Consider the following 288,358-nt stretch of genomic DNA (forward strand, 5'->3'; position numbering starts at 1 on the left):
CTGGTGGCGCCGTGGTTAAGAATCCGCCTGCCAGTGCAGGGGACACGGGTTCGATCCCTGGTCCAGGAAGATCCCACATGCCGCAGAGCAACTAAGCCCGTGCACCACAACTACTGAGCCTGCGCTCTAGAGCCCACGAGCCACAACTACGGAGCCCACACACCACAACTACTGAAGCCCGCATGCCTAGAGACCGTGCTCCGCAACAAGAGAAGCCACTGCAGTGAGAAGCCCGTGCACCGCCATGGAGAGTAGCCCCCGCTCACCGCAACTAGAGAAAGCCCACATGCAGCAACGAAGATCCAACTCAGCCAAAAATAAATAATGAAATAAAATAAATTTATTAAAAAAATAATAGTAATTTACATGGGAAGAGGATCTGCACATGAATAGATATATGTAATGTTCAATTGAACCTGATTGTGCACACCTAGAACAAACACTATTCTAATCATTACCCCAATTTAAAAAATTAAAACCACGAACAACAATTAATGAGACATAAACTTATTGGGGTTATCCCTGGCACATTCCATTCTAATTTACAACCTAGGAACACCACTTTCAGGAAGGCTCTACTGCCCTAGTAACCAGATTTGGGAATGGAGGAATGCTGCCGCCTGGTGGCCGTTTCCCACAACAGCAGCTCTAAACACAGGGCTAACGGTCACTTAAGATTCACAGGAATTGTAGGGCTGTCAATGACACGTGTCCTCAAAAAATGTCCTGGGTAGGTAATGGCCAAAAAAGTTCACAACACAGAGAATTTTTCAAGAAAACAATTGGAAGAGGTAAGTTTTACTCACTCTTTTATTTCCAAAAAAAAAAAAAGAGGAGCATGGATAAAAGCTCAATATCAGGCATTATTGGTTGGATGCAAATGCAAACTACAAAAAGATGTCGCCACCCAATATTCAAAATGCCGTCAGTAAAAAGTCTACAAACTATGAATGCTGACGGGTTTGTGGAGAAATGCATACCCACTATGCTGTTGGTTGGATGTAAACTGGTAACAGCTAATCATGAGAACAGAATGGAGCTGCATTTAAAAGGTAAAAATGGAGCCTACCATATGATGCGGCCGATCCCCTAATGGGCCTATAACTTAAGAAGACCAGAATCGGAAAGACACAGACAGGCAAACGTGCACTGCAGCAATATTTACAATAGCCTAGACATGCAAGCAAACAAAATGTCCGTCAACAGATAAATGGACAAAGAAGAAGTAGTATATGTACCGAATGGAATATTAGCCTCGGAACAAAATGAACAATGCCATTTTCATGACTACAGATGAGCCTAGAAATAATCATATGACGTTAAGTAAGTCAAAAGGGAATGACAAATATCCCATGATATCATTTATAGATGTTATCCTAGGATTGCTACCATTGAACATATTTCCACAGAGAAAGACACTCACAGACTTATAAACAAACTAATGGTTAACCAAAATGAAAGGTGGGAGGATCAATAAATTAGGATTATGGGGGTAACATACATATACTAATGTATGTTAAATGTCTATAAACATATAAACTACATGAATTATATAATCAGCAATACATATAAAGTATATAATGACCAAACACCTACCGAATACCAAGGGAGGTCTACTCAACACTCTGTAATAACATACATGGTAATAGGATCTGAAGATGAACAGATATATGTATGAATATTTGACCAGATTCTGTACTGCCAGACAATCACAACACTCTAATCAAAATTACCCCGGTAAGAAATATAATTTCAATTTAAAAAACAAGCATAAGTAAGGAGACATAAACTTCTGGGGGTTTGTCCGAGCACATTCCACTCTAATTTACCACCGAGGAACACGACGTCCAGGAAGACTCTGTTGCCCTAGTAACAAGAGTTGAGAACATAATAGTGCTGCCGCCTTGTGGCTGTTTCCCACAGCAGCAGCTTTCAACACAGTGCTAATGGTCACTTAATATTCACAAGGACTGCAGGGCTGTAAATGACACCTGCCCTCAAAAAATGCCCTGGGTTAGGGAATAGCCAAGAAAATTCAACACGTGACCAATTTTTCAAGAAGTCAATATGAAGAGGGAAGTTGTACTCACTCTTTAAAAAAGCAGAAAAAAAAGAATAAAAAGGATATGCCTAAAGCTCAGTATAAGGAATTATTAGACGCATACAAATCCAACCTCCAAAAAGGTTTCACCTCACACCAGTCAAATGACCGTCAGCAGAAAGTCTACAAACTCTAAATGCTGAAGGGGTTTTAGAGAACTGTGTACCTTCTAGCCACTGGTGGGATGGAAAGTGGTAAGAGCACTAATGAAAACAGAATGGAGGTGCTTTAAAAGGTAAAAATTGAGCTACCATATGATCCGGCAGGGCACCTTCTGGGCCTATAACCTAAGAGCACCAGAATCGGAAAGACAGAGGCAGGCAAATGTGCACTGCAGCAATATTTAAATAGCCAAGACATGGAAGCATAAAAAAGGTCCATAAACAGATGAATGGACAAAGGAGAAGTGTTATATGTACAGAATGGAATATTAGCCACGAAAAAAATAAAACAGTGCCATTTGCAGCACCACAGATGAGCCTAGAGATAATCACACAACGTGAAGTAAGTCAAAATGCGAAAGACAAATGTCCCATGATATCACTTATGTTATCTGAAAATTCATAAAAATGAACATATTTCCATAGAGAAAGACAATCTCAGATTGAGAAGACAAACTTATGGTTAAGCCAATGAAAAGGTGTGACGAATGCATAAATTCGGATATTGGGGTTAACAAACATATACTAATACATATAAAATATATCATCACCCAAGACCTATGGAATACCAAGAGTGGTCTACTCAACACTCTGTAATAACCTACATGGAAAAGGACACAAAGATCAATATATATATATATACATATATATATATATATGTATAGGTGTAAATGAACAAGATTCTGCACACCTAGAACAAACGACATTTTTAAATCCAATTTGCTCTGATCAAAACTAAAAATTAAAGACATAAACAAGAATTAAGGAGGCTAAAACTTATGGGGGCTTGTCCTGGCACATTCCACTCTAATCTGCAAGCTAAAAGCACAACTTGCAGGAAGGGTCTGTTTCCCTAGCAAGCAGAGTTGGTAACGCAGAAATGCTGCCACCCTAAGGCCGTTTCCTCAAACAGCCGCTTTAAATCCACTGCTAGTGGTCACTAATATTGACAAGGACTGCAGGGGTGTAAATGACACACGCCCTCAAAAAATGTCCTGGGGTACGGAATGGCCAAAAAAATTCAAACACAGCAAATTTTTCAACAAGGCAATTTGAAGTTGTACGTTTAACTCAATCCTAAAAAAAAATAAAAAGGATGTTGATAAAAGCTCGACCTCGGGAATTATTAGACACATGCAAATCCAATCTACGCAAAGGTATCACCTCACACCAGTCAGAATGACCATCAGCAAAAAGTCTACAAACAAACAGTAGATGTTGAAGAAGTTGTGGAGAATAGCATAACCTCTAGGTCTAAGTGGGACGTAAACTGGTAACAGCCAATAAAAGGAACAGAATGGCAGTGCGTTTGAAGGTAAAAATTGAGTTCCCATATGATCCGGAAGGCCCACGATTGGGCCTGTAACCGGTGAAGGCCAGAATCAAAAAGACACAGGATGGAAAATCGTGTATTGCAGCAGAATTTACAATAGCCAAGACATGGGAGCAACAAAAATGTCCATCATCAGATGAATGGACGAAAAAGAGGTCCATGTACACAATGCAATGTTAGGCAGAGAAAAGAATGAAACAATGCCGTTTGCAGCACCATAGATGAGGCTAGAGATAATCACACATCTTGAAGTAAGTCAGAAAGCGAGAGACACATATCCTATGATATCACGTGTAGGTGTTATCTAAAAGTTGATATTAATCAACTTATTTCCACAGAGAAGGACACTCACGTATTCAGAACACAAATCTGTGGTTAACCAAGCGGAAAGGAGTGACGAATGTATAACAGAGGATATTGGGTTTTAACAGACATATGCTAATACTTATAAAATATAGAATCACCAAACACATATCGAATACCAAGAGAGGTCTACACAACATTCTGTAATTACCTGGATGGGACAGGATCCAAACATTAAAAGGTATATGTATCAATGAAACAGATTCTGTACACCTAGAACAAACACAACATTGCGATCAAATTTGCTCTGATCAAAATGAAAATTAAACTAAGAATACCAACAACAAATAAGTAGCCATAAGTTTTGGGGGGTTTGTCCTGGCACATTCCACTCTAACTTACAACCTACAAACAGGACTTCCAGGAAGGCTCTGTTGCCCTAGTAACCAGAGTTGGGAATATAGACATGCTGCCGCCTTGTGGCCGTTTCCTGCAACAGCAGCTTTAAACCCAGTGCTAATGGTCACGTAATATTCACAATTACTACAGAGTTGTAAATGACACCTGCCCTCAAAAAATATCCTGGTGTAGGTAATGGCCACAGGAATTCAGAACACGGCAAATTTTTCAAGGAAACAATTTGAAGAGGTAAGTTTTTCTGCTTAACTGAAAAAGAAAAAAGAAAACGGACGTGGATTAAAAGCTCAATACCGGAAGTATTAGACGCATGCAAATCCAAACTACACAAAGGTATCGCCACCCAACACTCCAAATGCCATCAGTAAAAAGTCTATAAACAATAAATGCTGAAGGGGTTTTAGAGAACTGTGTACCCTCTAGTTGCTGGTGGGATGTCAACTGGTAACAGCCAGTAGTGAGAACAGAATGGAGGTGCTTTTAAAGGTAAAAATTGACTACCATATGATCTAGTAGGCCCACTGCTGGGCCTATCCCCTGAGAAGACCAGAATCCAAAAGACACAGGCTGGCAATCCTGCACTGCATCAATATTTAGCATAGCCAAGAGTTGGAAGAAACCAAAATGTCCATCAACAGATGAATGCACAAAGAAGAAGTGGTCCATGTACACAATGGAATATTCGGCATGGAAAAGAATGAAACACTGCTCTTTGCAGCACCATAGATGAGCCTAGAGATAATCACAGAACATGAGGTAAGTCGGAAAGCAGACGACAAATATCCTGTGATATCACTTCTAGGTGTTACCTAACAGCTGACACAAATGAACATATTTCCACAGAGAAAGACACTCACAGACTTGGAAAACAAACTATGGTTATGTAAAAGGAAAGCTGGGAGGAATGGGTAAATGAAGATTAGGGTTACCATACGTCTAGAAATACATATTAAATACATGAATCAAAAAGACCAACCATATACCAAGGGAGGTCTACTGAACGCGCTGTAATAATTTATACGGGGGCTTCCCTGGTGGCGCCGTGGTTAAGAATCCGCCTGCCAGTGCAGGGGACACGGGTTCGATCCCTGGTCCAGGAAGATCCCACATGCCGCAGAGCAACTAAGCCCGTGCACCACAACTACTGAGCCTGCGCTCTAGAGCCCACGAGCCACAACTACGGAGCCCACACACCACAACTACTGAAGCCCGCATGCCTAGAGACCGTGCTCCGCAACAAGAGAAGCCACTGCAGTGAGAAGCCCGTGCACCGCCATGGAGAGTAGCCCCCGCTCACCGCAACTAGAGAAAGCCCACATGCAGCAACGAAGATCCAACTCAGCCAAAAATAAATAATGAAATAAAATAAATTTATTAAAAAAATAATAGTAATTTACATGGGAAGAGGATCTGCACATGAATAGATATATGTAATGTTCAATTGAACCTGATTGTGCACACCTAGAACAAACACTATTCTAATCATTACCCCAATTTAAAAAATTAAAACCACGAACAACAATTAATGAGACATAAACTTATTGGGGTTATCCCTGGCACATTCCATTCTAATTTACAACCTAGGAACACCACTTTCAGGAAGGCTCTACTGCCCTAGTAACCAGATTTGGGAATGGAGGAATGCTGCCGCCTGGTGGCCGTTTCCCACAACAGCAGCTCTAAACACAGGGCTAACGGTCACTTAAGATTCACAGGAATTGTAGGGCTGTCAATGACACGTGTCCTCAAAAAATGTCCTGGGTAGGTAATGGCCAAAAAAGTTCACAACACAGAGAATTTTTCAAGAAAACAATTGGAAGAGGTAAGTTTTACTCACTCTTTTATTTACAAAAAAAAAAAAAAGAGGAGCATGGATAAAAGCTCAATATCAGGCATTATTGGTTGGATGCAAATGCAAACTACAAAAACATGTCGCCACCCAATATTCAAAATGCCGTCAGTAAAACGTCTACAAACTATGAATGCTGACGGGTTTGTGGAGAAATGCATACCCACTATGCTGTTGGTTGGATGTAAACTGGTAACAGCTAATCATGAGAACAGAATGGAGCTGCATTTAAAAGGTAAAAATGGAGCCTACCATATGATGCGGCCGATCCCCTAATGGGCCTATAACTTAAGAAGACCAGAATCGGAAAGACACAGACAGGCAAACGTGCACTGCAGCAATATTTACAATAGCCTAGACATGCAAGCAAACAAAATGTCCGTCAACAGATAAATGGACAAAGAAGAAGTAGTATATGTACCGAATGGAATATTAGCCTCGGAACAAAATGAACAATGCCATTTTCATGACTACAGATGAGCCTAGAAATAATCATATTACGTTAAGTAAGTCAAAAGGGAATGACAAATATCCCATGATATCATTTATAGATGTTATCCTAGGATTGCTACCATTGAACATATTTCCACAGAGAAAGACACTCACAGACTTATAAACAAACTAATGGTTAACCAAAATGAAAGGTGGGAGGATCAATAAATTAGGATTATGGGGGTAACATACATATACTAATGTATGTTAAATGTCTATAAACATATAAACTACATGAATTATATAATCAGCAATACATATAAAGTATATAATGACCAAACACCTACCGAATACCAAGGGAGGTCTACTCAACACTCTGTAATAACATACATGGTAATAGGATCTGAAGATGAACAGATATATGTATGAATATTTGACCAGATTCTGTACTGCCAGACAATCACAACACTCTAATCAAAATTACCCCGGTAAGAAATATAATTTCAATTTAAAAAACAAGCATAAGTAAGGAGACATAAACTTCTGGGGGTTTGTCCGAGCACATTCCACTCTAATTTACCACCGAGGAACACGACGTCCAGGAAGACTCTGTTGCCCTAGTAACAAGAGTTGAGAACATAATAGTGCTGCCGCCTTGTGGCTGTTTCCCACAGCAGCAGCTTTCAACACAGTGCTAATGGTCACTTAATATTCACAAGGACTGCAGGGCTGTAAATGACACCTGCCCTCAAAAAATGCCCTGGGTTAGGGAATAGCCAAGAAAATTCAACACGTGACCAATTTTTCAAGAAGTCAATATGAAGAGGGAAGTTGTACTCACTCTTTAAAAAAGCAGAAAAAAAAGAATAAAAAGGATATGCCTAAAGCTCAGTATAAGGAATTATTAGACGCATACAAATCCAACCTCCAAAAAGGTTTCACCTCACACCAGTCAAATGACCGTCAGCAGAAAGTCTACAAACTCTAAATGCTGAAGGGGTTTTAGAGAACTGTGTACCTTCTAGCCACTGGTGGGATGGAAAGTGGTAAGAGCACTAATGAAAACAGAATGGAGGTGCTTTAAAAGGTAAAAATTGAGCTACCATATGATCCGGCAGGGCACCTTCTGGGCCTATAACCTAAGAGCACCAGAATCGGAAAGACAGAGGCAGGCAAATGTGCACTGCAGCAATATTTAAATAGCCAAGACATGGAAGCATAAAAAAGGTCCATAAACAGATGAATGGACAAAGGAGAAGTGTTATATGTACAGAATGGAATATTAGCCACGAAAAAAATAAAACAGTGCCATTTGCAGCACCACAGATGAGCCTAGAGATAATCACACAACGTGAAGTAAGTCAAAATGCGAAAGACAAATGTCCCATGATATCACTTATGTTATCTGAAAATTCATAAAAATGAACATATTTCCATAGAGAAAGACAATCTCAGATTGAGAAGACAAACTTATGGTTAAGCCAATGAAAAGGTGTGACGAATGCATAAATTCGGATATTGGGGTTAACAAACATATACTAATACATATAAAATATATCATCACCCAAGACCTATGGAATACCAAGAGTGGTCTACTCAACACTCTGTAATAACCTACATGGAAAAGGACACAAAGATCAATATATATATATATACATATATATATATATATGTATAGGTGTAAATGAACAAGATTCTGCACACCTAGAACAAACGACATTTTTAAATCCAATTTGCTCTGATCAAAACTAAAAATTAAAGACATAAACAAGAATTAAGGAGGCTAAAACTTATGGGGGCTTGTCCTGGCACATTCCACTCTAATCTGCAAGCTAAAAGCACAACTTGCAGGAAGGGTCTGTTTCCCTAGCAAGCAGAGTTGGTAACGCAGAAATGCTGCCACCCTAAGGCCGTTTCCTCAAACAGCCGCTTTAAATCCACTGCTAGTGGTCACTAATATTGACAAGGACTGCAGGGGTGTAAATGACACACGCCCTCAAAAAATGTCCTGGGGTACGGAATGGCCAAAAAAATTCAAACACAGCAAATTTTTCAACAAGGCAATTTGAAGTTGTACGTTTAACTCAATCCTAAAAAAAAAAAAAAAGGATGTTGATAAAAGCTCGACCTCGGGAATTATTAGACACATGCAAATCCAATCTACGCAAAGGTATCACCTCACACCAGTCAGAATGACCATCAGCAAAAAGTCTACAAACAAACAGTAGATGTTGAAGAAGTTGTGGAGAATAGCATAACCTCTAGGTCTAAGTGGGATGTAAACTGGTAACAGCCAATAAAAGGAACAGAATGGCAGTGCGTTTGAAGGTAAAAATTGAGTTCCCATATGATCCGGAAGGCCCACGATTGGGCCTGTAACCGGTGAAGGCCAGAATCAAAAAGACACAGGATGGAAAATCGTGTATTGCAGCAGAATTTACAATAGCCAAGACATGGGAGCAACAAAAATGTCCATCATCAGATGAATGGACGAAAAAGAGGTCCATGTACACAATGCAATGTTAGGCAGAGAAAAGAATGAAACAATGCCGTTTGCAGCACCATAGATGAGGCTAGAGATAATCACACATCTTGAAGTAAGTCAGAAAGCGAGAGACACATATCCTATGATATCACGTGTAGGTGTTATCTAAAAGTTGATATTAATCAACTTATTTCCACAGAGAAGGACACTCACGTATTCAGAACACAAATCTGTGGTTAACCAAGCGGAAAGGAGTGACGAATGTATAACAGAGGATATTGGGTTTTAACAGACATATGCTAATACTTATAAAATATAGAATCACCAAACACATATCGAATACCAAGAGAGGTCTACACAACATTCTGTAATTACCTGGATGGGACAGGATCCAAACATTAAAAGGTATATGTATCAATGAAACAGATTCTGTACACCTAGAACAAACACAACATTGCGATCAAATTTGCTCTGATCAAAATGAAAATTAAACTAAGAATACCAACAACAAATAAGTAGCCATAAGTTTTGGGGGGTTTGTCCTGGCACATTCCACTCTAACTTACAACCTACAAACAGGACTTCCAGGAAGGCTCTGTTGCCCTAGTAACCAGAGTTGGGAATATAGACATGCTGCCGCCTTGTGGCCGTTTCCTGCAACAGCAGCTTTAAACCCAGTGCTAATGGTCACGTAATATTCACAATTACTACAGAGTTGTAAATGACACCTGCCCTCAAAAAATATCCTGGTGTAGGTAATGGCCACAGGAATTCAGAACACGGCAAATTTTTCAAGGAAACAATTTGAAGAGGTAAGTTTTTCTGCTTAACTGAAAAAGAAAAAAGAAAACGGACGTGGATTAAAAGCTCAATACCGGAAGTATTAGACGCATGCAAATCCAAACTACACAAAGGTATCGCCACCCAACACTCCAAATGCCATCAGTAAAAAGTCTATAAACAATAAATGCTGAAGGGGTTTTAGAGAACTGTGTACCCTCTAGTTGCTGGTGGGATGTCAACTGGTAACAGCCAGTAGTGAGAACAGAATGGAGGTGCTTTTAAAGGTAAAAATTGACTACCATATGATCTAGTAGGCCCACTGCTGGGCCTATCCCCTGAGAAGACCAGAATCCAAAAGACACAGGCTGGCAATCCTGCACTGCATCAATATTTAGCATAGCCAAGAGTTGGAAGAAACCAAAATGTCCATCAACAGATGAATGCACAAAGAAGAAGTGGTCCATGTACACAATGGAATATTCGGCATGGAAAAGAATGAAACACTGCTCTTTGCAGCACCACAGATGAGCCTAGAGATAATCACAGAACATGAGGTAAGTCGGAAAGCAGACGACAAATATCCTGTGATATCACTTCTAGGTGTTACCTAACAGCTGACACAAATGAACATATTTCCACAGAGAAAGACACTCACAGACTTGGAAAACAAACTATGGTTATGTAAAAGGAAAGCTGGGAGGAATGGGTAAATGAAGATTAGGGTTACCATACGTCTAGAAATACATATTAAATACATGAATCAAAAAGACCAACCATATACCAAGGGAGGTCTACTGAACGCGCTGTAATAATTTATACGGGGGCTTCCCTGGTGGCGCCGTGGTTAAGAATCCGCCTGCCAGTGCAGGGGACACGGGTTCGATCCCTGGTCCAGGAAGATCCCACATGCCGCAGAGCAACTAAGCCCGTGCACCACAACTACTGAGCCTGCGCTCTAGAGCCCACGAGCCACAACTACGGAGCCCACACACCACAACTACTGAAGCCCGCATGCCTAGAGACCGTGCTCCGCAACAAGAGAAGCCACTGCAGTGAGAAGCCCGTGCACCGCCATGGAGAGTAGCCCCCGCTCACCGCAACTAGAGAAAGCCCACATGCAGCAACGAAGATCCAACTCAGCCAAAAATAAATAATGAAATAAAATAAATTTATTAAAAAAATAATAGTAATTTACATGGGAAGAGGATCTGCACATGAATAGATATATGTAATGTTCAATTGAACCTGATTGTGCACACCTAGAACAAACACTATTCTAATCATTACCCCAATTTAAAAAATTAAAACCACGAACAACAATTAATGAGACATAAACTTATTGGGGTTATCCCTGGCACATTCCATTCTAATTTACAACCTAGGAACACCACTTTCAGGAAGGCTCTACTGCCCTAGTAACCAGATTTGGGAATGGAGGAATGCTGCCGCCTGGTGGCCGTTTCCCACAACAGCAGCTCTAAACACAGGGCTAACGGTCACTTAAGATTCACAGGAATTGTAGGGCTGTCAATGACACGTGTCCTCAAAAAATGTCCTGGGTAGGTAATGGCCAAAAAAGTTCACAACACAGAGAATTTTCAAGAAAACAATTGGAAGAGGTAAGTTTTACTCACTCTTTTATTTACAAAAAAAAAAAAAGAGGAGCATGGATAAAAGCTCAATATCAGGCATTATTGGTTGGATGCAAATGCAAACTACAAAAAGATGTCGCCACCCAATATTCAAAATGCCGTCAGTAAAACGTCTACAAACTATGAATGCTGACGGGTTTGTGGAGAAATGCATACCCACTATGCTGTTGGTTGGATGTAAACTGGTAACAGCTAATCATGAGAACAGAATGGAGCTGCATTTAAAAGGTAAAAATGGAGCCTACCATATGATGCGGCCGATCCCCTAATGGGCCTATAACTTAAGAAGACCAGAATCGGAAAGACACAGACAGGCAAACGTGCACTGCAGCAATATTTACAATAGCCTAGACATGCAAGCAAACAAAATGTCCGTCAACAGATAAATGGACAAAGAAGAAGTAGTATATGTACCGAATGGAATATTAGCCTCGGAACAAAATGAACAATGCCATTTTCATGACTACAGATGAGCCTAGAAATAATCATATTACGTTAAGTAAGTCAAAAGGGAATGACAAATATCCCATGATATCATTTATAGATGTTATCCTAGGATTGCTACCATTGAACATATTTCCACAGAGAAAGACACTCACAGACTTATAAACAAACTAATGGTTAACCAAAATGAAAGGTGGGAGGATCAATAAATTAGGATTATGGGGGTAACATACATATACTAATGTATGTTAAATGTCTATAAACATATAAACTACATGAATTATATAATCAGCAATACATATAAAGTATATAATGACCAAACACCTACCGAATACCAAGGGAGGTCTACTCAACACTCTGTAATAACATACGTGGTAATAGGATGTGAAGATGAACAGATATATGTATGAATATTTGACCAGATTCTGTACTGCCAGACAATCACAACACTCTAATCAAAATTACCCCGGTAAGAAATATAATTTCAATTTAAAAAACAAACATAAGTAAGGAGACATAAACTTCTGGGGGTTTGTCCGAGCACATTCCACTCTAATTTACAACCGAGGAACACGACGTCCAGGAAGACTCTGTTGCCCTAGTAACAAGAGTTGAGAACGTAATAGTGCTGCCGCCTTGTGGCTGTTTCCCACAGCAGCAGCTTTCAACACAGTGCTAATGGTCACTTAATATTCACAAGGACTGCAGGGCTGTAAATGACACCTGCCCTCAAAAAATGCCCTGGGTTAGGGAATAGCCAAGAAAATTCAACACATGACCAATTTTTCAAGAAGTCAATATGAAGAGGGAAGTTGTACTCACTCTTTAAAAAAGCAGAAAAAAAAAGAATAAAAAGGATATGCCTAAAGCTCAGTATAAGGAATTATTAGACGCATACAAATCCAACCTCCAAAAAGCTTTCACCTCACACCAGTCAAATGACCGTCAGCAAAAAGTCTACAAACTCTAAATGCTGAAGGGGTTTTAGAGAACTGTGTACCTTCTAGCCGCTGGTGGGATGGAAAGTGGTAAGAGCACTAATGAAAACAGAATGGAGGTGCTTTAAAAGGTAAAAATTGAGCTACCATATGATCCGGCAGGGCACCTTCTGGGCCTATAACCTAAGAGCACCAGAATCGGAAAGACAGAGGCAGGCAAATGTGCACTGCAGCAATATTTAAATAGCCAAGACATGGAAGCATAAAAAAGGTCCATAAACAGATGAATGGACAAAGAAGAAGTGGTATATGTACAGAATGGAATATTAGCCACGAAAAAAATAAAACAGTGCCATTTGCAGCACCACAGATGAGCCTAGAGATAATCACACAACGTGAAGTAAGCCCAAATGCGAAAGACAAATGTCCCATGATATCACTTATGTTATCTGAAAATTCATAAAAATGAACATATTTCCATAGAGAAAGACAATCTCAGATTGAGAAGACAAACTTATGGTTAAGCCAATGAAAAGGTGTGACGAATGCATAAATTCGGATATTGGGGTTAACAAACATATACTAATACATATAAAATATATCATCACCCAAGACCTATGGAATACCAAGAGTGGTCTACTCAACACTCTGTAATAACCTACATGGAAAAGGACACAAAGATCAATATATATATATATACATATATATATATATATGTATAGGTGTAAATGAACAAGATTCTGCACACCTAGAACAAACGACATTTTTAAATCCAATTTGCTCTGATCAAAACTAAAAATTAAAGACATAAACAAGAATTAAGGAGGCTAAAACTTATGGGGGCTTGTCCTGGCACATTCCACTCTAATCTGCAAGCTAAAAGCACAACTTGCAGGAAGGGTCTGTTTCCCTAGCAAGCAGAGTTGGTAACGCAGAAATGCTGCCACCCTAAGGCCGTTTCCTCAAACAGCCGCTTTAAATCCACTGCTAGTGGTCACTAATATTGACAAGGACTGCAGGGGTGTAAATGACACACGCCCTCAAAAAATGTCCTGGGGTACGGAATGGCCAAAAAAATTCAAACACAGCAAATTTTTCAACAAGGCAATTTGAAGTTGTACGTTTAACTCAATCCTAAAAAAAAATAAAAAGGATGTTGATAAAAGCTCGACCTCGGGAATTATTAGACACATGCAAATCCAATCTACGCAAAGGTATCACCTCACACCAGTCAGAATGACCATCAGCAAAAAGTCTACAAACAAACAGTAGATGTTGAAGAAGTTGTGGAGAATAGCATAACCTCTAGGTCTAAGTGGGATGTAAACTGGTAACAGCCAATAAAAGGAACAGAATGGCAGTGCGTTTGAAGGTAAAAATTGAGTTCCCATATGATCCGGAAGGCCCACGATTGGGCCTGTAACCGGTGAAGGCCAGAATCAAAAAGACACAGGATGGAAAATCGTGTATTGCAGCAGAATTTACAATAGCCAAGACATGGGAGCAACAAAAATGTCCATCATCAGATGAATGGACGAAAAAGAGGTCCATGTACACAATGCAATGTTAGGCAGAGAAAAGAATGAAACAATGCCGTTTGCAGCACCATAGATGAGGCTAGAGATAATCACACATCTTGAAGTAAGTCAGAAAGCGAGAGACACATATCCTATGATATCACGTGTAGGTGTTATCTAAAAGTTGATATTAATCAACTTATTTCCACAGAGAAGGACACTCACGTATTCAGAACACAAATCTGTGGTTAACCAAGCGGAAAGGAGTGACGAATGTATAACAGAGGATATTGGGTTTTAACAGACATATGCTAATACTTATAAAACATAGAATCACCAAACACATATCGAATACCAAGAGAGGTCTACACAACATTCTGTAATTACCTGGATGGGACAGGATCCAAACATTAAAAGGTATATGTATCAATGAAACAGATTCTGTACACCTAGAACAAACACAACATTGCGATCAAATTTGCTCTGATCAAAATGAAAATTAAACTAAGAATACCAACAACAAATAAGTAGCCATAAGTTTTGGGGGGTTTGTCCTGGCACATTCCACTCTAACTTACAACCTACAAACAGGACTTCCAGGAAGGCTCTGTTGCCCTAGTAACCAGAGTTGGGAATATAGACATGCTGCCGCCTTGTGGCCGTTTCCTGCAACAGCAGCTTTAAACCCAGTGCTAATGGTCACGTAATATTCACAATTACTACAGAGTTGTAAATGACACCTGCCCTCAAAAAATATCCTGGTGTAGGTAATGGCCACAGGAATTCAGAACACGGCAAATTTTTCAAGGAAACAATTTGAAGAGGTAAGTTTTTCTGCTTAACTGAAAAAGAAAAAAGAAAACGGACATGGATTAAAAGCTCAATACCGGAAGTATTAGACGCATGCAAATCCAAACTACACAAAGGTATCGCCACCCAACACTCCAAATGCCATCAGTAAAAAGTCTATAAACAATAAATGCTGAAGGGGTTTTAGAGAACTGTGTACCCTCTAGTTGCTGGTGGGATGTCAACTGGTAACAGCCAGTAGTGAGAACAGAATGGAGGTGCTTTTAAAGGTAAAAATTGACTACCATATGATCTAGTAGGCCCACTGCTGGGCCTATCCCCTGAGAAGACCAGAATCCAAAAGACACAGGCTGGCAATCCTGCACTGCATCAATATTTAGCATAGCCAAGAGTTGGAAGAAACCAAAATGTCCATCAACAGATGAATGCACAAAGAAGAAGTGGTCCATGTACACAATGGAATATTCGGCATGGAAAAGAATGAAACACTGCTCTTTGCAGCACCACAGATGAGCCTAGAGATAATCACAGAACATGAGGTAAGTCGGAAAGCAGACGACAAATATCCTGTGATATCACTTCTAGGTGTTACCTAACAGCTGACACAAATGAACATATTTCCACAGAGAAAGACACTCACAGACTTGGAAAACAAACTATGGTTATGTAAAAGGAAAGCTGGGAGGAATGGGTAAATGAAGATTAGGGTTACCATACGTCTAGAAATACATATTAAATACATGAATCAAAAAGACCAACCATATACCAAGGGAGGTCTACTGAACGCGCTGTAATAATTTATACGGGGGCTTCCCTGGTGGCGCCGTGGTTAAGAATCCGCCTGCCAGTGCAGGGGACACGGGTTCGATCCCTGGTCCAGGAAGATCCCACATGCCGCAGAGCAACTAAGCCCGTGCACCACAACTACTGAGCCTGCGCTCTAGAGCCCACGAGCCACAACTACGGAGCCCACACACCACAACTACTGAAGCCCGCATGCCTAGAGACCGTGCTCCGCAACAAGAGAAGCCACTGCAGTGAGAAGCCCGTGCACCGCCATGGAGAGTAGCCCCCGCTCACCGCAACTAGAGAAAGCCCACATGCAGCAACGAAGATCCAACTCAGCCAAAAATAAATAATGAAATAAAATAAATTTATTAAAAAAATAATAGTAATTTACATGGGAAGAGGATCTGCACATGAATAGATATATGTAATGTTCAATTGAACCTGATTGTGCACACCTAGAACAAACACTATTCTAATCATTACCCCAATTTAAAAAATTAAAACCACGAACAACAATTAATGAGACATAAACTTATTGGGGTTATCCCTGGCACATTCCATTCTAATTTACAACCTAGGAACACCACTTTCAGGAAGGCTCTACTGCCCTAGTCACCAGATTTGGGAATGGAGGAATGCTGCCGCCTGGTGGCCGTTTCCCACAACAGCAGCTCTAAACACAGGGCTAACGGTCACTTAAGATTCACAGGAATTGTAGGGCTGTCAATGACACGTGTCCTCAAAAAATGTCCTGGGTAGGTAATGGCCAAAAAAGTTCACAACACAGAGAATTTTTCAAGAAAACAATTGGAAGAGGTAAGTTTTACTCACTCTTTTATTTACAAAAAAAAAAAAAGAGGAGCATGGATAAAAGCTCAATATCAGGCATTATTGGTTGGATGCAAATGCAAACTACAAAAAGATGTCGCCACCCAATATTCAAAATGCCGTCAGTAAAACGTCTACAAACTATGAATGCTGACGGGTTTGTGGAGAAATGCATACCCACTATGCTGTTGGTTGGATGTAAACTGGTAACAGCTAATCATGAGAACAGAATGGAGCTGCATTTAAAAGGTAAAAATGGAGCCTACCATATGATGCGGCCGATCCCCTAATGGGCCTATAACTTAAGAAGACCAGAATCGGAAAGACACAGACAGGCAAACGTGCACTGCAGCAATATTTACAATAGCCTAGACATGCAAGCAAACAAAATGTCCGTCAACAGATAAATGGACAAAGAAGAAGTAGTATATGTACCGAATGGAATATTAGCCTCGGAACAAAATGAACAATGCCATTTTCATGACTACAGATGAGCCTAGAAATAATCATATTACGTTAAGTAAGTCAAAAGGGAATGACAAATATCCCATGATATCATTTATAGATGTTATCCTAGGATTGCTACCATTGAACATATTTCCACAGAGAAAGACACTCACAGACTTATAAACAAACTAATGGTTAACCAAAATGAAAGGTGGGAGGATCAATAAATTAGGATTATGGGGGTAACATACATATACTAATGTATGTTAAATGTCTATAAACATATAAACTACATGAATTATATAATCAGCAATACATATAAAGTATATAATGACCAAACACCTACCGAATACCAAGGGAGGTCTACTCAACACTCTGTAATAACATACGTGGTAATAGGATCTGAAGATGAACAGATATATGTATGAATATTTGACCAGATTCTGTACTGCCAGACAATCACAACACTCTAATCAAAATTACCCCGGTAAGAAATATAATTTCAATTTAAAAAACAAACATAAGTAAGGAGACATAAACTTCTGGGGGTTTGTCCGAGCACATTCCACTCTAATTTACAACCGAGGAACACGACGTCCAGGAAGACTCTGTTGCCCTAGTAACAAGAGTTGAGAACGTAATAGTGCTGCCGCCTTGTGGCTGTTTCCCACAGCAGCAGCTTTCAACACAGTGCTAATGGTCACTTAATATTCACAAGGACTGCAGGGCTGTAAATGACACCTGCCCTCAAAAAATGCCCTGGGTTAGGGAATAGCCAAGAAAATTCAACACATGACCAATTTTTCAAGAAGTCAATATGAAGAGGGAAGTTGTACTCACTCTTTAAAAAAGCAGAAAAAAAAAGAATAAAAAGGATATGCCTAAAGCTCAGTATAAGGAATTATTAGACGCATACAAATCCAACCTCCAAAAAGCTTTCACCTCACACCAGTCAAATGACCGTCAGCAAAAAGTCTACAAACTCTAAATGCTGAAGGGGTTTTAGAGAACTGTGTACCTTCTAGCCGCTGGTGGGATGGAAAGTGGTAAGAGCACTCATGAAAACAGAATGGAGGTGCTTTAAAAGGTAAAAATTGAGCTACCATATGATCCGGCAGGGCACCTTCTGGGCCTATAACCTAAGAGCACCAGAATCGGAAAGACAGAGGCAGGCAAATGTGCACTGCAGCAATATTTAAATAGCCAAGACATGGAAGCATAAAAAAGGTCCATAAACAGATGAATGGACAAAGAAGAAGTGGTATATGTACAGAATGGAATATTAGCCACGAAAAAAATAAAACAGTGCCATTTGCAGCACCACAGATGAGCCTAGAGATAATCACACAACGTGAAGTAAGCCCAAATGCGAAAGACAAATGTCCCATGATATCACTTATGTTATCTGAAAATTCATAAAAATGAACATATTTCCATAGAGAAAGACAATCTCAGATTGAGAAGACAAACTTATGGTTAAGCCAATGAAAAGGTGTGACGAATGCATAAATTCGGATATTGGGGTTAACAAACATATACTAATACATATAAAATATATCATCACCCAAGACCTATGGAATACCAAGAGTGGTCTACTCAACACTCTGTAATAACCTACATGGAAAAGGACACAAAGATCAATATATATATATATATATATATATATATATATATATATGTATAGGTGTAAATGAACAAGATTCTGCACACCTAGAACAAACGACATTTTTAAATCCAATTTGCTCTGATCAAAACTAAAAATTAAAGACATAAACAAGAATTAAGGAGGTTAAAACTTATGGGGGCTTGTCCTGGCACATTCCAGTCTAATCTGCAAGCTAAAAGCACAACTTGCAGGAAGGTTCTGTTTCCCTAGCAAGCAGAGTTGGTAACGCAGAAATGCTGCCACCCTAAGGCCGTTTCCTCAAACAGCCGCTTTAAATCCACTGCTAGTGGTCACTAATATTGACAAGGACTGCAGGGGTGTAAATGACACACGCCCTCAAAAAATGTCCTGGGGTACAGAATGGCCAAAAAAATTCAAACACAGCAAATTTTTCAACAAGGCAATTTGAAGTTGTACGTTTAACTCAATCCTAAAAAAAAATAAAAAGGATGTTGATAAAAGCTCGACCTCAGGAATTATTAGACACATGCAAATCCAATCTACGCAAAGGTATCACCTCACACCAGTCAGAATGACCATCAGCAAAAAGTCTACAAACAAACAGTAGATGTTGAAGAAGTTGTGGAGAATAGCATAACCTCTAGGTCTAAGTGGGATGTAAACTGGTAACAGCCAATAAAAGGAACAGAATGGCAGTGCGTTTGAAGGTAAAAATTGAGTTCCCATATGATCCGGAAGGCCCACGATTGGGCCTGTAACCGGTGAAGGCCAGAATCAAAAAGACACAGGATGGAAAATCGTGTATTGCAGCAGAATTTACAATAGCCAAGACATGGGAGCAACAAAAATGTCCATCATCAGATGAATGGACGAAAAAGAGGTCCATGTACACAATGCAATGTTAGGCAGAGAAAAGAATGAAACAATGCCGTTTGCAGCACCATAGATGAGGCTAGAGATAATCACACATCTTGAAGTAAGTCAGAAAGCGAGAGACACATATCCTATGATATCAGGTATAGGTGTTATCTAAAAATTGATATTAATGAACTTATTTCCACAGAGAAGGACACTCACGTATTCAGAACACAAATCTGTGGTTAACCAAGCGGAAAGGAGTGACGAATGTATAACAGAGGATATTGGGTTTTAACAGACATATGCTAATACTTATAAAACATAGAATCACCAAACACATATCGAATACCAAGAGAGGTCTACACAACATTCTGTAATTACCTGGATGGGACAGGATCCAAACATTAAAAGGTATATGTATCAATGAAACAGATTCTGTACACCTAGAACAAACACAACATTGCGATCAAATTTGCTCTGATCAAAATGAAAATTAAACTAAGAATACCAACAACAAATAAGTAGCCATAAGTTTTGGGGGGTTTGTCCTGGCACATTCCACTCTAACTTACAACCTACAAACAGGACTTCCAGGAAGGCTCTGTTGCCCTAGTAACCAGAGTTGGGAATATAGACATGCTGCCGCCTTGTGGCCGTTTCCTGCAACAGCAGCTTTAAACCCAGTGCTAATGGTCACGTAATATTCACAATTACTACAGAGTTGTAAATGACACCTGCCCTCAAAAAATATCCTGGTGTAGGTAATGGCCACAGGAATTCAGAACACGGCAAATTTTTCAAGGAAACAATTTGAAGAGGTAAGTTTTTCTGCTTAACTGAAAAAGAAAAAAGAAAACGGACGTGGATTAAAAGCTCAATACCGGAAGTATTAGACGCATGCAAATCCAAACTACACAAAGGTATCGCCACCCAACACTCCAAATGCCATCAGTAAAAAGTCTATAAACAATAAATGCTGAAGGGGTTTTAGAGAACTGTGTACCCTCTAGTTGCTGGTGGGATGTCAACTGGTAACAGCCAGTAGTGAGAACAGAATGGAGGTGCTTTTAAAGGTAAAAATTGACTACCATATGATCTAGTAGGCCCACTGCTGGGCCTATCCCCTGAGAAGACCAGAATCCAAAAGACACAGGCTGGCAATCCTGCACTGCATCAATATTTAGCATAGCCAAGAGTTGGAAGAAACCAAAATGTCCATCAACAGATGAATGCACAAAGAAGAAGTGGTCCATGTACACAATGGAATATTCGGCATGGAAAAGAATGAAACACTGCTCTTTGCAGCACCACAGATGAGCCTAGAGATAATCACAGAACATGAGGTAAGTCGGAAAGCAGACGACAAATATCCTGTGATATCACTTCTAGGTGTTACCTAACAGCTGACACAAATGAACATATTTCCACAGAGAAAGACACTCACAGACTTGGAAAACAAACTATGGTTATGTAAAAGGAAAGCTGGGAGGAATGGGTAAATGAAGATTAGGGTTACCATACGTCTAGAAATACATATTAAATACATGAATCAAAAAGACCAACCATATACCAAGGGAGGTCTACTGAACGCGCTGTAATAATTTATACGGGGGCTTCCCTGGTGGCGCCGTGGTTAAGAATCCGCCTGCCAGTGCAGGGGACACGGGTTCGATCCCTGGTCCAGGAAGATCCCACATGCCGCAGAGCAACTAAGCCCGTGCACCACAACTACTGAGCCTGCGCTCTAGAGCCCACGAGCCACAACTACGGAGCCCACACACCACAACTACTGAAGCCCGCATGCCTAGAGACCGTGCTCCGCAACAAGAGAAGCCACTGCAGTGAGAAGCCCGTGCACCGCCATGGAGAGTAGCCCCCGCTCACCGCAACTAGAGAAAGCCCACATGCAGCAACGAAGATCCAACTCAGCCAAAAATAAATAATGAAATAAAATAAATTTATTAAAAAAATAATAGTAATTTACATGGGAAGAGGATCTGCACATGAATAGATATATGTAATGTTCAATTGAACCTGATTGTGCACACCTAGAACAAACACTATTCTAATCATTACCCCAATTTAAAAAATTAAAACCATGAACAACAATTAATGAGACATAAACTTATTGGGGTTATCCCTGGCACATTCCATTCTAATTTACAACCTAGGAACACCACTTTCAGGAAGGCTCTACTGCCCTAGTAACCAGATTTGGGAATGGAGGAATGCTGCCGCCTGGTGGCCGTTTCCCACAACAGCAGCTCTAAACACAGGGCTAACGGTCACTTAAGATTCACAGGAATTGTAGGGCTGTCAATGACACGTGTCCTCAAAAAATGTCCTGGGTAGGTAATGGCCAAAAAAGTTCACAACACAGAGAATTTTTCAAGAAAACAATTGGAAGAGGTAAGTTTTACTCACTCTTTTATTTACAAAAAAAAAAAAAAGAGGAGCATGGATAAAAGCTCAATATCAGGCATTATTGGTTGGATGCAAATGCAAACTACAAAAAGATGTCGCCACCCAATATTCAAAATGCCGTCAGTAAAACGTCTACAAACTATGAATGCTGACGGGTTTGTGGAGAAATGCATACCCACTATGCTGTTGGTTGGATGTAAACTGGTAACAGCTAATCATGAGAACAGAATGGAGCTGCATTTAAAAGGTAAAAATGGAGCCTACCATATGATGCGGCCGATCCCCTAATGGGCCTATAACTTAAGAAGACCAGAATCGGAAAGACACAGACAGGCAAACGTGCACTGCAGCAATATTTACAATAGCCTAGACATGCAAGCAAACAAAATGTCCGTCAACAGATAAATGGACAAAGAAGAAGTAGTATATGTACCGAATGGAATATTAGCCTCGGAACAAAATGAACAATGCCATTTTCATGACTACAGATGAGCCTAGAAATAATCATATTACGTTAAGTAAGTCAAAAGGGAATGACAAATATCCCATGATATCATTTATAGATGTTATCCTAGGATTGCTACCATTGAACATATTTCCACAGAGAAAGACACTCACAGACTTATAAACAAACTAATGGTTAACCAAAATGAAAGGTGGGAGGATCAATAAATTAGGATTATGGGGGTAACATACATATACTAATGTATGTTAAATGTCTATAAACATATAAACTACATGAATTATATAATCAGCAATACATATAAAGTATATAATGACCAAACACCTACCGAATACCAAGGGAGGTCTACTCAACACTCTGTAATAACATACGTGGTAATAGGATCTGAAGATGAACAGATATATGTATGAATATTTGACCAGATTCTGTACTGCCAGACAATCACAACACTCTAATCAAAATTACCCCGGTAAGAAATATAATTTCAATTTAAAAAACAAACATAAGTAAGGAGACATAAACTTCTGGGGGTTTGTCCGAGCACATTCCACTCTAATTTACAACCGAGGAACACGACGTCCAGGAAGACTCTGTTGCCCTAGTAACAAGAGTTGAGAACGTAATAGTGCTGCCGCCTTGTGGCTGTTTCCCACAGCAGCAGCTTTCAACACAGTGCTAATGGTCACTTAATATTCACAAGGACTGCAGGGCTGTAAATGACACCTGCCCTCAAAAAATGCCCTGGGTTAGGGAATAGCCAAGAAAATTCAACACATGACCAATTTTTCAAGAAGTCAATATGAAGAGGGAAGTTGTACTCACTCTTTAAAAAAGCAGAAAAAAAAAGAATAAAAAGGATATGCCTAAAGCTCAGTATAAGGAATTATTAGACGCATACAAATCCAACCTCCAAAAAGCTTTCACCTCACACCAGTCAAATGACCGTCAGCAAAAAGTCTACAAACTCTAAATGCTGAAGGGGTTTTAGAGAACTGTGTACCTTCTAGCCGCTGGTGGGATGGAAAGTGGTAAGAGCACTAATGAAAACAGAATGGAGGTGCTTTAAAAGGTAAAAATTGAGCTACCATATGATCCGGCAGGGCACCTTCTGGGCCTATAACCTAAGAGCACCAGAATCAGAAAGACAGAGGCAGGCAAATGTGCACTGCAGCAATATTTAAATAGCCAAGACATGGAAGCATAAAAAAGGTCCATAAACAGATGAATGGACAAAGGAGAAGTGGTATATGTACAGAATGGAATATTAGCCACGAAAAAAATAAAACAGTGCCATTTGCAGCACCACAGATGAGCCTAGAGATAATCACACAACGTGAAGTAAGCCCAAATGCGAAAGACAAATGTCCCATGATATCACTTATGTTATCTGAAAATTCATAAAAATGAACATATTTCCATAGAGAAAGACAATCTCAGATTGAGAAGACAAACTTATGGTTAAGCCAATGAAAAGGTGTGACGAATGCATAAATTCAGATATTGGGGTTAACAAACATATACTAATACATGTAAAATATATCATCACCCAAGACCTATGGAATACCAAGAGTGGTCTACTCAACACTCTGTAATAACCTACATGGAAAAGGACACAAAGATCAATATATATATATATATATATATATATATATATATATATGTATAGGTGTAAATGAACAAGATTCTGCACACCTAGAACAAACGACATTTTTAAATCCAATTTGCTCTGATCAAAACTAAAAATTAAAGACATAAACAAGAATTAAGGAGGTTAAAACTTATGGGGGCTTGTCCTGGCACATTCCAGTCTAATCTGCAAGCTAAAAGCACAACTTGCAGGAAGGTTCTGTTTCCCTAGCAAGCAGAGTTGGTAACGCAGAAATGCTGCCACCCTAAGGCCGTTTCCTCAAACAGCCGCTTTAAATCCACTGCTAGTGGTCACTAATATTGACAAGGACTGCAGGGGTGTAAATGACACACGCCCTCAAAAAATGTCCTGGGGTACGGAATGGCCAAAAAAATTCAAACACAGCAAATTTTTCAACAAGGCAATTTGAAGTTGTACGTTTAACTCAATCCTAAAAAAAAAAAAAAAGGATGTTGATAAAAGCTCGACCTCGGGAATTATTAGACACATGCAAATCCAATCTACGCAAAGGTATCACCTCACACCAGTCAGAATGACCATCAGCAAAAAGTCTACAAACAAACAGTAGATGTTGAAGAAGTTGTGGAGAATAGCATAACCTCTAGGTCTAAGTGGGATGTAAACTGGTAACAGCCAATAAAAGGAACAGAATGGCAGTGCGTTTGAAGGTAAAAATTGAGTTCCCATATGATCCGGAAGGCCCACGATTGGGCCTGTAACCGGTGAAGGCCAGAATCAAAAAGACACAGGATGGAAAATCGTGTATTGCAGCAGAATTTACAATAGCCAAGACATGGGAGCAACAAAAATGTCCATCATCAGATGAATGGACGAAAAAGAGGTCCATGTACACAATGCAATGTTAGGCAGAGAAAAGAATGAAACAATGCCGTTTGCAGCACCATAGATGAGGCTAGAGATAATCACACATCTTGAAGTAAGTCAGAAAGCGAGAGACACATATCCTATGATATCAGGTATAGGTGTTATCTAAAAATTGATATTAATGAACTTATTTCCACAGAGAAGGACACTCACGTATTCAGAACACAAATCTGTGGTTAACCAAGCGGAAAGGAGTGACGAATGTATAACAGAGGATATTGGGTTTTAACAGACATATGCTAATACTTATAAAACATAGAATCACCAAACACATATCGAATACCAAGAGAGGTCTACACAACATTCTGTAATTACCTGGATGGGACAGGATCCAAACATTAAAAGGTATATGTATCAATGAAACAGATTCTGTACACCTAGAACAAACACAACATTGCGATCAAATTTGCTCTGATCAAAATGAAAATTAAACTAAGAATACCAACAACAAATAAGTAGCCATAAGTTTTGGGGGGTTTGTCCTGGCACATTCCACTCTAACTTACAACCTACAAACAGGACTTCCAGGAAGGCTCTGTTGCCCTAGTAACCAGAGTTGGGAATATAGACATGCTGCCGCCTTGTGGCCGTTTCCTGCAACAGCAGCTTTAAACCCAGTGCTAATGGTCACGTAATATTCACAATTACTACAGAGTTGTAAATGACACCTGCCCTCAAAAAATATCCTGGTGTAGGTAATGGCCACAGGAATGCAGAACACGGCAAATTTTTCAAGGAAACAATTTGAAGAGGTAAGTTTTTCTGCTTAACTGAAAAAGAAAAAAGAAAACGGACGTGGATTAAAAGCTCAATACCGGAAGTATTAGACGCATGCAAATCCAAACTACACAAAGGTATCGCCACCCAACACTCCAAATGCCATCAGTAAAAAGTCTATAAACAATAAATGCTGAAGGGGTTTTAGAGAACTGTGTACCCTCTAGTTGCTGGTGGGATGTCAACTGGTAACAGCCAGTAGTGAGAACAGAATGGAGGTGCTTTTAAAGGTAAAAATTGACTACCATATGATCTAGTAGGCCCACTGCTGGGCCTATCCCCTGAGAAGACCAGAATCCAAAAGACACAGGCTGGCAATCCTGCACTGCATCAATATTTAGCATAGCCAAGAGTTGGAAGAAACCAAAATGTCCATCAACAGATGAATGCACAAAGAAGAAGTGGTCCATGTACACAATGGAATATTCGGCATGGAAAAGAATGAAACACTGCTCTTTGCAGCACCATAGATGAGCCTAGAGATAATCACAGAACATGAGGTAAGTCGGAAAGCAGACGACAAATATCCTGTGATATCACTTCTAGGTGTTACCTAACAACTGACACAAATGAACATATTTCCACAGAGAAAGACACTCACAGACTTGGAAAAACTATGGTTATGTAAAAGGAAAGCTGGGAGGAATGGGTAAATGAAGATTAGGGTTACCATACGTCTAGAAATACATATTAAATACATGAATCAAAAAGACCAACCATATACCAAGGGAGGTCTACTGAACGCGCTGTAATAATTTATACGGGGGCTTCCCTGGTGGCGCCGTGGTTAAGAATCCGCCTGCCAGTGCAGGGGACACGGGTTCGATCCCTGGTCCAGGAAGATCCCACATGCCGCAGAGCAACTAAGCCCGTGCACCACAACTACTGAGCCTGCGCTCTAGAGCCCACGAGCCACAACTACGGAGCCCACACACCACAACTACTGAAGCCCGCATGCCTAGAGACCGTGCTCCGCAACAAGAGAAGCCACTGCAGTGAGAAGCCCGTGCACCGCCATGGAGAGTAGCCCCCGCTCACCGCAACTAGAGAAAGCCCACATGCAGCAACGAAGATCCAACTCAGCCAAAAATAAATAATGAAATAAAATAAATTTATTAAAAAGATAATAGTAATTTACATGGGAAGAGGATCTGCACATGAATAGATATATGTAATGTTCAATTGAACCTGATTGTGCACACCTAGAACAAACACTATTCTAATCATTACCCCAATTTAAAAAATTAAAACCACGAACAACAATTAATGAGACATAAACTTATTGGGGTTATCCCTGGCACATTCCATTCTAATTTACAACCTAGGAACACCACTTTCAGGAAGGCTCTACTGCCCTAGTAACCAGATTTGGGAATGGAGGAATGCTGCCGCCTGGTGGCCGTTTCCCACAACAGCAGCTCTAAACACAGGGCTAACGGTCACTTAAGATTCACAGGAATTGTAGGGCTGTCAATGACACGTGTCCTCAAAAAATGTCCTGGGTAGGTAATGGCCAAAAAAGTTCACAACACAGAGAATTTTTCAAGAAAACAATTGGAAGAGGTAAGTTTTACTCACTCTTTTATTTCCAAAAAACAAAAAAGAGGAGCATGGATAAAAGCTCAATATCAGGCATTATTGGTTGGATGCAAATGCAAACTACAAAAAGATGTCGCCACCCAATATTCAAAATGCCGTCAGTAAAAAGTCTACAAACTATGAATGCTGACGGGTTTGTGGAGAAATGCATACCCACTATGCTGTTGGTTGGATGTAAACTGGTAACAGCTAATCATGAGAACAGAATGGAGCTGCATTTAAAAGGTAAAAATGGAGCCTACCATATGATGCGGCCGATCCCCTAATGGGCCTATAACTTAAGAAGACCAGAATCGGAAAGACACAGACAGGCAAACGTGCACTGCAGCAATATTTACAATAGCCTAGACATGCAAGCAAACAAAATGTCCGTCAACAGATAAATGGACAAAGAAGAAGTAGTATATGTACCGAATGGAATATTAGCCTCGGAACAAAATGAACAATGCCATTTTCATGACTACAGATGAGCCTAGAAATAATCATATTACGTTAAGTAAGTCAAAAGGGAATGACAAATATCCCATGATATCATTTATAGATGTTATCCTAGGATTGCTACCATTGAACATATTTCCACAGAGAAAGACACTCACAGACTTATAAACAAACTAATGGTTAACCAAAATGAAAGGTGGGAGGATCAATAAATTAGGATTATGGGGGTAACATACATATACTAATGTATGTTAAATGTCTATAAACATATAAACTACATGAATTATATAATCAGCAATACATATAAAGTATATAATGACCAAACACCTACCGAATACCAAGGGAGGTCTACTCAACACTCTGTAATAACATACATGGTAATAGGATCTGAAGATGAACAGATATATGTATGAATATTTGACCAGATTCTGTACTGCCAGACAATCACAACACTCTAATCAAAATTACCCCGGTAAGAAATATAATTTCAATTTAAAAAACAAGCATAAGTAAGGAGACATAAACTTCTGGGGGTTTGTCCGAGCACATTCCACTCTAATTTACCACCGAGGAACACGACGTCCAGGAAGACTCTGTTGCCCTAGTAACAAGAGTTGAGAACATAATAGTGCTGCCGCCTTGTGGCTGTTTCCCACAGCAGCAGCTTTCAACACAGTGCTAATGGTCACTTAATATTCACAAGGACTGCAGGGCTGTAAATGACACCTGCCCTCAAAAAATGCCCTGGGTTAGGGAATAGCCAAGAAAATTCAACACGTGACCAATTTTTCAAGAAGTCAATATGAAGAGGGAAGTTGTACTCACTCTTTAAAAAAGCAGAAAAAAAAGAATAAAAAGGATATGCCTAAAGCTCAGTATAAGGAATTATTAGACGCATACAAATCCAACCTCCAAAAAGGTTTCACCTCACACCAGTCAAATGACCGTCAGCAGAAAGTCTACAAACTCTAAATGCTGAAGGGGTTTTAGAGAACTGTGTACCTTCTAGCCACTGGTGGGATGGAAAGTGGTAAGAGCACTAATGAAAACAGAATGGAGGTGCTTTAAAAGGTAAAAATTGAGCTACCATATGATCCGGCAGGGCACCTTCTGGGCCTATAACCTAAGAGCACCAGAATCGGAAAGACAGAGGCAGGCAAATGTGCACTGCAGCAATATTTAAATAGCCAAGACATGGAAGCATAAAAAAGGTCCATAAACAGATGAATGGACAAAGGAGAAGTGTTATATGTACAGAATGGAATATTAGCCACGAAAAAAATAAAACAGTGCCATTTGCAGCACCACAGATGAGCCTAGAGATAATCACACAACGTGAAGTAAGTCAAAATGCGAAAGACAAATGTCCCATGATATCACTTATGTTATCTGAAAATTCATAAAAATGAACATATTTCCATAGAGAAAGACAATCTCAGATTGAGAAGACAAACTTATGGTTAAGCCAATGAAAAGGTGTGACGAATGCATAAATTCGGATATTGGGGTTAACAAACATATACTAATACATATAAAATATATCATCACCCAAGACCTATGGAATACCAAGAGTGGTCTACTCAACACTCTGTAATAACCTACATGGAAAAGGACACAAAGATCAATATATATATATATACATATATATATATATATGTATAGGTGTAAATGAACAAGATTCTGCACACCTAGAACAAACGACATTTTTAAATCCAATTTGCTCTGATCAAAACTAAAAATTAAAGACATAAACAAGAATTAAGGAGGCTAAAACTTATGGGGGCTTGTCCTGGCACATTCCACTCTAATCTGCAAGCTAAAAGCACAACTTGCAGGAAGGGTCTGTTTCCCTAGCAAGCAGAGTTGGTAACGCAGAAATGCTGCCACCCTAAGGCCGTTTCCTCAAACAGCCGCTTTAAATCCACTGCTAGTGGTCACTAATATTGACAAGGACTGCAGGGGTGTAAATGACACACGCCCTCAAAAAATGTCCTGGGGTACGGAATGGCCAAAAAAATTCAAACACAGCAAATTTTTCAACAAGGCAATTTGAAGTTGTACGTTTAACTCAATCCTAAAAAAAAAAAAAAAGGATGTTGATAAAAGCTCGACCTCGGGAATTATTAGACACATGCAAATCCAATCTACGCAAAGGTATCACCTCACACCAGTCAGGATGACCATCAGCAAAAAGTCTACAAACAAACAGTAGATGTTGAAGAAGTTGTGGAGAATAGCATAACCTCTAGGTCTAAGTGGGATGTAAACTGGTAACAGCCAATAAAAGGAACAGAATGGCAGTGCGTTTGAAGGTAAAAATTGAGTTCCCATATGATCCGGAAGGCCCACGATTGGGCCTGTAACCGGTGAAGGCCAGAATCAAAAAGACACAGGATGGAAAATCGTGTATTGCAGCAGAATTTACAATAGCCAAGACATGGGAGCAACAAAAATGTCCATCATCAGATGAATGGACGAAAAAGAGGTCCATGTACACAATGCAATGTTAGGCAGAGAAAAGAATGAAACAATGCCGTTTGCAGCACCATAGATGAGGCTAGAGATAATCACACATCTTGAAGTAAGTCAGAAAGCGAGAGACACATATCCTATGATATCAGGTATAGGTGTTATCTAAAAATTGATATTAATGAACTTATTTCCACAGAGAAGGACACTCACGTATTCAGAACACAAATCTGTGGTTAACCAAGCGGAAAGGAGTGACGAATGTATAACAGAGGATATTGGGTTTTAACAGACATATGCTAATACTTATAAAACATAGAATCACCAAACACATATCGAATACCAAGAGAGGTCTACACAACATTCTGTAATTACCTGGATGGGACAGGATCCAAACATTAAAAGGTATATGTATCAATGAAACAGATTCTGTACACCTAGAACAAACACAACATTGCGATCAAATTTGCTCTGATCAAAATGAAAATTAAACTAAGAATACCAACAACAAATAAGTAGCCATAAGTTTTGGGGGGTTTGTCCTGGCACATTCCACTCTAACTTACAACCTACAAACAGGACTTCCAGGAAGGCTCTGTTGCCCTAGTAACCAGAGTTGGGAATATAGACATGCTGCCGCCTTGTGGCCGTTTCCTGCAACAGCAGCTTTAAACCCAGTGCTAATGGTCACGTAATATTCACAATTACTACAGAGTTGTAAATGACACCTGCCCTCAAAAAATATCCTGGTGTAGGTAATGGCCACAGGAATTCAGAACACGGCAAATTTTTCAAGGAAACAATTTGAAGAGGTAAGTTTTTCTGCTTAACTGAAAAAGAAAAAAGAAAACGGACGTGGATTAAAAGCTCAATACCGGAAGTATTAGACGCATGCAAATCCAAACTACACAAAGGTATCGCCACCCAACACTCCAAATGCCATCAGTAAAAAGTCTATAAACAATAAATGCTGAAGGGGTTTTAGAGAACTGTGTACCCTCTAGTTGCTGGTGGGATGTCAACTGGTAACAGCCAGTAGTGAGAACAGAATGGAGGTGCTTTTAAAGGTAAAAATTGACTACCATATGATCTAGTAGGCCCACTGCTGGGCCTATCCCCTGAGAAGACCAGAATCCAAAAGACACAGGCTGGCAATCCTGCACTGCATCAATATTTAGCATAGCCAAGAGTTGGAAGAAACCAAAATGTCCATCAACAGATGAATGCACAAAGAAGAAGTGGTCCATGTACACAATGGAATATTCGGCATGGAAAAGAATGAAACACTGCTCTTTGCAGCACCATAGATGAGCCTAGAGATAATCACAGAACATGAGGTAAGTCGGAAAGCAGACGACAAATATCCTGTGATATCACTTCTAGGTGTTACCTAACAGCTGACACAAATGAACATATTTCCACAGAGAAAGACACTCACAGACTTGGAAAACAAACTATGGTTATGTAAAAGGAAAGCTGGGAGGAATGGGTAAATGAAGATTAGGGTTACCATACGTCTAGAAATACATATTAAATACATGAATCAAAAAGACCAACCATATACCAAGGGAGGTCTACTGAACGCGCTGTAATAATTTATACGGGGGCTTCCCTGGTGGCGCCGTGGTTAAGAATCCGCCTGCCAGTGCAGGGGACATGGGTTCGATCCCTGGTCCAGGAAGATCCCACATGCCACAGAGCAACTAAGCCCGTGCACCACAACTACTGAGCCTGCGCTCTAGAGCCCACGAGCCACAACTACGGAGCCCACACACCACAACTACTGAAGCCCGCATGCCTAGAGACCGTGCTCCGCAACAAGAGAAGCCACTGCAGTGAGAAGCCCGTGCACCGCCATGGAGAGTAGCCCCCGCTCACCGCAACTAGAGAAAGCCCACATGCAGCAACGAAGATCCAACTCAGCCAAAAATAAATAATGAAATAAAATAAATTTATTAAAAAAATAATAGTAATTTACATGGGAAGAGGATCTGCACATGAATAGATATATGTAATGTTCAATTGAACCTGATTGTGCACACCTAGAACAAACACTATTCTAATCATTACCCCAATTTAAAAAATTAAAACCACGAACAACAATTAATGAGACATAAACTTATTGGGGTTATCCCTGGCACATTCCATTCTAATTTACAACCTAGGAACACCACTTTCAGGAAGGCTCTACTGCCCTAGTAACCAGATTTGGGAATGGAGGAATGCTGCCGCCTGGTGGCCGTTTCCCACAACAGCAGCTCTAAACACAGGGCTAACGGTCACTTAAGATTCACAGGAATTGTAGGGCTGTCAATGACACGTGTCCTCAAAAAATGTCCTGGGTAGGTAATGGCCAAAAAAGTTCACAACACAGAGAATTTTTCAAGAAAACAATTGGAAGAGGTAAGTTTTACTCACTCTTTTATTTCCAAAAAACAAAAAAGAGGAGCATGGATAAAAGCTCAATATCAGGCATTATTGGTTGGATGCAAATGCAAACTACAAAAAGATGTCGCCACCCAATATTCAAAATGCCGTCAGTAAAAAGTCTACAAACTATGAATGCTGACGGGTTTGTGGAGAAATGCATACCCACTATGCTGTTGGTTGGATGTAAACTGGTAACAGCTAATCATGAGAACAGAATGGAGCTGCATTTAAAAGGTAAAAATGGAGCCTACCATATGATGCGGCCGATCCCCTAATGGGCCTATAACTTAAGAAGACCAGAATCGGAAAGACACAGACAGGCAAACGTGCACTGCAGCAATATTTACAATAGCCTAGACATGCAAGCAAACAAAATGTCCGTCAACAGATAAATGGACAAAGAAGAAGTAGTATATGTACCGAATGGAATATTAGCCTCGGAACAAAATGAACAATGCCATTTTCATGACTACAGATGAGCCTAGAAATAATCATATGACGTTAAGTAAGTCAAAAGGGAATGACAAATATCCCATGATATCATTTATAGATGTTATCCTAGGATTGCTACCATTGAACATATTTCCACAGAGAAAGACACTCACAGACTTATAAACAAACTAATGGTTAACCAAAATGAAAGGTGGGAGGATCAATAAATTAGGATTATGGGGGTAACATACATATACTAATGTATGTTAAATGTCTATAAACATATAAACTACATGAATTATATAATCAGCAATACATATAAAGTATATAATGACCAAACACCTACCGAATACCAAGGGAGGTCTACTCAACACTCTGTAATAACATACATGGTAATAGGATCTGAAGATGAACAGATATATGTATGAATATTTGACCAGATTCTGTACTGCCAGACAATCACAACACTCTAATCAAAATTACCCCGGTAAGAAATATAATTTCAATTTAAAAAACAAGCATAAGTAAGGAGACATAAACTTCTGGGGGTTTGTCCGAGCACATTCCACTCTAATTTACCACCGAGGAACACGACGTCCAGGAAGACTCTGTTGCCCTAGTAACAAGAGTTGAGAACATAATAGTGCTGCCGCCTTGTGGCTGTTTCCCACAGCAGCAGCTTTCAACACAGTGCTAATGGTCACTTAATATTCACAAGGACTGCAGGGCTGTAAATGACACCTGCCCTCAAAAAATGCCCTGGGTTAGGGAATAGCCAAGAAAATTCAACACGTGACCAATTTTTCAAGAAGTCAATATGAAGAGGGAAGTTGTACTCACTCTTTAAAAAAGCAGAAAAAAAAGAATAAAAAGGATATGCCTAAAGCTCAGTATAAGGAATTATTAGACGCATACAAATCCAACCTCCAAAAAGGTTTCACCTCACACCAGTCAAATGACCGTCAGCAGAAAGTCTACAAACTCTAAATGCTGAAGGGGTTTTAGAGAACTGTGTACCTTCTAGCCACTGGTGGGATGGAAAGTGGTAAGAGCACTAATGAAAACAGAATGGAGGTGCTTTAAAAGGTAAAAATTGAGCTACCATATGATCCGGCAGGGCACCTTCTGGGCCTATAACCTAAGAGCACCAGAATCGGAAAGACAGAGGCAGGCAAATGTGCACTGCAGCAATATTTAAATAGCCAAGACATGGAAGCATAAAAAAGGTCCATAAACAGATGAATGGACAAAGGAGAAGTGTTATATGTACAGAATGGAATATTAGCCACGAAAAAAATAAAACAGTGCCATTTGCAGCACCACAGATGAGCCTAGAGATAATCACACAACGTGAAGTAAGTCAAAATGCGAAAGACAAATGTCCCATGATATCACTTATGTTATCTGAAAATTCATAAAAATGAACATATTTCCATAGAGAAAGACAATCTCAGATTGAGAAGACAAACTTATGGTTAAGCCAATGAAAAGGTGTGACGAATGCATAAATTCGGATATTGGGGTTAACAAACATATACTAATACATATAAAATATATCATCACCCAAGACCTATGGAATACCAAGAGTGGTCTACTCAACACTCTGTAATAACCTACATGGAAAAGGACACAAAGATCAATATATATATATATACATATATATATATATATGTATAGGTGTAAATGAACAAGATTCTGCACACCTAGAACAAACGACATTTTTAAATCCAATTTGCTCTGATCAAAACTAAAAATTAAAGACATAAACAAGAATTAAGGAGGCTAAAACTTATGGGGGCTTGTCCTGGCACATTCCACTCTAATCTGCAAGCTAAAAGCACAACTTGCAGGAAGGGTCTGTTTCCCTAGCAAGCAGAGTTGGTAACGCAGAAATGCTGCCACCCTAAGGCCGTTTCCTCAAACAGCCGCTTTAAATCCACTGCTAGTGGTCACTAATATTGACAAGGACTGCAGGGGTGTAAATGACACACGCCCTCAAAAAATGTCCTGGGGTACGGAATGGCCAAAAAAATTCAAACACAGCAAATTTTTCAACAAGGCAATTTGAAGTTGTACGTTTAACTCAATCCTAAAAAAAAATAAAAAGGATGTTGATAAAAGCTCGACCTCGGGAATTATTAGACACATGCAAATCCAATCTACGCAAAGGTATCACCTCACACCAGTCAGAATGACCATCAGCAAAAAGTCTACAAACAAACAGTAGATGTTGAAGAAGTTGTGGAGAATAGCATAACCTCTAGGTCTAAGTGGGATGTAAACTGGTAACAGCCAATAAAAGGAACAGAATGGCAGTGCGTTTGAAGGTAAAAATTGAGTTCCCATATGATCCGGAAGGCCCACGATTGGGCCTGTAACCGGTGAAGGCCAGAATCAAAAAGACACAGGATGGAAAATCGTGTATTGCAGCAGAATTTACAATAGCCAAGACATGGGAGCAACAAAAATGTCCATCATCAGATGAATGGACGAAAAAGAGGTCCATGTACACAATGCAATGTTAGGCAGAGAAAAGAATGAAACAATGCCGTTTGCAGCACCATAGATGAGGCTAGAGATAATCACACATCTTGAAGTAAGTCAGAAAGCGAGAGACACATATCCTATGATATCAGGTATAGGTGTTATCTAAAAATTGATATTAATGAACTTATTTCCACAGAGAAGGACACTCACGTATTCAGAACACAAATCTGTGGTTAACCAAGCGGAAAGGAGTGACGAATGTATAACAGAGGATATTGGGTTTTAACAGACATATGCTAATACTTATAAAATATAGAATCACCAAACACATATCGAATACCAAGAGAGGTCTACACAACATTCTGTAATTACCTGGATGGGACAGGATCCAAACATTAAAAGGTATATGTATCAATGAAACAGATTCTGTACACCTAGAACAAACACAACATTGCGATCAAATTTGCTCTGATCAAAATGAAAATTAAACTAAGAATACCAACAACAAATAAGTAGCCATAAGTTTTGGGGGGTTTGTCCTGGCACATTCCACTCTAACTTACAACCTACAAACAGGACTTCCAGGAAGGCTCTGTTGCCCTAGTAACCAGAGTTGGGAATATAGACATGCTGCCGCCTTGTGGCCGTTTCCTGCAACAGCAGCTTTAAACCCAGTGCTAATGGTCACGTAATATTCACAATTACTACAGAGTTGTAAATGACACCTGCCCTCAAAAAATATCCTGGTGTAGGTAATGGCCACAGGAATTCAGAACACGGCAAATTTTTCAAGGAAACAATTTGAAGAGGTAAGTTTTTCTGCTTAACTGAAAAAGAAAAAAGAAAACGGACGTGGATTAAAAGCTCAATACCGGAAGTATTAGACGCATGCAAATCCAAACTACACAAAGGTATCGCCACCCAACACTCCAAATGCCATCAGTAAAAAGTCTATAAACAATAAATGCTGAAGGGGTTTTAGAGAACTGTGTACCCTCTAGTTGCTGGTGGGATGTCAACTGGTAACAGCCAGTAGTGAGAACAGAATGGAGGTGCTTTTAAAGGTAAAAATTGACTACCATATGATCTAGTAGGCCCACTGCTGGGCCTATCCCCTGAGAAGACCAGAATCCAAAAGACACAGGCTGGCAATCCTGCACTGCATCAATATTTAGCATAGCCAAGAGTTGGAAGAAACCAAAATGTCCATCAACAGATGAATGCACAAAGAAGAAGTGGTCCATGTACACAATGGAATATTCGGCATGGAAAAGAATGAAACACTGCTCTTTGCAGCACCATAGATGAGCCTAGAGATAATCACAGAACATGAGGTAAGTCGGAAAGCAGACGACAAATATCCTGTGATATCACTTCTAGGTGTTACCTAACAGCTGACACAAATGAACATATTTCCACAGAGAAAGACACTCACAGACTTGGAAAACAAACTATGGTTATGTAAAAGGAAAGCTGGGAGGAATGGGTAAATGAAGATTAGGGTTACCATACGTCTAGAAATACATATTAAATACATGAATCAAAAAGACCAACCATATACCAAGGGAGGTCTACTGAACGCGCTGTAATAATTTATACGGGGGCTTCCCTGGTGGCGCCGTGGTTAAGAATCCGCCTGCCAGTGCAGGGGACACGGGTTCGATCCCTGGTCCAGGAAGATCCCACATGCCGCAGAGCAACTAAGCCCGTGCACCACAACTACTGAGCCTGCGCTCTAGAGCCCACGAGCCACAACTACGGAGCCCACACACCACAACTACTGAAGCCCGCATGCCTAGAGACCGTGCTCCGCAACAAGAGAAGCCACTGCAGTGAGAAGCCCATGCACCGCCATGGAGAGTAGCCCCCGCTCACCGCAACTAGAGAAAGCCCACATGCAGCAACGAAGATCCAACTCAGCCAAAAATAAATAATGAAATAAAATAAATTTATTAAAAAAATAATAGTAATTTACATGGGAAGAGGATCTGCACATGAATAGATATATGTAATGTTCAATTGAACCTGATTGTGCACACCTAGAACAAACACTATTCTAATCATTACCCCAATTTAAAAAATTAAAACCACGAACAACAATTAATGAGACATAAACTTATTGGGGTTATCCCTGGCACATTCCATTCTAATTTACAACCTAGGAACACCACTTTCAGGAAGGCTCTACTGCCCTAGTAACCAGATTTGGGAATGGAGGAATGCTGCCGCCTGGTGGCCGTTTCCCACAACAGCAGCTCTAAACACAGGGCTAACGGTCACTTAAGATTCACAGGAATTGTAGGGCTGTCAATGACACGTGTCCTCAAAAAATGTCCTGGGTAGGTAATGGCCAAAAACTTCACAACACAGAGAATTTTTCAAGAAAACAATTGGAAGAGGTAAGTTTTACTCACTCTTTTATTTCCAAAAAAAAAAAAAGAGGAGCATGGATAAAAGCTCAATATCAGGCATTATTGGTTGGATGCAAATGCAAACTACAAAAAGATGTCGCCACCCAATATTCAAAATGCCGTCAGTAAAAAGTCTACAAACTATGAATGCTGACGGGTTTGTGGAGAAATGCATACCCACTATGCTGTTGGTTGGATGTAAACTGGTAACAGCTAATCATGAGAACAGAATGGAGCTGCATTTAAAAGGTAAAAATGGAGCCTACCATATGATGCGGCCGATCCCCTAATGGGCCTATAACTTAAGAAGACCAGAATCGGAAAGACACAGACAGGCAAACGTGCACTGCAGCAATATTTACAATAGCCTAGACATGCAAGCAAACAAAATGTCCGTCAACAGATAAATGGACAAAGAAGAAGTAGTATATGTACCGAATGGAATATTAGCCTTGGAACAAAATGAACAATGCCATTTTCATGACTACAGATGAGCCTAGAAATAATCATATTACGTTAAGTAAGTCAAAAGGGAATGACAAATATCCCATGATATCATTTATAGATGTTATCCTAGGATTGCTACCATTGAACATATTTCCACAGAGAAAGACACTCACAGACTTATAAACAAACTAATGGTTAACCAAAATGAAAGGTGGGAGGATCAATAAATTAGGATTATGGGGGTAACATACATATACTAATGTATGTTAAATGTCTATAAACATATAAACTACATGAATTATATAATCAGCAATACATATAAAGTATATAATGACCAAACACCTACCGAATACCAAGGGAGGTCTACTCAACACTCTGTAATAACATACGTGGTAATAGGATCTGAAGATGAACAGATATATGTATGAATATTTGACCAGATTCTGTACTGCCAGACAATCACAACACTCTAATCAAAATTACCCCGGTAAGAAATATAATTTCAATTTAAAAAACAAGCATAAGTAAGGAGACATAAACTTCTGGGGGTTTGTCCGAGCACATTCCACTCTAATTTACCACCGAGGAACACGACGTCCAGGAAGACTCTGTTGCCCTAGTAACAAGAGTTGAGAACATAATAGTGCTGCCGCCTTGTGGCTGTTTCCCACAGCAGCAGCTTTCAACACAGTGCTAATGGTCACTTAATATTCACAAGGACTGCAGGGCTGTAAATGACACCTGCCCTCAAAAAATGCCCTGGGTTAGGGAATAGCCAAGAAAATTCAACACGTGACCAATTTTTCAAGAAGTCAATATGAAGAGGGAAGTTGTACTCACTCTTTAAAAAAGCAGAAAAAAAAGAATAAAAAGGATATGCCTAAAGCTCAGTATAAGGAATTATTAGACGCATACAAATCCAACCTCCAAAAAGGTTTCACCTCACACCAGTCAAATGACCGTCAGCAGAAAGTCTACAAACTCTAAATGCTGAAGGGGTTTTAGAGAACTGTGTACCTTCTAGCCACTGGTGGGATGGAAAGTGGTAAGAGCACTAATGAAAACAGAATGGAGGTGCTTTAAAAGGTAAAAATTGAGCTACCATATGATCCGGCAGGGCACCTTCTGGGCCTATAACCTAAGAGCACCAGAATCGGAAAGACAGAGGCAGGCAAATGTGCACTGCAGCAATATTTAAATAGCCAAGACATGGAAGCATAAAAAAGGTCCATAAACAGATGAATGGACAAAGGAGAAGTGTTATATGTACAGAATGGAATATTAGCCACGAAAAAAATAAAACAGTGCCATTTGCAGCACCACAGATGAGCCTAGAGATAATCACACAACGTGAAGTAAGTCAAAATGCGAAAGACAAATGTCCCATGATATCACTTATGTTATCTGAAAATTCATAAAAATGAACATATTTCCATAGAGAAAGACAATCTCAGATTGAGAAGACAAACTTATGGTTAAGCCAATGAAAAGGTGTGACGAATGCATAAATTCGGATATTGGGGTTAACAAACATATACTAATACATATAAAATATATCATCACCCAAGACCTATGGAATACCAAGAGTGGTCTACTCAACACTCTGTAATAACCTACATGGAAAAGGACACAAAGATCAATATATATATATATACATATATATATATATATGTATAGGTGTAAATGAACAAGATTCTGCACACCTAGAACAAACGACATTTTTAAATCCAATTTGCTCTGATCAAAACTAAAAATTAAAGACATAAACAAGAATTAAGGAGGCTAAAACTTATGGGGGCTTGTCCTGGCACATTCCACTCTAATCTGCAAGCTAAAAGCACAACTTGCAGGAAGGGTCTGTTTCCCTAGCAAGCAGAGTTGGTAACGCAGAAATGCTGCCACCCTAAGGCCGTTTCCTCAAACAGCCGCTTTAAATCCACTGCTAGTGGTCACTAATATTGACAAGGACTGCAGGGGTGTAAATGACACACGCCCTCAAAAAATGTCCTGGGGTACGGAATGGCCAAAAAAATTCAAACACAGCAAATTTTTCAACAAGGCAATTTGAAGTTGTACGTTTAACTCAATCCTAAAAAAAAATAAAAAGGATGTTGATAAAAGCTCGACCTCGGGAATTATTAGACACATGCAAATCCAATCTACGCAAAGGTATCACCTCACACCAGTCAGAATGACCATCAGCAAAAAGTCTACAAACAAACAGTAGATGTTGAAGAAGTTGTGGAGAATAGCATAACCTCTAGGTCTAAGTGGGATGTAAACTGGTAACAGCCAATAAAAGGAACAGAATGGCAGTGCGTTTGAAGGTAAAAATTGAGTTCCCATATGATCCGGAAGGCCCACGATTGGGCCTGTAACCGGTGAAGGCCAGAATCAAAAAGACACAGGATGGAAAATCGTGTATTGCAGCAGAATTTACAATAGCCAAGACATGGGAGCAACAAAAATGTCCATCATCAGATGAATGGACGAAAAAGAGGTCCATGTACACAATGCAATGTTAGGCAGAGAAAAGAATGAAACAATGCCGTTTGCAGCACCATAGATGAGGCTAGAGATAATCACACATCTTGAAGTAAGTCAGAAAGCGAGAGACACATATCCTATGATATCAGGTATAGGTGTTATCTAAAAATTGATATTAATGAACTTATTTCCACAGAGAAGGACACTCACGTATTCAGAACACAAATCTGTGGTTAACCAAGCGGAAAGGAGTGACGAATGTATAACAGAGGATATTGGGTTTTAACAGACATATGCTAATACTTATAAAACATAGAATCACCAAACACATATCGAATACCAAGAGAGGTCTACACAACATTCTGTAATTACCTGGATGGGACAGGATCCAAACATTAAAAGGTATATGTATCAATGAAACAGATTCTGTACACCTAGAACAAACACAACATTGCGATCAAATTTGCTCTGATCAAAATGAAAATTAAACTAAGAATACCAACAACAAATAAGTAGCCATAAGTTTTGGGGGGTTTGTCCTGGCACATTCCACTCTAACTTACAACCTACAAACAGGACTTCCAGGAAGGCTCTGTTGCCCTAGTAACCAGAGTTGGGAATATAGACATGCTGCCGCCTTGTGGCCGTTTCCTGCAACAGCAGCTTTAAACCCAGTGCTAATGGTCACGTAATATTCACAATTACTACAGAGTTGTAAATGACACCTGCCCTCAAAAAATATCCTGGTGTAGGTAATGGCCACAGGAATTCAGAACACGGCAAATTTTTCAAGGAAACAATTTGAAGAGGTAAGTTTTTCTGCTTAACTGAAAAAGAAAAAAGAAAACGGACGTGGATTAAAAGCTCAATACCGGAAGTATTAGACGCATGCAAATCCAAACTACACAAAGGTATCGCCACCCAACACTCCAAATGCCATCAGTAAAAAGTCTATAAACAATAAATGCTGAAGGGGTTTTAGAGAACTGTGTACCCTCTAGTTGCTGGTGGGATGTCAACTGGTAACAGCCAGTAGTGAGAACAGAATGGAGGTGCTTTTAAAGGTAAAAATTGACTACCATATGATCTAGTAGGCCCACTGCTGGGCCTATCCCCTGAGAAGACCAGAATCCAAAAGACACAGGCTGGCAATCCTGCACTGCATCAATATTTAGCATAGCCAAGAGTTGGAAGAAACCAAAATGTCCATCAACAGATGAATGCACAAAGAAGAAGTGGTCCATGTACACAATGGAATATTCGGCATGGAAAAGAATGAAACACTGCTCTTTGCAGCACCATAGATGAGCCTAGAGATAATCACAGAACATGAGGTAAGTCGGAAAGCAGACGACAAATATCCTGTGATATCACTTCTAGGTGTTACCTAACAGCTGACACAAATGAACATATTTCCACAGAGAAAGACACTCACAGACTTGGAAAACAAACTATGGTTATGTAAAAGGAAAGCTGGGAGGAATGGGTAAATGAAGATTAGGGTTACCATACGTCTAGAAATACATATTAAATACATGAATCAAAAAGACCAACCATATACCAAGGGAGGTCTACTGAACGCGCTGTAATAATTTATACGGGGGCTTCCCTGGTGGCGCCGTGGTTAAGAATCCGCCTGCCAGTGCAGGGGACACGGGTTCGATCCCTGGTCCAGGAAGATCCCACATGCCGCAGAGCAACTAAGCCCGTGCACCACAACTACTGAGCCTGCGCTCTAGAGCCCACGAGCCACAACTACGGAGCCCACACACCACAACTACTGAAGCCCGCATGCCTAGAGACCGTGCTCCGCAACAAGAGAAGCCACTGCAGTGAGAAGCCCATGCACCGCCATGGAGAGTAGCCCCCGCTCACCGCAACTAGAGAAAGCCCACATGCAGCAACGAAGATCCAACTCAGCCAAAAATAAATAATGAAATAAAATAAATTTATTAAAAAAATAATAGTAATTTACATGGGAAGAGGATCTGCACATGAATAGATATATGTAATGTTCAATTGAACCTGATTGTGCACACCTAGAACAAACACTATTCTAATCATTACCCCAATTTAAAAAATTAAAACCACGAACAACAATTAATGAGACATAAACTTATTGGGGTTATCCCTGGCACATTCCATTCTAATTTACAACCTAGGAACACCACTTTCAGGAAGGCTCTACTGCCCTAGTCACCAGATTTGGGAATGGAGGAATGCTGCCGCCTGGTGGCCGTTTCCCACAACAGCAGCTCTAAACACAGGGCTAACGGTCACTTAAGATTCACAGGAATTGTAGGGCTGTCAATGACACGTGTCCTCAAAAAATGTCCTGGGTAGGTAATGGCCAAAAAAGTTCACAACACAGAGAATTTTTCAAGAAAACAATTGGAAGAGGTAAGTTTTACTCACTCTTTTATTTCCAAAAAACAAAAAAGAGGAGCATGGATAAAAGCTCAATATCAGGCATTATTGGTTGGATGCAAATGCAAACTACAAAAAGATGTCGCCACCCAATATTCAAAATGCCGTCAGTAAAAAGTCTACAAACTATGAATGCTGACGGGTTTGTGGAGAAATGCATACCCACTATGCTGTTGGTTGGATGTAAACTGGTAACAGCTAATCATGAGAACAGAATGGAGCTGCATTTAAAAGGTAAAAATGGAGCCTACCATATGATGCGGCCGATCCCCTAATGGGCCTATAACTTAAGAAGACCAGAATCGGAAAGACACAGACAGGCAAACGTGCACTGCAGCAATATTTACAATAGCCTAGACATGCAAGCAAACAAAATGTCCGTCAACAGATAAATGGACAAAGAAGAAGTAGTATATGTACCGAATGGAATATTAGCCTCGGAACAAAATGAACAATGCCATTTTCATGACTACAGATGAGCCTAGAAATAATCATATTACGTTAAGTAAGTCAAAAGGGAATGACAAATATCCCATGATATCATTTATAGATGTTATCCTAGGATTGCTACCATTGAACATATTTCCACAGAGAAAGACACTCACAGACTTATAAACAAACTAATGGTTAACCAAAATGAAAGGTGGGAGGATCAATAAATTAGGATTATGGGGGTAACATACATATACTAATGTATGTTAAATGTCTATAAACATATAAACTACATGAATTATATAATCAGCAATACATATAAAGTATATAATGACCAAACACCTACCGAATACCAAGGGAGGTCTACTCAACACTCTGTAATAACATACATGGTAATAGGATCTGAAGATGAACAGATATATGTATGAATATTTGACCAGATTCTGTACTGCCAGACAATCACAACACTCTAATCAAAATTACCCCGGTAAGAAATATAATTTCAATTTAAAAAACAAGCATAAGTAAGGAGACATAAACTTCTGGGGGTTTGTCCGAGCACATTCCACTCTAATTTACCACCGAGGAACACGACGTCCAGGAAGACTCTGTTGCCCTAGTAACAAGAGTTGAGAACATAATAGTGCTGCCGCCTTGTGGCTGTTTCCCACAGCAGCAGCTTTCAACACAGTGCTAATGGTCACTTAATATTCACAAGGACTGCAGGGCTGTAAATGACACCTGCCCTCAAAAAATGCCCTGGGTTAGGGAATAGCCAAGAAAATTCAACACGTGACCAATTTTTCAAGAAGTCAATATGAAGAGGGAAGTTGTACTCACTCTTTAAAAAAGCAGAAAAAAAAGAATAAAAAGGATATGCCTAAAGCTCAGTATAAGGAATTATTAGACGCATACAAATCCAACCTCCAAAAAGGTTTCACCTCACACCAGTCAAATGACCGTCAGCAGAAAGTCTACAAACTCTAAATGCTGAAGGGGTTTTAGAGAACTGTGTACCTTCTAGCCACTGGTGGGATGGAAAGTGGTAAGAGCACTAATGAAAACAGAATGGAGGTGCTTTAAAAGGTAAAAATTGAGCTACCATATGATCCGGCAGGGCACCTTCTGGGCCTATAACCTAAGAGCACCAGAATCGGAAAGACAGAGGCAGGCAAATGTGCACTGCAGCAATATTTAAATAGCCAAGACATGGAAGCATAAAAAAGGTCCATAAACAGATGAATGGACAAAGAAGAAGTGGTATATGTACAGAATGGAATATTAGCCACGAAAAAAATAAAACAGTGCCATTTGCAGCACCACAGATGAGCCTAGAGATAATCACACAACGTGAAGTAAGTCAAAATGCGAAAGACAAATGTCCCATGATATCACTTATGTTATCTGAAAATTCATAAAAATGAACATATTTCCATAGAGAAAGACAATCTCAGATTGAGAAGACAAACTTATGGTTAAGCCAATGAAAAGGTGTGACGAATGCATAAATTCGGATATTGGGGTTAACAAACATATACTAATACATATAAAATATATCATCACCCAAGACCTATGGAATACCAAGAGTGGTCTACTCAACACTCTGTAATAACCTACATGGAAAAGGACACAAAGATCAATATATATATATATATACATATATATATATATATATGTATAGGTGTAAATGAACAAGATTCTGCACACCTAGAACAAACGACATTTTTAAATCCAATTTGCTCTGATCAAAACTAAAAATTAAAGACATAAACAAGAATTAAGGAGGCTAAAACTTATGGGGGCTTGTCCTGGCACATTCCACTCTAATCTGCAAGCTAAAAGCACAACTTGCAGGAAGGTTCTGTTTCCCTAGCAAGCAGAGCTGGTAACGCAGAAATGCTGCCACCCTAAGGCCGTTTCCTCAAACAGCCGCTTTAAATCCACTGCTAGTGGTCACTAATAGTGACAAGGACTGCAGGGGTGTAAATGACACACGCCCTCAAAAAATGTCCTGGGGTACGGAATGGCCAAAAAAATTCAAACACAGCAAATTTTTCAACAAGGCAATTTGAAGTTGTACGTTTAACTCAATCTTAAAAAAAAATAAAAAGGATGTTGATAAAAGCTCGACCTCAGGAATTATTAGACACACGCAAATCCAATCTACGCAAAGGTATCACCTCACACCAGTCAGAATGACCATCAGCAAAAAGTCTACAAACAAACAGTAGATGTTGAAGAAGTTGTGGAGAATAGCATAACCTCTAGGTCTAAGTGGGATGTAAACTGGTAACAGCCAATAAAAGGAACAGAATGGCAGTGCGTTTGAAGGTAAAAATTGAGTTCCCATATGATCCGGAAGGCCCACGATTGGGCCTGTAACCGGTGAAGGCCAGAATCAAAAAGACACAGGAAGGAAAATCGTGTATTGCAGCAGAATTCACAATAGCCAAGACATGGGAGCAACAAAAATGTCCATCATCAGATGAATGGACGAAAAAGAGGTCCATGTACACAATGCAATGTTAGGCAGAGAAAAGAATGAAACAATGCCGTTTGCAGCACCATAGATGAGGCTAGAGATAATCACACATCTTGAAGTAAGTCAGAAAGCGAGAGACACATATCCTATGATATCACGTATAGGTGTTATCTAAAAGTTGATATTAATGAACTTATTTCCACAGAGAAGGACACTCACGTATTCAGAACACAAATCTGTGGTTAACCAAGCGGAAAGGAGTGACGAATGTATAACAGAGGATATTGGGTTTTAACAGACATATGCTAATACTTATAAAATATAGAATCACCAAACACATATCGAATACCAAGAGAGGTCTACACAACATTCTGTAATTACCTGGATGGGACAGGATCCAAACATTAAAAGGTATATGTATCAATGAAACAGATTCTGTACACCTAGAACAAACACAACATTGCGATCAAATTTGCTCTGATCAAAATGAAAATTAAACTAAGAATACCAACAACAAATAAGTAGCCATAAGTTTTGGGGGGTTTGTCCTGGCACATTCCACTCTAACTTACAACCTACAAACAGGACTTCCAGGAAGGCTCTGTTGCCCTAGTAACCAGAGTTGGGAATATAGACATGCTGCCGCCTTGTGCCCGTTTCCTGCAACAGCAGCTTTAAACCCAGTGCTGATGGTCACGTAATATTCACAATTACTACAGAGTTGTAAATGACACCTGCCCTCAAAAAATATCCTGGTGTAGGTAATGGCCACAGGAATTCAGAACACGGCAAATTTTTCAAGGAAACAATTTGAAGAGGTAAGTTTTTCTGCTTAACTGAAAAAGAAAAAAGAAAACGGACGTGGATTAAAAGCTCAATACCGGAAGTATTAGACGCATGCAAATCCAAACTACACAAAGGTATCACCACCCAACACTCCAAATGCCATCAGTAAAAAGTCTATAAACAATAAATGCTGAAGGGGTTTTAGAGAACTGTGTACCCTCTAGTTGCTGGTGGGATGTCAACTGGTAACAGCCAGTAGTGAGAACAGAATGGAGGTGCTTTTAAAGGTAAAAATTGACTACCATATGATCTAGTAGGCCCACTGCTGGGCCTATCCCCTGAGAAGACCAGAATCCAAAAGACACAGGCTGGCAATCCTGCACTGCATCAATATTTAGCATAGCCAAGAGTTGGAAGAAACCAAAATGTCCATCAACAGATGAATGCACAAAGAAGAAGTGGTCCATGTACACAATGGAATATTCGGCATGGAAAAGAACGAAACACTGCTCTTTGCAGCACCATAGATGAGCCTAGAGATAATCACAGAACATGAGGTAAGTCGGAAAGCAGACGACAAATATCCTGTGATATCACTTCTAGGTGTTACCTAACAACTGACACAAATGAACATATTTCCACAGAGAAAGACACTCACAGACTTGGAAAACAAACTATGGTTATGTAAAAGGAAAGCTGGGAGGAATGGGTAAATGAAGATTAGGGTTACCATACGTCTAGAAATACATATTAAATACATGAATCAAAAAGACCAACCATATACCAAGGGAGGTCTACTGAACGCACTGTAATAATTTATACGGGGGCTTCCCTGGTGGCGCCGTGGTTAAGAATCCGCCTGCCAGTGCAGGGGACACGGGTTCGATCCCTGGTCCAGGATGATCCCACATGCTGCAGAGCAACTAAGCCCGTGCACCACAACTACTGAGCCTGCGCTCTAGAGCCCACGAGCCACAACTATGGAGCCCACACACCACAACTACTGAAGCCCGCATGCCTAGAGACCGTGCTCCGCAACAAGAGAAGCCACTGCAGTGAGAAGCCCGTGCACCGCCATGGAGAGTAGCCCCCGCTCACCGCAACTAGAGAAAGCACACATGCAGCAACGAAGATCCAACTCAGCCAAAAATAAATAATGAAATAAAATAAATTTATTAAAAAAATAATAGTAATTTACATGGGAAGAGGATCTGCACATGAATAGATATATGTAATGTTCAATTGAACCTGATTGTGCACACCTAGAACAAACACTATTCTAATCATTACCCCAATTTAAAAAATTAAAACCACGAACAACAATTAATGAGACATAAACTTATTGGGGTTATCCCTGGCACATTCCATTCTAATTTACAACCTAGGAACACCACTTTCAGGAAGGCTCTACTGCCCTAGTCACCAGATTTGGGAATGGAGGAATGCTGCCGCCTGGTGGCCGTTTCCCACAACAGCAGCTCTAAACACAGGGCTAACGGTCACTTAAGATTCACAGGAATTGTAGGGCTGTCAATGACACGTGTCCTCAAAAAATGTCCTGGGTAGGTAATGGCCAAAAAAGTTCACAACACAGAGAATTTTTCAAGAAAACAATTGGAAGAGGTAAGTTTTACTCACTCTTTTATTTCCAAAAAACAAAAAAGAGGAGCATGGATAAAAGCTCAATATCAGGCATTATTGGTTGGATGCAAATGCAAACTACAAAAAGATGTCGCCACCCAATATTCAAAATGCCGTCAGTAAAAAGTCTACAAACTATGAATGCTGACGGGTTTGTGGAGAAATGCATACCCACTATGCTGTTGGTTGGATGTAAACTGGTAACAGCTAATCATGAGAACAGAATGGAGCTGCATTTAAAAGGTAAAAATGGAGCCTACCATATGATGCGGCCGATCCCCTAATGGGCCTATAACTTAAGAAGACCAGAATTGGAAAGACACAGACAGGCAAACGTGCACTGCAGCAATATTTACAATAGCCTAGACATGCAAGCAAACAAAATGTCCGTCAACAGATAAATGGACAAAGAAGAAGTAGTATATGTACCGAATGGAATATTAGCCTCGGAACAAAATGAACAATGCCATTTTCATGACTACAGATGAGCCTAGAAATAATCATATTACGTTAAGTAAGTCAAAAGGGAATGACAAATATCCCATGATATCATTTATAGATGTTATCCTAGGATTGCTACCATTGAACATATTTCCACAGAGAAAGACACTCACAGACTTATAAACAAACTAATGGTTAACCAAAATGAAAGGTGGGAGGATCAATAAATTAGGATTATGGGGGTAACATACATATACTAATGTATGTTAAATGTCTATAAACATATAAACTACATGAATTATATAATCAGCAATACATATAAAGTATATAATGACCAAACACCTACCGAATACCAAGGGAGGTCTACTCAACACTCTGTAATAACATACATGGTAATAGGATCTGAAGATGAACAGATATATGTATGAATATTTGACCAGATTCTGTACTGCCAGACAATCACAACACTCTAATCAAAATTACCCCGGTAAGAAATATAATTTCAATTTAAAAAACAAGCATAAGTAAGGAGACATAAACTTCTGGGGGTTTGTCCGAGCACATTCCACTCTAATTTACCACCGAGGAACACGACGTCCAGGAAGACTCTGTTGCCCTAGTAACAAGAGTTGAGAACATAATAGTGCTGCCGCCTTGTGGCTGTTTCCCACAGCAGCAGCTTTCAACACAGTGCTAATGGTCACTTAATATTCACAAGGACTGCAGGGCTGTAAATGACACCTGCCCTCAAAAAATGCCCTGGGTTAGGGAATAGCCAAGAAAATTCAACACGTGACCAATTTTTCAAGAAGTCAATATGAAGAGGGAAGTTGTACTCACTCTTTAAAAAAGCAGAAAAAAAAGAATAAAAAGGATATGCCTAAAGCTCAGTATAAGGAATTATTAGACGCATACAAATCCAACCTCCAAAAAGGTTTCACCTCACACCAGTCAAATGACCGTCAGCAGAAAGTCTACAAACTCTAAATGCTGAAGGGGTTTTAGAGAACTGTGTACCTTCTAGCCACTGGTGGGATGGAAAGTGGTAAGAGCACTAATGAAAACAGAATGGAGGTGCTTTAAAAGGTAAAAATTGAGCTACCATATGATCCGGCAGGGCACCTTCTGGGCCTATAACCTAAGAGCACCAGAATCGGAAAGACAGAGGCAGGCAAATGTGCACTGCAGCAATATTTAAATAGCCAAGACATGGAAGCATAAAAAAGGTCCATAAACAGATGAATGGACAAAGAAGAAGTGGTATATGTACAGAATGGAATATTAGCCACGAAAAAAATAAAACAGTGCCATTTGCAGCACCACAGATGAGCCTAGAGATAATCACACAACGTGAAGTAAGTCAAAATGCGAAAGACAAATGTCCCATGATATCACTTATGTTATCTGAAAATTCATAAAAATGAACATATTTCCATAGAGAAAGACAATCTCAGATTGAGAAGACAAACTTATGGTTAAGCCAATGAAAAGGTGTGACGAATGCATAAATTCGGATATTGGGGTTAACAAACATATACTAATACATATAAAATATATCATCACCCAAGACCTATGGAATACCAAGAGTGGTCTACTCAACACTCTGTAATAACCTACATGGAAAAGGACACAAAGATCAATATATATATATATATACATATATATATATATATATGTATAGGTGTAAATGAACAAGATTCTGCACACCTAGAACAAACGACATTTTAAAATCCAATTTGCTCTGATCAAAACTAAAAATTAAAGACATAAACAAGAATTAAGGAGGCTAAAACTTATGGGGGCTTGTCCTGGCACATTCCACTCTAATCTGCAAGCTAAAAGCACAACTTGCAGGAAGGTTCTGTTTCCCTAGCAAGCAGAGCTGGTAACGCAGAAATGCTGCCACCCTAAGGCCGTTTCCTCAAACAGCCGCTTTAAATCCACTGCTAGTGGTCACTAATAGTGACAAGGACTGCAGGGGTGTAAATGACACACGCCCTCAAAAAATGTCCTGGGGTACGGAATGGCCAAAAAAATTCAAACACAGCAAATTTTTCAACAAGGCAATTTGAAGTTGTACGTTTAACTCAATCTTAAAAAAAAATAAAAAGGATGTTGATAAAAGCTCGACCTCAGGAATTATTAGACACACGCAAATCCAATCTACGCAAAGGTATCACCTCACACCAGTCAGAATGACCATCAGCAAAAAGTCTACAAACAAACAGTAGATGTTGAAGAAGTTGTGGAGAATAGCATAACCTCTAGGTCTAAGTGGGATGTAAACTGGTAACAGCCAATAAAAGGAACAGAATGGCAGTGCGTTTGAAGGTAAAAATTGAGTTCCCATATGATCCGGAAGGCCCACGATTGGGCCTGTAACCGGTGAAGGCCAGAATCAAAAAGACACAGGAAGGAAAATCGTGTATTGCAGCAGAATTCACAATAGCCAAGACATGGGAGCAACAAAAATGTCCATCATCAGATGAATGGACGAAAAAGAGGTCCATGTACACAATGCAATGTTAGGCAGAGAAAAGAATGAAACAATGCCGTTTGCAGCACCATAGATGAGGCTAGAGATAATCACACATCTTGAAGTAAGTCAGAAAGCGAGAGACACATATCCTATGATATCACGTATAGGTGTTATCTAAAAGTTGATATTAATGAACTTATTTCCACAGAGAAGGACACTCACGTATTCAGAACACAAATCTGTGGTTAACCAAGCGGAAAGGAGTGACGAATGTATAACAGAGGATATTGGGTTTTAACAGACATATGCTAATACTTATAAAATATAGAATCACCAAACACATATCGAATACCAAGAGAGGTCTACACAACATTCTGTAATTACCTGGATGGGACAGGATCCAAACATTAAAAGGTATATGTATCAATGAAACAGATTCTGTACACCTAGAACAAACACAACATTGCGATCAAATTTGCTCTGATCAGAATGAAAATTAAACTAAGAATACCAACAACAAATAAGTAGCCATAAGTTTTGGGGGGTTTGTCCTGGCACATTCCACTCTAACTTACAACCTACAAACAGGACTTCCAGGAAGGCTCTGTTGCCCTAGTAACCAGAGTTGGGAATATAGACATGCTGCCGCCTTGTGCCCGTTTCCTGCAACAGCAGCTTTAAACCCAGTGCTGATGGTCACGTAATATTCACAATTACTACAGAGTTGTAAATGACACCTGCCCTCAAAAAATATCCTGGTGTAGGTAATGGCCACAGGAATTCAGAACACGGCAAATTTTTCAAGGAAACAATTTGAAGAGGTAAGTTTTTCTGCTTAACTGAAAAAGAAAAAAGAAAACGGACGTGGATTAAAAGCTCAATACCGGAAGTATTAGACGCATGCAAATCCAAACTACACAAAGGTATCACCACCCAACACTCCAAATGCCATCAGTAAAAAGTCTATAAACAATAAATGCTGAAGGGGTTTTAGAGAACTGTGTACCCTCTAGTTGCTGGTGGGATGTCAACTGGTAACAGCCAGTAGTGAGAACAGAATGGAGGTGCTTTTAAAGGTAAAAATTGACTACCATATGATCTAGTAGGCCCACTGCTGGGCCTATCCCCTGAGAAGACCAGAATCCAAAAGACACAGGCTGGCAATCCTGCACTGCATCAATATTTAGCATAGCCAAGAGTTGGAAGAAACCAAAATGTCCATCAACAGATGAATGCACAAAGAAGAAGTGGTCCATGTACACAATGGAATATTCGGCATGGAAAAGAACGAAACACTGCTCTTTGCAGCACCATAGATGAGCCTAGAGATAATCACAGAACATGAGGTAAGTCGGAAAGCAGACGACAAATATCCTGTGATATCACTTCTAGGTGTTACCTAACAACTGACACAAATGAACATATTTCCACAGAGAAAGACACTCACAGACTTGGAAAACAAACTATGGTTATGTAAAAGGAAAGCTGGGAGGAATGGGTAAATGAAGATTAGGGTTACCATACGTCTAGAAATACATATTAAATACATGAATCAAAAAGACCAACCATATACCAAGGGAGGTCTACTGAACGCACTGTAATAATTTATACGGGGGCTTCCCTGGTGGCGCCGTGGTTAAGAATCCGCCTGCCAGTGCAGGGGACACGGGTTCGATCCCTGGTCCAGGATGATCCCACATGCTGCAGAGCAACTAAGCCCGTGCACCACAACTACTGAGCCTGCGCTCTAGAGCCCACGAGCCACAACTATGGAGCCCACACACCACAACTACTGAAGCCCGCATGCCTAGAGACCGTGCTCCGCAACAAGAGAAGCCACTGCAGTGAGAAGCCCGTGCACCGCCATGGAGAGTAGCCCCCGCTCACCGCAACTAGAGAAAGCACACATGCAGCAACGAAGATCCAACTCAGCCAAAAATAAATAATTAAATAAAATAAATTTATTAAAAAAATAATAGTAATTTACATGGGAAGAGGATCTGCACATGAATAGATATATGTAATGTTCAATTGAACCTGATTGTGCACACCTAGAACAAACACTATTCTAATCATTACCCCAATTTAAAAAATTAAAACCACGAACAACAATTAATGAGACATAAACTTATTGGGGTTATCCCTGGCACATTCCATTCTAATTTACAACCTAGGAACACCACTTTCAGGAAGGCTCTACTGCCCTAGTCACCAGATTTGGGAATGGAGGAATGCTGCCGCCTGGTGGCCGTTTCCCACAACAGCAGCTCTAAACACAGGGCTAACGGTCACTTAAGATTCACAGGAATTGTAGGGCTGTCAATGACACGTGTCCTCAAAAAATGTCCTGGGTAGGTAATGGCCAAAAAAGTTCACAACACAGAGAATTTTTCAAGAAAACAATTGGAAGAGGTAAGTTTTACTCACTCTTTTATTTCCAAAAAAAAAAAAAGAGGAGCATGGATAAAAGCTCAATATCAGGCATTATTGGTTGGATGCAAATGCAAACTACAAAAAGATGTCGCCACCCAATATTCAAAATGCCGTCAGTAAAAAGTCTACAAACTATGAATGCTGACGGGTTTGTGGAGAAATGCATACCCACTATGCTGTTGGTTGGATGTAAACTGGTAACAGCTAATCATGAGAAGAGAATGGAGCTGCATTTAAAAGGTAAAAATGGAGCCTACCATATGATGCGGCCGATCCCCTAATGGGCCTATAACTTAAGAAGACCAGAATCGGAAAGACACAGACAGGCAAACGTGCACTGCAGCAATATTTACAATAGCCTAGACATGCAAGCAAACAAAATGTCCGTCAACAGATAAATGGACAAAGAAGAAGTAGTATATGTACCGAATGGAATATTAGCCTCGGAACAAAATGAACAATGCCATTTTCATGACTACAGATGAGCCTAGAAATAATCATATTACGTTAAGTAAGTCAAAAGGGAATGACAAATATCCCATGATATCATTTATAGATGTTATCCTAGGATTGCTACCATTGAACATATTTCCACAGAGAAAGACACTCACAGACTTATAAACAAACTAATGGTTAACCAAAATGAAAGGTGGGAGGATCAATAAATTAGGATTATGGGGGTAACATACATATACTAATGTATGTTAAATGTCTATAAACATATAAACTACATGAATTATATAATCAGCAATACATATAAAGTATATAATGACCAAACACCTACCAAATACCAAGGGAGGTCTACTCAACACTCTGTAATAACATACATGGTAATAGGATCTGAAGATGAACAGATATATGTATGAATATTTGACCAGATTCTGTACTGCCAGACAATCACAACACTCTAATCAAAATTACCCCGGTAAGAAATATAATTTCAATTTAAAAAACAAACATAAGTAAGGAGACATAAACTTCTGGGGGTTTGTCCGAGCACATTCCACTCTAATTTACAACCGAGGAACACGACGTCCAGGAAGACTCTGTTGCCCTAGTAACAAGAGTTGAGAACGTAATAGTGCTGCCGCCTTGTGGCTGTTTCCCACAGCAGCAGCTTTCAACACAGTGCTAATGGTCACTTAATATTCACAAGGACTGCAGGGCTGTAAATGACACCTGCCCTCAAAAAATGCCCTGGGTTAGGGAATAGCCAAGAAAATTCAACACATGACCAATTTTTCAAGAAGTCAATATGAAGAGGGAAGTTGTACTCACTCTTTAAAAAAGCAGAAAAAAAAGAATAAAAAGGATATGCCTAAAGCTCAGTATAAGGAATTATTAGACGCATACAAATCCAACCTCCAAAAAGGTTTCACCTCACACCAGTCAAATGACCGTCAGCAAAAAGTCTACAAACTCTAAATGCTGAAGGGGTTTTAGAGAACTGTGTACCTTCTAGCCGCTGGTGGGATGGAAAGTGGTAAGAGCACTAATGAAAACAGAATGGAGGTGCTTTAAAAGGTAAAAATTGAGCTACCATAAGATCCGGCAGGGCACCTTCTGGGCCTATAACCTAAGAGCACCAGAATCGGAAAGACAGAGGCAGGCAAATGTGCACTGCAGCAATATTTAAATAGCCAAGACATGGAAGCATAAAAAAGGTCCATAAACAGATGAATGGACAAAGAAGAAGTGGTATATGTACAGAATGGAATATTAGCCACGAAAAAAACAAAACAGTGCCATTTGCAGCACCACAGATGAGCCTAGAGATAATCACACAACGTGAAGTAAGTCAAAATGCGAAAGACAAATGTCCCATGATATCACTTATGTTATCTGAAAATTCATAAAAATGAACATATTTCCATAGAGAAAGACAATCTCAGATTGAGAAGACAAACTTATGGTTAAGCCAATGAAAAGGTGTGACGAATGCATAAATTCGGATATTGGGGTTAACAAACATATACTAATACATATAAAATATATCATCACCCAAGACCTATGGAATACCAAGAGTGGTCTACTCAACACTCCGTAATAACCTACATGGAAAAGGACACAAAGATCAATATATATATATATGTATAGGTGTAAATGAACAAGATTCTGCACACCTAGAACAAACGACATTTTAAAATCCAATTTGCTCTGATCAAAACTAAAAATTAAAGACATAAACAAGAATTAAGGAGGCTAAAACTTATGGGGGCTTGTCCTGGCACATTCCACTCTAATCTGCAAGCTAAAAGCACAACTTGCAGGAAGGTTCTGTTTCCCTAGCAAGCAGAGCTGGTAACGCAGAAATGCTGCCACCCTAAGGCCGTTTCCTCAAACAGCCGCTTTAAATCCACTGCTAGTGGTCACTAATAGTGACAAGGACTGCAGGGGTGTAAATGACACACGCCCTCAAAAAATGTCCTGGGGTACGGAATGGCCAAAAAAATTCAAACACAGCAAATTTTTCAACAAGGCAATTTGAAGTTGTACGTTTAACTCAATCTTAAAAAAAAATAAAAAGGATGTTGATAAAAGCTCGACCTCAGGAATTATTAGACACACGCAAATCCAATCTACGCAAAGGTATCACCTCACACCAGTCAGAATGACCATCAGCAAAAAGTCTACAAACAAACAGTAGATGTTGAAGAAGTTGTGGAGAATAGCATAACCTCTAGGTCTAAGTGGGATGTAAACTGGTAACAGCCAATAAAAGGAACAGAATGGCAGTGCGTTTGAAGGTAAAAATTGAGTTCCCATATGATCCGGAAGGCCCACGATTGGGCCTGTAACCGGTGAAGGCCAGAATCAAAAAGACACAGGAAGGAAAATCGTGTATTGCAGCAGAATTCACAATAGCCAAGACATGGGAGCAACAAAAATGTCCATCATCAGATGAATGGACGAAAAAGAGGTCCATGTACACAATGCAATGTTAGGCAGAGAAAAGAATGAAACAATGCCGTTTGCAGCACCATAGATGAGGCTAGAGATAATCACACATCTTGAAGTAAGTCAGAAAGCGAGAGACACATATCCTATGATATCACGTATAGGTGTTATCTAAAAGTTGATATTAATGAACTTATTTCCACAGAGAAGGACACTCACGTATTCAGAACACAAATCTGTGGTTAACCAAGCGGAAAGGAGTGACGAATGTATAACAGAGGATATTGGGTTTTAACAGACATATGCTAATACTTATAAAATATAGAATCACCAAACACATATCGAATACCAAGAGAGGTCTACACAACATTCTGTAATTACCTGGATGGGACAGGATCCAAACATTAAAAGGTATATGTATCAATGAAACAGATTCTGTACACCTAGAACAAACACAACATTGCGATCAAATTTGCTCTGATCAGAATGAAAATTAAACTAAGAATACCAACAACAAATAAGTAGCCATAAGTTTTGGGGGGTTTGTCCTGGCACATTCCACTCTAACTTACAACCTACAAACAGGACTTCCAGGAAGGCTCTGTTGCCCTAGTAACCAGAGTTGGGAATATAGACATGCTGCCGCCTTGTGCCCGTTTCCTGCAACAGCAGCTTTAAACCCAGTGCTGATGGTCACGTAATATTCACAATTACTACAGAGTTGTAAATGACACCTGCCCTCAAAAAATATCCTGGTGTAGGTAATGGCCACAGGAATTCAGAACACGGCAAATTTTTCAAGGAAACAATTTGAAGAGGTAAGTTTTTCTGCTTAACTGAAAAAGAAAAAAGAAAACGGACGTGGATTAAAAGCTCAATACCGGAAGTATTAGACGCATGCAAATCCAAACTACACAAAGGTATCACCACCCAACACTCCAAATGCCATCAGTAAAAAGTCTATAAACAATAAATGCTGAAGGGGTTTTAGAGAACTGTGTACCCTCTAGTTGCTGGTGGGATGTCAACTGGTAACAGCCAGTAGTGAGAACAGAATGGAGGTGCTTTTAAAGGTAAAAATTGACTACCATATGATCTAGTAGGCCCACTGCTGGGCCTATCCCCTGAGAAGACCAGAATCCAAAAGACACAGGCTGGCAATCCTGCACTGCATCAATATTTAGCATAGCCAAGAGTTGGAAGAAACCAAAATGTCCATCAACAGATGAATGCACAAAGAAGAAGTGGTCCATGTACACAATGGAATATTCGGCATGGAAAAGAACGAAACACTGCTCTTTGCAGCACCATAGATGAGCCTAGAGATAATCACAGAACATGAGGTAAGTCGGAAAGCAGACGACAAATATCCTGTGATATCACTTCTAGGTGTTACCTAACAACTGACACAAATGAACATATTTCCACAGAGAAAGACACTCACAGACTTGGAAAACAAACTATGGTTATGTAAAAGGAAAGCTGGGAGGAATGGGTAAATGAAGATTAGGGTTACCATACGTCTAGAAATACATATTAAATACATGAATCAAAAAGACCAACCATATACCAAGGGAGGTCTACTGAACGCACTGTAATAATTTATACGGGGGCTTCCCTGGTGGCGCCGTGGTTAAGAATCCGCCTGCCAGTGCAGGGGACACGGGTTCGATCCCTGGTCCAGGATGATCCCACATGCTGCAGAGCAACTAAGCCCGTGCACCACAACTACTGAGCCTGCGCTCTAGAGCCCACGAGCCACAACTATGGAGCCCACACACCACAACTACTGAAGCCCGCATGCCTAGAGACCGTGCTCCGCAACAAGAGAAGCCACTGCAGTGAGAAGCCCGTGCACCGCCATGGAGAGTAGCCCCCGCTCACCGCAACTAGAGAAAGCACACATGCAGCAACGAAGATCCAACTCAGCCAAAAATAAATAATTAAATAAAATAAATTTATTAAAAAAATAATAGTAATTTACATGGGAAGAGGATCTGCACATGAATAGATATATGTAATGTTCAATTGAACCTGATTGTGCACACCTAGAACAAACACTATTCTAATCATTACCCCAATTTAAAAAATTAAAACCACGAACAACAATTAATGAGACATAAACTTATTGGGGTTATCCCTGGCACATTCCATTCTAATTTACAACCTAGGAACACCACTTTCAGGAAGGCTCTACTGCCCTAGTCACCAGATTTGGGAATGGAGGAATGCTGCCGCCTGGTGGCCGTTTCCCACAACAGCAGCTCTAAACACAGGGCTAACGGTCACTTAAGATTCACAGGAATTGTAGGGCTGTCAATGACACGTGTCCTCAAAAAATGTCCTGGGTAGGTAATGGCCAAAAAAGTTCACAACACAGAGAATTTTTCAAGAAAACAATTGGAAGAGGTAAGTTTTACTCACTCTTTTATTTCCAAAAAAAAAAAAAGAGGAGCATGGATAAAAGCTCAATATCAGGCATTATTGGTTGGATGCAAATGCAAACTACAAAAAGATGTCGCCACCCAATATTCAAAATGCCGTCAGTAAAAAGTCTACAAACTATGAATGCTGACGGGTTTGTGGAGAAATGCATACCCACTATGCTGTTGGTTGGATGTAAACTGGTAACAGCTAATCATGAGAAGAGAATGGAGCTGCATTTAAAAGGTAAAAATGGAGCCTACCATATGATGCGGCCGATCCCCTAATGGGCCTATAACTTAAGAAGACCAGAATCGGAAAGACACAGACAGGCAAACGTGCACTGCAGCAATATTTACAATAGCCTAGACATGCAAGCAAACAAAATGTCCGTCAACAGATAAATGGACAAAGAAGAAGTAGTATATGTACCGAATGGAATATTAGCCTCGGAACAAAATGAACAATGCCATTTTCATGACTACAGATGAGCCTAGAAATAATCATATTACGTTAAGTAAGTCAAAAGGGAATGACAAATATCCCATGATATCATTTATAGATGTTATCCTAGGATTGCTACCATTGAACATATTTCCACAGAGAAAGACACTCACAGACTTATAAACAAACTAATGGTTAACCAAAATGAAAGGTGGGAGGATCAATAAATTAGGATTATGGGGGTAACATACATATACTAATGTATGTTAAATGTCTATAAACATATAAACTACATGAATTATATAATCAGCAATACATATAAAGTATATAATGACCAAACACCTACCAAATACCAAGGGAGGTCTACTCAACACTCTGTAATAACATACATGGTAATAGGATCTGAAGATGAACAGATATATGTATGAATATTTGACCAGATTCTGTACTGCCAGACAATCACAACACTCTAATCAAAATTACCCCGGTAAGAAATATAATTTCAATTTAAAAAACAAACATAAGTAAGGAGACATAAACTTCTGGGGGTTTGTCCGAGCACATTCCACTCTAATTTACAACCGAGGAACACGACGTCCAGGAAGACTCTGTTGCCCTAGTAACAAGAGTTGAGAACGTAATAGTGCTGCCGCCTTGTGGCTGTTTCCCACAGCAGCAGCTTTCAACACAGTGCTAATGGTCACTTAATATTCACAAGGACTGCAGGGCTGTAAATGACACCTGCCCTCAAAAAATGCCCTGGGTTAGGGAATAGCCAAGAAAATTCAACACATGACCAATTTTTCAAGAAGTCAATATGAAGAGGGAAGTTGTACTCACTCTTTAAAAAAGCAGAAAAAAAAGAATAAAAAGGATATGCCTAAAGCTCAGTATAAGGAATTATTAGACGCATACAAATCCAACCTCCAAAAAGGTTTCACCTCACACCAGTCAAATGACCGTCAGCAAAAAGTCTACAAACTCTAAATGCTGAAGGGGTTTTAGAGAACTGTGTACCTTCTAGCCGCTGGTGGGATGGAAAGTGGTAAGAGCACTAATGAAAACAGAATGGAGGTGCTTTAAAAGGTAAAAATTGAGCTACCATAAGATCCGGCAGGGCACCTTCTGGGCCTATAACCTAAGAGCACCAGAATCGGAAAGACAGAGGCAGGCAAATGTGCACTGCAGCAATATTTAAATAGCCAAGACATGGAAGCATAAAAAAGGTCCATAAACAGATGAATGGACAAAGAAGAAGTGGTATATGTACAGAATGGAATATTAGCCACGAAAAAAACAAAACAGTGCCATTTGCAGCACCACAGATGAGCCTAGAGATAATCACACAACGTGAAGTAAGTCAAAATGCGAAAGACAAATGTCCCATGATATCACTTATGTTATCTGAAAATTCATAAAAATGAACATATTTCCATAGAGAAAGACAATCTCAGATTGAGAAGACAAACTTATGGTTAAGCCAATGAAAAGGTGTGACGAATGCATAAATTCGGATATTGGGGTTAACAAACATATACTAATACATATAAAATATATCATCACCCAAGACCTATGGAATACCAAGAGTGGTCTACTCAACACTCCGTAATAACCTACATGGAAAAGGACACAAAGATCAATATATATATATATGTATAGGTGTAAATGAACAAGATTCTGCACACCTAGAACAAACGACATTTTAAAATCCAATTTGCTCTGATCAAAACTAAAAATTAAAGACATAAACAAGAATTAAGGAGGCTAAAACTTATGGGGGCTTGTCCTGGCACATTCCACTCTAATCTGCAAGCTAAAAGCACAACTTGCAGGAAGGTTCTGTTTCCCTAGCAAGCAGAGCTGGTAACGCAGAAATGCTGCCACCCTAAGGCCGTTTCCTCAAACAGCCGCTTTAAATCCACTGCTAGTGGTCACTAATAGTGACAAGGACTGCAGGGGTGTAAATGACACACGCCCTCAAAAAATGTCCTGGGGTACGGAATGGCCAAAAAAATTCAAACACAGCAAATTTTTCAACAAGGCAATTTGAAGTTGTACGTTTAACTCAATCTTAAAAAAAAATAAAAAGGATGTTGATAAAAGCTCGACCTCAGGAATTATTAGACACACGCAAATCCAATCTACGCAAAGGTATCACCTCACACCAGTCAGAATGACCATCAGCAAAAAGTCTACAAACAAACAGTAGATGTTGAAGAAGTTGTGGAGAATAGCATAACCTCTAGGTCTAAGTGGGATGTAAACTGGTAACAGCCAATAAAAGGAACAGAATGGCAGTGCGTTTGAAGGTAAAAATTGAGTTCCCATATGATCCGGAAGGCCCACGATTGGGCCTGTAACCGGTGAAGGCCAGAATCAAAAAGACACAGGAAGGAAAATCGTGTATTGCAGCAGAATTCACAATAGCCAAGACATGGGAGCAACAAAAATGTCCATCATCAGATGAATGGACGAAAAAGAGGTCCATGTACACAATGCAATGTTAGGCAGAGAAAAGAATGAAACAATGCCGTTTGCAGCACCATAGATGAGGCTAGAGATAATCACACATCTTGAAGTAAGTCAGAAAGCGAGAGACACATATCCTATGATATCACGTATAGGTGTTATCTAAAAGTTGATATTAATGAACTTATTTCCACAGAGAAGGACACTCACGTATTCAGAACACAAATCTGTGGTTAACCAAGCGGAAAGGAGTGACGAATGTATAACAGAGGATATTGGGTTTTAACAGACATATGCTAATACTTATAAAATATAGAATCACCAAACACATATCGAATACCAAGAGAGGTCTACACAACATTCTGTAATTACCTGGATGGGACAGGATCCAAACATTAAAAGGTATATGTATCAATGAAACAGATTCTGTACACCTAGAACAAACACAACATTGCGATCAAATTTGCTCTGATCAGAATGAAAATTAAACTAAGAATACCAACAACAAATAAGTAGCCATAAGTTTTGGGGGGTTTGTCCTGGCACATTCCACTCTAACTTACAACCTACAAACAGGACTTCCAGGAAGGCTCTGTTGCCCTAGTAACCAGAGTTGGGAATATAGACATGCTGCCGCCTTGTGCCCGTTTCCTGCAACAGCAGCTTTAAACCCAGTGCTGATGGTCACGTAATATTCACAATTACTACAGAGTTGTAAATGACACCTGCCCTCAAAAAATATCCTGGTGTAGGTAATGGCCACAGGAATTCAGAACACGGCAAATTTTTCAAGGAAACAATTTGAAGAGGTAAGTTTTTCTGCTTAACTGAAAAAGAAAAAAGAAAACGGACGTGGATTAAAAGCTCAATACCGGAAGTATTAGACGCATGCAAATCCAAACTACACAAAGGTATCACCACCCAACACTCCAAATGCCATCAGTAAAAAGTCTATAAACAATAAATGCTGAAGGGGTTTTAGAGAACTGTGTACCCTCTAGTTGCTGGTGGGATGTCAACTGGTAACAGCCAGTAGTGAGAACAGAATGGAGGTGCTTTTAAAGGTAAAAATTGACTACCATATGATCTAGTAGGCCCACTGCTGGGCCTATCCCCTGAGAAGACCAGAATCCAAAAGACACAGGCTGGCAATCCTGCACTGCATCAATATTTAGCATAGCCAAGAGTTGGAAGAAACCAAAATGTCCATCAACAGATGAATGCACAAAGAAGAAGTGGTCCATGTACACAATGGAATATTCGGCATGGAAAAGAACGAAACACTGCTCTTTGCAGCACCATAGATGAGCCTAGAGATAATCACAGAACATGAGGTAAGTCGGAAAGCAGACGACAAATATCCTGTGATATCACTTCTAGGTGTTACCTAACAACTGACACAAATGAACATATTTCCACAGAGAAAGACACTCACAGACTTGGAAAACAAACTATGGTTATGTAAAAGGAAAGCTGGGAGGAATGGGTAAATGAAGATTAGGGTTACCATACGTCTAGAAATACATATTAAATACATGAATCAAAAAGACCAACCATATACCAAGGGAGGTCTACTGAACGCGCTGTAATAATTTATACGGGGGCTTCCCTGGTGGCGCCGTGGTTAAGAATCCGCCTGCCAGTGCAGGGGACACGGGTTCGATCCCTGGTCCAGGATGATCCCACATGCTGCAGAGCAACTAAGCCCGTGCACCACAACTACTGAGCCTGCGCTCTAGAGCCCACGAGCCACAACTATGGAGCCCACACACCACAACTACTGAAGCCCGCATGCCTAGAGACCGTGCTCCGCAACAAGAGAAGCCACTGCAGTGAGAAGCCCGTGCACCGCCATGGAGAGTAGCCCCCGCTCACCGCAACTAGAGAAAGCACACATGCAGCAACGAAGATCCAACTCAGCCAAAAATAAATAATTAAATAAAATAAATTTATTAAAAAAATAATAGTAATTTACATGGGAAGAGGATCTGCACATGAATAGATATATGTAATGTTCAATTGAACCTGATTGTGCACACCTAGAACAAACACTATTCTAATCATTACCCCAATTTAAAAAATTAAAACCACGAACAACAATTAATGAGACATAAACTTATTGGGGTTATCCCTGGCACATTCCATTCTAATTTACAACCTAGGAACACCACTTTCAGGAAGGCTCTACTGCCCTAGTCACCAGATTTGGGAATGGAGGAATGCTGCCGCCTGGTGGCCGTTTCCCACAACAGCAGCTCTAAACACAGGGCTAACGGTCACTTAAGATTCACAGGAATTGTACGGCTGTCAATGACACGTGTCCTCAAAAAATGTCCTGGGTAGGTAATGGCCAAAAAAGTTCACAACACAGAGAATTTTTCAAGAAAACAATTGGAAGAGGTAAGTTTTACTCACTCTTTTATTTACAAAAAAAAAAAAAAGAGGAGCATGGATAAAAGCTCAATATCAGGCATTATTGGTTGGATGCAAATGCAAACTACAAAAAGATGTCGCCACCCAATATTCAAAATGCCGTCAGTAAAAAGTCTACAAACTATGAATGCTGACGGGTTTGTGGAGAAATGCATACCCACTATGCTGTTGGTTGGATGTAAACTGGTAACAGCTAATCATGAGAACAGAATGGAGCTGCATTTAAAAGGTAAAAATGGAGCCTACCATATGATGCGGCCGATCCCCTAATGGGCCTATAACTTAAGAAGACCAGAATCGGAAAGACACAGACAGGCAAACGTGCACTGCAGCAATATTTACAATAGCCTAGACATGCAAGCAAACAAAATGTCCGTCAACAGATAAATGGACAAAGAAGAAGTAGTATATGTACCGAATGGAATATTAGCCTCGGAACAAAATGAACAATGCCATTTTCATGACTACAGATGAGCCTAGAAATAATCATATTACGTTAAGTAAGTCAAAAGGGAATGACAAATATCCCATGATATCATTTATAGATGTTATCCTAGGATTGCTACCATTGAACATATTTCCACAGAGAAAGACACTCACAGACTTATAAACAAACTAATGGTTAACCAAAATGAAAGGTGGGAGGATCAATAAATTAGGATTATGGGGGTAACATACATATACTAATGTATGTTAAATGTCTATAAACATATAAACTACATGAATTATATAATCAGCAATACATATAAAGTATATAATGACCAAACACCTACCAAATACCAAGGGAGGTCTACTCAACACTCTGTAATAACATACATGGTAATAGGATCTGAAGATGAACAGATATATGTATGAATATTTGACCAGATTCTGTACTGCCAGACAATCACAACACTCTAATCAAAATTACCCCGGTAAGAAATATAATTTCAATTTAAAAAACAAACATAAGTAAGGAGACATAAACTTCTGGGGGTTTGTCCGAGCACATTCCACTCTAATTTACAACCGAGGAACACGACGTCCAGGAAGACTCTGTTGCCCTAGTAACAAGAGTTGAGAACGTAATAGTGCTGCCGCCTTGTGGCTGTTTCCCACAGCAGCAGCTTTCAACACAGTGCTAATGGTCACTTAATATTCACAAGGACTGCAGGGCTGTAAATGACACCTGCCCTCAAAAAATGCCCTGGGTTAGGGAATAGCCAAGAAAATTCAACACATGACCAATTTTTCAAGAAGTCAATATGAAGAGGGAAGTTGTACTCACTCTTTAAAAAAGCAGAAAAAAAAGAATAAAAAGGATATGCCTAAAGCTCAGTATAAGGAATTATTAGACGCATACAAATCCAACCTCCAAAAAGGTTTCACCTCACACCAGTCAAATGACCGTCAGCAAAAAGTCTACAAACTCTAAATGCTGAAGGGGTTTTAGAGAACTGTGTACCTTCTAGCCGCTGGTGGGATGGAAAGTGGTAAGAGCACTAATGAAAACAGAATGGAGGTGCTTTAAAAGGTAAAAATTGAGCTACCATATGATCCGGCAGGGCACCTTCTGGGCCTATAACCTAAGAGCACCAGAATCGGAAAGACAGAGGCAGGCAAATGTGCACTGCAGCAATATTTAAATAGCCAAGACATGGAAGCATAAAAAAGGTCCATAAACAGATGAATGGACAAAGAAGAAGTGGTATATGTACAGAATGGAATATTAGCCACGAAAAAAATAAAACAGTGCCATTTGCAGCACCACAGATGAGCCTAGAGATAATCACACAACGTGAAGTAAGCCCAAATGCGAAAGACAAATGTCCCATGATATCACTTATGTTATCTGAAAATTCATAAAAATGAACATATTTCCATAGAGAAAGACAATCTCAGATTGAGAAGACAAACTTATGGTTAAGCCAATGAAAAGGTGTGACGAATGCATAAATTCGGATATTGGGGTTAACAAACATATACTAATACATATAAAATATATCATCACCCAAGACCTATGGAATACCAAGAGTGGTCTACTCAACACTCCGTAATAACCTACATGGAAAAGGACACAAAGATCAATATATATATATATATAGGTGTAAATGAACAAGATTCTGCACACCTAGAACAAACGACATTTTTAAATCCAATTTGCTCTGATCAAAACTAAAAATTAAAGACATAAACAAGAATTAAGGAGGCTAAAACTTATGGGGGCTTGTCCTGGCACATTCCACTCTAATCTGCAACCTAAAAGCACAACTTGCAGGAAGGTTCTGTTTCCCTAGCAAGCAGAGCTGGTAACGCAGAAATGCTGCCACCCTAAGGCCGTTTCCTCAAACAGCCGCTTTAAATCCACTGCTAGTGGTCACTAATAGTGACAAGGACTGCAGGGGTGTAAATGACACACGCCCTCAAAATATGTCCTGGGGTACGGAATGGCCAAAAAAATTCAAACACAGCAAATTTTTCAACAAGGCAATTTGAAGTTGTACGTTTAACTCAATCTTAAAAAAGAATAAAAAGCATGTTGATAAAAGCTCGACCTCAGGAATTATTAGACACACGCAAATCCAATCTACGCAAAGGTATCACCTCACACCAGTCAGAATGACCATCAGCAAAAAGTCTACAAACAAACAGTAGATGTTGAAGAAGTTGTGGAGAATAGCATAACCTCTAGGTCTAAGTGGGATGTAAACTGGTAACAGCCAATAAAAGGAACAGAATGGCAGTGCGTTTGAAGGTAAAAATTGAGTTCCCATATGATCCGGAAGGCCCACGATTGGGCCTGTAACCGGTGAAGGCCAGAATCAAAAAGACACAGGAAGGAAAATCGTGTATTGCAGCAGAATTCACAATAGCCAAGACATGGGAGCAACAAAAATGTCCATCATCAGATGAATGGACGAAAAAGAGGTCCATGTACACAATGCAATGTTAGGCAGAGAAAAGAATGAAACAATGCCGTTTGCAGCACCATAGATGAGGCTAGAGATAATCACACATCTTGAAGTAAGTCAGAAAGCGAGAGACACATATCCTATGATATCACGTATAGGTGTTATCTAAAAGTTGATATTAATGAACTTATTTCCACAGAGAAGGACACTCACGTATTCAGAACACAAATCTGTGGTTAACCAAGCGGAAAGGAGTGACGAATGTATAACAGAGGATATTGGGTTTTAACAGACATATGCTAATACTTATAAAATATAGAATCACCAAACACATATCGAATACCAAGAGAGGTCTACACAACATTCTGTAATTACCTGGATGGGACAGGATCCAAACATTAAAAGGTATATGTATCAATGAAACAGATTCTGTACACCTAGAACAAACACAACATTGCGATCAAATTTGCTCTGATCAGAATGAAAATTAAACTAAGAATACCAACAACAAATAAGTAGCCATAAGTTTTGGGGGGTTTGTCCTGGCACATTCCACTCTAACTTACAACCTACAAACAGGACTTCCAGGAAGGCTCTGTTGCCCTAGTAACCAGAGTTGGGAATATAGACATGCTGCCGCCTTGTGCCCGTTTCCTGCAACAGCAGCTTTAAACCCAGTGCTGATGGTCACGTAATATTCACAATTACTACAGAGTTGTAAATGACACCTGCCCTCAAAAAATATCCTGGTGTAGGTAATGGCCACAGGAATTCAGAACACGGCAAATTTTTCAAGGAAACAATTTGAAGAGGTAAGTTTTTCTGCTTAACTGAAAAAGAAAAAAGAAAACGGACGTGGATTAAAAGCTCAATACCGGAAGTATTAGACGCATGCAAATCCAAACTACACAAAGGTATCACCACCCAACACTCCAAATGCCATCAGTAAAAAGTCTATAAACAATAAATGCTGAAGGGGTTTTAGAGAACTGTGTACCCTCTAGTTGCTGGTGGGATGTCAACTGGTAACAGCCAGTAGTGAGAACAGAATGGAGGTGCTTTTAAAGGTAAAAATTGACTACCATATGATCTAGTAGGCCCACTGCTGGGCCTATCCCCTGAGAAGACCAGAATCCAAAAGACACAGGCTGGCAATCCTGCACTGCATCAATATTTAGCATAGCCAAGAGTTGGAAGAAACCAAAATGTCCATCAACAGATGAATGCACAAAGAAGAAGTGGTCCATGTACACAATGGAATATTCGGCATGGAAAAGAATGAAACACTGCTCTTTGCAGCACCATAGATGAGCCTAGAGATAATCACAGAACATGAGGTAAGTCGGAAAGCAGACGACAAATATCCTGTGATATCACTTCTAGGTGTTACCTAACAACTGACACAAATGAACATATTTCCACAGAGAGAGACACTCACAGACTTGGAAAACAAACTATGGTTATGTAAAAGGAAAGCTGGGAGGAATGGGTAAATGAAGATTAGGGTTACCATACGTCTAGAAATACATATTAAATACATGAATCAAAAAGACCAACCATATACCAAGGGAGGTCTACTGAACGCGCTGTAATAATTTATACGGGGGCTTCCCTGGTGGCGCCGTGGTTAAGAATCCGCCTGCCAGTGCAGGGGACACGGGTTCGATCCCTGGTCCAGGAAGATCCCACATGCTGCAGAGCAACTAAGCCCGTGCACCACAACTACTGAGCCTGCGCTCTAGAGCCCACGAGCCACAACTACGGAGCCCACACACCACAACTACTGAAGCCCGCATGCCTAGAGACCGTGCTCCGCAACAAGAGAAGCCACTGCAGTGAGAAGCCCGTGCACCGCCATGGAGAGTAGCCCCCGCTCACCGCAACTAGAGAAAGCACACATGCAGCAACGAAGATCCAACTCAGCCAAAAATAAATAATGAAATAAAATAAATTTATTAAAAAAATAATAGTAATTTACATGGGAAGAGGATCTGCACATGAATAGATATATGTAATGTTCAATTGAACCTGATTGTGCACACCTAGAACAAACACTATTCTAATCATTACCCCAATTTAAAAAATTAAAACCACGAACAACAATTAATGAGACATAAACTTATTGGGGTTATCCCTGGCACATTCCATTCTAATTTACAACCTAGGAACACCACTTTCAGGAAGGCTCTACTGCCCTAGTAACCAGATTTGGGAATGGAGGAATGCTGCCGCCTGGTGGCCGTTTCCCACAACAGCAGCTCTAAACACAGGGCTAACGGTCACTTAAGATTCACAGGAATTGTAGGGCTGTCAATGACACGTGTCCTCAAAAAATGTCCTGGGTAGGTAATGGCCAAAAAAGTTCACAACACAGAGAATTTTTCAAGAAAACAATTGGAAGAGGTAAGTTTTACTCACTCTTTTATTTACAAAAAAAAAAAAAAAAGAGGAGCATGGATAAAAGCTCAATATCAGGCATTATTGGTTGGATGCAAATGCAAACTACAAAAAGATGTCGCCACCCAATATTCAAAATGCCGTCAGTAAAAAGTCTACAAACTATGAATGCTGACGGGTTTGTGGAGAAATGCATACCCACTATGCTGTTGGTTGGATGTAAACTGGTAACAGCTAATCATGAGAACAGAATGGAGCTGCATTTAAAAGGTAAAAATGGAGCCTACCATATGATGCGGCCGATCCCCTAATGGGCCTATAACTTAAGAAGACCAGAATCGGAAAGACACAGACAAGCAAACGTGCACTGCAGCAATATTTACAATAGCCTAGACATGCAAGCAAACAAAATGTCCGTCAACAGATAAATGGACAAAGAAGAAGTAGTATATGTACCGAATGGAATATTAGCCTCGGAACAAAATGAACAATGCCATTTTCATGACTACAGATGAGCCTAGAAATAATCATATTACGTTAAGTAAGTCAAAAGGGAATGACAAATATCCCATGATATCATTTATAGATGTTATCCTAGGATTGCTACCATTGAACATATTTCCACAGAGAAAGACACTCACAGACTTATAAACAAACTAATGGTTAACCAAAATGAAAGGTGGGAGGATCAATAAATTAGGATTATGGGGGTAACATACATATACTAATGTATGTTAAATGTCTATAAACATATAAACTACATGAATTATATAATCAGCAATACATATAAAGTATATAATGACCAAACACCTACCAAATACCAAGGGAGGTCTACTCAACACTCTGTAATAACATACATGGTAATAAGATCTGAAGATGAACAGATATATGTATGAATATTTGACCAGATTCTGTACTGCCAGACAATCACAACACTCTAATCAAAATTACCCCGGTAAGAAATATAATTTCAATTTAAAAAACAAACATAAGTAAGGAGACATAAACTTCTGGGGGTTTGTCCGAGCACATTCCACTCTAATTTACAACCGAGGAACACGACGTCCAGGAAGACTCTGTTGCCCTAGTAACAAGAGTTGAGAACGTAATAGTGCTGCCGCCTTGTGGCTGTTTCCCACAGCAGCAGCTTTCAACACAGTGCTAATGGTCACTTAATATTCACAAGGACTGCAGGGCTGTAAATGACACCTGCCCTCAAAAAATGCCCTGGGTTAGGGAATAGCCAAGAAAATTCAACACATGACCAATTTTTCAAGAAGTCAATATGAAGAGGGAAGTTGTACTCACTCTTTAAAAAAGCAGAAAAAAAAGAATAAAAAGGATATGCCTAAAGCTCAGTATAAGGAATTATTAGACGCATACAAATCCAACCTCCAAAAAGGTTTCACCTCACACCAGTCAAATGACCGTCAGCAAAAAGTCTACAAACTCTAAATGCTGAAGGGGTTTTAGAGAACTGTGTACCTTCTAGCCGCTGGTGGGATGGAAAGTGGTAAGAGCACTAATGAAAACAGAATGGAGGTGCTTTAAAAGGTAAAAATTGAGCTACCATATGATCCGGCAGGGCACCTTCTGGGCCTATAACCTAAGAGCACCAGAATCGGAAAGACAGAGGCAGGCAAATGTGCACTGCAGCAATATTTAAATAGCCAAGACATGGAAGCATAAAAAAGGTCCATAAACAGATGAATGGACAAAGAAGAAGTGGTATATGTACAGAATGGAATATTAGCCACGAAAAAAATAAAACAGTGCCATTTGCAGCACCACAGATGAGCCTAGAGATAATCACACAACGTGAAGTAAGCCCAAATGCGAAAGACAAATATCCCATGATATCACTTATGTTATCTGAAAATTCATAAAAATGAACATATTTCCATAGAGAAAGACAATCTCAGATTGAGAAGACAAACTTATGGTTAAGCCAATGAAAAGGTGTGACGAATGCATAAATTCGGATATTGGGGTTAACAAACATATACTAATACATATAAAATATATCATCACCCAAGACCTATGGAATACCAAGAGTGGTCTACTCAACACTCCGTAATAACCTACATGGAAAAGGACACAAAGATCAATATATATATATATGTATAGGTGTAAATGAACAAGATTCTGCACACCTAGAACAAACGACATTTTTAAATCCAATTTGCTCTGATCAAAACTAAAAATTAAAGACATAAACAAGAATTAAGGAGGCTAAAACTTATGGGGGCTTGTCCTGGCACATTCCACTCTAATCTGCAACCTAAAAGCACAACTTGCAGGAAGGTTCTGTTTCCCTAGCAAGCAGAGCTGGTAACGCAGAAATGCTGCCACCCTAAGGCCGTTTCCTCAAACAGCCGCTTTAAATCCACTGCTAGTGGTCACTAATATTGACAAGGACTGCAGGGGTGTAAATGACACACGCCCTCAAAAAATGTCCTGGGGTACGGAATGGCCAAAAAAATTCAAACACAGCAAATTTTTCAACAAGGCAATTTGAAGTTGTACGTTTAACTCAATCTTAAAAAAAAATAAAAAGGATGTTGATAAAAGCTTGACCTCAGGAATTATTAGACACACGCAAATCCAATCTACGCAAAGGTATCACCTCACACCAGTCAGAATGACCATCAGCAAAAAGTCTACAAACAAACAGTAGATGTTGAAGAAGTTGTGGAGAATAGCATAACCTCTAGGTCTAAGTGGGATGTAAACTGGTAACAGCCAATAAAAGGAACAGAATGGCAGTGCGTTTCAAGGTAAAAATTGAGTTCCCATATGATCCGGAAGGCCCACGATTGGGCCTGTAACCGGTGAAGGCCAGAATCAAAAAGACACAGGATGGAAAATCGTGTATTGCAGCAGAATTCACAATAGCCAAGACATGGGAGCAACAAAAATGTCCATCATCAGATGAATGGACGAAAAAGAGGTCCATGTACACAATGCAATATTAGGCAGAGAAAAGAATGAAACAATGCCGTTTGCAGCACCATAGATGAGGCTAGAGATAATCACACATCTTGAAGTAAGTCAGAAAGCGAGAGACACATATCCTATGATATCACGTATAGGTGTTATCTAAAAGTTGATATTAATGAACTTATTTCCACAGAGAAGGACACTCACGTATTCAGAACACAAATCTGTGGTTAACCAAGCGGAAAGGAGTGACGAATGTATAACAGAGGATATTGGGTTTTAACAGACATATGCTAATACTTATAAAATATAGAATCACCAAACACATATCGAATACCAAGAGAGGTCTACACAACATTCTGTAATTACCTGGATGGGACAGGATCCAAACATTAAAAGGTATATGTATCAATGAAACAGATTCTGTACACCTAGAACAAACACAACATTGCGATCAAATTTGCTCTGATCAAAATGAAAATTAAACTAAGAATACCAACAACAAATAAGTAGCCATAAGTTTTGGGGGGTTTGTCCTGGCACATTCCACTCTAACTTACAACCTACAAACAGGACTTCCAGGAAGGCTCTGTTGCCCTAGTAACCAGAGTTGGGAATATAGACATGCTGCCGCCTTGTGGCCGTTTCCTGCAACAGCAGCTTTAAACCCAGTGCTAATGGTCACGTAATATTCACAATTACTACAGAGTTGTAAATGACACCTGCCCTCAAAAAATATCCTGGTGTAGGTAATGGCCACAGGAATTCAGAACACGGCAAATTTTTCAAGGAAACAATTTGAAGAGGTAAGTTTTTCTGCTTAACTGAAAAAGAAAAAAGAAAACGGACGTGGATTAAAAGCTCAATACCGGAAGTATTAGACGCATGCAAATCCAAACTACACAAAGGTATCACCACCCAACACTCCAAATGCCATCAGTAAAAAGTCTATAAACAATAAATGCTGAAGGGGTTTTAGAGAACTGTGTACCCTCTAGTTGCTGGTGGGATGTCAACTGGTAACAGCCAGTAGTGAGAACAGAATGGAGGTGCTTTTAAAGGTAAAAATTGACTACCATATGATCTAGTAGGCCCACTGCTGGGCCTATCCCCTGAGAAGACCAGAATCCAAAAGACACAGGCTGGCAATCCTGCACTGCATCAATATTTAGCATAGCCAAGAGTTGGAAGAAACCAAAATGTCCATCAACAGATGAATGCACAAAGAAGAAGTGGTCCATGTACACAATGGAATATTCGGCATGGAAAAGAATGAAACACTGCTCTTTGCAGCACCATAGATGAGCCTAGAGATAATCACAGAACATGAGGTAAGTCGGAAAGCAGACGACAAATATCCTGTGATATCACTTCTAGGTGTTACCTAACAACTGACACAAATGAACATATTTCCACAGAGAGAGACACTCACAGACTTGGAAAACAAACTATGGTTATGTAAAAGGAAAGCTGGGAGGAATGGGTAAATGAAGATTAGGGTTACCATACGTCTAGAAATACATATTAAATACATGAATCAAAAAGACCAACCATATACCAAGGGAGGTCTACTGAACGCGCTGTAATAATTTATACGGGGGCTTCCCTGGTGGCGCCGTGGTTAAGAATCCGCCTGCCAGTGCAGGGGACACGGGTTCGATCCCTGGTCCAGGAAGATCCCACATGCTGCAGAGCAACTAAGCCCGTGCACCACAACTACTGAGCCTGCGCTCTAGAGCCCACGAGCCACAACTACGGAGCCCACACACCACAACTACTGAAGCCCGCATGCCTAGAGACCGTGCTCCGCAACAAGAGAAGCCACTGCAGTGAGAAGCCCGTGCACCGCCATGGAGAGTAGCCCCCGCTCACCGCAACTAGAGAAAGCACACATGCAGCAACGAAGATCCAACTCAGCCAAAAATAAATAATGAAATAAAATAAATTTATTAAAAAAATAATAGTAATTTACATGGGAAGAGGATCTGCACATGAATAGATATATGTAATGTTCAATTGAACCTGATTGTGCACACCTAGAACAAACACTATTCTAATCATTACCCCAATTTAAAAAATTAAAACCACGAACAACAATTAATGAGACATAAACTTATTGGGGTTATCCCTGGCACATTCCATTCTAATTTACAACCTAGGAACACCACTTTCAGGAAGGCTCTACTGCCCTAGTAACCAGATTTGGGAATGGAGGAATGCTGCCGCCTGGTGGCCGTTTCCCACAACAGCAGCTCTAAACACAGGGCTAACGGTCACTTAAGATTCACAGGAATTGTAGGGCTGTCAATGACACGTGTCCTCAAAAAATGTCCTGGGTAGGTAATGGCCAAAAAAGTTCACAACACAGAGAATTTTTTCAAGAAAACAATTGGAAGAGGTAAGTTTTACTCACTCTTTTATTTACAAAAAAAAAAAAAAGAGGAGCATGGATAAAAGCTCAATATCAGGCATTATTGGTTGGATGCAAATACAAAATACAAAAAGATGTCGCCACCCAATATTCAAAATGCCGTCAGTAAAAAGTCTGCAAACTATGAATGCTGACGGGTTTGTGGAGAAATGCATACCCACTATGCTGTTGGTTGGATGTAAACTGGTAACAGCTAATCATGAGAACAGAATGGAGCTGCATTTAAAAGGTAAAAATGGAGCCTACCATATGATGCGGCCGATCCCCTAATGGGCCTATAACTTAAGAAGACCAGAATCGGAAAGACACAGACAAGCAAACGTGCACTGCAGCAATATTTACAATAGCCTAGACATGCAAGCAAACAAAATGTCCGTCAACAGATAAATGGACAAAGAAGAAGTAGTATATGTACCGAATGGAATATTAGCCTCGGAACAAAATGAACAATGCCATTTTCATGACTACAGATGAGCCTAGAAATAATCATGGTACGTTAAGTAAGTCAAAAGGGAATGACAAATATCCCATGATATCATTTATAGATGTTATCCTAGGATTGCTACCATTGAACATATTTCCACAGAGAAAGACACTCACAGACTTATAAACAAACTAATGGTTAACCAAAATGAAAGGTGGGAGGATCAATAAATTAGGATTATGGGGGTAACATACATATACTAATGTATGTTAAATGTCTATAAACATATAAACTACATGAATTATATAATCAGCAATACATATAAAGTATATAATGACCAAACACCTACCAAATACCAAGGGAGGTCTACTCAACACTCTGTAATAACATACATGGTAATAGGATCTGAAGATGAACAGATATATGTATGAATATTTGACCAGATTCTGTACTGCCAGACAATCACAACACTCTAATCAAAATTACCCCGGTAAGAAATATAATTTCAATTTAAAAAACAAACATAAGTAAGGAGACATAAACTTCTGGGGGTTTGTCCGAGCACATTCCACTCTAATTTACAACCGAGGAACACGACGTCCAGGAAGACTCTGTTGCCCTAGTAACAAGAGTTGAGAACGTAATAGTGCTGCCGCCTTGTGGCTGTTTCCCACAGCAGCAGCTTTCAACACAGTGCTAATGGTCACTTAATATTCACAAGGACTGCAGGGCTGTAAATGACACCTGCCCTCAAAAAATGCCCTGGGTTAGGGAATAGCCAAGAAAATTCAACACATGACCAATTTTTCAAGAAGTCAATATGAAGAGGGAAGTTGTACTCACTCTTTAAAAAAGCAGAAAAAAAAGAATAAAAAGGATATGCCTAAAGCTCAGTATAAGGAATTATTAGACGCATACAAATCCAACCTCCAAAAAGGTTTCACCTCACACCAGTCAAATGACCGTCAGCAAAAAGTCTACAAACTCTAAATGCTGAAGGGGTTTTAGAGAACTGTGTACCTTCTAGCCGCTGGTGGGATGGAAAGTGGTAAGAGCACTAATGAAAACAGAATGGAGGTGCTTTAAAAGGTAAAAATTGAGCTACCATATGATCCGGCAGGGCACCTTCTGGGCCTATAACCTAAGAGCACCAGAATCGGAAAGACAGAGGCAGGCAAATGTGCACTGCAGCAATATTTAAATAGCCAAGACATGGAAGCATAAAAAAGGTCCATAAACAGATGAATGGACAAAGAAGAAGTGGTATATGTACAGAATGGAATATTAGCCACGAAAAAAATAAAACAGTGCCATTTGCAGCACCACAGATGAGCCTAGAGATAATCACACAACGTGAAGTAAGCCCAAATGCGAAAGACAAATGTCCCATGATATCACTTATGTTATCTGAAAATTCATAAAAATGAACATATTTCCATAGAGAAAGACAATCTCAGATTGAGAAGACAAACTTATGGTTAAGCCAATGAAAAGGTGTGACGAATGCATAAATTTGGATATTGGGGTTAACAAACATATACTAATACATATAAAATATATCATCACCCAAGACCTATGGAATACCAAGAGTGGTCTACTCAACACTCCGTAATAACCTACATGGAAAAGGACACAAAGATCAATATATATATATATGTATAGGTGTAAATGAACAAGATTCTGCACACCTAGAACAAACGACATTTTTAAATCCAATTTGCTCTGATCAAAACTAAACATTAAAGACATAAACAAGAATTAAGGAGGCTAAAACTTATGGGGGCTTGTCCTGGCACATTCCACTCTAATCTGCAACCTAAAAGCACAACTTGCAGGAAGGGTCTGTTTCCCTAGCAAGCAGAGTTGGTAACGCAGAAATGCTGCCACCCTAAGGCCGTTTCCTCAAACAGCCGCTTTAAATCCACTGCTAGTGGTCACTAATATTGACAAGGACTGCAGGGGTGTAAATGACACACGCCCTCAAAATATGTCCTGGGGTACGGAATGGCCAAAAAAATTCAAACACAGCAAATTTTTCAACAAGGCAATTTGAAGTTGTACGTTTAACTCAATCTTAAAAAAAAATAAAAAGGATGTTGATAAAAGCTCGACCTCGGGAATTATTAGACACACGCAAATCCAATCTACGCAAAGGTATCACCTCACACCAGTCAGAATGACCATCAGCAAAAAGTCTACAAACAAACAGTAGATGTTGAAGAAGTTGTGGAGAATAGCATAACCTCTAGGTCTAAGTGGGATGTAAACTGGTAACAGCCAATAAAAGGAACAGAATGGCAGTGCGTTTGAAGGTAAAAATTGAGTTCCCATATGATCCGGAAGGCCCACGATTGGGCCTGTAACCGGTGAAGGCCAGAATCAAAAAGACACAGGATGGAAAATCGTGTATTGCAGCAGAATTCACAATAGCCAAGACATGGGAGCAACAAAAATGTCCATCATCAGATGAATGGACGAAAATAGGTAAATGTACACAATGCAATGTTAGGCAGAGAAAAGAATGAAACAATGCCGTTTGCAGCACCATAGATGAGGCTAGAGATAATCACACATCTTGAAGTAAGTCAGAAAGCGAGAGACACATATCCTATGATATCAGGTATAGGTGTTATCTAAAAGTTGATATTAATGAACTTATTTCCACAGAGAAGGACACTCACGTATTCAGAACACAAATCTGTGGTTAACCAAGCGGAAAGGAGTGACGAATGTATAACAGAGGATATTGGGTTTTAACAGACATATGCTAATACTTATAAAATATAGAATCACCAAACACATATCGAATACCAAGAGAGGTCTACACAACATTCTGTAATTACCTGGATGGGACAGGATCCAAACATTAAAAGGTATATGTATCAATGAAACAGATTCTGTACACCTAGAACAAACACAACATTGCGATCAAATTTGCTCTGATCAAAATGAAAATTAAACTAAGAATACCAACAACAAATAAGTAGCCATAAGTTTTGGGGGGTTTGTCCTGGCACATTCCACTCTAACTTACAACCTACAAACAGGACTTCCAGGAAGGCTCTGTTGCCCTAGTAACCAGAGTTGGGAATATAGACATGCTGCCGCCTTGTGGCCGTTTCCTGCAACAGCAGCTTTAAACCCAGTGCTAATGGTCACGTAATATTCACAATTACTACAGAGTTGTAAATGACACCTGCCCTCAAAAAATATCCTGGTGTAGGTAATGGCCACAGGAATTCAGAACACGGCAAATTTTTCAAGGAAACAATTTGAAGAGGTAAGTTTTTCTGCTTAACTGAAAAAGAAAAAAGAAAACGGACGTGGATTAAAAGCTCAATACCGGAAGTATTAGACGCATGCAAATCCAAACTACACAAAGGTATCACCACCCAACACTCCAAATGCCATCAGTAAAAAGTCTATAAACAATAAATGCTGAAGGGGTTTTAGAGAACTGTGTACCCTCTAGTTGCTGGTGGGATGTCAACTGGTAACAGCCAGTAGTGAGAACAGAATGGAGGTGCTTTTAAAGGTAAAAATTGACTACCATATGATCTAGTAGGCCCACTGCTGGGCCTATCCCCTGAGAAGACCAGAATCCAAAAGACACAGGCTGGCAATCCTGCACTGCATCAATATTTAGCATAGCCAAGAGTTGGAAGAAACCAAAATGTCCATCAACAGATGAATGCACAAAGAAGAAGTGGTCCATGTACACAATGGAATATTCGGCATGGAAAAGAATGAAACACTGCTCTTTGCAGCACCATAGATGAGCCTAGAGATAATCACAGAACATGAGGTAAGTCGGAAAGCAGATGACAAATATCCTGTGATATCACTTCTAGGTGTTACCTAACAACTGACACAAATGAACATATTTCCACAGAGAGAGACACTCACAGACTTGGAAAACAAACTATGGTTATGTAAAAGGAAAGCTGGGAGGAATGGGTAAATGAAGATTAGGGTTACCATACGTCTAGAAATACATATTAAATACATGAATCAAAAAGACCAACCATATACCAAGGGAGGTCTACTGAACGCGCTGTAATAATTTATACGGGGGCTTCCCTGGTGGCGCCGTGGTTAAGAATCCGCCTGCCAGTGCAGGGGACACGGGTTCGATCCCTGGTCCAGGAAGATCCCACATGCCGCAGAGCAACTAAGCCCGTGCACCACAACTACTGAGCCTGCGCTCTAGAGCCCACGAGCCACAACTACGGAGCCCACACACCACAACTACTGAAGCCCGCATGCCTAGAGACCGTGCTCCGCAACAAGAGAAGCCACTGCAGTGAGAAGCCCGTGCACCGCCATGGAGAGTAGCCCCCGCTCACCGCAACTAGAGAAAGCCCACATGCAGCAACGAAGATCCAACTCAGCCAAAAATAAATAATGAAATAAAATAAATTTATTAAAAAAATAATAGTAATTTACATGGGAAGAGGATCTGCACATGAATAGATATATGTAATGTTCAATTGAACCTGATTGTGCACACCTAGAACAAACACTATTCTAATCATTACCCCAATTTAAAAAATTAAAACCACGAACAACAATTAATGAGACATAAACTTATTGGGGTTATCCCTGGCACATTCCATTCTAATTTACAACCTAGGAACACCACTTTCAGGAAGGCTCTACTGCCCTAGTAACCAGATTTGGGAATGGAGGAATGCTGCCGCCTGGTGGCCGTTTCCCACAACAGCAGCTCTAAACACAGGGCTAACGGTCACTTAAGATTCACAGGAATTGTAGGGCTGTCAATGACACGTGTCCTCAAAAAATGTCCTGGGTAGGTAATGGCCAAAAAAGTTCACAACACAGAGAATTTTTCAAGAAAACAATTGGAAGAGGTAAGTTTTACTCACTCTTTTATTTACAAAAAAAAAAAAAAGAGGAGCATGGATAAAAGCTCAATATCAGGCATTATTGGTTGGATGCAAATGCAAAATACAAAAAGATGTCGCCACCCAATATTCAAAATGCCGTCAGTAAAAAGTCTGCAAACTATGAATGCTGACGGGTTTGTGGAGAAATGCATACCCACTATGCTGTTGGTTGGATGTAAACTGGTAACAGCTAATCATGAGAACAGAATGGAGCTGCATTTAAAAGGTAAAAATGGAGCCTACCATATGATGCGGCCGATCCCCTAATGGGCCTATAACTTAAGAAGACCAGAATCGGAAAGACACAGACAAGCAAACGTGCACTGCAGCAATATTTACAATAGCCTAGACATGCAAGCAAACAAAATGTCCGTCAACAGATAAATGGACAAAGAAGAAGTAGTATATGTACCGAATGGAATATTAGCCTCGGAACAAAATGAACAATGCCATTTTCATGACTACAGATGAGCCTAGAAATAATCATGGTACGTTAAGTAAGTCAAAAGGGAATGACAAATATCCCATGATATCATTTATAGATGTTATCCTAGGATTGCTACCATTGAACATATTTCCACAGAGAAAGACACTCACAGACTTATAAACAAACTAATGGTTAACCAAAATGAAAGGTGGGAGGATCAATAAATTAGGATTATGGGGGTAACATACATATACTAATGTATGTTAAATGTCTATAAACATATAAACTACATGAATTATATAATCAGCAATACATATAAAGTATATAATGACCAAACACCTACCAAATACCAAGGGAGGTCTACTCAACACTCTGTAATAACATACATGGTAATAGGATCTGAAGATGAACAGATATATGTATGAATATTTGACCAGATTCTGTACTGCCAGACAATCACAACACTCTAATCAAAATTACCCCGGTAAGAAATATAATTTCAATTTAAAAAACAAACATAAGTAAGGAGACATAAACTTCTGGGGGTTTGTCCGAGCACATTCCACTCTAATTTACAACCGAGGAACACGACGTCCAGGAAGACTCTGTTGCCCTAGTAACAAGAGTTGAGAACGTAATAGTGCTGCCGCCTTGTGGCTGTTTCCCACAGCAGCAGCTTTCAACACAGTGCTAATGGTCACTTAATATTCACAAGGACTGCAGGGCTGTAAATGACACCTGCCCTCAAAAAATGCCCTGGGTTAGGGAATAGCCAAGAAAATTCAACACATGACCAATTTTTCAAGAAGTCAATATGAAGAGGGAAGTTGTACTCACTCTTTAAAAAAGCAGAAAAAAAAGAATAAAAAGGATATGCCTAAAGCTCAGTATAAGGAATTATTAGACGCATACAAATCCAACCTCCAAAAAGGTTTCACCTCACACCAGTCAAATGACCGTCAGCAAAAAGTCTACAAACTCTAAATGCTGAAGGGGTTTTAGAGAACTGTGTACCTTCTAGCCGCTGGTGGGATGGAAAGTGGTAAGAGCACTAATGAAAACAGAATGGAGGTGCTTTAAAAGGTAAAAATTGAGCTACCATATGATCCGGCAGGGCACCTTCTGGGCCTATAACCTAAGAGCACCAGAATCGGAAAGACAGAGGCAGGCAAATGTGCACTGCAGCAATATTTAAATAGCCAAGACATGGAAGCATAAAAAAGGTCCATAAACAGATGAATGGACAAAGAAGAAGTGGTATATGTACAGAATGGAATATTAGCCACGAAAAAAATAAAACAGTGCCATTTGCAGCACCACAGATGAGCCTAGAGATAATCACACAACGTGAAGTAAGCCCAAATGCGAAAGACAAATGTCCCATGATATCACTTATGTTATCTGAAAATTCATAAAAATGAACATATTTCCATAGAGAAAGACAATCTCAGATTGAGAAGACAAACTTATGGTTAAGCCAATGAAAAGGTGTGACGAATGCATAAATTCGGATATTGGGGTTAACAAACATATACTAATACATATAAAATATATCATCACCCAAGACCTATGGAATACCAAGAGTGGTCTACTCAACACTCCGTAATAACCTACATGGAAAAGGACACAAAGATCAATATATATATATATGTATAGGTGTAAATGAACAAGATTCTGCACACCTAGAACAAACGACATTTTTAAATCCAATTTGCTCTGATCAAAACTAAACATTAAAGACATAAACAAGAATTAAGGAGGCTAAAACTTATGGGGGCTTGTCCTGGCACATTCCACTCTAATCTGCAACCTAAAAGCACAACTTGCAGGAAGGGTCTGTTTCCCTAGCAAGCAGAGTTGGTAACGCAGAAATGCTGCCACCCTAAGGCCGTTTCCTCAAACAGCCGCTTTAAATCCACTGCTAGTGGTCACTAATATTGACAAGGACTGCAGGGGTGTAAATGACACACGCCCTCAAAATATGTCCTGGGGTACGGAATGGCCAAAAAAATTCAAACACAGCAAATTTTTCAACAAGGCAATTTGAAGTTGTACGTTTAACTCAATCTTAAAAAAAAATAAAAAGGATGTTGATAAAAGCTCGACCTCGGGAATTATTAGACACACGCAAATCCAATCTACGCAAAGGTATCACCTCACACCAGTCAGAATGACCATCAGCAAAAAGTCTACAAACAAACAGTAGATGTTGAAGAAGTTGTGGAGAATAGCATAACCTCTAGGTCTAAGTGGGATGTAAACTGGTAACAGCCAATAAAAGGAACAGAATGGCAGTGCGTTTGAAGGTAAAAATTGAGTTCCCATATGATCCGGAAGGCCCACGATTGGGCCTGTAACCGGTGAAGGCCAGAATCAAAAAGACACAGGATGGAAAATCGTGTATTGCAGCAGAATTCACAATAGCCAAGACATGGGAGCAACAAAAATGTCCATCATCAGATGAATGGACGAAAATAGGTAAATGTACACAATGCAATGTTAGGCAGAGAAAAGAATGAAACAATGCCGTTTGCAGCACCATAGATGAGGCTAGAGATAATCACACATCTTGAAGTAAGTCAGAAAGCGAGAGACACATATCCTATGATATCAGGTATAGGTGTTATCTAAAAGTTGATATTAATGAACTTATTTCCACAGAGAAGGACACTCACGTATTCAGAACACAAATCTGTGGTTAACCAAGCGGAAAGGAGTGACGAATGTATAACAGAGGATATTGGGTTTTAACAGACATATGCTAATACTTATAAAATATAGAATCACCAAACACATATCGAATACCAAGAGAGGTCTACACAACATTCTGTAATTACCTGGATGGGACAGGATCCAAACATTAAAAGGTATATGTATCAATGAAACAGATTCTGTACACCTAGAACAAACACAACATTGCGATCAAATTTGCTCTGATCAAAATGAAAATTAAACTAAGAATACCAACAACAAATAAGTAGCCATAAGTTTTGGGGGGTTTGTCCTGGCACATTCCACTCTAACTTACAACCTACAAACAGGACTTCCAGGAAGGCTCTGTTGCCCTAGTAACCAGAGTTGGGAATATAGACATGCTGCCGCCTTGTGGCCGTTTCCTGCAACAGCAGCTTTAAACCCAGTGCTAATGGTCACGTAATATTCACAATTACTACAGAGTTGTAAATGACACCTGCCCTCAAAAAATATCCTGGTGTAGGTAATGGCCACAGGAATTCAGAACACGGCAAATTTTTCAAGGAAACAATTTGAAGAGGTAAGTTTTTCTGCTTAACTGAAAAAGAAAAAAGAAAACGGACGTGGATTAAAAGCTCAATACCGGAAGTATTAGACGCATGCAAATCCAAACTACACAAAGGTATCACCACCCAACACTCCAAATGCCATCAGTAAAAAGTCTATAAACAATAAATGCTGAAGGGGTTTTAGAGAACTGTGTACCCTCTAGTTGCTGGTGGGATGTCAACTGGTAACAGCCAGTAGTGAGAACAGAATGGAGGTGCTTTTAAAGGTAAAAATTGACTACCATATGATCTAGTAGGCCCACTGCTGGGCCTATCCCCTGAGAAGACCAGAATCCAAAAGACACAGGCTGGCAATCCTGCACTGCATCAATATTTAGCATAGCCAAGAGTTGGAAGAAACCAAAATGTCCATCAACAGATGAATGCACAAAGAAGAAGTGGTCCATGTACACAATGGAATATTCGGCATGGAAAAGAATGAAACACTGCTCTTTGCAGCACCATAGATGAGCCTAGAGATAATCACAGAACATGAGGTAAGTCGGAAAGCAGATGACAAATATCCTGTGATATCACTTCTAGGTGTTACCTAACAACTGACACAAATGAACATATTTCCACAGAGAGAGACACTCACAGACTTGGAAAACAAACTATGGTTATGTAAAAGGAAAGCTGGGAGGAATGGGTAAATGAAGATTAGGGTTACCATACGTCTAGAAATACATATTAAATACATGAATCAAAAAGACCAACCATATACCAAGGGAGGTCTACTGAACGCGCTGTAATAATTTATACGGGGGCTTCCCTGGTGGCGCCGTGGTTAAGAATCCGCCTGCCAGTGCAGGGGACACGGGTTCGATCCCTGGTCCAGGAAGATCCCACATGCCGCAGAGCAACTAAGCCCGTGCACCACAACTACTGAGCCTGCGCTCTAGAGCCCACGAGCCACAACTACGGAGCCCACACACCACAACTACTGAAGCCCGCATGCCTAGAGACCGTGCTCCGCAACAAGAGAAGCCACTGCAGTGAGAAGCCCGTGCACCGCCATGGAGAGTAGCCCCCGCTCACCGCAACTAGAGAAAGCCCACATGCAGCAACGAAGATCCAACTCAGCCAAAAATAAATAATGAAATAAAATAAATTTATTAAAAAAATAATAGTAATTTACATGGGAAGAGGATCTGCACATGAATAGATATATGTAATGTTCAATTGAACCTGATTGTGCACACCTAGAACAAACACTATTCTAATCATTACCCCAATTTAAAAAATTAAAACCACGAACAACAATTAATGAGACATAAACTTATTGGGGTTATCCCTGGCACATTCCATTCTAATTTACAACCTAGGAACACCACTTTCAGGAAGGCTCTACTGCCCTAGTAACCAGATTTGGGAATGGAGGAATGCTGCCGCCTGGTGGCCGTTTCCCACAACAGCAGCTCTAAACACAGGGCTAACGGTCACTTAAGATTCACAGGAATTGTAGGGCTGTCAATGACACGTGTCCTCAAAAAATGTCCTGGGTAGGTAATGGCCAAAAATGTTCACAACACAGAGAATTTTTCAAGAAAACAATTGGAAGAGGTAAGTTTTACTCACTCTTTTATTTACAAAAAAAAAAAAAAGAGGAGCATGGATAAAAGCTCAATATCAGGCATTATTGGTTGGATGCAAATGCAAAATACAAAAAGATGTCGCCACCCAATATTCAAAATGCCGTCAGTAAAAAGTCTGCAAACTATGAATGCTGACGGGTTTGTGGAGAAATGCATACCCACTATGCTGTTGGTTGGATGTAAACTGGTAACAGCTAATCATGAGAACAGAATGGAGCTGCATTTAAAAGGTAAAAATGGAGCCTACCATATGATGCGGCCGATCCCCTAATGGGCCTATAACTTAAGAAGACCAGAATCGGAAAGACACAGACAAGCAAACGTGCACTGCAGCAATATTTACAATAGCCTAGACATGCAAGCAAACAAAATGTCCGTCAACAGATAAATGGACAAAGAAGAAGTAGTATATGTACCGAATGGAATATTAGCCTCGGAACAAAATGAACAATGCCATTTTCATGACTACAGATGAGCCTAGAAATAATCATGGTACGTTAAGTAAGTCAAAAGGGAATGACAAATATCCCATGATATCATTTATAGATGTTATCCTAGGATTGCTACCATTGAACATATTTCCACAGAGAAAGACACTCACAGACTTATAAACAAACTAATGGTTAACCAAAATGAAAGGTGGGAGGATCAATAAATTAGGATTATGGGGGTAACATACATATACTAATGTATGTTAAATGTCTATAAACATATAAACTACATGAATTATATAATCAGCAATACATATAAAGTATATAATGACCAAACACCTACCAAATACCAAGGGAGGTCTACTCAACACTCTGTAATAACATACATGGTAATAGGATCTGAAGATGAACAGATATATGTATGAATATTTGACCAGATTCTGTACTGCCAGACAATCACAACACTCTAATCAAAATTACCCCGGTAAGAAATATAATTTCAATTTAAAAAACAAACATAAGTAAGGAGACATAAACTTCTGGGGGTTTGTCCGAGCACATTCCACTCTAATTTACAACTGAGGAACACGACGTCCAGGAAGACTCTGTTGCCCTAGTAACAAGAGTTGAGAACGTAATAGTGCTGCCGCCTTGTGGCTGTTTCCCACAGCAGCAGCTTTCAACACAGTGCTAATGGTCACTTAATATTCACAAGGACTGCAGGGCTGTAAATGACACCTGCCCTCAAAAAATGCCCTGGGTTAGGGAATAGCCAAGAAAATTCAACACATGACCAATTTTTCAAGAAGTCAATATGAAGAGGGAAGTTGTACTCACTCTTTAAAAAAGCAGAAAAAAAAGAATAAAAAGGATATGCCTAAAGCTCAGTATAAGGAATTATTAGACGCATACAAATCCAACCTCCAAAAAGGTTTCACCTCACACCAGTCAAATGACCGTCAGCAAAAAGTCTACAAACTATAAATGCTGAAGGGGTTTTAGAGAACTGTGTACCTTCTAGCCGCTGGTGGGATGGAAAGTGGTAAGAGCACTAAAGAAAACAGAATGGAGGTGCTTTAAAAGGTAAAAATTGAGCTACCATATGATCCGGCAGGGCACCTTCTGGGCCTATAACCTAAGAGCACCAGAATCGGAAAGACAGAGGCAGGCAAATGTGCACTGCAGCAATATTTAAATAGCCAAGACATGGAAGCATAAAAAAGGTCCATAAACAGATGAATGGACAAAGAAGAAGTGGTATATGTACAGAATGGAATATTAGCCACGAAAAAAATAAAACAGTGCCATTTGCAGCACCACAGATGAGCCTAGAGATAATCACACAACGTGAAGTAAGCCCAAATGCGAAAGACAAATGTCCCATGATATCACTTATGTTATCTGAAAATTCATAAAAATGAACATATTTCCATAGAGAAAGACAATCTCAGATTGAGAAGACAAACTTATGGTTAAGCCAATGAAAAGGTGTGACGAATGCATAAATTCGGATATTGGGGTTAACAAACATATACTAATACATATAAAATATATCATCACCCAAGACCTATGGAATACCAAGAGTGGTCTACTCAACACTCCGTAATAACCTACATGGAAAAGGACACAAAGATCAATATATATATATATGTATAGGTGTAAATGAACAAGATTCTGCACACCTAGAACAAACGACATTTTTAAATCCAATTTGCTCTGATCAAAACTAAACATTAAAGACATAAACAAGAATTAAGGAGGCTAAAACTTATGGGGGCTTGTCCTGGCACATTCCACTCTAATCTGCAACCTAAAAGCACAACTTGCAGGAAGGGTCTGTTTCCCTAGCAAGCAGAGTTGGTAACGCAGAAATGCTGCCACCCTAAGGCCGTTTCCTCAAACAGCCGCTTTAAATCCACTGCTAGTGGTCACTAATATTGACAAGGACTGCAGGGGTGTAAATGACACACGCCCTCAAAATATGTCCTGGGGTACGGAATGGCCAAAAAAATTCAAACACAGCAAATTTTTCAACAAGGCAATTTGAAGTTGTACGTTTAACTCAATCTTAAAAAAAAATAAAAAGGATGTTGATAAAAGCTCGACCTCGGGAATTATTAGACACACGCAAATCCAATCTACGCAAAGGTATCACCTCACACCAGTCAGAATGACCATCAGCAAAAAGTCTACAAACAAACAGTAGATGTTGAAGAAGTTGTGGAGAATAGCATAACCTCTAGGTCTAAGTGGGATGTAAACTGGTAACAGCCAATAAAAGGAACAGAATGGCAGTGCGTTTGAAGGTAAAAATTGAGTTCCCATATGATCCGGAAGGCCCACGATTGGGCCTGTAACCGGTGAAGGCCAGAATCAAAAAGACACAGGATGGAAAATCGTGTATTGCAGCAGAATTCACAATAGCCAAGACATGGGAGCAACAAAAATGTCCATCATCAGATGAATGGACGAAAATAGGTAAATGTACACAATGCAATGTTAGGCAGAGAAAAGAATGAAACAATGCCGTTTGCAGCACCATAGATGAGGCTAGAGATAATCACACATCTTGAAGTAAGTCAGAAAGCGAGAGACACATATCCTATGATATCAGGTATAGGTGTTATCTAAAAGTTGATATTAATGAACTTATTTCCACAGAGAAGGACACTCACGTATTCAGAACACAAATCTGTGGTTAACCAAGCGGAAAGGAGTGACGAATGTATAACAGAGGATATTGGGTTTTAACAGACATATGCTAATACTTATAAAATATAGAATCACCAAACACATATCGAATACCAAGAGAGGTCTACACAACATTCTGTAATTACCTGGATGGGACAGGATCCAAACATTAAAAGGTATATGTATCAATGAAACAGATTCTGTACACCTAGAACAAACACAACATTGCGATCAAATTTGCTCTGATCAAAATGAAAATTAAACTAAGAATACCAACAACAAATAAGTAGCCATAAGTTTTGGGGGGTTTGTCCTGGCACATTCCACTCTAACTTACAACCTACAAACAGGACTTCCAGGAAGGCTCTGTTGCCCTAGTAACCAGAGTTGGGAATATAGACATGCTGCCGCCTTGTGGCCGTTTCCTGCAACAGCAGCTTTAAACCCAGTGCTAATGGTCACGTAATATTCACAATTACTACAGAGTTGTAAATGACACCTGCCCTCAAAAAATATCCTGGTGTAGGTAATGGCCACAGGAATTCAGAACACGGCAAATTTTTCAAGGAAACAATTTGAAGAGGTAAGTTTTTCTGCTTAACTGAAAAAGAAAAAAGAAAACGGACGTGGATTAAAAGCTCAATACCGGAAGTATTAGACGCATGCAAATCCAAACTACACAAAGGTATCACCACCCAACACTCCAAATGCCATCAGTAAAAAGTCTATAAACAATAAATGCTGAAGGGGTTTTAGAGAACTGTGTACCCTCTAGTTGCTGGTGGGATGTCAACTGGTAACAGCCAGTAGTGAGAACAGAATGGAGGTGCTTTTAAAGGTAAAAATTGACTACCATATGATCTAGTAGGCCCACTGCTGGGCCTATCCCCTGAGAAGACCAGAATCCAAAAGACACAGGCTGGCAATCCTGCACTGCATCAATATTTAGCATAGCCAAGAGTTGGAAGAAACCAAAATGTCCATCAACAGATGAATGCACAAAGAAGAAGTGGTCCATGTACACAATGGAATATTCGGCATGGAAAAGAATGAAACACTGCTCTTTGCAGCACCATAGATGAGCCTAGAGATAATCACAGAACATGAGGTAAGTCGGAAAGCAGATGACAAATATCCTGTGATATCACTTCTAGGTGTTACCTAACAACTGACACAAATGAACATATTTCCACAGAGAGAGACACTCACAGACTTGGAAAACAAACTATGGTTATGTAAAAGGAAAGCTGGGAGGAATGGGTAAATGAAGATTAGGGTTACCATACGTCTAGAAATACATATTAAATACATGAATCAAAAAGACCAACCATATACCAAGGGAGGTCTACTGAACGCGCTGTAATAATTTATACGGGGGCTTCCCTGGTGGCGCCGTGGTTAAGAATCCGCCTGCCAGTGCAGGGGACACGGGTTCGATCCCTGGTCCAGGAAGATCCCACATGCCGCAGAGCAACTAAGCCCGTGCACCACAACTACTGAGCCTGCGCTCTAGAGCCCACGAGCCACAACTACGGAGCCCACACACCACAACTACTGAAGCCCGCATGCCTAGAGACCGTGCTCCGCAACAAGAGAAGCCACTGCAGTGAGAAGCCCGTGCACCGCCATGGAGAGTAGCCCCCGCTCACCGCAACTAGAGAAAGCCCACATGCAGCAACGAAGATCCAACTCAGCCAAAAATAAATAATGAAATAAAATAAATTTATTAAAAAAATAATAGTAATTTACATGGGAAGAGGATCTGCACATGAATAGATATATGTAATGTTCAATTGAACCTGATTGTGCACACCTAGAACAAACACTATTCTAATCATTACCCCAATTTAAAAAATTAAAACCACGAACAACAATTAATGAGACATAAACTTATTGGGGTTATCCCTGGCACATTCCATTCTAATTTACAACCTAGGAACACCACTTTCAGGAAGGCTCTACTGCCCTAGTAACCAGATTTGGGAATGGAGGAATGCTGCCGCCTGGTGGCCGTTTCCCACAACAGCAGCTCTAAACACAGGGCTAACGGTCACTTAAGATTCACAGGAATTGTAGGGCTGTCAATGACACGTGTCCTCAAAAAATGTCCTGGGTAGGTAATGGCCAAAAATGTTCACAACACAGAGAATTTTTCAAGAAAACAATTGGAAGAGGTAAGTTTTACTCACTCTTTTATTTACAAAAAAAAAAAAAAGAGGAGCATGGATAAAAGCTCAATATCAGGCATTATTGGTTGGATGCAAATGCAAAATACAAAAAGATGTCGCCACCCAATATTCAAAATGCCGTCAGTAAAAAGTCTGCAAACTATGAATGCTGACGGGTTTGTGGAGAAATGCATACCCACTATGCTGTTGGTTGGATGTAAACTGGTAACAGCTAATCATGAGAACAGAATGGAGCTGCATTTAAAAGGTAAAAATGGAGCCTACCATATGATGCGGCCGATCCCCTAATGGGCCTATAACTTAAGAAGACCAGAATCGGAAAGACACAGACAAGCAAACGTGCACTGCAGCAATATTTACAATAGCCTAGACATGCAAGCAAACAAAATGTCCGTCAACAGATAAATGGACAAAGAAGAAGTAGTATATGTACCGAATGGAATATTAGCCTCGGAACAAAATGAACAATGCCATTTTCATGACTACAGATGAGCCTAGAAATAATCATGGTACGTTAAGTAAGTCAAAAGGGAATGACAAATATCCCATGATATCATTTATAGATGTTATCCTAGGATTGCTACCATTGAACATATTTCCACAGAGAAAGACACTCACAGACTTATAAACAAACTAATGGTTAACCAAAATGAAAGGTGGGAGGATCAATAAATTAGGATTATGGGGGTAACATACATATACTAATGTATGTTAAATGTCTATAAACATATAAACTACATGAATTATATAATCAGCAATACATATAAAGTATATAATGACCAAACACCTACCAAATACCAAGGGAGGTCTACTCAACACTCTGTAATAACATACATGGTAATAGGATCTGAAGATGAACAGATATATGTATGAATATTTGACCAGATTCTGTACTGCCAGACAATCACAACACTCTAATCAAAATTACCCCGGTAAGAAATATAATTTCAATTTAAAAAACAAACATAAGTAAGGAGACATAAACTTCTGGGGGTTTGTCCGAGCACATTCCACTCTAATTTACAACCGAGGAACACGACGTCCAGGAAGACTCTGTTGCCCTAGTAACAAGAGTTGAGAACGTAATAGTGCTGCCGCCTTGTGGCTGTTTCCCACAGCAGCAGCTTTCAACACAGTGCTAATGGTCACTTAATATTCACAAGGACTGCAGGGCTGTAAATGACACCTGCCCTCAAAAAATGCCCTGGGTTAGGGAATAGCCAAGAAAATTCAACACATGACCAATTTTTCAAGAAGTCAATATGAAGAGGGAAGTTGTACTCACTCTTTAAAAAAGCAGAAAAAAAAGAATAAAAAGGATATGCCTAAAGCTCAGTATAAGGAATTATTAGACGCATACAAATCCAACCTCCAAAAAGGTTTCACCTCACACCAGTCAAATGACCGTCAGCAAAAAGTCTACAAACTCTAAATGCTGAAGGGGTTTTAGAGAACTGTGTACCTTCTAGCCGCTGGTGGGATGGAAAGTGGTAAGAGCACTAATGAAAACAGAATGGAGGTGCTTTAAAAGGTAAAAATTGAGCTACCATATGATCCGGCAGGGCACCTTCTGGGCCTATAACCTAAGAGCACCAGAATCGGAAAGACAGAGGCAGGCAAATGTGCACTGCAGCAATATTTAAATAGCCAAGACATGGAAGCATAAAAAAGGTCCATAAACAGATGAATGGACAAAGAAGAAGTGGTATATGTACAGAATGGAATATTAGCCACGAAAAAAATAAAACAGTGCCATTTGCAGCACCACAGATGAGCCTAGAGATAATCACACAACGTGAAGTAAGCCCAAATGCGAAAGACAAATGTCCCATGATATCACTTATGTTATCTGAAAATTCATAAAAATGAACATATTTCCATAGAGAAAGACAATCTCAGATTGAGAAGACAAACTTATGGTTAAGCCAATGAAAAGGTGTGACGAATGCATAAATTCGGATATTGGGGTTAACAAACATATACTAATACATATAAAATATATCATCACCCAAGACCTATGGAATACCAAGAGTGGTCTACTCAACACTCCGTAATAACCTACATGGAAAAGGACACAAAGATCAATATATATATATATGTATAGGTGTAAATGAACAAGATTCTGCACACCTAGAACAAACGACATTTTTAAATCCAATTTGCTCTGATCAAAACTAAACATTAAAGACATAAACAAGAATTAAGGAGGCTAAAACTTATGGGGGCTTGTCCTGGCACATTCCACTCTAATCTGCAACCTAAAAGCACAACTTGCAGGAAGGGTCTGTTTCCCTAGCAAGCAGAGTTGGTAACGCAGAAATGCTGCCACCCTAAGGCCGTTTCCTCAAACAGCCGCTTTAAATCCACTGCTAGTGGTCACTAATATTGACAAGGACTGCAGGGGTGTAAATGACACACGCCCTCAAAATATGTCCTGGGGTACGGAATGGCCAAAAAAATTCAAACACAGCAAATTTTTCAACAAGGCAATTTGAAGTTGTACGTTTAACTCAATCTTAAAAAAAAATAAAAAGGATGTTGATAAAAGCTCGACCTCGGGAATTATTAGACACACGCAAATCCAATCTACGCAAAGGTATCACCTCACACCAGTCAGAATGACCATCAGCAAAAAGTCTACAAACAAACAGTAGATGTTGAAGAAGTTGTGGAGAATAGCATAACCTCTAGGTCTAAGTGGGATGTAAACTGGTAACAGCCAATAAAAGGAACAGAATGGCAGTGCGTTTGAAGGTAAAAATTGAGTTCCCATATGATCCGGAAGGCCCACGATTGGGCCTGTAACCGGTGAAGGCCAGAATCAAAAAGACACAGGATGGAAAATCGTGTATTGCAGCAGAATTCACAATAGCCAAGACATGGGAGCAACAAAAATGTCCATCATCAGATGAATGGACGAAAATAGGTAAATGTACACAATGCAATGTTAGGCAGAGAAAAGAATGAAACAATGCCGTTTGCAGCACCATAGATGAGGCTAGAGATAATCACACATCTTGAAGTAAGTCAGAAAGCGAGAGACACATATCCTATGATATCAGGTATAGGTGTTATCTAAAAGTTGATATTAATGAACTTATTTCCACAGAGAAGGACACTCACGTATTCAGAACACAAATCTGTGGTTAACCAAGCGGAAAGGAGTGACGAATGTATAACAGAGGATATTGGGTTTTAACAGACATATGCTAATACTTATAAAATATAGAATCACCAAACACATATCGAATACCAAGAGAGGTCTACACAACATTCTGTAATTACCTGGATGGGACAGGATCCAAACATTAAAAGGTATATGTATCAATGAAACAGATTCTGTACACCTAGAACAAACACAACATTGCGATCAAATTTGCTCTGATCAAAATGAAAATTAAACTAAGAATACCAACAACAAATAAGTAGCCATAAGTTTTGGGGGGTTTGTCCTGGCACATTCCACTCTAACTTACAACCTACAAACAGGACTTCCAGGAAGGCTCTGTTGCCCTAGTAACCAGAGTTGGGAATATAGACATGCTGCCGCCTTGTGGCCGTTTCCTGCAACAGCAGCTTTAAACCCAGTGCTAATGGTCACGTAATATTCACAATTACTACAGAGTTGTAAATGACACCTGCCCTCAAAAAATATCCTGGTGTAGGTAATGGCCACAGGAATTCAGAACACGGCAAATTTTTCAAGGAAACAATTTGAAGAGGTAAGTTTTTCTGCTTAACTGAAAAAGAAAAAAGAAAACGGACGTGGATTAAAAGCTCAATACCGGAAGTATTAGACGCATGCAAATCCAAACTACACAAAGGTATCACCACCCAACACTCCAAATGCCATCAGTAAAAAGTCTATAAACAATAAATGCTGAAGGGGTTTTAGAGAACTGTGTACCCTCTAGTTGCTGGTGGGATGTCAACTGGTAACAGCCAGTAGTGAGAACAGAATGGAGGTGCTTTTAAAGGTAAAAATTGACTACCATATGATCTAGTAGGCCCACTGCTGGGCCTATCCCCTGAGAAGACCAGAATCCAAAAGACACAGGCTGGCAATCCTGCACTGCATCAATATTTAGCATAGCCAAGAGTTGGAAGAAACCAAAATGTCCATCAACAGATGAATGCACAAAGAAGAAGTGGTCCATGTACACAATGGAATATTCGGCATGGAAAAGAATGAAACACTGCTCTTTGCAGCACCATAGATGAGCCTAGAGATAATCACAGAACATGAGGTAAGTCGGAAAGCAGATGACAAATATCCTGTGATATCACTTCTAGGTGTTACCTAACAACTGACACAAATGAACATATTTCCACAGAGAGAGACACTCACAGACTTGGAAAACAAACTATGGTTATGTAAAAGGAAAGCTGGGAGGAATGGGTAAATGAAGATTAGGGTTACCATACGTCTAGAAATACATATTAAATACATGAATCAAAAAGACCAACCATATACCAAGGGAGGTCTACTGAACGCGCTGTAATAATTTATACGGGGGCTTCCCTGGTGGCGCCGTGGTTAAGAATCCGCCTGCCAGTGCAGGGGACACGGGTTCGATCCCTGGTCCAGGAAGATCCCACATGCCGCAGAGCAACTAAGCCCGTGCACCACAACTACTGAGCCTGCGCTCTAGAGCCCACGAGCCACAACTACGGAGCCCACACACCACAACTACTGAAGCCCGCATGCCTAGAGACCGTGCTCCGCAACAAGAGAAGCCACTGCAGTGAGAAGCCCGTGCACCGCCATGGAGAGTAGCCCCCGCTCACCGCAACTAGAGAAAGCCCACATGCAGCAACGAAGATCCAACTCAGCCAAAAATAAATAATGAAATAAAATAAATTTATTAAAAAAATAATAGTAATTTACATGGGAAGAGGATCTGCACATGAATAGATATATGTAATGTTCAATTGAACCTGATTGTGCACACCTAGAACAAACACTATTCTAATCATTACCCCAATTTAAAAAATTAAAACCACGAACAACAATTAATGAGACATAAACTTATTGGGGTTATCCCTGGCACATTCCATTCTAATTTACAACCTAGGAACACCACTTTCAGGAAGGCTCTACTGCCCTAGTAACCAGATTTGGGAATGGAGGAATGCTGCCGCCTGGTGGCCGTTTCCCACAACAGCAGCTCTAAACACAGGGCTAACGGTCACTTAAGATTCACAGGAATTGTAGGGCTGTCAATGACACGTGTCCTCAAAAAATGTCCTGGGTAGGTAATGGCCAAAAATGTTCACAACACAGAGAATTTTTCAAGAAAACAATTGGAAGAGGTAAGTTTTACTCACTCTTTTATTTACAAAAAAAAAAAAAAGAGGAGCATGGATAAAAGCTCAATATCAGGCATTATTGGTTGGATGCAAATGCAAAATACAAAAAGATGTCGCCACCCAATATTCAAAATGCCGTCAGTAAAAAGTCTGCAAACTATGAATGCTGACGGGTTTGTGGAGAAATGCATACCCACTATGCTGTTGGTTGGATGTAAACTGGTAACAGCTAATCATGAGAACAGAATGGAGCTGCATTTAAAAGGTAAAAATGGAGCCTACCATATGATGCGGCCGATCCCCTAATGGGCCTATAACTTAAGAAGACCAGAATCGGAAAGACACAGACAAGCAAACGTGCACTGCAGCAATATTTACAATAGCCTAGACATGCAAGCAAACAAAATGTCCGTCAACAGATAAATGGACAAAGAAGAAGTAGTATATGTACCGAATGGAATATTAGCCTCGGAACAAAATGAACAATGCCATTTTCATGACTACAGATGAGCCTAGAAATAATCATGGTACGTTAAGTAAGTCAAAAGGGAATGACAAATATCCCATGATATCATTTATAGATGTTATCCTAGGATTGCTACCATTGAACATATTTCCACAGAGAAAGACACTCACAGACTTATAAACAAACTAATGGTTAACCAAAATGAAAGGTGGGAGGATCAATAAATTAGGATTATGGGGGTAACATACATATACTAATGTATGTTAAATGTCTATAAACATATAAACTACATGAATTATATAATCAGCAATACATATAAAGTATATAATGACCAAACACCTACCAAATACCAAGGGAGGTCTACTCAACACTCTGTAATAACATACATGGTAATAGGATCTGAAGATGAACAGATATATGTATGAATATTTGACCAGATTCTGTACTGCCAGACAATCACAACACTCTAATCAAAATTACCCCGGTAAGAAATATAATTTCAATTTAAAAAACAAACATAAGTAAGGAGACATAAACTTCTGGGGGTTTGTCCGAGCACATTCCACTCTAATTTACAACTGAGGAACACGACGTCCAGGAAGACTCTGTTGCCCTAGTAACAAGAGTTGAGAACGTAATAGTGCTGCCGCCTTGTGGCTGTTTCCCACAGCAGCAGCTTTCAACACAGTGCTAATGGTCACTTAATATTCACAAGGACTGCAGGGCTGTAAATGACACCTGCCCTCAAAAAATGCCCTGGGTTAGGGAATAGCCAAGAAAATTCAACACATGACCAATTTTTCAAGAAGTCAATATGAAGAGGGAAGTTGTACTCACTCTTTAAAAAAGCAGAAAAAAAAGAATAAAAAGGATATGCCTAAAGCTCAGTATAAGGAATTATTAGACGCATACAAATCCAACCTCCAAAAAGGTTTCACCTCACACCAGTCAAATGACCGTCAGCAAAAAGTCTACAAACTATAAATGCTGAAGGGGTTTTAGAGAACTGTGTACCTTCTAGCCGCTGGTGGGATGGAAAGTGGTAAGAGCACTAAAGAAAACAGAATGGAGGTGCTTTAAAAGGTAAAAATTGAGCTACCATATGATCCGGCAGGGCACCTTCTGGGCCTATAACCTAAGAGCACCAGAATCGGAAAGACAGAGGCAGGCAAATGTGCACTGCAGCAATATTTAAATAGCCAAGACATGGAAGCATAAAAAAGGTCCATAAACAGATGAATGGACAAAGAAGAAGTGGTATATGTACAGAATGGAATATTAGCCACGAAAAAAATAAAACAGTGCCATTTGCAGCACCACAGATGAGCCTAGAGATAATCACACAACGTGAAGTAAGCCCAAATGCGAAAGACAAATGTCCCATGATATCACTTATGTTATCTGAAAATTCATAAAAATGAACATATTTCCATAGAGAAAGACAATCTCAGATTGAGAAGACAAACTTATGGTTAAGCCAATGAAAAGGTGTGACGAATGCATAAATTCGGATATTGGGGTTAACAAACATATACTAATACATATAAAATATATCATCACCCAAGACCTATGGAATACCAAGAGTGGTCTACTCAACACTCCGTAATAACCTACATGGAAAAGGACACAAAGATCAATATATATATATATGTATAGGTGTAAATGAACAAGATTCTGCACACCTAGAACAAACGACATTTTTAAATCCAATTTGCTCTGATCAAAACTAAACATTAAAGACATAAACAAGAATTAAGGAGGCTAAAACTTATGGGGGCTTGTCCTGGCACATTCCACTCTAATCTGCAACCTAAAAGCACAACTTGCAGGAAGGGTCTGTTTCCCTAGCAAGCAGAGTTGGTAACGCAGAAATGCTGCCACCCTAAGGCCGTTTCCTCAAACAGCCGCTTTAAATCCACTGCTAGTGGTCACTAATATTGACAAGGACTGCAGGGGTGTAAATGACACACGCCCTCAAAATATGTCCTGGGGTACGGAATGGCCAAAAAAATTCAAACACAGCAAATTTTTCAACAAGGCAATTTGAAGTTGTACGTTTAACTCAATCTTAAAAAAAAATAAAAAGGATGTTGATAAAAGCTCGACCTCGGGAATTATTAGACACACGCAAATCCAATCTACGCAAAGGTATCACCTCACACCAGTCAGAATGACCATCAGCAAAAAGTCTACAAACAAACAGTAGATGTTGAAGAAGTTGTGGAGAATAGCATAACCTCTAGGTCTAAGTGGGATGTAAACTGGTAACAGCCAATAAAAGGAACAGAATGGCAGTGCGTTTGAAGGTAAAAATTGAGTTCCCATATGATCCGGAAGGCCCACGATTGGGCCTGTAACCGGTGAAGGCCAGAATCAAAAAGACACAGGATGGAAAATCGTGTATTGCAGCAGAATTCACAATAGCCAAGACATGGGAGCAACAAAAATGTCCATCATCAGATGAATGGACGAAAATAGGTAAATGTACACAATGCAATGTTAGGCAGAGAAAAGAATGAAACAATGCCGTTTGCAGCACCATAGATGAGGCTAGAGATAATCACACATCTTGAAGTAAGTCAGAAAGCGAGAGACACATATCCTATGATATCAGGTATAGGTGTTATCTAAAAGTTGATATTAATGAACTTATTTCCACAGAGAAGGACACTCACGTATTCAGAACACAAATCTGTGGTTAACCAAGCGGAAAGGAGTGACGAATGTATAACAGAGGATATTGGGTTTTAACAGACATATGCTAATACTTATAAAATATAGAATCACCAAACACATATCGAATACCAAGAGAGGTCTACACAACATTCTGTAATTACCTGGATGGGACAGGATCCAAACATTAAAAGGTATATGTATCAATGAAACAGATTCTGTACACCTAGAACAAACACAACATTGCGATCAAATTTGCTCTGATCAAAATGAAAATTAAACTAAGAATACCAACAACAAATAAGTAGCCATAAGTTTTGGGGGGTTTGTCCTGGCACATTCCACTCTAACTTACAACCTACAAACAGGACTTCCAGGAAGGCTCTGTTGCCCTAGTAACCAGAGTTGGGAATATAGACATGCTGCCGCCTTGTGGCCGTTTCCTGCAACAGCAGCTTTAAACCCAGTGCTAATGGTCACGTAATATTCACAATTACTACAGAGTTGTAAATGACACCTGCCCTCAAAAAATATCCTGGTGTAGGTAATGGCCACAGGAATTCAGAACACGGCAAATTTTTCAAGGAAACAATTTGAAGAGGTAAGTTTTTCTGCTTAACTGAAAAAGAAAAAAGAAAACGGACGTGGATTAAAAGCTCAATACCGGAAGTATTAGACGCATGCAAATCCAAACTACACAAAGGTATCACCACCCAACACTCCAAATGCCATCAGTAAAAAGTCTATAAACAATAAATGCTGAAGGGGTTTTAGAGAACTGTGTACCCTCTAGTTGCTGGTGGGATGTCAACTGGTAACAGCCAGTAGTGAGAACAGAATGGAGGTGCTTTTAAAGGTAAAAATTGACTACCATATGATCTAGTAGGCCCACTGCTGGGCCTATCCCCTGAGAAGACCAGAATCCAAAAGACACAGGCTGGCAATCCTGCACTGCATCAATATTTAGCATAGCCAAGAGTTGGAAGAAACCAAAATGTCCATCAACAGATGAATGCACAAAGAAGAAGTGGTCCATGTACACAATGGAATATTTGGCATGGAAAAGAATGAAACACTGCTCTTTGCAGCACCATAGATGAGCCTAGAGATAATCACAGAACATGAGGTAAGTCGGAAAGCAGACGACAAATATCCTGTGATATCACTTCTAGGTGTTACCTAACAACTGACACAAATGAACATATTTCCACAGAGAGAGACACTCACAGACTTGGAAAACAAACTATGGTTATGTAAAAGGAAAGCTGGGAGGAATGGGTAAATGAAGATTAGGGTTACCATACGTCTAGAAATACATATTAAATACATGAATCAAAAAGACCAACCATATACCAAGGGAGGTCTACTGAACGCGCTGTAATAATTTATACGGGGGCTTCCCTGGTGGCGCCGTGGTTAAGAATCCGCCTGCCAGTGCAGGGGACACGGGTTCGATCCCTGGTCCAGGAAGATCCCACATGCCGCAGAGCAACTAAGCCCGTGCACCACAACTACTGAGCCTGCGCTCTAGAGCCCACGAGCCACAACTACGGAGCCCACACACCACAACTACTGAAGCCCGCATGCCTAGAGACCGTGCTCCGCAACAAGAGAAGCCACTGCAGTGAGAAGCCCGTGCACCGCCATGGAGAGTAGCCCCCGCTCACCGCAACTAGAGAAAGCCCACATGCAGCAACGAAGATCCAACTCAGCCAAAAATAAATAATGAAATAAAATAAATTTATTAAAAAAATAATAGTAATTTACATGGGAAGAGGATCTGCACATGAATAGATATATGTAATGTTCAATTGAACCTGATTGTGCACACCTAGAACAAACACTATTCTAATCATTACCCCAATTTAAAAAATTAAAACCACGAACAACAATTAATGAGACATAAACTTATTGGGGTTATCCCTGGCACATTCCATTCTAATTTACAACCTAGGAACACCACTTTCAGGAAGGCTCTACTGCCCTAGTAACCAGATTTGGGAATGGAGGAATGCTGCCGCCTGGTGGCCGTTTCCCACAACAGCAGCTCTAAACACAGGGCTAACGGTCACTTAAGATTCACAGGAATTGTAGGGCTGTCAATGACACGTGTCCTCAAAAAATGTCCTGGGTAGGTAATGGCCAAAAATGTTCACAACACAGAGAATTTTTCAAGAAAACAATTGGAAGAGGTAAGTTTTACTCACTCTTTTATTTACAGAAAAAAAAGAGGAGCATGGATAAAAGCTCAATATCAGGCATTATTGGTTGGATGCAAATGCAAACTACAAAAACATGTCGCCACCCAATATTCAAAATGCCGTCAGTAAAACGTCTACAAACTATGAATGCTGACGGGTTTGTGGAGAAATGCATACCCACTATGCTGTTGGTTGGATGTAAACTGGTAACAGCTAATCATGAGAACAGAATGGAGCTGCATTTAAAAGGTAAAAATGGAGCCTACCATATGATGCGGCCGATCCCCTAATGGGCCTATAACTTAAGAAGACCAGAATCGGAAAGACACAGACAGGCAAACGTGCACTGCAGCAATATTTACAATAGCCTAGACATGCAAGCAAACAAAATGTCCGTCAACAGATAAATGGACAAAGAAGAAGTAGTATATGTACCGAATGGAATATTAGCCTCGGAACAAAATGAACAATGCCATTTTCATGACTACAGATGAGCCTAGAAATAATCATATTACGTTAAGTAAGTCAAAAGGGAATGACAAATATCCCATGATATCATTTATAGATGTTATCCTAGGATTGCTACCATTGAACATATTTCCACAGAGAAAGACACTCACAGACTTATAAACAAACTAATGGTTAACCAAAATGAAAGGTGGGAGGATCAATAAATTAGGATTATGGGGGTAACATACATATACTAATGTATGTTAAATGTCTATAAACATATAAACTACATGAATTATATAATCAGCAATACATATAAAGTATATAATGACCAAACACCTACCGAATACCAAGGGAGGTCTACTCAACACTCTGTAATAACATACGTGGTAATAGGATCTGAAGATGAACAGATATATGTATGAATATTTGACCAGATTCTGTACTGCCAGACAATCACAACACTCTAATCAAAATTACCCCGGTAAGAAATATAATTTCAATTTAAAAAACAAACATAAGTAAGGAGACATAAACTTCTGGGGGTTTGTCCGAGCACATTCCACTCTAATTTACAACCGAGGAACACGACGTCCAGGAAGACTCTGTTGCCCTAGTAACAAGAGTTGAGAACGTAATAGTGCTGCCGCCTTGTGGCTGTTTCCCACAGCAGCAGCTTTCAACACAGTGCTAATGGTCACTTAATATTCACAAGGACTGCAGGGCTGTAAATGACACCTGCCCTCAAAAAATGCCCTGGGTTAGGGAATAGCCAAGAAAATTCAACACATGACCAATTTTTCAAGAAGTCAATATGAAGAGGGAAGTTGTACTCACTCTTTAAAAAAGCAGAAAAAAAAAGAATAAAAAGGATATGCCTAAAGCTCAGTATAAGGAATTATTAGACGCATACAAATCCAACCTCCAAAAAGCTTTCACCTCACACCAGTCAAATGACCGTCAGCAAAAAGTCTACAAACTCTAAATGCTGAAGGGGTTTTAGAGAACTGTGTACCTTCTAGCCGCTGGTGGGATGGAAAGTGGTAAGAGCACTAATGAAAACAGAATGGAGGTGCTTTAAAAGGTAAAAATTGAGCTACCATATGATCCGGCAGGGCACCTTCTGGGCCTATAACCTAAGAGCACCAGAATCGGAAAGACAGAGGCAGGCAAATGTGCACTGCAGCAATATTTAAATAGCCAAGACATGGAAGCATAAAAAAGGTCCATAAACAGATGAATGGACAAAGAAGAAGTGGTATATGTACAGAATGGAATATTAGCCACGAAAAAAATAAAACAGTGCCATTTGCAGCACCACAGATGAGCCTAGAGATAATCACACAACGTGAAGTAAGCCCAAATGCGAAAGACAAATGTCCCATGATATCACTTATGTTATCTGAAAATTCATAAAAATGAACATATTTCCATAGAGAAAGACAATCTCAGATTGAGAAGACAAACTTATGGTTAAGCCAATGAAAAGGTGTGACGAATGCATAAATTCGGATATTGGGGTTAACAAACATATACTAATACATATAAAATATATCATCACCCAAGACCTATGGAATACCAAGAGTGGTCTACTCAACACTCTGTAATAACCTACATGGAAAAGGACACAAAGATCAATATATATATATATATATATATATATATATATATATATATATATGTATAGGTGTAAATGAACAAGATTCTGCACACCTAGAACAAACGACATTTTTAAATCCAATTTGCTCTGATCAAAACTAAAAATTAAAGACATAAACAAGAATTAGGGAGGTTAAAACTTATGGGGGCTTGTCCTGGCACATTCCAGTCTAATCTGCAAGCTAAAAGCACAACTTGCAGGAAGGTTCTGTTTCCCTAGCAAGCAGAGTTGGTAACGCAGAAATGCTGCCACCCTAAGGCCGTTTCCTCAAACAGCCGCTTTAAATCCACTGCTAGTGGTCACTAATATTGACAAGGACTGCAGGGGTGTAAATGACACACGCCCTCAAAAAATGTCCTGGGGTACGGAATGGCCAAAAAAATTCAAACACAGCAAATTTTTCAACAAGGCAATTTGAAGTTGTACGTTTAACTCAATCCTAAAAAAAAAAATAAAAAGGATGTTGATAAAATCTCGACCTCGGGAATTATTAGACACATGCAAATCCAATCTACGCAAAGGTATCACCTCACACCAGTCAGAATGACCATCAGCAAAAAGTCTACAAACAAACAGTAGATGTTGAAGAAGTTGTGGAGAATAGCATAACCTCTAGGTCTAAGTGGGATGTAAACTGGTAACAGCCAATAAAAGGAACAGAATGGCAGTGCGTTTGAAGGTAAAAATTGAGTTCCCATATGATCCGGAAGGCCCACGATTGGGCCTGTAACCGGTGAAGGCCAGAATCAAAAAGACACAGGATGGAAAATAGTGTATTGCAGCAGAATTTACAATAGCCAAGACATGGGAGCAACAAAAATGTCCATCATCAGATGAATGGACGAAAAAGAGGTCCATGTACACAATGCAATGTTAGGCAGAGAAAAGAATGAAACAATGCCGTTTGCAGCACCATAGATGAGGCTAGAGATAATCACACATCTTGAAGTAAGTCAGAAAGCGAGAGACACATATCCTATGATATCACGTATAGGTGTTATCTAAAAGTTGATATTAATGAACTTATTTCCACAGAGAAGGACACTCACGTATTCAGAACACAAATCTGTGGTTAACCAAGCGGAAAGGAGTGACGAATGTATAACAGAGGATATTGGGTTTTAACAGACATATGCTAATACTTATAAAACATAGAATCACCAAACACATATCGAATACCAAGAGAGGTCTACACAACATTCTGTAATTACCTGGATGGGACAGGATCCAAACATTAAAACGTATATGTATCAATGAAACAGATTCTGTACACCTAGAACAAACACAACATTGCGATCAAATTTGCTCTGATCAAAATGAAAATTAAACTAAGAATACCAACAACAAATAAGTAGCCATAAGTTTTGGGGGGTTTGTCCTGGCACATTCCACTCTAACTTACAACCTACAAACAGGACTTCCAGGAAGGCTCTGTTGCCCTAGTAACCAGAGTTGGGAATATAGACATGCTGCCGCCTTGTGGCCGTTTCCTGCAACAGCAGCTTTAAACCCAGTGCTAATGGTCACGTAATATTCACAATTACTACAGAGTTGTAAATGACACCTGCCCTCAAAAAATATCCTGGTGTAGGTAATGGCCACAGGAATTCAGAACACGGCAAATTTTTCAAGGAAACAATTTGAAGAGGTAAGTTTTTCTGCTTAACTGAAAAAGAAAAAAGAAAACGGACGTGGATTAAAAGCTCAATACCGGAAGTATTAGACGCATGCAAATCCAAACTACACAAAGGTATCGCCACCCAACACTCCAAATGCCATCAGTAAAAAGTCTATAAACAATAAATGCTGAAGGGGTTTTAGAGAACTGTGTACCCTCTAGTTGCTGGTGGGATGTCAACTGGTAACAGCCAGTAGTGAGAACAGAATGGAGGTGCTTTTAAAGGTAAAAATTGACTACCATATGATCTAGTAGGCCCACTGCTGGGCCTATCCCCTGAGAAGACCAGAATCCAAAAGACACAGGCTGGCAATCCTGCACTGCATCAATATTTAGCATAGCCAAGAGTTGGAAGAAACCAAAATGTCCATCAACAGATGAATGCACAAAGAAGAAGTGGTCCATGTACACAATGGAATATTCGGCATGGAAAAGAATGAAACACTGCTCTTTGCAGCACCATAGATGAGCCTAGAGATAATCACAGAACATGAGGTAAGTCGGAAAGCAGACGACAAATATCCTGTGATATCACTTCTAGGTGTTACCTAACAACTGACACAAATGAACATATTTCCACAGAGAAAGACACTCACAGACTTGGAAAACAAACTATGGTTATGTAAAAGGAAAGCTGGGAGGAATGGGTAAATGAAGATTAGGGTTACCATACGTCTAGAAATACATATTAAATACATGAATCAAAAAGACCAACCATATACCAAGGGAGGTCTACTGAACGCGCTGTAATAATTTATACGGGGGCTTCCCTGGTGGCGCCGTGGTTAAGAATCCGCCTGCCAGTGCAGGGGACACGGGTTCGATCCCTGGTCCAGGAAGATCCCACATGCCGCAGAGCAACTAAGCCCGTGCACCACAACTACTGAGCCTGCGCTCTAGAGCCCACGAGCCACAACTACGGAGCCCACACACCACAACTACTGAAGCCCGCATGCCTAGAGACCGTGCTCCGCAACAAGAGAAGCCACTGCAGTGAGAAGCCCGTGCACCGCCATGGAGAGTAGCCCCCGCTCACCGCAACTAGAGAAAGCCCACATGCAGCAACGAAGATCCAACTCAGCCAAAAATAAATAATGAAATAAAATAAATTTATTAAAAAAATAATAGTAATTTACATGGGAAGAGGATCTGCACATGAATAGATATATGTAATGTTCAATTGAACCTGATTGTGCACACCTAGAACAAACACTATTCTAATCATTACCCCAATTTAAAAAATTAAAACCATGAACAACAATTAATGAGACATAAACTTATTGGGGTTATCCCTGGCACATTCCATTCTAATTTACAACCTAGGAACACCACTTTCAGGAAGGCTCTACTGCCCTAGTCACCAGATTTGGGAATGGAGGAATGCTGCCGCCTGGTGGCCGTTTCCCACAACAGCAGCTCTAAACACAGGGCTAACGGTCACTTAAGATTCACAGGAATTGTAGGGCTGTCAATGACACGTGTCCTCAAAAAATGTCCTGGGTAGGTAATGGCCAAAAAAGTTCACAACACAGAGAATTTTTCAAGAAAACAATTGGAAGAGGTAAGTTTTACTCACTCTTTTATTTCCAAAAAAAAAAAAGAGAGGAGCATGGATAAAAGCTCAATATCAGGCATTATTGGTTGGATGCAAATGCAAACTACAAAAAGATGTCGCCACCCAATATTCAAAATGCCGTCAGTAAAAAGTCTACAAACTATGAATGCTGACGGGTTTGTGGAGAAATGCATACCCACTATGCTGTTGGTTGGATGTAAACTGGTAACAGCTAATCATGAGAACAGAATGGAGCTGCATTTAAAAGGTAAAAATGGAGCCTACCATATGATGCGGCCGATCCCCTAATGGGCCTATAACTTAAGAAGACCAGAATCGGAAAGACACAGACAGGCAAACGTGCACTGCAGCAATATTTACAATAGCCTAGACATGCAAGCAAACAAAATGTCCGTCAACAGATAAATGGACAAAGAAGAAGTAGTATATGTACCGAATGGAATATTAGCCTCGGAACAAAATGAACAATGCCATTTTCATGACTACAGATGAGCCTAGAAATAATCATATTACGTTAAGTAAGTCAAAAGGGAATGACAAATATCCCATGATATCATTTATAGATGTTATCCTAGGATTGCTACCATTGAACATATTTCCACAGAGAAAGACACTCACAGACTTATAAACAAACTAATGGTTAACCAAAATGAAAGGTGGGAGGATCAATAAATTAGGATTATGGGGGTAACATACATATACTAATGTATGTTAAATGTCTATAAACATATAAACTACATGAATTATATAATCAGCAATACATATAAAGTATATAATGACCAAACACCTACCGAATACCAAGGGAGGTCTACTCAACACTCTGTAATAACATACGTGGTAATAGGATCTGAAGATGAACAGATATATGTATGAATATTTGACCAGATTCTGTACTGCCAGACAATCACAACACTCTAATCAAAATTACCCCGGTAAGAAATATAATTTCAATTTAAAAAACAAACATAAGTAAGGAGACATAAACTTCTGGGGGTTTGTCCGAGCACATTCCACTCTAATTTACAACCGAGGAACACGACGTCCAGGAAGACTCTGTTGCCCTAGTAACAAGAGTTGAGAACGTAATAGTGCTGCCGCCTTGTGGCTGTTTCCCACAGCAGCAGCTTTCAACACAGTGCTAATGGTCACTTAATATTCACAAGGACTGCAGGGCTGTAAATGACACCTGCCCTCAAAAAATGCCCTGGGTTAGGGAATAGCCAAGAAAATTCAACACATGACCAATTTTTCAAGAAGTCAATATGAAGAGGGAAGTTGTACTCACTCTTTAAAAAAGCAGAAAAAAAAAGAATAAAAAGGATATGCCTAAAGCTCAGTATAAGGAATTATTAGACGCATACAAATCCAACCTCCAAAAAGCTTTCACCTCACACCAGTCAAATGACCGTCAGCAAAAAGTCTACAAACTCTAAATGCTGAAGGGGTTTTAGAGAACTGTGTACCTTCTAGCCGCTGGTGGGATGGAAAGTGGTAAGAGCACTAATGAAAACAGAATGGAGGTGCTTTAAAAGGTAAAAATTGAGCTACCATATGATCCGGCAGGGCACCTTCTGGGCCTATAACCTAAGAGCACCAGAATCGGAAAGACAGAGGCAGGCAAATGTGCACTGCAGCAATATTTAAATAGCCAAGACATGGAAGCATAAGAAAGGTCCATAAACAGATGAATGGACAAAGAAGAAGTGGTATATGTACAGAATGGAATATTAGCCACGAAAAAAATAAAACAGTGCCATTTGCAGCACCACAGATGAGCCTAGAGATAATCACACAACGTGAAGTAAGCCCAAATGCGAAAGACAAATGTCCCATGATATCACTTATGTTATCTGAAAATTCATAAAAATGAACATATTTCCATAGAGAAAGACAATCTCAGATTGAGAAGACAAACTTATGGTTAAGCCAATGAAAAGGTGTGACGAATGCATAAATTCGGATATTGGGGTTAACAAACATATACTAATACATATAAAATATATCATCACCCAAGACCTATGGAATACCAAGAGTGGTCTACTCAACACTCTGTAATAACCTACATGGAAAAGGACACAAAGATCAATATATATATATATATATATATATATATATATGTATAGGTGTAAATGAACAAGATTCTGCACACCTAGAACAAACGACATTTTTAAATCCAATTTGCTCTGATCAAAACTAAAAATTAAAGACATAAACAAGAATTAAGGAGGTTAAAACTTATGGGGGCTTGTCCTGGCACATTCCAGTCTAATCTGCAAGATATAAGCACAACTTGCAGGAAGGTTCTGTTTCCCTAGCAAGCAGAGTTGGTAACGCAGAAATGCTGCCACCCTAAGGCCGTTTCCTCAAACAGCCGCTTTAAATCCACTGCTAGTGGTCACTAATATTGACAAGGACTGCAGGGGTGTAAATGACACACGCCCTCAAAAAATGTCCTGGGGTACGGAATGGCCAAAAAAATTCAAACACAGCAAATTTTTCAACAAGGCAATTTGAAGTTGTACGTTTAACTCAATCTTAAAAAAAAAATAAAAAGGATGTTGATAAAAGCTCGACCTCGGGAATTATTAGACACATGCAAATCCAATCTACGCAAAGGTATCACCTCACACCAGTCAGAATGACCATCAGCAAAAAGTCTACAAACAAACAGTAGATGTTGAAGAAGTTGTGGAGAATAGCATAACCTCTAGGTCTAAGTGGGATGTAAACTGGTAACAGCCAATAAAAGGAACAGAATGGCAGTGCGTTTGAAGGTAAAAATTGAGTTCCCATATGATCCGGAAGGCCCACGATTGGGCCTGTAACCGGTGAAGGCCAGAATCAAAAAGACACAGGATGGAAAATCGTGTATTGCAGCAGAATTTACAATAGCCAAGACATGGGAGCAACAAAAATGTCCATCATCAGATGAATGGACGAAAAAGAGGTCCATGTACACAATGCAATGTTAGGCAGAGAAAAGAATGAAACAATGCCGTTTGCAGCACCATAGATGAGGCTAGAGATAATCACACATCTTGAAGTAAGTCAGAAAGCGAGAGACACATATCCTATGATATCAGGTATAGGTGTTATCTAAAAATTGATATTAATGAACTTATTTCCACAGAGAAGGACACTCACGTATTCAGAACACAAATCTGTGGTTAACCAAGCGGAAAGGAGTGACGAATGTATAACAGAGGATATTGGGTTTTAACAGACATATGCTAATACTTATAAAATATAGAATCACCAAACACATATCGAATACCAAGAGAGGTCTACACAACATTCTGTAATTACCTGGATGGGACAGGATCCAAACATTAAAAGGTATATGTATCAATGAAACAGATTCTGTACACCTAGAACAAACACAACATTGCGATCAAATTTGCTCTGATCAAAATGAAAATTAAACTAAGAATACCAACAACAAATAAGTAGCCATAAGTTTTGGGGGGTTTGTCCTGGCACATTCCACTCTAACTTACAACCTACAAACAGGACTTCCAGGAAGGCTCTGTTGCCCTAGTAACCAGAGTTGGGAATATAGACATGCTGCCGCCTTGTGGCCGTTTCCTGCAACAGCAGCTTTAAACCCAGTGCTAATGGTCACGTAATATTCACAATTACTACAGAGTTGTAAATGACACCTGCCCTCAAAAAATATCCTGGTGTAGGTAATGGCCACAGGAATTCAGAACACGGCAAATTTTTCAAGGAAACAATTTGAAGAGGTAAGTTTTTCTGCTTAACTGAAAAAGAAAAAAGAAAACGGACGTGGATTAAAAGCTCAATACCGGAAGTATTAGACGCATGCAAATCCAAACTACACAAAGGTATCGCCACCCAACACTCCAAATGCCATCAGTAAAAAGTCTATAAACAATAAATGCTGAAGGGGTTTTAGAGAACTGTGTACCCTCTAGTTGCTGGTGGGATGTCAACTGGTAACAGCCAGTAGTGAGAACAGAATGGAGGTGCTTTTAAAGGTAAAAATTGACTACCATATGATCTAGTAGGCCCACTGCTGGGCCTATCCCCTGAGAAGACCAGAATCCAAAAGACACAGGCTGGCAATCCTGCACTGCATCAATATTTAGCATAGCCAAGAGTTGGAAGAAACCAAAATGTCCATCAACAGATGAATGCACAAAGAAGAAGTGGTCCATGTACACAATGGAATATTCGGCATGGAAAAGAATGAAACACTGCTCTTTGCAGCACCATAGATGAGCCTAGAGATAATCACAGAACATGAGGTAAGTCGGAAAGCAGACGACAAATATCCTGTGATATCACTTCTAGGTGTTACCTAACAACTGACACAAATGAACATATTTCCACAGAGAGAGACACTCACAGACTTGGAAAACAAACTATGGTTATGTAAAAGGAAAGCTGGGAGGAATGGGTAAATGAAGATTAGGGTTACCATACGTCTAGAAATACATATTAAATACATGAATCAAAAAGACCAACCATATACCAAGGGAGGTCTACTGAACGCGCTGTAATAATTTATACGGGGGCTTCCCTGGTGGCGCCGTGGTTAAGAATCCGCCTGCCAGTGCAGGGGACACGGGTTCGATCCCTGGTCCAGGAAGATCCCACATGCTGCAGAGCAACTAAGCCCGTGCACCACAACTACTGAGCCTGCACTCTAGAGCCCACGAGCCACAACTACGGAGCCCACACACCACAACTACTGAAGCCCGCATGCCTAGAGACCGTGCTCCGCAACAAGAGAAGCCACTGCAGTGAGAAGCCCGTGCACCGCCATGGAGAGTAGCCCCCGCTCACCGCAACTAGAGAAAGCACACATGCAGCAACGAAGATCCAACTCAGCCAAAAATAAATAATGAAATAAAATAAATTTATTAAAAAAATAATAGTAATTTACATGGGAAGAGGATCTGCACATGAATTGATATATGTAATGTTCAATTGAACCTGATTGTGCACACCTAGAACAAACACTATTCTAATCATTACCCCAATTTAAAAAATTAAAACCACGAACAACAATTAATGAGACATAAACTTATTGGGGTTATCCCTGGCACATTCCATTCTAATTTACAACCTAGGAACACCACTTTCAGGAAGGCTCTACTGCCCTAGTCACCAGATTTGGGAATGGAGGAATGCTGCCGCCTGGTGGCCGTTTCCCACAACAGCAGCTCTAAACACAGGGCTAACGGTCACTTAAGATTCACAGGAATTGTAGGGCTGTCAATGACACGTGTCCTCAAAAAATGTCCTGGGTAGGTAATGGCCAAAAAAGTTCACAACACAGAGAATTTTTCAAGAAAACAATTGGAAGAGGTAAGTTTTACTCACTCTTTTATTTACAAAAAAAAAAAAAGAGGAGCATGGATAAAAGCTCAATATCAGGCATTATTGGTTGGATGCAAATGCAAACTACAAAAAGATGTCGCCACCCAATATTCAAAATGCCGTCAGTAAAAAGTCTACAAACTATGAATGCTGACGGGTTTGTGGAGAAATGCATACCCACTATGCTGTTGGTTGGATGTAAACTGGTAACAGCTAATCATGAGAACAGAATGGAGCTGCATTTAAAAGGTAAAAATGGAGCCTACCATATGATGCGGCCGATCCCCTAATGGGCCTATAACTTAAGAAGACCAGAATCGGAAAGACACAGACAGGCAAACGTGCACTGCAGCAATATTTACAATAGCCTAGACATGCAAGCAAACAAAATGTCCGTCAACAGATAAATGGACAAAGAAGAAGTAGTATATGTACCGAATGGAATATTAGCCTCGGAACAAAATGAACAATGCCATTTTCATGACTACAGATGAGCCTAGAAATAATCATATTACGTTAAGTAAGTCAAAAGGGAATGACAAATATCCCATGATATCATTTATAGATGTTATCCTAGGATTGCTACCATTGAACATATTTCCACAGAGAAAGACACTCACAGACTTATAAACAAACTAATGGTTAACCAAAATGAAAGGTGGGAGGATCAATAAATTAGGATTATGGGGGTAACATACATATACTAATGTATGTTAAATGTCTATAAACATATAAACTACATGAATTATATAATCAGCAATACATATAAAGTATATAATGACCAAACACCTACCAAATACCAAGGGAGGTCTACTCAACACTCTGTAATAACATACATGGTAATAGGATCTGAAGATGAACAGATATATGTATGAATATTTGACCAGATTCTGTACTGCCAGACAATCACAACACTCTAATCAAAATTACCCCGGTAAGAAATATAATTTCAATTTAAAAAACAAACATAAGTAAGGAGACATAAACTTCTGGGGGTTTGTCCGAGCACATTCCACTCTAATTTACAACCGAGGAACACGACGTCCAGGAAGACTCTGTTGCCCTAGTAACAAGAGTTGAGAACGTAATAGTGCTGCCGCCTTGTGGCTGTTTCCCACAGCAGCAGCTTTCAACACAGTGCTAATGGTCACTTAATATTCACAAGGACTGCAGGGCTGTAAATGACACCTGCCCTCAAAAAATGCCCTGGGTTAGGGAATAGCCAAGAAAATTCAACACATGACCAATTTTTCAAGAAGTCAATATGAAGAGGGAAGTTGTACTCACTCTTTAAAAAAGCAGAAAAAAAAGAATAAAAAGGATATGCCTAAAGCTCAGTATAAGGAATTATTAGACGCATACAAATCCAACCTCCAAAAAGGTTTCACCTCACACCAGTCAAATGACCGTCAGCAAAAAGTCTACAAACTCTAAATGCTGAAGGGGTTTTAGAGAACTGTGTACCTTCTAGCCGCTGGTGGGATGGAAAGTGGTAAGAGCACTAATGAAAACAGAATGGAGGTGCTTTAAAAGGTAAAAATTGAGCTACCATATGATCCGGCAGGGCACCTTCTGGGCCTATAACCTAAGAGCACCAGAATCGGAAAGACAGAGGCAGGCAAATGTGCACTGCAGCAATATTTAAATAGCCAAGACATGGAAGCATAAAAAAGGTCCATAAACAGATGAATGGACAAAGAAGAAGTGGTATATGTACAGAATGGAATATTAGCCACGAAAAAAATAAAACAGTGCCATTTGCAGCACCACAGATGAGCCTAGAGATAATCACACAACGTGAAGTAAGTCAAAATGCGAAAGACAAATGTCCCATGATATCACTTATGTTATCTGAAAATTCATAAAAATGAACATATTTCCATAGAGAAAGACAATCTCAGATTGAGAAGACAAACTTATGGTTAAGCCAATGAAAAGGTGTGACGAATGCATAAATTCGGATATTGGGGTTAACAAACATATACTAATACATATAAAATATATCATCACCCAAGACCTATGGAATACCAAGAGTGGTCTACTCAACACTCTGTAATAACCTACATGGAAAAGGACACAAAGATCAATATATATATATATACATATATATATATATATGTATAGGTGTAAATGAACAAGATTCTGCACACCTAGAACAAACGACATTTTTAAATCCAATTTGCTCTGATCAAAACTAAAAATTAAAGACATAAACAAGAATTAAGGAGGCTAAAACTTATGGGGGCTTGTCCTGGCACATTCCACTCTAATCTGCAACCTAAAAGCACAACTTGCAGGAAGGGTCTGTTTCCCTAGCAAGCAGAGTTGGTAACGCAGAAATGCTGCCACCCTAAGGCCGTTTCCTCAAACAGCCGCTTTAAATCCACTGCTAGTGGTCACTAATATTGACAAGGACTGCAGGGGTGTAAATGACACACGCCCTCAAAATATGTCCTGGGGTACGGAATGGCCAAAAAAATTCAAACACAGCAAATTTTTCAACAAGGCAATTTGAAGTTGTACGTTTAACTCAATCTTAAAAAAAAATAAAAAGGATGTTGATAAAAGCTCGACCTCAGGAATTATTAGACACACGCAAATCCAATCTACGCAAAGGTATCACCTCACACCAGTCAGAATGACCATCAGCAAAAAGTCTACAAACAAACAGTAGATGTTGAAGAAGTTGTGGAGAATAGCATAACCTCTAGGTCTAAGTGGGATGTAAACTGGTAACAGCCAATAAAAGGAACAGAATGGCAGTGCGTTTCAAGGTAAAAATTGAGTTCCCATATGATCCGGAAGGCCCACGATTGGGCCTGTAACCGGTGAAGGCCAGAATCAAAAAGACACAGGATGGAAAATCGTGTATTGCAGCAGAATTCACAATAGCCAAGACATGGGAGCAACAAAAATGTCCATCATCAGATGAATGGACGAAAATAGGTAAATGTACACAATGCAATGTTAGGCAGAGAAAAGAATGAAACAATGCCGTTTGCAGCACCATAGATGAGGCTAGAGATAATCACACATCTTGAAGTAAGTCAGAAAGCGAGAGACACATATCCTATGATATCACGTATAGGTGTTATCTAAAAGTTGATATTAATGAACTTATTTCCACAGAGAAGGACACTCACGTATTCAGAACACAAATCTGTGGTTAACCAAGCGGAAAGGAGTGACGAATGTATAACAGAGGATATTGGGTTTTAACAGACATATGCTAATACTTATAAAATATAGAATCACCAAACACATATCGAATACCAAGAGAGGTCTACACAACATTCTGTAATTACCTGGATGGGACAGGATCCAAACATTAAAAGGTATATGTATCAATGAAACAGATTCTGTACACCTAGAACAAACACAACATTGCGATCAAATTTGCTCTGATCAAAATGAAAATTAAACTAAGAATACCAACAACAAATAAGTAGCCATAAGTTTTGGGGGGTTTGTCCTGGCACATTCCACTCTAACTTACAACCTACAAACAGGACTTCCAGGAAGGCTCTGTTGCCCTAGTAACCAGAGTTGGGAATATAGACATGCTGCCGCCTTGTGGCCGTTTCCTGCAACAGCAGCTTTAAACCCAGTGCTAATGGTCACGTAATATTCACAATTACTACAGAGTTGTAAATGACACCTGCCCTCAAAAAATATCCTGGTGTAGGTAATGGCCACAGGAATTCAGAACACGGCAAATTTTTCAAGGAAACAATTTGAAGAGGTAAGTTTTTCTGCTTAACTGAAAAAGAAAAAAGAAAACGGACGTGGATTAAAAGCTCAATACCGGAAGTATTAGACGCATGCAAATCCAAACTACACAAAGGTATCGCCACCCAACACTCCAAATGCCATCAGTAAAAAGTCTATAAACAATAAATGCTGAAGGGGTTTTAGAGAACTGTGTACCCTCTAGTTGCTGGTGGGATGTCAACTGGTAACAGCCAGTAGTGAGAACAGAATGGAGGTGCTTTTAAAGGTAAAAATTGACTACCATATGATCTAGTAGGCCCACTGCTGGGCCTATCCCCTGAGAAGACCAGAATCCAAAAGACACAGGCTGGCAATCCTGCACTGCATCAATATTTAGCATAGCCAAGAGTTGGAAGAAACCAAAATGTCCATCAACAGATGAATGCACAAAGAAGAAGTGGTCCATGTACACAATGGAATATTCGGCATGGAAAAGAATGAAACACTGCTCTTTGCAGCACCATAGATGAGCCTAGAGATAATCACAGAACATGAGGTAAGTCGGAAAGCAGACGACAAATATCCTGTGATATCACTTCTAGGTGTTACCTAACAGCTGACACAAATGAACATATTTCCACAGAGAAAGACACTCACAGACTTGGAAAACAAACTATGGTTATGTAAAAGGAAAGCTGGGAGGAATGGGTAAATGAAGATTAGGGTTACCATACGTCTAGAAATACATATTAAATACATGAATCAAAAAGACCAACCATATACCAAGGGAGGTCTACTGAACGCGCTGTAATAATTTATACGGGGGCTTCCCTGGTGGCGCCGTGGTTAAGAATCCGCCTGCCAGTGCAGGGGACACGGGTTCGATCCCTGGTCCAGGAAGATCCCACATGCCGCAGAGCAACTAAGCCCGTGCACCACAACTACTGAGCCTGCGCTCTAGAGCCCACGAGCCACAACTACGGAGCCCACACACCACAACTACTGAAGCCCGCATGCCTAGAGACCGTGCTCCGCAACAAGAGAAGCCACTGCAGTGAGAAGCCCGTGCACCGCCATGGAGAGTAGCCCCCGCTCACCGCAACTAGAGAAAGCACACATGCAGCAACGAAGATCCAACTCAGCCAAAAATAAATAATGAAATAAAATAAATTTATTAAAAAAATAATAGTAATTTACATGGGAAGAGGATCTGCACATGAATAGATATATGTAATGTTCAATTGAACCTGATTGTGCACACCTAGAACAAACACTATTCTAATCATTACCCCAATTTAAAAAATTAAAACCACGAACAACAATTAATGAGACATAAACTTATTGGGGTTATCCCTGGCACATTCCATTCTAATTTACAACCTAGGAACACCACTTTCAGGAAGGCTCTACTGCCCTAGTCACCAGATTTGGGAATGGAGGAATGCTGCCGCCTGGTGGCCGTTTCCCACAACAGCAGCTCTAAACACAGGGCTAACGGTCACTTAAGATTCACAGGAATTGTAGGGCTGTCAATGACACGTGTCCTCAAAAAATGTCCTGGGTAGGTAATGGCCAAAAAAGTTCACAACACAGAGAATTTTTTCAAGAAAACAATTGGAAGAGGTAAGTTTTACTCACTCTTTTATTTACAAAAAAAAAAAAAAGAGGAGCATGGATAAAAGCTCAATATCAGGCATTATTGGTTGGATGCAAATGCAAACTACAAAAAGATGTCGCCACCCAATATTCAAAATGCCGTCAGTAAAAAGTCTGCAAACTATGAATGCTGACGGGTTTGTGGAGAAATGCATACCCACTATGCTGTTGGTTGGATGTAAACTGGTAACAGCTAATCATGAGAACAGAATGGAGCTGCATTTAAAAGGTAAAAATGGAGCCTACCATATGATGCGGCCGATCCCCTAATGGGCCTATAACTTAAGAAGACCAGAATCGGAAAGACACAGACAAGCAAACGTGCACTGCAGCAATATTTACAATAGCCTAGACATGCAAGCAAACAAAATGTCCGTCAACAGATAAATGGACAAAGAAGAAGTAGTATATGTACCGAATGGAATATTAGCCTCGGAACAAAATGAACAATGCCATTTTCATGACTACAGATGAGCCTAGAAATAATCATGGTACGTTAAGTAAGTCAAAAGGGAATGACAAATATCCCATGATATCATTTATAGATGTTATCCTAGGATTGCTACCATTGAACATATTTCCACAGAGAAAGACACTCACAGACTTATAAACAAACTAATGGTTAACCAAAATGAAAGGTGGGAGGATCAATAAATTAGGATTATGGGGGTAACATACATATACTAATGTATGTTAAATGTCTATAAACATATAAACTACATGAATTATATAATCAGCAATACATATAAAGTATATAATGACCAAACACCTACCAAATACCAAGGGAGGTCTACTCAACACTCTGTAATAACATACATGGTAATAGGATCTGAAGATGAACAGATATATGTATGAATATTTGACCAGATTCTGTACTGCCAGACAATCACAACACTCTAATCAAAATTACCCCGGTAAGAAATATAATTTCAATTTAAAAAACAAACATAAGTAAGGAGACATAAACTTCTGGGGGTTTGTCCGAGCACATTCCACTCTAATTTACAACCGAGGAACACGACGTCCAGGAAGACTCTGTTGCCCTAGTAACAAGAGTTGAGAACGTAATAGTGCTGCCGCCTTGTGGCTGTTTCCCACAGCAGCAGCTTTCAACACAGTGCTAATGGTCACTTAATATTCACAAGGACTGCAGGGCTGTAAATGACACCTGCCCTCAAAAAATGCCCTGGGTTAGGGAATAGCCAAGAAAATTCAACACATGACCAATTTTTCAAGAAGTCAATATGAAGAGGGAAGTTGTACTCACTCTTTAAAAAAGCAGAAAAAAAAGAATAAAAAGGATATGCCTAAAGCTCAGTATAAGGAATTATTAGACGCATACAAATCCAACCTCCAAAAAGGTTTCACCTCACACCAGTCAAATGACCGTCAGCAAAAAGTCTACAAACTCTAAATGCTGAAGGGGTTTTAGAGAACTGTGTACCTTCTAGCCGCTGGTGGGATGGAAAGTGGTAAGAGCACTAATGAAAACAGAATGGAGGTGCTTTAAAAGGTAAAAATTGAGCTACCATATGATCCGGCAGGGCACCTTCTGGGCCTATAACCTAAGAGCACCAGAATCGGAAAGACAGAGGCAGGCAAATGTGCACTGCAGCAATATTTAAATAGCCAAGACATGGAAGCATAAAAAAGGTCCATAAACAGATGAATGGACAAAGAAGAAGTGGTATATGTACAGAATGGAATATTAGCCACGAAAAAAATAAAACAGTGCCATTTGCAGCACCACAGATGAGCCTAGAGATAATCACACAACGTGAAGTAAGCCCAAATGCGAAAGACAAATGTCCCATGATATCACTTATGTTATCTGAAAATTCATAAAAATGAACATATTTCCATAGAGAAAGACAATCTCAGATTGAGAAGACAAACTTATGGTTAAGCCAATGAAAAGGTGTGACGAATGCATAAATTCGGATATTGGGGTTAACAAACATATACTAATACATATAAAATATATCATCACCCAAGACCTATGGAATACCAAGAGTGGTCTACTCAACACTCCGTAATAACCTACATGGAAAAGGACACAAAGATCAATATATATATATATGTATAGGTGTAAATGAACAAGATTCTGCACACCTAGAACAAACGACATTTTTAAATCCAATTTGCTCTGATCAAAACTAAACATTAAAGACATAAACAAGAATTAAGGAGGCTAAAACTTATGGGGGCTTGTCCTGGCACATTCCACTCTAATCTGCAACCTAAAAGCACAACTTGCAGGAAGGGTCTGTTTCCCTAGCAAGCAGAGTTGGTAACGCAGAAATGCTGCCACCCTAAGGCCGTTTCCTCAAACAGCCGCTTTAAATCCACTGCTAGTGGTCACTAATATTGACAAGGACTGCAGGGGTGTAAATGACACACGCCCTCAAAATATGTCCTGGGGTACGGAATGGCCAAAAAAATTCAAACACAGCAAATTTTTCAACAAGGCAATTTGAAGTTGTACGTTTAACTCAATCTTAAAAAAAAATAAAAAGGATGTTGATAAAAGCTCGACCTCGGGAATTATTAGACACACGCAAATCCAATCTACGCAAAGGTATCACCTCACACCAGTCAGAATGACCATCAGCAAAAAGTCTACAAACAAACAGTAGATGTTGAAGAAGTTGTGGAGAATAGCATAACCTCTAGGTCTAAGTGGGATGTAAACTGGTAACAGCCAATAAAAGGAACAGAATGGCAGTGCGTTTGAAGGTAAAAATTGAGTTCCCATATGATCCGGAAGGCCCACGATTGGGCCTGTAACCGGTGAAGGCCAGAATCAAAAAGACACAGGATGGAAAATCGTGTATTGCAGCAGAATTCACAATAGCCAAGACATGGGAGCAACAAAAATGTCCATCATCAGATGAATGGACGAAAATAGGTAAATGTACACAATGCAATGTTAGGCAGAGAAAAGAATGAAACAATGCCGTTTGCAGCACCATAGATGAGGCTAGAGATAATCACACATCTTGAAGTAAGTCAGAAAGCGAGAGACACATATCCTATGATATCAGGTATAGGTGTTATCTAAAAGTTGATATTAATGAACTTATTTCCACAGAGAAGGACACTCACGTATTCAGAACACAAATCTGTGGTTAACCAAGCGGAAAGGAGTGACGAATGTATAACAGAGGATATTGGGTTTTAACAGACATATGCTAATACTTATAAAATATAGAATCACCAAACACATATCGAATACCAAGAGAGGTCTACACAACATTCTGTAATTACCTGGATGGGACAGGATCCAAACATTAAAAGGTATATGTATCAATGAAACAGATTCTGTACACCTAGAACAAACACAACATTGCGATCAAATTTGCTCTGATCAAAATGAAAATTAAACTAAGAATACCAACAACAAATAAGTAGCCATAAGTTTTGGGGGGTTTGTCCTGGCACATTCCACTCTAACTTACAACCTACAAACAGGACTTCCAGGAAGGCTCTGTTGCCCTAGTAACCAGAGTTGGGAATATAGACATGCTGCCGCCTTGTGGCCGTTTCCTGCAACAGCAGCTTTAAACCCAGTGCTAATGGTCACGTAATATTCACAATTACTACAGAGTTGTAAATGACACCTGCCCTCAAAAAATATCCTGGTGTAGGTAATGGCCACAGGAATTCAGAACACGGCAAATTTTTCAAGGAAACAATTTGAAGAGGTAAGTTTTTCTGCTTAACTGAAAAAGAAAAAAGAAAACGGACGTGGATTAAAAGCTCAATACCGGAAGTATTAGACGCATGCAAATCCAAACTACACAAAGGTATCACCACCCAACACTCCAAATGCCATCAGTAAAAAGTCTATAAACAATAAATGCTGAAGGGGTTTTAGAGAACTGTGTACCCTCTAGTTGCTGGTGGGATGTCAACTGGTAACAGCCAGTAGTGAGAACAGAATGGAGGTGCTTTTAAAGGTAAAAATTGACTACCATATGATCTAGTAGGCCCACTGCTGGGCCTATCCCCTGAGAAGACCAGAATCCAAAAGACACAGGCTGGCAATCCTGCACTGCATCAATATTTAGCATAGCCAAGAGTTGGAAGAAACCAAAATGTCCATCAACAGATGAATGCACAAAGAAGAAGTGGTCCATGTACACAATGGAATATTCGGCATGGAAAAGAATGAAACACTGCTCTTTGCAGCACCATAGATGAGCCTAGAGATAATCACAGAACATGAGGTAAGTCGGAAAGCAGATGACAAATATCCTGTGATATCACTTCTAGGTGTTACCTAACAACTGACACAAATGAACATATTTCCACAGAGAGAGACACTCACAGACTTGGAAAACAAACTATGGTTATGTAAAAGGAAAGCTGGGAGGAATGGGTAAATGAAGATTAGGGTTACCATACGTCTAGAAATACATATTAAATACATGAATCAAAAAGACCAACCATATACCAAGGGAGGTCTACTGAACGCGCTGTAATAATTTATACGGGGGCTTCCCTGGTGGCGCCGTGGTTAAGAATCCGCCTGCCAGTGCAGGGGACACGGGTTCGATCCCTGGTCCAGGAAGATCCCACATGCCGCAGAGCAACTAAGCCCGTGCACCACAACTACTGAGCCTGCGCTCTAGAGCCCACGAGCCACAACTACGGAGCCCACACACCACAACTACTGAAGCCCGCATGCCTAGAGACCGTGCTCCGCAACAAGAGAAGCCACTGCAGTGAGAAGCCCGTGCACCGCCATGGAGAGTAGCCCCCGCTCACCGCAACTAGAGAAAGCCCACATGCAGCAACGAAGATCCAACTCAGCCAAAAATAAATAATGAAATAAAATAAATTTATTAAAAAAATAATAGTAATTTACATGGGAAGAGGATCTGCACATGAATAGATATATGTAATGTTCAATTGAACCTGATTGTGCACACCTAGAACAAACACTATTCTAATCATTACCCCAATTTAAAAAATTAAAACCACGAACAACAATTAATGAGACATAAACTTATTGGGGTTATCCCTGGCACATTCCATTCTAATTTACAACCTAGGAACACCACTTTCAGGAAGGCTCTACTGCCCTAGTAACCAGATTTGGGAATGGAGGAATGCTGCCGCCTGGTGGCCGTTTCCCACAACAGCAGCTCTAAACACAGGGCTAACGGTCACTTAAGATTCACAGGAATTGTAGGGCTGTCAATGACACGTGTCCTCAAAAAATGTCCTGGGTAGGTAATGGCCAAAAATGTTCACAACACAGAGAATTTTTCAAGAAAACAATTGGAAGAGGTAAGTTTTACTCACTCTTTTATTTACAAAAAAAAAAAAAAGAGGAGCATGGATAAAAGCTCAATATCAGGCATTATTGGTTGGATGCAAATGCAAAATACAAAAAGATGTCGCCACCCAATATTCAAAATGCCGTCAGTAAAAAGTCTGCAAACTATGAATGCTGACGGGTTTGTGGAGAAATGCATACCCACTATGCTGTTGGTTGGATGTAAACTGGTAACAGCTAATCATGAGAACAGAATGGAGCTGCATTTAAAAGGTAAAAATGGAGCCTACCATATGATGCGGCCGATCCCCTAATGGGCCTATAACTTAAGAAGACCAGAATCGGAAAGACACAGACAAGCAAACGTGCACTGCAGCAATATTTACAATAGCCTAGACATGCAAGCAAACAAAATGTCCGTCAACAGATAAATGGACAAAGAAGAAGTAGTATATGTACCGAATGGAATATTAGCCTCGGAACAAAATGAACAATGCCATTTTCATGACTACAGATGAGCCTAGAAATAATCATGGTACGTTAAGTAAGTCAAAAGGGAATGACAAATATCCCATGATATCATTTATAGATGTTATCCTAGGATTGCTACCATTGAACATATTTCCACAGAGAAAGACACTCACAGACTTATAAACAAACTAATGGTTAACCAAAATGAAAGGTGGGAGGATCAATAAATTAGGATTATGGGGGTAACATACATATACTAATGTATGTTAAATGTCTATAAACATATAAACTACATGAATTATATAATCAGCAATACATATAAAGTATATAATGACCAAACACCTACCAAATACCAAGGGAGGTCTACTCAACACTCTGTAATAACATACATGGTAATAGGATCTGAAGATGAACAGATATATGTATGAATATTTGACCAGATTCTGTACTGCCAGACAATCACAACACTCTAATCAAAATTACCCCGGTAAGAAATATAATTTCAATTTAAAAAACAAACATAAGTAAGGAGACATAAACTTCTGGGGGTTTGTCCGAGCACATTCCACTCTAATTTACAACCGAGGAACACGACGTCCAGGAAGACTCTGTTGCCCTAGTAACAAGAGTTGAGAACGTAATAGTGCTGCCGCCTTGTGGCTGTTTCCCACAGCAGCAGCTTTCAACACAGTGCTAATGGTCACTTAATATTCACAAGGACTGCAGGGCTGTAAATGACACCTGCCCTCAAAAAATGCCCTGGGTTAGGGAATAGCCAAGAAAATTCAACACATGACCAATTTTTCAAGAAGTCAATATGAAGAGGGAAGTTGTACTCACTCTTTAAAAAAGCAGAAAAAAAAGAATAAAAAGGATATGCCTAAAGCTCAGTATAAGGAATTATTAGACGCATACAAATCCAACCTCCAAAAAGGTTTCACCTCACACCAGTCAAATGACCGTCAGCAAAAAGTCTACAAACTCTAAATGCTGAAGGGGTTTTAGAGAACTGTGTACCTTCTAGCCGCTGGTGGGATGGAAAGTGGTAAGAGCACTAATGAAAACAGAATGGAGGTGCTTTAAAAGGTAAAAATTGAGCTACCATATGATCCGGCAGGGCACCTTCTGGGCCTATAACCTAAGAGCACCAGAATCGGAAAGACAGAGGCAGGCAAATGTGCACTGCAGCAATATTTAAATAGCCAAGACATGGAAGCATAAAAAAGGTCCATAAACAGATGAATGGACAAAGAAGAAGTGGTATATGTACAGAATGGAATATTAGCCACGAAAAAAATAAAACAGTGCCATTTGCAGCACCACAGATGAGCCTAGAGATAATCACACAACGTGAAGTAAGCCCAAATGCGAAAGACAAATGTCCCATGATATCACTTATGTTATCTGAAAATTCATAAAAATGAACATATTTCCATAGAGAAAGACAATCTCAGATTGAGAAGACAAACTTATGGTTAAGCCAATGAAAAGGTGTGACGAATGCATAAATTCGGATATTGGGGTTAACAAACATATACTAATACATATAAAATATATCATCACCCAAGACCTATGGAATACCAAGAGTGGTCTACTCAACACTCCGTAATAACCTACATGGAAAAGGACACAAAGATCAATATATATATATATGTATAGGTGTAAATGAACAAGATTCTGCACACCTAGAACAAACGACATTTTTAAATCCAATTTGCTCTGATCAAAACTAAACATTAAAGACATAAACAAGAATTAAGGAGGCTAAAACTTATGGGGGCTTGTCCTGGCACATTCCACTCTAATCTGCAACCTAAAAGCACAACTTGCAGGAAGGGTCTGTTTCCCTAGCAAGCAGAGTTGGTAACGCAGAAATGCTGCCACCCTAAGGCCGTTTCCTCAAACAGCCGCTTTAAATCCACTGCTAGTGGTCACTAATATTGACAAGGACTGCAGGGGTGTAAATGACACACGCCCTCAAAATATGTCCTGGGGTACGGAATGGCCAAAAAAATTCAAACACAGCAAATTTTTCAACAAGGCAATTTGAAGTTGTACGTTTAACTCAATCTTAAAAAAAAATAAAAAGGATGTTGATAAAAGCTCGACCTCGGGAATTATTAGACACACGCAAATCCAATCTACGCAAAGGTATCACCTCACACCAGTCAGAATGACCATCAGCAAAAAGTCTACAAACAAACAGTAGATGTTGAAGAAGTTGTGGAGAATAGCATAACCTCTAGGTCTAAGTGGGATGTAAACTGGTAACAGCCAATAAAAGGAACAGAATGGCAGTGCGTTTGAAGGTAAAAATTGAGTTCCCATATGATCCGGAAGGCCCACGATTGGGCCTGTAACCGGTGAAGGCCAGAATCAAAAAGACACAGGATGGAAAATCGTGTATTGCAGCAGAATTCACAATAGCCAAGACATGGGAGCAACAAAAATGTCCATCATCAGATGAATGGACGAAAATAGGTAAATGTACACAATGCAATGTTAGGCAGAGAAAAGAATGAAACAATGCCGTTTGCAGCACCATAGATGAGGCTAGAGATAATCACACATCTTGAAGTAAGTCAGAAAGCGAGAGACACATATCCTATGATATCAGGTATAGGTGTTATCTAAAAGTTGATATTAATGAACTTATTTCCACAGAGAAGGACACTCACGTATTCAGAACACAAATCTGTGGTTAACCAAGCGGAAAGGAGTGACGAATGTATAACAGAGGATATTGGGTTTTAACAGACATATGCTAATACTTATAAAATATAGAATCACCAAACACATATCGAATACCAAGAGAGGTCTACACAACATTCTGTAATTACCTGGATGGGACAGGATCCAAACATTAAAAGGTATATGTATCAATGAAACAGATTCTGTACACCTAGAACAAACACAACATTGCGATCAAATTTGCTCTGATCAAAATGAAAATTAAACTAAGAATACCAACAACAAATAAGTAGCCATAAGTTTTGGGGGGTTTGTCCTGGCACATTCCACTCTAACTTACAACCTACAAACAGGACTTCCAGGAAGGCTCTGTTGCCCTAGTAACCAGAGTTGGGAATATAGACATGCTGCCGCCTTGTGGCCGTTTCCTGCAACAGCAGCTTTAAACCCAGTGCTAATGGTCACGTAATATTCACAATTACTACAGAGTTGTAAATGACACCTGCCCTCAAAAAATATCCTGGTGTAGGTAATGGCCACAGGAATTCAGAACACGGCAAATTTTTCAAGGAAACAATTTGAAGAGGTAAGTTTTTCTGCTTAACTGAAAAAGAAAAAAGAAAACGGACGTGGATTAAAAGCTCAATACCGGAAGTATTAGACGCATGCAAATCCAAACTACACAAAGGTATCACCACCCAACACTCCAAATGCCATCAGTAAAAAGTCTATAAACAATAAATGCTGAAGGGGTTTTAGAGAACTGTGTACCCTCTAGTTGCTGGTGGGATGTCAACTGGTAACAGCCAGTAGTGAGAACAGAATGGAGGTGCTTTTAAAGGTAAAAATTGACTACCATATGATCTAGTAGGCCCACTGCTGGGCCTATCCCCTGAGAAGACCAGAATCCAAAAGACACAGGCTGGCAATCCTGCACTGCATCAATATTTAGCATAGCCAAGAGTTGGAAGAAACCAAAATGTCCATCAACAGATGAATGCACAAAGAAGAAGTGGTCCATGTACACAATGGAATATTCGGCATGGAAAAGAATGAAACACTGCTCTTTGCAGCACCATAGATGAGCCTAGAGATAATCACAGAACATGAGGTAAGTCGGAAAGCAGATGACAAATATCCTGTGATATCACTTCTAGGTGTTACCTAACAACTGACACAAATGAACATATTTCCACAGAGAGAGACACTCACAGACTTGGAAAACAAACTATGGTTATGTAAAAGGAAAGCTGGGAGGAATGGGTAAATGAAGATTAGGGTTACCATACGTCTAGAAATACATATTAAATACATGAATCAAAAAGACCAACCATATACCAAGGGAGGTCTACTGAACGCGCTGTAATAATTTATACGGGGGCTTCCCTGGTGGCGCCGTGGTTAAGAATCCGCCTGCCAGTGCAGGGGACACGGGTTCGATCCCTGGTCCAGGAAGATCCCACATGCCGCAGAGCAACTAAGCCCGTGCACCACAACTACTGAGCCTGCGCTCTAGAGCCCACGAGCCACAACTACGGAGCCCACACACCACAACTACTGAAGCCCGCATGCCTAGAGACCGTGCTCCGCAACAAGAGAAGCCACTGCAGTGAGAAGCCCGTGCACCGCCATGGAGAGTAGCCCCCGCTCACCGCAACTAGAGAAAGCCCACATGCAGCAACGAAGATCCAACTCAGCCAAAAATAAATAATGAAATAAAATAAATTTATTAAAAAAATAATAGTAATTTACATGGGAAGAGGATCTGCACATGAATAGATATATGTAATGTTCAATTGAACCTGATTGTGCACACCTAGAACAAACACTATTCTAATCATTACCCCAATTTAAAAAATTAAAACCACGAACAACAATTAATGAGACATAAACTTATTGGGGTTATCCCTGGCACATTCCATTCTAATTTACAACCTAGGAACACCACTTTCAGGAAGGCTCTACTGCCCTAGTAACCAGATTTGGGAATGGAGGAATGCTGCCGCCTGGTGGCCGTTTCCCACAACAGCAGCTCTAAACACAGGGCTAACGGTCACTTAAGATTCACAGGAATTGTAGGGCTGTCAATGACACGTGTCCTCAAAAAATGTCCTGGGTAGGTAATGGCCAAAAATGTTCACAACACAGAGAATTTTTCAAGAAAACAATTGGAAGAGGTAAGTTTTACTCACTCTTTTATTTACAAAAAAAAAAAAAAGAGGAGCATGGATAAAAGCTCAATATCAGGCATTATTGGTTGGATGCAAATGCAAAATACAAAAAGATGTCGCCACCCAATATTCAAAATGCCGTCAGTAAAAAGTCTGCAAACTATGAATGCTGACGGGTTTGTGGAGAAATGCATACCCACTATGCTGTTGGTTGGATGTAAACTGGTAACAGCTAATCATGAGAACAGAATGGAGCTGCATTTAAAAGGTAAAAATGGAGCCTACCATATGATGCGGCCGATCCCCTAATGGGCCTATAACTTAAGAAGACCAGAATCGGAAAGACACAGACAAGCAAACGTGCACTGCAGCAATATTTACAATAGCCTAGACATGCAAGCAAACAAAATGTCCGTCAACAGATAAATGGACAAAGAAGAAGTAGTATATGTACCGAATGGAATATTAGCCTCGGAACAAAATGAACAATGCCATTTTCATGACTACAGATGAGCCTAGAAATAATCATGGTACGTTAAGTAAGTCAAAAGGGAATGACAAATATCCCATGATATCATTTATAGATGTTATCCTAGGATTGCTACCATTGAACATATTTCCACAGAGAAAGACACTCACAGACTTATAAACAAACTAATGGTTAACCAAAATGAAAGGTGGGAGGATCAATAAATTAGGATTATGGGGGTAACATACATATACTAATGTATGTTAAATGTCTATAAACATATAAACTACATGAATTATATAATCAGCAATACATATAAAGTATATAATGACCAAACACCTACCAAATACCAAGGGAGGTCTACTCAACACTCTGTAATAACATACATGGTAATAGGATCTGAAGATGAACAGATATATGTATGAATATTTGACCAGATTCTGTACTGCCAGACAATCACAACACTCTAATCAAAATTACCCCGGTAAGAAATATAATTTCAATTTAAAAAACAAACATAAGTAAGGAGACATAAACTTCTGGGGGTTTGTCCGAGCACATTCCACTCTAATTTACAACTGAGGAACACGACGTCCAGGAAGACTCTGTTGCCCTAGTAACAAGAGTTGAGAACGTAATAGTGCTGCCGCCTTGTGGCTGTTTCCCACAGCAGCAGCTTTCAACACAGTGCTAATGGTCACTTAATATTCACAAGGACTGCAGGGCTGTAAATGACACCTGCCCTCAAAAAATGCCCTGGGTTAGGGAATAGCCAAGAAAATTCAACACATGACCAATTTTTCAAGAAGTCAATATGAAGAGGGAAGTTGTACTCACTCTTTAAAAAAGCAGAAAAAAAAGAATAAAAAGGATATGCCTAAAGCTCAGTATAAGGAATTATTAGACGCATACAAATCCAACCTCCAAAAAGGTTTCACCTCACACCAGTCAAATGACCGTCAGCAAAAAGTCTACAAACTATAAATGCTGAAGGGGTTTTAGAGAACTGTGTACCTTCTAGCCGCTGGTGGGATGGAAAGTGGTAAGAGCACTAAAGAAAACAGAATGGAGGTGCTTTAAAAGGTAAAAATTGAGCTACCATATGATCCGGCAGGGCACCTTCTGGGCCTATAACCTAAGAGCACCAGAATCGGAAAGACAGAGGCAGGCAAATGTGCACTGCAGCAATATTTAAATAGCCAAGACATGGAAGCATAAAAAAGGTCCATAAACAGATGAATGGACAAAGAAGAAGTGGTATATGTACAGAATGGAATATTAGCCACGAAAAAAATAAAACAGTGCCATTTGCAGCACCACAGATGAGCCTAGAGATAATCACACAACGTGAAGTAAGCCCAAATGCGAAAGACAAATGTCCCATGATATCACTTATGTTATCTGAAAATTCATAAAAATGAACATATTTCCATAGAGAAAGACAATCTCAGATTGAGAAGACAAACTTATGGTTAAGCCAATGAAAAGGTGTGACGAATGCATAAATTCGGATATTGGGGTTAACAAACATATACTAATACATATAAAATATATCATCACCCAAGACCTATGGAATACCAAGAGTGGTCTACTCAACACTCCGTAATAACCTACATGGAAAAGGACACAAAGATCAATATATATATATATGTATAGGTGTAAATGAACAAGATTCTGCACACCTAGAACAAACGACATTTTTAAATCCAATTTGCTCTGATCAAAACTAAACATTAAAGACATAAACAAGAATTAAGGAGGCTAAAACTTATGGGGGCTTGTCCTGGCACATTCCACTCTAATCTGCAACCTAAAAGCACAACTTGCAGGAAGGGTCTGTTTCCCTAGCAAGCAGAGTTGGTAACGCAGAAATGCTGCCACCCTAAGGCCGTTTCCTCAAACAGCCGCTTTAAATCCACTGCTAGTGGTCACTAATATTGACAAGGACTGCAGGGGTGTAAATGACACACGCCCTCAAAATATGTCCTGGGGTACGGAATGGCCAAAAAAATTCAAACACAGCAAATTTTTCAACAAGGCAATTTGAAGTTGTACGTTTAACTCAATCTTAAAAAAAAATAAAAAGGATGTTGATAAAAGCTCGACCTCGGGAATTATTAGACACACGCAAATCCAATCTACGCAAAGGTATCACCTCACACCAGTCAGAATGACCATCAGCAAAAAGTCTACAAACAAACAGTAGATGTTGAAGAAGTTGTGGAGAATAGCATAACCTCTAGGTCTAAGTGGGATGTAAACTGGTAACAGCCAATAAAAGGAACAGAATGGCAGTGCGTTTGAAGGTAAAAATTGAGTTCCCATATGATCCGGAAGGCCCACGATTGGGCCTGTAACCGGTGAAGGCCAGAATCAAAAAGACACAGGATGGAAAATCGTGTATTGCAGCAGAATTCACAATAGCCAAGACATGGGAGCAACAAAAATGTCCATCATCAGATGAATGGACGAAAATAGGTAAATGTACACAATGCAATGTTAGGCAGAGAAAAGAATGAAACAATGCCGTTTGCAGCACCATAGATGAGGCTAGAGATAATCACACATCTTGAAGTAAGTCAGAAAGCGAGAGACACATATCCTATGATATCAGGTATAGGTGTTATCTAAAAGTTGATATTAATGAACTTATTTCCACAGAGAAGGACACTCACGTATTCAGAACACAAATCTGTGGTTAACCAAGCGGAAAGGAGTGACGAATGTATAACAGAGGATATTGGGTTTTAACAGACATATGCTAATACTTATAAAATATAGAATCACCAAACACATATCGAATACCAAGAGAGGTCTACACAACATTCTGTAATTACCTGGATGGGACAGGATCCAAACATTAAAAGGTATATGTATCAATGAAACAGATTCTGTACACCTAGAACAAACACAACATTGCGATCAAATTTGCTCTGATCAAAATGAAAATTAAACTAAGAATACCAACAACAAATAAGTAGCCATAAGTTTTGGGGGGTTTGTCCTGGCACATTCCACTCTAACTTACAACCTACAAACAGGACTTCCAGGAAGGCTCTGTTGCCCTAGTAACCAGAGTTGGGAATATAGACATGCTGCCGCCTTGTGGCCGTTTCCTGCAACAGCAGCTTTAAACCCAGTGCTAATGGTCACGTAATATTCACAATTACTACAGAGTTGTAAATGACACCTGCCCTCAAAAAATATCCTGGTGTAGGTAATGGCCACAGGAATTCAGAACACGGCAAATTTTTCAAGGAAACAATTTGAAGAGGTAAGTTTTTCTGCTTAACTGAAAAAGAAAAAAGAAAACGGACGTGGATTAAAAGCTCAATACCGGAAGTATTAGACGCATGCAAATCCAAACTACACAAAGGTATCACCACCCAACACTCCAAATGCCATCAGTAAAAAGTCTATAAACAATAAATGCTGAAGGGGTTTTAGAGAACTGTGTACCCTCTAGTTGCTGGTGGGATGTCAACTGGTAACAGCCAGTAGTGAGAACAGAATGGAGGTGCTTTTAAAGGTAAAAATTGACTACCATATGATCTAGTAGGCCCACTGCTGGGCCTATCCCCTGAGAAGACCAGAATCCAAAAGACACAGGCTGGCAATCCTGCACTGCATCAATATTTAGCATAGCCAAGAGTTGGAAGAAACCAAAATGTCCATCAACAGATGAATGCACAAAGAAGAAGTGGTCCATGTACACAATGGAATATTTGGCATGGAAAAGAATGAAACACTGCTCTTTGCAGCACCATAGATGAGCCTAGAGATAATCACAGAACATGAGGTAAGTCGGAAAGCAGACGACAAATATCCTGTGATATCACTTCTAGGTGTTACCTAACAACTGACACAAATGAACATATTTCCACAGAGAGAGACACTCACAGACTTGGAAAACAAACTATGGTTATGTAAAAGGAAAGCTGGGAGGAATGGGTAAATGAAGATTAGGGTTACCATACGTCTAGAAATACATATTAAATACATGAATCAAAAAGACCAACCATATACCAAGGGAGGTCTACTGAACGCGCTGTAATAATTTATACGGGGGCTTCCCTGGTGGCGCCGTGGTTAAGAATCCGCCTGCCAGTGCAGGGGACACGGGTTCGATCCCTGGTCCAGGAAGATCCCACATGCCGCAGAGCAACTAAGCCCGTGCACCACAACTACTGAGCCTGCGCTCTAGAGCCCACGAGCCACAACTACGGAGCCCACACACCACAACTACTGAAGCCCGCATGCCTAGAGACCGTGCTCCGCAACAAGAGAAGCCACTGCAGTGAGAAGCCCGTGCACCGCCATGGAGAGTAGCCCCCGCTCACCGCAACTAGAGAAAGCCCACATGCAGCAACGAAGATCCAACTCAGCCAAAAATAAATAATGAAATAAAATAAATTTATTAAAAAAATAATAGTAATTTACATGGGAAGAGGATCTGCACATGAATAGATATATGTAATGTTCAATTGAACCTGATTGTGCACACCTAGAACAAACACTATTCTAATCATTACCCCAATTTAAAAAATTAAAACCACGAACAACAATTAATGAGACATAAACTTATTGGGGTTATCCCTGGCACATTCCATTCTAATTTACAACCTAGGAACACCACTTTCAGGAAGGCTCTACTGCCCTAGTAACCAGATTTGGGAATGGAGGAATGCTGCCGCCTGGTGGCCGTTTCCCACAACAGCAGCTCTAAACACAGGGCTAACGGTCACTTAAGATTCACAGGAATTGTAGGGCTGTCAATGACACGTGTCCTCAAAAAATGTCCTGGGTAGGTAATGGCCAAAAATGTTCACAACACAGAGAATTTTTCAAGAAAACAATTGGAAGAGGTAAGTTTTACTCACTCTTTTATTTACAGAAAAAAAAGAGGAGCATGGATAAAAGCTCAATATCAGGCATTATTGGTTGGATGCAAATGCAAACTACAAAAACATGTCGCCACCCAATATTCAAAATGCCGTCAGTAAAACGTCTACAAACTATGAATGCTGACGGGTTTGTGGAGAAATGCATACCCACTATGCTGTTGGTTGGATGTAAACTGGTAACAGCTAATCATGAGAACAGAATGGAGCTGCATTTAAAAGGTAAAAATGGAGCCTACCATATGATGCGGCCGATCCCCTAATGGGCCTATAACTTAAGAAGACCAGAATCGGAAAGACACAGACAGGCAAACGTGCACTGCAGCAATATTTACAATAGCCTAGACATGCAAGCAAACAAAATGTCCGTCAACAGATAAATGGACAAAGAAGAAGTAGTATATGTACCGAATGGAATATTAGCCTCGGAACAAAATGAACAATGCCATTTTCATGACTACAGATGAGCCTAGAAATAATCATATTACGTTAAGTAAGTCAAAAGGGAATGACAAATATCCCATGATATCATTTATAGATGTTATCCTAGGATTGCTACCATTGAACATATTTCCACAGAGAAAGACACTCACAGACTTATAAACAAACTAATGGTTAACCAAAATGAAAGGTGGGAGGATCAATAAATTAGGATTATGGGGGTAACATACATATACTAATGTATGTTAAATGTCTATAAACATATAAACTACATGAATTATATAATCAGCAATACATATAAAGTATATAATGACCAAACACCTACCGAATACCAAGGGAGGTCTACTCAACACTCTGTAATAACATACGTGGTAATAGGATCTGAAGATGAACAGATATATGTATGAATATTTGACCAGATTCTGTACTGCCAGACAATCACAACACTCTAATCAAAATTACCCCGGTAAGAAATATAATTTCAATTTAAAAAACAAACATAAGTAAGGAGACATAAACTTCTGGGGGTTTGTCCGAGCACATTCCACTCTAATTTACAACCGAGGAACACGACGTCCAGGAAGACTCTGTTGCCCTAGTAACAAGAGTTGAGAACGTAATAGTGCTGCCGCCTTGTGGCTGTTTCCCACAGCAGCAGCTTTCAACACAGTGCTAATGGTCACTTAATATTCACAAGGACTGCAGGGCTGTAAATGACACCTGCCCTCAAAAAATGCCCTGGGTTAGGGAATAGCCAAGAAAATTCAACACATGACCAATTTTTCAAGAAGTCAATATGAAGAGGGAAGTTGTACTCACTCTTTAAAAAAGCAGAAAAAAAAAGAATAAAAAGGATATGCCTAAAGCTCAGTATAAGGAATTATTAGACGCATACAAATCCAACCTCCAAAAAGCTTTCACCTCACACCAGTCAAATGACCGTCAGCAAAAAGTCTACAAACTCTAAATGCTGAAGGGGTTTTAGAGAACTGTGTACCTTCTAGCCGCTGGTGGGATGGAAAGTGGTAAGAGCACTAATGAAAACAGAATGGAGGTGCTTTAAAAGGTAAAAATTGAGCTACCATATGATCCGGCAGGGCACCTTCTGGGCCTATAACCTAAGAGCACCAGAATCGGAAAGACAGAGGCAGGCAAATGTGCACTGCAGCAATATTTAAATAGCCAAGACATGGAAGCATAAAAAAGGTCCATAAACAGATGAATGGACAAAGAAGAAGTGGTATATGTACAGAATGGAATATTAGCCACGAAAAAAATAAAACAGTGCCATTTGCAGCACCACAGATGAGCCTAGAGATAATCACACAACGTGAAGTAAGCCCAAATGCGAAAGACAAATGTCCCATGATATCACTTATGTTATCTGAAAATTCATAAAAATGAACATATTTCCATAGAGAAAGACAATCTCAGATTGAGAAGACAAACTTATGGTTAAGCCAATGAAAAGGTGTGACGAATGCATAAATTCGGATATTGGGGTTAACAAACATATACTAATACATATAAAATATATCATCACCCAAGACCTATGGAATACCAAGAGTGGTCTACTCAACACTCTGTAATAACCTACATGGAAAAGGACACAAAGATCAATATATATATATATATATATATATATATATATATATATATATATGTATAGGTGTAAATGAACAAGATTCTGCACACCTAGAACAAACGACATTTTTAAATCCAATTTGCTCTGATCAAAACTAAAAATTAAAGACATAAACAAGAATTAGGGAGGTTAAAACTTATGGGGGCTTGTCCTGGCACATTCCAGTCTAATCTGCAAGCTAAAAGCACAACTTGCAGGAAGGTTCTGTTTCCCTAGCAAGCAGAGTTGGTAACGCAGAAATGCTGCCACCCTAAGGCCGTTTCCTCAAACAGCCGCTTTAAATCCACTGCTAGTGGTCACTAATATTGACAAGGACTGCAGGGGTGTAAATGACACACGCCCTCAAAAAATGTCCTGGGGTACGGAATGGCCAAAAAAATTCAAACACAGCAAATTTTTCAACAAGGCAATTTGAAGTTGTACGTTTAACTCAATCCTAAAAAAAAAAATAAAAAGGATGTTGATAAAATCTCGACCTCGGGAATTATTAGACACATGCAAATCCAATCTACGCAAAGGTATCACCTCACACCAGTCAGAATGACCATCAGCAAAAAGTCTACAAACAAACAGTAGATGTTGAAGAAGTTGTGGAGAATAGCATAACCTCTAGGTCTAAGTGGGATGTAAACTGGTAACAGCCAATAAAAGGAACAGAATGGCAGTGCGTTTGAAGGTAAAAATTGAGTTCCCATATGATCCGGAAGGCCCACGATTGGGCCTGTAACCGGTGAAGGCCAGAATCAAAAAGACACAGGATGGAAAATAGTGTATTGCAGCAGAATTTACAATAGCCAAGACATGGGAGCAACAAAAATGTCCATCATCAGATGAATGGACGAAAAAGAGGTCCATGTACACAATGCAATGTTAGGCAGAGAAAAGAATGAAACAATGCCGTTTGCAGCACCATAGATGAGGCTAGAGATAATCACACATCTTGAAGTAAGTCAGAAAGCGAGAGACACATATCCTATGATATCACGTATAGGTGTTATCTAAAAGTTGATATTAATGAACTTATTTCCACAGAGAAGGACACTCACGTATTCAGAACACAAATCTGTGGTTAACCAAGCGGAAAGGAGTGACGAATGTATAACAGAGGATATTGGGTTTTAACAGACATATGCTAATACTTATAAAACATAGAATCACCAAACACATATCGAATACCAAGAGAGGTCTACACAACATTCTGTAATTACCTGGATGGGACAGGATCCAAACATTAAAACGTATATGTATCAATGAAACAGATTCTGTACACCTAGAACAAACACAACATTGCGATCAAATTTGCTCTGATCAAAATGAAAATTAAACTAAGAATACCAACAACAAATAAGTAGCCATAAGTTTTGGGGGGTTTGTCCTGGCACATTCCACTCTAACTTACAACCTACAAACAGGACTTCCAGGAAGGCTCTGTTGCCCTAGTAACCAGAGTTGGGAATATAGACATGCTGCCGCCTTGTGGCCGTTTCCTGCAACAGCAGCTTTAAACCCAGTGCTAATGGTCACGTAATATTCACAATTACTACAGAGTTGTAAATGACACCTGCCCTCAAAAAATATCCTGGTGTAGGTAATGGCCACAGGAATTCAGAACACGGCAAATTTTTCAAGGAAACAATTTGAAGAGGTAAGTTTTTCTGCTTAACTGAAAAAGAAAAAAGAAAACGGACGTGGATTAAAAGCTCAATACCGGAAGTATTAGACGCATGCAAATCCAAACTACACAAAGGTATCGCCACCCAACACTCCAAATGCCATCAGTAAAAAGTCTATAAACAATAAATGCTGAAGGGGTTTTAGAGAACTGTGTACCCTCTAGTTGCTGGTGGGATGTCAACTGGTAACAGCCAGTAGTGAGAACAGAATGGAGGTGCTTTTAAAGGTAAAAATTGACTACCATATGATCTAGTAGGCCCACTGCTGGGCCTATCCCCTGAGAAGACCAGAATCCAAAAGACACAGGCTGGCAATCCTGCACTGCATCAATATTTAGCATAGCCAAGAGTTGGAAGAAACCAAAATGTCCATCAACAGATGAATGCACAAAGAAGAAGTGGTCCATGTACACAATGGAATATTCGGCATGGAAAAGAATGAAACACTGCTCTTTGCAGCACCATAGATGAGCCTAGAGATAATCACAGAACATGAGGTAAGTCGGAAAGCAGACGACAAATATCCTGTGATATCACTTCTAGGTGTTACCTAACAACTGACACAAATGAACATATTTCCACAGAGAAAGACACTCACAGACTTGGAAAACAAACTATGGTTATGTAAAAGGAAAGCTGGGAGGAATGGGTAAATGAAGATTAGGGTTACCATACGTCTAGAAATACATATTAAATACATGAATCAAAAAGACCAACCATATACCAAGGGAGGTCTACTGAACGCGCTGTAATAATTTATACGGGGGCTTCCCTGGTGGCGCCGTGGTTAAGAATCCGCCTGCCAGTGCAGGGGACACGGGTTCGATCCCTGGTCCAGGAAGATCCCACATGCCGCAGAGCAACTAAGCCCGTGCACCACAACTACTGAGCCTGCGCTCTAGAGCCCACGAGCCACAACTACGGAGCCCACACACCACAACTACTGAAGCCCGCATGCCTAGAGACCGTGCTCCGCAACAAGAGAAGCCACTGCAGTGAGAAGCCCGTGCACCGCCATGGAGAGTAGCCCCCGCTCACCGCAACTAGAGAAAGCCCACATGCAGCAACGAAGATCCAACTCAGCCAAAAATAAATAATGAAATAAAATAAATTTATTAAAAAAATAATAGTAATTTACATGGGAAGAGGATCTGCACATGAATAGATATATGTAATGTTCAATTGAACCTGATTGTGCACACCTAGAACAAACACTATTCTAATCATTACCCCAATTTAAAAAATTAAAACCATGAACAACAATTAATGAGACATAAACTTATTGGGGTTATCCCTGGCACATTCCATTCTAATTTACAACCTAGGAACACCACTTTCAGGAAGGCTCTACTGCCCTAGTCACCAGATTTGGGAATGGAGGAATGCTGCCGCCTGGTGGCCGTTTCCCACAACAGCAGCTCTAAACACAGGGCTAACGGTCACTTAAGATTCACAGGAATTGTAGGGCTGTCAATGACACGTGTCCTCAAAAAATGTCCTGGGTAGGTAATGGCCAAAAAAGTTCACAACACAGAGAATTTTTCAAGAAAACAATTGGAAGAGGTAAGTTTTACTCACTCTTTTATTTCCAAAAAAAAAAAAGAGGAGCATGGATAAAAGCTCAATATCAGGCATTATTGGTTGGATGCAAATGCAAACTACAAAAAGATGTCGCCACCCAATATTCAAAATGCCGTCAGTAAAAAGTCTACAAACTATGAATGCTGACGGGTTTGTGGAGAAATGCATACCCACTATGCTGTTGGTTGGATGTAAACTGGTAACAGCTAATCATGAGAACAGAATGGAGCTGCATTTAAAAGGTAAAAATGGAGCCTACCATATGATGCGGCCGATCCCCTAATGGGCCTATAACTTAAGAAGACCAGAATCGGAAAGACACAGACAGGCAAACGTGCACTGCAGCAATATTTACAATAGCCTAGACATGCAAGCAAACAAAATGTCCGTCAACAGATAAATGGACAAAGAAGAAGTAGTATATGTACCGAATGGAATATTAGCCTCGGAACAAAATGAACAATGCCATTTTCATGACTACAGATGAGCCTAGAAATAATCATATTACGTTAAGTAAGTCAAAAGGGAATGACAAATATCCCATGATATCATTTATAGATGTTATCCTAGGATTGCTACCATTGAACATATTTCCACAGAGAAAGACACTCACAGACTTATAAACAAACTAATGGTTAACCAAAATGAAAGGTGGGAGGATCAATAAATTAGGATTATGGGGGTAACATACATATACTAATGTATGTTAAATGTCTATAAACATATAAACTACATGAATTATATAATCAGCAATACATATAAAGTATATAATGACCAAACACCTACCGAATACCAAGGGAGGTCTACTCAACACTCTGTAATAACATACGTGGTAATAGGATCTGAAGATGAACAGATATATGTATGAATATTTGACCAGATTCTGTACTGCCAGACAATCACAACACTCTAATCAAAATTACCCCGGTAAGAAATATAATTTCAATTTAAAAAACAAACATAAGTAAGGAGACATAAACTTCTGGGGGTTTGTCCGAGCACATTCCACTCTAATTTACAACCGAGGAACACGACGTCCAGGAAGACTCTGTTGCCCTAGTAACAAGAGTTGAGAACGTAATAGTGCTGCCGCCTTGTGGCTGTTTCCCACAGCAGCAGCTTTCAACACAGTGCTAATGGTCACTTAATATTCACAAGGACTGCAGGGCTGTAAATGACACCTGCCCTCAAAAAATGCCCTGGGTTAGGGAATAGCCAAGAAAATTCAACACATGACCAATTTTTCAAGAAGTCAATATGAAGAGGGAAGTTGTACTCACTCTTTAAAAAAGCAGAAAAAAAAAGAATAAAAAGGATATGCCTAAAGCTCAGTATAAGGAATTATTAGACGCATACAAATCCAACCTCCAAAAAGCTTTCACCTCACACCAGTCAAATGACCGTCAGCAAAAAGTCTACAAACTCTAAATGCTGAAGGGGTTTTAGAGAACTGTGTACCTTCTAGCCGCTGGTGGGATGGAAAGTGGTAAGAGCACTAATGAAAACAGAATGGAGGTGCTTTAAAAGGTAAAAATTGAGCTACCATATGATCCGGCAGGGCACCTTCTGGGCCTATAACCTAAGAGCACCAGAATCGGAAAGACAGAGGCAGGCAAATGTGCACTGCAGCAATATTTAAATAGCCAAGACATGGAAGCATAAGAAAGGTCCATAAACAGATGAATGGACAAAGAAGAAGTGGTATATGTACAGAATGGAATATTAGCCACGAAAAAAATAAAACAGTGCCATTTGCAGCACCACAGATGAGCCTAGAGATAATCACACAACGTGAAGTAAGCCCAAATGCGAAAGACAAATGTCCCATGATATCACTTATGTTATCTGAAAATTCATAAAAATGAACATATTTCCATAGAGAAAGACAATCTCAGATTGAGAAGACAAACTTATGGTTAAGCCAATGAAAAGGTGTGACGAATGCATAAATTCGGATATTGGGGTTAACAAACATATACTAATACATATAAAATATATCATCACCCAAGACCTATGGAATACCAAGAGTGGTCTACTCAACACTCTGTAATAACCTACATGGAAAAGGACACAAAGATCAATATATATATATATATATATATATATATATATGTATAGGTGTAAATGAACAAGATTCTGCACACCTAGAACAAACGACATTTTTAAATCCAATTTGCTCTGATCAAAACTAAAAATTAAAGACATAAACAAGAATTAAGGAGGTTAAAACTTATGGGGGCTTGTCCTGGCACATTCCAGTCTAATCTGCAAGATATAAGCACAACTTGCAGGAAGGTTCTGTTTCCCTAGCAAGCAGAGTTGGTAACGCAGAAATGCTGCCACCCTAAGGCCGTTTCCTCAAACAGCCGCTTTAAATCCACTGCTAGTGGTCACTAATATTGACAAGGACTGCAGGGGTGTAAATGACACACGCCCTCAAAAAATGTCCTGGGGTACGGAATGGCCAAAAAAATTCAAACACAGCAAATTTTTCAACAAGGCAATTTGAAGTTGTACGTTTAACTCAATCTTAAAAAAAAAATAAAAAGGATGTTGATAAAAGCTCGACCTCGGGAATTATTAGACACATGCAAATCCAATCTACGCAAAGGTATCACCTCACACCAGTCAGAATGACCATCAGCAAAAAGTCTACAAACAAACAGTAGATGTTGAAGAAGTTGTGGAGAATAGCATAACCTCTAGGTCTAAGTGGGATGTAAACTGGTAACAGCCAATAAAAGGAACAGAATGGCAGTGCGTTTGAAGGTAAAAATTGAGTTCCCATATGATCCGGAAGGCCCACGATTGGGCCTGTAACCGGTGAAGGCCAGAATCAAAAAGACACAGGATGGAAAATCGTGTATTGCAGCAGAATTTACAATAGCCAAGACATGGGAGCAACAAAAATGTCCATCATCAGATGAATGGACGAAAAAGAGGTCCATGTACACAATGCAATGTTAGGCAGAGAAAAGAATGAAACAATGCCGTTTGCAGCACCATAGATGAGGCTAGAGATAATCACACATCTTGAAGTAAGTCAGAAAGCGAGAGACACATATCCTATGATATCAGGTATAGGTGTTATCTAAAAATTGATATTAATGAACTTATTTCCACAGAGAAGGACACTCACGTATTCAGAACACAAATCTGTGGTTAACCAAGCGGAAAGGAGTGACGAATGTATAACAGAGGATATTGGGTTTTAACAGACATATGCTAATACTTATAAAATATAGAATCACCAAACACATATCGAATACCAAGAGAGGTCTACACAACATTCTGTAATTACCTGGATGGGACAGGATCCAAACATTAAAAGGTATATGTATCAATGAAACAGATTCTGTACACCTAGAACAAACACAACATTGCGATCAAATTTGCTCTGATCAAAATGAAAATTAAACTAAGAATACCAACAACAAATAAGTAGCCATAAGTTTTGGGGGGTTTGTCCTGGCACATTCCACTCTAACTTACAACCTACAAACAGGACTTCCAGGAAGGCTCTGTTGCCCTAGTAACCAGAGTTGGGAATATAGACATGCTGCCGCCTTGTGGCCGTTTCCTGCAACAGCAGCTTTAAACCCAGTGCTAATGGTCACGTAATATTCACAATTACTACAGAGTTGTAAATGACACCTGCCCTCAAAAAATATCCTGGTGTAGGTAATGGCCACAGGAATTCAGAACACGGCAAATTTTTCAAGGAAACAATTTGAAGAGGTAAGTTTTTCTGCTTAACTGAAAAAGAAAAAAGAAAACGGACGTGGATTAAAAGCTCAATACCGGAAGTATTAGACGCATGCAAATCCAAACTACACAAAGGTATCGCCACCCAACACTCCAAATGCCATCAGTAAAAAGTCTATAAACAATAAATGCTGAAGGGGTTTTAGAGAACTGTGTACCCTCTAGTTGCTGGTGGGATGTCAACTGGTAACAGCCAGTAGTGAGAACAGAATGGAGGTGCTTTTAAAGGTAAAAATTGACTACCATATGATCTAGTAGGCCCACTGCTGGGCCTATCCCCTGAGAAGACCAGAATCCAAAAGACACAGGCTGGCAATCCTGCACTGCATCAATATTTAGCATAGCCAAGAGTTGGAAGAAACCAAAATGTCCATCAACAGATGAATGCACAAAGAAGAAGTGGTCCATGTACACAATGGAATATTCGGCATGGAAAAGAATGAAACACTGCTCTTTGCAGCACCATAGATGAGCCTAGAGATAATCACAGAACATGAGGTAAGTCGGAAAGCAGACGACAAATATCCTGTGATATCACTTCTAGGTGTTACCTAACAACTGACACAAATGAACATATTTCCACAGAGAGAGACACTCACAGACTTGGAAAACAAACTATGGTTATGTAAAAGGAAAGCTGGGAGGAATGGGTAAATGAAGATTAGGGTTACCATACGTCTAGAAATACATATTAAATACATGAATCAAAAAGACCAACCATATACCAAGGGAGGTCTACTGAACGCGCTGTAATAATTTATACGGGGGCTTCCCTGGTGGCGCCGTGGTTAAGAATCCGCCTGCCAGTGCAGGGGACACGGGTTCGATCCCTGGTCCAGGAAGATCCCACATGCTGCAGAGCAACTAAGCCCGTGCACCACAACTACTGAGCCTGCACTCTAGAGCCCACGAGCCACAACTACGGAGCCCACACACCACAACTACTGAAGCCCGCATGCCTAGAGACCGTGCTCCGCAACAAGAGAAGCCACTGCAGTGAGAAGCCCGTGCACCGCCATGGAGAGTAGCCCCCGCTCACCGCAACTAGAGAAAGCACACATGCAGCAACGAAGATCCAACTCAGCCAAAAATAAATAATGAAATAAAATAAATTTATTAAAAAAATAATAGTAATTTACATGGGAAGAGGATCTGCACATGAATTGATATATGTAATGTTCAATTGAACCTGATTGTGCACACCTAGAACAAACACTATTCTAATCATTACCCCAATTTAAAAAATTAAAACCACGAACAACAATTAATGAGACATAAACTTATTGGGGTTATCCCTGGCACATTCCATTCTAATTTACAACCTAGGAACACCACTTTCAGGAAGGCTCTACTGCCCTAGTCACCAGATTTGGGAATGGAGGAATGCTGCCGCCTGGTGGCCGTTTCCCACAACAGCAGCTCTAAACACAGGGCTAACGGTCACTTAAGATTCACAGGAATTGTAGGGCTGTCAATGACACGTGTCCTCAAAAAATGTCCTGGGTAGGTAATGGCCAAAAAAGTTCACAACACAGAGAATTTTTCAAGAAAACAATTGGAAGAGGTAAGTTTTACTCACTCTTTTATTTCCAAAAAAAAAAAAAGAGGAGCATGGATAAAAGCTCAATATCAGGCATTATTGGTTGGATGCAAATGCAAACTACAAAAAGATGTCGCCACCCAATATTCAAAATGCCGTCAGTCAAAAGTCTACAAACTATGAATGCTGACGGGTTTGTGGAGAAATGCATACCCACTATGCTGTTGGTTGGATGTAAACTGGTAACAGCTAATCATGAGAACAGAATGGAGCTGCATTTAAAAGGTAAAAATGGAGCCTACCATATGATGCGGCCGATCCCCTAATGGGCCTATAACTTAAGAAGACCAGAATCGGAAAGACACAGACAGGCAAACGTGCACTGCAGCAATATTTACAATAGCCTAGACATGCAAGCAAACAAAATGTCCGTCAACAGATAAATGGACAAAGAAGAAGTAGTATATGTACCGAATGGAATATTAGCCTCGGAACAAAATGAACAATGCCATTTTCATGACTACAGATGAGCCTAGAAATAATCATATTACGTTAAGTAAGTCAAAAGGGAATGACAAATATCCCATGATATCATTTATAGATGTTATCCTAGGATTGCTACCATTGAACATATTTCCACAGAGAAAGACACTCACAGACTTATAAACAAACTAATGGTTAACCAAAATGAAAGGTGGGAGGATCAATAAATTAGGATTATGGGGGTAACATACATATACTAATGTATGTTAAATGTCTATAAACATATAAACTACATGAATTATATAATCAGCAATACATATAAAGTATATAATGACCAAACACCTACCAAATACCAAGGGAGGTCTACTCAACACTCTGTAATAACATACATGGTAATAGGATCTGAAGATGAACAGATATATGTATGAATATTTGACCAGATTCTGTACTGCCAGACAATCACAACACTCTAATCAAAATTACCCCGGTAAGAAATATAATTTCAATTTAAAAAACAAACATAAGTAAGGAGACATAAACTTCTGGGGGTTTGTCCGAGCACATTCCACTCTAATTTACAACCGAGGAACACGACGTCCAGGAAGACTCTGTTGCCCTAGTAACAAGAGTTGAGAACGTAATAGTGCTGCCGCCTTGTGGCTGTTTCCCACAGCAGCAGCTTTCAACACAGTGCTAATGGTCACTTAATATTCACAAGGACTGCAGGGCTGTAAATGACACCTGCCCTCAAAAAATGCCCTGGGTTAGGGAATAGCCAAGAAAATTCAACACATGACCAATTTTTCAAGAAGTCAATATGAAGAGGGAAGTTGTACTCACTCTTTAAAAAAGCAGAAAAAAAAGAATAAAAAGGATATGCCTAAAGCTCAGTATAAGGAATTATTAGACGCATACAAATCCAACCTCCAAAAAGGTTTCACCTCACACCAGTCAAATGACCGTCAGCAAAAAGTCTACAAACTCTAAATGCTGAAGGGGTTTTAGAGAACTGTGTACCTTCTAGCCGCTGGTGGGATGGAAAGTGGTAAGAGCACTAATGAAAACAGAATGGAGGTGCTTTAAAAGGTAAAAATTGAGCTACCATATGATCCGGCAGGGCACCTTCTGGGCCTATAACCTAAGAGCACCAGAATCGGAAAGACAGAGGCAGGCAAATGTGCACTGCAGCAATATTTAAATAGCCAAGACATGGAAGCATAAAAAAGGTCCATAAACAGATGAATGGACAAAGAAGAAGTGGTATATGTACAGAATGGAATATTAGCCACGAAAAAAATAAAACAGTGCCATTTGCAGCACCACAGATGAGCCTAGAGATAATCACACAACGTGAAGTAAGTCAAAATGCGAAAGACAAATGTCCCATGATATCACTTATGTTATCTGAAAATTCATAAAAATGAACATATTTCCATAGAGAAAGACAATCTCAGATTGAGAAGACAAACTTATGGTTAAGCCAATGAAAAGGTGTGACGAATGCATAAATTCGGATATTGGGGTTAACAAACATATACTAATACATATAAAATATATCATCACCCAAGACCTATGGAATACCAAGAGTGGTCTACTCAACACTCTGTAATAACCTACATGGAAAAGGACACAAAGATCAATATATATATATATACATATATATATATATATGTATAGGTGTAAATGAACAAGATTCTGCACACCTAGAACAAACGACATTTTTAAATCCAATTTGCTCTGATCAAAACTAAAAATTAAAGACATAAACAAGAATTAAGGAGGCTAAAACTTATGGGGGCTTGTCCTGGCACATTCCACTCTAATCTGCAACCTAAAAGCACAACTTGCAGGAAGGGTCTGTTTCCCTAGCAAGCAGAGTTGGTAACGCAGAAATGCTGCCACCCTAAGGCCGTTTCCTCAAACAGCCGCTTTAAATCCACTGCTAGTGGTCACTAATATTGACAAGGACTGCAGGGGTGTAAATGACACACGCCCTCAAAATATGTCCTGGGGTACGGAATGGCCAAAAAAATTCAAACACAGCAAATTTTTCAACAAGGCAATTTGAAGTTGTACGTTTAACTCAATCTTAAAAAAAAATAAAAAGGATGTTGATAAAAGCTCGACCTCAGGAATTATTAGACACACGCAAATCCAATCTACGCAAAGGTATCACCTCACACCAGTCAGAATGACCATCAGCAAAAAGTCTACAAACAAACAGTAGATGTTGAAGAAGTTGTGGAGAATAGCATAACCTCTAGGTCTAAGTGGGATGTAAACTGGTAACAGCCAATAAAAGGAACAGAATGGCAGTGCGTTTGAAGGTAAAAATTGAGTTCCCATATGATCCGGAAGGCCCACGATTGGGCCTGTAACCGGTGAAGGCCAGAATCAAAAAGACACAGGATGGAAAATCGTGTATTGCAGCAGAATTCACAATAGCCAAGACATGGGAGCAACAAAAATGTCCATCATCAGATGAATGGACGAAAATAGGTAAATGTACACAATGCAATGTTAGGCAGAGAAAAGAATGAAACAATGCCGTTTGCAGCACCATAGATGAGGCTAGAGATAATCACACATCTTGAAGTAAGTCAGAAAGCGAGAGACACATATCCTATGATATCACGTATAGGTGTTATCTAAAAGTTGATATTAATGAACTTATTTCCACAGAGAAGGACACTCACGTATTCAGAACACAAATCTGTGGTTAACCAAGCGGAAAGGAGTGACGAATGTATAACAGAGGATATTGGGTTTTAACAGACATATGCTAATACTTATAAAATATAGAATCACCAAACACATATCGAATACCAAGAGAGGTCTACACAACATTCTGTAATTACCTGGATGGGACAGGATCCAAACATTAAAAGGTATATGTATCAATGAAACAGATTCTGTACACCTAGAACAAACACAACATTGCGATCAAATTTGCTCTGATCAAAATGAAAATTAAACTAAGAATACCAACAACAAATAAGTAGCCATAAGTTTTGGGGGGTTTGTCCTGGCACATTCCACTCTAACTTACAACCTACAAACAGGACTTCCAGGAAGGCTCTGTTGCCCTAGTAACCAGAGTTGGGAATATAGACATGCTGCCGCCTTGTGGCCGTTTCCTGCAACAGCAGCTTTAAACCCAGTGCTAATGGTCACGTAATATTCACAATTACTACAGAGTTGTAAATGACACCTGCCCTCAAAAAATATCCTGGTGTAGGTAATGGCCACAGGAATTCAGAACACGGCAAATTTTTCAAGGAAACAATTTGAAGAGGTAAGTTTTTCTGCTTAACTGAAAAAGAAAAAAGAAAACGGACGTGGATTAAAAGCTCAATACCGGAAGTATTAGACGCATGCAAATCCAAACTACACAAAGGTATCGCCACCCAACACTCCAAATGCCATCAGTAAAAAGTCTATAAACAATAAATGCTGAAGGGGTTTTAGAGAACTGTGTACCCTCTAGTTGCTGGTGGGATGTCAACTGGTAACAGCCAGTAGTGAGAACAGAATGGAGGTGCTTTTAAAGGTAAAAATTGACTACCATATGATCTAGTAGGCCCACTGCTGGGCCTATCCCCTGAGAAGACCAGAATCCAAAAGACACAGGCTGGCAATCCTGCACTGCATCAATATTTAGCATAGCCAAGAGTTGGAAGAAACCAAAATGTCCATCAACAGATGAATGCACAAAGAAGAAGTGGTCCATGTACACAATGGAATATTCGGCATGGAAAAGAATGAAACACTGCTCTTTGCAGCACCATAGATGAGCCTAGAGATAATCACAGAACATGAGGTAAGTCGGAAAGCAGACGACAAATATCCTGTGATATCACTTCTAGGTGTTACCTAACAGCTGACACAAATGAACATATTTCCACAGAGAAAGACACTCACAGACTTGGAAAACAAACTATGGTTATGTAAAAGGAAAGCTGGGAGGAATGGGTAAATGAAGATTAGGGTTACCATACGTCTAGAAATACATATTAAATACATGAATCAAAAAGACCAACCATATACCAAGGGAGGTCTACTGAACGCGCTGTAATAATTTATACGGGGGCTTCCCTGGTGGCGCCGTGGTTAAGAATCCGCCTGCCAGTGCAGGGGACACGGGTTCGATCCCTGGTCCAGGAAGATCCCACATGCCGCAGAGCAACTAAGCCCGTGCACCACAACTACTGAGCCTGCGCTCTAGAGCCCACGAGCCACAACTACGGAGCCCACACACCACAACTACTGAAGCCCGCATGCCTAGAGACCGTGCTCCGCAACAAGAGAAGCCACTGCAGTGAGAAGCCCGTGCACCGCCATGGAGAGTAGCCCCCGCTCACCGCAACTAGAGAAAGCCCACATGCAGCAACGAAGATCCAACTCAGCCAAAAATAAATAATGAAATAAAATAAATTTATTAAAAAAATAATAGTAATTTACATGGGAAGAGGATCTGCACATGAATAGATATATGTAATGTTCAATTGAACCTGATTGTGCACACCTAGAACAAACACTATTCTAATCATTACCCCAATTTAAAAAATTAAAACCACGAACAACAATTAATGAGACATAAACTTATTGGGGTTATCCCTGGCACATTCCATTCTAATTTACAACCTAGGAACACCACTTTCAGGAAGGCTCTACTGCCCTAGTCACCAGATTTGGGAATGGAGGAATGCTGCCGCCTGGTGGCCGTTTCCCACAACAGCAGCTCTAAACACAGGGCTAACGGTCACTTAAGATTCACAGGAATTGTAGGGCTGTCAATGACACGTGTCCTCAAAAAATGTCCTGGGTAGGTAATGGCCAAAAAAGTTCACAACACAGAGAATTTTTCAAGAAAACAATTGGAAGAGGTAAGTTTTACTCACTCTTTTATTTCCAAAAAAAAAAAAGAGGAGCATGGATAAAAGCTCAATATCAGGCATTATTGGTTGGATGCAAATGCAAACTACAAAAAGATGTCGCCACCCAATATTCAAAATGCCGTCAGTAAAAAGTCTACAAACTATGAATGCTGACGGGTTTGTGGAGAAATGCATACCCACTATGCTGTTGGTTGGATGTAAACTGGTAACAGCTAATCATGAGAACAGAATGGAGCTGCATTTAAAAGGTAAAAATGGAGCCTACCATATGATGCGGCCGATCCCCTAATGGGCCTATAACTTAAGAAGACCAGAATCGGAAAGACACAGACAGGCAAACGTGCACTGCAGCAATATTTACAATAGCCTAGACATGCAAGCAAACAAAATGTCCGTCAACAGATAAATGGACAAAGAAGAAGTAGTATATGTACCGAATGGAATATTAGCCTCGGAACAAAATGAACAATGCCATTTTCATGACTACAGATGAGCCTAGAAATAATCATATGACGTTAAGTAAGTCAAAAGGGAATGACAAATATCCCATGATATCATTTATAGATGTTATCCTAGGATTGCTACCATTGAACATATTTCCACAGAGAAAGACACTCACAGACTTATAAACAAACTAATGGTTAACCAAAATGAAAGGTGGGAGGATCAATAAATTAGGATTATGGGGGTAACATACATATACTAATGTATGTTAAATGTCTATAAACATATAAACTACATGAATTATATAATCAGCAATACATATAAAGTATATAATGACCAAACACCTACCAAATACCAAGGGAGGTCTACTCAACACTCTGTAATAACATACATGGTAATAGGATCTGAAGATGAACAGATATATGTATGAATATTTGACCAGATTCTGTACTGCCAGACAATCACAACACTCTAATCAAAATTACCCCGGTAAGAAATATAATTTCAATTTAAAAAACAAGCATAAGTAAGGAGACATAAACTTCTGGGGGTTTGTCCGAGCACATTCCACTCTAATTTACCACCGAGGAACACGACGTCCAGGAAGACTCTGTTGCCCTAGTAACAAGAGTTGAGAACATAATAGTGCAGCCGCCTTGTGGCTGTTTCCCACAGCAGCAGCTTTCAACACAGTGCTAATGGTCACTTAATATTCACAAGGACTGCAGGGCTGTAAATGACACCTGCCCTCAAAAAATGCCCTGGGTTAGGGAATAGCCAAGAAAATTCAACACGTGACCAATTTTTCAAGAAGTCAATATGAAGAGGGAAGTTGTACTCACTCTTTAAAAAAGCAGAAAAAAAAGAATAAAAAGGATATGCCTAAAGCTCAGTATAAGGAATTATTAGACGCATACAAATCCAACCTCCAAAAAGCTTTCACCTCACACCAGTCAAATGACCGTCAGCAGAAAGTCTACAAACTCTAAATGCTGAAGGGGTTTTAGAGAACTGTGTACCTTCTAGCCACTGGTGGGATGGAAAGTGGTAAGAGCACTAATGAAAACAGAATGGAGGTGCTTTAAAAGGTAAAAATTGAGCTACCATATGATCCGGCAGGGCACCTTCTGGGCCTATAACCTAAGAGCACCAGAATCGGAAAGACAGAGGCAGGCAAATGTGCACTGCAGCAATATTTAAATAGCCAAGACATGGAAGCATAAAAAAGGTCCATAAACAGATGAATGGACAAAGGAGAAGTGGTATATGTACAGAATGGAATATTAGCCACGAAAAAAATAAAACAGTGCCATTTGCAGCACCACAGATGAGCCTAGAGATAATCACACAACGTGAAGTAAGTCAAAATGCGAAAGACAAATGTCCCATGATATCACTTATGTTATCTGAAAATTCATAAAAATGAACATATTTCCATAGAGAAAGACAATCTCAGATTGAGAAGACAAACTTATGGTTAAGCCAATGAAAAGGTGTGACGAATGCATAAATTCGGATATTGGGGTTAACAAACATATACTAATTCATATAAAATATATCATCACCCAAGACCTATGGAATACCAAGAGTGGTCTACTCAACACTCTGTAATAACCTACATGGAAAAGGACACAAAGATCAATATATATATATATACATATATATATATATATGTATAGGTGTAAATGAACAAGATTCTGCACACCTAGAACAAACGACATTTTTAAATCCAATTTGCTCTGATCAAAACTAAAAATTAAAGACATAAACAAGAATTAAGGTGGCTAAAACTTATGGGGGCTTGTCCTGGCACATTCCACTCTAATCTGCAAGCTAAAAGCACAACTTGCAGGAAGGTTCTGTTTCCCTAGCAAGCAGAGTTGGTAACGCAGAAATGCTGCCACCCTAAGGCCGTTTCCTCAAACAGCCGCTTTAAATCCACTGCTAGTGGTCACTAATATTGACAAGGACTGCAGGGGTGTAAATGACACACGCCCTCAAAAAATGTCCTGGGGTACGGAATGGCCAAAAAAATTCAAACACAGCAAATTTTTCAACAAGGCAATTTGAAGTTGTACGTTTAACTCAATCCTAAAAAAAAATAAAAAGGATGTTGATAAAAGCTCGACCTCGGGAATTATTAGACACATGCAAATCCAATCTACGCAAAGGTATCACCTCACACCAGTCAGAATGACCATCAGCAAAAAGTCTACAAACAAACAGTAGATGTTGAAGAAGTTGTGGAGAATAGCATAACCTCTAGGTCTAAGTGGGATGTAAACTGGTAACAGCCAATAAAAGGAACAGAATGGCAGTGCGTTTGAAGGTAAAAATTGAGTTCCCATATGATCCGGAAGGCCCACGATTGGGCCTGTAACCGGTGAAGGCCAGAATCAAAAAGACACAGGATGGAAAATCGTGTATTGCAGCAGAATTTACAATAGCCAAGACATGGGAGCAACAAAAATGTCCATCATCAGATGAATGGACGAAAAAGAGGTCCATGTACACAATGCAATGTTAGGCAGAGAAAAGAATGAAACAATGCCGTTTGCAGCACCATAGATGAGGCTAGAGATAATCACACATCTTGAAGTAAGTCAGAAAGCGAGAGACACATATCCTATGATATCACGTGTAGGTGTTATCTAAAAGTTGATATTAATCAACTTATTTCCACAGAGAAGGACACTCACGTATTCAGAACACAAATCTGTGGTTAACCAAGCGGAAAGGAGTGACGAATGTATAACAGAGGATATTGGGTTTTAACAGACATATGCTAATACTTATAAAATATAGAATCACCAAACACATATCGAATACCAAGAGAGGTCTACACAACATTCTGTAATTACCTGGATGGGACAGGATCCAAACATTAAAAGGTATATGTATCAATGAAACAGATTCTGTACACCTAGAACAAACACAACATTGCGATCAAATTTGCTCTGATCAAAATGAAAATTAAACTAAGAATACCAACAACAAATAAGTAGCCATAAGTTTTGGGGGGTTTGTCCTGGCACATTCCACTCTAACTTACAACCTACAAACAGGACTTCCAGGAAGGCTCTGTTGCCCTAGTAACCAGAGTTGGGAATATAGACATGCTGCCACCTTGTGGCCGTTTCCTGCAACAGCAGCTTTAAACCCAGTGCTAATGGTCACGTAATATTCACAATTACTACAGAGTTGTAAATGACACCTGCCCTCAAAAAATATCCTGGTGTAGGTAATGGCCACAGGAATTCAGAACACGGCAAATTTTTCAAGGAAACAATTTGAAGAGGTAAGTTTTTCTGCTTAACTGAAAAAGAAAAAAGAAAACGGACGTGGATTAAAAGCTCAATACCGGAAGTATTAGACGCATGCAAATCCAAACTACACAAAGGTATCACCACCCAACACTCCAAATGCCATCAGTAAAAAGTCTATAAACAATAAATGCTGAAGGGGTTTTAGAGAACTGTGTACCCTCTAGTTGCTGGTGGGATGTCAACTGGTAACAGCCAGTAGTGAGAACAGAATGGAGGTGCTTTTAAAGGTAAAAATTGACTACCATATGATCTAGTAGGCCCACTGCTGGGCCTATCCCCTGAGAAGACCAGAATCCAAAAGACACAGGCTGGCAATCCTGCACTGCATCAATATTTAGCATAGCCAAGAGTTGGAAGAAACCAAAATGTCCATCAACAGATGAATGCACAAAGAAGAAGTGGTCCATGTACACAATGGAATATTCGGCATGGAAAAGAATGAAACACTGCTCTTTGCAGCACCACAGATGAGCCTAGAGATAATCACAGAACATGAGGTAAGTCGGAAAGCAGACGACAAATATCCTGTGATATCACTTCTAGGTGTTACCTAACAACTGACACAAATGAACATATTTCCACAGAGAAAGACACTCACAGACTTGGAAAACAAACTATGGTTATGTAAAAGGAAAGCTGGGAGGAATGGGTAAATGAAGATTAGGGTTACCATACGTCTAGAAATACATATTAAATACATGAATCAAAAAGACCAACCATATACCAAGGGAGGTCTACTGAACGCGCTGTAATAATTTATACGGGGGCTTCCCTGGTGGCGCCGTGGTTAAGAATCCGCCTGCCAGTGCAGGGGACACGGGTTCGATCCCTGGTCCAGGAAGATCCCACATGCCGCAGAGCAACTAAGCCCGTGCACCACAACTACTGAGCCTGCGCTCTAGAGCCCACGAGCCACAACTACGGAGCCCACACACCACAACTACTGAAGCCCGCATGCCTAGAGACCGTGCTCCGCAACAAGAGAAGCCACTGCAGTGAGAAGCCCGTGCACCGCCATGGAGAGTAGCCCCCGCTCACCGCAACTAGAGAAAGCCCACATGCAGCAACGAAGATCCAACTCAGCCAAAAATAAATAATGAAATAAAATAAATTTATTAAAAAAATAATAGTAATTTACATGGGAAGAGGATCTGCACATGAATAGATATATGTAATGTTCAATTGAACCTGATTGTGCACACCTAGAACAAACACTATTCTAATCATTACCCCAATTTAAAAAATTAAAACCACGAACAACAATTAATGAGACATAAACTTATTGGGGTTATCCCTGGCACATTCCATTCTAATTTACAACCTAGGAACACCACTTTCAGGAAGGCTCTACTGCCCTAGTAACCAGATTTGGGAATGGAGGAATGCTGCCGCCTGGTGGCCGTTTCCCACAACAGCAGCTCTAAACACAGGGCTAACGGTCACTTAAGATTCACAGGAATTGTAGGGCTGTCAATGACACGTGTCCTCAAAAAATGTCCTGGGTAGGTAATGGCCAAAAAAGTTCACAACACAGAGAATTTTTCAAGAAAACAATTGGAAGAGGTAAGTTTTACTCACTCTTTTATTTACAAAAAAAAAAAAAAAGAGGAGCATGGATAAAAGCTCAATATCAGGCATTATTGGTTGGATGCAAATGCAAACTACAAAAAGATGTCGCCACCCAATATTCAAAATGCCGTCAGTAAAACGTCTACAAACTATGAATGCTGACGGGTTTGTGGAGAAATGCATACCCACTATGCTGTTGGTTGGATGTAAACTGGTAACAGCTAATCATGAGAACAGAATGGAGCTGCATTTAAAAGGTAAAAATGGAGCCTACCATATGATGCGGCCGATCCCCTAATGGGCCTATAACTTAAGAAGACCAGAATCGGAAAGACACAGACAGGCAAACGTGCACTGCAGCAATATTTACAATAGCCTAGACATGCAAGCAAACAAAATGTCCGTCAACAGATAAATGGACAAAGAAGAAGTAGTATATGTACCGAATGGAATATTAGCCTCGGAACAAAATGAACAATGCCATTTTCATGACTACAGATGAGCCTAGAAATAATCATATTACGTTAAGTAAGTCAAAAGGGAATGACAAATATCCCATGATATCATTTATAGATGTTATCCTAGGATTGCTACCATTGAACATATTTCCACAGAGAAAGACACTCACAGACTTATAAACAAACTAATGGTTAACCAAAATGAAAGGTGGGAGGATCAATAAATTAGGATTATGGGGGTAACATACATATACTAATGTATGTTAAATGTCTATAAACATATAAACTACATGAATTATATAATCAGCAATACATATAAAGTATATAATGACCAAACACCTACCGAATACCAAGGGAGGTCTACTCAACACTCTGTAATAACATACGTGGTAATAGGATCTGAAGATGAACAGATATATGTATGAATATTTGACCAGATTCTGTACTGCCAGACAATCACAACACTCTAATCAAAATTACCCCGGTAAGAAATATAATTTCAATTTAAAAAACAAACATAAGTAAGGAGACATAAACTTCTGGGGGTTTGTCCGAGCACATTCCACTCTAATTTACAACCGAGGAACACGACGTCCAGGAAGACTCTGTTGCCCTAGTAACAAGAGTTGAGAACGTAATAGTGCTGCCGCCTTGTGGCTGTTTCCCACAGCAGCAGCTTTCAACACAGTGCTAATGGTCACTTAATATTCACAAGGACTGCAGGGCTGTAAATGACACCTGCCCTCAAAAAATGCCCTGGGTTAGGGAATAGCCAAGAAAATTCAACACATGACCAATTTTTCAAGAAGTCAATATGAAGAGGGAAGTTGTACTCACTCTTTAAAAAAGCAGAAAAAAAAAGAATAAAAAGGATATGCCTAAAGCTCAGTATAAGGAATTATTAGACGCATACAAATCCAACCTCCAAAAAGCTTTCACCTCACACCAGTCAAATGACCGTCAGCAAAAAGTCTACAAACTCTAAATGCTGAAGGGGTTTTAGAGAACTGTGTACCTTCTAGCCGCTGGTGGGATGGAAAGTGGTAAGAGCACTAATGAAAACAGAATGGAGGTGCTTTAAAAGGTAAAAATTGAGCTACCATATGATCCGGCAGGGCACCTTCTGGGCCTATAACCTAAGAGCACCAGAATCGGAAAGACAGAGGCAGGCAAATGTGCACTGCAGCAATATTTAAATAGCCAAGACATGGAAGCATAAAAAAGGTCCATAAACAGATGAATGGACAAAGAAGAAGTGGTATATGTACAGAATGGAATATTAGCCACGAAAAAAATAAAACAGTGCCATTTGCAGCACCACAGATGAGCCTAGAGATAATCACACAACGTGAAGTAAGTCAAAATGCGAAAGACAAATGTCCCATGATATCACTTATGTTATCTGAAAATTCATAAAAATGAACATATTTCCATAGAGAAAGACAATCTCAGATTGAGAAGACAAACTTATGGTTAAGCCAATGAAAAGGTGTGACGAATGCATAAATTCGGATATTGGGGTTAACAAACATATACTAATTCATATAAAATATATCATCACCCAAGACCTATGGAATACCAAGAGTGGTCTACTCAACACTCTGTAATAACCTACATGGAAAAGGACACAAAGATCAATATATATATATATACATATATATATATATATGTATAGGTGTAAATGAACAAGATTCTGCACACCTAGAACAAACGACATTTTTAAATCCAATTTGCTCTGATCAAAACTAAAAATTAAAGACATAAACAAGAATTAAGGTGGCTAAAACTTATGGGGGCTTGTCCTGGCACATTCCACTCTAATCTGCAAGCTAAAAGCACAACTTGCAGGAAGGTTCTGTTTCCCTAGCAAGCAGAGTTGGTAACGCAGAAATGCTGCCACCCTAAGGCCGTTTCCTCAAACAGCCGCTTTAAATCCACTGCTAGTGGTCACTAATATTGACAAGGACTGCAGGGGTGTAAATGACACACGCCCTCAAAAAATGTCCTGGGGTACGGAATGGCCAAAAAAATTCAAACACAGCAAATTTTTCAACAAGGCAATTTGAAGTTGTACGTTTAACTCAATCCTAAAAAAAAATAAAAAGGATGTTGATAAAAGCTCGACCTCGGGAATTATTAGACACATGCAAATCCAATCTACGCAAAGGTATCACCTCACACCAGTCAGAATGACCATCAGCAAAAAGTCTACAAACAAACAGTAGATGTTGAAGAAGTTGTGGAGAATAGCATAACCTCTAGGTCTAAGTGGGATGTAAACTGGTAACAGCCAATAAAAGGAACAGAATGGCAGTGCGTTTGAAGGTAAAAATTGAGTTCCCATATGATCCGGAAGGCCCACGATTGGGCCTGTAACCGGTGAAGGCCAGAATCAAAAAGACACAGGATGGAAAATCGTGTATTGCAGCAGAATTTACAATAGCCAAGACATGGGAGCAACAAAAATGTCCATCATCAGATGAATGGACGAAAAAGAGGTCCATGTACACAATGCAATGTTAGGCAGAGAAAAGAATGAAACAATGCCGTTTGCAGCACCATAGATGAGGCTAGAGATAATCACACATCTTGAAGTAAGTCAGAAAGCGAGAGACACATATCCTATGATATCACGTGTAGGTGTTATCTAAAAGTTGATATTAATCAACTTATTTCCACAGAGAAGGACACTCACGTATTCAGAACACAAATCTGTGGTTAACCAAGCGGAAAGGAGTGACGAATGTATAACAGAGGATATTGGGTTTTAACAGACATATGCTAATACTTATAAAATATAGAATCACCAAACACATATCGAATACCAAGAGAGGTCTACACAACATTCTGTAATTACCTGGATGGGACAGGATCCAAACATTAAAAGGTATATGTATCAATGAAACAGATTCTGTACACCTAGAACAAACACAACATTGCGATCAAATTTGCTCTGATCAAAATGAAAATTAAACTAAGAATACCAACAACAAATAAGTAGCCATAAGTTTTGGGGGGTTTGTCCTGGCACATTCCACTCTAACTTACAACCTACAAACAGGACTTCCAGGAAGGCTCTGTTGCCCTAGTAACCAGAGTTGGGAATATAGACATGCTGCCACCTTGTGGCCGTTTCCTGCAACAGCAGCTTTAAACCCAGTGCTAATGGTCACGTAATATTCACAATTACTACAGAGTTGTAAATGACACCTGCCCTCAAAAAATATCCTGGTGTAGGTAATGGCCACAGGAATTCAGAACACGGCAAATTTTTCAAGGAAACAATTTGAAGAGGTAAGTTTTTCTGCTTAACTGAAAAAGAAAAAAGAAAACGGACGTGGATTAAAAGCTCAATACCGGAAGTATTAGACGCATGCAAATCCAAACTACACAAAGGTATCACCACCCAACACTCCAAATGCCATCAGTAAAAAGTCTATAAACAATAAATGCTGAAGGGGTTTTAGAGAACTGTGTACCCTCTAGTTGCTGGTGGGATGTCAACTGGTAACAGCCAGTAGTGAGAACAGAATGGAGGTGCTTTTAAAGGTAAAAATTGACTACCATATGATCTAGTAGGCCCACTGCTGGGCCTATCCCCTGAGAAGACCAGAATCCAAAAGACACAGGCTGGCAATCCTGCACTGCATCAATATTTAGCATAGCCAAGAGTTGGAAGAAACCAAAATGTCCATCAACAGATGAATGCACAAAGAAGAAGTGGTCCATGTACACAATGGAATATTCGGCATGGAAAAGAATGAAACACTGCTCTTTGCAGCACCACAGATGAGCCTAGAGATAATCACAGAACATGAGGTAAGTCGGAAAGCAGACGACAAATATCCTGTGATATCACTTCTAGGTGTTACCTAACAACTGACACAAATGAACATATTTCCACAGAGAAAGACACTCACAGACTTGGAAAACAAACTATGGTTATGTAAAAGGAAAGCTGGGAGGAATGGGTAAATGAAGATTAGGGTTACCATACGTCTAGAAATACATATTAAATACATGAATCAAAAAGACCAACCATATACCAAGGGAGGTCTACTGAACGCGCTGTAATAATTTATACGGGGGCTTCCCTGGTGGCGCCGTGGTTAAGAATCCGCCTGCCAGTGCAGGGGACACGGGTTCGATCCCTGGTCCAGGAAGATCCCACATGCCGCAGAGCAACTAAGCCCGTGCACCACAACTACTGAGCCTGCGCTCTAGAGCCCACGAGCCACAACTACGGAGCCCACACACCACAACTACTGAAGCCCGCATGCCTAGAGACCGTGCTCCGCAACAAGAGAAGCCACTGCAGTGAGAAGCCCGTGCACCGCCATGGAGAGTAGCCCCCGCTCACCGCAACTAGAGAAAGCCCACATGCAGCAACGAAGATCCAACTCAGCCAAAAATAAATAATGAAATAAAATAAATTTATTAAAAAAATAATAGTAATTTACATGGGAAGAGGATCTGCACATGAATAGATATATGTAATGTTCAATTGAACCTGATTGTGCACACCTAGAACAAACACTATTCTAATCATTACCCCAATTTAAAAAATTAAAACCACGAACAACAATTAATGAGACATAAACTTATTGGGGTTATCCCTGGCACATTCCATTCTAATTTACAACCTAGGAACACCACTTTCAGGAAGGCTCTACTGCCCTAGTAACCAGATTTGGGAATGGAGGAATGCTGCCGCCTGGTGGCCGTTTCCCACAACAGCAGCTCTAAACACAGGGCTAACGGTCACTTAAGATTCACAGGAATTGTAGGGCTGTCAATGACACGTGTCCTCAAAAAATGTCCTGGGTAGGTAATGGCCAAAAAAGTTCACAACACAGAGAATTTTTCAAGAAAACAATTGGAAGAGGTAAGTTTTACTCACTCTTTTATTTACAAAAAAAAAAAAAAAGAGGAGCATGGATAAAAGCTCAATATCAGGCATTATTGGTTGGATGCAAATGCAAACTACAAAAAGATGTCGCCACCCAATATTCAAAATGCCGTCAGTAAAACGTCTACAAACTATGAATGCTGACGGGTTTGTGGAGAAATGCATACCCACTATGCTGTTGGTTGGATGTAAACTGGTAACAGCTAATCATGAGAACAGAATGGAGCTGCATTTAAAAGGTAAAAATGGAGCCTACCATATGATGCGGCCGATCCCCTAATGGGCCTATAACTTAAGAAGACCAGAATCGGAAAGACACAGACAGGCAAACGTGCACTGCAGCAATATTTACAATAGCCTAGACATGCAAGCAAACAAAATGTCCGTCAACAGATAAATGGACAAAGAAGAAGTAGTATATGTACCGAATGGAATATTAGCCTCGGAACAAAATGAACAATGCCATTTTCATGACTACAGATGAGCCTAGAAATAATCATATTACGTTAAGTAAGTCAAAAGGGAATGACAAATATCCCATGATATCATTTATAGATGTTATCCTAGGATTGCTACCATTGAACATATTTCCACAGAGAAAGACACTCACAGACTTATAAACAAACTAATGGTTAACCAAAATGAAAGGTGGGAGGATCAATAAATTAGGATTATGGGGGTAACATACATATACTAATGTATGTTAAATGTCTATAAACATATAAACTACATGAATTATATAATCAGCAATACATATAAAGTATATAATGACCAAACACCTACCGAATACCAAGGGAGGTCTACTCAACACTCTGTAATAACATACGTGGTAATAGGATCTGAAGATGAACAGATATATGTATGAATATTTGACCAGATTCTGTACTGCCAGACAATCACAACACTCTAATCAAAATTACCCCGGTAAGAAATATAATTTCAATTTAAAAAACAAACATAAGTAAGGAGACATAAACTTCTGGGGGTTTGTCCGAGCACATTCCACTCTAATTTACAACCGAGGAACACGACGTCCAGGAAGACTCTGTTGCCCTAGTAACAAGAGTTGAGAACGTAATAGTGCTGCCGCCTTGTGGCTGTTTCCCACAGCAGCAGCTTTCAACACAGTGCTAATGGTCACTTAATATTCACAAGGACTGCAGGGCTGTAAATGACACCTGCCCTCAAAAAATGCCCTGGGTTAGGGAATAGCCAAGAAAATTCAACACATGACCAATTTTTCAAGAAGTCAATATGAAGAGGGAAGTTGTACTCACTCTTTAAAAAAGCAGAAAAAAAAAGAATAAAAAGGATATGCCTAAAGCTCAGTATAAGGAATTATTAGACGCATACAAATCCAACCTCCAAAAAGCTTTCACCTCACACCAGTCAAATGACCGTCAGCAAAAAGTCTACAAACTCTAAATGCTGAAGGGGTTTTAGAGAACTGTGTACCTTCTAGCCGCTGGTGGGATGGAAAGTGGTAAGAGCACTAATGAAAACAGAATGGAGGTGCTTTAAAAGGTAAAAATTGAGCTACCATATGATCCGGCAGGGCACCTTCTGGGCCTATAACCTAAGAGCACCAGAATCGGAAAGACAGAGGCAGGCAAATGTGCACTGCAGCAATATTTAAATAGCCAAGACATGGAAGCATAAAAAAGGTCCATAAACAGATGAATGGACAAAGAAGAAGTGGTATATGTACAGAATGGAATATTAGCCACGAAAAAAATAAAACAGTGCCATTTGCAGCACCACAGATGAGCCTAGAGATAATCACACAACGTGAAGTAAGCCCAAATGCGAAAGACAAATGTCCCATGATATCACTTATGTTATCTGAAAATTCATAAAAATGAACATATTTCCATAGAGAAAGACAATCTCAGATTGAGAAGACAAACTTATGGTTAAGCCAATGAAAAGGTGTGACGAATGCATAAATTCGGATATTGGGGTTAACAAACATATACTAATTCATATAAAATATATCATCACCCAAGACCTATGGAATACCAAGAGTGGTCTACTCAACACTCTGTAATAACCTACATGGAAAAGGACACAAAGATCAATATATATATATATACATATATATATATATATGTATAGGTGTAAATGAACAAGATTCTGCACACCTAGAACAAACGACATTTTTAAATCCAATTTGCTCTGATCAAAACTAAAAATTAAAGACATAAACAAGAATTAAGGTGGCTAAAACTTATGGGGGCTTGTCCTGGCACATTCCACTCTAATCTGCAAGCTAAAAGCACAACTTGCAGGAAGGTTCTGTTTCCCTAGCAAGCAGAGTTGGTAACGCAGAAATGCTGCCACCCTAAGGCCGTTTCCTCAAACAGCCGCTTTAAATCCACTGCTAGTGGTCACTAATATTGACAAGGACTGCAGGGGTGTAAATGACACACGCCCTCAAAAAATGTCCTGGGGTACGGAATGGCCAAAAAAATTCAAACACAGCAAATTTTTCAACAAGGCAATTTGAAGTTGTACGTTTAACTCAATCCTAAAAAAAAATAAAAAGGATGTTGATAAAAGCTCGACCTCGGGAATTATTAGACACATGCAAATCCAATCTACGCAAAGGTATCACCTCACACCAGTCAGAATGACCATCAGCAAAAAGTCTACAAACAAACAGTAGATGTTGAAGAAGTTGTGGAGAATAGCATAACCTCTAGGTCTAAGTGGGATGTAAACTGGTAACAGCCAATAAAAGGAACAGAATGGCAGTGCGTTTGAAGGTAAAAATTGAGTTCCCATATGATCCGGAAGGCCCACGATTGGGCCTGTAACCGGTGAAGGCCAGAATCAAAAAGACACAGGATGGAAAATCGTGTATTGCAGCAGAATTTACAATAGCCAAGACATGGGAGCAACAAAAATGTCCATCATCAGATGAATGGACGAAAAAGAGGTCCATGTACACAATGCAATGTTAGGCAGAGAAAAGAATGAAACAATGCCGTTTGCAGCACCATAGATGAGGCTAGAGATAATCACACATCTTGAAGTAAGTCAGAAAGCGAGAGACACATATCCTATGATATCACGTGTAGGTGTTATCTAAAAGTTGATATTAATCAACTTATTTCCACAGAGAAGGACACTCACGTATTCAGAACACAAATCTGTGGTTAACCAAGCGGAAAGGAGTGACGAATGTATAACAGAGGATATTGGGTTTTAACAGACATATGCTAATACTTATAAAATATAGAATCACCAAACACATATCGAATACCAAGAGAGGTCTACACAACATTCTGTAATTACCTGGATGGGACAGGATCCAAACATTAAAAGGTATATGTATCAATGAAACAGATTCTGTACACCTAGAACAAACACAACATTGCGATCAAATTTGCTCTGATCAAAATGAAAATTAAACTAAGAATACCAACAACAAATAAGTAGCCATAAGTTTTGGGGGGTTTGTCCTGGCACATTCCACTCTAACTTACAACCTACAAACAGGACTTCCAGGAAGGCTCTGTTGCCCTAGTAACCAGAGTTGGGAATATAGACATGCTGCCGCCTTGTGGCCGTTTCCTGCAACAGCAGCTTTAAACCCAGTGCTAATGGTCACGTAATATTCACAATTACTACAGAGTTGTAAATGACACCTGCCCTCAAAAAATATCCTGGTGTAGGTAATGGCCACAGGAATTCAGAACACGGCAAATTTTTCAAGGAAACAATTTGAAGAGGTAAGTTTTTCTGCTTAACTGAAAAAGAAAAAAGAAAACGGACGTGGATTAAAAGCTCAATACCGGAAGTATTAGACGCATGCAAATCCAAACTACACAAAGGTATCACCACCCAACACTCCAAATGCCATCAGTAAAAAGTCTATAAACAATAAATGCTGAAGGGGTTTTAGAGAACTGTGTACCCTCTAGTTGCTGGTGGGATGTCAACTGGTAACAGCCAGTAGTGAGAACAGAATGGAGGTGCTTTTAAAGGTAAAAATTGACTACCATATGATCTAGTAGGCCCACTGCTGGGCCTATCCCCTGAGAAGACCAGAATCCAAAAGACACAGGCTGGCAATCCTGCACTGCATCAATATTTAGCATAGCCAAGAGTTGGAAGAAACCAAAATGTCCATCAACAGATGAATGCACAAAGAAGAAGTGGTCCATGTACACAATGGAATATTCGGCATGGAAAAGAATGAAACACTGCTCTTTGCAGCACCACAGATGAGCCTAGAGATAATCACAGAACATGAGGTAAGTCGGAAAGCAGACGACAAATATCCTGTGATATCACTTCTAGGTGTTACCTAACAACTGACACAAATGAACATATTTCCACAGAGAAAGACACTCACAGACTTGGAAAACAAACTATGGTTATGTAAAAGGAAAGCTGGGAGGAATGGGTAAATGAAGATTAGGGTTACCATACGTCTAGAAATACATATTAAATACATGAATCAAAAAGACCAACCATATACCAACGGAGGTCTACTGAACGCGCTGTAATAATTTATACGGGGGCTTCCCTGGTGGCGCCGTGGTTAAGAATCCGCCTGCCAGTGCAGGGGACACGGGTTCGATCCCTGGTCCAGGAAGATCCCACATGCCGCAGAGCAACTAAGCCCGTGCACCACAACTACTGAGCCTGCGCTCTAGAGCCCACGAGCCACAACTACGGAGCCCACACACCACAACTACTGAAGCCCGCATGCCTAGAGACCGTGCTCCGCAACAAGAGAAGCCACTGCAGTGAGAAGCCCGTGCACCACCATGGAGAGTAGCCCCCGCTCACCGCAACTAGAGAAAGCCCACATGCAGCAACGAAGATCCAACTCAGCCAAAAATAAATAATGAAATAAAATAAATTTATTAAAAAAATAATAGTAATTTACATGGGAAGAGGATCTGCACATGAATAGATATATGTAATGTTCAATTGAACCTGATTGTGCACACCTAGAACAAACACTATTCTAATCATTACCCCAATTTAAAAAATTAAAACCACGAACAACAATTAATGAGACATAAACTTATTGGGGTTATCCCTGGCACATTCCATTCTAATTTACAACCTAGGAACACCACTTTCAGGAAGGCTCTACTGCCCTAGTAACCAGATTTGGGAATGGAGGAATGCTGCCGCCTGGTGGCCGTTTCCCACAACAGCAGCTCTAAACACAGGGCTAACGGTCACTTAAGATTCACAGGAATTGTAGGGCTGTCAATGACACGTGTCCTCAAAAAATGTCCTGGGTAGGTAATGGCCAAAAAAGTTCACAACACAGAGAATTTTTCAAGAAAACAATTGGAAGAGGTAAGTTTTACTCACTCTTTTATTTACAAAAAAAAAAAAGAGGAGCATGGATAAAAGCTCAATATCAGGCATTATTGGTTGGATGCAAATGCAAACTACAAAAAGATGTCGCCACCCAATATTCAAAATGCCGTCAGTAAAAAGTCTACAAACTATGAATGCTGACGGGTTTGTGGAGAAATGCATACCCACTATGCTGTTGGTTGGATGTAAACTGGTAACAGCTAATCATGAGAACAGAATGGAGCTGCATTTAAAAGGTAAAAATGGAGCCTACCATATGATGCGGCCGATCCCCTAATGGGCCTATAACTTAAGAAGACCAGAATCGGAAAGACACAGACAGGCAAACGTGCACTGCAGCAATATTTACAATAGCCTAGACATGCAAGCAAACAAAATGTCCGTCAACAGATAAATGGACAAAGAAGAAGTAGTATATGTACCGAATGGAATATTAGCCTCGGAACAAAATGAACAATGCCATTTTCATGACTACAGATGAGCCTAGAAATAATCATATGACGTTAAGTAAGTCAAAAGGGAATGACAAATATCCCATGATATCATTTATAGATGTTATCCTAGGATTGCTACCATTGAACATATTTCCACAGAGAAAGACACTCACAGACTTATAAACAAACTAATGGTTAACCAAAATGAAAGGTGGGAGGATCAATAAATTAGGATTATGGGGGTAACATACATATAATAATGTATGTTAACATACATATACTGATGTATGTTAAATGTCTATAAACATATAAACTACATGAATTATATAATCAGCAATACATATAAAGTATATAATGACCAAACACCTACCGAATACCAAGGGAGGTCTACTCAACACTCTGTAATAACATACGTGGTAATAGGATCTGAAGATGAACAGATATATGTATGAATATTTGACCAGATTCTGTACTGCCAGACAATCACAACACTCTAATCAAAATTACCCCGGTAAGAAATATAATTTCAATTTAAAAAACAAACATAAGTAAGGAGACATAAACTTCTGGGGGTTTGTCCGAGCACATTCCACTCTAATTTACAACCGAGGAACACGACGTCCAGGAAGACTCTGTTGCCCTAGTAACAAGAGTTGAGAACGTAATAGTGCTGCCGCCTTGTGGCTGTTTCCCACAGCAGCAGCTTTCAACACAGTGCTAATGGTCACTTAATATTCACAAGGACTGCAGGGCTGTAAATGACACCTGCCCTCAAAAAATGCCCTGGGTTAGGGAATAGCCAAGAAAATTCAACACATGACCAATTTTTCAAGAAGTCAATATGAAGAGGGAAGTTGTACTCACTCTTTAAAAAAGCAGAAAAAAAAAGAATAAAAAGGAGATGCCTAAAGCTCAGTATAAGGAATTATTAGACGCATACAAATCCAACCTCCAAAAAGCTTTCACCTCACACCAGTCAAATGACCGTCAGCAAAAAGTCTACAAACTCTAAATGCTGAAGGGGTTTTAGAGAACTGTGTACCTTCTAGCCGCTGGTGGGATGGAAAGTGGTAAGAGCACTAATGAAAACAGAATGGAGGTGCTTTAAAAGGTAAAAATTGAGCTACCATATGATCCGGCAGGGCACCTTCTGGGCCTATAACCTAAGAGCACCAGAATCGGAAAGACAGAGGCAGGCAAATGTGCACTGCAGCAATATTTAAATAGCCAAGACATGGAAGCATAAAAAAGGTCCATAAACAGATGAATGGACAAAGAAGAAGTGGTATATGTACAGAATGGAATATTAGCCACGAAAAAAATAAAACAGTGCCATTTGCAGCACCACAGATGAGCCTAGAGATAATCACACAACGTGAAGTAAGCCCAAATGCGAAAGACAAATGTCCCATGATATCACTTATGTTATCTGAAAATTCATAAAAATGAACATATTTCCATAGAGAAAGACAATCTCAGATTGAGAAGACAAACTTATGGTTAAGCCAATGAAAAGGTGTGACGAATGCATAAATTCGGATATTGGGGTTAACAAACATATACTAATACATATAAAATATATCATCACCCAAGACCTATGGAATACCAAGAGTGGTCTACTCAACACTCTGTAATAACCTACATGGAAAAGGACACAAAGATCAATATATATATATATATATATATATATATATATGTATAGGTGTAAATGAACAAGATTCTGCACACCTAGAACAAACGACATTTTTAAATCCAATTTGCTCTGATCAAAACTAAAAATTAAAGACATAAACAAGAATTAAGGAGGCTAAAACTTATGGGGGCTTGTCCTGGCACATTCCACTCTAATCTGCAAGCTAAAAGCACAACTTGCAGGAAGGTTCTGTTTCCCTAGCAAGCAGAGTTGGTAACGCAGAAATGCTGCCACCCTAAGGCCGTTTCCTCAAACAGCCGCTTTAAATCCACTGCTAGTGGTCACTAATATTGACAAGGACTGCAGGGGTGTAAATGACACACGCCCTCAAAAAATGTCCTGGGGTACGGAATGGCCAAAAAAATTCAAACACAGCAAATTTTTCAACAAGGCAATTTGAAGTTGTACGTTTAACTCAATCCTAAAAAAAAAATAAAAAGGATGTTGATAAAAGCTCGACCTCGGGAATTATTAGACACATGCAAATCCAATCTACGCAAAGGTATCACCTCACACCAGTCAGAATGACCATCAGCAAAAAGTCTACAAACAAACAGTAGATGTTGAAGAAGTTGTGGAGAATAGCATAACCTCTAGGTCTAAGTGGGATGTAAACTGGTAACAGCCAATAAAAGGAACAGAATGGCAGTGCGTTTGAAGGTAAAAATTGAGTTCCCATATGATCCGGAAGGCCCACGATTGGGCCTGTAACCGGTGAAGGCCAGAATCAAAAAGACACAGGATGGAAAATCGTGTATTGCAGCAGAATTTACAATAGCCAAGACATGGGAGCAACAAAAATGTCCATCATCAGATGAATGGACGAAAAAGAGGTCCATGTACACAATGCAATGTTAGGCAGAGAAAAGAATGAAACAATGCCGTTTGCAGCACCATAGATGAGGCTAGAGATAATCACACATCTTGAAGTAAGTCAGAAAGCGAGAGACACATATCCTATGATATCACGTGTAGGTGTTATCTAAAAGTTGATATTAATCAACTTATTTCCACAGAGAAGGACACTCACGTATTCAGAACACAAATCTGTGGTTAACCAAGCGGAAAGGAGTGACGAATGTATAACAGAGGATATTGGGTTTTAACAGACATATGCTAATACTTATAAAATATAGAATCACCAAACACATATCGAATACCAAGAGAGGTCTACACAACATTCTGTAATTACCTGGATGGGACAGGATCCAAACATTAAAAGGTATATGTATCAATGAAACAGATTCTGTACACCTAGAACAAACACAACATTGCGATCAAATTTGCTCTGATCAAAATGAAAATTAAACTAAGAATACCAACAACAAATAAGTAGCCATAAGTTTTGGGGGGTTTGTCCTGGCACATTCCACTCTAACTTACAACCTACAAACAGGACTTCCAGGAAGGCTCTGTTGCCCTAGTAACCAGAGTTGGGAATATAGACATGCTGCCGCCTTGTGGCCGTTTCCTGCAACAGCAGCTTTAAACCCAGTGCTAATGGTCACGTAATATTCACAATTACTACAGAGTTGTAAATGACACCTGCCCTCAAAAAATATCCTGGTGTAGGTAATGGCCACAGGAATTCAGAACACGGCAAATTTTTCAAGGAAACAATTTGAAGAGGTAAGTTTTTCTGCTTAACTGAAAAAGAAAAAAGAAAACGGACGTGGATTAAAAGCTCAATACCGGAAGTATTAGACGCATGCAAATCCAAACTACACAAAGGTATCACCACCCAACACTCCAAATGCCATCAGTAAAAAGTCTATAAACAATAAATGCTGAAGGGGTTTTAGAGAACTGTGTACCCTCTAGTTGCTGGTGGGATGTCAACTGGTAACAGCCAGTAGTGAGAACAGAATGGAGGTGCTTTTAAAGGTAAAAATTGACTACCATATGATCTAGTAGGCCCACTGCTGGGCCTATCCCCTGAGAAGACCAGAATCCAAAAGACACAGGCTGGCAATCCTGCACTGCATCAATATTTAGCATAGCCAAGAGTTGGAAGAAACCAAAATGTCCATCAACAGATGAATGCACAAAGAAGAAGTGGTCCATGTACACAATGGAATATTCGGCATGGAAAAGAATGAAACACTGCTCTTTGCAGCACCATAGATGAGCCTAGAGATAATCACAGAACATGAGGTAAGTCGGAAAGCAGACGACAAATATCCTGTGATATCACTTCTAGGTGTTACCTAACAGCTGACACAAATGAACATATTTCCACAGAGAAAGACACTCACAGACTTGGAAAACAAACTATGGTTATGTAAAAGGAAAGCTGGGAGGAATGGGTAAATGAAGATTAGGGTTACCATACGTCTAGAAATACATATTAAATACATGAATCAAAAAGACCAACCATATACCAAGGGAGGTCTACTGAACGCGCTGTAATAATTTATACGGGGGCTTCCCTGGTGGCGCCGTGGTTAAGAATCCGCCTGCCAGTGCAGGGGACACGGGTTCGATCCCTGGTCCAGGAAGATCCCACATGCCGCAGAGCAACTAAGCCCGTGCACCACAACTACTGAGCCTGCGCTCTAGAGCCCACGAGCCACAACTACGGAGCCCACACACCACAACTACTGAAGCCCGCATGCCTAGAGACCGTGCTCCGCAACAAGAGAAGCCACTGCAGTGAGAAGCCCGTGCACCGCCATGGAGAGTAGCCCCCGCTCACCGCAACTAGAGAAAGCCCACATGCAGCAACGAAGATCCAACTCAGCCAAAAATAAATAATGAAATAAAATAAATTTATTAAAAAAATAATAGTAATTTACATGGGAAGAGGATCTGCACATGAATAGATATATGTAATGTTCAATTGAACCTGATTGTGCACACCTAGAACAAACACTATTCTAATCATTACCCCAATTTAAAAAATTAAAACCACGAACAACAATTAATGAGACATAAACTTATTGGGGTTATCCCTGGCACATTCCATTCTAATTTACAACCTAGGAACACCACTTTCAGGAAGGCTCTACTGCCCTAGTAACCAGATTTGGGAATGGAGGAATGCTGCCGCCTGGTGGCCGTTTCCCACAACAGCAGCTCTAAACACAGGGCTAACGGTCACTTAAGATTCACAGGAATTGTAGGGCTGTCAATGACACGTGTCCTCAAAAAATGTCCTGGGTAGGTAATGGCCAAAAAAGTTCACAACACAGAGAATTTTTCAAGAAAACAATTGGAAGAGGTAAGTTTTACTCACTCTTTTATTTCCAAAAAAAAAAAAAGAGGAGCATGGATAAAAGCTCAATATCAGGCATTATTGGTTGGATGCAAATGCAAACTACAAAAAGATGTCGCCACCCAATATTCAAAATGCCGTCAGTAAAAAGTCTACAAACTATGAATGCTGACGGGTTTGTGGAGAAATGCATACCCACTATGCTGTTGGTTGGATGTAAACTGGTAACAGCTAATCATGAGAACAGAATGGAGCTGCATTTAAAAGGTAAAAATGGAGCCTACCATATGATGCGGCCGATCCCCTAATGGGCCTATAACTTAAGAAGACCAGAATCGGAAAGACACAGACAGGCAAACGTGCACTGCAGCAATATTTACAATAGCCTAGACATGCAAGCAAACAAAATGTCCGTCAACAGATAAATGGACAAAGAAGAAGTAGTATATGTACCGAATGGAATATTAGCCTCGGAACAAAATGAACAATGCCATTTTCATGACTACAGATGAGCCTAGAAATAATCATATGACGTTAAGTAAGTCAAAAGGGAATGACAAATATCCCATGATATCATTTATAGATGTTATCCTAGGATTGCTACCATTGAACATATTTCCACAGAGAAAGACACTCACAGACTTATAAACAAACTAATGGTTAACCAAAATGAAAGGTGGGAGGATCAATAAATTAGGATTATGGGGGTAACATACATATACTAATGTATGTTAAATGTCTATAAACATATAAACTACATGAATTATATAATCAGCAATACATATAAAGTATATAATGACCAAACACCTACCGAATACCAAGGGAGGTCTACTCAACACTCTGTAATAACATACATGGTAATAGGATCTGAAGATGAACAGATATATGTATGAATATTTGACCAGATTCTGTACTGCCAGACAATCACAACACTCTAATCAAAATTACCCCGGTAAGAAATATAATTTCAATTTAAAAAACAAGCATAAGTAAGGAGACATAAACTTCTGGGGGTTTGTCCGAGCACATTCCACTCTAATTTACCACCGAGGAACACGACGTCCAGGAAGACTCTGTTGCCCTAGTAACAAGAGTTGAGAACATAATAGTGCTGCCGCCTTGTGGCTGTTTCCCACAGCAGCAGCTTTCAACACAGTGCTAATGGTCACTTAATATTCACAAGGACTGCAGGGCTGTAAATGACACCTGCCCTCAAAAAATGCCCTGGGTTAGGGAATAGCCAAGAAAATTCAACACGTGACCAATTTTTCAAGAAGTCAATATGAAGAGGGAAGTTGTACTCACTCTTTAAAAAAGCAGAAAAAAAAGAATAAAAAGGATATGCCTAAAGCTCAGTATAAGGAATTATTAGACGCATACAAATCCAACCTCCAAAAAGCTTTCACCTCACACCAGTCAAATGACCGTCAGCAGAAAGTCTACAAACTCTAAATGCTGAAGGGGTTTTAGAGAACTGTGTACCTTCTAGCCACTGGTGGGATGGAAAGTGGTAAGAGCACTAATGAAAACAGAATGGAGGTGCTTTAAAAGGTAAAAATTGAGCTACCATATGATCCGGCAGGGCACCTTCTGGGCCTATAACCTAAGAGCACCAGAATCGGAAAGACAGAGGCAGGCAAATGTGCACTGCAGCAATATTTAAATAGCCAAGACATGGAAGCATAAAAAAGGTCCATAAACAGATGAATGGACAAAGGAGAAGTGGTATATGTACAGAATGGAATATTAGCCACCAAAAATATAAAACAGTGCCATTTGCAGCACCACAGATGAGCCTAGAGATAATCACACAACGTGAAGTAAGTCAAAATGCGAAAGACAAATGTCCCATGATATCACTTATGTTATCTGAAAATTCATAAAAATGAACATATTTCCATAGAGAAAGACAATCTCAGATTGAGAAGACAAACTTATGGTTAAGCCAATGAAAAGGTGTGACGAATGCATAAATTCGGATATTGGGGTTAACAAACATATACTAATTCATATAAAATATATCATCACCCAAGACCTATGGAATACCAAGAGTGGTCTACTCAACACTCTGTAATAACCTACATGGAAAAGGACACAAAGATCAATATATATATATATACATATATATATATATATGTATAGGTGTAAATGAACAAGATTCTGCACACCTAGAACAAACGACATTTTTAAATCCAATTTGCTCTGATCAAAACTAAAAATTAAAGACATAAACAAGAATTAAGGAGGCTAAAACTTATGGGGGCTTGTCCTGGCACATTCCACTCTAATCTGCAAGCTAAAAGCACAACTTGCAGGAAGGTTCTGTTTCCCTAGCAAGCAGAGTTGGTAACGCAGAAATGCTGCCACCCTAAGGCCGTTTCCTCAAACAGCCGCTTTAAATCCACTGCTAGTGGTCACTAATATTGACAAGGACTGCAGGGGTGTAAATGACACACGCCCTCAAAAAATGTCCTGGGGTACGGAATGGCCAAAAAAATTCAAACACAGCAAATTTTTCAACAAGGCAATTTGAAGTTGTACGTTTAACTCAATCCTAAAAAAAAAATAAAAAGGATGTTGATAAAAGCTCGACCTCGGGAATTATTAGACACATGCAAATCCAATCTACGCAAAGGTATCACCTCACACCAGTCAGAATGACCATCAGCAAAAAGTCTACAAACAAACAGTAGATGTTGAAGAAGTTGTGGAGAATAGCATAACCTCTAGGTCTAAGTGGGATGTAAACTGGTAACAGCCAATAAAAGGAACAGAATGGCAGTGCGTTTGAAGGTAAAAATTGAGTTCCCATATGATCCGGAAGGCCCACGATTGGGCCTGTAACCGGTGAAGGCCAGAATCAAAAAGACACAGGATGGAAAATCGTGTATTGCAGCAGAATTTACAATAGCCAAGACATGGGAGCAACAAAAATGTCCATCATCAGATGAATGGACGAAAAAGAGGTCCATGTACACAATGCAATGTTAGGCAGAGAAAAGAATGAAACAATGCCGTTTGCAGCACCATAGATGAGGCTAGAGATAATCACACATCTTGAAGTAAGTCAGAAAGCGAGAGACACATATCCTATGATATCACGTGTAGGTGTTATCTAAAAGTTGATATTAATCAACTTATTTCCACAGAGAAGGACACTCACGTATTCAGAACACAAATCTGTGGTTAACCAAGCGGAAAGGAGTGACGAATGTATAACAGAGGATATTGGGTTTTAACAGACATATGCTAATACTTATAAAATATAGAATCACCAAACACATATCGAATACCAAGAGAGGTCTACACAACATTCTGTAATTACCTGGATGGGACAGGATCCAAACATTAAAAGGTATATGTATCAATGAAACAGATTCTGTACACCTAGAACAAACACAACATTGCGATCAAATTTGCTCTGATCAAAATGAAAATTAAACTAAGAATACCAACAACAAATAAGTAGCCATAAGTTTTGGGGGGTTTGTCCTGGCACATTCCACTCTAACTTACAACCTACAAACAGGACTTCCAGGAAGGCTCTGTTGCCCTAGTAACCAGAGTTGGGAATATAGACATGCTGCCGCCTTGTGGCCGTTTCCTGCAACAGCAGCTTTAAACCCAGTGCTAATGGTCACGTAATATTCACAATTACTACAGAGTTGTAAATGACACCTGCCCTCAAAAAATATCCTGGTGTAGGTAATGGCCACAGGAATTCAGAACACGGCAAATTTTTCAAGGAAACAATTTGAAGAGGTAAGTTTTTCTGCTTAACTGAAAAAGAAAAAAGAAAACGGACGTGGATTAAAAGCTCAATACCGGAAGTATTAGACGCATGCAAATCCAAACTACACAAAGGTATCACCACCCAACACTCCAAATGCCATCAGTAAAAAGTCTATAAACAATAAATGCTGAAGGGGTTTTAGAGAACTGTGTACCCTCTAGTTGCTGGTGGGATGTCAACTGGTAACAGCCAGTAGTGAGAACAGAATGGAGGTGCTTTTAAAGGTAAAAATTGACTACCATATGATCTAGTAGGCCCACTGCTGGGCCTATCCCCTGAGAAGACCAGAATCCAAAAGACACAGGCTGGCAATCCTGCACTGCATCAATATTTAGCATAGCCAAGAGTTGGAAGAAACCAAAATGTCCATCAACAGATGAATGCACAAACAAGAAGTGGTCCATGTACACAATGGAATATTCGGCATGGAAAAGAATGAAACACTGCTCTTTGCAGCACCATAGATGAGCCTAGAGATAATCACAGAACATGAGGTAAGTCGGAAAGCAGACGACAAATATCCTGTGATATCACTTCTAGGTGTTACCTAACAACTGACACAAATGAACATATTTCCACAGAGAAAGACACTCACAGACTTGGAAAACAAACTATGGTTATGTAAAAGGAAAGCTGGGAGGAATGGGTAAATGAAGATTAGGGTTACCATACGTCTAGAAATACATATTAAATACATGAATCAAAAAGACCAACCATATACCAACGGAGGTCTACTGAACGCGCTGTAATAATTTATACGGGGGCTTCCCTGGTGGCGCCGTGGTTAAGAATCCGCCTGCCAGTGCAGGGGACACGGGTTCGATCCCTGGTCCAGGAAGATCCCACATGCCGCAGAGCAACTAAGCCCGTGCACCACAACTACTGAGCCTGTGCTCTAGAGCCCACGAGCCACAACTACGGAGCCCACACACCACAACTACTGAAGCCCGCATGCCTAGAGACCGTGCTCTGCAACAAGAGAAGCCACTGCAGTGAGAAGCCCGTGCACCGCCATGGAGAGTAGCCCCCGCTCACCGCAACTAGAGAAAGCACACATGCAGCAACGAAGATCCAACTCAGCCAAAAATAAATAATGAAATAAAATAAATTTATTAAAAAAATAATAGTAATTTACATGGGAAGAGGATCTGCACATGAATAGATATATGTAATGTTCAATTGAACCTGATTGTGCACACCTAGAACAAACACTATTCTAATCATTACCCCAATTTAAAAAATTAAAACCACGAACAACAATTAATGAGACATAAACTTATTGGGGTTATCCCTGGCACATTCCATTCTAATTTACAACCTAGGAACACCACTTTCAGGAAGGCTCTACTGCCCTAGTAACCAGATTTGGGAATGGAGGAATGCTGCCGCCTGGTGGCCGTTTCCCACAACAGCAGCTCTAAACACAGGGCTAACGGTCACTTAAGATTCACAGGAATTGTAGGGCTGTCAATGACACATGTCCTCAAAAAATGTCCTGGGTAGGTAATGGCCAAAAAAGTTCACAACACAGAGAATTTTTCAAGAAAACAATTGGAAGAGGTAAGTTTTACTCACTCTTTTATTTACAAAAAAAAAAAAAAGAGGAGCATGGATAAAAGCTCAATATCAGGCATTATTGGTTGGATGCAAATGCAAACTACAAAAAGATGTCGCCACCCAATATTCAAAATGCCGTCAGTAAAACGTCTACAAACTATGAATGCTGACGGGTTTGTGGAGAAATGCATACCCACTATGCTGTTGGTTGGATGTAAACTGGTAACAGCTAATCATGAGAACAGAATGGAGCTGCATTTAAAAGGTAAAAATGGAGCCTACCATATGATGCGGCCGATCCCCTAATGGGCCTATAACTTAAGAAGACCAGAATTGGAAAGACACAGACAGGCAAACGTGCACTGCAGCAATATTTACAATAGCCTAGACATGCAAGCAAACAAAATGTCCGTCAACAGATAAATGGACAAAGAAGAAGTAGTATATGTACCGAATGGAATATTAGCCTCGGAACAAAATGAACAATGCCATTTTCATGACTACAGATGAGCCTAGAAATAATCATATTACGTTAAGTAAGTCAAAAGGGAATGACAAATATCCCATGATATCATTTATAGATGTTATCCTAGGATTGCTACCATTGAACATATTTCCACAGAGAAAGACACTCACAGACTTATAAACAAACTAATGGTTAACCAAAATGAAAGGTGGGAGGATCAATAAATTAGGATTATGGGGGTAACATACATATACTAATGTATGTTAAATGTCTATAAACATATAAACTACATGAATTATATAATCAGCAATACATATAAAGTATATAATGACCAAACACCTACCGAATACCAAGGGAGGTCTACTCAACACTCTGTAATAACATACGTGGTAATAGGATCTGAAGATGAACAGATATATGTATGAATATTTGACCAGATTCTGTACTGCCAGACAATCACAACACTCTAATCAAAATTACCCCGGTAAGAAATATAATTTCAATTTAAAAAACAAACATAAGTAAGGAGACATAAACTTCTGGGGGTTTGTCCGAGCACATTCCACTCTAATTTACAACCGAGGAACACGACGTCCAGGAAGACTCTGTTGCCCTAGTAACAAGAGTTGAGAACGTAATAGTGCTGCCGCCTTGTGGCTGTTTCCCACAGCAGCAGCTTTCAACACAGTGCTAATGGTCACTTAATATTCACAAGGACTGCAGGGCTGTAAATGACACCTGCCCTCAAAAAATGCCCTGGGTTAGGGAATAGCCAAGAAAATTCAACACATGACCAATTTTTCAAGAAGTCAATATGAAGAGGGAAGTTGTACTCACTCTTTAAAAAAGCAGAAAAAAAAGAATAAAAAGGAGATGCCTAAAGCTCAGTATAAGGAATTATTAGACGCATACAAATCCAACCTCCAAAAAGCTTTCACCTCACACCAGTCAAATGACCGTCAGCAAAAAGTCTACAAACTCTAAATGCTGAAGGGGTTTTAGAGAACTGTGTACCTTCTAGCCGCTGGTGGGATGGAAAGTGGTAAGAGCACTAATGAAAACAGAATGGAGGTGCTTTAAAAGGTAAAAATTGAGCTACCATATGATCCGGCAGGGCACCTTCTGGGCCTATAACCTAAGAGCACCAGAATCGGAAAGACAGAGGCAGGCAAATGTGCACTGCAGCAATATTTAAATAGCCAAGACATGGAAGCATAAAAAAGGTCCATAAACAGATGAATGGACAAAGAAGAAGTGGTATATGTACAGAATGGAATATTAGCCACGAAAAAAATAAAACAGTGCCATTTGCAGCACCACAGATGAGCCTAGAGATAATCACACAACGTGAAGTAAGCCCAAATGCGAAAGACAAATGTCCCATGATATCACTTATGTTATCTGAAAATTCATAAAAATGAACATATTTCCATAGAGAAAGACAATCTCAGATTGAGAAGACAAACTTATGGTTAAGCCAATGAAAAGGTGTGACGAATGCATAAATTCGGATATTGGGGTTAACAAACATATACTAATACATATAAAATATATCATCACCCAAGACCTATGGAATACCAAGAGTGGTCTACTCAACACTCTGTAATAACCTACATGGAAAAGGACACAAAGATCAATATATATATATATATATATATATATATATATATATATATATGTATAGGTGTAAATGAACAAGATTCTGCACACCTAGAACAAACGACATTTTTAAATCCAATTTGCTCTGATCAAAACTAAAAATTAAAGACATAAACAAGAATTAAGGAGGTTAAAACTTATGGGGGCTTGTCCTGGCACATTCCAGTCTAATCTGCAAGCTAAAAGCACAACTTGCAGGAAGGTTCTGTTTCCCTAGCAAGCAGAGTTGGTAACGCAGAAATGCTGCCACCCTAAGGCCGTTTCCTCAAACAGCCGCTTTAAATCCACTGCTAGTGGTCACTAATATTGACAAGGACTGCAGGGGTGTAAATGACACACGCCCTCAAAAAATGTCCTGGGGTACGGAATGGCCAAAAAAATTCAAACACAGCAAATTTTTCAACAAGGCAATTTGAAGTTGTACGTTTAACTCAATCCTAAAAAAAAAATAAAAAGGATGTTGATAAAAGCTCGACCTCGGGAATTATTAGACACATGCAAATCCAATCTACGCAAAGGTATCACCTCACACCAGTCAGAATGACCATCAGCAAAAAGTCTACAAACAAACAGTAGATGTTGAAGAAGTTGTGGAGAATAGCATAACCTCTAGGTCTAAGTGGGATGTAAACTGGTAACAGCCAATAAAAGGAACAGAATGGCAGTGCGTTTGAAGGTAAAAATTGAGTTCCCATATGATCCGGAAGGCCCACGATTGGGCCTGTAACCGGTGAAGGCCAGAATCAAAAAGACACAGGATGGAAAATCGTGTATTGCAGCAGAATTTACAATAGCCAAGACATGGGAGCAACAAAAATGTCCATCATCAGATGAATGGACGAAAAAGAGGTCCATGTACACAATGCAATGTTAGGCAGAGAAAAGAATGAAACAATGCCGTTTGCAGCACCATAGATGAGGCTAGAGATAATCACACATCTTGAAGTAAGTCAGAAAGCGAGAGACACATATCCTATGATATCAGGTATAGGTGTTATCTAAAAATTGATATTAATGAACTTATTTCCACAGAGAAGGACACTCACGTATTCAGAACACAAATCTGTGGTTAACCAAGCGGAAAGGAGTGACGAATGTATAACAGAGGATATTGGGTTTTAACAGACATATGCTAATACTTATAAAACATAGAATCACCAAACACATATCGAATACCAAGAGAGGTCTACACAACATTCTGTAATTACCTGGATGGGACAGGATCCAAACATTAAAAGGTATATGTATCAATGAAACAGATTCTGTACACCTAGAACAAACACAACATTGCGATCAAATTTGCTCTGATCAAAATGAAAATTAAACTAAGAATACCAACAACAAATAAGTAGCCATAAGTTTTGGGGGGTTTGTCCTGGCACATTCCACTCTAACTTACAACCTACAAACAGGACTTCCAGGAAGGCTCTGTTGCCCTAGTAACCAGAGTTGGGAATATAGACATGCTGCCGCCTTGTGGCCGTTTCCTGCAACAGCAGCTTTAAACCCAGTGCTAATGGTCACGTAATATTCACAATTACTACAGAGTTGTAAATGACACCTGCCCTCAAAAAATATCCTGGTGTAGGTAATGGCCACAGGAATTCAGAACACGGCAAATTTTTCAAGGAAACAATTTGAAGAGGTAAGTTTTTCTGCTTAACTGAAAAAGAAAAAAGAAAACGGACGTGGATTAAAAGCTCAATACCGGAAGTATTAGACGCATGCAAATCCAAACTACACAAAGGTATCGCCACCCAACACTCCAAATGCCATCAGTAAAAAGTCTATAAACAATAAATGCTGAAGGGGTTTTAGAGAACTGTGTACCCTCTAGTTGCTGGTGGGATGTCAACTGGTAACAGCCAGTAGTGAGAACAGAATGGAGGTGCTTTTAAAGGTAAAAATTGACTACCATATGATCTAGTAGGCCCACTGCTGGGCCTATCCCCTGAGAAGACCAGAATCCAAAAGACACAGGCTGGCAATCCTGCACTGCATCAATATTTAGCATAGCCAAGAGTTGGAAGAAACCAAAATGTCCATCAACAGATGAATGCACAAAGAAGAAGTGGTCCATGTACACAATGGAATATTCGGCATGGAAAAGAATGAAACACTGCTCTTTGCAGCACCATAGATGAGCCTAGAGATAATCACAGAACATGAGGTAAGTCGGAAAGCAGACGACAAATATCCTGTGATATCACTTCTAGGTGTTACCTAACAACTGACACAAATGAACATATTTCCACAGAGAAAGACACTCACAGACTTGGAAAACAAACTATGGTTATGTAAAAGGAAAGCTGGGAGGAATGGGTAAATGAAGATTAGGGTTACCATACGTCTAGAAATACATATTAAATACATGAATCAAAAAGACCAACCATATACCAAGGGAGGTCTACTGAACGCGCTGTAATAATTTATACGGGGGCTTCCCTGGTGGCGCCGTGGTTAAGAATCCGCCTGCCAGTGCAGGGGACACGGGTTCGATCCCTGGTCCAGGAAGATCCCACATGCCGCAGAGCAACTAAGCCCGTGCACCACAACTACTGAGCCTGCGCTCTAGAGCCCACGAGCCACAACTACGGAGCCCACACACCACAACTACTGAAGCCCGCATGCCTAGAGACCGTGCTCCGCAACAAGAGAAGCCACTGCAGTGAGAAGCCCGTGCACCGCCATGGAGAGTAGCCCCCGCTCACCGCAACTAGAGAAAGCCCACATGCAGCAACGAAGATCCAACTCAGCCAAAAATAAATAATGAAATAAAATAAATTTATTAAAAAAATAATAGTAATTTACATGGGAAGAGGATCTGCACATGAATAGATATATGTAATGTTCAATTGAACCTGATTGTGCACACCTAGAACAAACACTATTCTAATCATTACCCCAATTTAAAAAATTAAAACCACGAACAACAATTAATGAGACATAAACTTATTGGGGTTATCCCTGGCACATTCCATTCTAATTTACAACCTAGGAACACCACTTTCAGGAAGGCTCTACTGCCCTAGTAACCAGATTTGGGAATGGAGGAATGCTGCCGCCTGGTGGCCGTTTCCCACAACAGCAGCTCTAAACACAGGGCTAACGGTCACTTAAGATTCACAGGAATTGTAGGGCTGTCAATGACACGTGTCCTCAAAAAATGTCCTGGGTAGGTAATGGCCAAAAAAGTTCACAACACAGAGAATTTTTCAAGAAAACAATTGGAAGAGGTAAGTTTTACTCACTCTTTTATTTCCAAAAAAAAAAAAAGAGGAGCATGGATAAAAGCTCAATATCAGGCATTATTGGTTGGATGCAAATGCAAACTACAAAAAGATGTCGCCACCCAATATTCAAAATGCCGTCCGTAAAACGTCTACAAACTATGAATGCTGACGGGTTTGTGGAGAAATGCATACCCACTATGCTGTTGGTTGGATGTAAACTGGTAACAGCTAATCATGAGAACAGAATGGAGCTGCATTTAAAAGGTAAAAATGGAGCCTACCATATGATGCGGCCGATCCCCTAATGGGCCTATAACTTAAGAAGACCAGAATCGGAAAGACACAGACAGGCAAACGTGCACTGCAGCAATATTTACAATAGCCTAGACATGCAAGCAAACAAAATGTCCGTCAACAGATAAATGGACAAAGAAGAAGTAGTATATGTACCGAATGGAATATTAGCCTCGGAACAAAATGAACAATGCCATTTTCATGACTACAGATGAGCCTAGAAATAATCATATTACGTTAAGTAAGTCAAAAGGGAATGACAAATATCCCATGATATCATTTATAGATGTTATCCTAGGATTGCTACCATTGAACATATTTCCACAGAGAAAGACACTCACAGACTTATAAACAAACTAATGGTTAACCAAAATGAAAGGTGGGAGGATCAATAAATTAGGATTATGGGGGTAACATACATATACTAATGTATGTTAAATGTCTATAAACATATAAACTACATGAATTATATAATCAGCAATACATATAAAGTATATAATGACCAAACACCTACCGAATACCAAGGGAGGTCTACTCAACACTCTGTAATAACATACATGGTAATAGGATCTGAAGATGAACAGATATATGTATGAATATTTGACCAGATTCTGTACTGCCAGACAATCACAACACTCTAATCAAAATTACCCCGGTAAGAAATATAATTTCAATTTAAAAAACAAGCATAAGTAAGGAGACATAAACTTCTGGGGGTTTGTCCGAGCACATTCCACTCTAATTTACCACCGAGGAACACGACGTCCAGGAAGACTCTGTTGCCCTAGTAACAAGAGTTGAGAACATAATAGTGCTGCCGCCTTGTGGCTGTTTCCCACAGCAGCAGCTTTCAACACAGTGCTAATGGTCACTTAATATTCACAAGGACTGCAGGGCTGTAAATGACACCTGCCCTCAAAAAATGCCCTGGGTTAGGGAATAGCCAAGAAAATTCAACACGTGACCAATTTTTCAAGAAGTCAATATGAAGAGGGAAGTTGTACTCACTCTTTAAAAAAGCAGAAAAAAAAGAATAAAAAGGATATGCCTAAAGCTCAGTATAAGGAATTATTAGACGCATACAAATCCAACCTCCAAAAAGGTTTCACCTCACACCAGTCAAATGACCGTCAGCAGAAAGTCTACAAACTCTAAATGCTGAAGGGGTTTTAGAGAACTGTGTACCTTCTAGCCGCTGGTGGGATGGAAAGTGGTAAGAGCACTAATGAAAACAGAATGGAGGTGCTTTAAAAGGTAAAAATTGAGCTACCATATGATCCGGCAGGGCACCTTCTGGGCCTATAACCTAAGAGCACCAGAATCGGAAAGACAGAGGCAGGCAAATGTGCACTGCAGCAATATTTAAATAGCCAAGACATGGAAGCATAAAAAAGGTCCATAAACAGATGAATGGACAAAGAAGAAGTGGTATATGTACAGAATGGAATATTAGCCACGAAAAAAATAAAACAGTGCCATTTGCAGCACCACAGATGAGCCTAGAGATAATCACACAACGTGAAGTAAGCCCAAATGCGAAAGACAAATGTCCCATGATATCACTTATGTTATCTGAAAATTCATAAAAATGAACATATTTCCATAGAGAAAGACAATCTCAGATTGAGAAGACAAACTTATGGTTAAGCCAATGAAAAGGTGTGACGAATGCATAAATTCGGATATTGGGGTTAACAAAGATATACTAATACATATAAAATATATCATCACCCAAGACCTATGGAATACCAAGAGTGGTCTACTCAACACTCTGTAATAACCTACATGGAAAAGGACACAAAGATCAATATATATATATATATATGTATAGGTGTAAATGAACAAGATTCTGCACACCTAGAACAAACGACATTTTTAAATCCAATTTGCTCTGATCAAAACTAAAAATTAAAGACATAAACAAGAATTAAGGAGGCTAAAACTTATGGGGGTTTGTCCTGGAACGTTCCGCTCTAATCTGCAACCTAAAAGCACAACTTGCAGGAAGGTTCTGTTTCCCTAGCAAGCAGAGTTGGTAACGCAGAAATGCTGCCACCCTAAGGCCGTTTCCTCAAACAGCCGCTTTAAATCCACTGCTAGTGGTCACTAATATTGACAAGGACTGCAGGGGTGTAAATGACACACGCCCTCAAAAAATGTCCTGGGGTACGGAATGGCCAAAAAAATTCAAACACAGCAAATTTTTCAACAAGGCAATTTGAAGTTGTACGTTTAACTCAATCTTAAAAAAAAAATAAAAAGGATGTTGATAAAAGCTCGACCTCAGGAATTATTAGACACATGCAAATCCAATCTACGCAAAGGTATCCCCTCACACCAGTCAGAATGACCATCAGCAAAAAGTCTACAAACAAACAGTAGATGTTGAAGAAGTTGTGGAGAATAGCATAACCTCTAGGTCTAAGTGGGATGTAAACTGGTAACAGCCAATAAAAGGAACAGAATGGCAGTGCGTTTGAAGGTAAAAATTGAGTTCCCATATGATCCGGAAGGCCCACGATTGGGCCTGTAACCGGTGAAGGCCAGAATCAAAAAGACACAGGATGGAAAATCGTGTATTGCAGCAGAATTTACAATAGCCAAGACATGGGAGCAACAAAAATGTCCATCATCAGATGAATGGACGAAAAAGAGGTCCATGTACACAATGCAATGTTAGACAGAGCAAAGAATGAAACAATGCCGTTTGCAGCACCATAGATGAGGCTAGAGATAATCACACAACTTGAAGTAAGTCAGAAAGCGAGAGACACATATCCTATGATATCACGTATAGGTGTTATCTAAAAGTTGATATTAATGAACTTATTTCCACAGAGAAGGACACTCACGTATTCAGAACACAAATCTGTGGTTAACCAAGCGGAAAGGAGTGACGAATGTATAACAGAGGATATTGGGTTTTAACAGACATATGCTAATACTTATAAAATATAGAATCACCAAACACATATCGAATACCAAGAGAGGTCTACACAACATTCTGTAATTACCTGGATGGGACAGGATCCAAACATTAAAAGGTATATGTATCAATGAAACAGATTCTGTACACCTAGAACAAACACAACATTGCGATCAAATTTGCTCTGATCAAAATGAAAATTAAACTAAGAATACCAACAACAAATAAGTAGCCATAAGTTTTGGGGGGTTTGTCCTGGCACATTCCACTCTAACTTACAACCTACAAACAGGACTTCCAGGAAGGCTCTGTTGCCCTAGTAACCAGAGTTGGGAATATAGACATGCTGCCGCCTTGTGGCCGTTTCCTGCAACAGCAGCTTTAAACCCAGTGCTAATGGTCACGTAATATTCACAATTACTACAGAGTTGTAAATGACACCTGCCCTCAAAAAATATCCTGGTGTAGGTAATGGCCACAGGAATTCAGAACACGGCAAATTTTTCAAGGAAACAATTTGAAGAGGTAAGTTTTTCTGCTTAACTGAAAAAGAAAAAAGAAAACGGACGTGGATTAAAAGCTCAATACCGGAAGTATTAGACGCATGCAAATCCAAACTACACAAAGGTATCGCCACCCAACACTCCAAATGCCATCAGTAAAAAGTCTATAAACAATAAATGCTGAAGGGGTTTTAGAGAACTGTGTACCCTCTAGTTGCTGGTGGGATGTCAACTGGTAACAGCCAGTAGTGAGAACAGAATGGAGGTGCTTTTAAAGGTAAAAATTGACTACCATATGATCTAGTAGGCCCACTGCTGGGCCTATCCCCTGAGAAGACCAGAATCCAAAAGACACAGGCTGGCAATCCTGCACTGCATCAATATTTAGCATAGCCAAGAGTTGGAAGAAACCAAAATGTCCATCAACAGATGAATGCACAAAGAAGAAGTGGTCCATGTACACAATGGAATATTCGGCATGGAAAAGAATGAAACACTGCTCTTTGCAGCACCATAGATGAGCCTAGAGATAATCACAGAACATGAGGTAAGTCGGAAAGCAGACGACAAATATCCTGTGATATCACTTCTAGGTGTTACCTAACAACTGACACAAATGAACATATTTCCACAGAGAAAGACACTCACAGACTTGGAAAACAAACTATGGTTATGTAAAAGGAAAGCTGGGAGGAATGGGTAAATGAAGATTAGGGTTACCATACGTCTAGAAATACATATTAAATACATGAATCAAAAAGACCAACCATATACCAAGGGAGGTCTACTGAACGCGCTGTAATAATTTATACGGGGGCTTCCCTGGTGGCGCCGTGGTTAAGAATCCGCCTGCCAGTGCAGGGGACACGGGTTCGATCCCTGGTCCAGGAAGATCCCACATGCCGCAGAGCAACTAAGCCCGTGCACCACAACTACTGAGCCTGCGCTCTAGAGCCCACGAGCCACAACTACGGAGCCCACACACCACAACTACTGAAGCCCGCATGCCTAGAGACCGTGCTCCGCAACAAGAGAAGCCACTGCAGTGAGAAGCCCGTGCACCGCCATGGAGAGTAGCCCCCGCTCACCGCAACTAGAGAAAGCCCACATGCAGCAACGAAGATCCAACTCAGCCAAAAATAAATAATGAAATAAAATAAATTTATTAAAAAAATAATAGTAATTTACATGGGAAGAGGATCTGCACATGAATAGATATATGTAATGTTCAATTGAACCTGATTGTGCACACCTAGAACAAACACTATTCTAATCATTACCCCAATTTAAAAAATTAAAACCACGAACAACAATTAATGAGACATAAACTTATTGGGGTTATCCCTGGCACATTCCATTCTAATTTACAACCTAGGAACACCACTTTCAGGAAGGCTCTACTGCCCTAGTCACCAGATTTGGGAATGGAGGAATGCTGCCGCCTGGTGGCCGTTTCCCACAACAGCAGCTCTAAACACAGGGCTAACGGTCACTTAAGATTCACAGGAATTGTAGGGCTGTCAATGACACGTGTCCTCAAAAAATGTCCTGGGTAGGTAATGGCCAAAAAAGTTCACAACACAGAGAATTTTTCAAGAAAACAATTGGAAGAGGTAAGTTTTACTCACTCTTTTATTTCCAAAAAAAAAAAAAGAGGAGCATGGATAAAAGCTCAATATCAGGCATTATTGGTTGGATGCAAATGCAAACTACAAAAAGATGTCGCCACCCAATATTCAAAATGCCGTCAGTAAAAAGTCTACAAACTATGAATGCTGACGGGTTTGTGGAGAAATGCATACCCACTATGCTGTTGGTTGGATGTAAACTGGTAACAGCTAATCATGAGAACAGAATGGAGCTGCATTTAAAAGGTAAAAATGGAGCCTACCATATGATGCGGCCGATCCCCTAATGGGCCTATAACTTAAGAAGACCAGAATCGGAAAGACACAGACAGGCAAACGTGCACTGCAGCAATATTTACAATAGCCTAGACATGCAAGCAAACAAAATGTCCGTCAAAAGATAAATGGACAAAGAAGAAGTAGTATATGTACCGAATGGAATATTAGCCTCGGAACAAAATGAACAATGCCATTTTCATGACTACAGATGAGCCTAGAAATAATCATATTACGTTAAGTAAGTCAAAAGGGAATGACAAATATCCCATGATATCATTTATAGATGTTATCCTAGGATTGCTACCATTGAACATATTTCCACAGAGAAAGACACTCACAGACTTATAAACAAACTAATGGTTAACCAAAATGAAAGGTGGGAGGATCAATAAATTAGGATTATGGGGGTAACATACATATACTAATGTATGTTAAATGTCTATAAACATATAAACTACATGAATTATATAATCAGCAATACATATAAAGTATATAATGACCAAACACCTACCAAATACCAAGGGAGGTCTACTCAACACTCTGTAATAACATACATGGTAATAGGATCTGAAGATGAACAGATATATGTATGAATATTTGACCAGATTCTGTACTGCCAGACAATCACAACACTCTAATCAAAATTACCCCGGTAAGAAATATAATTTCAATTTAAAAAACAAACATAAGTAAGGAGACATAAACTTCTGGGGGTTTGTCCGAGCACATTCCACTCTAATTTACAACCGAGGAACACGACGTCCAGGAAGACTCTGTTGCCCTAGTAACAAGAGTTGAGAACGTAATAGTGCTGCCGCCTTGTGGCTGTTTCCCACAGCAGCAGCTTTCAACACAGTGCTAATGGTCACTTAATATTCACAAGGACTGCAGGGCTGTAAATGACACCTGCCCTCAAAAAATGCCCTGGGTTAGGGAATAGCCAAGAAAATTCAACACATGACCAATTTTTCAAGAAGTCAATATGAAGAGGGAAGTTGTACTCACTCTTTAAAAAAGCAGAAAAAAAAGAATAAAAAGGATATGCCTAAAGCTCAGTATAAGGAATTATTAGACGCATACAAATCCAACCTCCAAAAAGGTTTCACCTCACACCAGTCAAATGACCGTCAGCAAAAAGTCTACAAACTCTAAATGCTGAAGGGGTTTTAGAGAACTGTGTACCTTCTAGCCGCTGGTGGGATGGAAAGTGGTAAGAGCACTAATGAAAACAGAATGGAGGTGCTTTAAAAGGTAAAAATTGAGCTACCATATGATCCGGCAGGGCACCTTCTGGGCCTATAACCTAAGAGCACCAGAATCGGAAAGACAGAGGCAGGCAAATGTGCACTGCAGCAATATTTAAATAGCCAAGACATGGAAGCATAAAAAAGGTCCATAAACAGATGAATGGACAAAGAAGAAGTGGTATATGTACAGAATGGAATATTAGCCACGAAAAAAATAAAACAGTGCCATTTGCAGCACCACAGATGAGCCTAGAGATAATCACACAACGTGAAGTAAGTCAAAATGCGAAAGACAAATGTCCCATGATATCACTTATGTTATCTGAAAATTCATAAAAATGAACATATTTCCATAGAGAAAGACAATCTCAGATTGAGAAGACAAACTTATGGTTAAGCCAATGAAAAGGTGTGACGAATGCATAAATTCGGATATTGGGGTTAACAAACATATACTAATACATATAAAATATATCATCACCCAAGACCTATGGAATACCAAGAGTGGTCTACTCAACACTCTGTAATAACCTACATGGAAAAGGACACAAAGATCAATATATATATATATACATATATATATATATATGTATAGGTGTAAATGAACAAGATTCTGCACACCTAGAACAAACGACATTTTTAAATCCAATTTGCTCTGATCAAAACTAAAAATTAAAGACATAAACAAGAATTAAGGAGGCTAAAACTTATGGGGGCTTGTCCTGGCACATTCCACTCTAATCTGCAACCTAAAAGCACAACTTGCAGGAAGGGTCTGTTTCCCTAGCAAGCAGAGTTGGTAACGCAGAAATGCTGCCACCCTAAGGCCGTTTCCTCAAACAGCCGCTTTAAATCCACTGCTAGTGGTCACTAATATTGACAAGGACTGCAGGGGTGTAAATGACACACGCCCTCAAAAAATGTCCTGGGGTACGGAATGGCCAAAAAAATTCAAACACAGCAAATTTTTCAACAAGGCAATTTGAAGTTGTACGTTTAACTCAATCCTAAAAAAAAATAAAAAGGATGTTGATAAAAGCTCGACCTCAGGAATTATTAGACACACGCAAATCCAATCTACGCAAAGGTATCACCTCACACCAGTCAGAATGACCATCAGCAAAAAGTCTACAAACAAACAGTAGATGTTGAAGAAGTTGTGGAGAATAGCATAACCTCTAGGTCTAAGTGGGATGTAAACTGGTAACAGCCAATAAAAGGAACAGAATGGCAGTGCGTTTGAAGGTAAAAATTGAGTTCCCATATGATCCGGAAGGCCCACGATTGGGCCTGTAACCGGTGAAGGCCAGAATCAAAAAGACACAGGATGGAAAATCGTGTATTGCAGCAGAATTTACAATAGCCAAGACATGGGAGCAACAAAAATGTCCATCATCAGATGAATGGACGAAAATAGGTAAATGTACACAATGCAATGTTAGGCAGAGAAAAGAATGAAACAATGCCGTTTGCAGCACCATAGATGAGGCTAGAGATAATCACACATCTTGAAGTAAGTCAGAAAGCGAGAGACACATATCCTATGATATCACGTATAGGTGTTATCTAAAAGTTGATATTAATGAACTTATTTCCACAGAGAAGGACACTCACGTATTCAGAACACAAATCTGTGGTTAACCAAGCGGAAAGGAGTGACGAATGTATAACAGAGGATATTGGGTTTTAACAGACATATGCTAATACTTATAAAATATAGAATCACCAAACACATATCGAATACCAAGAGAGGTCTACACAACATTCTGTAATTACCTGGATGGGACAGGATCCAAACATTAAAAGGTATATGTATCAATGAAACAGATTCTGTACACCTAGAACAAACACAACATTGCGATCAAATTTGCTCTGATCAAAATGAAAATTAAACTAAGAATACCAACAACAAATAAGTAGCCATAAGTTTTGGGGGGTTTGTCCTGGCACATTCCACTCTAACTTACAACCTACAAACAGGACTTCCAGGAAGGCTCTGTTGCCCTAGTAACCAGAGTTGGGAATATAGACATGCTGCCGCCTTGTGGCCGTTTCCTGCAACAGCAGCTTTAAACCCAGTGCTAATGGTCACGTAATATTCACAATTACTACAGAGTTGTAAATGACACCTGCCCTCAAAAAATATCCTGGTGTAGGTAATGGCCACAGGAATTCAGAACACGGCAAATTTTTCAAGGAAACAATTTGAAGAGGTAAGTTTTTCTGCTTAACTGAAAAAGAAAAAAGAAAACGGACGTGGATTAAAAGCTCAATACCGGAAGTATTAGACGCATGCAAATCCAAACTACACAAAGGTATCGCCACCCAACACTCCAAATGCCATCAGTAAAAAGTCTATAAACAATAAATGCTGAAGGGGTTTTAGAGAACTGTGTACCCTCTAGTTGCTGGTGGGATGTCAACTGGTAACAGCCAGTAGTGAGAACAGAATGGAGGTGCTTTTAAAGGTAAAAATTGACTACCATATGATCTAGTAGGCCCACTGCTGGGCCTATCCCCTGAGAAGACCAGAATCCAAAAGACACAGGCTGGCAATCCTGCACTGCATCAATATTTAGCATAGCCAAGAGTTGGAAGAAACCAAAATGTCCATCAACAGATGAATGCACAAAGAAGAAGTGGTCCATGTACACAATGGAATATTCGGCATGGAAAAGAATGAAACACTGCTCTTTGCAGCACCATAGATGAGCCTAGAGATAATCACAGAACATGAGGTAAGTCGGAAAGCAGACGACAAATATCCTGTGATATCACTTCTAGGTGTTACCTAACAGCTGACACAAATGAACATATTTCCACAGAGAAAGACACTCACAGACTTGGAAAACAAACTATGGTTATGTAAAAGGAAAGCTGGGAGGAATGGGTAAATGAAGATTAGGGTTACCATACGTCTAGAAATACATATTAAATACATGAATCAAAAAGACCAACCATATACCAAGGGAGGTCTACTGAACGCGCTGTAATAATTTATACGGGGGCTTCCCTGGTGGCGCCGTGGTTAAGAATCCGCCTGCCAGTGCAGGGGACACGGGTTCGATCCCTGGTCCAGGAAGATCCCACATGCCGCAGAGCAACTAAGCCCGTGCACCACAACTACTGAGCCTGCGCTCTAGAGCCCACGAGCCACAACTACGGAGCCCACACACCACAACTACTGAAGCCCGCATGCCTAGAGACCGTGCTCCGCAACAAGAGAAGCCACTGCAGTGAGAAGCCCGTGCACCGCCATGGAGAGTAGCCCCCGCTCACCGCAACTAGAGAAAGCCCACATGCAGCAACGAAGATCCAACTCAGCCAAAAATAAATAATGAAATAAAATAAATTTATTAAAAAAATAATAGTAATTTACATGGGAAGAGGATCTGCACATGAATAGATATATGTAATGTTCAATTGAACCTGATTGTGCACACCTAGAACAAACACTATTCTAATCATTACCCCAATTTAAAAAATTAAAACCACGAACAACAATTAATGAGACATAAACTTATTGGGGTTATCCCTGGCACATTCCATTCTAATTTACAACCTAGGAACACCACTTTCAGGAAGGCTCTACTGCCCTAGTAACCAGATTTGGGAATGGAGGAATGCTGCCGCCTGGTGGCCGTTTCCCACAACAGCAGCTCTAAACACAGGGCTAACGGTCACTTAAGATTCACAGGAATTGTAGGGCTGTCAATGACACGTGTCCTCAAAAAATGTCCTGGGTAGGTAATGGCCAAAAAAGTTCACAACACAGAGAATTTTTCAAGAAAACAATTGGAAGAGGTAAGTTTTACTCACTCTTTTATTTCCAAAAAAAAAAAAAGAGGAGCATGGATAAAAGCTCAATATCAGGCATTATTGGTTGGATGCAAATGCAAACTACAAAAAGATGTCGCCACCCAATATTCAAAATGCCGTCAGTAAAAAGTCTACAAACTATGAATGCTGACGGGTTTGTGGAGAAATGCATACCCACTATGCTGTTGGTTGGATGTAAACTGGTAACAGCTAATCATGAGAACAGAATGGAGCTGCATTTAAAAGGTAAAAATGGAGCCTACCATATGATGCGGCCGATCCCCTAATGGGCCTATAACTTAAGAAGACCAGAATCGGAAAGACACAGACAGGCAAACGTGCACTGCAGCAATATTTACAATAGCCTAGACATGCAAGCAAACAAAATGTCCGTCAACAGATAAATGGACAAAGAAGAAGTAGTATATGTACCGAATGGAATATTAGCCTCGGAACAAAATGAACAATGCCATTTTCATGACTACAGATGAGCCTAGAAATAATCATATGACGTTAAGTAAGTCAAAAGGGAATGACAAATATCCCATGATATCATTTATAGATGTTATCCTAGGATTGCTACCATTGAACATATTTCCACAGAGAAAGACACTCACAGACTTATAAACAAACTAATGGTTAACCAAAATGAAAGGTGGGAGGATCAATAAATTAGGATTATGGGGGTAACATACATATACTAATGTATGTTAAATGTCTATAAACATATAAACTACATGAATTATATAATCAGCAATACATATAAAGTATATAATGACCAAACACCTACCGAATACCAAGGGAGGTCTACTCAACACTCTGTAATAACATACATGGTAATAGGATCTGAAGATGAACAGATATATGTATGAATATTTGACCAGATTCTGTACTGCCAGACAATCACAACACTCTAATCAAAATTACCCCGGTAAGAAATATAATTTCAATTTAAAAAACAAGCATAAGTAAGGAGACATAAACTTCTGGGGGTTTGTCCGAGCACATTCCACTCTAATTTACCACCGAGGAACACGACGTCCAGGAAGACTCTGTTGCCCTAGTAACAAGAGTTGAGAACATAATAGTGCTGCCGCCTTGTGGCTGTTTCCCACAGCAGCAGCTTTCAACACAGTGCTAATGGTCACTTAATATTCACAAGGACTGCAGGGCTGTAAATGACACCTGCCCTCAAAAAATGCCCTGGGTTAGGGAATAGCCAAGAAAATTCAACACGTGACCAATTTTTCAAGAAGTCAATATGAAGAGGGAAGTTGTACTCACTCTTTAAAAAAGCAGAAAAAAAAGAATAAAAAGGATATGCCTAAAGCTCAGTATAAGGAATTATTAGACGCATACAAATCCAACCTCCAAAAAGCTTTCACCTCACACCAGTCAAATGACCGTCAGCAGAAAGTCTACAAACTCTAAATGCTGAAGGGGTTTTAGAGAACTGTGTACCTTCTAGCCACTGGTGGGATGGAAAGTGGTAAGAGCACTAATGAAAACAGAATGGAGGTGCTTTAAAAGGTAAAAATTGAGCTACCATATGATCCGGCAGGGCACCTTCTGGGCCTATAACCTAAGAGCACCAGAATCGGAAAGACAGAGGCAGGCAAATGTGCACTGCAGCAATATTTAAATAGCCAAGACATGGAAGCATAAAAAAGGTCCATAAACAGATGAATGGACAAAGGAGAAGTGGTATATGTACAGAATGGAATATTAGCCACCAAAAATATAAAACAGTGCCATTTGCAGCACCACAGATGAGCCTAGAGATAATCACACAACGTGAAGTAAGTCAAAATGCGAAAGACAAATGTCCCATGATATCACTTATGTTATCTGAAAATTCATAAAAATGAACATATTTCCATAGAGAAAGACAATCTCAGATTGAGAAGACAAACTTATGGTTAAGCCAATGAAAAGGTGTGACGAATGCATAAATTCGGATATTGGGGTTAACAAACATATACTAATTCATATAAAATATATCATCACCCAAGACCTATGGAATACCAAGAGTGGTCTACTCAACACTCTGTAATAACCTACATGGAAAAGGACACAAAGATCAATATATATATATATACATATATATATATATATGTATAGGTGTAAATGAACAAGATTCTGCACACCTAGAACAAACGACATTTTTAAATCCAATTTGCTCTGATCAAAACTAAAAATTAAAGACATAAACAAGAATTAAGGAGGCTAAAACTTATGGGGGCTTGTCCTGGCACATTCCACTCTAATCTGCAAGCTAAAAGCACAACTTGCAGGAAGGTTCTGTTTCCCTAGCAAGCAGAGTTGGTAACGCAGAAATGCTGCCACCCTAAGGCCGTTTCCTCAAACAGCCGCTTTAAATCCACTGCTAGTGGTCACTAATATTGACAAGGACTGCAGGGGTGTAAATGACACACGCCCTCAAAAAATGTCCTGGGGTACGGAATGGCCAAAAAAATTCAAACACAGCAAATTTTTCAACAAGGCAATTTGAAGTTGTACGTTTAACTCAATCCTAAAAAAAAAATAAAAAGGATGTTGATAAAAGCTCGACCTCGGGAATTATTAGACACATGCAAATCCAATCTACGCAAAGGTATCACCTCACACCAGTCAGAATGACCATCAGCAAAAAGTCTACAAACAAACAGTAGATGTTGAAGAAGTTGTGGAGAATAGCATAACCTCTAGGTCTAAGTGGGATGTAAACTGGTAACAGCCAATAAAAGGAACAGAATGGCAGTGCGTTTGAAGGTAAAAATTGAGTTCCCATATGATCCGGAAGGCCCACGATTGGGCCTGTAACCGGTGAAGGCCAGAATCAAAAAGACACAGGATGGAAAATCGTGTATTGCAGCAGAATTTACAATAGCCAAGACATGGGAGCAACAAAAATGTCCATCATCAGATGAATGGACGAAAAAGAGGTCCATGTACACAATGCAATGTTAGGCAGAGAAAAGAATGAAACAATGCCGTTTGCAGCACCATAGATGAGGCTAGAGATAATCACACATCTTGAAGTAAGTCAGAAAGCGAGAGACACATATCCTATGATATCACGTGTAGGTGTTATCTAAAAGTTGATATTAATCAACTTATTTCCACAGAGAAGGACACTCACGTATTCAGAACACAAATCTGTGGTTAACCAAGCGGAAAGGAGTGACGAATGTATAACAGAGGATATTGGGTTTTAACAGACATATGCTAATACTTATAAAATATAGAATCACCAAACACATATCGAATACCAAGAGAGGTCTACACAACATTCTGTAATTACCTGGATGGGACAGGATCCAAACATTAAAAGGTATATGTATCAATGAAACAGATTCTGTACACCTAGAACAAACACAACATTGCGATCAAATTTGCTCTGATCAAAATGAAAATTAAACTAAGAATACCAACAACAAATAAGTAGCCATAAGTTTTGGGGGGTTTGTCCTGGCACATTCCACTCTAACTTACAACCTACAAACAGGACTTCCAGGAAGGCTCTGTTGCCCTAGTAACCAGAGTTGGGAATATAGACATGCTGCCGCCTTGTGGCCGTTTCCTGCAACAGCAGCTTTAAACCCAGTGCTAATGGTCACGTAATATTCACAATTACTACAGAGTTGTAAATGACACCTGCCCTCAAAAAATATCCTGGTGTAGGTAATGGCCACAGGAATTCAGAACACGGCAAATTTTTCAAGGAAACAATTTGAAGAGGTAAGTTTTTCTGCTTAACTGAAAAAGAAAAAAGAAAACGGACGTGGATTAAAAGCTCAATACCGGAAGTATTAGACGCATGCAAATCCAAACTACACAAAGGTATCACCACCCAACACTCCAAATGCCATCAGTAAAAAGTCTATAAACAATAAATGCTGAAGGGGTTTTAGAGAACTGTGTACCCTCTAGTTGCTGGTGGGATGTCAACTGGTAACAGCCAGTAGTGAGAACAGAATGGAGGTGCTTTTAAAGGTAAAAATTGACTACCATATGATCTAGTAGGCCCACTGCTGGGCCTATCCCCTGAGAAGACCAGAATCCAAAAGACACAGGCTGGCAATCCTGCACTGCATCAATATTTAGCATAGCCAAGAGTTGGAAGAAACCAAAATGTCCATCAACAGATGAATGCACAAAGAAGAAGTGGTCCATGTACACAATGGAATATTCGGCATGGAAAAGAATGAAACACTGCTCTTTGCAGCACCACAGATGAGCCTAGAGATAATCACAGAACATGAGGTAAGTCGGAAAGCAGACGACAAATATCCTGTGATATCACTTCTAGGTGTTACCTAACAACTGACACAAATGAACATATTTCCACAGAGAAAGACACTCACAGACTTGGAAAACAAACTATGGTTATGTAAAAGGAAAGCTGGGAGGAATGGGTAAATGAAGATTAGGGTTACCATACGTCTAGAAATACATATTAAATACATGAATCAAAAAGACCAACCATATACCAACGGAGGTCTACTGAACGCGCTGTAATAATTTATACGGGGGCTTCCCTGGTGGCGCCGTGGTTAAGAATCCGCCTGCCAGTGCAGGGGACACGGGTTCGATCCCTGGTCCAGGAAGATCCCACATGCCGCAGAGCAACTAAGCCCGTGCACCACAACTACTGAGCCTGTGCTCTAGAGCCCACGAGCCACAACTACGGAGCCCACACACCACAACTACTGAAGCCCGCATGCCTAGAGACCGTGCTCTGCAACAAGAGAAGCCACTGCAGTGAGAAGCCCGTGCACCGCCATGGAGAGTAGCCCCCGCTCACCGCAACTAGAGAAAGCACACATGCAGCAACGAAGATCCAACTCAGCCAAAAATAAATAATGAAATAAAATAAATTTATTAAAAAAATAATAGTAATTTACATGGGAAGAGGATCTGCACATGAATAGATATATGTAATGTTCAATTGAACCTGATTGTGCACACCTAGAACAAACACTATTCTAATCATTACCCCAATTTAAAAAATTAAAACCACGAACAACAATTAATGAGACATAAACTTATTGGGGTTATCCCTGGCACATTCCATTCTAATTTACAACCTAGGAACACCACTTTCAGGAAGGCTCTACTGCCCTAGTAACCAGATTTGGGAATGGAGGAATGCTGCCGCCTGGTGGCCGTTTCCCACAACAGCAGCTCTAAACACAGGGCTAACGGTCACTTAAGATTCACAGGAATTGTAGGGCTGTCAATGACACATGTCCTCAAAAAATGTCCTGGGTAGGTAATGGCCAAAAAAGTTCACAACACAGAGAATTTTTCAAGAAAACAATTGGAAGAGGTAAGTTTTACTCACTCTTTTATTTACAAAAAAAAAAAAAAGAGGAGCATGGATAAAAGCTCAATATCAGGCATTATTGGTTGGATGCAAATGCAAACTACAAAAAGATGTCGCCACCCAATATTCAAAATGCCGTCAGTAAAACGTCTACAAACTATGAATGCTGACGGGTTTGTGGAGAAATGCATACCCACTATGCTGTTGGTTGGATGTAAACTGGTAACAGCTAATCATGAGAACAGAATGGAGCTGCATTTAAAAGGTAAAAATGGAGCCTACCATATGATGCGGCCGATCCCCTAATGGGCCTATAACTTAAGAAGACCAGAATTGGAAAGACACAGACAGGCAAACGTGCACTGCAGCAATATTTACAATAGCCTAGACATGCAAGCAAACAAAATGTCCGTCAACAGATAAATGGACAAAGAAGAAGTAGTATATGTACCGAATGGAATATTAGCCTCGGAACAAAATGAACAATGCCATTTTCATGACTACAGATGAGCCTAGAAATAATCATATTACGTTAAGTAAGTCAAAAGGGAATGACAAATATCCCATGATATCATTTATAGATGTTATCCTAGGATTGCTACCATTGAACATATTTCCACAGAGAAAGACACTCACAGACTTATAAACAAACTAATGGTTAACCAAAATGAAAGGTGGGAGGATCAATAAATTAGGATTATGGGGGTAACATACATATACTAATGTATGTTAAATGTCTATAAACATATAAACTACATGAATTATATAATCAGCAATACATATAAAGTATATAATGACCAAACACCTACCGAATACCAAGGGAGGTCTACTCAACACTCTGTAATAACATACGTGGTAATAGGATCTGAAGATGAACAGATATATGTATGAATATTTGACCAGATTCTGTACTGCCAGACAATCACAACACTCTAATCAAAATTACCCCGGTAAGAAATATAATTTCAATTTAAAAAACAAACATAAGTAAGGAGACATAAACTTCTGGGGGTTTGTCCGAGCACATTCCACTCTAATTTACAACCGAGGAACACGACGTCCAGGAAGACTCTGTTGCCCTAGTAACAAGAGTTGAGAACGTAATAGTGCTGCCGCCTTGTGGCTGTTTCCCACAGCAGCAGCTTTCAACACAGTGCTAATGGTCACTTAATATTCACAAGGACTGCAGGGCTGTAAATGACACCTGCCCTCAAAAAATGCCCTGGGTTAGGGAATAGCCAAGAAAATTCAACACATGACCAATTTTTCAAGAAGTCAATATGAAGAGGGAAGTTGTACTCACTCTTTAAAAAAGCAGAAAAAAAAGAATAAAAAGGAGATGCCTAAAGCTCAGTATAAGGAATTATTAGACGCATACAAATCCAACCTCCAAAAAGCTTTCACCTCACACCAGTCAAATGACCGTCAGCAAAAAGTCTACAAACTCTAAATGCTGAAGGGGTTTTAGAGAACTGTGTACCTTCTAGCCGCTGGTGGGATGGAAAGTGGTAAGAGCACTAATGAAAACAGAATGGAGGTGCTTTAAAAGGTAAAAATTGAGCTACCATATGATCCGGCAGGGCACCTTCTGGGCCTATAACCTAAGAGCACCAGAATCGGAAAGACAGAGGCAGGCAAATGTGCACTGCAGCAATATTTAAATAGCCAAGACATGGAAGCATAAAAAAGGTCCATAAACAGATGAATGGACAAAGAAGAAGTGGTATATGTACAGAATGGAATATTAGCCACGAAAAAAATAAAACAGTGCCATTTGCAGCACCACAGATGAGCCTAGAGATAATCACACAACGTGAAGTAAGCCCAAATGCGAAAGACAAATGTCCCATGATATCACTTATGTTATCTGAAAATTCATAAAAATGAACATATTTCCATAGAGAAAGACAATCTCAGATTGAGAAGACAAACTTATGGTTAAGCCAATGAAAAGGTGTGACGAATGCATAAATTCGGATATTGGGGTTAACAAACATATACTAATACATATAAAATATATCATCACCCAAGACCTATGGAATACCAAGAGTGGTCTACTCAACACTCTGTAATAACCTACATGGAAAAGGACACAAAGATCAATATATATATATATATATATATATATATATATATATATATATATATGTATAGGTGTAAATGAACAAGATTCTGCACACCTAGAACAAACGACATTTTTAAATCCAATTTGCTCTGATCAAAACTAAAAATTAAAGACATAAACAAGAATTAAGGAGGTTAAAACTTATGGGGGCTTGTCCTGGCACATTCCAGTCTAATCTGCAAGCTAAAAGCACAACTTGCAGGAAGGTTCTGTTTCCCTAGCAAGCAGAGTTGGTAACGCAGAAATGCTGCCACCCTAAGGCCGTTTCCTCAAACAGCCGCTTTAAATCCACTGCTAGTGGTCACTAATATTGACAAGGACTGCAGGGGTGTAAATGACACACGCCCTCAAAAAATGTCCTGGGGTACGGAATGGCCAAAAAAATTCAAACACAGCAAATTTTTCAACAAGGCAATTTGAAGTTGTACGTTTAACTCAATCCTAAAAAAAAAATAAAAAGGATGTTGATAAAAGCTCGACCTCGGGAATTATTAGACACATGCAAATCCAATCTACGCAAAGGTATCACCTCACACCAGTCAGAATGACCATCAGCAAAAAGTCTACAAACAAACAGTAGATGTTGAAGAAGTTGTGGAGAATAGCATAACCTCTAGGTCTAAGTGGGATGTAAACTGGTAACAGCCAATAAAAGGAACAGAATGGCAGTGCGTTTGAAGGTAAAAATTGAGTTCCCATATGATCCGGAAGGCCCACGATTGGGCCTGTAACCGGTGAAGGCCAGAATCAAAAAGACACAGGATGGAAAATCGTGTATTGCAGCAGAATTTACAATAGCCAAGACATGGGAGCAACAAAAATGTCCATCATCAGATGAATGGACGAAAAAGAGGTCCATGTACACAATGCAATGTTAGGCAGAGAAAAGAATGAAACAATGCCGTTTGCAGCACCATAGATGAGGCTAGAGATAATCACACATCTTGAAGTAAGTCAGAAAGCGAGAGACACATATCCTATGATATCAGGTATAGGTGTTATCTAAAAATTGATATTAATGAACTTATTTCCACAGAGAAGGACACTCACGTATTCAGAACACAAATCTGTGGTTAACCAAGCGGAAAGGAGTGACGAATGTATAACAGAGGATATTGGGTTTTAACAGACATATGCTAATACTTATAAAACATAGAATCACCAAACACATATCGAATACCAAGAGAGGTCTACACAACATTCTGTAATTACCTGGATGGGACAGGATCCAAACATTAAAAGGTATATGTATCAATGAAACAGATTCTGTACACCTAGAACAAACACAACATTGCGATCAAATTTGCTCTGATCAAAATGAAAATTAAACTAAGAATACCAACAACAAATAAGTAGCCATAAGTTTTGGGGGGTTTGTCCTGGCACATTCCACTCTAACTTACAACCTACAAACAGGACTTCCAGGAAGGCTCTGTTGCCCTAGTAACCAGAGTTGGGAATATAGACATGCTGCCGCCTTGTGGCCGTTTCCTGCAACAGCAGCTTTAAACCCAGTGCTAATGGTCACGTAATATTCACAATTACTACAGAGTTGTAAATGACACCTGCCCTCAAAAAATATCCTGGTGTAGGTAATGGCCACAGGAATTCAGAACACGGCAAATTTTTCAAGGAAACAATTTGAAGAGGTAAGTTTTTCTGCTTAACTGAAAAAGAAAAAAGAAAACGGACGTGGATTAAAAGCTCAATACCGGAAGTATTAGACGCATGCAAATCCAAACTACACAAAGGTATCGCCACCCAACACTCCAAATGCCATCAGTAAAAAGTCTATAAACAATAAATGCTGAAGGGGTTTTAGAGAACTGTGTACCCTCTAGTTGCTGGTGGGATGTCAACTGGTAACAGCCAGTAGTGAGAACAGAATGGAGGTGCTTTTAAAGGTAAAAATTGACTACCATATGATCTAGTAGGCCCACTGCTGGGCCTATCCCCTGAGAAGACCAGAATCCAAAAGACACAGGCTGGCAATCCTGCACTGCATCAATATTTAGCATAGCCAAGAGTTGGAAGAAACCAAAATGTCCATCAACAGATGAATGCACAAAGAAGAAGTGGTCCATGTACACAATGGAATATTCGGCATGGAAAAGAATGAAACACTGCTCTTTGCAGCACCATAGATGAGCCTAGAGATAATCACAGAACATGAGGTAAGTCGGAAAGCAGACGACAAATATCCTGTGATATCACTTCTAGGTGTTACCTAACAACTGACACAAATGAACATATTTCCACAGAGAAAGACACTCACAGACTTGGAAAACAAACTATGGTTATGTAAAAGGAAAGCTGGGAGGAATGGGTAAATGAAGATTAGGGTTACCATACGTCTAGAAATACATATTAAATACATGAATCAAAAAGACCAACCATATACCAAGGGAGGTCTACTGAACGCGCTGTAATAATTTATACGGGGGCTTCCCTGGTGGCGCCGTGGTTAAGAATCCGCCTGCCAGTGCAGGGGACACGGGTTCGATCCCTGGTCCAGGAAGATCCCACATGCCGCAGAGCAACTAAGCCCGTGCACCACAACTACTGAGCCTGCGCTCTAGAGCCCACGAGCCACAACTACGGAGCCCACACACCACAACTACTGAAGCCCGCATGCCTAGAGACCGTGCTCCGCAACAAGAGAAGCCACTGCAGTGAGAAGCCCGTGCACCGCCATGGAGAGTAGCCCCCGCTCACCGCAACTAGAGAAAGCCCACATGCAGCAACGAAGATCCAACTCAGCCAAAAATAAATAATGAAATAAAATAAATTTATTAAAAAAATAATAGTAATTTACATGGGAAGAGGATCTGCACATGAATAGATATATGTAATGTTCAATTGAACCTGATTGTGCACACCTAGAACAAACACTATTCTAATCATTACCCCAATTTAAAAAATTAAAACCACGAACAACAATTAATGAGACATAAACTTATTGGGGTTATCCCTGGCACATTCCATTCTAATTTACAACCTAGGAACACCACTTTCAGGAAGGCTCTACTGCCCTAGTAACCAGATTTGGGAATGGAGGAATGCTGCCGCCTGGTGGCCGTTTCCCACAACAGCAGCTCTAAACACAGGGCTAACGGTCACTTAAGATTCACAGGAATTGTAGGGCTGTCAATGACACGTGTCCTCAAAAAATGTCCTGGGTAGGTAATGGCCAAAAAAGTTCACAACACAGAGAATTTTTCAAGAAAACAATTGGAAGAGGTAAGTTTTACTCACTCTTTTATTTCCAAAAAAAAAAAAAGAGGAGCATGGATAAAAGCTCAATATCAGGCATTATTGGTTGGATGCAAATGCAAACTACAAAAAGATGTCGCCACCCAATATTCAAAATGCCGTCAGTAAAACGTCTACAAACTATGAATGCTGACGGGTTTGTGGAGAAATGCATACCCACTATGCTGTTGGTTGGATGTAAACTGGTAACAGCTAATCATGAGAACAGAATGGAGCTGCATTTAAAAGGTAAAAATGGAGCCTACCATATGATGCGGCCGATCCCCTAATGGGCCTATAACTTAAGAAGACCAGAATCGGAAAGACACAGACAGGCAAACGTGCACTGCAGCAATATTTACAATAGCCTAGACATGCAAGCAAACAAAATGTCCGTCAACAGATAAATGGACAAAGAAGAAGTAGTATATGTACCGAATGGAATATTAGCCTCGGAACAAAATGAACAATGCCATTTTCATGACTACAGATGAGCCTAGAAATAATCATATTACGTTAAGTAAGTCAAAAGGGAATGACAAATATCCCATGATATCATTTATAGATGTTATCCTAGGATTGCTACCATTGAACATATTTCCACAGAGAAAGACACTCACAGACTTATAAACAAACTAATGGTTAACCAAAATGAAAGGTGGGAGGATCAATAAATTAGGATTATGGGGGTAACATACATATACTAATGTATGTTAAATGTCTATAAACATATAAACTACATGAATTATATAATCAGCAATACATATAAAGTATATAATGACCAAACACCTACCGAATACCAAGGGAGGTCTACTCAACACTCTGTAATAACATACATGGTAATAGGATCTGAAGATGAACAGATATATGTATGAATATTTGACCAGATTCTGTACTGCCAGACAATCACAACACTCTAATCAAAATTACCCTGGTAAGAAATATAATTTCAATTTAAAAAACAAGCATAAGTAAGGAGACATAAACTTCTGGGGGTTTGTCCGAGCACATTCCACTCTAATTTACCACCGAGGAACACGACGTCCAGGAAGACTCTGTTGCCCTAGTAACAAGAGTTGAGAACATAATAGTGCTGCTGCCTTGTGGCTGTTTCCCACAGCAGCAGCTTTCAACACAGTGCTAATGGTCACTTAATATTCACAAGGACTGCAGGGCTGTAAATGACACCTGCCCTCAAAAAATGCCCTGGGTTAGGGAATAGCCAAGAAAATTCAACACGTGACCAATTTTTCAAGAAGTCAATATGAAGAGGGAAGTTGTACTCACTCTTTAAAAAAGCAGAAAAAAAAGAATAAAAAGGATATGCCTAAAGCTCAGTATAAGGAATTATTAGACGCATACAAATCCAACCTCCAAAAAGGTTTCACCTCACACCAGTCAAATGACCGTCAGCAGAAAGTCTACAAACTCTAAATGCTGAAGGGGTTTTAGAGAACTGTGTACCTTCTAGCCACTGGTGGGATGGAAAGTGGTAAGAGCACTAATGAAAACAGAATGGAGGTGCTTTAAAAGGTAAAAATTGAGCTACCATATGATCCGGCAGGGCACCTTCTGGGCCTATAACCTAAGAGCACCAGAATCGGAAAGACAGAGGCAGGCAAATGTGCACTGCAGCAATATTTAAATAGCCAAGACATGGAAGCATAAAAAAGGTCCATAAACAGATGAATGGACAAAGGAGAAGTGGTATATGTACAGAATGGAATATTAGCCACGAAAAAAATAAAACAGTGCCATTTGCAGCACCACAGATGAGCCTAGAGATAATCACACAACGTGAAGTAAGTCAAAATGCGAAAGACAAATGTCCCATGATATCACTTATGTTATCTGAAAATTCATAAAAATGAACATATTTCCATAGAGAAAGACAATCTCAGATTGAGAAGACAAACTTATGGTTAAGCCAATGAAAAGGTGTGACGAATGCATAAATTCGGATATTGGGGTTAACAAACATATACTAATACATATAAAATATATCATCACCCAAGACCTATGGAATACCAAGAGTGGTCTACTCAACACTCTGTAATAACCTACATGGAAAAGGACACAAAGATCAATATATATATATATACATATATATATATATATGTATAGGTGTAAATGAACAAGATTCTGCACACCTAGAACAAACGACATTTTTAAATCCAATTTGCTCTGATCAAAACTAAAAATTAAAGACATAAACAAGAATTAAGGTGGCTAAAACTTATGGGGGCTTGTCCTGGCACATTCCACTCTAATCTGCAAGCTAAAAGCACAACTTGCAGGAAGGTTCTGTTTCCCTAGCAAGCAGAGCTGGTAACGCAGAAATGCTGCCACCCTAAGGCCGTTTCCTCAAACAGCCGCTTTAAATCCACTGCTAGTGGTCACTAATATTGACAAGGACTGCAGGGGTGTAAATGACACACGCCCTCAAAAAATGTCCTGGGGTACGGAATGGCCAAAAAAATTCAAACACAGCAAATTTTTCAACAAGGCAATTTGAAGTTGTACGTTTAACTCAATCCTAAAAAAAAATAAAAAGGATGTTGATAAAAGCTCGACCTCGGGAATTATTAGACACATGCAAATCCAATCTACGCAAAGGTATCACCTCACACCAGTCAGAATGACCATCAGCAAAAAGTCTACAAACAAACAGTAGATGTTGAAGAAGTTGTGGAGAATAGCATAACCTCTAGGTCTAAGTGGGATGTAAACTGGTAACAGCCAATAAAAGGAACAGAATGGCAGTGCGTTTGAAGGTAAAAATTGAGTTCCCATATGATCCGGAAGGCCCACGATTGGGCCTGTAACCGGTGAAGGCCAGAATCAAAAAGACACAGGATGGAAAATCGTGTATTGCAGCAGAATTCACAATAGCCAAGACATGGGAGCAACAAAAATGTCCATCATCAGATGAATGGACGAAAAAGAGGTCCATGTACACAATGCAATGTTAGGCAGAGAAAAGAATGAAACAATGCCGTTTGCAGCACCATAGATGAGGCTAGAGATAATCACACATCTTGAAGTAAGTCAGAAAGCGAGAGACACATATCCTATGATATCAGGTATAGGTGTTATCTAAAAGTTGATATTAATGAACTTATTTCCACAGAGAAGGACACTCACGTATTCAGAACACAAATCTGTGGTTAACCAAGCGGAAAGGAGTGACGAATGTATAACAGAGGATATTGGGTTTTAACAGACATATGCTAATACTTATAAAATATAGAATCACCAAACACATATCGAATACCAAGAGAGGTCTACACAACATTCTGTAATTACCTGGATGGGACAGGATCCAAACATTAAAAGGTATATGTATCAATGAAACAGATTCTGTACACCTAGAACAAACACAACATTGCGATCAAATTTGCTCTGATCAAAATGAAAATTAAACTAAGAATACCAACAACAAATAAGTAGCCATAAGTTTTGGGGGGTTTGTCCTGGCACATTCCACTCTAACTTACAACCTACAAACAGGACTTCCAGGAAGGCTCTGTTGCCCTAGTAACCAGAGTTGGGAATATAGACATGCTGCCGCCTTGTGGCCGTTTCCTGCAACAGCAGCTTTAAACCCAGTGCTAATGGTCACGTAATATTCACAATTACTACAGAGTTGTAAATGACACCTGCCCTCAAAAAATATCCTGGTGTAGGTAATGGCCACAGGAATTCAGAACACGGCAAATTTTTCAAGGAAACAATTTGAAGAGGTAAGTTTTTCTGCTTAACTGAAAAAGAAAAAAGAAAACGGACGTGGATTAAAAGCTCAATACCGGAAGTATTAGACGCATGCAAATCCAAACTACACAAAGGTATCACCACCCAACACTCCAAATGCCATCAGTAAAAAGTCTATAAACAATAAATGCTGAAGGGGTTTTAGAGAACTGTGTACCCTCTAGTTGCTGGTGGGATGTCAACTGGTAACAGCCAGTAGTGAGAACAGAATGGAGGTGCTTTTAAAGGTAAAAATTGACTACCATATGATCTAGTAGGCCCACTGCTGGGCCTATCCCCTGAGAAGACCAGAATCCAAAAGACACAGGCTGGCAATCCTGCACTGCATCAATATTTAGCATAGCCAAGAGTTGGAAGAAACCAAAATGTCCATCAACAGATGAATGCACAAAGAAGAAGTGGTCCATGTACACAATGGAATATTCGGCATGGAAAAGAATGAAACACTGCTCTTTGCAGCACCATAGATGAGCCTAGAGATAATCACAGAACATGAGGTAAGTCGGAAAGCAGACGACAAATATCCTGTGATATCACTTCTAGGTGTTACCTAACAACTGACACAAATGAACATATTTCCACAGAGAAAGACACTCACAGACTTGGAAAACAAACTATGGTTATGTAAAAGGAAAGCTGGGAGGAATGGGTAAATGAAGATTAGGGTTACCATACGTCTAGAAATACATATTAAATACATGAATCAAAAAGACCAACCATATACCAAGGGAGGTCTACTGAACGCGCTGTAATAATTTATACGGGGGCTTCCCTGGTGGCGCCGTGGTTAAGAATCCGCCTGCCAGTGCAGGGGACACGGGTTCGATCCCTGGTCCAGGAAGATCCCACATGCCGCAGAGCAACTAAGCCCGTGCACCACAACTACTGAGCCTGCGCTCTAGAGCCCACGAGCCACAACTACGGAGCCCACACACCACAACTACTGAAGCCCGCATGCCTAGAGACCGTGCTCCGCAACAAGAGAAGCCACTGCAGTGAGAAGCCCGTGCACCGCCATGGAGAGTAGCCCCCGCTCACCGCAACTAGAGAAAGCCCACATGCAGCAACGAAGATCCAACTCAGCCAAAAATAAATAATGAAATAAAATAAATTTATTAAAAAAATAATAGTAATTTACATGGGAAGAGGATCTGCACATGAATAGATATATGTAATGTTCAATTGAACCTGATTGTGCACACCTAGAACAAACACTATTCTAATCATTACCCCAATTTAAAAAATTAAAACCACGAACAACAATTAATGAGACATAAACTTATTGGGGTTATCCCTGGCACATTCCATTCTAATTTACAACCTAGGAACACCACTTTCAGGAAGGCTCTACTGCCCTAGTAACCAGATTTGGGAATGGAGGAATGCTGCCGCCTGGTGGCCGTTTCCCACAACAGCAGCTCTAAACACAGGGCTAACGGTCACTTAAGATTCACAGGAATTGTAGGGCTGTCAATGACACGTGTCCTCAAAAAATGTCCTGGGTAGGTAATGGCCAAAAAAGTTCACAACACAGAGAATTTTTCAAGAAAACAATTGGAAGAGGTAAGTTTTACTCACTCTTTTATTTCCAAAAAAAAAAAAAGAGGAGCATGGATAAAAGCTCAATATCAGGCATTATTGGTTGGATGCAAATGCAAACTACAAAAAGATGTCGCCACCCAATATTCAAAATGCCGTCAGTAAAAAGTCTACAAACTATGAATGCTGACGGGTTTGTGGAGAAATGCATACCCACTATGCTGTTGGTTGGATGTAAACTGGTAACAGCTAATCATGAGAACAGAATGGAGCTGCATTTAAAAGGTAAAAATGGAGCCTACCATATGATGCGGCCGATCCCCTAATGGGCCTATAACTTAAGAAGACCAGAATCGGAAAGACACAGACAGGCAAACGTGCACTGCAGCAATATTTACAATAGCCTAGACATGCAAGCAAACAAAATGTCCGTCAAAAGATAAATGGACAAAGAAGAAGTAGTATATGTACCGAATGGAATATTAGCCTCGGAACAAAATGAACAATGCCATTTTCATGACTACAGATGAGCCTAGAAATAATCATATTACGTTAAGTAAGTCAAAAGGGAATGACAAATATCCCATGATATCATTTATAGATGTTATCCTAGGATTGCTACCATTGAACATATTTCCACAGAGAAAGACACTCACAGACTTATAAACAAACTAATGGTTAACCAAAATGAAAGGTGGGAGGATCAATAAATTAGGATTATGGGGGTAACATACATATACTAATGTATGTTAAATGTCTATAAACATATAAACTACATGAATTATATAATCAGCAATACATATAAAGTATATAATGACCAAACACCTACCAAATACCAAGGGAGGTCTACTCAACACTCTGTAATAACATACATGGTAATAGGATCTGAAGATGAACAGATATATGTATGAATATTTGACCAGATTCTGTACTGCCAGACAATCACAACACTCTAATCAAAATTACACCGGTAAGAAATATAATTTCAATTTAAAAAACAAACATAAGTAAGGAGACATAAACTTCTGGGGGTTTGTCCGAGCACATTCCACTCTAATTTACAACCGAGGAACACGACGTCCAGGAAGACTCCGTTGCCCTAGTAACAAGAGTTGAGAACATAATAGTGCTGCCGCCTTGTGGCTGTTTCCCACAGCAGCAGCTTTCAACACAGTGCTAATGGTCACTTAATATTCACAAGGACTGCAGGGCTGTAAATGACACCTGCCCTCAAAAAATGCCCTGGGTTAGGGAATAGCCAAGAAAATTCAACACGTGACCAATTTTTCAAGAAGTCAATATGAAGAGGGAAGTTGTACTCACTCTTTAAAAAAGCAGAAAAAAAAGAATAAAAAGGATATGCCTAAAGCTCAGTATAAGGAATTATTAGACGCATACAAATCCAACCTCCAAAAAGGTTTCACCTCACACCAGTCAAATGACCGTCAGCAGAAAGTCTACAAACTCTAAATGCTGAAGGGGTTTTAGAGAACTGTGTACCTTCTAGCCACTGGTGGGATGGAAAGTGGTAAGAGCACTAATGAAAACAGAATGGAGGTGCTTTAAAAGGTAAAAATTGAGCTACCATATGATCCGGCAGGGCACCTTCTGGGCCTATAACCTAAGAGCACCAGAATCGGAAAGACAGAGGCAGGCAAATGTGCACTGCAGCAATATTTAAATAGCCAAGACATGGAAGCATAAAAAAGGTCCATAAACAGATGAATGGACAAAGGAGAAGTGGTATATGTACAGAATGGAATATTAGCCACGAAAAAAATAAAACAGTGCCATTTGCAGCACCACAGATGAGCCTAGAGATAATCACACAACGTGAAGTAAGCCCAAATGCGAAAGACAAATGTCCCATGATATCACTTATGTTATCTGAAAATTCATAAAAATGAACATATTTCCATAGAGAAAGACAATCTCAGATTGAGAAGACAAACTTATGGTTAAGCCAATGAAAAGGTGTGACGAATGCATAAATTCGGATATTGGGGTTAACAAACATATACTAATACATATAAAATATATCATCACCCAAGACCTATGGAATACCAAGAGTGGTCTACTCAACACTCTGTAATAACCTACATGGAAAAGGACACAAAGATCAATATATATATATATATACATATATATATATATATGTATAGGTGTAAATGAACAAGATTCTGCACACCTAGAACAAACGACATTTTTAAATCCAATTTGCTCTGATCAAAACTAAAAATTAAAGACATAAACAAGAATTAAGGTGGCTAAAACTTATGGGGGCTTGTCCTGGCACATTCCACTCTAATCTGCAAGCTAAAAGCACAACTTGCAGGAAGGTTCTGTTTCCCTAGCAAGCAGAGTTGGTAACGCAGAAATGCTGCCACCCTAAGGCCGTTTCCTCAAACAGCCGCTTTAAATCCACTGCTAGTGGTCACTAATATTGACAAGGACTGCAGGGGTGTAAATGACACACGCCCTCAAAAAATGTCCTGGGGTACGGAATGGCCAAAAAAATTCAAACACAGCAAATTTTTCAACAAGGCAATTTGAAGTTGTACGTTTAACTCAATCCTAAAAAAAAATAAAAAGGATGTTGATAAAAGCTCGACCTCGGGAATTATTAGACACATGCAAATCCAATCTACGCAAAGGTATCACCTCACACCAGTCAGAATGACCATCAGCAAAAAGTCTACAAACAAACAGTAGATGTTGAAGAAGTTGTGGAGAATAGCATAACCTCTAGGTCTAAGTGGGATGTAAACTGGTAACAGCCAATAAAAGGAACAGAATGGCAGTGCGTTTGAAGGTAAAAATTGAGTTCCCATATGATCCGGAAGGCCCACGATTGGGCCTGTAACCGGTGAAGGCCAGAATCAAAAAGACACAGGATGGAAAATCGTGTATTGCAGCAGAATTTACAATAGCCAAGACATGGGAGCAACAAAAATGTCCATCATCAGATGAATGGACGAAAAAGAGGTCCATGTACACAATGCAATGTTAGGCAGAGAAAAGAATGAAACAATGCCGTTTGCAGCACCATAGATGAGGCTAGAGATAATCACACATCTTGAAGTAAGTCAGAAAGCGAGAGACACATATCCTATGATATCACGTGTAGGTGTTATCTAAAAGTTGATATTAATCAACTTATTTCCACAGAGAAGGACACTCACGTATTCAGAACACAAATCTGTGGTTAACCAAGCGGAAAGGAGTGACGAATGTATAACAGAGGATATTGGGTTTTAACAGACATATGCTAATACTTATAAAATATAGAATCACCAAACACATATCGAATACCAAGAGAGGTCTACACAACATTCTGTAATTACCTGGATGGGACAGGATCCAAACATTAAAAGGTATATGTATCAATGAAACAGATTCTGTACACCTAGAACAAACACAACATTGCGATCAAATTTGCTCTGATCAAAATGAAAATTAAACTAAGAATACCAACAACAAATAAGTAGCCATAAGTTTTGGGGGGTTTGTCCTGGCACATTCCACTCTAACTTACAACCTACAAACAGGACTTCCAGGAAGGCTCTGTTGCCCTAGTAACCAGAGTTGGGAATATAGACATGCTGCCGCCTTGTGGCCGTTTCCTGCAACAGCAGCTTTAAACCCAGTGCTAATGGTCACGTAATATTCACAATTACTACAGAGTTGTAAATGACACCTGCCCTCAAAAAATATCCTGGTGTAGGTAATGGCCACAGGAATTCAGAACACGGCAAATTTTTCAAGGAAACAATTTGAAGAGGTAAGTTTTTCTGCTTAACTGAAAAAGAAAAAAGAAAACGGACGTGGATTAAAAGCTCAATACCGGAAGTATTAGACGCATGCAAATCCAAACTACACAAAGGTATCACCACCCAACACTCCAAATGCCATCAGTAAAAAGTCTATAAACAATAAATGCTGAAGGGGTTTTAGAGAACTGTGTACCCTCTAGTTGCTGGTGGGATGTCAACTGGTAACAGCCAGTAGTGAGAACAGAATGGAGGTGCTTTTAAAGGTAAAAATTGACTACCATATGATCTAGTAGGCCCACTGCTGGGCCTATCCCCTGAGAAGACCAGAATCCAAAAGACACAGGCTGGCAATCCTGCACTGCATCAATATTTAGCATAGCCAAGAGTTGGAAGAAACCAAAATGTCCATCAACAGATGAATGCACAAAGAAGAAGTGGTCCATGTACACAATGGAATATTCGGCATGGAAAAGAATGAAACACTGCTCTTTGCAGCACCACAGATGAGCCTAGAGATAATCACAGAACATGAGGTAAGTCGGAAAGCAGACGACAAATATCCTGTGATATCACTTCTAGGTGTTACCTAACAACTGACACAAATGAACATATTTCCACAGAGAAAGACACTCACAGACTTGGAAAACAAACTATGGTTATGTAAAAGGAAAGCTGGGAGGAATGGGTAAATGAAGATTAGGGTTACCATACGTCTAGAAATACATATTAAATACATGAATCAAAAAGACCAACCATATACCAACGGAGGTCTACTGAACGCGCTGTAATAATTTATACGGGGGCTTCCCTGGTGGCGCCGTGGTTAAGAATCCGCCTGCCAGTGCAGGGGACACGGGTTCGATCCCTGGTCCAGGAAGATCCCACATGCCGCAGAGCAACTAAGCCCGTGCACCACAACTACTGAGCCTGTGCTCTAGAGCCCACGAGCCACAACTACGGAGCCCACACACCACAACTACTGAAGCCCGCATGCCTAGAGACCGTGCTCCGCAACAAGAGAAGCCACTGCAGTGAGAAGCCCGTGCACCGCCATGGAGAGTAGCCCCCGCTCACCGCAACTAGAGAAAGCCCACATGCAGCAACGAAGATCCAACTCAGCCAAAAATAAATAATGAAATAAAATAAATTTATTAAAAAAATAATAGTAATTTACATGGGAAGAGGATCTGCACATGAATAGATATATGTAATGTTCAATTGAACCTGATTGTGCACACCTAGAACAAACACTATTCTAATCATTACCCCAATTTAAAAAATTAAAACCACGAACAACAATTAATGAGACATAAACTTATTGGGGTTATCCCTGGCACATTCCATTCTAATTTACAACCTAGGAACACCACTTTCAGGAAGGCTCTACTGCCCTAGTAACCAGATTTGGGAATGGAGGAATGCTGCCGCCTGGTGGCCGTTTCCCACAACAGCAGCTCTAAACACAGGGCTAACGGTCACTTAAGATTCACAGGAATTGTAGGGCTGTCAATGACACGTGTCCTCAAAAAATGTCCTGGGTAGGTAATGGCCAAAAAAGTTCACAACACAGAGAATTTTTCAAGAAAACAATTGGAAGAGGTAAGTTTTACTCACTCTTTTATTTCCAAAAAAAAAAAAAGAGGAGCATGGATAAAAGCTCAATATCAGGCATTATTGGTTGGATGCAAATGCAAACTACAAAAAGATGTCGCCACCCAATATTCAAAATGCCGTCAGTAAAACGTCTACAAACTATGAATGCTGACGGGTTTGTGGAGAAATGCATACCCACTATGCTGTTGGTTGGATGTAAACTGGTAACAGCTAATCATGAGAACAGAATGGAGCTGCATTTAAAAGGTAAAAATGGAGCCTACCATATGATGCGGCCGATCCCCTAATGGGCCTATAACTTAAGAAGACCAGAATTGGAAAGACACAGACAGGCAAACGTGCACTGCAGCAATATTTACAATAGCCTAGACATGCAAGCAAACAAAATGTCCGTCAACAGATAAATGGACAAAGAAGAAGTAGTATATGTACCGAATGGAATATTAGCCTCGGAACAAAATGAACAATGCCATTTTCATGACTACAGATGAGCCTAGAAATAATCATATTACGTTAAGTAAGTCAAAAGGGAATGACAAATATCCCATGATATCATTTATAGATGTTATCCTAGGATTGCTACCATTGAACATATTTCCACAGAGAAAGACACTCACAGACTTATAAACAAACTAATGGTTAACCAAAATGAAAAGTGGGAGGATCAAAAAATTAGGATTATGGGGGTAACATACATATACTAATGTATGTTAAATGTCTATAAACATATAAACTACATGAATTATATAATCAGCAATACATATAAAGTATATAATGACCAAACACCTACCAAATACCAAGGGAGGTCTACTCAACACTCTGTAATAACATACATGGTAATAGGATCTGAAGATGAACAGATATATGTATGAATATTTGACCAGATTCTGTACTGCCAGACAATCACAACGCTCTAATCAAAATTACCCCGGTAAGAAATATAATTTCAATTTAAAAAACAAACATAAGTAAGGAGACATAAACTTCTGGGGGTTTGTCCGAGCACATTCCACTCTAATTTACCACCGAGGAACACGACGTCCAGGAAGACTCTGATGCCCTAGTAACAAGAGTTGAGAACGTAATAATGCTGCCGCCTTGTGGCTGTTTCCCACAGCAGCAGCTTTCAACACAGTGCTAATGGTCACTTAATATTCACAAGGACTGCAGGGCTGTAAATGACACCTGCCCTCAAAAAATGCCCTGGGTTAGGGAATAGCCAAGAGAATTCAACACGTGACCAATTTTTCAAGAAGTCAACATGAAGAGGGAAGTTGTACTCACTCTTTAAAAAAGCAGAAAAAAAAGAATAAAAAGGATATGCCTAAAGCTCAGTATAAGGAATTATTAGACGCATACAAATCCAACCTCCAAAAAGGTTTCACCTCACACCAGTCAAATGACCGTCAGCAGAAAGTCTACAAACTCTAAATGCTGAAGGGGTTTTAGAGAACTGTGTACCTTCTAGCCGCTGGTGGGATGGAAAGTGGTAAGAGCACTAATGAAAACAGAATGGAGGTGCTTTAAAAGGTAAAAATTGAGCTACCATATGATCCGGCAGGGCACCTTCTGGGCCTATAACCTAAGAGCACCAGAATCGGAAAGACAGAGGCAGGCAAATGTGCACTGCAGCAATATTTAAATAGCCAAGACATGGAAGCATAATAAAGGTCCATAAACAGATGAATGGACAAAGGAGAAGTGGTATATGTACAGAATGGAATATTAGCCACGAAAAAAATAAAACAGTGCCATTTGCAGCACCACAGATGAGCCTAGAGATAATCACACAACGTGAAGTAAGCCCAAATGCGAAAGACAAATATCCCATGATATCACTTAAGTTATCTGAAAATTCATAAAAATGAACATATTTCCATAGAGAAAGACAATCTCAGATTGAGAAGACAAACTTATGGTTAAGCCAATGAAAAGGTGTGACGAATGCATAAATTCGGATATTGGGGTTAACAAACATATACTAATACATATAAAATATATCATCACCCAAGACCTATGGAATACCAAGAGTGGTCTACTCAACACTCCGTAATAACCTACATGGAAAAGGACACAAAGATCTATATATATATATACATATATATATGTATAGGTGTAAATGAACAAGATTCTGCACACCTAGAACAAACGACATTTTTAAATCCAATTTGCTCTGATCAAAACTAAAAATTAAAGACATAAACAAGAATTAAGGAGGCTAAAACTTATGGGGGCTTGTCCTGGCACATTCCACTCTAATCTGCAAGCTAAAAGCACAACTTGCAGGAAGGTTCTGTTTCCCTAGCAAGCAGAGTTGGTAACGCAGAAATGCTGCCACCCTAAGGCCGTTTCCTCAAACAGCCGCTTTAAATCCACTGCTAGTGGTCACTAATATTGACAAGGACTGCAGGGGTGTAAATGACACACGCCCTCAAAAAATGTCCTGGGGTACGGAATGGCCAAAAAAATTCAAACACAGCAAATTTTTCAACAAGGCAATTCGAAGTTGTACGTTTAACTCAATCCTAAAAAAATATAAAAAGGATGTTGATAAAAGCTCGACCTCGGGAATTATTAGACACATGCAAATCCAATCTACGCAAAGGTATCACCTCACACCAGTCAGAATGACCATCAGCAAAAAGTCTACAAACAAACAGTAGATGTTGAAGAAGTTGTGGAGAATAGCATAACCTCTAGGTCTAAGTGGGATGTAAACTGGTAACAGCCAATAAAAGGAACAGAATGGCAGTGCGTTTGAAGGTAAAAATTGAGTTCCCATATGATCCGGAAGGCCCACGATTGGGCCTGTAACCGGTGAAGGCCAGAATCAAAAAGACACAGGAAGGAAAATCGTGTATTGCAGCAGAATTCACAATAGCCAAGACATGGGAGCAACAAAAATGTCCATCATCAGATGAATGGACGAAAAAGAGGTCCATGTACACAATGCAATGTTAGACAGAGAAAAGAATGAAACAATGCCGTTTGCAGCACCATAGATGAGGCTAGAGATAATCACACATCTTGAAGTAAGTCAGAAAGCGAGAGACACATATCCTATGATATCACGTATAGGTGTTATCTAAAAGTTGATATTAATGAACTTATTTCCACAGAGAAGGACACTCACGTATTCAGAACACAAATCTGTGGTTAACCACAGAAAGGAGAAAGGAGTGACGAATGTATAACAGAGGATATTGGGTTTTAACAGACATATGCTAATACTTATAAAATATAGAATCACCAAACACATATCGAATACCAAGAGAGGTCTACACAACATTCTGTCATTACCTGGATGGGACAGGATCCAAACATTAAAAGGTATATGTATCAATGAAACAGATTCTGTACACCTAGAACAAACACAACATTGCGATCAAATTTGCTCTGATCAAAATGAAAATTAAACTAAGAATACCAACAACAAATAAGTAGCCATAAGTTTTGGGGGGTTTGTCCTGGCACATTCCACTCTAACTTACAACCTACAAACAGGACTTCCAGGAAGGCTCTGTTGCCCTAGTAACCAGAGTTGGGAATATAGACATGCTGCCGCCTTGTGGCCGTTTCCTGCAACAGCAGCTTTAAACCCAGTGCTAATGGTCACGTAATATTCACAATTACTACAGAGTTGTAAATGACACCTGCCCTCAAAAAATATCCTGGTGTAGGTAATGGCCACAGGAATTCAGAACACGGCAAATTTTTCAAGGAAACAATTTGAAGAGGTAAGTTTTTCTGCTTAACTGAAAAAGAAAAAAGAAAACGGACGTGGATTAAAAGCTCAATACCGGAAGTATTAGACGCATGCAAATCCAAACTACACAAAGGTATCGCCACCCAACACTCCAAATGCCATCAGTAAAAAGTCTATAAACAATAAATGCTGAAGGGGTTTTAGAGAACTGTGTACCCTCTAGTTGCTGGTGGGATGTCAACTGGTAACAGCCAGTAGTGAGAACAGAATGGAGGTGCTTTTAAAGGTAAAAATTGACTACCATATGATCTAGTAGGCCCACTGCTGGGCCTATCCCCTGAGAAGACCAGAATCCAAAAGACACAGGCTGGCAATCCTGCACTGCATCAATATTTAGCATAGCCAAGAGTTGGAAGAAACCAAAATGTCCATCAACAGATGAATGCACAAAGAAGAAGTGGTCCATGTACACAATGGAATATTCGGCATGGAAAAGAATGAAACACTGCTCTTTGCAGCACCATAGATGAGCCTAGAGATAATCACAGAACATGAGGTAAGTCGGAAAGCAGACGACAAATATCCTGTGATATCACTTCTAGGTGTTACCTAACAACTGACACAAATGAACATATTTCCACAGAGAAAGACACTCACAGACTTGGAAAACAAACTATGGTTATGTAAAAGGAAAGCTGGGAGGAATGGGTAAATGAAGATTAGGGTTACCATACGTCTAGAAATACATATTAAATACATGAATCAAAAAGACCAACCATATACCAAGGGAGGTCTACTGAACGCGCTGTAATAATTTATACGGGGGCTTCCCTGGTGGCGCCGTGGTTAAGAATCCGCCTGCCAGTGCAGGGGACACGGGTTCGATCCCTGGTCCAGGAAGATCCCACATGCTGCAGAGCAACTAAGCCCGTGCACCACAACTACTGAGCCTGTGCTCTAGAGCCCACGAGCCACAACTACGGAGCCCACACACCACAACTACTGAAGCCCGCATGCCTAGAGACCGTGCTCCGCAACAAGAGAAGCCACTGCAGTGAGAAGCCCGTGCACCGCCATGGAGAGTAGCCCCCGCTCACCGCAACTAGAGAAAGCCCACATGCAGCAACGAAGATCCAACTCAGCCAAAAATAAATAATGAAATAAAATAAATTTATTAAAAAAATAATAGTAATTTACATGGGAAGAGGATCTGCACATGAATTGATATATGTAATGTTCAATTGAACCTGATTGTGCACACCTAGAACAAACACTATTCTAATCAATACCCCAATTTAAAAAATTAAAACCACGAACAACAATTTATGAGACATAAACTTATTGGGGTTATCCCTGGCACATTCCATTCTAATTTACAACCTAGGAACACCACTTTCAGGAAGGCTCTACTGCCCTAGTAACCAGATTTGGGAATGGAGGAATGCTGCCGCCTGGTGGCCGTTTCCCACAACAGCAGCTCTAAACACAGGGCTAACGGTCACTTAAGATTCACAGGAATTGTAGGGCTGTCAATGACACGTGTCCTCAAAAAATGTCCTGGGTAGGTAATGGCCAAAAAAGTTCACAACACAGAGAATTTTTCAAGAAAACAATTTGAAGAGGTAAGTTTTACTCACTCTTTTATTTACAAAAAAAAAAAAAAGAGGAGCAAGGATAAAAGCTCAATATCAGGCATTATTGGTTGGATGCAAATGCAAACTACAAAAAGATGTCGCCACCCAATATTCAAAATGCCGTCAGTAAAACGTCTACAAACTATGAATGCTGACGGGTTTGTGGAGAAATGCATACCCACTATGCTGTTGGTTGGATGTAAACTGGTAACAGCTAATCATGAGAACAGAATGGAGCTGCATTTAAAAGGTAAAAATGGAGCCTACCATATGATGCGGCCGATCCCCTAATGGGCCTATAACTTAAGAAGACCAGAATCGGAAAGACACAGACAGGCAAACGTGCACTGCAGCAATATTTACAATAGCCTAGACATGCAAGCAAACAAAATGTCCGTCAACAGATAAATGGACAAAGAAGAAGTAGTATATGTACCGAATGGAATATTAGCCTCGGAACAAAATGAACAATGCCATTTTCATGACTACAGATGAGCCTAGAAATAATCATATTACGTTAAGTAAGTCAAAAGGGAATGACAAATATCCCATGATATCATTTATAGATGTTATCCTAGGATTGCTACCATTGAACATATTTCCACAGAGAAAGACACTCACAGACTTATAAACAAACTAATGGTTAACCAAAATGAAAGGTGGGAGGATCAATAAATTAGGATTATGGGGGTAACATACATATACTAATGTATGTTAAATGTCTATAAACATATAAACTACATGAATTATATAATCAGCAATACATATAAAGTATATAATGACCAAACACCTACCAAATACCAAGGGAGGTCTACTCAACACTCTGTAATAACATACGTGGTAATAGGATCTGAAGATGAACAGATATATGTATGAATATTTGACCAGATTCTGTACTGCCAGACAATCACAACACTCTAATCAAAATTACCCCGGTAAGAAATATAATTTCAATTTAAAAAACAAACATAAGTAAGGAGACATAAACTTCTGGGGGTTTGTCCGAGCACATTCCACTCTAATTTACAACCGAGGAACACGACGTCCAGGAAGACTCTGTTGCCCTAGTAACAAGAGTTGAGAACGTAATAATGCTGCCGCCTTGTGGCTGTTTCCCACAGCAGCAGCTTTCAACACAGTGCTAATGGTCACTTAATATTCACAAGGACTGCAGGGCTGTAAATGACACCTGCCCTCAAAAAATGCCCTGGGTTAGGGAATAGCCAAGAAAATTCAACACGTGACCAATTTTTCAAGAAGTCAATATGAAGAGGGAAGTTGTACTCACTCTTTAAAAAAGCAGGAAAAAAAGAATAAAAAGGATATGCCTAAAGCTCAGTATAAGGAATTATTAGACGCATACAAATCCAACCTCCAAAAAGGTTTCACCTCACACCAGTCAAATGACCGTCAGCAGAAAGTCTACAAACTCTAAATGCTGAAGGGGTTTTAGAGAACTGTGTACCTTCTAGCCGCTGGTGGGATGGAAAGTGGTAAGAGCACTAATGAAAACAGAATGGAGGTGCTTTAAAAGGTAAAAATTGAGCTACCATATGATCCGGCAGGGCACCTTCTGGGCCTATAACCTAAGAGCACCAGAATCGGAAAGACAGAGGCAGGCAAATGTGCACTGCAGCAATATTTAAATAGCCAAGACATGGAAGCATAAGAAAGGTCCATAAACAGATGAATGGACAAAGAAGAAGTGGTATATGTACAGAATGGAATATTAGCCACGAAAAAAATAAAACAGTGCCATCTGCAGCACCACAGATGAGCCTAGAGATAATCACACAACGTGAAGTAAGCCCAAATGCGAAAGACAAATGTCCCATGATATCACTTATGTTATCTGAAAATTCATAAAAATGAACATATTTCCATAGAGAAAGACAATCTCAGATTGAGAAGACAAACTTATGGTTAAGCCAATGAAAAGGTGTGACGAATGCATAAATTCGGATATTGGGGTTAACAAAGATATACTAATACATATAAAATATATCATCACCCAAGACCTATGGAATACCAAGAGTGGTCTACTCAACACTCTGTAATAACCTACATGGAAAAGGACACAAAGATCAATATATATATATATGTATGTATGTATAGGTGTAAATGAACAAGATTCTGCACACCTAGAACAAACGACATTTTTAAATCCAATTTGCTCTGATCAAAACTAAAAATTAAAGACATAAACAAGAATTAAGGAGGCTAAAACTTATGGGGGCTTGTCCTGGCACATTCCACTCTAATCTGCAAGCTAAAAGCACAACTTGCAGGAAGGTTCTGTTTCCCTAGCAAGCAGAGCTGGTAACGCAGAAATGCTGCCACCCTAAGGCCGTTTCCTCAAACAGCCGCTTTAAATCCACTGCTAGTGGTCACTAATATTGACAAGGACTGCAGGGGTGTAAATGACACACGCCCTCAAAAATTGTCCTGGGGTAAGGAATGGCCAAAAAAATTCAAACACAGCAAATTTTTCAACAAGGCAATTTGAAGTTGTACGTTTAACTCAATCCTAAAAAAATATAAAAAGGATGTTGATAAAAGCTCGACCTCGGGAATTATTAGACACATGCAAATCCAATCTACGCAAAGGTATCACCTCACACCAGTCAGAATGACCATCAGCAAAATGTCTACAAACAAACAGTAGATGTTGAAGAAGTTGTGGAGAATAGCATAACCTCTAGGTCTAAGTGGGATGTAAACTGGTAACAGCCAATAAAAGGAACAGAATGGCAGTGCGTTTGAAGGTAAAAATTGAGTTCCCATATGATCCGGAAGGCCCACGATTGGGCCTGTAACCGGTGAAGGCCAGAATCAAAAAGACACAGGATGGAAAATCGTGTATTGCAGCAGAATTTACAATAGCCAAGACATGGGAGCAACAAAAATGTCCATCATCAGATGAATGGACGAAAAAGAGGTCCATGTACACAATGCAATGTTAGACAGAGCAAAGAATGAAACAATGCCGTTTGCAGCACCATAGATGAGGCTAGAGATAATCACACATCTTGAAGTAAGTCAGAAAGCGAGAGACACATATCCTATGATATGTGTATAGGTATAGGTGTTATCTAAAAGTTGATATTAATGAACTTATTTCCACAGAGAAGGACACTCACGTATTCAGAACACAAATCTGTGGTTAACCAAGCGGAAAGGAGTGACGAATGTATAACAGAGGATATTGGGTTTTAACAGACATATGCTAATACTTATAAAATATAGAATCACCAAACACATATCGAATACCAAGAGAGGTCTACACAACATTCTGTAATTACCTGGATGGGACAGGATCCAAACATTAAAAGGTATATGTATCAATGAAACAGATTCTGTACACCTAGAACAAACACAACATTGCGATCAAATTTGCTCTGATCAAAATGAAAATTAAACTAAGAATACCAACAACAAATAAGTAGCCATAAGTTTTGGGGGGTTTGTCCTGGCACATTCCACTCTAACTTACAACCTACAAACAGGACTTCCAGGAAGGCTCTGTTGCCCTAGTAACCAGAGTTGGGAATATAGACATGCTGCCGCCTTGTGGCCGTTTCCTGCAACAGCAGCTTTAAACCCAGTGCTAATGGTCACGTAATATTCACAATTACTACAGAGTTGTAAATGACACCTGCCCTCAAAAAATATCCTGGTGTAGGTAATGGCCACAGGAATTCAGAACACGGCAAATTTTTCAAGGAAACAATTTGAAGAGGTAAGTTTTTCTGCTTAACTGAAAAAGAAAAAAGAAAACGGACGTGGATTAAAAGCTCAATACCGGAAGTATTAGACGCATGCAAATCCAAACTACACAAAGGTATCACCACCCAACACTCCAAATGCCGTCAGTAAAAAGTCTATAAACAATAAATGCTGAAGGGGTTTTAGAGAACTGTGTACCCTCTAGTTGCTGGTGGGATGTCAACTGGTAACAGCCAGTAGTGAGAACAGAATGGAGGTGCTTTTAAAGGTAAAAATTGACTACCATATGATCTAGTAGGCCCACTGCTGGGCCTATCCCCTGAGAAGACCAGAATCCAAAAGACACAGGCTGGCAATCCTGCACTGCATCAATATTTAGCATAGCCAAGAGTTGGAAGAAACCAAAATGTCCATCAACAGATGAATGCACAAAGAAGAAGTGGTCCATGTACACAATGGAATATTCGGCATGGAAAAGAATGAAACACTGCTCTTTGCAGCACCATAGATGAGCCTAGAGATAATCACAGAACATGAGGTAAGTCGGAAAGCAGACGACAAATATCCTGTGATATCACTTCTAGGTGTTACCTAACAACTGACACAAATGAACATATTTCCACAGAGAAAGACACTCACAGACTTGGAAAACAAACTATGGTTATGTAAAAGGAAAGCTGGGAGGAATGGGTAAATGAAGATTAGGGTTACCATACGTCTAGAAATACATATTAAATACATGAATCAAAAAGACCAACCATATACCAAGGGAGGTCTACTGAACGCGCTGTAATAATTTATACGGGGGCTTCCCTGGTGGCGCCGTGGTGAAGAATCCGCCTGCCAGTGCAGGGGACACGGGTTCGATCCCTGGTCCAGGAAGATCCCACATGCCGCAGAGCAACTAAGCCCGTGCACCACAACTACTGAGCCTGCGCTCTAGAGCCCACGAGCCACAACTACGGAGCCCACACACCACAACTACTGAAGCCCGCATGCCTAGAGACCGTGCTCCGCAACAAGAGAAGCCACTGCAGTGAGAAGCCCGTGCACCGCCATGGAGAGTAGCCCCCGCTCACCGCAACTAGAGAAAGCCCACATGCAGCAACGAAGATCCAACTCAGCCAAAAATAAATAATGAAATAAAATAAATTTATTAAAAAAATAATAGTAATTTACATGGGAAGAGGATCTGCACATGAATAGATATATGTAATGTTCAATTGAACCTGATTGTGCACACCTAGAACAAACACTATTCTAATCATTACCCCAATTTAAAAAATTAAAACCACGAACAACAATTAATGAGACATAAACTTATTGGGGTTATCCCTGGCACATTCCATTCTAATTTACAACCTAGGAACACCACTTTCAGGAAGGCTCTACTGCCCTAGTAACCAGATTTGGGAATGGAGGAATGCTGCCGCCTGGTGGCCGTTTCCCACAACAGCAGCTCTAAACACAGGGCTAACGGTCACTTAAGATTCACAGGAATTGTAGGGCTGTCAATGACACGTGTCCTCAAAAAATGTCCTGGGTAGGTAATGGCCAAAAAAGTTCACAACACAGAGAATTTTTCAAGAAAACAATTGGAAGAGGTAAGTTTTACTCACTCTTTTATTTACAAAAAAAAAAAAGAGGAGCATGGATAAAAGCTCAATATCAGGCATTATTGGTTGGATGCAAATGCAAACTACAAAAAGATGTCGCCACCCAATATTCAAAATGCCGTCAGTAAAACGTCTACAAACTATGAATGCTGACGGGTTTGTGGAGAAATGCATACCCACTATGCTGTTGGTTGGATGTAAACTGGTAACAGCTAATCATGAGAACAGAATGGAGCTGCATTTAAAAGGTAAAAATGGAGCCTACCATATGATGCGGCCGATCCCCTAATGGGCCTATAACTTAAGAAGACCAGAATCGGAAAGACACTGACAGGCAAACGTGCACTGCAGCAATATTTACAATAGCCTAGACATGCAAGCAAACAAAATGTCCGTCAACAGATAAATGGACAAAGAAGAAGTAGTATATGTACCGAATGGAATATTAGCTTCGGAACAAAATGAACAATGCCATTTTCATGACTACAGATGAGCCTAGAAATAATCATATTACGTTAAGTAAGTCAAAAGGGAATGACAAATATCCCATGATATCATTTATAGATGTTATCCTAGGATTGCTACCATTGAACATATTTCCACAGAGAAAGACACTCACAGACTTATAAACAAACTAATGGTTAACCAAAATGAAAGGTGGGAGGATCAATAAATTAGGATTATGGGGGTAACATACATATACTAATGTATGTTAAATGTCTATAAACATATAAACTACATGAATTATATAATCAGCAATACATATAAAGTATATAATGACCAAACACCTACCAAATACCAAGGGAGGTCTACTCAACACTCTGTAATAACATACGTGGTAATAGGATCTGAAGATGAACAGATATATGTATGAATATTTGACCAGATTCTGTACTGCCAGACAATCAAAACACTCTAATCAAAATCAACCCGGTAAGAAATATAATTTCAATTTAAAAACAAACATATGTAAGGAGACATAAACTTCTGGGGGTTTGTCCGAGCACATTCCACTCTAATTTACAACCGAGGAACACGACGTCCAGGAAGACTCTGTTGCCCTAGTAACAAGAGTTGAGAACGTAATAATGCTGCCGCCTTGTGGCTGTTTCCCACAGCAGCAGCTTTCAACACAGTGCTAATGGTCACTTAATATTCACAAGGACTGCAGGGCTGTAAATGACACCTGCCCTCAAAAAATGCCCTGGGATAGGGAATAGCCAAGAAAATTCAACACGTGACCAATTTTTCAAGAAGTCAACATGAAGAGGGAAGTTGTACTCACTCTTTCAAAAAGCAGGAAAAAAAGAATAAAAAGGAGATGCCTAAAGCTCAGTATAAGGAATTATTAGACGCATACAAATCCAACCTCCAAAAAGGTTTCACCCCACACCAGTCAAATGACCGTCAGCAGAAAGTCTACAAACTCTAAATGCTGAAGGGGTTTTAGAGAACTGTGTACCTTCTAGCCGCTGGTGGGATGGAAAGTGGTAAGAGCACTAATGAAAACAGAATGGAGGTGCTTTAAAAGGTAAAAATTGAGCTACCATATGATCCGGCAGGGCACCTTCTGGGCCTATAACCTAAGAGCACCAGAATCGGAAAGACAGAGGCAGGCAAATGTGCACTGCAGCAATATTTAAATAGCCAAGACATGGAAGCATAAAAAAGGTCCATAAACAGATGAATGGACAAAGAAGAAGTGGTATATGTACAGAATGGAATATTAGCCACGAAAAAAATAAAACAGTGCCATTTGCAGCACCACAGATGAGCCTAGAGATAATCACACAACGTGAAGTAAGCCCAAATGCGAAAGACAAATGTCCCATGATATCACTTATGTTATCTGAAAATTCATAAAAATGAACATATTTCCATAGAGAAAGACAATCTCAGATTGAGAAGACAAACTTATGGTTAAGCCAATGAAAAGGTGTGACGAATGCATAAATTCGGATATTGGGGTTAACAAACATATACTAATACATATAAAATATATCATCACCCAAGACCTATGGAATACCAAGAGTGGTCTACTCAACACTCTGTAATAACCTACATGGAAAAGGACACAAAGATCAATATATATATATATATGTATGTATAGGTGTAAATGAACAAGATTCTGCACACCTAGAACAAACGACATTTTTAAATCCAATTTGCTCTGATCAAAACTAAAAATTAAAGACATAAACAAGAATTAAGGAGGCTAAAACTTATGGGGGCTTGTCCTGGCACATTCCACTCTAATCTGCAAGCTAAAAGCACAACTTGCAGGAAGGTTCTGTTTCTCTAGCAAGCAGAGCTGGTAACGCAGAAATGCTGCCACCCTAAGGCCGTTTCCTCAAACAGCCGCTTTAAATCCACTGCTAGTGGTCACTAATATTGACAAGGACTGCAGGGGTGTAAATGACACACGCCCTCAAAAAATGTCCTGGGGTACGGAATGGCCAAAAAAATTCAAACACAGCAAATTTTTCAACAAGGCAATTTGAAGTTGTACGTTTAACTCAATCTTAAAAAAAAATAAAAAGGATGTTGATAAAAGCTCGACCTCGGGAATTATTAGACACATGCAAATCCAATCTACGCAAAGGTATCACCTCACACCAGTCAGAATGACCATCAGCAAAATGTCTACAAACAAACAGTAGATGTTGAAGAAGTTGTGGAGAATAGCATAACCTCTAGGTCTAAGTGGGATGTAAACTGGTAACAGCCAATAAAAGGAACAGAATGGCAGTGCGTTTGAAGGTAAAAATTGAGTTCCCATATGATCCGGAAGGCCCACGATTGGGCCTGTAACCGGTGAAGGCCAGAATCAAAAAGACACAGGATGGAAAATCGTGTATTGCAGCAGAATTTACAATAGCCAAGACATGGGAGCAACAAAAATGTCCATCATCAGATGAATGGACGAAAAAGAGGTCCATGTACACAATGCAATGTTAGACCGAGCAAAGAATGAAACAATGCCGTTTGCAGCACCATAGATGAGGCTAGAGATAATCACACATCTTGAAGTAAGTCAGAAAGCGAGAGACACATATCCTATGATATGTGTATAGGTATAGGTGTTATCTAAAAGTTGATATTAATGAACTTATTTCCACAGAGAAGGACACTCACGTATTCAGAACACAAATCTGTGGTTAACCAAGCGGAAAGGAGTGACGAATGTATAACAGAGGATATTGGGTTTTAACAGACATATGCTAATACTTATAAAATATAGAATCACCAAACACATATCGAATACCAAGAGAGGTCTACACAACATTCTGTAATTACCTGGATGGGACAGGATCCAAACATTAAAAGGTATATGTATCAATGAAACAGATTCTGTACACCTAGAACAAACACAACATTGCGATCAAATTTGCTCTGATCAAAATGAAAATTAAACTAAGAATACCAACAACAAATAAGTAGCCATAAGTTTTGGGGGGTTTGTCCTGGCACATTCCACTCTAACTTACAACCTACAAACAGGACTTCCAGGAAGGCTCTGTTGCCCTAGTAACCAGAGTTGGGAATATAGACATGCTGCCGCCTTGTGGCCGTTTCCTGCAACAGCAGCTTTAAACCCAGTGCTAATGGTCACGTAATATTCACAATTACTACAGAGTTGTAAATGACACCTGCCCTCAAAAAATATCCTGGTGTAGGTAATGGCCACAGGAATTCAGAACATGGCAAATTTTTCAAGGAAACAATTTGAAGAGGTACGTTTTTCTGCTTAACTGAAAAAGAAAAAAGAAAACGGACGTGGATTAAAAGCTCAATACCGGAAGTATTAGACGCATGCAAATCCAAACTACACAAAGGTATCACCACCCAACACTCCAAATGCCGTCAGTAAAAAGTCTATAAACAATAAATGCTGAAGGGGTTTTAGAGAACTGTGTACCCTCTAGTTGCTGGTGGGATGTCAACTGGTAACAGCCAGTAGTGAGAACAGAATGGAGGTGCTTTTAAAGGTAAAAATTGACTACCATATGATCTAGTAGGCCCACTGCTGGGCCTATCCCCTGAGAAGACCAGAATCCAAAAGACACAGGCTGGCAATCCTGCACTGCATCAATATTTAGCATAGCCAAGAGTTGGAAGAAACCAAAATGTCCATCAACAGATGAATGCACAAAGAAGAAGTGGTCCATGTACACAATGGAATATTCGGCATGGAAAAGAATGAAACACTGCTCTTTGCAGCACCATAGATGAGCCTAGAGATAATCACAGAACATGAGGTAAGTCGGAAAGCAGACGACAAATATCCTGTGATATCACTTCTAGGTGTTACCTAACAACTGACACAAATGAACATATTTCCACAGAGAAAGACACTCACAGACTTGGAAAACAAACTATGGTTATGTAAAAGGAAAGCTGGGAGGAATGGGTAAATGAAGATTAGGGTTACCATACGTCTAGAAATACATATTAAATACATGAATCAAAAAGACCAACCATATACCAAGGGAGGTCTACTGAACGCGCTGTAATAATTTATACGGGGGCTTCCCTGGTGGCGCCGTGGTGAAGAATCCGCCTGCCAGTGCAGGGGACACGGGTTCGATCCCTGGTCCAGGAAGATCCCACATGCTGCAGAGCAACTAAGCCCGTGCACCACAACTACTGAGCCTGCGCTCTAGAGCCCACGAGCCACAACTACGGAGCCCACACACCACAACTACTGAAGCCCGCATGCCTAGAGACCGTGCTCCGCAACAAGAGAAGCCACTGCAGTGAGAAGCCCGTGCACCGCCATGGAGAGTAGCCCCCGCTCACCGCAACTAGAGAAAGCCCACATGCAGCAACGAAGATCCAACTCAGCCAAAAATAAATAATTAAATAAAATAAATTTATTAAAAAAATAATAGTAATTTACATGGGAAGAGGATCTGCACATGAATAGATATATGTAATGTTCAATTGAACCTGATTGTGCACACCTAGAACAAACACTATTCTAATCATTACCCCAATTTAAAAAATTAAAACCACGAACAACAATTTATGAGACATAAACTTATTGGGGTTATCCCTGGCACATTCCATTCTAATTTACAACCTAGGAACACCACTTTCAGGAAGGCTCTACTGCCCTAGTAACCAGATTTGGGAATGGAGGAATGCTGCCGCCTGGTGGCCGTTTCCCACAACAGCAGCTCTAAACACAGGGCTAACGGTCACTTAAGATTCACAGGAATTGTAGGGCTGTCAATGACACGTGTCCTCAAAAAATGTCCTGGGTAGGTAATGGCCAAAAAAGTTCACAACACAGAGAATTTTTCAAGAAAACAATTGGAAGAGGTAAGTTTTACTCACTCTTTTATTTCCAAAAAAAAAAAAAGAGGAGCATGGATAAAAGCTCAATATCAGGCATTATTGGTTGGATGCAAATGCAAACTACAAAAAGATGTCGCCACCCAATATTCAAAATGCCGTCAGTAAAACGTCTACAAACTATGAATGCTGACGGGTTTGTGGAGAAATGCATACCCACTATGCTGTTGGTTGGATGTAAACTGGTAACAGCTAATCATGAGAACAGAATGGAGCTGCATTTAAAAGGTAAAAATGGAGCCTACCATATGATGCGGCCGATCCCCTAATGGGCCTATAACTTAAGAAGACCAGAATCGGAAAGACACTGACAGGCAAACGTGCACTGCAGCAATATTTACAATAGCCTAGACATGCAAGCAAACAAAATGTCCGTCAACAGATAAATGGACAAAGAAGAAGTAGTATATGTACCGAATGGAATATTAGCTTCGGAACAAAATGAACAATGCCATTTTCATGACTACAGATGAGCCTAGAAATAATCATATTACGTTAAGTAAGTCAAAAGGGAATGACAAATATCCCATGATATCATTTATAGATGTTATCCTAGGATTGCTACCATTGAACATATTTCCACACAGAAAGACACTCACAGACTTATAAACAAACTAATGGTTAACCAAAATGAAAGGTGGGAGGATCAATAAATTAGGATTATGGGGGTAACATACATATACTAATGTATGTTAAATGTCTATAAACATATAAACTACATGAATTATATAATCAGCAATACATATAAAGTATATAATGACCAAACACCTACCAAATACCAAGGGAGGTCTACTCAACACTCTGTAATAACATACGTGGTAATAGGATCTGAAGATGAACAGATATATGTATGAATATTTGACCAGATTCTGTACTGCCAGACAATCAAAACACTCTAATCAAAATCACCCCGGTAAGAAATATAATTTCAATTTAAAAAACAAACATAAGTAAGGAGACATAAACTTCTGGGGGTTTGTCCGAGCACATTCCACTCTAATTTACAACCGAGGAACACGACGTCCAGGAAGACTCTGTTGCCCTAGTAACAAGAGTTGAGAACGTAATAATGCTGCCGCCTTGTGGCTGTTTCCCACAGCAGCAGCTTTCAACACAGTGCTAATGGTCACTTAATATTCACAAGGACTGCAGGGCTGTAAATGACACCTGCCCTCAAAAAATGCCCTGGGATAGGGAATAGCCAAGAAAATTCAACACGTGACCAATTTTTCAAGAAGTCAACATGAAGAGGGAAGTTGTACTCACTCTTTAAAAAAGCAGAAAAAAAAGAATAAAAAGGAGATGCCTAAAGCTCAGTATAAGGAATTATTAGACGCATACAAATCCAACCTCCAAAAAGGTTTCACCCCACACCAGTCAAATGACCGTCAGCAGAAAGTCTACAAACTCTAAATGCTGAAGGGGTTTTAGAGAACTGTGTACCTTCTAGCCGCTGGTGGGATGGAAAGTGGTAAGAGCACTAATGAAAACAGAATGGAGGTGCTTTAAAAGGTAAAAATTGAGCTACCATATGATCCGGCAGGGCACCTTCTGGGCCTATAACCTAAGAGCACCAGAATCGGAAAGACAGAGGCAGGCAAATGTGCACTGCAGCAATATTTAAATAGCCAAGACATGGAAGCATAAAAAAGGTCCATAAACAGATGAATGGACAAAGAAGAAGTGGTATATGTACAGAATGGAATATTAGCCACGAAAAAAATAAAACAGTGCCATTTGCAGCACCACAGATGAGCCTAGAGATAATCACACAACGTGAAGTAAGCCCAAATGCGAAAGACAAATGTCCCATGATATCACTTATGTTATCTGAAAATTCATAAAAATGAACATATTTCCATAGAGAAAGACAATCTCAGATTGAGAAGACAAACTTATGGTTAAGCCAATGAAAAGGTGTGACGAATGCATAAATTCGGATATTGGGGTTAACAAACATATACTAATACATATAAAATATATCATCACCCAAGACCTATGGAATACCAAGAGTGGTCTACTCAACACTCTGTAATAACCTACATGGAAAAGGACACAAAGATCAATATATATATATATATGTATGTATAGGTGTAAATGAACAAGATTCTGCACACCTAGAACAAACGACATTTTTAAATCCAATTTGCTCTGATCAAAACTAAAAATTAAAGACATAAACAAGAATTAAGGAGGCTAAAACTTATGGGGGCTTGTCCTGGCACATTCCACTCTAATCTGCAAGCTAAAAGCACAACTTGCAGGAAGGTTCTGTTTCTCTAGCAAGCAGAGCTGGTAACGCAGAAATGCTGCCACCCTAAGGCCGTTTCCTCAAACAGCCGCTTTAAATCCACTGCTAGTGGTCACTAATATTGACAAGGACTGCAGGGGTGTAAATGACACACGCCCTCAAAAAATGTCCTGGGGTACGGAATGGCCAAAAAAATTCAAACACAGCAAATTTTTCAACAAGGCAATTTGAAGTTGTACGTTTAACTCAATCTTAAAAAAAAATAAAAAGGATGTTGATAAAAGCTCGACCTCGGGAATTATTAGACACATGCAAATCCAATCTACGCAAAGGTATCACCTCACACCAGTCAGAATGACCATCAGCAAAAAGTCTACAAACAAACAGTAGATGTTGAAGAAGTTGTGGAGAATAGCATAACCTCTAGGTCTAAGTGGGATGTAAACTGGTAACAGCCAATAAAAGGAACAGAATGGCAGTGCGTTTGAAGGTAAAAATTGAGTTCCCATATGATCCGGAAGGCCCACGATTGGGCCTGTAACCGGTGAAGGCCAGAATCAAAAAGACACAGGATGGAAAATCGTGTATTGCAGCAGAATTCACAATAGCCAAGACATGGGAGCAACAAAAATGTCCATCATCAGATGAATGGACGAAAAAGAGGTCCATGTACACAATGCAATGTTAGACCGAGCAAAGAATGAAACAATGCCGTTTGCAGCACCATAGATGAGGCTAGAGATAATCACACATCTTGAAGTAAGTCAGAAAGCGAGAGACACATATCCTATGATATGTGTATAGGTATAGGTGTTATCTAAAAGTTGATATTAATGAACTTATTTCCACAGAGAAGGACACTCACGTATTCAGAACACAAATCTGTGGTTAACCAAGCGGAAAGGAGTGACGAATGTATAACAGAGGATATTGGGTTTTAACAGACATATGCTAATACTTATAAAATATAGAATCACCAAACACATATCGAATACCAAGAGAGGTCTACACAACATTCTGTAATTACCTGGATGGGACAGGATCCAAACATTAAAAGGTATATGTATCAATGAAACAGATTCTGTACACCTAGAACAAACACAACATTGCGATCAAATTTGCTCTGATCAAAATGAAAATTAAACTAAGAATACCAACAACAAATAAGTAGCCATAAGTTTTGGGGGGTTTGTCCTGGCACATTCCACTCTAACTTACAACCTACAAACAGGACTTCCAGGAAGGCTCTGTTGCCCTAGTAACCAGAGTTGGGAATATAGACATGCTGCCGCCTTGTGGCCGTTTCCTGCAACAGCAGCTTTAAACCCAGTGCTAATGGTCACGTAATATTCACAATTACTACAGAGTTGTAAATGACACCTGCCCTCAAAAAATATCCTGGTGTAGGTAATGGCCACAGGAATTCAGAACACGGCAAATTTTTCAAGGAAACAATTTGAAGAGGTAAGTTTTTCTGCTTAACTGAAAAAGAAAAAAGAAAACGGACGTGGATTAAAAGCTCAATACCGGAAGTATTAGACGCATGCAAATCCAAACTACACAAAGGTATCACCACCCAACACTCCAAATGCCGTCAGTAAAAAGTCTATAAACAATAAATGCTGAAGGGGTTTTAGAGAACTGTGTACCCTCTAGTTGCTGGTGGGATGTCAACTGGTAACAGCCAGTAGTGAGAACAGAATGGAGGTGCTTTTAAAGGTAAAAATCGACTACCATATGATCTAGTAGGCCCACTGCTGGGCCTATCCCCTGAGAAGACCAGAATCCAAAAGACACAGGCTGGCAATCCTGCACTGCATCAATATTTAGCATAGCCAAGAGTTGGAAGAAACCAAAATGTCCATCAACAGATGAATGCACAAAGAAGAAGTGGTCCATGTACACAATGGAATATTCGGCATGGAAAAGAATGAAACACTGCTCTTTGCAGCACCATAGATGAGCCTAGAGATAATCACAGAACATGAGGTAAGTCGGAAAGCAGACGACAAATATCCTGTGATATCACTTCTAGGTGTTACCTAACAACTGACACAAATGAACATATTTCCACAGAGAAAGACACTCACAGACTTGGAAAACAAACTATGGTTATGTAAAAGGAAAGCTGGGAGGAATGGGTAAATGAAGATTAGGGTTACCATACGTCTAGAAATACATATTAAATACATGAATCAAAAAGACCAACCATATACCAAGGGAGGTCTACTGAACGCGCTGTAATAATTTATACGGGGGCTTCCCTGGTGGCGCTGTGGTTAAGAATCCGCCTGCCAGTGCAGGGGACACGGGTTCGATCCCTGGTCCAGGAAGATCCCACATGCCGCAGAGCAACTAAGCCCGTGCACCACAACTACTGAGCCTGCGCTCTAGAGCCCACGAGCCACAACTACGGAGCCCACACACCACAACTACTGAAGCCCGCATGCCTAGAGACCGTGCTCCGCAACAAGAGAAGCCACTGCAGTGAGAAACCCGTGCACCGCCATGGAGAGTAGCCCCCGCTCACCGCAACTAGAGAAAGCCCACATGCAGCAACGAAGATCCAACTCAGCCAAAAATAAATAATTAAATAAAATAAATTTATTAAAAAAAATAATAGTAATTTACATGGGAAGAGGATCTGCACATGAATAGATATATGTAATGTTCAATTGAACCTGATTGTGCACACCTAGAACAAACACTATTCTAATCATTACCCCAATTTAAAAAATTAAAACCACGAACAACAATTAATGAGACATAAACTTATTGGGGTTATCCCTGGCACATTCCATTCTAATTTACAACCTAGGAACACCACTTTCAGGAAGGCTCTACTGCCCTAGTAACCAGATTTGGGAATGGAGGAATGCTGCCGCCTGGTGGCCGTTTCCCACAACAGCAGCTCTAAACACAGGGCTAACGGTCACTTAAGATTCACAGGAATTGTAGGGCTGTCAATGACACGTGTCCTCAAAAAATGTCCTGGGTAGGTAATGGCCAAAAAAGTTCACAACACAGAGAATTTTTCAAGAAAACAATTGGAAGAGGTAAGTTTTACTCACTCTTTTATTTACAAAAAAAAAAAAAAGAGGAGCATGGATAAAAGCTCAATATCAGGCATTATTGGTTGGATGCAAATGCAAACTACAAAAAGATGTCACCACCCAATATTCAAAATGCCGTCAGTAAAACGTCTACAAACTATGAATGCTGACGGGTTTGTGGAGAAATGCATACCCACTATGCTGTTGGTTGGATGTAAACTGGTAACAGCTAATCATGAGAACAGAATGGAGCTGCATTTAAAAGGTAAAAATGGAGCCTACCATATGATGCGGCCGATCCCCTAATGGGCCTATAACTTAAGAAGACCAGAATCGGAAAGACACAGACAGGCAAACGTGCACTGCAGCAATATTTACAATAGCCTAGACATGCAAGCAAACAAAATGTCCGTCAACAGATAAATGGACAAAGAAGAAGTAGTATATGTACCGAATGGAATATTAGCCTCGGAACAAAATGAACAATGCCATTTTCATGACTACAGATGAGCCTAGAAATAATCATATTACGTTAAGTAAGTCAAAAGGGAATGACAAATATCCCATGATATCATTTATAGATGTTATCCTAGGATTGCTACCATTGAACATATTTCCACAGAGAAAGACACTCACAGACTTATAAACAAACTAATGGTTAACCAAAATGAAAGGTGGGAGGATCAATAAATTAGGATTATGGGGGTAACATACATATACTAATGTATGTTAAATGTCTATAAACATATAAACTACATGAATTATATAATCAGCAATACATATAAAGTATATAATGACCAAACACCTACCGAATACCAAGGGAGGTCTACTCAACACTCTGTAATAACATACGTGGTAATAGGATCTGAAGATGAACAGATATATGTATGAATATTTGACCAGATTCTGTACTGCCAGACAATCACAACACTCTAATCAAAATTACCCCGGTAAGAAATATAATTTCAATTTAAAAAACAAACATAAGTAAGGAGACATAAACTTCTGGGGGTTTGTCCGAGCACATTCCACTCTAATTTACCACCGAGGAACACGACGTCCAGGAAGACTCTGTTGCCCTAGTAACAAGAGTTGAGAACGTAATAGTGCTGCCGCCTTGTGGCTGTTTCCCACAGCAGCAGCTTTCAACACAGTGCTAATGGTCACTTAATATTCACAAGGACTGCAGGGCTGTAAATGACACCTGCCCTCAAAAAATGCCCTGGGTTAGGGAATAGCCAAGAAAATTCAACACATGACCAATTTTTCAAGAAGTCAATATGAAGAGGGAAGTTGTACTCACTCTTTAAAAAAGCAGAAAAAAAAAGAATAAAAAGGATATGCCTAAAGCTCAGTATAAGGAATTATTAGACGCATACAAATCCAACCTCCAAAAAGCTTTCACCTCACACCAGTCAAATGACCGTCAGCAAAAAGTCTACAAACTCTAAATGCTGAAGGGGTTTTAGAGAACTGTGTACCTTCTAGCCGCTGGTGGGATGGAAAGTGGTAAGAGCACTAATGAAAACAGAATGGAGGTGCTTTAAAAGGTAAAAATTGAGCTACCATATGATCCGGCAGGGCACCTTCTGGGCCTATAACCTAAGAGCACCAGAATCGGAAAGACAGAGGCAGGCAAATGTGCACTGCAGCAATATTTAAATAGCCAAGACATGGAAGCATAAAAAAGGTCCATAAACAGATGAATGGACAAAGAAGAAGTGGTATATGTACAGAATGGAATATTAGCCACGAAAAAAATAAAACAGTGCCATTTGCAGCACCACAGATGAGCCTAGAGATAATCACACAACGTGAAGTAAGCCCAAATGCGAAAGACAAATGTCCCATGATATCACTTATGTTATCTGAAAATTCATAAAAATGAACATATTTCCATAGAGAAAGACAATCTCAGATTGAGAAGACAAACTTATGGTTAAGCCAATGAAAAGGTGTGACGAATGCATAAATTCGGATATTGGGGTTAACAAACATATACTAATACATATAAAATATATCATCACCCAAGACCTATGGAATACCAAGAGTGGTCTACTCAACACTCTGTAATAACCTACATGGACAAGGACACAAAGATCAATATATATATATATATATATGTATGTATAGGTGTAAATGAACAAGATTCTGCACACCTAGAACAAACGACATTTTTAAATCCAAATTGCTCTGATCAAAACTAAAAATTAAAGACATAAACAAGAATTAAGGAGGCTAAAACTTATGGGGGCTTGTCCTGGCACATTCCACTCTAATCTGCAAGCTAAAAGCACAACTTGCAGGAAGGTTCTGTTTCCCTAGCAAGCAGAGTTGGTAACGCAGAAATGCTGCCACCCTAAGGCCGTTTCCTCAAACAGCCACTTTAAATCCACTGCTAGTGGTCACTAATATTGACAAGGACTGCAGGGGTGTAAATGACACACGCCCTCAAAAATGTCCTGGGGTACGGAATGGCCAAAAAAATTCAAACACAGCAAATTTTTCAACAAGGCAATTTGAAGTTGTACGTTTAACTCAATCTTAAAAAAAAATAAAAAGGATGTTGATAAAAGCTCGACCTCGGGAATTATTAGACACATGCAAATCCAATCTACGCAAAGGTATCACCTCACACCAGTCAGAATGACCATCAGCAAAAAGTCTACAAACAAACAGTAGATGTTGAAGAAGTTGTGGAGAATAGCATAACCTCTAGGTCTAAGTGGGATGTAAACTGGTAACAGCCAATAAGAGGAACAGAATGGCAGTGCGTTTGAAGGTAAAAATTGAGTTCCCATATGATCCGGAAGGCCCACGATTGGGCCTGTAACCGGTGAAGGCCAGAATCAAAAAGACACAGGATGGAAAATCGTGTATTGCAGCAGAATTTACAATAGCCAAGACATGGGAGCAACAAAAATGTCCATCATCAGATGAATGGACGAAAAAGAGGTCCATGTACACAATGCAATGTTAGACCGAGCAAAGAATGAAACAATGCCGTTTGCAGCACCATAGATGAGGCTAGAGATAATCACACATCTTGAAGTAAGTCAGAAAGCGAGAGACACATATCCTATGATATCACGTATAGGTGTTATCTAAAAGTTGATATTAATGAACTTATTTCCACAGAGAAGGACACTCACGTATTCAGAACACAAATCTGTGGTTAACCAAGCGGAAAGGAGTGACGAATGTATAACAGAGGATATTGGGTTTTAACAGACATATGCTAATACTTATAAAATATAGAATCACCAAACACATATCGAATACCAAGAGAGGTCTACACAACATTCTGTAATTACCTGGATGGGACAGGATCCAAACATTAAAAGGTATATGTATCAATGAAACAGATTCTGTACACCTAGAACAAACACAACATTGCGATCAAATTTGCTCTGATCAAAATGAAAATTAAACTAAGAATACCAACAACAAATAAGTAGCCATAAGTTTTGGGGGGTTTGTCCTGGCACATTCCACTCTAACTTACAACCTACAAACAGGACTTCCAGGAAGGCTCTGTTGCCCTAGTAACCAGAGTTGGGAATATAGACATGCTGCCGCCTTGTGGCCGTTTCCTGCAACAGCAGCTTTAAACCCAGTGCTAATGGTCACGTAATATTCACAATTACTACAGAGTTGTAAATGACACCTGCCCTCAAAAAATATCCTGGTGTAGGTAATGGCCACAGGAATTCAGAACACGGCAAATTTTTCAAGGAAACAATTTGAAGAGGTAAGTTTTTCTGCTTAACTGAAAAAGAAAAAAGAAAACGGACGTGGATTAAAAGCTCAATACCGGAAGTATTAGACGCATGCAAATCCAAACTACACAAAGGTATCACCACCCAACACTCCAAATGCCGTCAGTAAAAAGTCTATAAACAATAAATGCTGAAGGGGTTTTAGAGAACTGTGTACCCTCTAGTTGCTGGTGGGATGTCAACTGGTAACAGCCAGTAGTGAGAACAGAATGGAGGTGCTTTTAAAGGTAAAAATTGACTACCATATGATCTAGTAGGCCCACTGCTGGGCCTATCCCCTGAGAAGACCAGAATCCAAAAGACACAGGCTGGCAATCCTGCACTGCATCAATATTTAGCATAGCCAAGAGTTGGAAGAAACCAAAATGTCCATCAACAGATGAATGCACAAAGAAGAAGTGGTCCATGTACACAATGGAATATTCGGCATGGAAAAGAATGAAACACTGCTCTTTGCAGCACCATAGATGAGCCTAGAGATAATCACAGAACATGAGGTAAGTCGGAAAGCAGACGACAAATATCCTGTGATATCACTTCTAGGTGTTACCTAACAACTGACACAAATGAACATATTTCCACAGAGAAAGACACTCACAGACTTGGGAAACAAACTATGGTTATGTAAAAGGAAAGCTGGGAGGAATGGGTAAATGAAGATTAGGGTTACCATACGTCTAGAAATACATATTAAATACATGAATCAAAAAGACCAACCATATACCAAGGGAGGTCTACTGAACGCGCTGTAATAATTTATACGGGGGCTTCCCTGGTGGCGCCGTGGTTAAGAATCCGCCTGCCAGTGCAGGGGACACGGGTTCGATCCCTGGTCCAGGAAGATCCCACATGCTGCAGAGCAACTAAGCCCGTGCACCACAACTACTGAGCCTGTGCTCTAGAGCCCACGAGCCACAACTACGGAGCCCACACACCACAACTACTGAAGCCCGCATGCCTAGAGACCGTGCTCCGCAACAAGAGAAGCCACTGCAGTGAGAAGCCCGTGCACCGCCATGGAGAGTAGCCCCCGCTCACCGCAACTAGAGAAAGCCCACATGCAGCAACGAAGATCCAACTCAGCCAAAAATAAATAATGAAATAAAATAAATTTATTAAAAAAATAATAGTAATTTACATGGGAAGAGGATCTGCACATGAATAGATATATGTAATGTTCAATTGAACCTGATTGTGCACACCTAGAACAAACACTATTCTAATCATTACCCCAATTTAAAAAATTAAAACCATGAACAACAATTAATGAGACATAAACTTATTGGGGTTATCCCTGGCACATTCCATTCTAATTTACAACCTAGGAACACCACTTTCAGGAAGGCTCTACTGCCCTAGTAACCAGATTTGGGAATGGAGGAATGCTGCCGCCTGGTGGCCGTTTCCCACAACAGCAGCTCTAAACACAGGGCTAACGGTCACTTAAGATTCACAGGAATTGTAGGGCTGTCAATGACACGTGTCCTCAAAAAATGTCCTGGGTAGGTAATGGCCAAAAAAGTTCACAACACAGAGAATTTTTCAAGAAAACAATTGGAAGAGGTAAGTTTTACTCACTCTTTTATTTACAAAAAAAAAAAAAAGAGGAGCATGGATAAAAGCTCAATATCAGGCATTATTGGTTGGATGCAAATGCAAACTACAAAAAGATGTCGCCACCCAATATTCAAAATGCCGTCCGTAAAACGTCTACAAACTATGAATGCTGACGGGTTTGTGGAGAAATGCATACCCACTATGCTGTTGGTTGGATGTAAACTGGTAACAGCTAATCATGAGAACAGAATGGAGCTGCATTTAAAAGGTAAAAATGGAGCCTACCATATGATGCGGACGATCCCCTAATGGGCCTATAACTTAAGAAGACCAGAATCGGAAAGACACAGACAGGCAAACGTGCACTGCAGCAATATTTACAATAGCCTAGACATGCAAGCAAACAAAATGTCCGTCAACAGATAAATGGACAAAGAAGAAGTAGTATATGTATCGAATGGAATATTAGCCTTGGAACAAAATGAACAATGCCATTTTCATGACTACAGATGAGCCTAGAAATAATCATATTACGTTAAGTAAGTCAAAAGGGAATGACAAATATCCCATGATATCATTTATAGATGTTATCCTAGGATTGCTACCATTGAACATATTTCCACAGAGAAAGACACTCACAGACTTATAAACAAACTAATGGTTAACCAAAATGAAAGGTGGGAGGATCAATAAATTAGGATTATGGGGGTAACATACATATACTAATGTATGTTAAATGTCTATAAACATATAAACTACATGAATTATATAATCAGCAATACATATAAAGTATATAATGACCAAACACCTACCAAATACCAAGGGAGGTCTACTCAACACTCTGTAATAACATACGTGGTAATAGGATCTGAAGATGAACAGATATATGTATGAATATTTGACCAGATTCTGTACTGCCAGACAATCACAACACTCTAATCAAAATTACCCCGGTAAGAAATATAATTTCAATTTAAAAAACAAACATAAGTAAGGAGACATAAACTTCTGGGGGTTTGTCCGAGCACATTCCACTCTAATTTACAACCGAGGAACACGACGTCCAGGAAGACTCTGTTGCCCTAGTAACAAGAGTTGAGAACGTAATAATGCTGCCGCCTTGTGGCTGTTTCCCACAGCAGCAGCTTTCAACACAGTGCTAATGGTCACTTAATATTCACAAGGACTGCAGGGCTGTAAATGACACCTGCCCTCAAAAAATGCCCTGGGTTAGGGAATAGCCAAGAAAATTCAACACGTGACCAATTTTTCAAGAAGTCAATATGAAGAGGGAAGTTGTACTCACTCTTTAAAAAAGCAGAAAAAAAAGAATAAAAAGGATATGCCTAAAGCTCAGTATAAGGAATTATTAGACGCATACAAATCCAACCTCCAAAAAGGTTTCACCTCACACCAGTCAAATGACCGTCAGCAGAAAGTCTACAAACTCTAAATGCTGAAGGGGTTTTAGAGAACTGTGTACCTTCTAGCCGCTGGTGGGATGGAAAGTGGTAAGAGCACTAATGAAAACAGAATGGAGGTGCTTTAAAAGGTAAAAATTGAGCTACCATATGATCCGGCAGGGCACCTTCTGGGCCTATAACCTAAGAGCACCAGAATCGGAAAGACAGAGGCAGGCAAATGTGCACTGCAGCAATATTTAAATAGCCAAGACATGGAAGCATAAAAAAGGTCCATAAACAGATGAATGGACAAAGAAGAAGTGGTATATGTACAGAATGGAATATTAGCCACGAAAAAAATAAAACAGTGCCATTTGCAGCACCACAGATGAGCCTAGAGATAATCACACAACGTGAAGTAAGCCCAAATGCGAAAGACAAATGTCCCATGATATCACTTATGTTATCTGAAAATTCATAAAAATGAACATATTTCCATAGAGAAAGACAATCTCAGATTGAGAAGACAAACTTATGGTTAAGCCAATGAAAAGGTGTGACGAATGCATAAATTCGGATATTGGGGTTAACAAAGATATACTAATACATATAAAATATATCATCACCCAAGACCTATGGAATACCAAGAGTGGTCTACTCAACACTCTGTAATAACCTACATGGAAAAGGACACAAAGATCAATATATATATATATATATGTATAGGTGTAAATGAACAAGATTCTGCACACCTAGAACAAACGACATTTTTAAATCCAATTTGCTCTGATCAAAACTAAAAATTAAAGACATAAACAAGAATTAAGGAGGCTAAAACTTATGGGGGTTTGTCCTGGAACGTTCCGCTCTAATCTGCAACCTAAAAGCACAACTTGCAGGAAGGTTCTGTTTCCCTAGCAAGCAGAGTTGGTAACGCAGAAATGCTGCCACCCTAAGGCCGTTTCCTCAAACAGCCGCTTTAAATCCACTGCTAGTGGTCACTAATATTGACAAGGACTGCAGGGGTGTAAATGACACACGCCCTCAAAAAATGTCCTGGGGTACGGAATGGCCAAAAAAATTCAAACACAGCAAATTTTTCAACAAGGCAATTTGAAGTTGTACGTTTAACTCAATCTTAAAAAAAAAATAAAAAGGATGTTGATAAAAGCTCGACCTCAGGAATTATTAGACACATGCAAATCCAATCTACGCAAAGGTATCCCCTCACACCAGTCAGAATGACCATCAGCAAAAAGTCTACAAACAAACAGTAGATGTTGAAGAAGTTGTGGAGAATAGCATAACCTCTAGGTCTAAGTGGGATGTAAACTGGTAACAGCCAATAAAAGGAACAGAATGGCAGTGCGTTTGAAGGTAAAAATTGAGTTCCCATATGATCCGGAAGGCCCACGATTGGGCCTGTAACCGGTGAAGGCCAGAATCAAAAAGACACAGGATGGAAAATCGTGTATTGCAGCAGAATTTACAATAGCCAAGACATGGGAGCAACAAAAATGTCCATCATCAGATGAATGGACGAAAAAGAGGTCCATGTACACAATGCAATGTTAGACAGAGCAAAGAATGAAACAATGCCGTTTGCAGCACCATAGATGAGGCTAGAGATAATCACACAACTTGAAGTAAGTCAGAAAGCGAGAGACACATATCCTATGATATCACGTATAGGTGTTATCTAAAAGTTGATATTAATGAATTTATTTCCACAGAGAAGGCACTCACGTATTCAGAACACAAATCTGTGGTTAACCAAGCACAAAGGCGTGACGAATGTATAACGGAGGATATTGGGTTTTAACAGACATATGCTAATACTTATAAAATATAGAATCACCAAACACATACCGAATACCAAGAGAGGTCTACACAACATTCTGTAATAACCTGGATGGGACAGGATCCAAACATGAAAAGATATATATATCAATGAAACAGATTCTGTACACCTAGAAAAAACACAATATTGCAATCAAAATTGCTCTGATAAAAATGAAAATTAAACTAAGTATACCAACAACAAATAAGTAGACATAAGTATTGGGGGGTTTGTCCTGGCCCATTCCACTCTAACTTACAACCTACAAACAGGACTTCCAGGAAGGCTCTGTTGCCCTAGTAACCAGAGTTTGGAATATAGACATGCTGCCGCCTTGTGGCCGTTTCCTGCAACAGCACCTTTAAACCCAGTGCTAATCGTCACTTAATATTCACAATTACTACAGAGTTGTAAATGACACCTGCCCTCAAAAAATATCCTGGTGTAGGTAATGGCCACAGGAATTCAGAACACGGCAAATTTTTCAAGGAAACAATTTGAAGAGGTAAGTTTTTCTGTTTTACTTAAAAAAAAAAAAGAAAAGAAAACGGACGTGGATTAAAAGCTCAATATCGGGAAGTATTAGACGCATGCAAATCCAAACTGCAAAAAGGCATCACCACCCAACACTCCAAATGCCATCAGTAAAAAGTCTACAAACAATAAATGCTGAAGGGGTTTTAGAGAACTGTGTACCCTCTAGTTACTGGTGGGATGCCAACTGGTAACAGCCAGTAGTGAGAACAGAATGGAGGTGCGTTTAAAGGTAAAAATTGAACTACCATATGATCTAGTAGGCCCACAGCTGGGCCTATCCCCTGAGAAGACCAGAATCCAAAAGACACAGGCTGGCAATCCGGCACTGCATCAATATTTAGCATAGCCAAGAGTTGGAAGAAACCAAAATGTCCATCAACAGATGAATGCACAAAGAAGAAGTGGTCCATGTACACAATGGAATATTTGGCATGGAAAAGAATGAAACACTGCTCTTTGCAGCACCATAGATGAGCCTAGAGATCATCACAGAACATGAGGTAAGTCGGAAAGCAGACGACAAATATCCTGTGATATCACTTCTAGGTGTTACCTAACAACTGACACAAATGAACATATTTCCACAGAGAAAGACACTCACAGACTTGGAAAACAAACTATGGTTATGTAAAACGAAAGTTGGGAGGAATAGATAAATGAAGATTAGTGTTACCATATGTATACAAATACATATTAAATACATATATCAAAAAGACCAACCATATACCAAGGGAGGTCTACTGAACACGCTGTAATAATTTATACGGGGGCCTCCCTGCTGGCGCCGTGGTGAAGAATCCGCCTGCCAGTGCAGGGGACACAGGTTTGGTCCCTGGTCCAGGAAGTTCCCACATGCTGCAGAGCTACTAATCCCATTAGCCATAACTACTGAGCCTGCGCACCACAACTACTGAAGCCCGCGAGCCTAGAGCGCAGGCTCTGCAACACGTGAATCCACCACAATGAGAAGCCCACGCACCACAACGAAGAGTACCCCCCGCTCACTGCAACTAGAGAATGCCCGTGTACAGCAATGAAGACCCAACGCAACCCCTCCCCCAAAAAGAAAGAAACGTGTGGGAAAGCTCACAGTAGAGGTAGGGGATAGGGCAAAAGGCGCTGACCTAAGTAACCTTTGGAAATGAACAGAATCTGTAGACTAAAGGTAAAGTTGATCATACATAAACAGTGGGCTTTATTTTATGAAGTTCTTTCCAGGTTGTAGTAGCTAACAATTCTGAAACCTCTGCACATGTAACCTGGAAAGGAGCAATGCATAGATAAATGGCAGATTTTGGGAGCCAGGCTCGGTGGTGTGGGAGTGGGGAGTTATAAGTAAGCAAGGGGAGAGCCTCTGCCCTCATAATCCTGGATCTGGGCTTCCTGGGAGGATGCTGACTGGCCGGGGGAAACGCACAGATCTTCACGCTGGGAAGACCCTGCAGACATAGGAACTTCACACCCCATCTTTCCACCCATACCTGCTGGAAACACTCAGTCCTTCATAATCAGTCAATTGTAGCTTTTAAGACATCCTCACCCCTAGGCAGATAATGGAGCATAAGGGTCTTGCTTACCCCTAAGCAGTCCCAGAACCCAGGCCCTGGGGTTGGAGCCAGATTGGGGGTTCCTGGGCCTCTGACCAGCAGGTGAGAGGAAGGAGGAAGACCAGTCCTGAGGACAGAGGTTCTCTGAAGTCTGTGAGGCCTGGTGCCCTGATGGGATTCATTCCCTGTGGGGACATGGGCAGGGGCTGCAGTGGTTCTGTGTTCCACCTGGACCCGTTGATGAAGCCATGGCAGCACTGGGCTCAGAAGTCTCCTGGCAGTGACTCAAACTCTGACACAGTGGTTTTACAAAGAAACAAGAGAATGAAGCTGAGTCCCTGACGGCCACTTCTTTCTGGCTCTGAGGTGTTTCCATCAGGACCGCCGTCACCTGCACGTAGTCTGCTGTGACCTACCTGCCCCCATTGGCCTTTCCTCTCCCTCCCTGCAATGATTCCAGTGACATTTCCAGGCTGGACCCCTCTCCCAGGCCAGACGCCTCTGTCCAGCCACTGCATCCCCATCTCACCTTGGGGGTTAACAGGCCCCCTCAGAGGACTGGGATCCTGCAGCTCCCCACAGCCAGGAGCAGCCCCACCTTCCCAGGTTGCCAAGCCCAGCCACCAGGTGTAACTGAACAGGACCCTATGGAGCCTTCCCAGGACAGACCCCTCCCCCATATCCTCTGCTGTAGCTCCTCTCTGAAGTACCTGGATAACAGTATCTGATGTACGCTTCCTGAGTTGTTTTACAGATGTTAAAACTACCACCAAGTGGAAGAAATTAACTACTTGATGATCATGAACAGGTAGCCCAGAGCTTCTGGTGCCTAAGAATTTACAATGTTAACTGCCCTGTTACCTCACCATCAGCCAGAGGGTTGTACACCAGCTGATCACATACCCTGTGACCTCCCTCCTTAAAGTGGCCTTTAAAATGCTTTGCTGAAATCCCTCAGGGAGTTCGGGGTTTTAAAGCACAAGCCACCTGTCCTCCATGTATCGGCACTTTTACAATTAAAGCTCTACTTTCCGTCACCACAACCGGTGTCAGTAGATTGGCTCTACTGCACTTGGGCAAGCGGACCCAAGTTTGGTTCGGTAACACTGGGGCCTCCCAGCCTCTCACTCTCCTTGTGCCCCAGTGACTGTCAGCTCCTCCTCCAGAGTCTGTGGCCAGTCCCCACACTAATTCACCTCTACACCCACAGCCCTGGCCCAAGCCCGATCCCTCCATTAGGCCCTGACAAAGCCCGCTGCCCCCAAAGTGCATCTCACATCCCACCCCAAAGAGTGGTCTTTCTGAAGCATAAATGAGACTTCGACTCTCTCCCACCTGTACACCCCCACAAAGTTTCCCCACTTTTGCTGGGGTGTCTGGTGGGAGAGGCGTCCATCATGGCCCTGAGAGTCCCTGGCATCCCCACTAGGCTGCTGGCTCCTGGGTCCCCTGACAATGAGCATCTCAGCAGGCCAGGCGACACGGCACAAAACCCCAGAACTGCTCACCTCAGGACGGGGCTAGCAATGCACTGCCACTGCCTGATCAAAGAGAGCAGAGAAGGGTGCCAGAGCCGGGACACAAACTCTGCCCAGACTCTCCCTGAGCCATCGCATGATCCCCGTGGGACTTGAAGGAAGCAGGGACTGAGGCACATATTGGTTCCTAAGCAGGATGGTGTGGGCTCAGCCATGTCCCCCACAAATTCACATGTTGAATCCCTAACCCCCAGGACCCCAGGATGTGGCTGTATTTGGAGACGGGGTTTTTAAAGAGGCGATCAAGGTGAAAATGAGATCACTAGGGTGGATCCTAATCCAATAGAACTGATGTCCTACCAGAAGAGATTAGGACACAGATAGGCACGGGGGAGACCATGTGAGGACATGGGGAGAAGATGGCTGTCTACATGCCAAGGAGAGAAGCCTGAGAAGAAACACCTTGATCTCAGACAGCATCCAGGACTGGGAGATGTCTGTTGTTTAAGCTGTCCTGTCTGTGGTATTAGTTACGTCAGCCCCGGATAGACTCACACACAGGATAACTCAGGGCTCAGACTGGACAGAGCTCACTCTCCATCCCCCTGTACATGAGTTACAGGAGCCTCAGGAACTGAGGAGGGGGTCCCGGAGAGGAGACACAAGATAGAAGATGTTAGGCATTAACACGACTGCATTCATGTTAAACGTGCCTGAACTACATTCACACGAGATGGTTTTGTCCTGTATATACATTGGCACCTTTAGTCTGGACTGTGGATCTTTGGCTTCACCTCCTCCACTGACAGCACGTGCTGTGGACCGTCTCCTATAGGATTTCCAGAACCACAAAGCATCAAAGCTTCACAGGACCCAGAGTCTGTGCACTCGTGTCCGGGTGACCCTCACAGGAGAGCCGCCCAGCTGCCCATCAGAACCCATTTCCCTTTTTCCTGTTTATGGCTACCCTGCACCCCCCAGCCTTCCCACCCCTTGCAGCTGGGACACAGTGGCTTGTGTTACCAAGGGGAAGGGGGGGAGGTGGTGAGGGGCTTGGCCAGCCTGCATCCTAGGACAGAGGGAATGATGCCCCTGTGGTCACCCCACCCTGCTGGTTAGAGCCCTCACCTGGAAGCAGGGAGGAGAAACAAGGGGAACAGAGCCTGGGCCCCGACACCCACCTTCCCTGGACTTTCACAAGAAGGGGGACAGAGACATCTTCAGCTTTGGCCCATTTTTGGGAGACACTTTGTTCCAGCAACAAACCTTTGCTCTAAAAGCCAAGGTGCTTTGCAAACCCCTCCCCAGCTGTCACATAAAGTCAGGCTTAATCTCATCACACTTTTTGCAAACCCCAGCTCATACTGAGACCTCCACTTAGGTGATGGTGCTTCAGAGCAGCCCCTTTAAAAGATCCCTGGAGTTCAGCTCTCCCAGCCCTGCCTTCAGTTTAAGAGAGAAGTTTCTTTGACAAGCTTGAAAAACCTGCTCAGTTTCCTTGACAACCAAGCTTTGCAATCTCTCAAACTCTTCTCCTTCAAACATTCCTATTCTAGGCTTGCTGCACCTAAAGTGACAGTGCTGTCATCACGTACCAGAAAGCGATTCCTCCAAGCCCGTAGTTATTGGTTACATGATGCTATTGATGAGGAAATCCCAGAAGAGCCAGTTTTGCAACGTAACCACTTCTGGACTTGGCACTGTGTCCCTTTCCACGGACAGAGTGGAGTGGCTGTTTCCACGGGCACCATGGTGGAAGAGCTCACTTTCTGATGAAGCCAGGCCTTGATCCTTTCCAGGTGATTCTAGAGTCCTCATCATCACCAGACCCCCACCCACATGGCTGTTGTCTGTGCCAATCTGTTTGAGATCTTGGTAATCTCCTAAAATGAGGATTATTTTATACACAGATAATGGGTTGAATGGTGACCCCAAAAGATGTGTCCCCCCAGAACACGTGAACAGGACCATATGTGGGAAAAGGGTCTTCATATATGTAGTTAAGGATCTCGAGGTGATGTCATTTGGGGTTAGGGTGGCCCCCAATCCAATGACAGCGTCCTTGCTAGAGACAAAAGAGGAGCGACCCAGACACAGGAGAAGCCACGTGAAGACAGAGGCAGAGATGGGAGGGATACAGCCAAAAGCCTGGGGATGCATGGAGCCCCCAGAATCTGGACAAGGCAGGAAGAACCCTATCCTGGAGCCTCTGGAGGGACTTCAGTCTTACAACACCTTGATCTCAGATGTCTGATCTCCAGGACTGGGGGAGGATGAATTCCTGTTGTTTTAAACCACTCAGCTTGTGGTCATTTGTTAGAGAAGCCACAGAACAGTCACACAGACCCTGCTCTGTAGGATCCTGGAAATGTGGGTCTCACTAAAGGCAGACAGAGGCTGGATTATGGAACCCTTAAAGTCAGCATTGGACCCCCAGAAATCCTAAAGCAGTGGCTGGACACCAGAGTGTTGAGGGGTCAAGTCGGAAGCCCTAAGGGTGCTGTCTGCATGTGGCCTCCCCAGGGTCTTACACCTGTACATGTGGGGGGTAAGTATTTCAATCCTGTTTCAGGACCTTTCACATTACCATTCACACTGCTAATTAAGAACTCACCAGTGGAGATTGGTTCAAGATGGGGGAATAGAAGGATGTGCACTCACTCTCTCTTGCGAGAGCATCGGAATCACAACTAACTGCTGAACAATCATCGAAAGGAAGACACTGGAACTCACCAAAAAAATACCTCACATCCAAAGACAAAGGAGAAGCCACAATGAGACAGTAGGAGGGGTTCAATCACAATCAAATCAAATCCCATAACTGCTGGGTGGGTGACTCCCAAACTGGAGAACAACTACACCACAGAAGTCCACCCATTGGAGTGAAGGTTCTGAGCCCTACGTCAGGCTTCCCAACCTGGGGTTCCGGCAACAGGAGGAGGAATTCCTAGAGAATCAGACTTAGAAGGCTAGCGGGATTTGATTGCAGGACTTTGACAGGACTGGGGGAAACAGAGACTCCACTCTTGGAGGGCATACACAAAGTAGTGTGCACATCAGAACCCAGGGAAAGGAGCAGTGACCCCATAGGAGACTGAACCAGACCTACCTGCTAGTGTTACAGGGTGTCCTGGAGAGGCGGGGGGTGGCTGTGGCTCACTGTGGGGACAAGAACACTGGCAGCAGAAGTTCTGGGAAGTACCCCTTGGAGTGAGCCCTCCCAGTGTCTTCCATTAGCCCCAACAAAGAGCCAGGTAGGCTTCAGTGCTGGGTTGCCTCAGGCCAAACAACCAACAGGGAGGGAACCCAGCCCCATGCATCAGCAGACAAGCAGAATAAGTTTTATTGAGCTCTGTCCTCCAGAGCAACACCCAGCTCTACCCACCACCAGTCCCTCCCATCAGGAAGCCTGCACAAGCCTCTTAGATAGCCTCATCCACAAGAGGGCAGACAGCAGAAGCAAGAAGAACTACAATTCTGCAGCCTGTGGAAGAAAAACCACATTCATAGAAAGATAGACAAAAGGAAAAGGCAGAGGACTTTGTACCAGATGAAGGAACAAGATAAAACCCCAGAAAAACAACTAAATGAGGTGGAGATAGGCAACCTTCCAGAAAAAGAATTCAGAATAATGATAGTGAAGATGATCCAGAACTTTGGAAAAAGAATGGGGGCAAACATTGAGAAGATGCAAGAAATGTTTAACAAATACCTAGAAGAATTAAAGAACAAACACCTAGAAGAATTAAAGAACAAAAAAACAGAGATGAACAATACAATAACTGAAATGAAAAATACACTAGAAGGAATCAATAGCAGAATAACTGAGGCAGAAGAATGGATAAGTGACCTGGAAGACAGAATGGTGGAATTCACTGCTGCAGAACAGAATAAAGAAAAAAGAATGAAAAGAAATGAAGACAGCCTAAGAGACCTCTGGGACAACATTAAATGCAACAACATTTGCATTATAGGGGTCCCAGAAGGATGAGAGAGAGAGAAAGGACCCGAGAAAATATTTGAAGCGATTATAGTCGGAAACTTACCTAACATGGGAAAGGAAACAGCCACCCAAGTCCAGGAAGTACAGAGAGTCCCAGGCAGGATAAACCCAAAGAGAAACATGCCGAGACACATAGTAATCAAATTGACAAAAATTAAAGACAAAGAAAAATTACTGAAAGCAACAGGGAAAAATGACAAATAACATACAAGGGAACTCCCATAAGGTTAACAGCTGATTTCTCAGCAGAAACTCTACAAGCCAGAAGGGAGTGGCATGATATATTTAAAGTGATGAAAGGGAAGAACCTACAACCAAGAGTACTCTACCCAGCAAGGATCTCATTCAGATTCGATGGAGAAATCAAAATTTTACAGACAAGCAAAAGCTAAGAAAATTCAGCACCACCAAACCAGCTCTACAACAAATGCTAAAGGAACTTCTCTAAGTGGGAAACACAAGACTAGAAAAGGACCTACAAAAACAAACCCATAACAATTAAGAAAATGGTAATAGGAACATACATATGGATAATCACCTTAAACGTGAATGGATTAAATGCTCCAACCAAAAGACACAGGCTCACTGAATGGATACAAAAACAAGACCCATATATATGCTGTCTACAAGAGACCCACTTCAGACGTAGGGACACATACAGACTGATAGTGAGGGGATGGAAAAAGATATTCCATGCAAATGGAAATCAAAAGAAAGCTGGGATAGCAACACTCATATCAGAAAAAATAGACTTTAAAATAAAGAATGTTACAAGAGACAAGGAAGGACACTACATAATGACCAAGGGATCAATCCAAGAAGATATAACAATTACAAATATATATGCACCAACATAGGAGCACCTCAATACATAAGGCAACTGCTAACAGCTATAAAAGAGGAAATCGAGAGTAACACAATAATGGTGGGGGACTTTAACAACTCACTTACACCAATGGAGATCATTGAGACAGAAAATTAAAAACAAACCACAAGCTTTAAATGACACAATAGACCAGATAGATTTAATTGCTATTTATAGGACATTCCATCCAAAAACAGCAGATTACACTTTCTTCTCAAGTGCACATGGAACATTCCCCAGGATAGATCACATCTTGGGTCACAAATCAAGCCTCAGTAAATTTAAGAAAATTGAAATCATATCAAGCATCTGTTCCGACCACAACGCCATGAGATTAGAAATCAATTACAGGGAAAAAAACGTAAAAAACACAAACACATGGAGGCTAAACAATACGTTACAAATAACCAAGAGATCACTGAAGAAATCAAAGAGGAAATCAAAAAATACCTAGAGACAAATGAGAACAAAAACATGATGATCCAAAACTTATGAGATGCAGCAAAAGCAGTTCTAAGAAGGAAATTTATAGCAATACAAGCCTACATCAAGAAACAAGAAAAATCTCAAATAAACAATCTAAAGTTACACCTAAAGGAACTAGAGAAAGAAGAACAAAACCCAAAGTTAGTAGAAGGAAAGAAATCATACAGATCAGAGCAGAAATAAATGAAACAGAAACAAAGAAAACAATAGCAAATATCAATAAAACTAAAAGCTGGTTCTTTGAGAAGATAAACAAAAATCATAAACCTTCAGCCAGACTCATCAAGAAAAAGAGGGAGAGGACTCAAATCAATAAAATTAGAAATGAAAAAGGAAAGTTACAACGAACACCACAGAAATACAAAGCATCCTAAGAGACTACTATAAGCAGCTGTATGCCAATAAAATGGACAATCTGGAAGAAATGGACAAATTCATAGAAAGGTATAACCTTCCAAGACTGAACCAGGAAGAAACAGAAAATATGAACAGACCAATCACAAGTAAAGAAATTGAAACTGTGATTGAAAATCTTCCAACAAACAAAAGTCCAGAACCAGATGGCTTCACAGGTGAATTTTATCAAACATTTAGAGAAGAGCTAACACCCACCTTTCTAAAACTCTTCCAAAAAATTGCAGGGGAAGGAACACTCCCAAACGCATTCTATGAGGCCACCATCACCCTGATACCAAAACCAGACAAAGATACTATAAAAAAAGAAAATTACAGACCAATATCACTGACGAATACAGATATAAAAATCCTCAACAAAATACTAGCAAACATAATCTAACAACATATTAAAAGGATCATACACCATGATCAAGTGGGGTTTATCCCAGGGATGCAAGGATTCTTCAATATACACAACTCAAACAATGTGATACACCATATTAACAAATTGTAGACTAAAAACCGTATGATCATCTCAATAGATGCAGGAACAGCTTTTAACAAAATTCAACACCCAGTTATGATAAAGAAAGTGGGCATAGAGGAAACCTACCTCAACATAATAAAGGCCATATATGACAAACCCACAGCAAACATCATTCTCAATGGTGAAAAAGTGAAAGCATTTCCTCTAAGATCAGGAACAAGACAAGGATGTCCACTCTCGCCACTATTATTCAACATAATTTCGGAAGTCCTAGGCACAGCAATCAGAGAAGAAAAAGAAGTAAAACGAATACAGATTAGAAAAGAAGAAGTAAAACTGTCACTGTTTGCAGATGACGTGATACTATACATCGAGAATCCTAAAGATGCCACCAGAAAACTACTAGAGCTAATCAATGAATTTGGTAAAGTAGCAGGATACAAAATTAATGCAAAGAAATCTCTTGCATTCCTATACACTAACAATGAAAGATCAGAAAGAGAAATTAAGGAAACAATCCCATTCACCATTGCAACAAAAAGAATAAAATACCTAAGGAATAAACCTACCTAAGGTGGTAAAAGACCTGTACTCAGAAAACTATAAGATATTGATCAAAGAAATCAAACATAATATAAACAGATGGAGAGATATACCATGTTCTTGGATTAGAGGAACCAATATTGTGAAAATGATTATACTACCCAAAGCAATCTACAGATTCAATGCAATCCCTATCAAATTACCAGTGGCACTTTTTTAAGAACTACAACAAAAAAGCTTAAAATTTGTATGGAGACACAAAAGATCCAGAATAGCCAAAGCAGTCCTGAGGGAAAGAAACGGAGCTGGAGGAATCAGACTCCCTGACTTAAGACTATACTACAGAGCTACAGTAATAAACACAATATGGTACTGGCAAATAAACAGAAATATAGATCAATGGAACAGGATAGAAAGCCCGGAGATAAACCCACGCACCTAGGTCAACTAATCTATGACAAAGGAGGCAAGGATATACAATGGAGAAAAGACAGTCTCTTCAATAAGTGGTGTTGAGAAAACTGGACAGCTACATTTAAAAGAATGAAATTAGAACACTCTGTAACACCATACACAAAAATAAACTCAAAAGGGATTAGAGACCTAAATGTAAGACTGGACACTATAAAACTCCTAGAGGAAAACATAGGAAGAATACTCTTTGACATAAATCACAGCAAGGTCTTTTTTGATCCACCTCCTAGAGTAATGGAATAAAATAAACAAATGGGACCTAATGAAACTTAAAAGCTTTTGCAAAGCAAAGGAAACTACAAACAATACGAAAAGACAACCCTCAGAATGGGAGAAAATATTTGCAAATTAATCAACGGACAAAGGATTAATCTTCAAAGTATATAAACAGCTCATGCAGCTCAATATTAAGAAAACAAACAACCCAATCCAAAAATGGGCAGAAGACCTAAATAGACATTTCTCCAAAAAAGACATACAGATGGCCAAGAAGCATATGAAAAGCTGCTCAACATCACTAATTATTAGAGAAATGCAAATCAAAACTACAATGAGGTATCACCTCACACCAGTTAGAATGGGTATCATCAGAAAATCTACAAACAAATGCTGTAGGGTGTAGAGAAAAGGGAACTCTCTTGCACTGTTGGTGGGAATGTAAATTGATACATTCAATTTGTATGAACGTATCAAGTCACTATGGAGAACAGTATGGAGGTTCCTGAAAAAACTAAAAATAGGGCTTCCCTGGTGGCACAGTGGTTGAGAATCTGCCTGCCAATGCAGGGGACATGGGTTCAAGCCCTGGTCTGGGAAGATCCCACATGCTGCGGAGCGACTAGGCCCGTGAGCCACAATTGCTGAGCCTGCGCGTCTGGAGCCTATGCTCCGCAACAAGAGAGGCCGCGACAGTGAGAGGCCCACGCACCGCGATGAAGAGTGGCCCCCGCTTGCCGCAACTAGAGAAAGCCCTCGCAGAGAAACAAAGACCCAACACAGCCATAAATAAATAAATAAATAAATAAATAAATAAATAAATAAATAAATAATTTTAAAAAAAACTAAAAATAGAATTACCATATGATCTAGCAATCCCACTACTGGGAATATACCCAGATTAAACCATAATTCAAAAAGACACATGCACCCCAATGTTCACTGCAGCACTATTTACAATAGTGAGGTCATGGAAGCAACCTAAATGCCCATCGACAGATGAATGGATAAAGAAGATGTGGTACATATATACAATGGAATATTACTCAGCCATAAAAAGGAATGAAATTGGGTCATGTGTAGAGACGTGGATGGATTTAGAGACTGTCATACAGAGTGAACTAAGTCAGAAAGAGAAAAAAATATATTGTACATTAACGCATATATGTGGAACCTAGAAATATGGTACAGATGAACCAGTTTGCAGGGCAGAAATAGACACAGATGTAGAGAACAAATGTATGGACACCAAGGGGGGAAAGTGGTGGGGGGTGGGTGGGATGAACTGGGAGACTGGGATTGACATATATACACTAATATGTATAAAATAGATAACAAATAAGAACCTGCTGCATAAAAAAATAAATAAAATTCAAAAATTAAAAAAATAAATAAAATTTAAAAAAATAAAAAAAAATTTATTCCCTTCCCATAGACCTATTTATATGAATGAATTATTTCCATGCCTATATCTATAAATAAAAAAAGAGGAATAAAACCTACCTTGAACCAAAAAAAAAGAAATAAAAAACAGAACCTACCAGTTATACAGACGAAAACCCTATCAGGACACTTGCTCCAATGGTAAACAATTCTGAAGTTGGTCAGAGGTGGGGAATCGTCTCACATGCAGCCAGCAGACCCCCCCCAAGGAGTGTCCTCATTGCAAAGCTGGTGGACTGTGAGGATGAGTCTCTGGGTAAACGTGAGCTGAGCCCCAGGCCAGCTGCTGCTGAACTTTTCCCACCCTTCCCAGGTAAAACACCTGAATATGTACAAAGACTTTAAAGCCTAGAAGAAAGGGCTTGGAGTCACACCAGCGACAGCACGCAGGCTCGAGATGGTGCCTGAAGGGCAGCCAGGATGGTCGTGGCCCCGGGTGCTCTTCTGGAAGCTTTCCATTTCCCTACCTGAGTTACCCCTCCTGTTCCGGCCCCCACTGCTTTTTTCCTTCCTCACCTCTGCCCGGGGAGAAATTCCAACGGCAGGTATTGGTGACACATCCTCCTTTTAGCAGGTGGCAGCTTGGCAACTCCTGCAGAAAGTCCAGCAGAGCCCCACTCACACGGGGCCACTCATAGAGCCGTGGGCCCTACTCCCTCCCACCAGCCCAACCCCGAGACTGCTGGCGGGGCAGAGAATATGGCGTCAGGCACAGCTGCAGGGGATCTTGCTGCCTGGAAGGGTGTTTATATTGACCTCAACCCAGGCACACCTGGGGAGGGTTCACCGGCCGGGTCAGGCTGCCCAGGTCAGCCAATCCTCGCCCATCAGGGGCTCATAGTTGCAGAAAATGGGCCTTGCTGCACTGGCCAGGTCCAAGGAACAGGTGTAGGGTCCCGAGAGTCAGGATAGACAAGGGGCTGCAGCTCTGGCTTGTTTTCTAATCATTTTATCTGGTCCATGAGTGGGAGACAACTTCAAGAAGACCCTCTCCTAAGAAGAAGAACCCAGGAGTCAGGGAGAGGAGGGGTGGTGGGTGGAGACAGAGGCCTGGCGTCCCGGCTGCAGTGGAAGCCCCTGGACGACCAGGTGGAGGGAGGCCACACAGAGTATAGGTCAGGGTCACAGACCTGTCAGAGCTACTGTTTGTTAGTTCAAGTCCTGCTCTGATGCACTCTGGATCAACTCTGACCAACAGGTGAGCTGGGGGTGCTCTGCAATGAGGGCTATGTGCATGGTTCCTGTGTGCCCAGCACTGCTGGGGTGCCTGCCCAGGTGAGCTCCATATCCTGGGAGGGGCCTGACCACGAGAGCCCCGTGGGCTGCTGGGGACCTGGTAAAGGACATCAGGACAGTCAGTGAAGCCACCGAGGATATACATCCAGTAGTTCCTAATTCCTACACCCTGCTGGTCATTCTATCATCCACCAGGACCTAGTATTCTATATTAGACTTAAAAGATGCCTTCTTCTGTATTCCATTAGTCCCAGAGTCCCAACAAATTTTGGCTTTTGAGTGGCAGGACTCAACATACAACAAAAACAATACTGCTGGGCCGTCCTGCCCCAAGGGTTCAAAAATTCCCCCACCATCTTTGGGGAAACTTCAGCTAAAGACCTAAAAGCTCTACCTCTGGAGAAGGGAACCCTCCTTCAATATGCAGAGCACATCCTGATCGCCAGCCCTACTAATGAGGCCTCTGAACTACCTAGCCAATAAAAGATAGAAGGTGTCCAAGAAAAAGGCTCAAATATCACAGACTAAGGTGACCTGCCCGGGCTTCATTCTCACAGAAGGTCGGAGAAGCCCATCCCACGAAAGGGAAGAAGCCATTTGCAGCCTTACTTCTCCTAAAACTAGAAGACAGCTTAGGGGTTCCTGGGGAGGCCGGGGTTTGCTGCATCTGGATCCCTAACTACAGTCTAATAGCTGGGCCTCTATATGAAACACTGAAAGGAAAAGATGATAATCCATTTGAATAGAATCCAGAAGCGGTCTTTTAAGAATTGAAAGAGCAGTTAATTCAGGTCCTTGCCCTGGACCTCCCAAATTTAGCTAAACCCTTTGACCTTTACATTCCCGGTAGAAGGTGAATCGTCCTTGGAGTATTAGTGCAAAAACTGGGACCATTTGAAATGGAACAACTCAAGTATGCCCCCCAGGTAGGAGAAATTATGGTAACCAAGGGCTAGGCCTGCCGCCCCATACCGCCAGGATACTGGGGGTATCTAAAAACCTGGACATCAGCAGCCCACAAGGCCAGCTCCCTCCTAAGGGAAAAGGACCCCACTTGGTGATCCTAACCACCCACCTTGCCCTGAAGTTGCAGGGATCGCTCCGTGGACACACTGACCTCGAGTGAGGAGGCCCTCAACCTCCAATCTCCAGAGAGACAACATGGGGCAACAGGCCCCCATGACGACTCGTGTGGCCATCTCTTTGACCTGGAGCTTCTCTTCCAGAAAACAACAAGAGTGTGCCCCAAAAGAGCAGACTACTGGTTGCAGGAATTTCTGCACCCAGAGGGAAGGTAATAAGCTTGACGGGGAAACCGTATGTAACGCTGTCACCACAGAAAAGCCTACAGACACCGCGGTGACGGCGGCCAATGAGACCGGCTGGACTCCTGGCTACTTCAAAAGGCCGTTGACTGAGTGGCCGTCATGGTCCTGGATCACCACCGGCCCTGGACTGTCTGGGAGTTGAGCAGGCAGGGCTCTGACACCTGGTGCTCTTTGTACATTAATTCAGTGGCCTCATGGAAGAAAGCACAGACTACTCATCAGAGGATCTTGGCTGGCAGAAACAGTCAGCCAAATGTGGCCAAAACAAATGGGGACCAGGAAACCGGCCCACCCAGCGTCTCTGCGCATCTCTTTCCTGGTCCCTTAAAGGTCATTAGAATCTATTGAACTTCAAATGCTGGTGCTCAGGAGGACGAGCAGTGAGGGAGGAGGCCTGGGGACAATCAACCTCACCTGGAGGCTGCTGGGGAGAAGTCCTGCCCCTCCCCCCGGGTATGAGGACACCCAGCTCAGCACGAAGCATTTACAGAAGAGGTGTCTGCACCCTCAGCGCCCCAAAATGAGGAACGGGACAAAAGGCAGAGGAGGGGTTTGTCACCGGCAAAGCCCATTAAAAATTCCTGGGAGATAAAAATAGAATCTAGGCAATAAAATAAAGTCTAACCTTTTTTTCCTTTGTGCTTTGTCTAATTTCACTGGCTCCTAGGGTTCCGCATGCAGAGGCCTCACAGTCGGCACTTCAGACCCGATTTCCTAGTGCAAAATGGCTGGGCTGACACCTCAGCTCGCGGGGCCGGTGCAGACTGCGAGACATAGAGCCTGAGCTCCAGCCAACCCGGCCCTCGAGAGCTCCGCCCCGTCCCTCCCGCTGACGCTGACGGGATCCCTACACAGCAGCCCGGCCCACAGCCCGCGGGGGAGCGCATGCTCTCACCTCTCCATTCTCTGATCAAAATATAAAGTTTTCCTTTGCTTCTGAACCAAACTCAATCTCATTCTGTTGGCTCCAATGACACTGGGCAGTGGGACCCTTGTTGGGACCCATTCTGGAGGATCAGTGACAGAATTTGAGAACATTGTAACTTCAATGAACAGATGTGTGAACCAAACTGTAATTAACGTAGAGCAGGGTATAAGGCTCGTTTAAAAGAAGAAGTTTCTAACACTTCCATTTGATATTTCCATCACTTTATTATAAGCAAGTTCAGTGAAGGGTTTTTGTCTTATTTGTCAGGTCAAGTTTAGAGAAACTAAGTCAGTTTTTTCCAAGGATGTACATCTAATAATCTGGGCTGAAGCTTCAATCTACTTTTGAATAATTTTCCATTGAAAATGATACCCCTTTTTCAGCTCCCCCATTTCTGAGGAATATAAAATCTTATAACTTATTGTTACCAAACGGGAAAGGCGGGGGGAGGGATAAATTAAGGGTTTGGGATTAACATATACACACTGTTATGTATAAAATAGATAATAAACAAGGACCTACTGTATAGCACAGGGAACTACACACAATATTTTGTAATAACCTATAAGAGGAAAGAATCTGAAAAAGAATAGATATCTATATGTACATCATCTATAAATGCCAGATAAAATGGAACCTAAGGGAGGCCGATGATGACCGCTTCTGACACTCAAGACTTCAATCATCTAAAGCTTGGACACTGCCTACTGCCCAAGGCCCTTCGTGAACATGCATGTACCCGTAGCTTAAAACTTCCCCAGTTTTAGGGTTCGGGGAGACACTGCTTTGGAAAGATCCCTGGTGTTCTCCTTACTTGGAGGGGACCCTTCGTACACCTAAAACATGCCTGTGACACCCAGAGGATGGTACACCGTCTGATCGGGAAGAGTTTGGAAAAGGCACCTCATCTCCTCATCTCCTGGTGGTTGGGTTCCCCCTGCAGCCTCTTTCTTAAAAACCTCCCCACTTGGGGAAGTCAGCACCTTCAACATCCTGTTTTGCACAGTTTGGAAGTTGTCTGGAGGATGAAGCGGAAGGGGGGGAACCAATGAGAGACAAGCCCTAGGTGTTTGGACAGGCACATGCCATGCTAATTTCCAATCAGGAAGAGGAACTGACCAAAGGCTCACCTTACCCTTGGAACCAGAATAGGGCTTGAAGCAATCCTACTGTTCTGTGGCCAGTTCCCAAAAATACAAGTTGAAAAATGGAGCTCATGGGCACTGCAATTCACAAACCTGCAGGGTTGTAAATGATCCCTATCATCGAAAAATGTCTTGAGGTAAGTCATCGAAAAGGACCTGTAATCAAGGCACAATTGCAGGAAAGGGATTTCAAGAGGTAGAATGGACTCATCATTAAAGCACATGAAAAGCAGCTGAACTTCGCCAATGATGCAGTTGGCCAAAAAGGGCGTATGCGTTTGTCCTGAATATATTCAGGACAAACGCATACGCCCTTTTTTGGGCCAACCAAACAAGCGGGCAATGCAAATCAACACTACAAAGAGGTATCACTTCGCATCATTCAGAAGGGTCATCCTCACGAACTGTAAAAACCAGAAATGCAGGACAGGGGGTGGAGAAAAGGGAGCCCTGTTATGCTGATGGTGGGAATGTAAATTGCCAAGGCTATTCTGGAGAAGTGTATTGTGTTTCCTTAAAAATCTAAAAAACAGAGCTACAGAGCATACGGCACTCCCACTCATGGGCATATTTCTTGGGAAAACGAGAGTCGACAGGACACAGGCACCCCAACCTTTACTGCTGCTCTGTTTACAAGAGCCTCAACTTGCATACAATGTAAATGACCTTAGAATGAAAAAATGGATTAAGAAGATGTGGTACTTATGTAAAATGGAATATTACTCAGCCATGAAATGAATGAAAGAAAGACAGTTGCAGCAACTCGGGTGGACTTAGGTACGATCATTCTAAGTGACATAAGTCAGACAGTAAAAGAGACTTACCATAAGATATCACTTATAGGTGGAATCTAAAAATGGTTACACATGAACTAAATGACAAAACAGAAACAGAGTCACACATTTAGAAAACACACTTATGGCTGCTAAAGGGGAAAGGTGGGGTGGTGTGAGGCATAAACCAGGAAGTTGAAATTAGCATAGATACCGTTCCATAGACCAAATAGGTAATTGACAAGACCTACTCTATAGCTCAAAGCACTTTAGTCAGCACACTCTAGTCACCAGAAGAGAATATATGACTGGTAAGAATCTGAAAAAGAATTTATTGATGTCTCTCTGTAAGTGAATCAAGTGGATGTACAGAAGGAAGAAACACAGCATTGAAAATCAGCTATACCCCATTATAAAAATAAATTAGACAAGAAAAAAGAGAAACAGACAGTGAGAGGGAGAGAAATTCGTACAAAATTCGTTCAAGGGCTGTGATGCAACCTGGATTGACCAAATCTAGACCCACAGAAGAAACAGCCAGAACAAACGTTCAAGGATAGCGTCTCCAGCGTGTTAGAAAGCTTGCAAGAAAGGCAGTGTGGCCGGAGCACACCGAGCAAAGGAGAGAACAGTGAATGGAGAAGTGATTTCTTCACTTGTTTCCTTCTAGAGTTTAACAATAACTTATTTGATCAGACTTTTCTTTTTAAAAAATCACGTCCTTGAATAACAATAGCCAAATAAATATAGGAATTGTTTTGATATTTCTTATTCTTCATAATAATGCTAATGGTGAATTGCATTTATATTATTAAATATATTATTCCATGATAAATGGACCTCATTGGGAGTTATAAAAGGTAAATGGACAGGACCCAATTTATATATTCTGCCTTAAGTGAGAGAGTCACTTCAGTTTTAAGGACACACACAGACTGAAAGTGAAGGGATGGAAAAAGGCATTCTATGCAAACGGAAACCGAAAGAAAGCTGAGGTAATATATAATACAAGATAGACTTTAAGACAAAGATTGTAATAAGAGACAAAGAAGGTCATTATATAATTATAAAGCAGTGAATCCAACAAGAGGATGTAACATTTGTAAATATTTATGCACCCCAAAAAGGAGCACCTAAATATATAATATTAATGACACAAAGGGGGGAAAAAGACAGCAATACAGTAATAGTAAGGGACTTCAGCACCCCACTTTCGTCAATGGATAGATATAGAATATCAAAGAGAAAATCAACAAGGAAACATTAGACTTAAATAATATGTTAGATCAGATGGACTAAACATACATTTACACAACATTCCATTCAAAAACAATAGAATACACATACTTCTCATTTACACATGCAACATTCTCCAGTATAGATCATGTATTAGACCACAAAACACATCTTAAATTTAAGACGATTGAAATCATATCAAGTATCTTTTCCAACAACAGTGGCGTGAAACTAGAAATCAATTACAAGAAGAAAACTGGAAAATTCACAAATATGTGGAGATTAAATAGCATGCTACTGAACAACCAGTGGGTTGAAAAGAAATTAAAAAAATATCTTGAGACAAATGAAAATGGAAATACAATATACCAAAACTTATTGGATACAGTAGTAGCAGTTTTAAGAGGGAAATTTATAAGGATAAACCCCTACATGAAGAAAAAAGAAAATATCAAACAACCTAACTTTGTACCTCAAGGAAGTAGAAAAAGGAGAAACTAAGACAAAAGTTAGTAGAAGGAAGAAAATAACAAAGGTCAGAGTAGAAATAAATGAAATCGAGACTAAAATGACAACAGAAAAGGTCAGTGAGACTAAGAGCTGGTTCTTTGAAAAGATAAACAAAATAGATCATTAGCCAGACTCATTAAGAAAAGAAGAGAGAGGACTCAAATAAATAAAATCAGAAATAAAAGAGGAGATGTTACAATTGATACCTCAGAAATACATAGGATCATAAGAGACTACTATGAAAATTATATGCTAACAAATTGGACTATCTACAAGAAATGGATAAATTCCTAGAAACATAGGCTGTACCAAGACTGAATCATGAATTAACAGAAAATCTGAACAGACCAATTATTAATAAGGAGATTGAATCAATAATCAAACCTACCAACAAAACAGAAGTCCTCAGCCAGATGGCTTCACTGGTGAATTCTACCAAACATTTAAAGAAAAATTAATACCAATCTTTCTCAAACTCTTCCAAAAAAGAGAAGAGGAGGCAACACTTCTAAACTCATTCTATGATACCACCATTACCCTGATACCAAAACCAGACAAGGACACTACAAGGAAAGAAATTTACAGGCCAATATCCCTGAGGAAGATGGATGCAAAAAATCTGAACAAAATATTAGCAAACTAAGTCAACAATACATTAAGAAGACCATACACCATGATCAAGTGGGATTTATTCCAGGGATTCAAGGATGGTTCACTATCTGCAAATCAATGTTATAAACCACATTAACAAAATGAAGGATAAGAATCATATGATCATTTTAATAGACACAGAAAAAGTATCGTATTCAACAGCGAAAAACATAATATCATATTCAACAGCGAAAAACATAAAGTTTTTTCTCTAAGATCAGAAATAAGACAAGGATGCCCACTCTTGTCACATTTATTCGGTATAGGCTTGGAAGGAAGGAAAGAAGAAGTAAAACTGTTCCTATTTGCAGATGACATGACATTGTATATAGAAAACCTTAAAGATTCCACCAAAAAAAGTTAGAACTAATCAATGAATTCAGTAAGTTGCAGGATACAAAATCAATACATAAAAATCAGTTGCATTTTTATACGCTAATAACAAGTTATTATGAAGAGAAATTAAGAAAACAATCCATTGACAATTACATCAAAATGAATAAAATAGCTAGGAATAAACTTAACCAATGAGGTGAAAGATCTGTACACTGAAACCTATAAGACACTGCTGAAAGAAATAGAAGACACAAACAAATGGAAAAATATTCCAGGTTCATGGATTGGAAGAACTGATATTAAAAGGTTCATACTATCCAAATCAATCTACAGATTCAATGCAATTCCTACCAAAATACCAATGGCATTTTTCACAGAACTAGAATAAATAATCCTAAAATTTATATAAAACCACAAAAGACCTGGAATAGCCACAGCAATCTTAAGAAAGAAGAACAAAGCTGGAGGCAACATGCTTCTGGTTTTCAAACCGTATTACAAAGCTACAGTAATTGAAACAGTATGGTACAGGCACAAAAATGGAAACATAGGTCAATGGAACAGAATCAAAAGCCCAAAAGTAAACTCTCCTATGTATGGTCAATTAATTTACAACAAAGGAGACAAGAATATACAATGGAGAATGGATAATCTCTTCAATAAATTGTGTTCGTAAAACTAGACAGCCACATGCAAGAGAATGAAGCCCTATCTTACACCATACACAAAAATTAACCCAAAATAGATTAAAGACTTGAACGGAAGACTTGAAACCTTAAAACTCCTAGAAGAAAACATAGGAGGTAAGCTCCTTGACATCAGTTGTGGCAATGACTTTTTGGATTTGACACTAAACAGAAAGGCAAAAAAGCAAAAATAAACAAGTAGGACTGTATCAAACTAAAAGACTTCTGCACAGCAAAGGAAACCATCAACAAAACGAAAAGGCAACCTATGGAATGGGAGAAAATATTTGCAAATTATGTATCTGATAAGGGGTAAATATCTAAAAAGTATTTAAACTCATGCAACTCAGCAGAAAAAAGAAGCAAGAAACAATCTAGTTTAAAAATGGGCAGAATATCTGAATAGAGATTCTTCCAAAGAAGACATACGGAAAGCCAACAGGCACATGAAAAGATGCTCAACATCACTAATCATCAGGGAAATGCAAATCAAAACCATAATTAGACATCGCTTCATGCATGTTAGAATGGCTATTATCAAAAAGACAAGAAATAACAAGTGTTGACAAGGATGTAGAGAAAAGGGAAAACTTGTACACTGTTGGTGGGAATGTAAATTGGTGCAGCCACTCTGGAAAACAGTATGGAGGCTCCTCAAAAAATAAAAATTAGAACTGCCATATGGTCTAGCAATTCCATTTCTGGGTACTTATCTAACAGAAACGGAATCACTGTCTCCAAAAGATATCTGCAACCCCATATAGATTGCAGCATTATTTCCAATAGCCAAGACATGGAAACAAAGTGTCCATGGATGAACGAATGGATAAAGAAAATATAGTGTATATACACAATGAGATATTATTCAGCCATACAAATGAAGGAAATCCTGCCATTTGTGGCAACATGGATGGATCTGGAGGGTAAGTGAAATAAGACAGTCAGAGAAAGACAAATACTTATAATATCACTTACATGTGGAATCTTAAAAAATAAGTTAAAATTTAAAAAACCAAACTCATGGATACAGAGAACAGATTTGTGATTACCAGAAGCAGGTGTGTGTGGGGGGTAGGGGGGTGTGTGGGAAAATGCGAGAAATGAGTCAAGGTGGTGCAAAGGTACAAACTTCCAGTTGTAAGATAAATAAGTCCTGGGAATGTAATATACAGCATGGTGACTACAGTTAACAATACAGGGCTTCCCTGGTGGCGCAGTGGTTAAGAATCCGCCTGCCAAGGCAGGGGACACGGGTTCGAGCCCTGGTCCGGGAAAATCCCACATGCCGTGGAGCAACTAAGCCCGTGCGCCACAACTACCGAGCCTGCACTCTAGAGCCCGCGAGCCACAACTACCGAAGCCCACGCGCCTAGAGCCTGTGCTCCGCAACAAGAGAAGCCACCGCAATGAGAAGCCCGTGCACCGCAACAAAGAGTAGCTCCCGGTCGCCACAACTAGAGAAAGCCCGCGCGCAGCAACGAAGACCCAACGCAGCCAAAAATAAATAAATAAAATAAATACATTTATAAAAAAAAAAAAAAAAAAAAAAAAACAATACAGTATTGTATATTTAAAAGTTGCTAAGAGAGTAGATCTTAAAAGTTCTCATCACAAGGGAAAAAATTGTTACTATGTGTTGTAATGGATGTTAACTAAACTCATGGTAATCATTTCACAATATAAACATGTATCAGATAATTATATTGTATGACTAAAACTAATACCATGTTATATGTCATTTATATCTCAATAAAAAAAAATTCTGCATAGACCCCAAATGGCCAGGTCTTTATACTGCCATCTTGCTCAGTCAGTAGAAGTGGACTGCCCTGGGAAGGGCCTAACCTCCACATAGGTGGTTCTCTGCAGCTGAGACAGAAAGAGCTGATAGCTGGAGGCTGTCTACAGACCACATCTGAAAGGTAGACTCAAATATCTACCACAGTAACTTATATAAATGTTTCAGTATGGGGCACTTAAGATTAAGGCTGCTACCAGTAATACAAAAAAAAATGAAAAAATTAATTTTGAAAAATCCAGTTTTAGAATAAACATTAAATAGATAAACTATGAAGTTCTAAAAGTAAAGTTCAAGGCAATGAAAAACATTCAGAGACCTCATCCTACTACTCCCATTATAGTATCTCCATTAATGTTGGCTAGTTCCAGAATTAGCTTAAGTTTTTCTGGTGATTAGTGTCATCTCTTGGTATAGCACACAAGAGTTTTAAAACATTAGGTTTTCGTTATCATTTTAAGAAAATATCACTTGTCAAATTGGTATAAATTATAGGTGCATTGGCAACACATAATAATTAATTAAACCTCTTAAAGTTTGTTAAAATAGTTACAAAGGTAATGGGATATTTTTCTCTAAGCAATTTTAATCCAGTTAGAAGGTTTTGGGAGTGTCAAGGAATCTAAGACAGAAGGTTATACCACCACCTTGCGGTAAAATGACTGTAGAGCAAACAATTAAATTGTTCTGAAAAAATGCAAAAATGAAAATACTGATACCTAATACAGATACCTAATATCTAGGAGAAGAGAGATCTAAATACACAGAGCACTATAAATATTTTAGATGTAAAGGAAAATGTTCTGCTAGCTGTTGTCACTGGATTTCAGTACTTTGTTCATTTTTAAACTTCAGCAGTGTAAAGCTGGTGAGGCGAAATATTACATGCTTTTAAAAAAGTTGGGATCAGTTAAGTTATAAGAGATTTTACTTACTCAATATTGCCATAGAATATTTGAATTGTTAATAGTTTATATGCATCCCTAAAATACAAATTAGAATTTTCAGTACTTTTAAACTGATAAAGCATTTTATATCTGTTTTTACTACATTATGTAGTATGAATTTCACCAGGATATTTCTGTAACAGAGGACAAAATACTTTCTTTACATATCACTTTTTTTTTTTTACAATAAAATACAAAAGCATTCACCTCTTTATAATACATCACTTGCCCAAATCCTCAAAATCAGAGTGAAAGTAGTATTGAAGAGCCTGAATGAAACATTATTGTAATTTTATAATCTTGATTTTAAAATCTTGAGGTAAAGGATGCAGTGCTGGAAATAGGCGATTTTAAGCATCTTTTAAGCAGAGTAGTTAAACTCAAAGACAACTATCAATCAATAGTTTTTAAACTTGTTTAACAGTAAGAATCATAAGGGACATTTGTTCAAAGTACAGTTTACTAGGTCCCAATTCCAGACCCTCAGAATTAGAATCTTCAGGTTAGGACTCTGCAAAAATTATTTATGGAAAAATGTACCCCCTGGAGATTACTGTCCTGCTAACTCAGGAAACATAGCTCTAATTCAACTATAAAGCCTAACATAAGACACAGTATTAAAAGACCAGATAAATAAGAATCCCTGTTAATATAAGTGTTGGTTTTCTTATCTGCAAAGAGGGTAGCAGTGATTGTATTTAAGTAATGATAGGACAATGAGCATTGACTCACTGTACGTAAAACACCTCGCACAGTGCCTGGCACAAAATAAGGCCTTAGATAATGTTAGCTGTGATAACTGCATATCATCATCATTATCAGAGTGATTTCAATTCTTATAATTTATATATCATTTAAGAAAAATTCATTTGCAATAGAAATCTAATTTCTGCAGTTATTAAAGCTGTAGAGAAATTAAACTATGAAACAAAAATAAGCCGTTCTCATGAGTTATACTTGTTTTTATAAATCTTGAAATTACACTTTTTGCAAGTTTTTTTTTAAACTTCAAAGAGTTATACCACCACCTTGTGGCAAAATGACTGTAGAGCAAACAACCATTTACCAGCTTGTTCCTTAGTCATCACGGAGAAAAAAATTATTTATTCAAGTGAGGAAACAAAACGTAATTGTACAAATATTGGCCGATAAATGTAAATGTGTGAATGAATAAGTGAACAAATAAGCAAACCAATCCCTAAACAGAAAAGTAAAATTGAGAAATGCAACTCACTTGAAAATTGCAAATCTTTCAGAGGCAGGAATCTGCCAACTTACTGTCTTGCCAGGTGTTCAAGTTGCCCTGGGCCTGCGGAGCCAAGTGAAGAACCGCAGTTCAAGCTTTGAAAAGGCAGCGTTGTCAGCGCATTGGGTATCAGGTCCCGGTGAGAGGCAACTCCCACGACATCTCAGACAGCTCACTGTAGGTAGGACAGTGGGCAGGTGTGTCAGCCAAGTGATGCTTGCCGTAACACGTTTGCAGACAGATACGTTATACACAGAATGGGCATCCCTGAAATCCTAAGTGTGTTGTTCAAATCCTCTTAGAAAAATATTTCGGATGAATTTTACGTGGAATCCCATCTCCCTACCTCCCCTTCCCATCTTGACCATTTTCAAAATGATGGCATAACTGATTTAGAATGTCAGCACAGCTTTCATGAAAATTTTAGGTTATTCCAATTTTGCTGTTTGAATGTTCAAAAATCAAACATTTATCTAATCTACCTCAAATGTGAAACGTGTCGAAATTTATTTCTCTTCCGACAATTTGTATCAGCTGTAGATGTAGATCTCAAATGTAGATTTTACTGCTTATCCACTTTTTGTGACCAGATGAGATTAATTTTAAAAAGCCATTTGGTGTAAAATAAGCAATTGATTGTAAGCTCCTCAGCATTTTCCTATTTTTTTCTTTAATGAAACGTCTCTGAACTCACCTTGACATTTCCTACTTAATTCTTACCCACTGGTATCCAATTATCGCTCTATTAAAATATACACCCAATAATAGCTTTCTTAATTTACTTCACCATGCTAATAATTAGCAGGAGATTACCCATGAATGTAGGGATGAGGAATGGAACATTTACTAATATATATTTCTGAATTTAGAGAACCATGATAGTCCATAGACTAACATAATCAGAAAAAAGTTTCCCATTTAAAAAAAATGCATCTTAAAAAGTAAAATGCAGGAAGATGGAACCTAATAAGAACATGAAAAGCCACTACTGTATAGCACAGGGAACTATATTCAATATCTTGTAATAACCTAAAATGGAAAAGAATCTGAAAAAGAATATATATATATTATATAATATATATAAAACTTAATCTTAATATATGTATATATAAAACTGAATCACTCTCCTGTATACCTGAAACTAGTACAACATTGTTAATTAACTATACTTCAGTAAAAAATCAAATCAAATCAAAGTATATTACAAACACTAAAAAAAAAAAGACAAAGCTTCAACAAAGCTTACTTATTACTCAATAATAATTAAAAACTTTCCAAATATAATGCACCAAGCCATCCGCATATATTGATCAAGTTGTACCTTATAAATGTGGTCTTCAATGAGCATCTCAGATAAGGAGAAGAAAAACAAATACTATGGGAACAATTCACTGCCTAAGTAGCAAATGTGAGGAGACTTCAGAGATGAGAGAGGTGACTTCTGAGAGTAGTACTACTCCCCTGCTACTAACTCTTCTCTCCTTGCTAATCACTACTCAACACAGTGTGACCCTTCTCACCGTCTAGAAACTTCCTCTTTTTTGGCTACCTTGACAGCCTCTTACCTGGTTACTGAAGTAGGGAAGAAAAAGAGCTGTTTCCTCTACCCTTCTAAGTTCTTGACAGAGACCCCTCTAACAAAAGACAGATTGACAAGAGGAAAGCATACAAATTCGTTTATTGTAAGTTTCACGTGACACCGGAAACTTCATTAGAAAATGAAGACCTGAAGAAGTGATTAAACCTGAGAGTGTTTCTGTTTGGTTGGAAGAAGAGTGGAAAGTCATGGAAAATATGATAAGACAAAAAAGGGTATGAGTTTAATGCGGTAAATTAGGGGAAATAGCAAAGCCTTTTCAGTCTAATTCCTCTTGACGTCTTGGTGATGAGGATGAACATTTTCTCTGGGTATAGAAAAGGCACCCCTTACATAAGGGTCTTATGATCTCCTTCAGGGGAAGGTCAGAGAGTCCTTTCTACATATGCTCTTTCTCAAACTCCTTCAGCTTAAAATATTCAGTATGCCACGGTGTCATATTTTGGGTTAGTGTGTCCTGAACCCCAATCAACAGATTCACACAATTAGTTTCATAACAAAATGGAATTTAATTGGCAGCTCTAATTTCCAGAAGTAAGTTGTTCTGTAGACTTCTTCAAAGACACTGAGAATGTAATTTGAAATGAGATCTAAAGGGTGATTATTAGGTGGGCAAAGGGAAAAGCCTAGGCAAATGTCGTGGGGCAACACGGAAACAAGGGTGATTTGAGAAACTGCAAAGTCAGCATGGCTGCAGCAGAGAGGAGGGGAGAGCGAGGAGAGGAGAGGTGAGGCAGGGGCCCAGTCACATCAGCCTTTGTAGGATCGATCCTAAAAGCAATGGAAGCTCTATTTTTAGTAGTTTTTGTTGTTGTTTTTTTAATTAGTCATCAATTTTATACACATCAGTGTATACATGTCAATCTCAATCGCCCAATTCATCACACCACCACCACCACCACCACCCCGCTGGTTTTGTCTGTTTTTAAGGAACCTCCATATTGTTCTCCATAGTGCCCGTACCAACTTACATTCCCACCAACAGTGTACAAGCGTTCCCTTTTCTCCACACCCTCTCCAGCATTAATTGTTTTTAGAGCTTCCATAAGTTCTAGCAATGTTACTCCCAGGCATATATCCAGAGAAGACCATAATTTGAAAAAGATACATGCACCCGAATGTTCATTGCAGCAATATTTACTATTTACCATAACCAGGAAATGGAAGCAACCTAAATGTCCATCAACAGATGAATGGATAAAAAAGACATGATGTGTGTGTGTGTGTGTGTGTGTGTATACATATATATATAATGGAATATTACTCAAGCATAAAAAAGAATGACAAAAAATAGTAACATCTGCAACATGATGGACCTAGAGATTGTCATACTGAGTGAAGTAAGTCAGAGAAAGACAAATATTATATGATATTGCTTATATGTGGAATCTAAAATCATGGTACAAAACAGAAAGAGAGTCACAGATGTAGAAAACAATCTTATGGTTACCAGGGAGGATGGGAAGGAGGGATAAATTGGGAGATTGGGATTGACATATACACACTACTATATATAAAATAGATAGCTAATAAGGACCTACTGTATAGCACAGGGAACTCTACTCAGTACTCTGTAATGACCTATATGGGAAAAGGATCTAAAAAAGAGCAGATATATATATATATATATATATATATGATTCACTTTGTTGTACAGCAGAAACTGACACAACATTGTAAATCAACTATACTCTAATAAAAAATATTTTTAAAAAAAGCAATGGAAAAACATTGAATCTTAAAGCTAGGGAGGAAATGATGATATTTCCCTTCCAGGTAAAAGTTTTCCTTCAGACAATTCCTTCTTGCCTAGTGACCATGACGTGCAGCCCATCTCCAGTTGTCCTTCCTCCAGAGTTCATTGCTCAGGTGTGGGCATGTGACTAATGGGCAGCAGATCCAAAGGTGGCAGGTAACCAGTGAACTCGGTGGACAGGCTCATTAAGATTAGCTAGACCAAACCGATCCACTTTCCCAGGAATTTGAACTAATACATAAAAGTAATATTACAGTTATCAGAAGTTGTCATGTGGTTGAGGATCTATCCCAAGAAGCCATGAATTAGTTGGTGATATTCATAAAGTTATTCTAGATTTTGACTTGGAAATAAAATTAGGTAATTTTATAATTTTAAAGTCATCTATAGGGGGCCTCTTAAATTTACCAGCACACGTGCTACATTTTTATTCAATATCTGAAGTCACAGATTGTTGTCTGATTCTAAAATGGCAAAAATGTTCAATATGAGTTTATTTACTTCTACTTAATGAGGTTTGTATTTTTTTTCTTCCCCCGACACACTGACAAACTTCCTACTCTATTAAATAAAAGTGAATTTCATGAACACAGTGAAGGATTTGTGTGTGTCTATGCACACGCATCTCAGTGTCACTTTTGAACTGATCTCAATTATTTTGGAAACTCACTATTTGGTCCTCTGAACACCCCATTTCTAATGTGTGGAGGGAGGGTGTTTCCCATCACCAAGAAGTTTTCTGGACGCCAACTGGGTGTCCTACAGTTCAACTCAATTCTAACACTATATACTTGGAAACAGCATCAGATTCCACAGGTTATGGGCTCAGTCCTACCAGACCACATGGCCCTCCACTGCCACCCACCTCCTTACAAACACATACACACACACACACACACACACACTTCAGACATGAATCGCAAGTCCAGAATCGCAAGTCTGTGCTTCTGACTGATTGACTATAGATCAGCAATTCCAGCGACCCTCATTGGTTTGGGGTTAATTTGCTTGAGTGGCTCACAGAGCTCAGAGAAACATTTACTTAACTGATTGCTGGTTTATTATAAAAGAATATGACTCAGAAGTAGCCAGATAGAAGAGATGCCTAGGGTAAGGTACGAGAAAGGGCATGGAGCTTCCTTGCTCTCTTTGGATGTGACTCCCCAAATCTCCACGAGTGTTCACCAACTGGGAAGCTCTTGGAACCCCTCCTTTTGAGTTTTTATGGCGGCTTCCTGAAAGGCATGACTGATTACAACACTGATGGCTGAACTCAGTCTCCAGCCCTGTCCTCTCCCCTGAGGCTGGAGGTTCAGGGGTGGGGAGGAAAATGAAAGTTCCAACATTCTAATCAAATCTTTGACTCAGCTAGCAACCAGCCCCCATCCTTAGGTTCTTTCCAAAAGTCACCTCATTAACGTAAAAACACACCTTTGTTGTCCTTATCACTTAGGAAATTCCAAGACTTTTAGGAGATTTGTGGCAGGAGCAGGGTTTGAAGACTGAATATATACTTTTTATTGTAAATTGCAACATAACACTCACCAAAATAGCTTTCAACATTATAGACCGTGAACTCTATGAGGAAGGACAATTTGATTTAGTCAATTAAGTTTTTGGTGCTGTAGTTTACAGAAAAAAATATAACTCTGAATTGTGGTGCTAATGCCACCTGGTTCAATTTTCTCTATCAGCTGACCTCAACTTCATAATCCCATACCTTATACACAGTTTTGTTAATTCCAAGAGTTTGCTTCTGTAACAGGCCCTCACAAACAGTAAAGTATTAAGGACGTCACTGAAAAGAAAAATTCCGTTGAGATAATTTTTAAGTGCCTGACACCTCTGCCTCCTAGTAATCCTAATTCCTTCACATAAATTGTGTTCAAGTGAGAGAATGTAATTTTATTTATTATTTTTTAAAATATTTATTTATTTATTGGGCTGTGCCAGGTCTTAGTTGTGGCATGAGGGATCTTTTAGTTGCGGCATGTGAACTCTTAGTTTTGGCATGTGGTATCTAATTCCCCGACTAGGGATCAAACCTGGGCCCCCTGCATTGAGAGCACAGAGTCTTAGCCACTGGACACCAGGGAAGTCCCAAGAGAACGTAATTTTAATAATAAATCACAAAATTGGATGTGTGTTAGCAAGCTGGGGAAAAAACAAATTCCCGAAGTAGCAACCAGGAGGATTCCCTCCAAGCAGGACAGAGGAAGACTTTGCTTGGGCATTTGAGCAGCCCCAGAGGAAAGCTCTAAATACGCCAGCATCAGGATTTCCACAAGGAAATGTCCCCACCAGATCACTCTACATAAAGACCACAGTTTAAGAAATTCATCTGCTCTCAGAGTTTCCATTTGGGTTTCTAATGTACCACTCTTAAATATGAGCAAACACACAAGCAACAAAACAGGTAGAAAAAAAAGAAAAAGAAAATATGAATTAAGTGGGGAGAAGAAAAACATTATTAAAATAGCATAAGTATCCTCAGAGCCATAAGATCTTGCATTCATAAACTAAAATGGATGCTTTGAAAAAGTAACATTCAAAGAACTAATAGAGATATTTTGAAAATTGAAACTATTAGAGCAGAAAAGAAAAATTCACAAGATTTGGAATATGAAGTCAACAATTCTCGCATAAACTAGGGTAAAGGAGCAAATAAATAGGAAACAGGGAGGGGGAAAAAGAAAGGAAACAGTCCAAGAGATCTGATAGAAACTTCCAAAAAGAGAAAAGAAGTCCGTAGAAAGGATAAAGTCATGAATAAAATAATTTTCAAAAGATTAGCAGATCTGGAGAATATAAGTTTGCACTCAAAAGGGATTCACACACAGAGTGCCTAACATAATGGAAGGAAACAGAGCCCATCAAAGTATATACCTGCGAAACAGAGGAATATTGACAAGGTGAGAGAAAGGGAGAGAGAGACAACCAGGTTTCAAAGAAAAGATAAGAATTTGAATGATTTCAGTCACATTTGGGCCTAGAAGACAGCGGAGAAATAACCTTCAAAATTTTGTGAGACACCAATTTCCAGTCTAGTGCTCTATACTTTGCCAAACTATTAAGTAGAAAGATGATAGAATAAGGGAATATTCACATATGCAAATTCTCAAAAAATGTTTCACGTGCATCTCTTTATTAGGAATATGCTGGAAGATATACTCCACCCAAGCAGGAAGTAAACAAACAAACACTTCCTTCTTCCCCAACAGGAGATGGAACCCAGGAAATAGGAGATCCTACAAAAGAGACAGGCGAAGGGAATTAAAATGATAGTGAAGTGTGTCCAGGACCAAAGGTGGGCACAGAGAGGAACGAGTCCAGATTGTAGCAGCTTAGAAGTTTCCAGGAAAGTTATTTTTTAGTAAGAAGAGAAAATTCAGAGAAGACCTAATGTGTTTGGATATAATAAGAAGTTTAGGGCTTCCCTGGTGGCGCAGCGGTTGAGAGTCTGCCTGCCAATGCAGGGGACACGGGTTCGAGCCCTGGTCTGGGAGGATCCCACATGCCGCGGAGCAACTAGGCCTGTGAGCCACAACTACTGAGCCTGCGCGTCTGGAGCCTGTGCTCCGCAACAAGAGAGGCCGCGATAGTGAGAGGCCCGTGCACCGTGAAGAAGAGTGGCCCTCGCTCGCCGCAGCTAGAGAAAGCCCTCACACGGAAACGAAGACCCAACACAGTCAAAAAAAAAAAAACATAAAAAATATAAATAAATAAAAAATTAATAAATCTTAAAAAAAAAAGAAGTTTATTATATAACAGAAGGAGCCTTTGGGGTTGAATTAGTGAAGAGTACATATAAAGTTGATAGAATATGAAAGAGAGAAAATATTAGCTCAAAGTTAAACAAAATGTACAAGAAAAAGTGATCATAGTATACTGGATTCAGTCCTAAAAAACAAAACCAAAATTTCACTCTTACCAAGTTGAAAGGATGTGTGTGTGTGTGTGTGTGTGTGTGTGTAGTGGGGGTTGAGAAGGGATTGTGAAAAGATATAATTCCTCATCTTCCAAAAATGGGAAGTCAAAAGGTAATTTCAATGAGAAAATACAGGAAGTAGAAACATGTATAAACATGTTACATGGAGATACAGAGGTAAATACCAAAAGATCAAGTTGAAAAATTCAAAGTGGTTGCCACTTGGAAGCAGGAAGTGGGATGGTAGAAGCTTAATAGAGTCATTAGAAACTTCAAGCTTTGGGCCAGCCTTTCCATAAATAACAACCTCAAATAAAGGGAGGAAAGAAAAATGAAGTGAAAAAATAATAAAATCTGGAAGAATATAATGAAAAATGATTCTATGTCTTTCTCTATGGCTTGAATATGTAGCAACGAAGGTATATCATATTTATAATAAAAGACTTATTTTAAAAATTAAGTATATACATAAATAAACAAGTAATGCACAAACACGCTGGCCTAGCCAGCCTATGGTGTAGTGAACGTATCATTATTAGCAGCAGCTTTTGGAAACAAAACCTTATTGTTCCTTTAGTTTTATCATTATGAGATTAACATTTTAAAAGGAAAAGAAGCATAAAGATATAGAAATTTTCTCCCACCGCTGTAAATACTACTCTTCTCTCGTTGCCTGTGACAAGTGACAGTAACATGTTCTCCAATGATCACAGTGATTTGTGTACTTGAATAGTATTTTTACTCAATTGCCTGATTCTGCTCATGATACTTCTCTTAAAAATTAGACTAGTTTTCTGATATGGGGGGAATTTTCACATTCTCTACATTTCACTTTTTTAGGTGCATTGAGTATCAGAAAGTTATAGTCTTCCTATCTTAATACAGACATAGACTTTGGAACATGATGAGACAGGTTTAAATACTAGCTCTGCCATTCAATAGCTGTGTAACTTTGCTCAGATTATATTGTATCTCTGAGTTTCAATTTCCTCATCTTAAAAATGGCAATTATAATGCCTACACTGTAGGTGTGTTATAAAGATTATAAATAATTTGTGTAACACAGTAGGTGCTCAATAAATGATTACTTTGGCTATTAATTTAAGTTAGCTAGGAAAGGGAAAAAATGCATCTTATATCCGAATTTTCTAAAACATGATGTCTCACATGGATAGAGATCGTGCTTTTTTTTGACATAAAATACAATGGAATAGTATTGGGGTGTTCTTCATGAACTGCAAACAGCCTGTTTTCTGTTTTCCACAGGAACTGCTTTGGGGATGCTTTTAGGACAGCCTGAGTGGCATATTGGTGGTACTAACGGTATGAAGTATTGATTTTGGTTTATATTAAATGCAATTTTATTTAAACAGGGGACCCCCCTCCCCCCACCCCCTCCCCGCACCCCCTCCAAATGCACTCTCTGCATAAAGACAAAAGTCTCCACAAAATATTGAGAGGTAGAAGTAGGGAAGTGTGCATTTGTATGGGATGTTGACATCTTTTATCTGTATAACTATATATAAGTGAATAGAAAACTAAAACACTTTAAATCTAGATTTTGCTATTAAGGACAAATGATGAAAGCAGAAAGCTGAAGACCCAAAGCTGTCAGAAAAATCTGACTAAGCCTCATTAGTCATTTAAGAAATAAATCATAAATAGATCACAATAGAAAGGCTGTCGTCTCTGAGGGACTGCTGAGCATACACTTTGTGCATCTTCTCCATTAGCGGGATTGGCACTGATGAAAGAGCTCTTGGTGCACTCAGTATAATCATGCAGTATAGATCCCACATCTTTAAACCAAAGCTGTAGGGCTCCAGCAGAGGGCATGATTCACAAATGCTGCAGTGGGGGAAGCATTATCTATTTATTCTATCTATCTATCTATCATCTATCTATCTATCCATCTATCTGGAGATGGATCTGAAATTTCCAATTTCTCTCAACCTCAGATTGCTTTCCTTTTGCAGTGGGCTCCATTCAGGGAGTTAGTAATGAAAGCTAATATACTTCATGTTTTTTACCCTAGAAAATGGCAATGAGAAACAGGAAGCTGGTTTTCCAGAGAGAGATTAATTATTGAATAAAATATTTAAAAATATTTACTGAAAAATGATTCTTTTTGGCAAATTGCATTTTTTTCTTTAAAATGCTTGGATATGTTTCTTTCTTTATGGATATGAGCTGCCTTATTGAGTCCAGAATCTGAAGGAGGGGGAAAAACCATATTTTTTAATGCCAAGTTAACAGCCTATCTTAAAGGAAAAGTGACTGCAGTTGAGAAAGCACCCAGAGCTTGATAAGAGTTCTTAATAATGAATACTAAACAGCACATGCATGCACACATACATAAACCTCACCACTGAATAATAATTAGCTTTTCTTCTCAGGCGAGTGTCTTAAAATATATATGTTGTAATTTAAAAATATTCCTGAAGTCAAAAATATTCAGGGAATATGAGGAAACAGGTAGAGGAGCTGAGGGACGAATCTCCATCATCAGGATTTCTCCGCCTACTCAAAATGTCCTGACCTCAGAGCAGCTTCCATACAACGTTCCTCTGTGGGTGGGGTCACCCCACCCCGCCGCCGACACCCTGTCCAGGTCAGGCTAAACTTCATGATGACTGGAAGAAAAAAGTCTCCAATAGCGCTCTCTCACCTTCTGACTCAAGATCCCAACATTTGATCTCGATGTTTCTGAAAACGATGGGTTTGAGTTTTTAGCTTTAGCTTGTATTTGGCCCTCAGCCCTGAACCTGTCCTGTTGCACATAGGAGATTTCAGACATTAGCTCAGGTTGGATAACATATAACACATTGAAGGCAAAGTGATACTTTTAATAATGACTTTTGATAATGTTGATGATAGTGATGAAAAACAATACTGTGCAAATAGAACAAAGAACAACAGAGAACATAGAAAACAAATACGCATAGAAAGGGCAATAGGTTGTTTCAACTGAGGTCCTAGACCCCAGGGAAAAAAATAAAATATCCATCTTAATTACATATCTAAATGTATGTAGGTCCTGGGATTTTTCTTCTTCCTTGGGAGCAGACACGCTTTCATTTTCCATTTTATGAGAGTACCAAAGAATTGCAGAGGCAGTGGCTCGGCATTCCTTTGAAGTATTTACTAAGGAGGCATTTCAAGCTCTACTAAATGTCTGCTGCACTATCATTAAAAGCCAGTATTAAAATTCAAGGGCCAAAAGCATGTTTACACTAGGCTCAAACATTTTTTTCATACATTAAAAGAACATCAAGCCATCCAAAATCATGTGTTAAAAAGGGCTGTTCTTGTTTACTCATCAACAAATAAAGCACTTGGCCAGCATTATTCTTAGCATTTTTAGTGTTCTCTTGGTATAATTTTTGATTATTTTTATTTATTACAAGTAATAAAGACATAAACACTTATGCTTCCTAAAATTTTTACTATCAGATTCACATCTGATTTTTTTAAAAAAGATTAACCCTATTCCTGCACTCAAACTTCTCAAATTATTTGAATCTATTTGGCTAGAAGGCATGATTTGTTTTCCAAAACTGTTTTTTTTAGTAAGCAAACAGAAATTCCAAAAATAAAAAATCTTTTTCTCAAAAGGAAACTTATTAGAACACTAAAATTAGAGTTTGCAGATTCTAACCTAAGACCACTAAATTTCTGACTTTGGGAAACATTTCAAAAGCCTCTCCTCTGAGCTAAAGGAATAAGTAGATAACATAGTTCACACAACATATTTCTGAAAACTCCAAGATCACCAGACTTGAAGCTACAGTTGAAACATTGTATCTCTCTTTAATTGCACATTTATACAACTATACAATTGCAAATTGTGTAATTTTTTAAAGGGCAAACTTTACCTATGCATCGTATTTGGTGTAAGAAATAGACTATTTGAGGGAAACATATTCATTTGGGTTAAATATCTAAATTTTACTTAAACAAACAAAAAGTCGTGTTCAGTATTTTCCAAAGTAGAATGGAATATGAGGTACACTGGTTTCTAATTCTCAACTTAATCCCAATTTTCCCATAGTCTTAAGTTTTAATTGCCATTAAACTTCTCTAGCCTGTTTCTGTGTCGCACAGTGGATTCTTGCATATGAGTTGTGGTAGCTGTGGAAGTGGCCACGCCTTCATGAAAACCTGCTGAGGGGAGCCTAGGGGATCAAGCACGTTAATGAGCTACCCCCATGAGCCCTGAAGCCATGCATTCCAACTACTCCCAGCCAATGGCTAAGCAGGGCAGGGGATGAGACCCAGCCCAGGCCTGCCTGAAGTCATACTTCTAAGGAACGAAGTTTCCTTGGAGCCTCCCCTTAGCTTGTCCAAGATTTTCTCAGACTTGTTCTGTGATCCGAGGCTCCTTTCCCTGCCCAGCCTTCCTTTTCTTCTCTGTCTTCTCAGTTGTCACCCTTCCATCTCAGCCTGAATGCTCTCCCTGCCTGCTTCTCCTCCCCCCTGCCTTATCCTTCACAGGCAATACCCCAAATCCCTGACACATCCAATCCTGCCCAGGTGTCTACTCCAGATGTCTTCTTCTTGGAAGACACAAACTGACACAAATTGTACACAGGTGACGAGATGTGGTTTGGGGTCACTGTCCAGCTGGCAAGTGAGACCTCATCTTGAATGAAATGTGAGGCAAAGAAAGTTCCTGCATAAAGAGGCAGCCCAATTGTCATGATTTCACGAGTGGTGACTCAGGAAAGTGTCTCGATGGAGAGGAATGTCCTTGCTGGTGTGATGATTAAGGCGTTTTAAAGATATAGGGTTAAAAAAGCCTATAAGGACAGCACAGTTGACTGTTTACTACTGAATTAAATTGAGGCTTTATAGAAGGACAAAGACAAATTGAGGGCAGTTAACAAATAATTAAAATGTGATGGCTGGAGGGCCACTATTGTAATGTGCAGAAGAAGCCCTTGTTTCCTGTACTGGAAGAGCAGATGCAGTAGGGGAGCTGACCCAGATTTCATATTTAGAACTGCAGAGCTCCAGAGACAAATAAATGTTCAGCACAGACAGTACTGGTACCCTGAGGTCAGGGCAGTGGCTGGGAAAACGTGAACCTTGGAAATGCTGACCAAAATGGCCTTAACGCTCCCCTCTCCTTGACTAAACTTTAGACAGGCTTCATCCTGCCTCTAAGCCCCTGACCTCTCTTTCCTTAGAGCATTTACTTTAGAAAATGTGTTATACATTTTTCTTTGTCCTTTTCCTATGTAAATCCTTTAAAAAAAATCTTGACTGCTTTACAACCCAGGAAAGTCTTTCTGGGATGAACTGGGAGCCATCCTTTCAAAACCTAATCATCAGGAAGCTAGGGCATCATCTCCGTTTCTCTGGGAAGGTAGGAGCCTAACTTCCATGGACACCAATTATACAGAAGGCCTAGTAACAGAGAAAAACATTTGTGAACTCAGGAATGACTCAATGTGCTAGACACATCCCATTGTCAGCCCTGCCCCTGACATCCTCCAGCACACTTCTGCTAGCTCACCCCAGAGCTGAAAAACCCTCTTGACATTTGTTTCCATGGGGTTGAGGTCAGATGAGTTCTGGCCTCTCTCCTCTATTTCAACAGCCTTGAATAAAGTTTTCCTGTGCAATTTTTGTTGTAACAACATCCCTGAGAATAGTAGTTCTTCAGATCCCTCTGACCTTGGGGACTTACAGAGGGGAGGATGCTGTCCCTCCTTAGGAAGAGCTAATGCTTCTCCAGGCAGGAACAGGCTGCAAGACACCAAGCAGGTGCCCTTCTCAAGCGTTGCCCCTCCCTGCATCCTGGCTACTAGGCTGATGACTATGATTAAATTCTAGCATCATTTAACGAGAGACATGATGGGCCTGATAAGGGAGGAATGAGGTGATACACTGAAGAAGCTACAAGTGGTAGCCAAGGGAATACCACTGGGATTAGGTTTTGAGGCTGTTTGATCAATGGGGCCAGAATTAAAAACTGAACAAGAGCAATATATTGACTCGGCAGCATTTTCTTGGAACGTTTGATTTTATACCTGGGTAAGGACCCCAGAAAATGGAACACTCACCGCTAAGAGTGGCTCTTAGAAGCTAAGAATAAGGTGGTTCACACTGAGCAAAGTGCAAATGCCTCTGTTGCCTGGCAGGTTGTAGAAGAAGAAGAAGAAGACTCAGGAATGTGGGCCCGGTGGAACTGATGTTATGTGAGGTCAGAAGACCCATTAGAGGATGCCAGCATTGAGGGGAACCCAGCATTCAGCAGGGCAGTCAGGAATGCATTGGTAGGGGTACCAGCATCCATAAGTTCGGTGGCAGTTCATCTCGGAGTGACAGGGCAGTCATTAGAAGAAGTGCTCATAGAGCTGGTCTGATCACTATCCATGAGGATGACAAGCCCTGAAGTAATTGAGTCTAGGTGGCAGTGATTAACTGCCAGAAACAAGGGGCCCATAGGATTGGAGTAGTAGCCAAAGGGGGCTGGACTTCCAGGGAGTTACAGAGATTGTTAATAGAACATGACACCACCACACGCAAAATAGACAGGTAGCCACTGAGTGTGCTGTTTGACTTCTACAATCAGAAGCAGCCTAGAATGGAAGAGCAGGAAGCTGAGGGCTATTGTCTCAGTAAAAACTCGCAATTCTTTGCTCAGTTCTCAAACCTAAAACAGAATTCTTCGACTGAAGAGATGACCATGTATCCAGGAGGAACAAGTCTGTAACACCACAGCAAGTATATGCTGTACTGATTCCCCAGGTCCTTCCCTAAAGAGACTTACAGCCATTTCCCCACGTGATTATATACTGGGGAGAGGGAAATACCCAGAGGACTATTAGACACAGAGTCTGAGCTGACAGTGGTACTTGTAGATTTAGTGTATCATCATGACCCCCTAGTTACTCTGGGGTTTACAGGAGCCATGGAATAAATGGAATCCTGCTAAAATCTGGCTTAGAGTGGATCCACTGTGTCAATAGATATAACTGATAGTCATTTCTTGGTCTCCAAATACACAATTGGCATGTCGCTTGGAAGCTGGGGTATTGCCCATGTTGAGTCCTTGAATTTATCGGAAAGACCAAGTGGAAGACTCCAAAATTATTTCCTCTACTCTCCTCCCAGCCAAGATAGTAAATCAAAGCATCACTGGGGGACAGGAAGGAATATAGAAATTAGCACCGCCATTACAGACGTAAAGGATGCATGGCCCTAATGTTCATCATTCTGGCCCTCAGAGAAAATGAATGGATTGTGGAGAGTGACCACAGACTACTATAAGCTCAGGCAAGTAACGGCTCTGGTCGTATTGCTATGCTATATGCGGTATTGTTGCTAAAGCTTACTAATAAGGCTTCAAGTGCATGGTATACAGACATGGGTTTTGCGAATGCACTTTTAAAAAAAAGTTTGATCACAAAAGATCAGGAAAAAGTTGCATTTTTGTGGAATGGACAACAACATTTACTTACGGCTTTCCCCCAGGACTATATTAACTCTCTCACTCCTCTGACATAATTCAGATTTCTTTTGAATATATTATCTGGACAGATTATCACATTATTACACTGATGACATTACACTGATGTTAAGTTAGGCACTATGAAAAACTGGTGGCTATTAAATTGGAGGCGTTGCTAAGACACATTTCAGAGTACTGCTATTTCAGTAAAGTTTTTAGGGGTCCAGTGGCCAGGGACATTTGCAATATCCCCTGAAAGGTAAAAGACAAATTGATGTGTCTTACAATTCCTATAATAGGAAAGAAACCACAACACATGGTAGAACATTTGGGGTTCTGGCCGGAACACATTGTGCACCTAGAAATGTTGTTATGACACTTAAGTACAATGATATGGAAGAGTACCAGATTTGAATAAAATCCCAGAGTAGAAAAGGGTTCTGCAGCTGGTCCAGGCTATGGTACAAGCGGTCCTGCTACTCAGGCCACATAATCTTGTAGGTTCTATATTGTTAGAAGTGTCAGTGGTGGGAAAAGATGGAATCCAAGTTTATGGCAAACCTTAGTGAGAGAATCCTAATGCGTGCTACTGGGCTTCTGGAACAAGGCTATGCCATCTGCAGTGGAGAATTCTACTTCATTAGAGAATCATCTCCTGGCATGATACTTGACAAAGGGGCACCAAGTGACCATGTGTCTGGAACTGCCCATAATGAGTTGAGTTCTCTTAGGCCCACAACGTCAAAAAGCAGACGGCTGAGCAGCAGTCCATAATAAGTTAGCAATAGTGCATTTGGGATCAAGTCTAAATGACAACAGGGGGCATAAGCAATCTGCATGAGCAGGTGGCCCAGACCCCATGTCACTCACAATTGTTGTACTAGAGCCCCTTTGTGGGTATATTCCCTATGACCAGCTGAAGAAAGAGGAAAAGGCACAAGCTTAATTTCTGGATGGGTATAAGAGTGCAAACTGAAACTGGATAACAGTGGAGAGCAGTATTTCTTGATAATAGTGAAGAGAGAAAACTTTCCCAATGGGTAGAAGTACAAACGGAGAATCTGATCACCCACTCTTTGTGGAAGGAGAAGTGACCTAAGGGGAGAACATATGTACATTTCTGGACATTTGCTAATGGCCTAGTAGACTGCTCAGGAGCATGGAAGGAAAAGATTGGAAGATCAGAGACGAGAAGGTCTGGGGTAGCTGTGGATGGATATGTGGGAGTTGGCACTGAGTATAATTTTTGAATCATATATTAATGCCTAACAGAAAGTATCCACCAAAGAAGAGGCACTGAACAATGAAGTAGACAAAATGATTTGGCTCAGTTGACATTAGCCACTTTTGTCATTGGTCAGTCTAGAACTGGCATCAGGGACACATGAATGGAATGGCCACAGTCACACTATGGGTATTTCTTGATCATGGGCAAAGATGATTTTTTTTTTTTATGGGCAAAGGTTAAATGATGTTTATGCTTACTGCTTTGTCTTTTAATTGTCCCCATACCTTTGTATTGTGTTTAAAATCTAGAACCAAGAATTATGATAATTATATAGACAAGTCATGAGGTTTAGAAGAAAAGTATCAATACCAGAATTATATAGCAAGACAGTATTCAACCAGAAGCACAGTAAGTTCCACAGAAAGCGAGCCTTACTTTATTGATAACACTTATTTAGATTCAGATTTTGACGCAGACTTTGTAGAAAAATCTTGCTTTAAAACATGGCTACTTATAGTGATTTGGTGGTGGGGGGGAGAAACTACATAAAATGGGAGCAAATGAGTCAGCAGAAAGGTTTTGTTTCAGGAATGCAATTGCATTCTCAATTTTGTTAGATTTGTGGGGAACCTTGTGGATTATGTAGTTCAACTCTTTAGTCTGGGAAAATCAGGCCTTGAGAAGGGAGACAGTGTCATAGCACTAATTAGTGGTAAAACTACTGTTAGAATCCAGCTATTCTGACAGTCTAATATTTTTCCACTATGTCATATAGTCTATTGTACTTAGAATAATGTTATTTGAAAATACTGTCGTTACCTACATGAAATTCATATTCCTTGAAATAACTGATCTCTTAATTTGTCTTAATGGTGGCCCTGAATAAATCCTGCATTTGCTTTGTTCAAAAGAAGAATTAAAAATGCAACTTGAGGAAATGGTGATAATGCTGAAAAGCATGAAAATTGATAACAGGTAACTTTCTAAATTATGAATTTATACCAGCTGTTTTCTGACATATTTAATAGTGACATTTTTTAGAAAAGGTTAATCAACCTATTCTACCCCTGGACACTCTTCTTTGATTACCATGTACCTTCTTGAGATGAGGTTATAGATTATCCATCCTCAACTCTAAGATTTCATTTAAAATTTAAATTTGCTTTTGGTCAGTTTAACGACAATAGCTCACTTTCAGGGTTTTTCCCATTTCCGATTCTAAACTTCAGATTATTTCTGTAGCACTAGCTAATCAGCATTTCACACCGATTTTCTTGAAAAATTTTTTTTTTCTTTCTCAGATTCCTCATCAGTGCAAGTATTTTCATCACTCAGGTGATGATTCTGAGATCATAAGGTGACAAAAGTTTATCTGAGAATAATTTTCTCCTTCTTCTCTATATATTTTATAAATTCAATAGCCTTTTACTGTGAAATATTTTTTATTATGTAAAATGTATTTTGTATGAGCACCTTATATTAAATTCATTGACAAAAATATTTAATGACAAGAAATGTTCTATCAGAATTTGTAAGAAAAAAGGTCCACTTGTCTAAGATTTGACTGAATGCTAGAATCAGAAAGGAAATAACATAAGGCCAAGAAAGTTTAAGTGATTTTTCCACCCTCCTATTCTCTAAAGTATTGAAACTCATGAAAATCTTTTACTGTTATACCAACACCATTCTGGCCTCAAAGTCCTTTTTCACCTTCTCCCTTTCCACACCACACTTTCTGACAAGCCATTACCTCCCTCCTAACCTTACTCCTTATAAAGACTAAGAGGGATATAACTCTCTGTTCTATCAGTGTTTCTCCTGACTTTCATCCCACCTGGTATTTATCCTTTTTCTTTCCAGAGAAAAGGAAAAGTGTCTGTGTGTATGTAGTATGTATGTGTATGTGTGTGTGTGTGTGTGTGTATGTGTGTGTGTGTCTGTGTGTATGTTGAAGAAGGGGGGTGAGTGAGAAATAAGTTGGTGACCAAAATGGCCTTAACATTTCATTCAGCTTTGCCAAACTTTAGACAGGCTTCTTTCTGCCTCTAGGCCCCTGACCTCTCTTTCCTTAGAGCTTACTTTTATTCTGATTTCTTAATATAATCTTGATATACAAAAGATATATATTTAATGAATAAGATTCAATGAGTTTGGACATATACAAATGTGGAAACCATCACCACAATCAAGGTAGTAAACATATTCATCGCCTCCAAAACTTTCCTCATGTCTCCCTTTTTAGTGATAATAACACCTAACATGAGATTTACCCACTTACATTTTTAAGTGCACAATTCAGTGTTGTTAACCCTAGGCACTACCTTGTACAGCAGATCTCTAGAATTTACTCATCTTGCACAATTGAAACTTTATACCAATGGAAAAACAACTCCCCATGCAAGTGGGTGAACCAAACAAGAAGCATTTGCAATAGTTCAAGTGTGAGAGAGAATTAGAAACAGAAGGATGCAGTTTTTTTAATGGCTTGAATTTGAGGGGGAGAGTATAAGAGAAGAAGGTGTCAAGGATGTTGTCCGGTTTCTTGGTATGGTTTCGCAATAGGAACCACTGCGAAGTTTTAGAAGGGACATGTTATGGTCAGATATGGATTTTAGATAAGTCACAGGCGGCTGTGCAGGGGATG

This window comes from Eubalaena glacialis, chromosome 8 (genome assembly GCF_028564815.1).
Source record: "Eubalaena glacialis isolate mEubGla1 chromosome 8, mEubGla1.1.hap2.+ XY, whole genome shotgun sequence".
In the NCBI taxonomy this organism is placed as follows: domain Eukaryota; kingdom Metazoa; phylum Chordata; class Mammalia; order Artiodactyla; family Balaenidae; genus Eubalaena; species Eubalaena glacialis.